This window comes from Cryptomeria japonica, chromosome 1 (assembly GCF_030272615.1).
Source record: "Cryptomeria japonica chromosome 1, Sugi_1.0, whole genome shotgun sequence".
Lineage (NCBI taxonomy): Eukaryota > Viridiplantae > Streptophyta > Pinopsida > Cupressales > Cupressaceae > Cryptomeria > Cryptomeria japonica.
Window position 1 is genome coordinate 67618647 of NC_081405.1, and position 288358 is coordinate 67907004.

At 36.0% G+C, this 288358-nt stretch overlaps 1 protein-coding gene across 1 annotated transcript; it reads left to right on the forward strand.

Moving 5' to 3' along the window:
• The first annotated feature begins 226322 nt into the window (after window positions 1-226322).
• Window positions 226323-229158, forward strand: LOC131040345 (putative receptor protein kinase ZmPK1). Its single transcript, XM_057973244.2, has one exon. It carries the CDS (start codon window positions 226347-226349, stop codon window positions 228834-228836), a length of 2490 nt encoding a protein of 829 aa, XP_057829227.2. The 5' UTR covers window positions 226323-226346; the 3' UTR covers window positions 228837-229158.
• Window positions 229159-288358: the final 59200 nt, after the last annotated feature.

Genomic DNA, 288358 nt, shown 5'->3' on the forward strand with positions numbered 1-288358 from the left:
TCTGATAACTTCATCTTTGAATTTCGGTATGTACGGAATATCGGTTAACCCTATATCCTCAATTGCTTTGTATTCTGGTTTGATGGTTCTGGAGTCTCCTAGTATCACAGATTGATACATGCTTTTGATATCTTCTATGAGCAAATCCTCAAGGGTGTAGTGAATGTATGCCCTCACATCTTCAACATACATTATGCCATCAGGAACCCTAGAAAATTCTCCCGTCGAGTCTTCCTTTTTAGAAATTTTGGTAACCTCCTTAAATACTAGCCTTAACCTATCCTTGAATTCGACAATGGTGGGATTTGCAATGAAAGTAGGAGCTGAAGATCCAAATGCCATTTCAAAAAATACCTAAAAGTAAATACCGATGAAAGATTGAGTGCTTCCGATAGTTGCTCGAAATCCTTTCACAATGCTTTTTCTCGCTCTTAACTCGCCTTTACTTCACTCTGAATACTTGAGTTCTCGGTGAGTGAAAATGAATTCACTTACCCCTTTTTATCAGCGAATAAAACCCTGATTTTTTGTAATAAATGCTTCACCAACAACCCTACGGATGTCGGTTTCATAGTCATGTGCCGGGTGAACCTTCATCGATGATGAATACAACTTTCCAGATCTCTTTCAAATCTTCTTATGTCTCTTTCGAGGTAATATGCAAAATTTAGCAATGACTTTGCCAACCCCTAAGGCTTATGCCTTAGTTACCAATGGAATTTCCTGCCGGTGGAGGAATACTCTGTTCTACCAGTTGATTTTCCAGTGTAGATCCATCTCCACTTGGTTCTTCTTATTTTCTAACCCATCTCTTGGTGTGATCTTGTTGTATTTCATATAAATTTTTCTTTCCTTTCTCATTATCTTTATCATTATTAACCAGTTGAGTCTTGCTTCTACAATACTTAGCAATATAAACTATTTTGTCGCATGCATAACATGTAACATTGTTCTTCTGAATTTATTTGACATATCCGGTATCATTTCTTGACCTACAATGATTAGTAAAATGTCCAAACTTTCCACATGCATGACATTTAACATTCATTCTACAATCTTATGATCTATGACCATATTTCTTGCAATTTATGCATTGATCGAGAACAAAATTGTAGTTTTGGTTTGCTTTATTTCTACATTGTTTAGCCATATGCCCAAACTTATTGCAAACAAAATATCTACCATTTAATTTATAAGCATTAGATTGCCTTACTGGTTTCCTCTCTTTTGATGAGTTCTGCATACCGGTTGTCTGTTCTTCATTTGCAATACCAGAGCTTTCACCTTGTACAAATCCAAGTCCTCTAGAATCATCAATATGTCTTTGTCTTTTCAATAAGTCATCCAATTGTGCAGCACTGATCCTAACTTTTCTTTATACTCACTTGCAGTAGTCAGATCATCTCTCAGAGTAGTTACTTGTCTTTCAAGTTCTTGTTCATTGTTCCGAGAGTGTGCCAAATCAGTTCTCAACAAATTATTCTCATGAGTCAATCTGTCACATTCATCAAATTTATTCTTCAGAGATATCACAAGATTATCTTCTTTCTTCTTTCTATCCTCAATATCTTTAGATAACCTCATAGTCATATCTTGCATTTCATTCTTCATGAGCATGTTTTCTTGACTTAGTTTCCAACATTGTTCCTTAAGAGCATTCTTCTCCTCATCATCTAGTTTCTGCAAAAGTTATTTTCTCTTAGCTTGAGCAGATGATAACCTTTCTTGTAGGATAAGAATGAATTCATTTGCAGAATTCAATTCTTCTTGCAATTTCAAGTTCTTAATCCTTTCAACATCATAATCCTCAAGAGCCATCTCAAGTTGCTTCTCCATAGGCATGTTCAAAGATTCTGGTTTCAGGATCTTCCTCAAGATGTTAAACTTCTTCCAAGGTACCAAGATCTGATACCAATTGTTGGGATCCAAGAACATAGAGAGGGGGGGATGAATCAGTGTTCTGTCAGAATGAATAGCTTTTATCCTTTTATACCATGCATATATAAACCGATAACAAGGAGCAAATAAACCATCCACATAAATGAGCACCATAACACATAATATTTATACATGAAAAACCTCAATCAGGAAAAACCATGGTGGGATTTGTGACCCACAATATCAGTTCACTAGCCATATGAAAATATATTACATGTAATAGGGGCCTGCACTTGCAGCAAGGCACACTACCTAGAGCATACTACTCATCACTAAAGAGCCTCACTGATTACAAGCTTTCTGCTAAAGTAAGTTACTAAAAATGAACTCAAGAATGCATCTGCTATGCCAAATAGAGTTTCGGTTCTATCTTTGCTTTGTATCAGTTCATAAACTCTGAACTACTACCAATATCTCTTCTCCTCCAAGAATGATTTCCAAGCTATCTACAGATCATTGCATGATATAACATTCGCATACAAAATGATCTTCATACATATATTTTGCATTATACAGTTTTTCTATATTCTCCTATATCCACACATATCATGTATCATATCACTTCTTTAAACTAGCAGACTGACCTATATACCCATTACAAATGATATTCCTTATGTCGACTTACAATACATTTACAAAAGATATTCAATGTCGGCCATGAAAATATTTACAAAATGAAAGTAAGTCCTCCTTGATGTCAGCTTCCAAAGAAGTGTTGATGTCGGTGCCAGTGCCGGTGTATCCTTGAATGCTCCAAAGCCGGTATCTGTCGATATATGCTTCCTAGTGTTGGTTTAAGACTTCCATCAGATCTTGTTGCCATCAATGACAACAAAATGAATCCAATGAGTGTCAATTGCCAACAAATTGAACAATTATGCAACCCACAAGCCAAGTTTAGAAGAATAAATTAGGGATTTTATGAAATTAACTTCTAGATTTATGCAATTTAATTGCAAATATGATCTATGAGTGGAAATTTGAATGTTAAAGTGCATACAAATCAGATTTGAGACAATAAATTAGAAATAAACAAGAAAGAAGTCAAATTCTCCAAAATATAATAGTGTAATTTGGAATGAGGGTTTCAACAATTAAGATAATAAACCCACTAACTAACCAAATTAACCATACATTGAAAGAAGGGGGTAAATCCAATAGATCTAGCCATAATCTGATTGGAAAAGGGCCTAAGATATTGATCAAATTTACCAATTTGTGGCTCTCCTTTTCTCTAGTTGAAATTGGATGGTAATTATGAAATTAGGGCAAAACAAGGGATAATTAAAGAGTGACAGTGATATCAGATTGCTAGAGATGTCCCATAAAGCCACAAATTGAGATTTGGGTAAAATAAGAGATTTTGAACTTGTTCCCAGAAGTTTGGCTTGAATTTTTTGGACCAGGTTGTAGAGATTCACCCTGGTCCTTTGAATTTCGCTTTGTTGAAAGCTAAACCTATTCATCCTTGTCAACCTTGTTGGAATTCCTGAGTACAACTCTTGAACCTATTCCCTACACACAATAATAAAGGAAAACGGGTTGTGGATAGGGGTTAGCCTTAGGTCAAACCCTAGTTTATGAATTAACCTTAAATTGAATAATGTAAATGTTGAATTAAATGCTAGGAGAAATTTCTCATATCTACAATTGTTGATGGAAGTATTAATGATTTGCAATGCTCTTTGAATGTAATCACAAATGTTGAATGTAATGGAATAACAAACACATGAATATGAAAACCCTAACCAAATACACATGCTTGCATGAAGATTGATGTAACTTTTCTCCATAATGCTTGAAGGATAAAATATTGTCTTGAATGTTTGAAAATGCTTGATGATGAATGCTTCACAAATGTACCAATATTATGGATAGATAGTGGATATCAAAATGAATTGAAGGATATCTTTATATAGGGTTCTCTATGTAAATTACCGATTAGGCTAACCCTCAACGTTCAAGTGTAGCCACTGCTACCAAAATCCATTGGAGGGGGGGAGTGTCTACCCCATTTGAATTTGGGTCCTGTTTAAGGTGTGTTAGGGCATATTGGGATGCCCTCATCCAGGACCAAGGTCCTCCATGCCTTGGTCCTCCAAAAACATGATTACATATCAAAAAATAGGAGAGGACAACCTCTAGGATGTGGCCCACCTAGTGGTGTCAATAGGTGACATCAAGGGTTGGAGTAAAATGGGGCCAAAATGGGCCTAGGGGAATGAATAATGGGACACGCTAAAGTACGAGCACAAAGCATGAGGTGTTAATTGTATCAATTATAATTTAAGACACTATAGGCCCATAGAGGCTACAATTAGGATATTCTTACATCGCATCCCAAGATAACAAAACTATATTGGTGTTTCTTGATGGCACATTGGTTGTTGGAATTTATAATGTGGACATCAATTCCTATTTTCTAGCTATATTATATTCTTGTACGCCGAAACCCAAGACAGTGGTATGGATGGGAAATGGAGATCAACTTGTCAATGAACGACACTCCTCTATCTCATTTGTGAAAGATGGTGACCTCCTTCTAGTGGATGTAGGTGGACTAACATAGACACTTGTTTGTTATGCACTCTATTGCAGACAAGATTGGGACCCTCATCTCTTTCTGCACTCTCATGCTAACTCAATACATAACAGGGTCTACTTTCTATATGGATCTAGAATATCGATGGGCCAAGGGCATGTGACATCATTTTGCACCTTGACAAACCTAGCAAATTCAAGCATTGTACTTGTGTGCTATTGTGCCACAAATTTGTATTCATAAAATACCAAGATGAATATTATAATTGTACTCCTATGAAATATAATGTCAAGATATTTTTTTGACATTTATTAAATAAATTAAAAATCAAAACATATAATGTTGTGATTTTTAATCTATTTAATAAATGTCTTGTCATGACTTTTTAGTCTTGTCATGACTTTTTAGTTTGCTACATAAACATTGCCACTTGAAAATTGTTGACTTGGGCTACAGAGATAACTAGATAAATGGCATGTTCGTGTGCCATCATAGTATTGACAATGTTTAGACATCTGAGAAATGCACTCTTGCACTAGACCACCACATGGACAAGTGGGATTGGTACCTGAGACCGAAGACTAAAAAAGCATCGAGACCCGCCACTAACATATGACACATGGCACCACATTGCACAATCAGCTCTGATAAGGCGAAGAGTGGCAGTATGCACTCACAAGAAATTATAACACACAAAACAAGGGTGCGGCAATACAACATGAAGGTAGGCCAACAATATCTGGCCTGCACTCACACGAAGCACATGAGGAAATGATAGGTAGAACTGAATTGGATGATAGCGGGGATGACATTTTCACAATTAAATTTAAAATTTGCTGAAGCCTTTTCTTAGATAAGAACGACTTGGTCGTAAGTAAACTGCGTTAGAACTCCGTCTTAATTCCGCTTTAACGATGACATTGGTTGGGAATTTTGGTTTCAATAAAATGTGCAGTTAGAATACAAAGCACATTTGTAGAATATAAAGATAAAACAACAATTGTATTAAAATATGTATATGTTTCAAAGTCTTAACCTCTATCTGGAGGTCTCAAGTCTGTGGTCAAGGATGTCCTATTCAAGTCGCGTGGATATTTATCTGATTCACACAAATCTTCAAGAAATTTCAGGTTCAAGTCCCGTGGGTGTCTGGTCAAGGATGTCTTATTCAAGTTGCGTGGATATGTCTGGTGCACAAAACTGTTCAAGTCCCGTGGGTGTCTGGTCAAGGATATCTTATTCAAGTTGCGTGGATATGTCTGGTGCACAAAACTGTTCAAGATCTTGTTTCCCACTGGCTAGTCCTGGTCAGGTTCAAGTCCCGTGGAAGTCTTGTTGATGTTCATGAGCAATTTGTGAGACATTTAGAAATTGTGACATGAGCGTGACATTTGCATTGAAGACTTAATTTTAAGAGTCTTTCGTATATTTTTCTTGTCATTGGTTTTTTTTTTATATGTTTGTTTATATGAATGTGATTTGTGGTTTAGATGTCTAATTGTTCAAATTTTTGTGATGCATTTGATTCTCTTGTACCTGATTTTTTAGTCGAAGGTGATTTATGGTTTAGATGTATACTTACTCAAATTACTGTGATGGATTGGATCCCCTTGCACATGGCTTCTTAGATGAAGGTGACTTGTGATTTAGATGTATGCTTGTTTCAAATTGTTGTAATCTGCTATCCAAAGATAGATATGTAGATATCTATGTACTGTGATTAGTTTCCATCAAAAAACTAAAAAATAAAAGTTACTAATAGATAATTAGATGAGATTTAAAATACAAAGTCTTGTTAATTGTTTTAATTTTCATTTATTTATTTTCCTTTTTATCATGATTAACAAGCCTTTCTTTTTATAATAAATAATTTTAATGTATGTTATTATTATTAAAAGATTTTGGCTTTAAAGTTTATAATAGACTATTCTGGTTTGTAAATATTATCTAGTTTATAATAAATTATTTCACTAAATGGACATTATGGTGGTGTTAGTCTTTATCTTCTTCATTTTTTCTTTTTATCATCAAGTAAATTTTGTTTTTACAAATTTATAATAAATGATTTCAATAAATCAACACTATGACAGTGTTAGTCTTTTTCTACTTTATTTTCAATTTTCATAATAAAAAATTAATTTTTAAAGTTTATTATAAAATATTTTAGTACATATACACCATGTTAGTGCTAGTCTTTTCTTCTTACCTTTTTATGCATAAATATTGCACTTCAAAATGATTGGATAACTCGGGGAATGAACAAAGGCATTCCTTGGTGTTTATTTTCCAACCTTAATGTGTTGGTGTAATAAGTTTTTCTCCATAACATAGGAAATTAAAAAAATTCTTCTTCTCATATTTTCTCTAGTCTCTACTAATAATTTTGCAAGAATGTATTCATTATTAGCATGATCAAATGACATTGAGTAAATCAAAATTGAGGGAGTTCAATTTTGAGGGATTTCATATTCACTTGTAGGTCCAAACAAAACATCTCTAGGAGTCACAAGCTTTGAGAACTACTCAATCATACTTTGATATATTTTTTTCTTTTAAGTCTCTTAAGATATTATGTCTAAATAATGCACTCTAGAATGACCAAGTGACTTGAGGAAGGAACAAAGCCCTTCCTTATTGTTTACCTACCCAACTTGGCATGTCGGTGTAGTTGATTTTGTTCCAAAACACATGAAACCAAAAATATATTTCTTGCCATATTTGTACCACTCTCCAGGATCCATGAAACAAAAAAATTGACATACTTTAATTAATAAGAACTATTCCACCACCCCAACACTTTTGATACTCGAATATATTGCCATAAATAAAGGCATTAAAATGACAAAGGATTTTGGAGACATTGGCTTGCTCTCTTTAAAAAAATCCTTCTTCATTAGGTTAAATATCGCTACATTTATACTCTAAAGAGAAAAGGATTGGAGTATATATAAATTATCCCATACAAGAATCCCAATTCCTTAAAGGGTATTTGTTTCTTTTTTACAAAGTTGGGTTTGAATACTAATTACAAAAATAAATTAAGATATTCAAGGGAAGTTTTTTGCAATAATAATCCATTTTTAAGTATTGTCTACGAAGGATCCCATGAAGAAAATATAAAGCAGAATTGATCTAGTGGGTGTCCATGTTATAGTAATTGTGATAGCATTTCTTAATTTAGTGCCTAACATTTTTAATGATATAATACTTATAACACTAAAAATTGTGAGCCAAGGGGAGACACTAAATACTCTGATATGGTAGTTCATTGGGGATGGGACTAAAATAGGTAAATAGGCTGCATATAAATCAATTGGTTAAGAGATTGGATCTAGACTTGGATCTTCAATGGGTGAAAGGAATGCAACTGAAGGGTTATGGTTATCCAATGAATACCCGAAATGAATTAATAGCCTCCCAATTCACTGAAACTGGTATTGGATCTGATTCTTCCATCTATTCTTTGAATTGTTCAGGCAGGAGAAGGGAGAAACTTGATCCTCCCACTTCTTTCTTTTTATAATAAATAGTTTCAATGTATTTTATTATTATTAGAAAAAATTTCTTTTTAGTTTATAATAAGTTATTTGAGTGTATGGATTTTCTAGTGGTGTTAGTCTTTATCTTCTTCATTTCTTCTTTTCATCATCAACTAATTTTTTTTCCTAAATTATAATAAATGATTTCAATACATCAATACTATGGTAGTGTTAGTCTTTTTCTTCTATATTTTCATTTGTTATAATAATTTTTTTTTAATTTTTCAAAATTACGATAAAATATTTTAGTACATAGACACCATGTTACTATTAGTCTTTTGTTCGTTCCTTTATTTGTCAACATTAAAAATATCATAAATTTTCAAGTTTACAATAACTAATTTTTGTGCATGGACATAAGAGTAGTGATGGTTTTTTTCTTCATTTTATTTTGTTATGGTCAAGAAGACTTTAGTTTTTCAAATTTATAATAAATGATTATAATACCTAGACACCATAATAGAGTTGGCCTCCTTCTTGTTTATTTTTCTCTAGCCATAATCAAGAAGACATTAATTTTTGATGTTTTTAATAAATGATTTTAGTAAATAAATTCAATCTTTTCAAGATAGAAACTAATATCTAACATACAACAAAAAATGAAGATTGTTTATGTTTGATCAATGATGTTTTTGAATTAGAATATGTCAAGAGAGTATGCCAAAATAGTACACTTCAAAATTATTGGGTAGCTCGAGGAATGAAAAAAGAGATTCCTTAATGTTTACTAGTCCACCTTAACATGTTGGTGTATTCACTTTTTCTCCATAACTTAAGAAATTAAAAAAGTCTTTTCATATTTGCACTACTCTCGACTAATATTTTTGCAAGGATACATTCAATATTAGCATGGTCAATTGACATTCAGTTGATCAAAATTGAGAGAGGTTAATGTGGAGGGATTCCATATTCACTTGTAGGTTCAAACAAAATATCCCTAGGTGCTAGAAACTTTGAGAACTACTCAATCATAGTTTAATAGGTTTTTTTTTTCTTTTTTCTATTAGGGCTCTTAAGAGATTATGTCGAAATAATGGACTCTACAAAGATCAAGTGACTTGAGGAAGGAACAAGCCCTTCCCTATCATTCACTTTCCCATCTCGACATGTTGGCATAGTTGATTTTGTTCCAAAAAGTATGAAACCAAGAATACGTTTCTTGTCATGTTTGCTCTATTCTCCAAGATGCATGAAACAAAAAATTTGGCATACTTTAATGAATAATAACTATTCCTCCACCCCTATAGTTTTGATACTCAATTATATTGCCATAAATAAGGGCATTACAATAACGTAGGATTTTGGAGACACTAACTTACTATACTACATAAATTTCTTCTTCACTATGTCAAATAATGATACATGTAATAAAAAAAGAGAGAGAAGGATTGGTGTACATTTAAATTATCCCACATAGCCACTTAACTTCTTTAAAGTTGTTTTCTTTCTTTGTTAATAGGGTAGATTGGATAACTAATTAGAAAAATAAATTTAGATATTCAAAGGAAAATCTATACAAATATAAAGTGAAGAGGATCCAATAGTTGTACATTTTCTAGTAGTTGTGATAGCATTTCTTAATTTAATACCTAATATTTTTAATCATATTGTATGCGGGGAAAGTGGGTTGATGAAACTCAATATATGAAAATATTCCAAAAGACTTGTCCACACACACACATGGGACTTCTTGGTGCAAGTTATGGAGCTATGAAGGATAGCTCAACTTCCCAAGGTTGGTTCCATGGTTCTATAGCTCACAAGGTCCCTCAAGCCAATGTCTTTGCTCTTAGATCACTGAGCAAAGTGACATAGTGATGACTAATGCAAGAATGAGGGATGCTTTAGATTAATTCTAACATGAATGCATCCTATTTATGCATGTTTCTACAAAATGGATTAAAATAAATTATAAGATGACAAGGTTAGTAGAAATACTATCCTAACATGATATACTAGTTAATGATTTAAGCTAATGATAATAGAAATACTCTAAAATTCATATTAGATTATTTCCTATTACAAAGAGAGGCTAGATGCAAGCTAAAATTGAGCATAAATGAGATACTAAAAGCTTGGATGATGTTTGAAATGGAGGAAGGAGACCTCTATTTATAGTGAAAATAGGGCAATGGAGGGTCAAGATTGGAGGAGTTATCAAGGGTCAGGATTGAAAGTTATCAATCCATGTTTACAATTTTCACCAATGAAATGGTGACAATTGTCAACATAAGACTGCTTGAGAGGAGAGGTAGGAAGTATTAAATGCTTGAGGGGACATGATGGTTACCCTAGGGGGTTGGTTTAGGGCTAGGTTAATGGATATTCCTTTTATCCAAGAGATAAATGAATGTGCAAGGGTTAAAGGTATGACCATGGTCAAAGCAATGAATGCTTGATGAGACTCTCGGGTTAGATGAGGGTTAAGTTAATCAAAAAGTCTCTAACCATGCAAGAGGGTTGAGTTAGCCATTAATGGTTTGGAAGAATTTCAAGGTTAAGTTGCTGAAGACCTAAAGCCTTTAATGGTTTTCAAAGACTTTCAAGGTTTGAGAAGTGACTTCCCTTTTCTTAGGGATGTGACAATGATTAGGATAGGATTAGGCTAATTAGAAGGAGTTAGAAGAATCTAGAAGGGATTTAGGCATGCAAGTGGATTTTGTAGGAGAATGCAAGTGGGAGGAATTTTGGGATTTTCAATTAAAATAAAATCATTTATTTCAATTAAATGGTGTAATTTGCATTTAGATAAATATTTAAATAAATATTAATTTATTTACATGAGAAAAAGGAAGATAAAGCATTAAATGCTTGAAGACTTTGAGGGAAACCATTAAAGGCTTAAGAAGACTCTAGAAAGAAGCCATTAAGTTTAAAGACTTTAAATTTGAAGACTTTAAGTTTGAAGACTTTAAGGGAAACCATTAAAGGCTTAAGAAGACTCTAGAGGGAAGCCATTAAGTTTGAAGACTTTAATGAAAACCATTAAAAGTTTCAAGTGGGTGAGGATAAATAGGATTTTAAATAAATTATTTATTTATTTAAAATAGTTTTGTGCAACTTGCATTTGTAGGAAAATACAAGTGGGTGGAGGAATTTTGGGGTTAATTAAAATAAATTGCTTTATTTCAATTTGGTTGCAAGTTGGAGATTTAAATAAATTAGATTTATTTAATTGGGGTAAACTATTTAATTAAATGTAAATTTAATTAAAAGTAGAGAGAAGGGGTTTAACTAAATAAAATGATTTATTCAATTAAATGATATAAAGGGCTTAAGTGAATTTAAATAAATAAATTGAATAATTTATTTAATTAAATAGAAGAATGTGGTGATTTAATTAAATTATTTTTAACTAAAATAGAGGAATGAGAATAAAATGAACATTAAATATTCATTTAGGAATATGGTCATTTTTATACATCTACATTTTGCCCCTCTTTGAAGTGACTTGTGTGCACATGTTGATTCAAAGAAAATGATGTAACATCATGATTTGGTTGTGATCAGTGTGATGTCTTGTCGAGATTTTCATGTCGTGCCCCAGATTTGATAAACGATGTTGATAATGCCCCCTTGGGAGATGAATCAAAATTTTGAAAATTTGATGTGTTTTGATTGCATTGTAAATTTTTGTCTATTTTGAATGCGAGAAGTTGATTCATCTTCCGATAATGATGTTTGCGAGGGTTTGATATGAGACCATGAGCAATTTACGTGTTCGTCCATGTAACCCTAATTTTCATTTACCTTATAAAAGGGAAAAAGTGAGTTATTTTGTCTCATTTGTGCTTGCTGACTTTGGAGAAAGTGACACTTGGAGAAAAGACAAAATGTCGATTCCATTTTCTTCTCATCGATTCAAGCGCGTTCAGAGGTATCAGAGGCCCGCAACATATGGACCACCAGTAAGTCATCATTTTTGACCCCTTTTCGATTTTTGTTTTGTCATTTTTGATCATGTTTTGGAATTTTTCCACGCAAATTTAATGGTTTAGCGTGTCTGGGTTAAATTGTAGCACATACGATAGGTTGCATAGCGCGTAGAGTTTAACGAAGTATGGTAGCATTCGGGTAGATTAGGATAGCACAGTGGTGGGTTAGGGTAGCACATCGGGGATACATGGCAGCGCATAGGAGAAAATGGGTAACATGTAGGAGAGACCTAGCGCATAGGGTTAGCCGGCGTTCACAGGGGTAGTGTAGGATAGCGCGTAGGTATATGTTTTAGTGCATGAGTGAAAAATGTTGGGTAAAGTGGGATTTGGATTAAGAAAAATAGGTAGGTTTTTGCCAGTTTTCCAGGGATAAGTGCGAAATGTCAGTTTGCGTGTCTGCTGTCATTGTTTTTGATAAGTTATCCAATATGAGTTCTGATATGGTTTTTGGATAGATAACTTGATTTGATTTGCAATGTTTCAAGTTGATATATATGTGGAACTGGAGTTGTTTTATAACTTGATATGGTTGTGGAACTTGAGTTATTTTACAAGTTTATATGGTTGTGGAACTTGAGTTGTTTTACAAGCCGATATGAATGTGAAAATTGAGTTGTTTTACAAGCTGATATGGTTGTGGAACTTGAGTTGTTTTACAAGTTGATATGAATGTGAAACTTGAGTTGTTTTACAAGCTGATATGAATGTGAAACTTGAGTTGTGTTACAAGTTGATATGATGTGATATGGAAATGGATTGGATATGATGTGGAACTTGATTATATTTTCAATGTTTCAAGTTGATATGAATCTGATTTGTGATATGAATTGATTGGATGAAGAAACTTATATTGGACTTGTTTTATTTTTGACAGGAGCGACTTGGAGTTGTTCAGTCATGAGTGCGATTTCTGAGACCATGGTCATTGATACCATGATTGATGCACATTGAGAGGGATATCATTGAGAGGTGTGGCTTGAGCAGAGACTTTGGAGAGAGCGGTGATGGGTGGCTCGATGAGAGACACCCTGAGGGAGTTGGCTTTGAGAGCCAAGGAGGTAGAGTACTATTAGAGGCATTATGAGGATGTGGTTCCCAGGGAGCACCAAGTTCTGAGTTTCACAACTTCAAGATCCAGTCGATCTAGTGAGACTGGGTCGAGGACAGAGAGTAGAGGCATCATAGGGCCTGTTCGTCAGGATCCACCTGGGGATCCTGGTGCTGGTACATCTGTGGCGAGACCATCACCCTCGGGAGATAGTCGTACTTGAGAGACGTTGTCTCTATTGTATTTGATCATTTTGTTGTATTTGGCACAGACATGACATATTTGGTATATTGATCATTTTTGAGATATATATGACACCATTTTCTTTGATCCTCATGTGATGTGTTATGGATGATACTTTCTATATGATTTTGTTGCTTCTATGATGATGATGCAATGCTTAGATAGATGCATGTGATTTGATATGTGATGAATATGATGTGATAATGCATGATGTATGTGATGTATCTTGTATAATATGATTTGATGCGAGATGTATCTTGAAAATAAGATGTATGATAATAATATGTTGTGAGATGTATCATGAAAATGAGATGTATGATAATGATATGTTGTGAGATGTATCTTGAAGATGAGATGTATGATAATGATATGGTGTGCGCAACTAATTGTAAAATGATATGAAACTAATTGTAAAATGATATGCAGCTAATTGTAAAATGATATGCAACTAATTTGAGCATCCTCATTCTGCATTTGTCATCCCTGTATAGTCACATGTTTTTGCCTTCTTTGTAGGTACCATCATTGAGCATTGATTTGTTTGGGATATGTTGAAACTTTGTATGAGCATAATGGTATAATTGAACCATAATGACCTGAGAAAAATTTACATGATTTTTTATTTTGTAAGATGGCACAAGCGTCAAGGTATAATTGAACCAAGACGTCCTGAGTGCGGATTGCGTATAAACAAACAAGATTAAACCATTTGTATGCGCAATGTGGATTCATGTCTTCAGTGATACGCTTTGGATCATGTCTTGAGACAAGTATTTGCATAGTACAAATGATTGCCTCACAGACACAAAACTAAAAAGATATTGGAGGCTCCATGACTTTCTCTAGCTCAATGCATCGTTGAGAAAATGTAGAGGATCCAATAGTTCAAAAAGAGTTCAAGTGCCAAAATAGTAAGAACTTCATGCAAGATGCAAACATTTGATACTTTAGAAAATCATCCATCATGTGTTATGAATCTGTTAAGTGTATCTGTGTTTGGTTCTCTTCGTGTTTTGTTGAATGTTTGTCTTAACATGATTCTCTTGGTTCGCTGCAAGTTCTTGATTTTTGATAGGATAGGATGTAGATCAGTGTTGCCCTTGGCTAGATTTACCACCTAACGTGGATATGTACAGTGATTACCAAGCCATGGCAGGATATGATGAAATGATTTGTGGATAGGCCAGGATAGTGACTACGCTAAGTATGTCCTGGATAATGCTTATTTTGATAAAGGTGTTGGGCAATGGCCATTAGTACTTGGATTTATGGATATATAATAGGCTCGAGAATAAAGATAGATAGAGTTGTCCTATCACAATAGCGCCTATTTGCCATGTTTTCACCAGATATTTTTATTGTATCTTTTTTTTATTTGCTTTTTCTGATTTTTAAATTTTTTTTTTTGTATTTTTCACTTTTTCCGTGCATTAGACTGCTCAAGTGTAGTATTTCTTCAAATGGATGTTGTTGGTTGGTTCATCGAGTACATCACCTTCTGAGGTAGTTAGTTGATAGGCACCTGATCCATAGGCCGATATGATGACATAGGGACCCAACTAGTTAGGTTCAAACTTCCCTTTCTTCTCCCGATCCTGTTGATTCTTAGGATTTTCTTTGAGTACTAGATCACCTATTTTGGAGATTCTAGGTATGACCTTGTGGTTGTAGCTTCTGCACATGTGTTGCTGGTATGCTTTAAGGTGAGTATAGGCATGTTGTCATTTTTCATCCAGAAGTTCTAATTCTTGCAATCTGTTGACTCGATACTCTTCATCTAGAATGAGACCTTTCAAAGATACTCTGAGAGATGGGATTTCTACCTCTAGGGGTAAAATTTCTTTGGATCCATACACCATTGAATATGGTGTGGCTCCTGTCAGTGTGCGGATGCTAGTTTTGTATGCCCAAAGTGCTGGATTGAGTTGCATGTGCCAATATTTTCCCGCATCATTTATTGTCTTCTTGAGGAGTTTCAATATATTTTTATTGGATTCCTTTTCTTGACCATTCCCCTGTGGGTAGTAAGGTGTAGAGAAACAATGTTGGATTTTGAATTTTTCACATAGTTCTCTCACATCTTGATTTTTAAAAGGACGTCCATTACCTGTGATGATGGAACTTGGAATGCCATATCTGCAGATTAGATAATTAAGAATGAAAGAAGCAATCTGTTTTCCAGTAACAATGGTCATGGGAACTGCTTCAATCCATTTGGTAAAGTACTCCGTTGCCGTGATAATGAACTTGTGTCCATTTGAAGATGAAGGATGAATTTTTCCTACTAAGTCTAGACCCCACTGACAAAAGGGCCAAGATGTTGTAAATGGTTGCAATTCCCATGCTGGTGCATGTATAAGATTGCCATGGATTTGGCATTTAGGACATTTCTTTGCAAATTGATATGAGTCTTTTTCCATCGTCGGCCAATAATATCCCATTCTTAGAATTTTTTTAGCAAGAGTAGGAGCACTTGAATGTGTGTCACATATAACTTCATGAAGCTCGTGTAAAGCAGAGTCAAATTCATTATGATCAAGGCAATGAAGAAGAGTACCATCTAGACCTCGACGGTAAAGAGTATCAGTAGTTAGGGTGTAATAGGTAGCTTGTCAGATAAAGTTGCATTTCTAGTTCTGAGATAGGTCAATGGGTAGGGTATTGGTTTTAAGATATTCATATATTGTTCCATTTAAGGGGGAGTCTGAACTAGTTAAGGCATAGATGACTTGGGATGCAAAATTGTCATAGGCTAGGGAAAATAGTTGCTCTACTAGGAATTCATAACGAGCATGTTGCTCTAGAATTTGTAGCTGCGAAGCGATAGTATCCATTGCATCAGATGCTCTATTGTCCAACCTTGGTATTTGTTCAAAGGTGATGCATACAAAATACTGTTTGAAGTCATCCACCATTCTTTTGTAGGGTAGCAGCTTGTCATCTTTTGTTTGATATTCATCATTGATTTGGTTTATAACTAGTTATGAATCTCCATAGACTTTGAGTTTTTTGATTCCCCATTCTACAACCATTTTGATTCCTATGACCAATGCTTCATACTCAGCGATGTTATTTGTGCATGGAAACATGAGTATGTATGATCTTGGTATGGTGTGTCCTTCCGGAGTGACGAACAAGATGCCAACACCAGAGCCGTGTTGAGTGTAAGAACCATCAAAGTATAGGGTCCATTGCTTGGGGGAAATAGTAAGGACATCTCTATCTGGAAACTTGATCTCCATTGGTTGTTTACTAGGAAGTGGTGCTTCAGCTAGTTGATTGGCAATTACCCGTCCCTTGATAGCTCTTCGCTCCGTGTAGTGAATATCAAACTCACTAAGAATCATGACCCATTTAACCTATCTACTTGTAAAAGCTGCTTTGCTAAGCAAATATTTGAGAGGATCAATAATTTCTACTAGCTTGATTGTGTGAGCTAGCATGTAATGTCAGAACTTTTGAGAGGCAAAGACCACAGCTAAGCAAACATTCTCAATAAATGTGTAATTTAGCTCATAGCCATTTAATGTCCTACTGATGTAATATATAGCTTGTTCCTTGCCTTGTTGATCTTCTTATGCTAATAATTCCCTTAGTGATATATATGTTGTTGAAATGTAGAGAATGAGTGGCTTCCTTGCTATCGGTGGTACTAGAACCGGTGGGTTCATCAAGTATTGCTTGATTTGATAAAATTATTCTACACATTTGGCTTCCCATTTGAATGGTACATTCTTATGCAGTAGATGATTGAATGGTATACTTTTATTTGCTAGTTGGGCGATGAACCGCCTGATTGACTGGAGTCATCCTTGTAGAGATCTGAGTTGGCTGATATTCTTAGGTGGTGGCATTTCCATGATGGCCTGTACCTTCACTAGATCTACTTCAATGCCCTTTTCTAAGACTATGTAGCCTAGTAATTTGCCTGATGTTACCCCGAAGACATGCTTCTTAGGGTTGAGCCTGACTTGGAATTTCTCCAATCTTTCAAATATTTTCTCTAGTATGTCCAGATGTTCTGCCCGGGTGAATGATTTTGCCAGTAAATCATCCACATAGTCTTCCATGAAGGTATGCATCATATCAAGAAATATTATTGTCATTGCACGTTGATAAGTTGCCCCAACATTCTTCAAGCCAAAAGGCATGACATTCCAACAGTACGTTCCCCAAGGATAGATGAATGTTGTTCTATCTTGATCCGCTGGAGCGATCTTGATTTGGTTATAGCCTAAAAAACCATCCATTAGTGATAACATCAAATGGCCTGTTGTGAGGTCTACAATTATGTCGATACTTGGTAAAGGAAAGTCATCCTTCGGACAAGCATTGTTGACATCTCTAAAATCTGTGCATATCCTGATAATGCCATTTGGTTTTAAAACTGGCACAATGTTTGAAATCCACTCTACATAGTCCATAGGTCAAATAAATCTGACGTCTAATAGTTTCTTTAGCTCAACTTTAACCATGAGTGCCACATGTGGATTCATCTTTCTCAATTTTTGCTTAACTGGCTTAGCTCCTAGAGCAATAGATAAGTGATGTATAATTAATTGTGGATCAATCCCAAGCATATCTGCATAGGACCAAGCAAAATTGACTTGTTTTTCTTTGAAGAATTTGATAAATTTTTGTTTTTCTTCCTCTATCAGAGATTCAGCTAGGTGTATGTTTTAGATTGCCTCTGTTGTACCAATATTGATTGATTGAGTGGGCTCAATCAATATGGGTGAGCGATCATGACAATGCTCAAGAAGAGTGTCAAGTCTCCCATCATTGGGCACCTTAAAAAGGTTTTCACCCTTAGATGTGTCCTTTATTTTTACTTTTTTGTGATCTAGTGCTGCCATTGACTAGTTTTCAGCAATAGATCCTTTATTGCTTTTATTTTTGCGACTGAGAGACTTGGCACCCTCTTGATTGCAAACATTGTTACTTTGTTCACTGGTAGAGTTTGTTTCCGGGTTGACAGTACACAAGTAATGGATAATGGACTCATCATCTTGAAAAATAGGTATGTCATGTTGTTCAGGTTCATCCCCGTCTATGAGGTCAGGGAAGACAAGTGGTAAAGTGTCATTGGGTGGGTCAATTTCAGCTGCTGTAAGTGTCATGATGGAGATATCATCAAGGTTGGCTGAAATATTGAAGAAGTTAATGATTTTGTTGAGGTCTTCGATGGTATCATCTTCCATGTAGACTTGTTCGTAGTGTTGCTACTCGTTTTCCTTAGCTTCATAGATATTTTGTGGACCAAATTCAAGTAGTCTAGGCTCTGTGCCTTGTTCTTCTTGAGAAAGGGGTATATGACTAGTATTTTCAGTAGCATCTTTAGTAGCATTTGAACAACTGCCCCATTCATACTCATTTGAATTAGTCTCAGAGGTATTATCCCATATTCTTTCAGTGCTGCGAACAGGAATATTGTATGGTGAAAAGAGGTCTTTGATAATTGATACTAGTATGATGGTTTTCTCTGATTCTGTGTCAGATCCTGCTTCTATTCTTTGCATCTGTTCATATACTGTCTCTTCTCGGGGAGGAATAATGTCGTCAAGAGGTGATTCCTCTTTGTCGAAAATAGGTTCTTGAATATGATGTACCTCTACACACAGTGCTTTTGCTATTTGAAGGACTGATTTCTCTTGATGTTTCCTTTTTTCTTGGTATTCACGTTCTTTACGTATTATTTTTGCTGACTCAAATAGCGCTTCCTACCATGAGTCCTCCTTGTATTTCTTCTTTGCTTTCCACTGTGGTTTCTGATATTTGTTTGGTGTCTTCCTTGGCGGTAGGGTGTGTTCATAGCCTAATCCCTTTTTGTCTTTACAAAATTGTGAAGGAGGATCTAAGGGTTCTGTGATGCCTTCCTTACTCTTGCCAATAGGGCCTTTGCCATTGTATCCCATGTGTTGCATAATTAGATAGCCCTTACCATACAGTTGTGTTGGTATAGCAACTTCTATAGTAGCTGCTCTGACTTCTTCCTCATCCTTGTATAGCGAACTGAGGATGTCATTTTCTTCTGATTCATGTGCTAGAGTGCCAAGTTGGATAAATTTGCCATCAAACTTGGTGATGGGTTGTGTTGCTTGATGTGTTGATTCTGAAGGTAACCCATGAGATTTAGTTGATGCTGGTAAGTTTGTTAAACACAAGGGTTCCAAAGAGTACTCTCCCATACCTTGCTCTTTGATTTTCATCTTTTGTTTGAAATCTATGGATAGAGATTTAGTTTTTTCTTGTTGAAGATCTAGTGTCAAGGAAGCTTGTTTTTCTTTGTTATGTGGAACCAAATTGTCCTGGGCTGCCCCCATAGCATTGTAATGTCGAAAAGGGTTATGATCTGCTGATATAGAAACTTCTTGTCTATTGTAGGGAAACTTAACACACTGATGGTAAGTTGAGGGTACTGCTTGCATTTGATGTATCCAAGGTCGACCCAGTAAAATATTATATGTGAGGTCTATGTCTAAGACCTGGCACATAGTGTCCCTTTGTATTGTTCCCACTTGAATTGGCAACACCACTGTTCCTTAGGATGACCTTTCCTCATCATCATATGCTTTGATAGTGATCTTTTTGCAGGGATCAATAGACTGCTCAGAGAAGCCTAATGCACGGATAATTTTTAAGGTACAAATATTAAGTACAACTCCTCCATCTATTAATACTCTTTTAACACGATGTTTGTAGACCAAGACTTCTATGTGAAGTGAAGTATTGTGTGGATGGCTTAATGAAATATTATCTTGCTCAGAAAAGGTGAGATTATGAGGCCCTATCATATGAGCCACCATGGCTTGGAATTTGTCTGTATCCAGTTCTTGGGGTACATTTGTTTCCAATAGCGCTTGTTCCAAGATGTCTTTGTGTTTAGGTGAAAGTTTCAACAACTCAAGTATAGATATTTGAGCAGGAATTTTACGCAGTTGACTCACCCGATCATATTATATTTTAGGGATGATGTTTGTTCCTGATGTATGCCCTTTCAAGACATATTTTTGAGCTCTGGTGGTTACATTGATTGACTCATCTTCTTGTTTGTCGTTGATTTCGATGACGTTTATTTGATTGTCTTCCACTAAGATATGATTGATGGTGTTATTGTATATGTGATTGATACGAGCTCCACATGTATCGTTTGAGGTTGAAGCTCCATCCTTGTTGTAGTTTGGAATAGGATTTTTAAAGGTCCCATGGTCACCATTTATTTTGAGACCATCGACTGTTAAATCTCCTCTGTCAATCATGTCTTGGAAAATTTTCTTCAGTCTCATGCAATCATTTGTTTTATGACCTTTGTTTCGATGAAAATCACAAAAGTGCGAGTCATTCCACCAAGGTGGTTTGACTTGTGGTTCAAAGTTGTTGATTACTGGTAATGAACTAATTTTATTTGCCAAAAGCTATCGGAAGGCTGACTCCAATGATTGTCCTAATGGTGTGTAGATGTGTTTTTGAAAGTTGTTGGTGTTACCTCGTGAATTGTTATTAGGCCCTCAATTTGTGTTATTGTTTTGAGAATTGTTGGTGTTGTTTGTGTTGAGAGGATCTTGATTAGTATTTGGTGCATAAGTGTTAGTGCCTTGGTTAGCACCCTTTGGATTCTTTGTAGCTTGGGGATTTCTTGATAAAGCCACTACTGGTTGTTTGGATTTAGCCTCATTAGCTTTAGTGCCTCCCTCATTACCAGTGTTCTTGTTTCTGGTCTAGAATCTAGATTTTTCTATTGTTGTTGTTTTGGTTATTGTAATGAGATTTGGATGAATTTGTTCCTTCTTTGAAAAATTTCAATGTCCCTTTCTTAATACATGCTTCTTCTACTTGGATGCCATTTTCAATCAATTTGGCAAAAGATGGTATGCATTGGAGTTTGAGTAGGTAACTCATCTCACTATTCAAGTTGTTGATGAAAATTTCCATCTTTTCTTTTTTGGGTACATCTCAAGGATACCTCAAAACCATCCATTGCCAACGTTGAAGGAATACGATGAATGTTTCATTGCTTTTCTGCTTGGTATTGCAAACATCTAGCATAGTAATAGCATGTTGAATGTTGTAGGAATATTGAGTTATGAATTTGTTGACCAATTCATCAAATGATCTGACAAGAGGTGTGATTTTGGATAACCATTCCATTGTTTGCCCTCCCAAGCTTCTTGGGAACAACCTAATAAAATAGGTGTCATCATGAGTGAATTCAAGACTCATGGTATAGAATTCTGGGACATGATGATGTAGATCACTTTTCCCATCATATTTGTCAAATTTTGGAATGTCTGAGTTTGGGGGAAAAGGCACCATGTTCATCCGTCTGTCAAAAGGATAAGGACAAATTTCATTTAAGGAATATCGTACTTTTGGTCCTTGTTGCATGTCTTGCATTTGTTGTGTAAGAGAAACCAAGGGTGCATTTGTTTTCTGAGGGAAGAGTTCTTCCCTTGCATTAGTTCTTAGCTGAAATGGTGTGTGAAATGGTATGTTTTGCTCTGGGATGTTTCACTCGGGTAAATTCTATTCTAGCAGATTTTTCTCTGGTGTGTTTTGTTCTGCGTCACGTGCTTCCTCCTCTCTTTGTCATTGTTGATAGTCATAATGTTGGGACATTGTTCTAAAAATGTCAGTGTTAAAGTCTTCAGGAAGTTTATCTCCTTTGCTTGTGAGCATGAGCAGATATTTTTCTTTGTCGTTTTCTATGAGTCTTTCCACAAGTTTTGAAATGAAGCACTTTCTTGACACTCTTGAAGGAGTTCTTCAGAAATTTCGGTGTCTTCTATATTTGGACCCTCAAAAGGATTTGACAATATTCAATTCATACTGGATTCTGGTTGCATATCACTTTGTTTGTTTTGTTGAGAGTGAGTGACAGTGGGCATTTAGAAATATTCGAGGGTTGGTGGTGGCAACCTTGGTATGTTATGAGTGATGCACTCTTTAGGAAAGAAGGCTGGATTGATCTTTCCTCCATGATTTATTTGTTGGCTAAATGTTGACTTTTGACTGAATGCTAAACTCTTTAATGGTTCCTTGTCAAATTCGTTGGTTTTATTTTGAAGATACAAATAGATATGACAAAGGAATGTTCGATGAGATTTAAAGAGTTGGCGATTGATGTATAAAAATTTATTCCTTTTGGCAAGTTTCAAAGAACTGGGTTGTTGTTCACTCAACTTAGTGTTATGATAAATACTCTTTCTTCTCAGAATATGAGGATTAGTCATGCACAAGTGATCAATGGTTTCCTTTATTTTGTTTTGGTTTTAGTTTAGCTTGTTTTTGGAAACTCAAGTTTTACTTTATCAAATGAAGGTTTAGATGCCCCCTCACGACAAATTGTGTCAAACGATATGAAATACGAGCTTTTCTGATATGGAAACTCAATTTGACAACCTGGAGTTTTTAAAACAAGTGTGTTATGGGATAGAAATTTGTATGATTGAAGGACTTGTTTGATACCTGTGATGAGGTTTCCTGATTTTGATAGGAGAGATGTGTTTATCTTGCGACTAGTTTTCAGATTTTGGACAACTTTGTTTGATGAAAAACTTGCTTTGAGAATAGTTTTGGATAATCTATTTTAGCTTTCTATTTGATGAGGTTTAGGTTGAGGAAGGAAAACTCCCTAAATTGTTCTCAGATTTCTCAAAAATAGCCTCTGTTTTGCCCCCTATTTTCCTAGTTTTGTCTACGCGCTAAGACAGAGATAGAATGTGCTATAGAAAGTCCTCAACGCGCTAGAGAAAAAACTCCACACGCTAAGCTACCCCATATGACATGCTAACTGGTTTGTTTTGATTTTGCCTTGGTTTAATAGGTTATGTGCTAATATGGGCCCATGATGCGCTAATTGTTCAACTCTGCGTGCTAAGGTTTAGTCTCCACGCGCTAAGTTGTTGCTTCAACATGCCAAACTGTTTTCAAAATGCGTTACTTAAAACTGCTAGTTTTGGATTTCTTCAAAGCACTAATGTTAATACTTAAGGCACTAATGTGAAGGTTGAATGCGCTAAAAGATGGTTTCTACATGCTAAGAAGTTGTTCTTACGCGCTAAACTGCCCTGATATTTTGACTTGGCTGCTTTCTACAAATTTTGGAACTTTGTTTTGAGTTTTCAGTGATGATAGATGATTTTCTAAAGTAACAAATGAAGACACAACACCAAAGAAGTAACCATTTTTGCTTTAATCTAAAAAATGAGTGTATGTTCTGCGAGGATGTGTTCAAAACCCTAATGTTTCAACAGGTTTAGATACAAAGAATACACTTCAAAAAGACTCTTTATTCAAAGGTCATAAGTAATACCATAGCCCACTAGTCTCGATATTCCGTCAGCTCAAACAGTCGTGTCACCCCCTAATGGGCCTCCATTTTTTTGCCTTTTGCCAAAAATTAACCCAAAGTGAATTGCTTCACAATTGAGTAGTTATCTTGGGAGATATATGGTGAGTGATCTTGGGGGTGAATTCTTCCCCACCCTTGCACTATGATATTACAAATGTCTGGTTACTGACTCGGCTCAAAGTTTTTATTTGTAAGGTTCATAATCAAGCTTCTTGTTCGGTCTTTAGTGATAAACTCCCTCGGGAGGATTCCCAACCTTTAGAACAAAGGCTTTACGTATCTCAAGGATACTCGGGGAAGGCTAATCGCTAAGCAAAACCATTGAAGAGACTTTCATCAACCTCCACTTTTGATTATAGTGGGTTGGAACTCTTGGTGATAAAGTCATTCCCTTAACATCGGCCAAAGAATGGCTTTAAGAGTTTTTCAACCCCTCGCGAAGGAAGGCCTGCTAAAGGATTTAATGCAATAAACACTGAAAGCATAAGAGTGGTCTGGATTTTTGATCACCGAGTTAAGGGGAGAGCATATTCCTTCCACTTTCGTAGCAAAGAAAACAAGTGTTCTTTTTAACTCTTTATTGCAATGATTTGTTAAAATCTATATGGAGATGTTGCTCCACAAAAACATGGTGTTTATTTTATCCCTTCAAAGCAATGATTTTCTAATCTTGGAAAATAACCTGGTCAACAAAGCAAAACTTTGATGCTTGGTCAACAAAAGAAATTGATCAAAAGGGGAAGATCTTCCCTCTTTAATTGTGAAAAAAAATTAAAGCGTGGGTTTTTTTCCTTGCAAAAATTTAAAATTGATCCTTTTATGCACCAAAGGATGGTGAAGTTATTTTTAAACACCTTTGCTTTGCAAAATGGAAAAATTATTTTGTTCTTTTTAGAGCCCAATTGAAAATTTCTCTTCTAGAAAAGTAAAAAAAGATTGTTTTTGTGGTTCTTTTTATAGCCCAAATAAGGTGAGTTCAATTTTATTTAACAAGAATTAAAAAGACTTTAAATTCTAACTAACTTGAACAAGTTAGTAAGAATTTAAACTATTTATAGTTCTAGAAATAACACTAAACTCCTCCCTACAATAAGATGTCAGAAAATCCTATAAAAATACCCACCACAGTAATTAGAAAAATACAGGTTTTTGTGGACTTCAACAAGTCTAACTTTAAACTCGGTTACAATTTTAATTTTTGCCTTCTGTCTGTGATGCGCTATAGAAAGGATTGTACGCACTACAAAACAACCAGGATGGGCTATCAGACAGACCCGATGCGCTGAACTATTTTTTTGAATGTGTTGCTCTGTTGTTTTCCTGCAACGAGACCTACAGGAAAATGTTACTAAAGTTAATGCGCTAAGTGATAGTCTATATATGCTAAGGAATGAGTCCCACATGCTGAATAGTGACCTGGATGTGCTATAATGTTGACCAAATGCGCTAAGGGATGTTCCCCATGTGCATATTCTTGTTTCCTGCGTACCTACAAAAGTGGTTAGATTTAAAAACTGATTTGATTAGTGGGGTAGGGCCCCATGGTGGGCACCAAAAATGTATGCGGGGAAAGCGAGTTGATGAAACTCAATATATGAAAATATTCCAAAAGACTTGTCCACACACACACATGGGACTTCTTGGTGCAATTTATGGAGCTATGAAGGATAGCTCAACTTCCCAAGTTTGGTTCCATGATTCTCTATCTCACAAGGTCCCTCAAGCCAATGTCTTTGCTCTCAAATCACTGAGCAAAGTGACTTAGGGATGACAAATGCAAGAATGAGGGATGTTTTAGATTAATTCTAACATAAATGCATCCTATTTATGCATGTTTCTACAAAATGGATTAAACTAGATTATAAGATGACAAGGTTAGTAGCAATACTATCCTAACATGATATACTAGTTAATGATTTAACCTAATGATAATAGAAATACTCTAAAATTCATATTAGATTATTTCCTATTACAAAGAGAGGCTAGATGCAAGCTAAAATTGAGCATAAATGAGATACTAAAAGCTTGGATGATCTTTGAAATGGGGGAAGGAGAGCTCTATTTATAGTGAAAATAGGGCAATGGAGGGTCAAGATTGGAACAGTTATCAAGGGTCAGGATTGAAAGTTATCAATCCATGTTTATAATTTTCACAAATAAAATGGTGACAATTGTCAGCATAAGACTACATGAGAGGAGAGGTAGGAAGCATTAAATGCTTGAGGGGACATGATGGTTACCCTAGGGGGTTGGGTTAGGGTTAGGTTAATGGATATTCCTTTTATCCAAGGGATAAGTGAATGTGCAAGGGTTAAAGGGATAACCATGGTCAAAGCAATGAATGCTTGATGAGTGGTGCAGGTGCACCCAAGAAAGATATCAAGACCATGAAGAGTTATGAATCAAACCAAGGGAATTGGAGTGTTTTGAAGCCAATAATGGCAATTTGTAATGATCAATATGATTTTAAAGTTAAATGTCTTGAAGGTCTTAATAAGGGCTTTAGGACCAAAATTATGTAAGGGAGGCCAATAGTGCCTAAATAGTATTTGGATGGTTAGATAAGTTTGTTTGGATCCTAGGAGTAATAAAACATTAAGTTTGATAGGTTAGACTTTAAATTATTCAATAAATTATAAGTTAGAAATTCAAATTTTTGAATTCTAACGGTTAGTTGTTTTTAGGTGGGAAAATGGGTTTTAGAGTCTAAACAAGTCTATAATGACAAATAACTGATTGATTTTGGTTTGGGAAGTTGGGGGAAGGTCTTATAAAACCTTGGAACTCCATTTTGGTGGGGTTGAAGGCTACAGTATGGATGTTGTACGGATTTAACAAAAAAAGTGAATAAAACCTTCATTTTCTTGCAATTTCTTGTGTTTTGTTGTTTGAAAGTGATTGATCTTTCATGGTAGAAGACTTGGGCAGTCATTAAACATTGTAACAAGTGATTTGGAATGATTTTGTAGCAGGTTTTGCTCAGATTTTTTCATTTGTGCTGGCTGTCCTAAAATTTTCTGAGTTGTATCATTCGCATTGAAGGCCCAAAATGCAATTTGGAGCCCTTCTATGGATGTAAGGTCCTGTTTCTCATAGAGGAGGCTCTATCTAACATGTATAATATGATTCTAACCAAATAACTTATAGGAAGTGTGGTTTGATAGGTGATCACCATGAGTTTGATGAAGGAGGATTGAGTAGGAAGCATAGCAAGCGTATAGTAGTAGAAGATCTACCTTAATAAGGGGGTAGTTTAAGGATTGGAGGAGTCTTATTTGATCATTTTTAAGGTGTAGGAACCTTGAATGAGTATCAGAAGTGTTGGGAAGGTCATGAATCAAGAAACCCTTGGTTTTGGAGGCTATTGGTAAGGGTTTTGGGGTTTGCACATCAAATAAGATCATAGAACCTAAACAATTGGATTTTCCTTGGTTTGGAGTCATCCAAAAAATACTGTTGAGAGTTATAGGGTTTAAGGATAAGTACTTCATATACTTGCTTTGTAAAAGTGGGGTTCTAGCATAGGAAAAAATAGTTTCAGTCTTAGGACAACAAAGGCATGGTCCAAAACAACACTATCTGATTTTGATATATGTTGTAGTACTCCGGAATGGGTGTTTGAAAATATAATTTGTTTGGTGAGCTCTTTGGGAAAATATAGAGAAAACTAATTTTTTCAGTCTCAGGTGGCCTAGTAAGGGCTAGTAGCCTAATTGAGGATTAGAGGTGTTTGAGTGTTTATTGGTGGGCTGGAACTTTGTAACCTATGTATTATTGTTGAAATAGGTGTGAATAGGTGTTTGGAATCATTTGGAACCATTGTAGGGTGTTGGAGTGAGAAAAACCTTTTTTTTCCATTAAGAAGCCTTTGAAATACTATGTGAACTCAAGAAGTTGGAAGCATTGAAACAAACACATTGGCTTAGATTAACTTGACCCCCAAACTCTATGCATCAAATTGGTATCAGAGTAGTGAAAGGTCTGGGTAAAGGATTGGAAGGGTAGTTATGGCACCTAAGAGTCAATTGGCTAGGGAACTTGAGGAGTTGAAGGAGATTTTGGAAAGAGAAAGAAGGGAAAGAAGAGAAAAGGATGTAGCAAGAGAGCAGGCTGAAGCAAGGAGGGATAGAAAATGGAGAAGAGAGAAAGAGGCCATGCAAGCTAGGTTAGAAGGCTATGAGAAAGAAAGAATGGACCATAGGAGGGAAGAAGTTAATGAAGAACATTATGAAGATGAAGGAGAGGAACACCATGAAAGACAAGAACATAGGGAAGTAGAATATGAGATGGACCCTGAGGAGAGGAAGCTTGTTAGGATTTTGAAGGCAATACAAAAAAATGGAGGGAAAGGACATGTGGAGGTACCTATCTATCAAGGGAAGATGGATAGTGAAGAAGTGTTGGGTTGGCTGGATGCCTTAGAGAACTACTTTGAGTATGAGGAGATGGAGGATGAGAAGAGAGTGAAGTTTGCAAAAAACAAAGCTTAGAGGAACTGCTTTAACTTGGTGGACAAGTTTACAAAATGATAGAATGTCTAGGGGGTTGACAAGAATCACAAATTGGGCAAGGATGAAGAGCCTCATCAAGGAGCAATTCTTGCCTTCAGATTATAGCATACATGTGAAGAGGATGAGACAAAATTTGAAACAGAAAGACATGGATGTAATGGCATATACTGAACAATTTCATAAATTGAGTATTAGGGGAGGATATGAGGAAGAAGATGAGAAGGTAGCCAGGTATATCAATGGCTTTAAGTATCATTTGCAGGATGAGAGTGGTCTACAAATACCAAGGATCATTGGTGAATGTTATCAGTTGGCTATTAGAGAAGAAGAAAAGGTGAGGAGAAGACAAGAAAGGTCAGGAAGAGGAGGTAATACAAATAGAGGAAGAGGTGGTAGAGGTCAAGGACCAAACAATGATGACAAGGGCAAGGAATTATTTTCAGAATCAAGGGGTGGATACAATCAGAGAGGAGGAAGAGGATTTGGTCAAGGAAGGGGCACATTTAGATGTTACAATTGCAATGAACCAAGACACCCATCATTCAAGTGTCCCAAGTGGAGTGAGGATAAGAAGGATAGGAGAGTACACTTGACACAAGAAGACACAAAAGGAGAAGAAGAAGAACCTATCCTAGCGTTACTAGAGGTAGGAGAATTGTTACTCATGGGGAAAGCACAACCATCACAGCAAGCAAAGATATTTAGGACAAATTGTAAAATCCATGGGAAGGTATGTAAATTGATTGTTGATTTAGGGGCTTGTCACAATTTGGTTGCTTATGAAGTAGTCAAAAAGTTAAATTTACAAACCCTTGCACATCCTAATCCATATTGTGCTACATGGGTCAGTGAAGGTCATAATATGTTGGTAAAGGATCAGGTGGTCATTAATTTCTCCATTGGTCAATATGCTGATAGTATTTTGTGTGATGTAATGGATATGAGTTGTGGTCATTTGATTTTGGGTAGACATTGGCAATACTCTAGAAGGATTATACATGATGGGTATCAAAACACGTATGTGGTTCATAAGGGTGGAAGGAAGTACAAATTGAGCCCATTGATGGGGAAGGCAAGAGACACCATTGTAATGTGTTTTGGCAATGAGTTTTCAGTCAAAGAACAGGGTAAGAAAAGTGCAGATTTGGAGCAGTATGACAGTCCGGTTCATGAAGGACTTTGGGAACTTGATCATGTACTAGTTGGTGTAGTAAAATGTCCTCTCATTGGACAAGTAAAGGACAGAAAGTTGGGAAGGTTGCAGATACCTCAAGATAGAGGAAAAGGGGCAGCCACGAAGCAAATATCTGCCATGAGTACCATTGGTTTGGGACAGCCAAATCATAAAATTTTTGTTTCTAATGATTGGTGTATGGATGCAGGTGTTCATAGGAGGAAACAAGTCACATTTGAGGACTATCTAGTTCCTAAGAATCAGATGCAAGCAAGCAATCATGAAGGCAAGGCATGGATGACTTCTTGGGAAAAGAAGACTTTCATTCATGGGGAGTATGGTATAGGTGCACCCAAGCAAGCTATCAAGACCATGAAGAGTTATGAATCAAAACAAGTGTATTGGAGTGTTTTGAAGCCAATAATGGCAATTTGTAATGATCAATATGATTTTAAAGTTAAATGTCTTGAAGGTCTTAATAAGGGCTTTAGGACCAAAATTATGTAAGGGAGGACAATAGTGCCTAAATAGGATTTGGATGGTTAGATAATTTTGTTTGGATCCTAGGAGTAATAAAACATTAAGTTTGATAGGTTAGACTTTAAATTATTCAATAAATTGTAAGTTAGAAATTCAAATTTTTGAATTCTAATGGTTAGTTGTTTTTAGGTGGGAAAATGGATTTTAGAGTCTAAACAAGTCTATAATGACAAATAACTGATTGATTTCGGTTTGGGAAGTTGGGGGAAGGTCTTATAAAACCTTGGAACTCCATTTTGGTGGGGTTGAAGGCTACAGTATGGATGTTGTACGGATTTAACAAAAAAAGTGAATAAAACCTTCATTTTCTTGCAATTTCTTGTGTTTTGTTGTTTGAAAGTGATTGATCCTTCATGGTAGAAGACTTGGGTAGTCATTAAACATTGTAACAAGTGATTTGGAATGATTTTGTAGCAGGTTTTGCTCAGATTTTTTCATTTGTGCTGGCTGTCCTAAAATTTTCTGAGTTGTATCATTCGCATTGAAGGCCCAAAATGCAATTTGGAGCCCTTCTATGGATGTGAGGTCCTGTTTCTCATAGAGGAGGCTCTATCTAACATGTATAATATGATCCTAACCAAATAACTTGTAGGAAGTGTGGTTTGATAGGTGATCACCATGAGTTTGATGAAGGAGGATTGAGTAGGAAGCATAGCAAGCCTATAGCAGCAGAAGATCTACCCTAATAAGGGGGTAGTTTAAGGATTGGAGGAGTCTTATTTGATCATTTTTAAGGTGTAGGAACATTGAATGAGTATCAGAAGTGTTGGGAAGGTCGTGAATCAAGAAACCCTTGGTTTTGGAGCCTATTGGTAAGGGTTTTGGGGTTTGCACATCAAATAAGATCATAGAACCTAAGAAATTGGATTTTCCTTGGTTTGGAGTCATCAAAAAAATACTGTTGAGAGTTATAGGGTTTAAGGATAAGTACTTCATATACTTGTTTTGTAAAAGTGGGGTTCGTGCATAGGAAAAAATAGTCTCAGTCTTAGGACAACAAAGGCATGGTCCAAAACAACACTATCTGATTTTGATATATGTTGTAGTACTCTGGAATGGGTGTTTGAAAATATAATTTGTTTGGTGAGTTCTTTTTGAAAATCTAGAGAAAACTAATTTTTTCAGTCTCAGGTGGCCTAGTAAGGGCTAGTAGCCTAATTGAGGCTTAGAAGGGTTTGAGTGTTTATTGGTGGGCTGGAACTTTGTAACCTATGTATTATTGTTGAAATAGGTGTGAATAGGTGTTTGGAATCATTTGGAACCATTGTAGGGTGTTGGAGTGAGAAAAGCCTTTTTTTTCCATTAAGAAGCTTTTGAAATACTATGTGAACTCAAGAAGTTGGAAGCATTGAAACAAACACATTGGCTTAGATTAACTTGACCCCCGAACCCAATGCATCAAATTGGTATCAGAGTAGTGAAAGGTCTGGGTAAAGGATTGGAAGGGTAGTTATGGCACCTAAGAGTCAATTGGCTAGGGAACTTGAGGAGTTGAAGGAGATTTTGGAAAGAGAAAGAAGGGAAAGAAGAGAAAAGGATGTAGCAAGAGAGCAGGCTGAAGCAAGGAGGGATAGACAATGCAGAAGAGAGAAAGAGGCCATGCAAGCTAGGTTAGAAGGCTATGAGAAAGAAAGAATGGACCATAGGAGGGAAGAAGTTAATGAAGAACATTATGAAGATGAAGGAGAGGAACACCATGAAAGACAAGAACATAGGGAAGTAGAATATGAGATGGACCTTGAGCAGAGGAAGCTTGTTCGGATTTTGAAGGTAATACAAAAAAATGGAGGGAAAGGACATGTGGAGGTACCTATCTATCAAGGGAAGATGGATAGTGAAGAAGTGTTGGGTTGGCTGGATGCCTTAGAGAACTACTTTGAGTATGAGGAGATGGAGGATGAGAAGAGAGTGAAGTTTGCAAAAAACAAAGCTTAGAGGAACTGCTTTAACTTGGTGGACAAGTTTACAAAATGATAGAATGTCTAGGGGGTTGACAAGAATCACAAATTAGGCAAGGATGAAGAGCCTCATCAAGGAGCAATTCTTGCCTTCAGATTATAGCATAGATGTGAAGAGGATGAGACAAAATTTGAAACAGAAAGACATGGATGTAATGGCATATACTGAACAATTTCATAAATTGAGTATTAGGGGAGGATATGAGGAAGAAGATAAGAAGTTAGCCAGGTATATCAATGGCTTTAAGTATCATTTGCAGGATGAGATTGGTCTACAAATACCAAGGATCATTGGTGAATGTTATCAGTTGGCTATTAGAGCAGAAGAAAAGGTGAGGAGAAGACAAGAAAGGTCAGGAAGAGGAGGTAATAAAAATAGAGGAAGAGCTGGTAGAGGTCAAGGATGAAACAATGATGACAAGAGCAAGGAATTATTTTCAGAATCAAGGGGTGGATACAATCAGAGAGGAGGAAGAGGATTTGGTCAAGGAAGGGGCACATTTAGATGTTACAATTGCAATGAACCAAGACACCCAGCATTCAAGTGTCCCAAGTGGAGTGAGGATAAGAAGGATAGGAGAGTACACTTGACACAAGAAGACACAAAAGGAGAAGAAGAAGAACCTATCCTAGCATTAGCAGAGGTAGGAGAATTGTTACTCATGGGGAAAGCACAACCATCACAGCAAGCAAGGATATTTAGGACAAATTGTAAAATCCATGGGAAGGTATGTAAATTGATTGTTGATTCAGGGGCTTGTCACAATTTGGTTGCTTATGAAGTAGTCAAAAATTTAAATTTACAAACCCTTGCACATCCTAATCCATATTTTGCTACATGGGTCAGTGAAGGTCATAATATGTTGGTAAAGGATCAGGTGGTCATTAATTTCTCCATTGGTCAATATGCTGATAGTATTTTGTGTGATGTAATGGATATGAGTTGTGGTCATTTGATTATGGGCAGCCCTTGGCAATACTCTAGAAGGATTATACATGATGGGTATCGAAACATGTATGTGGTTCATAAGGGTGGAAGGAAGTACAAATTGAGCCCATTGATGGGGAAGGCAAGAGACACCATTGTAATGTGTTTTGGCAATGAGTTTTCAGTCAAAGAACAGGGTAAGAAAAGTGCAGATTTGGAGCAGTATGACAGTCCGGTTCATGAAGGACTTTGGGAACTCAATCATGTACTAGTTGGTGTAGTAAAATGTCCTCTCATTGGACAAGTAAAGGACAGAAAGTTGGGAAGGTTGCAGATACCTCAAGATAGAGGAAAAGGGGCAGCCACGAAGCAAATATCTGCCATGAGTACCATTGGTTTGGGATAGCCAAATCATAAAATTTTTGTTTCTAATGATTGGTGTATGGATGCAGGTGTTCATAGGAGGAAACAAGTCACATTTGGGGACTATCTAGTTCCTAAGAATCAGATGCAAGCAAGCAATCATGAAGGCAAGGCATGGATGACTTCTTGGGAAAAGAAGACTTTCATTCATGGGGAGTATGGTATAGGTGCACCCAAGCAAGCTATCAAGACCATGAAGAGTTATGAATCAAAACAAGTGTATTGGAGTGTTTTGAAGCCAATAATGGCAATTTGTAATGATCAATATGATTTTAAAGTTAAATGTCTTGAAGGTCTTAATAAGGGCTTTAGGACCAAAATTATGTAAGGGAGGCCAATAGTGCCTAAATAGGATTTGGATGGTTAGATAAGTTTGTTTGGATCCTAGGAGTAATAAAACATTAAGTTTGATAGGTTAGACTTTAAATTATTCAATAAATTGTAAGTTAGAAATTCAAATTTTTGAATTTTAACGGTTAGTTGTTTTTAGGTGGGAAAATGGATTTTAGAGTCTAAACAAGTCTATAATGACAAATAACTGATTGATTTTGGTTTGGGAAGTTGGGGGAAGGTCTTATAAAATCTTGGAACTCCATTTTGGTGGGGTTGAAGGCTACAGTATGGATGTTGTACGGATTTAACAAAAAAAGTGAATAAAACCTTCATTTTCTTGCAATTTCTTGTGTTTTGTTGTTTGAAAGTGATTGATCTTTCATGGTAGAAGACTTGGGCAGTCATTAAACATTGTAAAAAGTGATTTGGAATGATTTTGTAGCAGGTTTTGCTCAGATTTTTTCATTTGTGTTGGCTGTCCTAAAATTTTCTGAGTTGTATGATTCGCATTGAAGGCCCAAAATGCAATTTGGAGCCCTTCTATGGATGTAAGGTCCTATTTCTCATAGAGGAGGATCTATCTAACATGTATAATATGATCCTAACCAAATAACTTGTAGGAAGTGTGGTTTGATAGGTGATCACCATGAGTTTGATGAAGGAGGATTGAGTAGGAAGCATAGCAAGCCTATAGCAGCAGAAGATCTACCTTAATAAGGGGATAGTTTAAGGATTCGAGGAGTCTTATTTGATCATTTTTAAGGTGTAGGAACCTTGAATGAGTCTCAGAAGTGTTGGGAAGGTCATGAATCAAGAAACTCTTGGTTTTGGAGCCTATTGGTAAGGGTTTTGGGGTTTGCACATCAAATAAGATCATAGAACCTAAACAATTGGATTTTCCTTGGTTTGGGTCATCAAAAAAATACTGTTGAGAGTTATAGGGTTTGAGGATAAGTACTTAATATACTTGCTTTGTAAAAGTGGGGTTCTTGCATAAGAAAAAATAGTCTCAGTCTTAGGACAGTAAAGGCATGGTCCAAAACAACCCTATCTGATTTTGATATATGTTGTAGTACTCCGAAATGGGTGTTTGAAAATTTAATTTGTTTGGTGAGTTCTTTGGGAAAATCTAGAGAAAACTAATTTTTTTAGTCTCAGGTGGCCTAGTAAGGGCTAGTAGCCTAATTGAGGCTTAGAAGGGTTTGAGTGTTTATTGGTGGGTTGGAACTTTGCAACCTATTGATTATTTTTGAAATAGGTGTGAATAGGTGTCTGGAACCATTTGGAACCATTGTACGGTGTTGGAGTGAGAAAAGCCTTTTTTTTCCATTAAGAAGCCTTTGAAATACTAGGTGAACTCAAGAAGTTGGAAGCATTGAAACAAACACATTGGCTTAGATTAACTTGACCCCCAAACCCTCTGCATCAATGAGACCCTTGGGTTAGATGAGGGTTAAGTTAGTCAAAAGTCTCCAACCATACAAGAGGGTTGAGTTAACCATTAATGGTTTGGAAGACTTTGAAGGTTAAGTTGTTGAAGACCTAAATCCTTTAATGGTTTTCAAAGACTTTGAAGGTTTGAGAAGTGACTTACCTTTGCTTAGGGATGTGACAATGATTAGGATAGGATTAGGATAATTAGAAGGAGTTAGAAGAATCTAGAAGGGATTTAGGCATGCAAGTGGATTTTGTAGGAGAATGTAAGTGGGAAAATTTTTGGGATTTTCAATTAAAATAAAATCATTTATTTGAATTAAATGGTGTAATTTGCATTGGGATAAATATTTAAATAAATATTAATTTATTTAAATGTGAATGTGAATTTTGGATTTAAATAAATATTAATTTATTTACATGAGAAAAAGGAAGATAAAGCATTAAATGCTTGAAGACTTTGAGGGAAACCATTAAAGGCTTAAGAAGACTCTAGAAAGAAGCCATTAAGTTTGAAGACTTTAAGGGAAACCATTAAAGGCTTAAGAAGACTCTAGAAGGAAGCCATTAAGTTTGAAGACTTTAAGGGAAACCATTAAAGGTTTCAAGTGGTTGAGGATAAATAGGATTTTAAATAAATAACTTATTTATTTAAAATAGTTTCTGCAACTTGCATTTGTAGGAAAATACAAGTGGGTGGAGGAATTTTGGGATTAATTAAAATAAATTGCTTTATTTCAATTTGGTTGCAAGTTGGAGATTTAAATAAATTAGATTTATTTAATTGGGGTAAACTATTTAATTAAATGTAAATTTAATTAAAAGTATAGAGAAGGGGTTTAATTAAATAAAATGATTTATTCAATTAAATGATATAAAGGGCTTAAGTGAATTTAAATAAATAAATTGAATAATTTTTTTAATTAAATAGAAGAATGTGGTGATTGAATTAAATTAGATTTAACTAAATTAGAGGAATGAGAATAAAATGAATATTAAATATTCATTTAGGAATATGGGCATTTTTATACGTCTACACATATAATACTAAAAAATTTGACTTTAAAATTATTATTTTTTATTAGGATAAAACGGGTTTTGAATGGGCCTCGAAACCCATACAACCAGAGAAGTGCCATCAATTAATGGAAAAGACTACCCGATAGTGAACAATAGGTTTTAGAAAGGACTTGAAACCTTTTGGACTTACGGACATCCAAAGCCCAAAACCCAAAGACTGCACAAAACTTAAATAAAAATTTAGGGTAGCCACAACCAACCCAACACTAGCCAAACATCAAGTGTAAAACATTACAAAACAGACTGGCCCAAGCAGAGGTTTTAAGCAACAAATAATATACCTAAAAAAAACAAAGAATGAGTTTTTTTTTCAAGAACCCTTAGCCAAAATGGAGGGTTTTCCCATGCTCCCATAGCCTGTAATAGAATCTCCAGGTCACGAAAAACCACAAAGCATAAACCTAAGCAAAAATAAACACTGGCCAAACTGGGCCCTTGAAAACTGCTAGCATCCAGCCTGTCCCTGAGAGAAACAAAAAACATAGGGTTATTCCGGGCTCCCTCAACCTTGAGAGTGGGTTTTACAAGGCTCCAACAACCTATTTTGCAGCACTAAGAAGAACTTTCTTGACCAGATCTCCACCTCTATAAGAGAAAAATGAAAGTCAACAAGAAGGCTAGCATCAACAACCTTACAACCAAGAGCTAGGGCACCATTAGCCCCCCAGTAGCACTTCCAAGAACCACCAATAGCATCAAACTCCACCTCAATAGGAGAAAGGTCAATTCCAGCCACATCTATTTGCCCCTGAATAAAAGATGGGACCACCTCTATAGGAAAAACTAGAGTAACCCAAAGATGCAAAAAGTGTAGCACAAAGGCCAAGGCCTAGAAAACAATGAGGAGGAAAAGAAAAGAAAACCCCCATCAAATAGAAATCCAGGAGTTACAAGAGATAATAAGAGAAATATAGACCCTGCCATATTAGAGAATGCTAACTGAAGAGGTTCTGAAGGAACCCAAAACATAAAAGCCTCTCCCAAAAAATCAAGATAAATTGAGGAGCATAAGGAGAGAAGAGAGACAGAGAAACCACCATAGTTCCAGAGAAAAGGTAGAGAGGAAGCTGAGATCATGAAATAAACCCTCAAATATACAACCATGAAGATCTCCTAGTTAGGGCAGAAATAACTTCTTTGCGACCCCACGGAACAAGGAAGGAACCTCTCACAAAAAAACCAGCAGGCCCAAAATATTCGCTGCTTTAGACCAGTCTATCTCGAAAAACAAAAAGTTTGACTAAGAAAAACTTCCATGTGCCACAAGGGTGACACACAGAGGGAAAATCTTGAGACCCACGAGGAGGAGAAACACCACCCCGATCACAACCAAACCCATCTGGTAAAACAAGTCCCACGTAGAGAACAGGCCTAGAGGAACAAAGAAAGTCCTCCAAACAGAGGCATGAGTCAAGCCAAATAGAAGCCGTAAATTCATCACCACAAGCCACCAAACAACCCCCAGAACATCAACCTCAACATCCCTGAGCCCATTTCCAAACTCCTCAACATCCTCTGCCAAAACTCAAGATCCAAACTGCCCCCCGCACCAACGCTCACTGCATTCAACAAGAACAAAGCCAAGGAAGTGAAGGAAGTAGACCAACAAGGGAATAAAGGAGCCCACACAATCCTCCTCCCCATCTGAGTCATCATCTTCCTCATCTCCTGCAGAATCTTCCAAAACCCTAATCACTCCCTGCCCATGCGCGCGCTCACCCATTTCAATTTTTTTTTACTTTAAAATTATTGTTGTTGACCATAAGAACTCATAATTGAAAGAAACATATTCTTTAGATCTAAAAGACAACAAATTATGAGATGCTACATCAACATGCCATAAAAATACAACTTAATACATAACTATTACAATTTAATACAAAATTATCAATATATAAATATAAAAATAAATTAAATAATATAAACTTTAAATCCTACTTATTTGAAAAAATTGCCAAATAAACTACTCTAAAATTAGGGTGCTCTCCCCTAATTAACTTTGAATGTAATTCCATTTACCAATAATTCTCATTGCTTGCATGACGACTACATCAGCAATGAGCTTCCGACTTGGAGGTCGTCAAAATCCGAAAAGCAAATATGAAAAGTTCAACCAAAATTTGAGCTACCAAATGTTCAACGCAGATTTCTTTATGGTTTTGCACACAATTACGGAAGTTTAATTTAATTTTTCTGAAACCTTTTCTCACAAAACTATTCAAAATCCCCTTTCCCACAAACATGTTGTTTGGCTTGTCCAAGTCAAGAAATGTCAGGTTCAAGAGTGGAAATTTTCCACTTTCAGTTAGAATTTGAGGAGAGCAATTAGAGTTTAACGAGAGCAATCAATAATCTTTATCTTCTCCATTTTTGACAATGAGTAAGAATTTCTGATGGCTCGTTAGACGTAAGATTGAGAATTTAATTGTAGCGTAGAAATTAGGAATCATCACAAGATAAGTAGATCAATCAAAACGCAAGACATGATAGCTCAATCAAAAGAACACTCATTGAAATGAACCTAATTCCAAAGCACATTCAATAGAGGCACAAAAACAAAGCATTTAAAAGAAAATGTCATGCAAACCATATAACAATTCGAATGCTTCTTCCATGCGGCTCCATTGTTGTTCTTTCCTCTTCAATGGGTTTGTGGATCTCACCTACAAGTGCTCACACAATTGAAAGCAAAAAGCTCAAGAGTACTAGAAGCGAAAGTTCGGTAGTTTGATAGAAATTCGGGATTCATGAAGGGTTCGATTGAAGAAAATTATCCAATTTATAGAAGAATTGGATAAATGACAAGATTAGCATGATGCAATTCAAATGGAAATTGCAAATCAATATGACAAATTATGACAAATTATGCACTTTCCATGCACAATTTTTGATTGATTGATAATTGATGACAAATTATGACACATTCTATGTCAAAATTGATTGATTGTCAATTATGACAAATTATGACAAATTGAAATGCCATTCCCATGGAATTAGGAGATGAAATAGGAGGGAAAAGAATTTAGAAATTTAGAAAATTAGAAAATTGAAATTGATGAAAATTTGGAATTTAGAAATTGATGGAAATTAGAATTTAGTGAATTAGAAGAAATTAGGTAAATTAATTAACAATTTGTCATTTATGAATTAATTTACAAGAGGAAGAATAATTAGCCAACTAAATAAAGATTTAATTGTAACTTAGGATTAATAAATAATTTAGTAATCCTAGAGGAAGAAATGGCAAATTAGGTTAAATGACTAAATCATAAAACCCTAGAAGACGAATTAGAAATGCGAAAATGACAATTAGGTCTTGATTGAAGATAATTAATGTCATGATTTTGAATTGATAAATGACCAATGCGACAAAATGATTTGATTGGTAAATGCGCCAATTGCCGAGGAACAATGACAAATTGATCCAAATTGACATAATTGAGACAGACAACGATTGATAGCGAAATGATCGCAAAATGACAAGATCGACAAGAGGACAAGAATTGATGACAAATAGATTGCAAAACGACAAGATTGAAAATGACCACGATCGATGACAAATCGATCGTTAAATGACAAAATTGAACATGACAACGATTGATGACAAATCGATCGCGTGATGACAAGACTGAAAAGAGGACAAAACCCTAATTAGGATTGACGATGTCCAAAATGATGACATTGATGATACGATTGATAAGATTAACAGGATTGATGATAAGATTGATAAGATTGATAGGATTGACAGGAGGACAAAACCCTAATTAGGATTAACGATGTCCAAAATGATAAGATTGAATACGCACATTGATGCGACAGGGTAAAATTTATCAAAATCATGATTGGATAATGTTATCAACAAGACCAAATTCGAAGACGAGATGATTGAAGAATGTAGAAGAATGACTCGATGTTCGCAAATGATAAAGACCAAGTGCGTGACATAGGAGAAATGTTAATGCGATGCAAAAACCTAAAATGAGGCAATGCGCAAATGTTAAAGTATGACCTCGCAAGCGTTGACCATTTTTGGGTGTCTACATTTTGCCCCTCTTTGAGACAATGCGATTTTAAGCGTTGTTTCAAAGAACAATAATGAAAATGCCCTAGACAATAATAATGACATATGCATGCCCCATCGAGGAATTGGCCGGAAACATGCAGAAAAGAGGCCAATTGATCGATAAAAAATGATAGAAAATGATAGGAGCAAACAGACTGCCAAGACTGACGGAAGAAATGTTAGTAAGAAGAAAATGAGATAGAAGACAGTTAAAGATGAAGAAAACTTGCTTTCAGTAATGCACTTTGTAGGTGAGAACCTTTATTTTTATGTAGCAAAATGGATGCGTAGCATCATGGCATTGAAGGCCAGAGCTGAAATGCAACCCTTTTTGCGAAAGACAGACACATCACAGACAAACAACAATCACAATCAAAAAAAAAGAAAAGGGATCATGAACCATCCCGGTCACTCTAAATCACTCAGTGACATCATCGAGCAACATAGGAACATGATCAAAGCCAAAGATAAATCAATAAAAAGATAAGACTCACAAATTCAAGCAAATCAGATAAACATCTTGATCTTCGTTGTCAAAAGTTGAACGTGCTGATAGGACGATCATGCTGTCTGGTTTCAGGAAATGCGGTACCCCGTCTAAGACAGGACACAGTCTGGTTTCGAGTATACCACACCCTGTATAAGACCCATGATAATGTGCCAAGGATGAATGATTTTGAGGTTGATTGATATGACAACTCGGATCAGTTTGAATGTCTGGTTTGAGTGAAAAAGGTTCATCTGGTTAAAGCATGATTTCAGTAAAGCACAATGTTTGATTGCGAGTCGTTGGAGGAATGCTCAGTGATCTGTCTATGCATAAAGGGAATACTTTATTGCAAAATGCATGTTTTTTTGTTTTTTTGTGTTTGTTTTACAATTTTTTTTGTGTTCATTTTTTTCAGGACTTTATATGATTTTTATGGATTTTTTCAAGACATTTTTGAAATTTTTAGGATTTTTTCATGACATTTTTCAATTTTTAAGACTTTTTTCAGGACATTATTTGTTTTTTATGAATTTTTTCAGGACATTTTTAAGACTTTTTGCAGGACATTTTTTTATTTTTATGAATTTTTTCAGGACATTTTTCAATTTTTAAGACTTTTTTCAGGACATTTTAAAAATTTTTATGATTTTTTTAAGGACATTATTTGATTTTTATGAGATTTTGCCCCCAGTGTCTAGCAAGGCAAGGAATATGACAGGTGAATAAATAGGCTTGCTGAAATGATGGTGGATAGAGGGAAGACAAAGGCCTTTTATCGTGGAGACAATACGGATGCAATTTCCAAGGGCTATGGCGTGATGGGACAAGAGACTGGATATGACAATGTAAAGCAGGAACATGGCATGAGGGACATGTCAAGAGGTGTTTGAAACCATGTTTAAATTTTGTGTCCTTATGTCAGATCAAGATCAAGGAATGAAAAAGAGTGTATGGATAGTGATAAGATATGGATAGGATAAGCAAGACCAAGAATGGATAAGGGACATGGATTGAAGGTCGGGATTGGCTAAGGGACAGTGGCAGAAAGTTGCAATAAGCCAGGGAATATGGATGAAAGGTTATAATAAGCAAATGGATACATGACCAAAATCTATGATGGACTAAAAGCTGCAAACAAGATGTGTGATGCTCATGATGATCATCAGCCTTGTCAAGATCAAAGGTGGAAAGGGAAATTGGACATGAGGGACAATAGGATAATGGAAGGGTATGACATGATATGATAGGATAATGAAGGGCAATAGGATATGAAGGAGGAAACCTGCCCCCAAGTGTGGTGTGCAAGAAGTTCATAAATTACGCATGATGCCTGTTTGCCAAGTTTTCATCATGGTACTTGCCCAAAGCGCCCGTTTGCCAGGTTTTCACCAATGGACGAATTATTTTTTCTTGACTTTTTTCTTCTTTTTTCTTTGTCTTTTTTTTTTTTTTTTTTTTTTTTTTTTTGACTTTTTCAATAGACGATAGACACATGATAGGGGATGGAAGAAGGACTCAAGCGTCTTTTTATTTGGATAGTAGCCTTGAAAAAAAAATGGACCATGACCGTTAAAAGTATGCTCAAAGATGTTGGTAGGATAAGGACATGGAAAATGACATGACACTAAGGCAAGGATTTATGCAAAGGATTGGATGGAAGGATGGAAAATATGCATTGGTTAATGGATAGGGTATTGGAAGAATTGGGCTTGAGTGGATGGAAATGAAGGCAAGATCGACATTGGCACACACCTTGAGGGGTGATGGACTGATGGAGGAAAGATGTATTTTGGATATTGAGATTTTGATGGAGGAATAGCGTGGGATTTTGGGACATAAGGGCCCAAAATTGATGAAGGAGGTGATGGAGAAATAGACTTGGAATGTTTGGATGGAGGAATAGCAACTTTGGATGCCAAGTTGGATATTTCTTTAGGCTTTTGTGCTTCAAGGAGCTTCTTAGGGATCCACATGGTTTTTGATTTTTCATGCTTTTGTGGTTCCTTGGAGTGCATTGCTTGCACAAGGGATTTAGGAACCCATATATATTTTGACCTTGCTTTATTTTTCTCAGTGGGCCTTTGTGGCCTTTTTGATTTTTCTTTTTCTTTATAGATCAATTTGTTCTTTGTTTTGACATGTCGATTATATTGGACATGTTGATCCTTGAATACATGTGGATTTCTAGACTTACGACTTTTATGCTTGGCATCCAAATTGCTTGGAGGAGGGAATGAATATTGGTGTGGACGGGAATGATATGGAGGCATGTGGGATGGATGGAAGGTTCTCCAAGATGTGTGCCTTTGTTGATGTTGCATAGGAGATGGAGGGATATAGGGACCTAGAATGGATGGAAGCGATGATGGGGAAGGTGGACATTTGGATTTTGACTTTGAAGGGATACCAACGCCTTGAGTGTGAGCTTTGTAGCCATGACCATTAGTATGTTCTTTGATATGGAGGGATTCTTTCTCATGAAGGTCTACTCCTTTGCCTTTATGAATATCTTGACTTGTAGGAGACTCTTTTCTTTGGGAAGAAGACGCGAGTCCATTATGAGGTGGATATGATATGAGAGAAATAAGGAGATCTTGAAGTGGATCGGATTTCACCAAAGTGGAAGAACCCATTATGCATGTCGAGGATTCATGAACATCTTGCACTGACACGTTAGAATCATGAGGGGTATCAAGATCATGAGGGGGACTAGGAGTGTGTAGTGGACATGGCTCAATGACAGGCTCTTCAAGAGATAGAATGGGGGGAATAACGGGATCATCAAAAGAACTGAGACCTTGGAGTGGATATGCGGGATTAGGACGTGGAGATGGAGGGGCAAGTGGATCTTGTGGAGGATCTGAAGGAATGATTTGATCTTGACAAGGAGGAAGATCATTGGAATCTTCTTTAAAGGTGCTTTGCTCTTGACTTTCAATGGGACCATCGGAAAGAATGGAAGGGATATCTTGATCTTTCTGAGGAAGTGGAATATCAATGGGATTTGAAAGGACATTGTGTTCATGAAATGGAAGGGGATCATTTGGGATTGGATGAACTGGGATATCTTGATCTTGCTCGAGGAATGGAGTGTCAATAGGACTTTGGATATGATGGACAAGAATAGGAGAATCATCATGAGTTTCTGGGAAGATGGGGTCCTGGTCCACAATTGGATGGGATGATAAGTTTTCAGGATCTTGATCTTGATTTGCTTTAGGACTCATTTCTTCGTGCTCTAAATTATCCTCTTGACATGGGGTTGGACTTTGGATATGCCTGGGGGATTCTGACAAGGAATCAATGCTTTGGCATGAAGGAAATGCACTTTGAACATTTGTGATGGGTTCTGGCAAGGAATCAATGCTTGAACATGAGGAAGAGGGACTTTGAATGGGGTCCTCTAAAATAGGTAATGGCAATAAAGTGTATGGTGGCATTGGGTCTTGTATCTCTAAAACATGGCAAGGATGTGCATCATGAATTGGATTATCTTGGCAATCAATTATGGATAGCTCTTGGGTAATTGCATCCTTGGGTGTATTGTTTGATGAAGACAATATGGAAGGTCCTTGCGGAACTTCTGGAGGTGTAGGGATAGATGCCACTGGAGAGTCAATTTGTTTATGGGGGGATGAGGCATTGCTAGACATAAGTGTATTATCTTTATCTTCCTCAAAAGACTCACTTAGTCATTTCCTTAAGAGCATTGCAATAAGGCCACCTTTCTTTCGAGGTTTTGACATAGTTGGACTTGGAATTTGAACTTGTTTTTGATTTGATGTCATGTTTTGATTTCGAACTAAATGTTGATCAAATTGGTTTGACATGTTTGAAACTTGGCTTGGTGTGTGTTGCAACCTTTGTTTTTGAATGTTTGGTCATGGTTGTTGACATTGATATGTTGATTGAACTTGAACTTGTTGATATTCCACCATCGGTTGAACTATTTGTTGACATTGTATAGTTGGTTGGACATATTGTTGAAATTGGACCATTGGTTGTGTTGGTTGCATATGTTGGACCATTGGTTGTGATGGTTGACAATCTGATTGATAGTAAACACCTTGTTCTTGTTGTGGAGGCACATAATGTTGAAATTGATGTTGTCTCCTTTTTTGTAATTGTTTCATCATCTCTATTTGGGAGAGGAGAGCTGGTATGTCTGATCGTTCAAGAAGAGATCTTACATCAATTGGCTCAATATTTGGATTTTGACCTGGAAATTTTCGAAACACTTTGGACATTTGTGATCTAATCTTCTCACTGTTTTTCACTCTTTGTTCGAAAATCTCTTGTTCTTGAGCTAGTTTCTCCTCTAGTTTTTGTATTTGGAGACTTGTTTCATCATGATAAGTTTGATTGATATTGCCTTGTTGTTGGGTTGGATAGAAGTGTGATTGCCTTGGATTAAAATCTGATTGCATTGTCGGTTGATATGTCAAACTTTGTTGCATCATTGGAACTTGGAACCTTGTTTCAATAGACATGTCACTTATGCAAATGCAATATTTTTGGAATTTTTCAAGGATAATATATGATATGCAACTAAATGCAAACTAAATAGATGAAAATGCAATCTATGTTTTTGGTTGTTTTTGAAGATTTTGACAAACTTTTGAAATGCAAATCTAAGAGAGACCCTTAGGAAATTGAAATGATGTCTAGACCTCAAAGGACAAAAGGACCAAGTGACAAAGGACAAGATGACAATGTCTCCCCTATATGCTTGGATACTAAGCTAGGTTTGACGAAATGATATTGATGACAAAAGGACAAAGGACTTTGATAAGGTCTAGACCTCTTAACAATGACTTAGGGTTTATCAAAGATTTGGATTGCTCAAGTATGACAAGACCTAGGTTTGATACTATATGCAAAAGGACAATTTAGTATGCAAATGATCTTAATATGATATGACAATGTCAACCTAAGATGAAATCTAAGGTTTAATTATGAAATGATATTACTCTTATGCAAGAGGACATATGCTAATGGATGACTTTTATTGATATGCAAAAGAAGTATGACTTAGGTGAAACCTAACTTTGATACTTGATAATGACTTTGAAAGATGCAACCTAGGATGAACCTAAATGTAAGTGACATAAGAGTTGAGACAAGTTTTTGAGCAATGTTGGATAACCATGCTTGAAGGTGTGTTTCGAACCTTGTTGAATGTTTGTTGGATGAATGTCTCTTGTGTTTGATCTTGTTTTGATCAATGTGTTTTGCTTTTGAAATGGGATAACATTCAACTTTTGACAATCAAAGAATACAAGATGTTACAACTTAGACTCAAGACAATCATGCTCATTTCCACATTCCTTATGGTAGGCAAAGACATTAGGTACTTGAGAGGTAGACTCATTATGAGATTCAAGGAGAATACATAGATGCTTGACCCCACGGGCTCCCCTCCACGGCACTCACTTCTCAGGGTAGCCAAGCATCAGTCCCCATGAAATCTCCCCATGGCGAACTTAGTATCTCTTCCAAGTATCCGAATTTGTCCTTCTCAAGCAACTAGAAGGGGTTTTGGCCTCTAAAAACAAGGTATTTAGTAAGGATTTCTGTTAAGCATTACTCCTTGATGTCATGCAGGCATGATTGAGACATTAAGCCCATCAAAATACCAAACAAATGTAGTCGCGCAAGCGCGATTTAGACCAAGAGGCCCTACTTAGATGTTGATATGTGAAAGAGTTCAAGGGTCATCACTTCCCAAGTAACTGCAATTCCCACGTAACACTTCCTTCAAAGCTTTCGCTCATCGGGTATTTTTTTATAGTGAGTTAGAATGCCAAGGAATTCTAGCCGTACTCACTTTGGGTCGTCCCCTTCTCACGATTATCACTTGCTTGCTAAAGCAAAGTGGTCGGGAAGGCAGGCCCTCTAATGGAGACACTCAATCAACAACACAAGCATGGTATCAAAGATCTGGATTTCTGATCACCCTTTGAAGGATGAGAGCATACTCTCCTACTCCAATGTCATACTTAACAAACAAAGCAAACAAAGGTTCATTTCCACCTATTTATAAATCACTAAGTGCCTAATAAAAAAAACTCAAACACACAATTTGGTTGTTTCTCCAAGGCAACCTACAAAAACACATGTCAGAAGTTTGATTTGTTGTCTTTGACCATCGAATCTGCATAACACATGTTAGTAATTTGATTTTTAGTCTTTTTCATGCGTATGCCAAGATCCTGCACACATAATTAGTACCAAAATCCAAAGCATAGAAAACAGAATGCAAAAACACCAAAGATTTCAAGTAAAAACTGCATTTTTCACCTCTGATCTGGACTTGACACAGGCGCAGAAGTCAGGACACAAGCGCAGAATGTTTCAACATAGGTGCAAGATGTCTCAACACAGGCGCAGAATGCTTCACACAAGCGCAGAAGTCTCCAGAATACCCTACAAGGCTCTGTTTTTGAGTTTTTGACCTGCAAATCAACTTAGAAGCACTCCAAAACACAGTAAGATGGTTAGAAGGTTAGTATTCACGTCGGGTTCACCAATTAATGTAGCGTAGAAATTAGGAATCATCACAAGATAAGTAGATCAATCAAAATGCAAGACATGATAGCTCAATCAAAAGAACACTCATTGAAATGAACATAATTCCAAAGCACATTCAATAGAGGCACAAAAACAAAGCATTTAAAAGAAAATGTCATGCAAACCATATAACAATTCGGATGCTTCTTCCATGCAGCTCCATTGTTGTTCTTTCCTCTTCAATGGGTTTGTGGATCTCACCTACAAGTGCTCACACAATTGAAAGCAAAAAGCTCAAGAGTACTAGAAGCGAAAGTTTGGTAGTTTGATAGAAATTCGGGATTCATGAAGGGTTCGATTGAAGAAAATTATCCAATTTATAGAAGAATTGGATAAATGACAAGATTAGCATGATGCAATTCAAATGGAAATTGCAAATCAATATGACAAATTATGACAAATTATGCACTTTCCATGCACAATTTTTGATTGATTGATAATTGATGACAAATTATGACACATTCTATGTCAAAATTGATTGATTGTCAATTATGACAAATTATGACAAATTGAAATGCCATTCCCATGGAATTAGGAGATGAAATAGGAGGGAAAAGAATTTAGAAATTTAGAAAATTAAAAAATTGAAACTGATGAAAATTTGGAATTTAGAAATTGATGGAAATTAGAATTTAGTGAATTAGAAGAAATTAGGTAAATTAATTAACAATTTGTCATTTATGAATTAATTTACAAGAGGAAGAATAATTAGCCAACTAAATAAAGATTTAATTGTAACTTAGGATTAATAAATAATTTAGTAATCCTAGAGGAAGAAATGGCAAATTAGGTTAAATGACTAAATCATAAAACCCTAGAAGACGAATTAGAAATGCGAAAATGACAATTAGGTCTTGATTGAAGATAATTAATGTCATGATTTTGAATTGATAAATGACCAATGCGACAAAATGATTTGATTGGTAAATGCGCCAATTGCCGAGGAACAATGACAAATTGATCCAAATTGACATAATTGAGACAGACAACGATTGATAGCGAAATGATCGCAAAATGACAAGATCGACAAGAGGACAAGAATCGATGACAAATAGATTGCAAAATGACAAGATTGAAAATGACCACGATCAATGACAAATCGATCGTTAAATGAAAAAATTGAACATGACAACGATTGATGACAAATCGATCGCGTGATGACAAGACTGAAAAGAGGACAAAACCCTAATTAGGATTGACGATGTCCAAAATGATGACATTGATGATACGATTGATAAGATTAACAAGATTGATGATAAGATTGATAAGATTGATAGGATTGATAGGAGGAAAAAACCCTAATTAGGATTGACGATGTCCAAAATGATAAGATTGAATACGCACATTGATGCGACAGGGTAAAATTTATCAAAATCATGATTGGATAATGTTATCAACAAGACCAAATTCGAAGATGAGATGATTGAAGAATGTAGAAGAATGACTCGATGTTCGCAAATGATAAAGACCAAGTGCGTGACATAGGAGAAATGTTAATGCGATGCAAAAACCTAAAATGAGGCAATGCGCAAATGTTAAAGTATGACCTCGCAAGCGTTGACCATTTTTGGGTGTCTACATTAATATTATTAAACTTTTAAAAAATATTATAGACTTGAATCAATTGATATTCATGGGCAAGTTGTGAGACATTCAGAAATTGTGACATGAGACCAAGACTTACTTTTAAGAGAGTTTTCTTTTCTCTTCGTGTCATTGTAATTGGGGAGAGATTAAGTTAAAAGTTAATTTTCTTTTACATGGTTGTTTAGTTGAATGTGACTAGATTCTTTTGCATATGGTTTCTTAGTCGAAGATGACATGTAGGTCATTTATCACTTACAAATATGCATATTGAATTCATAGGAAATCTCTTTCATCTCTTGTTGGAGCTTAGTGAACAAGATGCATTGCATTTGGGTAGGTTTAAAAATGGGCACTTCCTTCAGCCCCATAGCACCCGCTTTGAGATGAGAAAGATGAGAGGGTCGTTAGGGAGCATTATAGTCAAGATTAATAGAGTGCAAAGTTGAGTTAGTCTCATAGCTTGAAGAGTTAGCATTATATTTAGTGTCTAGCACAAAGAAATTTTTAGAGGTTCAAAGAAAAACCTAGGGTGTCTAGAGAACCACATTGGAATGTGTTGGGTGAATATTTTTTCACCAATGTACCAATGACAAAATATATGATTCACACACAGCTATGTTGATAAATTAATCTCTCCTCTCATCAAAGGGAGGTTCCCTTTGAAATTTCTTCTCTAATTAACAAGAAATTAAAATATGTGAGTAAGTGTCGGGCATATAACTCTCTATTTTTGGAGTTTGTGTATTCTCCCTTCACTTTGTTACAATTTCTCTATCACTTTTGATACTTAAAGGTTTGAACAAATGAATCCAACAAACTATACCAAAACTTACAATCAAGAAGCACAAAGTCTCCCTTGAATTTAACACTAACTTAAACTAATTATTACAAATGATAAGAAATTTAACTTGCAGTCCAATGTCTTCAAGTATAAATTCCCAGTTCTGTAAACTACAAGTAACATCAACAATACAAAGCCTACCACTAATCACTTAACATCAGAAAATTTCCCAAATATGCAAGGGGCACAAAGTCTATTTGAACAATTAGAAAGCTCTTTCATAAACTTTAACAATTTCACCAAAAGATTCAAGATCACAAAGAATGATTATGAGAACTAAACATAAGAATGATTCCAATCACAATCACAAACTTGAGTCCAATGCAAAGTTTGGAAACTAGCGAGTTGCTATCTTTATTTCCTTGAATCCACTTTTTTACATCAAAAGCACAAAGTCTTAATTGAGATAAAAATTTGGCAAAGTTTTGCTAAGCATAAAAAGATAAATATATACAAATCAGGGTCCTCCTTATATAGGAAAAGAATGGAGAAAAATGTGGATATAGATGACTAATTCAACTACATAGTCCTTCTTGACTTCAACTATAACATAAAGAAAATATGCAGCTACGAGAAAACTTGTAGCATCTAACTTTGCAACTACATGAAAAGAATAATAGGAAAGGAAATCATCTCTGCTTTTAATAGGAACTCAGTTTTGCTTGAGCATATTAAGGACAATTTTTTTTGGGTGTTATCTAATGTCTACGCTCCTAATACCAAATCCGGGAGAGCTAAATACTGGAAAAGCCTTGCCGCTGACAGACTCCAGTTTGCTGATCAAAGTTGGATTATTATGGGAGACTTCAATACCCTGCTCAAAGATGAAGAAAAGATGGGAGGTATCCCTTTACATCTTGATGGAAAACAAGACCTTATGGATTTCATTAATGACCAAGCTCTCATTGATGTTGATCTCCAGAGCATCAATTACACCTGGACCAATAGAAGAACCAGAGCTGATTTGATTCAAGTTAGGCTTGATAGATCTTTAATTTCTCCTGACTGGCTTTCTAAGTATAGCTGCTCCCTTGGTTCTATTATCAAAATCGGTTCAGACCATTTCCCCATCTCCTTTTCTGCCAACTCTTTTTCGGCAAAGAGAAACTTCTCTTTCAGATTTGAAAAAGCTTGGCTCTCCCATCCTTCTCTGGAAGCCTGCATTGCTGAATGGTGGAACTCTGAAGTGGAGGGTAAGGCTCTTTTTAGAATTGCTAAAAAGCTCAACATCATAAAAGCCAAAATTAAAACCTGGATCAAAGAGATTTTGGGGGACATATTCAAGAACAAAACTCAAGTCAAAGCTGAATTAAAGTATGTTTAGGATAGAATCCAAGAGGTGGGGTTGACCGAAGATCTTAGGATGGCTGAAAATGATTTTTTATCTAAATACCACTCCATCATTTCTAATGAAGAGACTTTCTGAAGACAAAGATCCAAAGCCTTGTTCCTGAAGGAAGGAGATAAAAACACCCGCTTCTTTCACTTAACCGCTCTTAAGCACAGGGTAGCCAACGGAATATCCATACTAACCTGCAATAACAGCGTCCTAACAGAGGATTGCGACATCAAGAAGGAAGCTCTTGAGTATTACAGTACCTTGTTGGGTGAAGTGGATAACTTGGATTATAGTAAGCAAAATACCCTTTTACAAGCTATCTCTTCTATCCTGTCGGAAGCTGACAATCGCCTCTTATCCCATATTCCTTCTAATCCTGAAATCAGAAAGGTGGTGTTCTCCTTTCAGGGTGATAAATCCCCTGGCCCAGATGACTTTCCCATGTTTTTTTTCCAAAAATTCTGGCACATTGTGGAGGCTGACATATGCAATGGTGTTAAGGAATTCTTTGGCTCCAGAAGACTTCTTAAGGAATTCTTTGGCTCCAGAAGACTTCTTAAGGAATTGAATGCCACTTTCATTGTCCTTATCCCAAAGAACCCCAGAGCTGATTCTCTTAACAAGTTTAGACCCATCAGCTTGTGTAACTCTGTCTACAAGATCCTTTCCAAGGTTTTGACTTCCAGGTTGTTGGATGTTCTCCAAAAGATTATCTCTATCCAACAGAATGGCTTTGTCCCCAGAAGATAGATTTTGGACTCTATTATCTCTGTTCATGAAAATATCCACTCCCTAAAAGTGGTGAATAAACAGGGATTCTTCCTTAAGTTAGACATGGCTAAAGCTTTTGATAGAGTGAACTGGCAGTTTCTCCTTAGGATCATGAAATCGTTTGGTTTTGGTGACAAAGTTATCTAGCTCTGTTCTCAACTCATGGAAACTTCCTCCTCTACTATTATTGTTAATGGCTCCCCGTCTAATATCTTCAAAAGTTCTAGAGGTCTCAGACAGGGAGACCCCATCTCCCCTATCCTGTTCACCATTCTTGCTGAATTCCTGGGTAGATTCATCCTTAAAAATGTGGAAGAAGGCAATCTTAAGGGTCTGAAACCTTCTTCATCCAATGTTGTCTGCTCCCATGAATAATTCGTCGATGACTCTATCACCATGGGGGAAGCCACCATCTTGGAAGCCAAAAACATGAATATCATTCTGAATACCTATGAATCTGCCTCTGGTCAAAAAATCAACTAGGATAAAAGCTCTTTGTTTTTCATCAACACCCTAGCCCAAAGGCAAATTAGGATTGGTAGGATTCTTGGTTGCAACATATCTGAGTTTCCTTCTACCTATTTGGGGATTCCTCTTTATCTCAAGCCTGAGGATTCCTTCTGGAATAAGTTAATAGATAGACTCAACCTGAAACTCGCTGGCTGGAAAGGGGTTGTCCTTAGTCAAGCTAGTAAAGTCACTCTGCTCAAAGCCACTCTCCAAAATCTTCCTGTGTATGCTCTTAGCTTGTTCAAAATCCCCTCAAAGTTTGCAGAAGCTATTGAAAGAATCCAAAAAAGTTCCTTTGGTCGGGTGTGGAAGTTAAAAAGAGAATCCCCCTTATTGCCTAGAATAACATTTGTTCCCTTAAGGCCTCAGGTGGGCTGGGCTTAAGGAACATTAGTTCCATGAATAAAGCTTTATTAGCCAAGCAAATTTGGAGATTCAAAGGGGAGGAAAGAGAATGGAACTCTATTTGGAAAAACAAATATCTCTATATGCAACCTTCTAAGGAAGAATTCTTTGACAATCTTTCTCTGTTGATGGATCTACCATTTGGAATGCCGTGCAATCTGCTAAAGGCTAGGCTACTGCTGGCAGAACCTAGAACCTTGGGGATGGGAGGAAAATAAGATTTTGGGAAGATAGATGGATCCTGGATAAACCTTTGGAGGAAATCCCTGTCCTCAAAGATTGGAAAGACAGTTTCAAATGTAGGTATGGTGAAATGGTAAGAGATTACTGGAGAAATGGGGACTGGATTGACTTTAGCTAGCAGTGTCCGGATCTCAAGTTCCTTCAGGTTGCTCTTTCTGCTAAAATCCCTAGAGACAACAAAGATGACATTCTGATATGGGGGAAAATTCTGGATGGGAAATACTCTGTTTCTTCTACTGTGGCTATTCACAATGTCCCGGTGGAAGCTATTCCCATCTGGGCTAAAGTCTGGAATAAGAACTTAGTTCCCAAAGTCAACATCTTCTTTTGGATTTTCATCCAAAATAAGATATTAACCCTAGATAATCTTCGTAAAAGAGGCATTATTTTTTGTAATAGGTGTTCTCTTTGTTGCAGGGAAGAAGAGATAGCTTGCCATATTCATAATCAATGCTCTTTTAGCCAAGATATCTGGAAAATCATCCTTTCCAGGTGGAACCTGAGCTGGGTCTTCCCGAACTCTCTTGGTGACACTTGGCTTCAATGGCATTGTCCTAACTCTAATCCTAAAATTGTGGAGACCTGGAGACTTACTCTACCGATTATTATTTGGAATATATGGAAAGAGTCCAACAACAGGATTTTCAGAGATAAAAGGGCTATTCCTGAAGTGGTTGCAGATAAAATCTTAAGGAGTATTTTTGAATGCCTCTATTCTACTGATCAGGGACTTGCTGCTAAAGATGATTTCAAAGACAGGTGGAATCTTTCTACTACTACTACTAGCAAGGAGAAAGCTAGAGAAGGTCTTGTCTGGTGTCTTCCCCCGTAGGGATGGATTAAGGCTAACTTCAATGGGGCTTCTAAAGGGAATCCGGGTAAAGCTGGATATGGGGGCATCATCAGGAATTTTGCTAGAGGTTGTCTTAAGGCGGTGGCGGGTCCTCTGGGAAATCAAACTAGCCATTTTGTTGAAGCCTTTGCTGCCTTGAATACGTTAATTATAGCCAAAAATCTTAATTATGATAAAATATGGCTTGAGGGGGATTCACTTAATATTATTAAGTGCTTAAAGGGGGAATCAAAGCCTTCTTGGTCTATTGATAATATCATCATGAAAGCTAGAGAGATCATCACCAGTTTCAAAGAAACTATTATACAACATGCCTTCAGAGAGAAAAATAGTGTTGTTGACTGTTTAGCGAATACTGGAGTTAACTCTGATGCTCAAATGATTTGGCATGAGGATGATCTCAATTTAAATATTAAAGAGATCCTCAAAAAGGACTGTTATACAGGGAGAGAAGGACAATTAAATCATGACAAGTAAAAAACATCATTTACGCCTTGCTGGAAAGGCCATCATTACCTAGCATTGTGGTAGATCTCCTACTATCTCCAATAAATCGCCACACGCTTTGTGGGTTATTCAGTGCAAAAATTTGAGCAGCATCGGGAAAGAAGGTCTCAATTTGCAGAGAAACAGAGCAGATAGCCTGCATCCAAAAATGGGAGGAGACCTAAGACATGAAGAACCTGACAGCACATCAACCTGGAAAGCAATACCTTAAGTCTAGGCAAAGCTGGAGAAGGGCTTTCTTACTAGCTTCATGGAAAAGCTTGAGGACTATGACAAAGGTAGGGTTAACTTAGTCGTTTCCAAGATTTCTGAAAACTGGTCTAGTGGCTCTTTTAAACTTTACGAAGTTAAATTTAAGTTGGACGCTGGGCTTATTTCAACTGTGACTAGAATGCCCCACACCGGGCTTAACTTCTTTCCAGACCTCAAGGTCTCCAACAATGTGGTTAACCTATTCCCGTGGAAAGAGAAAGAGCGGGCCAAAATAGGCAAGGCTACCGGGGGCTACTACGAAGCTGCAAACATCAAAAAGTTGTGGGGCTGGGTCTTGAATGCAATCATGGAGTATATTACAGTTGAAGGCCATTTCTCTAGGGCCCACACCTACCACTTCGTGCTCTTAAACCATTTCAGACATGACAATAAAGTGTCTCTACCCTACTACCTTTTTTGGTCCCTTTCCAGGTCCCTGAACAAACACAGGACTAACCCTTCTAGCCCAATTCTCCATAGCAAGCTCCTGCTGCTCATCTATGAGCATTGAAAAACCCTCGCTCTGTAGGAAAATAAGTGGATTTCTGCTTCCCTGAGTAAAAGAAAGATGGAAGAGGGAGAAACTAGCAAGGAGAAGGCGTCATCTAGCAAGAAAAGGAAAAGTGCCACCAGGTTGGAAACAGAGGACATTGTCAAGGAAAGCTATGGTATGGAGACAAATGAATCTAATGATGAAGACAACTGGAAAGAAGAGGAGCTGGGAAACGAGGAAGAAAGTGGAGATTTTGAGCCTGGTCAAGATAGCCCTATTCTAAGCGATCACCCTAGTAAGGACAATAGCCATCTGATGGAAGAAATGGCTCCCAAGGATAATGAGGAAACTGAAGTTAATTCTAAGAAGGAAATAAACAAAGACTTGACTGGGGAAAGGGATAGCAAGGACAAGGAACGTGTTGTTGAGGGGCTTATCCTAGATAATCTCAAGAGGCTCTCGGAGGCCAAAATGGATTTCAATAGACAGACCTATGAAATCCTAAAAAACCTGGAAAAGAAGGATAAATTCGGATAAAAAGAGGGAGGATGAAAACAAAGAGCATATTAATTGGAAGCAAGAAATGGAGAACAAGGTAAAATTGATGGAAGAGGGAAAAGAAGCGATGAAAAATCTGATGGGAGTTATCCCAAGTATCCTCTCTGCTGTCACCAAAAACCTGGAGGACATCACCAGGGTCTTTGATCATACTCCTAAATCGGTTGTGGATCTTGACCTGGAGGAGGAGACCATCCAGACTGGAAGTGGTGATGCTACCCCGGCGGGTGGGACTGCGAAGAGAACTAGGGCTAGTATCAAGAAAGTTGTGGTTGCTGCTGCTAAGGACCCTCCCAACTTCAAAGACAACATCAAAGAGCTACAAGAAATTAGCAGCACCTTGGCTAAAGCCCTAGAAAAAATCTGATTGCTAGATGGCTTGCTGGCTTTTCGGGGCTTTTGTGGGTTTTCTTCGGTTTTTCGCTGGTTTTTTTCTTTTTGGTTTTGATCCTCTTTGTTTCTCATGGCTTTTCTATTTAAGTCTTGCTTGTAAAGGGTTTTGGGGCCCCTTCAAAACTTTCTTTTTCATTAATCAAAAACTACATGAAAAGAAAATGTCAAAAGGAGACACTTTATTCATCTTTCTCCTCCTCATTAGATTTGTGAAATTCTTCGAACTTGGTCAAGATGGCCTCCATCTCATCTTTGTCCAGAATTGGGGTAGAATCAGTGATAATATGAACATGAGAAATTACATCCTCAACCTTCACATATTTCTTTTTTCGATCTTTCAACATGGATGCAAGGACCTCAAAACTGACTTGAATCTCTAGTAACTTATCAAATGCACTTAGAGAGAAATCCTATTCTGTGCAGTGATCCATTAAGGAAAGAAATTCCTGTGTGATAGCATCACTAGTAACAAGATTTTGATTGTCATCATATAGATAACAAGGAATGTTAGCAATTCTGGTCGAAATGAGATCAATCTCATCATCACCTTCCTTCCTTTCTTGATCGAGCTCTGCAATCATCAACCTTATTGTCTCTTTCTTGTGAGACAACAATGACAAGATTTGGATATATTTTTCTCTTGTTGGAACTACTTTATTCTTCACGAGGACATCTATTTTGATGTCCTCCATTTTGTTCCAAAGAGTTGCACTTTTCTCAATATCTTCAATTTCTTGAGATAAGGAAGTTTTAATACTTTGTATTTGACTTTGAATTACTTCAAAATCAGCCAACAACTTAATTGTTGAACTTAGAAGATGAAACCCTTCTGATTTCAACTGTGCAATCCACTCATCTACTACTCGGCCCTTGACTCCTACCTATTCAACCTTCTTGAGAGCCTCAGTATCTATTGAGGAACCTATAGGCTCGATTTCTTGGGAGGATTGTGTAACCTTGAGAATAACACTAGTTAATTGCTCATACTTTTGTTTTAACTCATTCTTCTCATCTCTTTCCTGATCAAATCTCTGCAACAAAGAGTTGAAAGCAGTTTGAGAATCCAACTTAACACTCTCATGCGTTTCCACACCAAGCTCTACAATTTGCATGGTGTAGTCATTAGGATGTATATTACCTTTATTATTGTCTGATGATGGTACCATGACCTCAGCATATTTCCTCTTAGTAGCTGGATCTACTAATACCCGATAAATAGTCTTCGACTTTTTTGTACCTTTGGGCTTTGGGGGAACCAACTACTCAAAATCAAACTCATCCGATGAAATTACTTGTTTCTTTCTCTTGGGTGCTACTACCTCCATCCAAGGTGGTAATTTTGGGTTGACGGGTGGAGTGATAGCCTCTTGCTGAGTATCAATTGGTATTTTAGAAGCAAACTGACTTGAAGTCATAGTGGTTGTGGATGTTGTTATTAGTATCAAGGCTGAAGTATCTAATGACATACCAGTTGGCGTAGTAATAGTAACTGATACTGACAGACCTTCAGTTACAGCCACATATGGGAGAGTGGAAGGTGCAGTGGAAATAATCTCAGTACTTACCAGAGGTGGAACTTCTGTTATGATCATGGCAAAAGGAAAATTCACCATCTATTATTCTTCAAATGCCTACTCTATAGCTTTAGTAAAATCCAACATCCAGGATTCAATAGTGGATGAAGGAATATCATCCAAACTGGAAAAATTGGATAATGTGAAAAACTGTTGAGAAGTCTCTGATTGTGTCATTTCCATATCTAACTCCTCATCATCCAATTCCTCATCTTCTTGATCTGATTCAAATTCGACAGAATGGATAACCATCCCTGAATGGGTTGACACCTGTGAGGTAGCGAGGATATTACTCTTGCAATGATGTGTTGGTTCTTCAACCTATGCTTCCTCTTGATGAGGAATTTCACCTTCTTTCGGTTTCTTTTCTTTCTCAGTCTCCTTAGTAGACTGCTACTCTGGCTCTTTTGTGGTTGTCTCCTACATTGCTAAAGATGACTCACCTTTTTTAGACCCTTTAATTGTGAGTTTGATTTTGGGTCCTTTTCCCTTAGATTGTGTTGCAGGGGCTGAGGATGGTGCTTGTTGATCTGCTTTTCTTTTGGTCCGCGTTTGAGCCATAGTTGTTTTACCAACAAGGCCATCACTATTGTCATCATCTCCAGAACTAGCAGGAAGTTGTTTCATTCTAACCTTTTTCTTCAACAACAATGCATTAGTATTTGCCAAAATAGGGGAAATTCTTTGAGTAATAGACTTACTCTCCTTCTTCGACCATTCTACCGGTGGGAGTGGAGAATCGAAAATCTTCTTTTCATAATAGACTGGGTCTACTATGTCATCAGTATCCTCCATGGTCATTGGGATTTTCACCAAATCCATATTTTCAATCTGCTCTAAGGTAAGATGACTGAAATCCATTCTCCTTATGTCTTCCTCATCTTGACAATCTTCCCATACATCCTCAAACCTAAAAAACATGGGTGTAGTTCCTTCTGAGCTTATTCTTCATGCCACAAAAATCAAAATTATTTCATGCTTTGAGCCTCCTCATAGTACTCCATTGCATTTCCTCTTCCATATTCTTGGCCTTGGGATTAGTCAAAATTGAATACTGGCCAATAGATTCTGAGAACTTCAATCCAGTCTTATGGGCTTGTGATTTCTTTTCATGCACATAAATCAGTTGCCAACACAACTCCATGAGTATAATTTGGTCAAATGGATACCTTGGCAAAATGAAAGGTTCTCCTGAGAAACATCCTATCCGGATGTAAGTGAATGTTGGGAACTAAAGAAAAACACACCCAAAATGAGAAACCCTGTTATACACCGCCTTTGACAACCTTTATCAAACATACACTTACATACATCAAAGAAAGCGTCATTGACTCTTCTGAAATGACTCCCTTGATTTTTGATTGTGAGTTGATCATAATATTCCCAAACAGGTACTAACCTCTTGTCACCTTTTGTAGATAAACCTGGGTATTTCTTCATAGAAGCAGTTGCATATACTAGGTATAAGGTCATATAGAATTTCAATGTTATCTTAACCTCCTTCAATTGTTCACAGAGTACATCACTGATCTTCTCGTCCCAATCAATCTTAGCAGCTCCTTTTCTGATTATATTCATATAATAACACATCCAGTTTTTAAAATATTCAAACCTTTCACCCGTGCCAACATGGTGACCATATCATTGTATTCCTTGTTGAAGTCACTTGTATGGAAATATTTAGGCCATATTGAAGTGGTATAATTTCTAGTAGAAGAGAGGTAAATTGTATTAATGACTTTCTTTCATTTTACCTCATTTTTCTCATAATATTCCTAAGCACTTTCTTGAGAAATGTCAACCACTTTCTCGACTGGAGAACCCTTGAATACACTGTTAAAGAAAACACTGTCCAATGTCATAACCATATTTTGATCAACATCCTTAACCTATCTTGTATTTGGATCGAAATGATCTGCCACTGCAAGTACAAATTCTACATCATGAGCTACGATGGGGAAGGAAGCATATTTGTGCAACTCTGATCTAATCAAGTTTTTCAAGTACAAAGGATCTTTCTCAATTCGATCAATAAAATCCTGCATATTGACATGACCAATTTTTGTATCATTGATCTCCTTTATATTGGAATCTATTGAGCTTTATGGGTACATATTCAAGTATTTATCATACTTGTACTTCATCATCTTCACTGAAGACTTGCCTAGTCAGGATTCCAATTGACTTGAAGAAGGCTCTGATTTGTCATGAGGGGGTCTTGACATTTATAAACTACTACATTCAACACCGAGGATTAGCTTCTTCGTCAATCATCATCATCAGAAAACCAAATTTTATCAACTAGATCAAAAAATTCAGAGTCAGGATGGGCTTGGGGACAAAATTGGTGAAAACTGGTAGGTTGGGGAAAAAAGTCCGACCTGCACTTTAGTAGTCAAAATTTGCACATCGGACTTTAAAGTCCTATGTGCAGGGGTAAAACATCTTCCTTGCATATCAGACTTTAAAGTTCGATGTGCAAGGGAAGGACCATTCAAAGGATAAGCGCAATGGACTTTAAAGTCCGATGTGCCTGGGGAAGAACAACGATTGGTATGTCGGGTTTTAAAACCTGACAAGTCAATCAGACAAACCCACCTTAGATATCTGACTTTAAAGTCTGATATTTAGGGTTTAACCCTCCTGCTAACTCGTTGGGTTTGTCAAACCTGACTTGTTAGCAAGAGGGTACCTCCCACATATCGGACTTTAAAGTCCAATATGTGGGAGACATCTCAGTCTGTTAGCTTGCATGTCGAAATTTCAAACCCAACATGCATGTGAGGGATAAGATGGAAAGAGATCAAAGGGAAACTGGACTTTAAAGTCCGATGTGCCCTCGACCTCAAAGGAAAGATTGGGAGCAATCGGATTTCAAAATATGATGTGCTCCAAAAACTGAAAAACCCAAATGAATGATGAAGAAGAAAAGAAGAAACAAAGGAAAAGGAAAAACCCGAAAAGAAGAAAAACCTACCTCAATCCAAGCGACCGATGAAAAAATGATGAATTCGCGAGATGATCGGGAGAGAAAATGGAGGAGAGGAGTAGGAGGGCATGCGAGAAGGAGAGATTGCAAACCAAAATGAGGAACTAAACCCTAAGTTTTAAAAAATAACCCCCAAATTAATAATTAATGCCACTATTAATTGTTAAGCACACCATGCATGTTAGACTTTAAAGTCTGACATGCAAGATTAATCCTCTTGCAAGTCAGACTTTAAAGTCTGACATGCATGTTGTTATAAACTTATAACTCAATGGTGAACCACTAGTACCAAACCGGTACTGAGAGGGGAGGGGTGAATCAATACAAACACAAATACAGTCCAAAACCGGTTTGACAGCAAATACTCCAGATGACTGACAAACAGGGATACCAATAAAACAGAGTGCAACCAGTAACATCCAGTATAGCTCAATCAGTCATGAACTAGTCACTCAATAAGCTTTCCTCTTAGCTCAATACTATAGTATCATTATATTCTCATGCATAAATAAGTAAACTTAACCATTAGATCTTCACAACAGTGAGTTCAATATGTTTTATAGACAAGCATAAAACATAGAACCTTCATGTGCTTAACAGGTAAAACAAAGCATCACAAGACAAAAGCATTTCACATGACACACATTATTTTTCACGTGGAAACCCAACTGGGAAAAACCACAGTGGGGATGAATACCCACAAGCTGCTTTTTGAACTCTTTAGAAGTCCACTTTGTTAAGAGCCTTGTCCGGTTAAGGACATTACAATAGGTTCTGGTAGGAACCGATCCTGTTAAGGATCACTTGGTTAAGGGTTAAACCCGGTAGGGTCACCTTGTTAGAGGATTTCAAGAACTCAATAGTTGAAAGGATCTCCTAAGCTTCTCTAGCTTCTCAGAACTCATTAGCCTCGAGTTACCTGGTTAAGGGATTTGAATCAAGCTGGTTAAGACCACTTGATTTAAGGGATTTTGAATCAAGAAAGTTAAGGCTACCTTGTTAGGGGATTTTACAACTATTGAAGTGGTTAGAGATCAATAGGTATTACAAAGATTTGTTGATAGCACTCAATGCTAATGCAGATCCGTTTAGGCTCCTCTTTTCCTTCTGCACATTCACTTTGTAGGTATCTCTTCTCTACTTTGGTCTGGCAAGAATTACGTATCACTTCCTTTGGATACACACTCACAACTTTTGCCAGCAACCTCAGAAAGAAACCCAACATCGACCTTATAGGAAACATACAGGTCGGTGGCAAAAACCCTAAACCCTAAACTTGTTAGGTTTAAGCAATTCAAATGGTTCGATCTTGACCATTGAATCATATTGCATTAAATGCAACAATCTTGAATCAATCTCAAGACATTCTCCATCGTCCATTATCCACCGTTTTCATGGCAGCTAATAACCCATCATGCGTTATCACCATTTGACAGACTTTGCACATTCCCGAGGTAGATAGGAATAGTCATCTTCATGCAAAATCCTTCACGCACATAGAGCTTACGTGGCAACATGATCTGTCCTCCATCATACTGCTAACTCATCACATAAAGATCACCAATTGAGTCACACAGAGTTGAGGTATTCCAACCGCAAACCCCAAAATGGAAGCTACCTACCAACCGGTAGTCATACAATGCTTCCATGTGCTAGTTCCCATAACTACATGCCAGTTCACCTTGAACAAATATGCCGCTTCACTTTGGCATATAAGCCGGTTCATACATATGTCAGTTCCTCTCTCTCTTCACCTATCACATGTGCCGATTCACACCATGTCTCATATTGACATCAATGACAACATATAGTATCATTATGTCTTCATGCCGATTCACATAGTGCCATGCCGGTTCACATAATGCCAACAATCTCCCCCTTTGGCATTGATGGAAATATACAAAAGATATCTTCTTTGCTTCACATCTTCTCCCCATTTGCTACAGATATCTTTTTGCTTCACTCCTTCTCCCCCTTTGACAACAATGCCGAAGTGGAGGTACAATCATCACTGTTTCATCATGCTGCTCCCCCTGAGGAGTAGCATCCTTCAACACACAAATCAACCAAAACTTTGTCTTTCCAGTTCCTGATTGATGTGCAACAATCACTTTTAGTTCACCTCCTGAAGGGGAAATACCCCTAATTCACCTCTCAAATGCACAAATGTTGTCTTTGGGAGAGGCTTGGTGAATATGTCTGCTAACTGCTCCTTCCTGGACACATGCTCCAGTGCAATCTCTTTATTCTAAACCTTTTCCCTCAAGAAATGATACTTAAGCTCAAAATGCTTGGTTCTAGAATGTAAAACTAGATTCTTTGATATATTGATAGCACTTGTGTTATCACTGAATATACTTACCGGTTCAGATATAGGGATCTTGAAGCCTTCCAGTACATGCTTCATCCAGATTATCTGAGTTTAGTTCATGAAAGCTGCAACATACTTCGCTTCCGTTGTAGACTAAGAGATACAACTTTTCTTTTTACTCATCCATGAGACCAGTCTACCACCGAGAAAGAATGCACCACTGGTTGTGCTCTTCTGGTCATCCACATTAAAGGCCCAATCAGCATCTGTGAATACTTTCAGATTGAAATTATTGTTGTATGGGTACCACAATCCATAGTCAATTGTTCCCTTCAGATACCTAAGAATCCGCTTGATTGCACTCAAGTGAGATTCTCTTGGACTCTTCTAGAACCTTGTAGTGATGCCAACTGCATGTGCAATATCCGGTCTGCTATGCACTACATAATGCAACTTACCAATCATTGATCGGTATTCCTTCTCATAGACCAGTGCAGAATCATCCTCCTTTGTCAATTTGCAACCGGTCACCATCGGTGTACCAACCGGTTTGCTATCTTCCATGCCAAAAGTCTTCAACACTTCTTTGACATATTTGGACTGAGTGATGAAGATTCCATCTTCCATCTATTGGATCTGCAGTCCAATGAAGAACTTAATCTCCCCTATGAGTGACATCTCAAACTCTTTCTTCATCTCATCAGCAAACTCATGACTCATCTTGTCATCTCCACCAAAGATGATGTCATCAATAAAAACTTCACAGATCAGGATCTGGTCTCCTTCAGACTTCAAGTCGATATTGCTATCTTCACTTGATCTCTCAAATCCAATCTTCACAAGATGGGAATGTAGGTGCTCATACCATGCCCTAGGTGCTTTCTTTAGACCATATAATGCTTTATGTAGCCTACATACCATGTCACTATCTTCAGATAGGGCAAACCCATCTAGTTGCTCAATATACACCTCCTCTTCAAGTACACCATTTAGGAATGCAGATTTTACATCCATTTGATATACCTTGAACCTCTTAAAAGCTGCATATGAAAGAAGCATACGAACTCCTTCCAATCTGGCTACTAGAGCAAAGGTTTCCCCATAGTCTTCACCTTCTTCTTGAGCATATCCTTTGCATACCAATCTGGCTTTATTCCTAATCACTGTGCCATCCTCATTCAACTTATTTTTGAACACCCATTTGGTGCCAATGACACTTTTATGCTCTAGTCTGGGTACTAAGGACCATGTACCATTTTTCTGTATCTGGTCAAGTTCTTCTTCCATTGCCTTGATCCAGTCTTCATCTTTATGAGCCTCTTTGAATGATTTAGGCTCAAATTTAGAGATCATACATGAGTTTTCTCTGATCTTTCTTCTGGTAAGGATTCTTGCATCCTTATCACCTATGATCTTCTTGGGATCATGATTAAACTTGACATACCGAGGAATGGTCTTAACTGGTTCTTCTTGCTTTTCTTCTTCATCCTCATCTTCATCAGTATCAGCATTCACCTATTCAGGAACACTGTTACTGGTACTCGGTTGACTGACAACCGGTTCATTTGCAACTTGCTCACTGTCAGTTTCCTCAGTCTTCTCAAAGGATTCATCAACTCTTACATTGATGCTTTCCATAATTCTCTGAGTCCTATTGTTGTAGCACTTGAAAGCTTTACTCTTGGTGGAATATCCTAGAAATATTCCCTCATCACATTTAGCTTCAAATTTGCCCTGATGTTCACCCCTCTTGATGTAACATTTGCTACCAAATACCTTAAATTAGTTAACCATAGGTGTCTTACCAGTCCAATACTCATAAGGAGTTTTGTCCTTACCCTTTTTGATGAGTACCTAGTTCATAGTGTAGACTGCAGTGCTCACCGCTTCTCTCCAAAAGGTGTGAGCAACCTTTCCTCTGATCAACATAGTTCTAGCTGCTTCAACCACAATCCAGTTATTCCTCTCTGCTAGGCCATTTTGTTGTGAGTCTGGGGGGTAGACAACTGTCTCTTGATGCCAAATTCTTCACAATACTTGTTGAATTAACTAGAAGTGAATTCCCCTCCTTGATCAGTTATGAGACATTTGATCCTTTTACCGCTTTCCTTCTCCACTAATGCTCTAAAAGCTTTGAATTTCACAAAGGCTTCAGACTTGTCTTTCAAGAATGTGACCCACATCATTCTTGAGCAGTCATCGGTGAGAATCATGAAGTACCTATCACCCTGCACACTTCTAGTTTTCATAGGACCACATAAATCAATATGCACAAGATCAAGCAAGTTGTCAGCAATGAAAGATTTACCTTTAAAGGTTGAGGAAAATATTTTCCCCAATTGACACTCTCTGCATAAGGTATTGTCTGGTTTGCTCAACACCGGCAACCCTCTAACTACCTTGATCTTACTAGCCTTTACAATGTTATCAAAGTTTACATGGCAGAGTCTCCTATGCCATATCTAGCTATCATCAAGCTTAGCCATAAGACATGTGCTTATATTTGCATTCAGATGAAATAAGTTACCTTTAGTCTGGATGTCGGTGGCCACCAATTTACCATATTTTCCCTTGATTACGCAAGCTCCATTCTTGAATTTTAGAGTGAGGCCACTGTCATTAAGCTGGGCAACACTTAGAAGGTTGTGTCTGAGACCATCAACCCAGTACACATTATTAGCACTACTCTTTCCATTCAAAGAGATGGACCCTTTGCCTTTGACCATGCATGGTGCATCATTGCCAAAGCGAACCACACCACCATCATACTCCTCTCAGGATAGAAACTTGCTCCGGTCACCAGTCATATGGTGAGAACAACCACTATCAATGAGCCACTCATTGGAATTATCAAACCGAGAGACAAGAGCCTTCTTGTCTGCCACATCTTCCTTTACAGCAACAAACACAATGTATTCATTCTCTTCATCTTCTGATTCCTCATCTGTGACACCTTCATCAACTACCACAAAACAATTTATCTAGTTTCCTCCTTTGAATTTCTTGAACCTTTTCGGTTTATCCTTGTTGTCACTATTAGGACAGTTCATAGCAATATGTCCTATCCGGGTATAGGAGAAACATTTCAAAGGGAGCTTACCTTTGTATTTACAAGTCCCTTTTGGAAATCTCCTCGCTAGAAGAGCTTCAAATTCCATCAAAAACTCTTCATCCTTCATTTCTCTATTCTGATTAGGTTCCCCACTAGTGCTAGCCTCTTTTCCTTTTCTAGATGGTATAGCAGAGGCTCTAAAAGCTGATTTTGACTTTTGAACACTACCATCAAAACTATTCAGCTCATAGGCTATCAACTTGGCTATGATGGAGTCCAAGGACACCTTAGACTTGTGTATTGATCTTAGCTTCTGAATAGTAGCAACCCTTATTGCATAGACCGGCAACAGGGATCTTAGGACTTTGCTTACCATAGTGGAATCTTCTATTTTGCCACCTGCACTCTTTATTTCTCCAACAACTGTTTTGATTCTTATTCCATACTGTTGAATGGTCTCTCCTTCAACCATCTACATGTCTTCAAACTTTCCTCTCAGGCTTTCTTCCTTAGCCTGTTTTACATGCTCATCACCACCGTGGATATTTTCAAGAGCATCCCATACCTCCTTGGGATTTGCATTGTCCTGAACATCAATAAACTCAATGTTAGATAGGCTACTGATGAGGGCTTCCATGACTTGCCCATTTTCTTGTATCTCTCTCTTTTGGTCATCGGTGAGAGTACCGGTAGGAACAACATATACATTTTCAACATAACTCCAGTGTTGAATACCCATGCTTTTGATGAATATCTTCATCTTGTCTTTCCATATACCAAAATTTTCCCTGTTAAACTTTGGACCTTCCCTCTTCATCATTTGACTAGGATCTTTTCCTCAAGTGGTTAGGCTTACAACACAGAGGACTTGGAGGTGCTCTAATACCAATTGATAACTCAATGATGAACCACTAGTACAAAACCGGTACTGAGAGGGGGGGGTGAATCAGTACAAACACAAATACAGTCCAAAACCAGTTTGACAACAAATACTCCAAATGACTGACAAACAAGGATACCGGTAAAACAGAGTGCAGCCAGTAACATCCAATATAGCTCAATCAGTCATGAACTGGTCACTCAATAAGCTTTCCTCTTAGCTCAATACTATAGTATCATTATATTCTCATGCATAAACAAGTAAACTTAACCATCAGATCTTCGCAACAATGATTTCAATATGTTTTATAGACAGGCATAAAACATAGAACCTTCATGTGCTTAACAGGTAAAACAAAGCATCATAAGACAAAAGCATTTCACATGACACACATAATTTTTCATGTGGAAACCCAACAGGGAAAAACCATGGTGGGGATGAATACCCACAAGCTGCTTTTTGAACTCTTTAGAAGTCCACTCTATTAGGAGCCTTGTCCGATTAAGGACATTATAACAGGTTCTGGTAGGAACCGATCCTGTTAAGGATCACCCGGTTAAGGGATACCCGGTTAATGGTTAAACCCGATAGGTTCACCTTGTTAGAGGATTTCAAGAACTCAATAGCTGAAAGGATCTCCTAAGCTTCTCTAGCTTCTTAGAACTCATTAGCCTCGAGTTACTTGGTTAAGGGATTTGAATCAAGCTAGTTAAGACCACCTAATTTAAGGGATTTTGAATCAAGCCAGTTAAGGCTACCCTGTTAGGGGATTTTACAACTATTGAAGTGGTTAGAGATCAACAGGTATTACAATGATCTGTTGATAGCACTCAATGCTAATGCAGATCCGTTTAGGCTCCTCTTTTCCTTCTGCACATTCATTTTGCAGGTATCTCTTCTCTCCTTTGGTCTGACAAGAATTACGTATCACTTCCCTTGGATACACACTCACAACTTTTGCCAGCAACCTCAGAAAGAAACCCAACATCGACCTTATAGGAAACATACAGGTTGGTGGCAAAAACCCTAAACCCTAAACTTGTTAGGTTTAAGCAATTCAAACGGTTCGATCCTGATCGTTGAATCATACTACATTAAATGCAACAATCTTGAATCAATCTCAAGACATTCTCCATCATCCATTATCCACCATTTTCATGGCAGCTGATAACCCATCATGGATTATCACCGTTTGACAGACTTCACACATTCCCGAGGTAGATAGGAATAGTCATCTTCATGCAAGATCCTTCACGCACACAGAGCTTACATGGCAACATGATCTGTCCTCCATCATACTGCTAACTCATCACACAAAGATCACTGATTAAGTCACACAGACTTGAGGTATTCCAACCACAAACCCCAAAATGGAAGCTACCTACCAACCGGTAGTCATACAATGCTTCCATGTGCTGGTTCCCATAACTACATGCCGGGTCACCTTGAACAAATTTGTCACTTCACTTTGGCATATAAGTCAATTCATACATATGTTGGTTCCTCTCTCTCTTCACCTATCACATGTGCTGGTTCACACCATGTCTCATATTGACATCAATGACAACATACAATATCATTATGTCTTCATGCTGGTTCACATAGTGCCATGTCGGTTCACATAATGCCAACATAAATAACCTGGACATCGGACTTTAAAGTCCGATGTGTAGAAGCAAAGACCCTGCAGGTCGGATTTTAAAGTCCGATCTATAGGGGCAAAACCAAAACATCGCACATCAGACTTTAAAGTCCGATGTGCAATGTATTCAAAAGGGAAAACCCTGCAAAGTCTGACCTGCAGGCAAAACTGCAAAACTAAAAGAACTTAAAAAATAATAAAAACAAAAAGTGAAAAGCCAAAGGAGTTGACCGATGGAGTCGGTCAAGCTCTCCCAGAGGATGTGAGGTATGAAACATACCAGTTTCATAGGGTTGCCTCATGATTTTAGCCATGCTGAAATTGAGGACAACATAATGATCAACAAGAATTATTGAGGAGGAGTTAAAAGCTTGAAGGGATGGGTTCAAATTAGACTCACAAGTTAACGTATCCAATGAAGAAGTAGTATGAGGGGACAGAAATTTAGTTCTAGTATGTTGCACAAGAATGGAAGGGTTGGCAGTCACGGGTTTGGCATTAAACACAAGAGTAAGAGCCAAATTATACTAAAACAAACAAAGGATTAACCCCTAGTGGAGAGGGGGTTTCCAGATCCAACAATCTTTAGCATAGATTCTTCCAAGGAGGTAAGCATAGGGAATAAAAATGGAGAAACTTCTTATGCCAACCCTCCATAGTAAATACCTCTTTAAAACTTTTGTAACCTTCAACCAAACACTAAGAAGGTCTTCATAGTTGTAACTATTTTGGAGCTATTTCATTTTTTCCCCTTCTTTCAAGAATGTTTGCATTACCTCCATATAATCCTATTTAGTTTTCTTCAAAATTTGCACATTATCATTAGGAATACTAGTCACCAAAGCAATGATATTTTTTGAGACTTGGAAAGAGATGTCACAAACCAAAATGATGTCACTCTTTCACAAGTTATCAAATGCAATGTCCTCTTCTCAGACCATGATTTGTCTTCTTCACAAAATGAGGGCTTCACATTTTTTTAGGTGGTTTTGAAATTGGCATGTTCTTCCAAATATTCTCTATGATTCAAAAAATTTTCTTATTAACCATGAAGGTTATACAAAAAATACTCTAATTCCTCTTTCTAGACTGTGGATATCATTGACTTTCATCTCCTCCTATGGAAATTGGCTTCACCTTAGCTGGATGTGGCTTACAACTTTACTACCCTGATTGATTTTCTCAACATCAATGTAATCTTCTCTTACCTTGGCAATCTATTCTCTTTGGTTTGTTTCTTTGTTTCAACCAATAATTGAATGCGTTCATGGTGGTATCTTCTAAACAAAATTTATTTGGCTTAGATCATTCCCACTTTCCTTTATCTTCTATTAACACCTCAAAAAAATTCTACAATTGTTGAACACATCGTAGGACTGTGAGGGGGGGTGAATTGGTCTAGATCAATTCTTTTCAGATCTATAGAACTATTTATCTTGTACTATGATTTCAAAGAATGATTTAGCACAAAGCACATTCAAAACATGAACACTAAATTTATGTGGAAAACCCTATAAGGGAAAAATTGAGGTGAGACTCACACTCACAATATAATAAAAAATTTTAGGCTTATTGCCAAGGAGAAATATGCACCTAATGGACTTTCAATTCTAAGGCACACAACCTTAAGGAAAGATACAAAATGACTTGGAAAATTGAGATGCACTATCTCAAAGCAAGATGCAGAAGTCTACCAACAAACTCACTATCCACAGCCAACAAACTCACTATCCACAAGTAAACAAGAGAGCTAGTTGAAAGTGAAATGAGTAAGATCTCTTGACCATGCAATGGACCTTGAACTTTAGATTGAAGAGGATAATATCATGGCAAGCACATCTGATCACAAATATCATCTGTGATCACTATCACTGTGAACATATTACTATCAAAGAACTTCTCAACTAATTTTGACACATCACCATGAAAAAATCTACTTGAATATTGTTCTCCTTTATTTCACAGCGATTCATACTCATTCCATACCTCAATGGATACAACTATACTTTCTTATATACAAATTTGTTCATCAAATCCCTCAATTAGGTCGAACAAGAAAGAATATGAAATATTACAAAATTTAGATCATTTCGGCCTAAAATAATTACATAGATCCTGACTAGGAGATAAAGGGGACCCAAACACATCATAATATATTCATTAAAGTAGATTTTATTGAACAACGCATTCTACTACAATCTCCAAGATCACTACCAAGTTCATCGCCAAATGAAACATGTAGAAAGATAGTGAAACACATCTATTGGTCTGCCTAAAAACATCTTCCAATGCAAATTACTAAGTGTAGGTCACCACACACTATGGTTTGATCCATATCAACAATATGACTCATCCTCTAAAGTATATCTAGTCCACAAGAGTGTAATCTGAACAAGTAGATAGAACAAAATAACTAAGACACACCACAATAGAGCATATCGAGCACATACCAAAATAACTAACTTGTAGATCAAAACCAATACTTGAAAGTTGAACAAGAATATGACATAAACAAAATGAACATGTCCTCCAAACCACAACTGTTGGATTGACATATCTAAAAGCCACTAGGTAATTTCTAAACTAGTCTGAAAGATGACCTTAGTGTCAGTTAGTATTAACAACTAACTTCAATATCTGAGCAATCAAAGGACCTGCACACCTAATAGTACATCTTTTACAAGAACATAAACATTATATCTAAGCCCACACATCATGATATTTATAATTTGAAAGGATGCAAAACATTCTTCCACTAGAAAATTAAATAATATTTTCTAAATATTGAGACTTCTTCTAGTATAACCTTCTAAAATCAACTTATGTATGCAAGACATTAGTACTAGGCAGCATGATAACATTTATTCTTCTAGTCCTGGATCATATACATTACTGAACACTTGCAATCAGAGAGAAACAACAACCAAGAATAACATATAAGACTAATATCCATGACAACACAATGCATTAACAATCATCATCTCTAAGTTTCCTTACATCCCTAACAAAAAGTAAATATTCACTACATACTTACACAAACTAATTATGACAAACCATGCAAGGTACCATTTTATGTATAGAGGACATAATTACTCTTTCTTGCATATTAAAGCTTACACAACATAGCTATCAAAAAATATACCAGTATACTAAAACATCGAAAACACCACAGACATAAACATAAAAAGAAACACCACCACTAGAAAAAGCATCAGCATTTGAACACACAATTAGCAACATTTGCACTAATTAATTTGAACCATGTAGTCTGCATGACTGATCATCAATTGAGAACCAAAAAAATGACCAATAGCTAAATTATTTAATCATCAACTGAAGCACATTAATTAATCATCAGATAAATCATCTAATCATTAACTGGAACATATCAACTAATCATTCGATAAATTATCAATTGAGACACATCATCAGACCATTAACTAAATCACATGATCAAACCATTAACTGAACATCATTAAGCCATCAACTGAGCATCATTAGACCATCAACTAAAACACATCAACTAAGCATCATCAGACCAATCATCAACTGGATCTAAATTTGGATAAACACTAGACAAGTTTGACATCAATGACAACACAATAGAGAATTATTTAGGTTTCCAACAATCTACCACTTTGTAATTGATGAAAACACTTGTACCATCAAGATTTAATGAAATATCTCACCCTTTGACATTAAGGACAAAGTACACAACTACAAACAACTACTTTCCCATCTTATTTCCTAAAAAAGTTATAAATATAGACCTTCCAACACAAGGATGTTAGAATCCAAGAACATTGATTGGGGGGGGGGGGGTGGTTTGAATAAGTGTTTTGCTGGATATAATATTTTTAACCTTATTAACAAATCCAATTAATAAATGGTATGCATAAAAGAAAGTAACAACAAGTAATATCAATACAAACACATGAATCATCACCATAACACAAAGATTTATACGTGGAAAATCTCAAAGAGGATAAATCACGGTGAGATTGGAGACCCACAATATCTATCCACTGGCCAAATGAATAAATATTACAAGAGGGGCATGCACATGCAAGAAGGCACATTGCCTAGAGCACACTGCTCATCCAAAAAGGAGCCTCACTGACTACAGATCCAAAGTACTGGATTACAAACAAAAACTAAACTTAGAATGAGCATCTGCTATTCTAGATGAGTTCCAGTTAAAGGACTATCTGTAATGGTTATACTGTAACCTCCCTTACCGATAGCTTAGATTGCTTCCCAAACCTCTAGACAAATAATCAAGACTGATTGCAGATCATTCCATTTGCATTCGATCGATCAAGATCTCACTCATATATCATCAAATAACCTATCACATCTCTTATCTGTCATAGCCTCAAAATGACCTAACCCAGACTGACTTATATACCCAATTACATGAATAAACATGAATGCCTTATGTCATCTTACAACTACATTAAAAATGATAAGACACATGTTCGCCCAAACAAAATATAAACATGAAACAATATGATGGTTCCCGCATCCACACTTGTCGAATCAATCTCCTATGTCGGCCTTAGAATACCAGTTCCAAGTTTGCCAATTACATGCCTGTTGGTTCTCTGAATGTCGGTGAAGTGAATGTCGGTTACCTTGATTGTCGGATCTCCCATGAAGTGTGTTACCAACAATGACAACAACTATAACCCAGGTGAGTGTTAATTGCCAACAATCTCCCCCTTTGGCATTGATGACAACATTCATGTGAAAAATGGACCATTGAAGTGTTGTACCGGTTCTTGTCCAAAAAATGATCTCCCAAAACTGATCTCAGAAGGCTGCTCCCACTGAGCTATACATAACTTCTTATGTCCCTTGACATTTTTCACATCCACCTTTCCCCCTTTGACATAAATGCCAAAGATCGGGGCAAAACAATAAGAAATGAAATTCTGTACAAAGCAAAATTATGAATACCGAATCTAAATGTACTTGAAAATATCTAAATAAGCACCCTTCAAAAATGCCAAGTAAGTATCCCAATCGGATTTTAGAGTTCCCAAAATTTATACAAACTTGTTCAGAATGTAAGTGTGCAATTATTGTTCTGTTAGGGTTGCCAGTGTGGGCATATTCATATGGTCCATATATTCTCACTTATGAAGTAACAAAGTATTAAGTCGGGGACTTACCAAACCTCTCAATTCTCTGGCCCGTTGGATTAATTTGTCCCATTCCTTTTCTAGGGCTGAAATTTCTAACTTTAAAAGAAAAATTTGACCATCAATAGAGCTAGTCAAAGATTCAGTACCATTAGAAGTGACTACAAGTTATTCCAACTTGTCCTTATCCATCTTAACTTTATTATCTAGGTCTGCTTTAAGTTTTGTTGTGTTAGTGCAAGACCGATATATGTGACTACATTGATGAAGAGCTTCATCAATCATTGTTATCTCTTCTGTCAGCTTAGCTTCGTCGGATATGATCATATTATCACATGTGACATTTCTAGTTGTATTATACCTTTCCACCAACTGTCGGTTTGACACTTGTTGAAGAGTTTTATACCCTTTTGCAATATGCTTAGTCAAACCTTTCAACTTACTAGATGGACTAGCTACCTTATCAATCTTGCATGTTGGGGCAAGCTATTGCAAAATTGGAATAGCTTGCTCAATAACCTATTTATCCTTTGATCCTTCCTCAATTTCTGAGCCGCAACAAACATCAATTCAAAACTACTCAGTTTATTCCCAAAATGACCAAAATTTTCTTGTCTAGATGATTCAAGAACCAGCAATGAGGGACCAACATCCAGTGAAGGTGCCAGTACCCTGACTTTAGTCTATTCATCCTGACTTTTATCCTCTGCCTTCTACTCAACTACATCCTTTATCTTCTCCTCGACACTGGTGGCTTCACCACTTGGTGTAGTTATTTTTGCAGCCTCTACCTCATGAATTTCAATTGTATCAACATCAATTACCAGAGGAGGATTGTCTTCTACCGGTATGTTGATCTCTACATCATGTACATGTGTTACTACTAGAGGAATGTCCTCAATTAGTTTCTGTTCCAAAACCGGTGGATCTCCACCTAGTATACCTTTACCCTTAGCATCAACCGGGATGTCTCAAATGCCAAACTTAGGTAGTGTATCCAGTGATGTAAAGAAACCTAGTTTATCCACAAAGAATTTAACCCAAGCCTCATGAGTTTCCTTGACAATCTCATTTACTCTGCCCACCATAAGACTTATATGTCGGTGTCTACTATGGAAAATTGTTTTGTTAGCAAAATCTAGACACTACCACATCTCTTCCTCAGTTATAGCACCACAAACAGATAATGATTCCTGAACCTTAATATGCTTATCCTCCTCAATAGCCGATAACCTCCTAGCATCTAAGTTGTTATACAAATATATCGGTATTTGCTTCTCAATCTCAAGTAAGGCTTTCTTATATATGTCTAAGTATAACAAAATTGATTCTTCAATCTCCTTTTGTTCCTTATCATCCATATCACTATAATATTGTTGTATGTTATTCAAAATACCATATTTTGTGATTTTATCAATTAGTTCAGCAATATAAAGAGAACCAATAACCTTAACACTTTTACCAGAATCAAGAGTTTTATCTAGGTCTGATTTCTTCTTCTTACTGAGGGTGGGAGCCACATTCCTTGGCCGGTTTCCTTTTCTCAATAGGTTTCCTCTCCTTCAAAAAAATAATTTGTGCTGCCAGATGATTGGCTTTGGTTTTTTGCAGCTTCCCTTCCCTGGGCTTCTTCCTTTGAATCCTCATGTAGATCTTAGGAATCTTTGAGGTTTCTTCCTCAGTCTCAGAACTAGATTCAATAGGAGCAATAAATGTCTTTGATTTCTTCCTCTTTGATATACACTTGCCGGTTCCTACTTCCGAAGAATATTGTAAAGTTGTCAAAGGAGATATCTCTGCCAAACCAATGATTTGTTTGATCTCAGAAAACATCTTCTGGATAACTTGTCCAACCTTCTTTATTCGTCCTTCCCTTTTCTTCGTACTAAAATATATTTTCACTTCAGATTCTTTCTGCTTTTGTAGTATCAAAATTTTTCTCCTTCTCATCAACTGAGGCATCTATAAGCATCTTAGCATAGAGATCCAAGATTTGTACATCAATCTCATAGCCCATTTCAGTAACCCAGATAGTTCTAGGTTGCACTACCTCCATTAAGGTTTCATCATTTTTTACCATGAAGCATATGTTGGTAGAGTATTTGTCAACTATATGCTTAGGTATCCTTTCACTCTTCTTCATTGCTTTCTGAAATGCTTTGAAATAACCCCACATAATGGAGTCTCTATCCTATCCCAAATTCTTTAAGACATCCTTAATTTTTTTCCTACCGCTATATAAAAGGCCCATTTCCTCTTACCAAATCCCAATATCTCATTAAAAAAGAAAAGCATTAAATAGACAATGAGATTCCCATACTGGAATGTACCTTTCACTTTTCCCTTAATCTTTCCCAAATTTGAAATCAATTCATCACAAATCCACTGACATGGATCATATTTTAGATTTTCCTTTACCATATTATATGCATAGTAGATATAGGAACTAGAAGTAGAGTTCAATCAGTTTGATTGAGTTAACTTGTATCCAATTACCATGCTTGCAAATTGAACATCTTTATCCTTGGTGGTGCTAATCTGCATCAACCAGTTGTCAAAGGTGGCACCAGTTAGCTTGTTCACCTCATTGTTCGAAATCTTCCTCTTGCCTGGTGTCTGTTTGACCTAGGGTAAATCAGTGATAGTATGAATCACCCCCTTGGTTATTTTGTCAGGTCGGTCAAGCCATATGAACTCACCATGGACTCAGCTCAACACGTACCGAATCATCTCATCCTCAAACTTGGGCATCTCCACAATATCGATGAAACCCTGATCTTTCAGAATTTGAAATTTTGGTTTGATCAATCCATCCTTCTTCAGCAAAGTGGACAAGTACATTCATTTAATCTCCGATGATCCCAAATCCTTCAGAGTGTAGTGAATATATACTCTAACATCTTCCACATTATGAACTCCGTCAGGAACTGTAGAAAATGTGTCGATGGAGTCATCGACCTTTCTAATTTGAGCCCATTGCTTAAATTATGGACGTGGATGATCCTTAATATTTACAACAATAGGGGTAGCCACATCTGCCAGAGCGAGAGCAGATCTAGAAGCCATCACAATTCAAAAAAGTAGTGTGAGAACCAGAGAAAATACCTCTCAACCTAAGATGGTGAAAACCTTTGAAAATTCGCTCAGAAAATACTAGAAATCACTGGAAAATGCTCTTAATCGCCTTGGTTGCCTTAAACTCGCTCTGCTTTGCTCTGAGTGTTGTGTGATCAGAAATGAAGCAACTTATCCCTTTGAAACCCTAATTTCTTATTGACATTAATGCATACCTACATATCATATTGGATTCAAAATCCATTATCCAAGCATCGGTTGTCCTCCAAACTCACTTCACCAGGATCTGAAACAAGCTTTTAGACCACTATCGGGGGTAATGCAAAATTTTTCATTCATTTTCTTCCCCCTAAGGCTAATGCTTAATACTGGATGTGTTTCCTATCGGTGCAGGAAAATTATGCTCTGTCGATTGAGTAACTGGTGAATTTGCCTCTGTCAGTTGATCATCAGATTTCCTAACCAACTGTTTAGCATGAGCTTGCTAGATTCCATCAACCTTTTGCTTTCCCTTCTCATTAGATATGTCATTCCCTTCCGGTGTATTCTTGATTTTGTAATATTTTTCAATGTGTCCTATTTTGTTGCATGCATAGAAAGTAACATTGTTCTTCTAAATTTCCTTGTTGATTCCTCGACTGTTCTTTGACCTACATTGATTAGCCATGTCCAAAATTTCCACATGCATGACATCTCACATTCATTCTAGAATATTTTGTCCTATGACCAAACTTCTTACAATTAGAACAGTGATTGGGAACTGCATTATGATTCTGATTTTCTCTATTCCTACATTGACTTTCTCTATGACCAACCTTATTACAAACAAGGAATCTACCTTTAAATTTGTGTGCATTGGGTTGCCTTACTAGTGATTTTAGATTCTGGTTGTCTACTAGATTCCCCTGATTTGCTATACCAAATCTTTCTCCATTCTCAAATCCAAGACCTCTAGTGTCTCCAGTGTCTCTTTGATCCTTTAGTAATTCATCAAGCCTTACAGAACTAACCCTGAACTTTTCTTTGCATTCATTTGCAGCATCCAGATCACATCTGAGGAATGCCACCATTCTTTCTAACTCTTTCTCATTGTTCTGTGATTGCACCAACTCAGTTCTCACCACATCATTCCCATGCGCCAGCCTAATGCATTTCTCAATTTCCTTGGACATCCTCATGGTCATGGCTTGCATCTCATTCTTCATGACATTATTCTCCTGCCTCAACTTCTGGCATAATTCCTTAAGGACATACTTCTCTTCATCATCCGGATTTTGTAAAAGTTCCTTCCTTTCAGCTTGAGCAGATGGTAACCTCTCCCACAAGGTAAGGATGAATTCCTTTGCAGAGTTCAACTCATCTTCCAACTTTAAGTTCTTCAACCTTTCAGTATCATAGTCTTCAAGTGCTACTTCAATTTCCTTCTGTAGACTCATCTCCATGGATTCTGGATACAGGATCTTCCTCAAGCTATTAGACTTATTTCTTGAGGCACCAAGCTCTGATACCAATTGTTGGAATCCAATAATATTGAGAGGGGGGGCGTGAATCAGTGTTCTACTAGTTATAATATTTTTAACCTTATTAACAAATCCACTTAATAAACAACATAAATAAAAGAAAGTAACAACAAGTAAGATCAATGCAACCACATGAATCAACACCATAACGTAGAGATTTATACATGGAAAACCTCAAAGAGGAAAAACCACAGTGGGGTTGCAAACCCACGATATCTATCCACTGGCCAACTGAATAAATATTACAAGAGGGGCCTGCACATGAAGGAAGACACACTGCATAGAGCACATTGCTCATCACAAAAGGAGCCTCACTGACTATAGATCCAAAGTACTGGATTACAAACAAAAATTGAACTCAGAATGAGCATCTGCTATGTTGGATGAGTTCTAGATAAAGCATTGTCTATACCGGTTATACTGTAACCTCCCTTACCGGTAGCTTAGATCTCTTCACAAACCTCTAGACAAATAATCAAGACCGATTGTAGATCATTACATTCACATTCTATTGATCAATATCTCACTCATATATCATCACATAACCTATCGCATCTCTAATCTATCATATCCTCAAAATGACCTAGCCCAAATTGACTTATGCCCAATTACATGAATAAACACGAATGCCTTATGGAAGCTTACAACCATATTACAAATGATAAGACACATGTCGGCCCAAACAAAATATAAACATGAAACAATATGACTGTTTCCGCTTCCACGCTTGTTGGATCAATCTCCTATGTCGGCCTTAGAATACCATTTCCAATTTTGTCATTTACATCTCTGCTAGTTCCCTAAATGTCGATGAAGTGAATGTTGGTTACCTTGATTTCCAGATCTCCCATGAAGCGTGTTGTATCTGGTAGAACACTGATTCTTTGATCCAAGATTGTTTTTTATCTAATCTCTATATTTGGTAGTGTTATGTCCAAATTTATTACAATCATAACACTATCCATTAAACAAATTTTTATCAAATTTTAGTTCTACATTTACTAGCTCTGTGTCCTAACTTACTGTAAGAAAAATAGTTCCCATTGAAATTTGAATACCTGATTTGTGCAGTGGGAGAACTTTTGACATTGTTCTTGTTACAGACTAGACTAAAGACTTGTTGATCTTTATTCAACCTTCACCATTTTCTTCTCTTCATTCAACCGGATTTCATCATGGTAGACATTAGTTTCATTATCCTACTTTTTTCTACCTGATTCAACTCTTCTTCCATTATGATTATCTAGATTTTACCTTTTTGAGTGACCTTTTGTTTAATTTCAGGTTTGCATATATTTTTGGTCTGATATTGTTATTCGCGTACTTGTGCCAGCAGGCAATTGCCATCACTGTTATCCTTCACAAAATAGACATTTCCCTCAACTCTTATTCCTTCTGCAATAAGTTTGCCAGACCTTCCTTTTTTTATTTCATATCTAGTCTCTTTAAATTTAACCTCATACCCTTTGTTTCACATCTAACTAACACTCAGTAAGTTATGTCTCATATTTGTAATATAATAGATATGATTTGTCGTATGGTTAGCATTGATTGTAATACTTTTTTTTCTAAAATACGAATCGCCATTTATCCTACAAATTTTACTGATCCACCATCATACTTATCAAGATTAATGAACTTTCCTCTATCACCTATCATATGGTTAGAGAATTTTGAGTTAATAATCCAAGCCTTTGGCTCAACTTTAGCATGCAAAACAATTCTTTCTTTTACTAGGTTTCCACCATCTCATATTCCTTTACCCTTCTTCTTTATATCAAAAAACAAAAACTCTTGTCTTCCATAATCACCATCTTCATCCTTAGATGATTAATGCCTCAATTAAGAAAAATCTCATTTTTCCTTTATCCCCCTAAGGCTAATGCCTTAGTTACCAAATGTGTTTCCTATCGGTGTAGGAACATTTTGCTCTGCTGGTTGAGTAACCGGTGAATTTGCCTCCATCAGTTGATCATTTGATTTCCTAATTGACTATTTAGCATGAGCTTGTTGGATTTCATCAACCTTTTTCTTTCCCTTCTGATTAGATATGTCATTCCCTTCCGGTGTATTCTTGATTCTGTAATATTTAGCAATGTGTCCTATTTTGTTGCATGCATAGCAAGCAACATTATTCTTTTGAATTTCCTTGTTGAGTGATCAACCGTTCTTTGACCTACATTGATTAGCCATATGCCCAAACTTTCCACGTACATGACATCTCACATTCATTCTAGAATCTTTTGTCCTATGACCATACTTCTTACAATTATAACACTGACCGGGAACTGCATTATGATAATAATTTTCTTTATTCCTACATTGACTTGCTCTATGACCAAAATTATTACAAATAAAGAATCTACCATTAAATTTGTATGCATTAGGTTGCCTTACCAATGATTTCAGATTCCGGCTGTCTACTAGATTCCCCTGATTTTTTGTACCAAATCTTTTTCCATGCTCAAATCCAAGACCTCTAGTGTCTCCAGTGTCTCTTTGATCCTTTAGTAATTCATCAAGCCTTGCAGAACTAACCCTAAAGTTTTCTTTGTATTCATTTGCAGCAACCAGATCAATTCTTAGGACTATCACCATTCTTTCCAACTCTTTCTCATTGTTTTGTGATTGCACAAACTTGGTTTTCAGCACATCATTCTCATGCGCTACCCTAATGCATTCCTCATTTTCCTTAGACATCTTCATGGTCATGGCTTGCATCTCATTCTTCATGACATTATTCTCCTGACTTAGCTTCTGACATAATTCCTTTAGGACATTCTTCTCTTCATCATCCGGATTTTGTAAAAGTTCCTTCCTTTCAGCTTGAGCAGATGATAACCTCTCTTGGAGGGTAAGGATGAATTCCTTTGCAAAATTTAACTCATCTTGCAGCTTCAAGTTCTTCAACCTTTCAGTATCATAGTCTTCAATTGCTACTTCAAGTTCCTTTTGTAGACTTATCTCCATGGTTTTTGGATACAAGATCTTCCTCAAGCTATTAGACTTATTCTGAGGCACCAAGCTCTGATACCAATTGTTGGAATGCAAGAATACTGAGAGGGGGGGGGGAATCAGTGTTCTACCAGATATAATATTTTTAACCTTATTAACAAATCTACTTAATAAATGGTATGAATAAAAGAAAGTAACACGTAAGATCAATGCAACCACTTGAATCAACACCATAACATAGAGATTTATACGTGGAAAACCTCAAAGAGGAAAAACTACGGTGGGATTGGAGACCCACAATATCTATCCACTGGCCAACTGAATAAATATTACAAGAGGGGCCTGCACATGCAAGAAGGCATAGTGCCTAGAGCACACTGCTCATCACAAAAGGAGCCTCACTGACTATAGATCCAAATTACTAGAATACAAATAAAAATTGAACTCAGAATGAGGATCTACTATGTTGGATGAGTTCTGGTTAAAGCATTGTCTGTACCTGTTATATTGTAACCTCCCTTACCGATAGCTTAGATCGCTTCTGAAACCTCTAGACAAATAATCAAAACTGATTGCAGATCATTATATTTGCATTCTATCGATCAATATGGCACTCATATACCATCACATAACCTATTAAATCTCTTATCTATCATATCCTCAAGATGACCTAACCCAGATTGACTTATGCCCAATTACATGAATAAACACAAATGTCTTATGGCAGCTTACAACCATATTACAAATGATAAGACACATGCCGGCCCAAACAAAATATAAACATGAAACAATATGACTGTTGTCGCTTCCATGCTTGCCAGATCAATCTCCTATGTTGGCTTTAGAATACCAGTTCCAAGTTGTCTGTTTACATTCCTATCAGTTCCTTGAATGTCGGTGAAGTGAATGTCGGTTACCTTGATTTCTGGATCTCCCATGAAGTGTGTTGTATCTAGTAGAACACCGATTCACTGATCCAAGATTGTTTTTTATCTAATATCTACATTTGGTAGCCTTATGTTCAAATTTATTACAATCATAACACTATGTATTTAACAATCTTGGAATAGTGAATGTCAGTTACCTTGATTTCCGGATCTCCCATGAATACTGAGAGGGGGGTGAATCAATGTTCTACAAAATATTAAATAGAAATCTCCCCTGGATAGATGCACATCAATTAAAAACTATTTTGTGAACCTCCACAAATATCAGGAAATCTCCACAAAAGATCTTCCCACACTTTTCCATGTTGAGGACATCTTAGCATCCAAAACATGAAGGGGGTGGGGGGGGGGCACATGATATGCATTTAGCTCTCCCCCTTAGACAATACATGCCTAATTAGTTTCTGGAAGAAGAATTAGCACCAACAAAGGGTGCAGATCCAACTTCAACATTTCCTTCAACACCCTCATCTTCTTTCTTCACTTCAATTATGTCCATCTTCTATCTTTCTTTATTCAATGCAATCTTCTTAACTAAACTAATCTTCTCATTCTTTCCTTTGTGAAATCTGGCAATATGTCCTGATTTATTTTAATTATAGCATGTTGGACCTTGCTAAAGTCCATTTACATTCATTTTTCTACAATTAGTTCTGTTGAAACTTCCATTAGACGTGCACTCAACAACTTTATGCCTAAAATTGTTGTAAGCATAACAATATCCATTGGACCATTGAAAATATTTACCATGATTTGTACTTCCATATCCATTCTATATTATACTAATTTTTCATTTAGTAGCTCTATGTCTAAATTGGTTGCATGTATAACATCTTCCACTAAAAGATTGTTTTTTGATATAATATCTACATTTGGTAGCCTTATGTCCAAATTTATTACAATCATAACACTATCCATTAAACAATTTTTTATCAAATTTTAGTTCTACATTTACTAGCTCTACGTCCTAACTTATTGTAAGAAAAACATTTCCCATTGAAATTTAAATACCTGATTTGTGTAGTGGAAGAAATTTTGACATTGTTCTTGTTCTAGACTAGAATAAAGACTCGTTGATCTTTATTGGAGTTGGTCAATTCAACCTTCACCATTTTCTTCTCTTCAAATTTCAGTTCAAAATTTACTAGCTTTGTGTCCTAACTTACTATAAGAAAAACAATTCCCATTGAAATTTGAATACCCGATTTGTGTAGTGGGAGAACTTTTCACATTGTTCTTGTTCCAGACTAGACTAAAGACTCATTGATCTTTATTGGAGTCACTCAATTCAAACTTCACCATTTTCTTCTCTTCATTCAACTGGATTTCGTCAAGGTGGACATTAGCTTCATTGTCCTACTTTTTTCTACTTGATTCAGCTCTTCTTCCATTATGTTTATCTAGATTTTACCTTTTTGAGTGACCTTTTGTTCAATTTCAAGTTTGCATATATTTTTGGTCTGATATTGTTCTTCACATACTTGTGCCAGTAGGGAATTGTCATCACTATTATCCTTCACAAAATAGACATTTCCCTCAACTCTTATTCCTTCTACAATAATTTTTCCAGAACTTCCTTTTTCTTATTTCATATATGGTCTCTTTAAATTTAACCTCATACCCTTTGTTTCACATCTAACTAATACTCAATAAGTTATGTTTCAAATTTTTAATATAATAGACATGATTTTTCTTATGCTTAGTATTGATTGTAATGTTTCTTTTTCCAAAATACGAATCGCCTATTCTCCTACAAATTTCACTGATCCACCATCATACTTCTCAAGGTTAAAGAAATCTCCTCTATCACTTGTCATATGGTTTGAGCATTTAGAGTTAATAATCCAAGCGTTTGGCTCAACTTTAGCATGCAAAACAATTCTTTCTTTTACTAGGTTTCCACCATCTCATATTCCTTTATCCTTCTTCTTTATATCTGTTAGGTCCTGGAGACAACTGAGGAGGACGTGAATCAGTTGTCTAATAAATTCAAACCAAAATCTTATTTAACCAACTTAATGTTTAATACCGGTAAACCAGTTAAGTATGTTGGTAGATAGTGTTAATAGTAAATTGCTATACCGGTAAGGATTAATGCATAAAACATAAACACAAAGTCATCCACAAGACATGACACAAATATTTGTACGTGGAAACCCTGTAAGGGGAAAAACCATGGTGGGAAACCTTACCCACAATTAGATGATACTACTGCAGATAGTAAGTGTACAAAAAGGGGTCTGCACATGCAAAAAGGCCAATAGCCTAGAGGTCACTGTTCAATCACAAATGGGAGTCACACTGACTACAACTGGATGGTTAAATCCAATAAGAATGTACTGCACAAAATAACATCTTCATATGCTGGATTTAGTACTAGTGTAATGCTAATATGCTTCTACAAAAACCTAACTTCACCTTCAAATGATGTCTTTGTGTATACCTCTGCTTGATCTCGCATATACCTTCACACAATTCTTTTTCACATTCCACACATGATCTTACAAATAAGATCTTACATTTATACTATACCCTAAGACCAATTTTAGTAGATCGGCTCTACAAGATATTACAATAAAAACATTTTACAAATTGTAGCTTAGGAAATAGGAAATCATCACAAACAAGATAAACATACTAATCAATAGCTCAATCACAAATGCATTCATTGCAATGATCTATCCTAAACAACACTCAATAGAGACATGAAATAAAAACATTCAAAAGAAAAGAAATTATGCAAACCATAGACACGATTTGAATGCTCCTTCATGCGGCTCCATTGTTCTTCTTTCCTCTACAAATAGTTGTGGATCTCACCTACAAGTGCACACACAATTGAAAGCAAGATTGACATTGATTATTGATCAAGAGTACTAGAAGCATAAATTCGATAGTCTGATTAAGGATTATTAATTAAGAATCAAGGGATTTGAGTGAAGAAATTCATCCAATTTATAGACAAATTGGAGAGATGAACAAATTAGCATGAAAGAGATTCGAATGGAAATTCAAATCAAGAATAGCAAAATTATGACATGTGTATGACAAATTGCTATGCAAGGATTTATGACAAGATTTATGACAATTTATGACAAATTGCTATGCAAGGATTTATGACAAGATTTTGGAATAGAAATAGACATTTAGGAATTTAGGAGAAATTAGAAAATTAAGCTGGAAATGATGACTTGGAAATTAGAAAATTGATGCAAATTAATAATTTTTCATTAATTTACAAAAATAGGAGGAATTAATTAGCCAATTAAATAAAGATTTAATTGTAATGAGAAGACCTAGGATTAATAAATAATTTAGTAATCCTAGAGGAAGAAATGACAAATTAGGTTAAATGAATAAATCATAAAACCCTAGAAGACGAATTAGGTCTTGAAAGATAATTGACTCGATTTGATTTGATTTTGGATTGATAAATGACCGATGCGATAAATGATTTGATTGAGATTGGTTGACAAAAATCAATGACAAATTGACCAAATTGACATGATTGGAAAGGACAAGGATCGATGACGAATTGATCGCAATATGACAAGATTGACAAGGACAAAGATCAACCAAAATCATGACTGAAGGTTGTTGTCGACAAGACCAAATTCGAAGGCGAGATGATAGAAGAATGACTTGATACTTGCAAATGATAAAAACCAAGTGCGTGACATAGGAGAAATGTTAATGCGACACAAAAACCTAAAATGAGGCAATGCGCAAATGTTAAAGTATGAACCTGCAAGCATTGACCATTTTTTGGTGTCTACATTTTGCCCCTCTTTGAGACAATGCGATTTTAAGCATTGTTTCAAAGAACAATAATGAAAATGCCCCGGACGCTGACAATGACATATGCATGCCCCCTCGAGGAATTGGTTGGCAACATGCAGAAAAGAGGCCAATTGATCGATAAGAATGGTAGGATCGAACGTACTGACAATCGGAGATCGGATGTATGAAGGACAAGCCATTTAAGGTGCACAAGACCGCGATCAAAATAAGATGGAGAGGACACACGTCCATCTATGCACTGACAAAGATCTATAAATGGGACCAAGAGAGTGAAAATTGTTCATTTGCGCTAGCCCAAGAAGAGGGTTTGTTACTCTGGAAAAGGACACTTGCAGAGAGATGGAGAACATTCAAATGGTAGATCACCTTGAAGAATGTGTACGCACGTACAAATGATCGGACGATGTGGGAGCAGCGATATGTATCTCAAAAACCCATGTTTTCAATTTCATGAATTTGACTTGCTTGCAGGACATTGCGGGGCCCACAGGGGATACAGAAACTGACTTCTGCGCTTGTGTAGGGTCTTTTGCGCTTGTGTAAGGGTACACAAGCGCAGGTTACATGACACAAGTGCAGGTTCCTTGACACAAGCGCAGTTGTGCATTGGGAACTCAATTTTGGTCCAAAACAACATGCGAATGATCCGAAAAGGGGGGATAAGGGTAGGATAGGTCATAATAGATGAAAAAAACCCTAATGTGGACATGAAAATGAGGAAATGCAACCCATAGGAGCAAACCCTAAAACTGACAAAATGTGCCCCAATTGTGATGCAGAGTCGATAATGTCCATTAATCACACGAGAGAACCGACCTGACTGCTTCATGTTACGAAATAGACTCAGAAGCACAGACAGAGATATATTAGCAGGACTTGAGACATGGTAGGGATGAGGAGGATAGAGGGAGAACCCAGTGATAGAGGCACGTGCTCCTTATGACAGACAGTGGACATTATGTAGTTTGACATTATATAGTCAGCCTGCGGGCCATACTTAGGACAGACAGTCCGATTTTGTACTCCGATATTATTGTGGCAGATGATATGATATGCATCGATATGATGGGATGCAATGTGTTATGACATATGTTATTTTGCATGTATGGATGACTTATGCACTGTTGATGTACCATTGTGGAACATGTATGAATGTATAGTTGTTTATGCGCTTTTGATGCATTGATAGTATGAAATGGATAAAATGCTTGATATGATGCTGGATGTAATGCAAATGTACTAACCAAATGGATGCAGGATGCAGTATGTATGGTTGGAAATCGGAGCACTAGACCGAACTAACCAGCCGACCGGACGGAAGAAATGTTAGTAAGAAGAAAATGAAATAGAGAATAGTTAGAGATGAAGAAAAACTTGCTTTCAGTAATGCACTTTGTAGGTGAGAACCTTTATTTTTATGTAGCAAAATGGATGCGTAGCATCATGGCATGGAAGGCCAGAGCTAAAATGCAACCCTTTTTGCAAAAGACAGACACATCACAGACAAACAACAATCACAATCAAGAAAAGGACCATGATCCATCCCGGTCACTCTAAATCACTCAGTGACATCATCGAGCAACATAGGAACATGACCGAAGCCAAAGATAAATCAGTAAAAAGATAAGATGCACAAATTCCAACAAATCAAACAAACATCTAGATCTTCATTGTCAAAAGTTGAAAGTGTTGATAGGACGATCATGCTGTCTAGTTTCAGGACATGCGGTACCTCATCTAAGACATGACACAGTCTGGTTTCGAGTATACCACACCCTGTATAAGACCCATGATAATGTGCCAAGGATGAATGATTTTGAGGTTGATTGATATGACAACTCGGATCAGTTTGAATGTCTGGTTTGAGTGAAAAAGTTCATCTGTTTAAGCGCGATTTCATTAAAGCACAACATTGAATTGCGAGTTGTTGGATGGATGCTCAGGAATCTGTCTTATTCACAAAAAGAGATCCTTGATTGACAAAATGCGTGTTTTTTTTTGGATTTTAATGTTTTGAAATGTTTTTGTGTTCATTTTTTCAGGAATTTTTATGACTTTTAGGGATTTTCATTTTTTTAATTTTTAGATATTTTTTTAGGACATTATTCGATTTTTTTGATATTTTTTCAGGACATTTTTAAATGTTTTTGAGATTTTTTCAGGACATTTTTCAATTTTTTTATGAAATTTTTTTCAGGACATTTTAAATTTTTTTTGTTTTTTAGTTTTATTTCAGGACATTTTTCAATTTTTTTGGATTATTTCAGGACATTTTCCAATTTTTTTGATTTTGCCCCCAGTGTCTAGCAAGGCAAGGAATATGACAGGTGAATAAATAGGCTTGCTAAAATGTTGGTGGATAGAGGGAAGACAAAAGCCTTTTATCATGGAGACAACGCAGATGCAATTTTCAAGGGCTATTGCGTGATGGGACAAGAGACTGGATATGACAATGTAAAGCAGTGACATGGCATGAGGGACATGTTAAGAGGCTTTTGAAACCATGTTTAAATTTTGTGTCCTTATGTCAGATCAAGATCAAGGAATGAAAAAGAGTATATGGATAGTGATAAGATATGGATAGGATAAGTAAGACCAAGAATGGATAAGGGACATGGACTGAAGGTCGGGATAGGATACGGGATAGTGGCAGAAAGTTGCAATAAGATAGGGAATATGGATGAAAAATTATAATAAGCAAATGGATAAATGACCAAAAGCTATGATGGACTAAAAGCTGCAAACAAGATGCGCGATGCTCATGAAGATCCTCAGCCTTGTCAAGATCAAAGGTGGAAAGGGAAACTGGACATGAGGGACAATAAGATAATGGAGGAGTAATGACATGGTATGATAGGATAATGGAAGGGCAATAGGATATGAAGGAGGAAACCTGCCCCCAAGTGTGGTGTGCAAGAAGTTCATAAATTACGCATGACGCCTGTTTGCTAGGTTTTCATCATGGTACTTTCCCAAGGCGCCTGTATACCAGGTTTTCACCAGTGGACGAATTATTTTTGCTTTACTTTTTTTTTTCTTTTGTCTTTTTTTTTTTATTTTTTTATTTTTTTTTTTGAGCTTTTTCAATAGAAGATGGACACATGATAGGGGATGGAAGAAGGACTCAAGCATCTATTTGTTTGGATAGTAGCCTTGAAAAAAATAAAATGGACCATGACGTTTAAAAGCATGCTCAAAGACGTTGGTAAGATGAGGACATGGAAAATGAGATGAAACTAAGGCAAGGATTTATGCAAAGGATTGAATCAAAGGGATGGAAGGATGGAAAATATGCATTGGATAATAGGTAGGGTATTGGAAGAATTGGGCTTCAGTGGATGGAAATGAAGGCAAGATCAACATTGGCACACACCTTGAGAGGTGATGGACTGATGGAGGAAAAATGGATTTCAGATTGTGAGATTTGGATGGAGGAATAGCTTGGGATTTTGGGACATAAGGACCCAAAATGGAAGAAGGAAGTGATAGAGGAACAAATTTGAGAGGTTTGGATGGAGGAATAGCAACTTTGGATGCCAAGTTGGATGTTTCTTTAGGCTTTTGTGCTTCAAAGAGCCGCTTAGGGATCCACATGGTTTTTGATTTTTCATGCTTTTGTGGTTCCTTGGAGTGCATTGCTTGCACAAGGGATTTAGGAACCCATATATATTTTGGCTTTTCTTTATTTTGCTCAGTGGGCCTTTGTGGCCTTTTGGATATTTCTTTTTCTTTATAGATCATATTGTTCTTTGTTTTGACATGTCGATTATATTGGACATGTTGATCCTTGAATACATGTGGATTACTAGACTTATGACTTTTATACTTGGCATCCAAATTGCTTGGAGGGAAAAAGGAATGCATGGATGGATATGAATGAAATGGAGTTCTTTTGGATGGATGAAATTTACTCAAGGATGTGTGCCTTTTTTGACCTTGCATAGAGGACGAAGGGATATAAGGACCTAAGATGGATGGAAGGTATGATGGGGAAGATGTATGCTTGGATTTTGAAGGACGGATACCAACGTCTTGAGAGTGAGTTGTGAAGACATGACCCTTAATATCTTCTTTGATATGGAGAGATTCTTGCTTATGGAGATCTACTCCTTTGCCTTTATGAATATCTTGACTTGTAGGATACTCTTTTCTTTGGGAAGAAGACGCAAGTCCATCATGAGGTGGATATGATATGAGAGAAATAATGAGATCTTGAAGTGGATCGGATTTCACCAAAGTGGAAGAACCCATTGTACATGTCGAGGGTTCATGAACATCTTGCACTGACACATTAGAATCATGAGAGGGATTAGGATCATGAGGGGGATTAGGATCATGAGAGGGACTAGGATTGTGTAGTGGACATGGTTCAATGGCAAGCTCTTCAAGAGATGGAATGGGAGAAATAATGGGATCATCAAAAGAAATGCGATCTTGGGGTGTATATGGAGCATTAGGACAAGGAAATGGAGGAACAAGTGGATCTTGTGGAGGATCTGAAGGAATAATTTGATCTTGACAAGGAGGAAGATCATTGGAATCCTCTTTAAAGGTGCTTTTCTCTTGACTTTCAATGGGATCATCGGAAAGTATGGAAGGGATATCTTTATCTTTCTTAGGAAGTGGAATGTCAATGGGATTTGAAAGGATATTGTGTTCTTAGATAGAATGGACAGGAATAATGGAATCATTGTGAGTGTCTAGGAACATGGGGTCCTGGTCAACAATTGGATGGGATGATAAGGTTTTAGGATCTTGATCTTGATTTGTTTCAAGACACGTTTCTTCATGCTCTAAACTATCCTCTTGACATGAGGTTGGACTTTGGATATGCATGGGGGATTCTGACAAGGGATCAATGTTTTGGGATGAAGGGGATGCACTTTGATCATTTGTGATGAATTCTGGCAAGGAATCAATGCTTGAACATGAGGAAGAGGGACTTTGAATGGGGTCCTCTAAAATAGGTAATGGCAATAAAGTGCATGGTGGCATTGGGTCTTGTATTTTTGAAACATGACAAGGATGTGCATCATGAATTGGATTATCTTGGCAATCAATTATGGATAGCTCTTGGATAATTGCATCCTTGGGTGTATTGTTTGATGAGGATAATATGGAAGGTTCTTGTGAAACTTCTAAAGGTGTAGGGATAGATGCCACTAGAGAGTCAATTTGTTTGCAGGGGGATGAGGCATTGCTAGACATAGTTGTATTATCTTGATCTTCCTCAAAGAACTCACTTGGTCATTTCCTTAAGATCATTGCAATAAAGCCACCTTTCTTTCGAGGTTTTGACATGATTGGACCTGGAATTTGAACTTGTTTGGAAAGAATTTGGTTTTGATCTAATGTCATGTTTTGATATTGGACTTGGTTCAATTGTTCTGACATGTTTGAAACTTGGGTTGGTGTGTGTTGCAACCTTTGTTTTTGAATGTTTGGTTGTTGTTGTTGACGTTGATATTCCACCATTGGTTGAGCCATTTGTTGACATTGTATAGTTGGTTGGACATATTGTTGAAATTGGACCATTGGTTGTGTTGGTTGTATATGTTGAACAATTGGTTGAACCATTGGTTGTATTGGTTGAAAATCTGATTGATAGTAAACACCTTCTTGTTCTTGTTGTGGAGGCACATAATGTTGAAATTGATGTTGTCTCTTTTCTTGAAATTGTTTCATCATCTCTATTTGGGAGAGGAGAGTTGGTATGTCTGATCGTTCAAGAAGAGATTTGACATCAATTGGCTCAATATTTGGATTTCGACCTGGAAGTTTTCGAAACATTTTGGACATTTGTGATCTATTCTTTTGAATGTTTTTTAATCTTTGTTCCAATATCTCATTTTCTTGAGCTAGTTTCTCCTCTAGTTTTTGTATTTGGACATTTAAATCATCATGATAAGTTTGACCAATGTTGCTTTGTTGTTGGGTTGGATGTAATTGCGATTGCATTGTCGGTTGATATGTCAAACTTTGTTGCATCATTGGTGCTTGGAACCTTGTTTCAATAGACATGTCACTATGCAAATGCAATATTTTTGGAATTTTTCAAGGATAATGTATGATATGTAACTAAATGGGAACTAAATAAGTGAAAATGCAATCTATGGAAAGAATGCAACCTATGTTTTTGGTTGTTTTGAAGATTTTGACAAACTTTTAGAATGCAAATATAAAAAGAGACCCTTAGGAAATTGGAATGATGTCTAGACCTCAAATGACAAAAGGACTTAAGTGCCAAAAGGACAAATGACAAAGTCTCCCCTATATGCTTGGATACTAAGCTAGGTTTGACCAAATGACAATAATGACATAAAGAGAAAAGGCTTGACAAGGTCTAGACTTCTTAACAATGACTTAGGGTTGCATCAAAGATTTGGATTACCCAAGTATGACAAGACCTAGTTTTATATGCAAAGGGACAATTGCTATGATATGATAATGACTTAAGCTTAATGAAGAGACTTAGGGTATGCAAATATGAATGTATGACAATGGTATGACTTTAATGAAAGAGGACACATGCAAATGGATGACTCTTATTGATATGCAAAGGAGTATGACTTAGGTGAAACTTAACCTTGGTACTTGACAATGAACTTTGCAAAATGCAACTTAGGATGAACTTAAATGTAAGTGACATGCATGTTGAGACAAAATTTTGAACAATGTTTGACAACCATATTTGAAGGTGTTTTGAAATTTGTTGGATGAAATGCTCTTATGTTTAACCTTGTTTTGAATCAATTTGTCTTGTTTTTGGAATGATACACAATTCAACTTTTGACAAACAAACAATATAAGATATGTTAACTTAGACTCAAGACAATCATGCTCATTCACACATTTCTTATGGTAGGCAAGGACATTAGGTACTTGAGAGGTAGACTCATTATGGGATTCAAGGAGAATACATAGATGCTTGACCCCACGGGCTCCCCTCCATGGCACTCACTTCTCAAGGCAGCCAAGCATCAGTCCCCATGGAAATCTCCCCATGGCAAACTTAGTATCTCTTCCAAGTATCCGAACTTGTCCTTCTCAAGCAACTAGAAGGGTTTTTGGCCTCTAAATACAAGGTGTTTAGTAAGGATTTCTGTTAAGCATTACTCCTTGATGTCACGCAAGCGTGATTGAGACATTAAGCCCATCAAGATACCAAAAAAATGTAGTCGCGCAAGCACGATTTAGACCAAGAGGCCCTACTTAGATGTTGATATGAGAAAGAGTCCAAGGGTCATCACTTCCCAAGTAACTGCAATTCCCACGTAACACTTCCTTCAAAGCTTTTGCTCATCGGGTATTTTTTTATAGTGAGTTAGAATGCCAAGGAACTCTAGCTGTACTCACTTTGGGTCGTTCCCTTCTCACGATTATCACTTGCTTGCAAAAGCAAAGTGGTCGGGAAGGCAGGCCCTCTAAATGTGACACATAATCAACAACACAAGCATGGTATCGAAGATCTGGATTTCTGATCACCCTAAGAAGGATGAGAGCATACTCTCCTACTCCAATGTCATACTTAACAATCAAAGCAAACAAATGTTCATTCCAACCTATTTATAAATCACTAAGTGCCTAATTAAAAATCATAAACACAAAAGTTTGGTTGTTTCTCCAAGGCAACCTGCAAAACCCAAGTTAGAGGTTTGATTTGTTGTCTTTGACCATCGATTCTGCATAACACATGTTAGTAGTTTGATTTGTAGTCTTTTCCATGCGTATGCCAAGATTCTGCACAGATAATTAGTACCAAAATCCAAAGCACAGAAAACAAAATGCAAAAACACAACAAATTTCAAGTAAACACTGCATTTTTTTACCTCTGTTCTGGACTTTACACAGGCGCATAAGTCATGACACAAGCGTAGAATGTCTGACACAAGTGCAGAATGTCCCCTACACAAGCATAGAATGTCTAACATAGGCGCAAGTTGTCTTACACAGGCACAGAAGTCTCCAGAATACCCTACACGACCCTGTTTTTGGGTTTTTGGCCTGCAAAATCAACTTGAAAGCACTCCAAAACATAGTTAGAGGGTTAGATGGTTAGTGTTCACGTTGGGTTCACCAATTAATGTAGCTTAGGAAATAGGAAATCATCACAAACAAGATAAACATACTAATCAATAGCTCAATCACAAATGCATTCATTGCAATGATCTATCCTAAACAACACTCAATAGAGACATGAAATAAAAACATTCAAAAGAAAAGAAATTATGCAAACCATAGACACGATTTGAATGCTCCTTCATGCGGCTCCATTGTTCTTCTTTCCTCTACAAATAGTTGTGGATCTCACCTACAAGTGCACACACAATTGAAAGCAAGATTGACATTGATTATTGATCAAGAGTACTAGAAGCATAAATTCGATAGTCTGATTAAGGATTATTAATTAAGAATCAAGGGATTTGAGCGAAGAAATTCATCCAATTTATAGACAAATTGGAGAGATGAACAAATTAGCATGAAAGAGATTTGAATAGAAATTCAAATCAAGAATAGAAAAATTATGACATGTGTATGACAAATTGCTATGCAAGGATTTATGACAAGATTTATGACAATTTATGACAAATTGCTATGCAAGGATTTATGACAAGATTTTGGAATAGAAATAGACATTTAGGAATTTAGGAGAAATTAGAAAATTAAGTTGGAAATGATGACTTGGAAATTAGAAAATTGATGCAAATTAATAATTTCTCATTAATTTACAAAAATAGGAGGAATTAATTAGCCAATTAAATAAAGATTTAATTGTAATGAGAAGACCTAGGATTAATAAATAATTTAGTAATCCTAGAGGAAGAAATGACAAATTAGGTTAAATGAATAAATCATAAAACCCTAGAAGACGAATTAGGTCTTGAAAGATAATTGACTCGATTTGATTTGATTTTGGATTGATAAATGACCGATGCGATAAATGATTTGATTGAGATTGGTTGACAAAAATCAATGACAAATTGACCAAATTGACATGATTGGAAAGGACAAGGATCGACGACGAATCGATCGCAATATGACAAGATTGACAAGGACAAAGATCGACCAAAATCATGACTGAAGGTTGTTGTCGACAAGACCAAATTCGAAGGCGAGATGATAGAAGAATGACTCGATACTTGCAAATGATAAAAAACAAGTGCATGACATAGGAGAAATGTTAATGCGATGCAAAAACCTAAAATGAGGCAATGCGCAAATGTTAAAGTATGACCCTGCAAGCGTTGACCATTTTTAGGTGTCTACACAAATAATATAATATCCGATGTAATAACCAATTAATCACATCGGCTTAATGTATTTACAACAATAATAAATCATCTCCATAGCGTGCCATGCTGATCTAGAAAAGATAAACCTGTCGGTGTAACCCTAGATAACTTGGACCTATTTGTTGGTAAAAGCAAATATGCAAATATGAATATACCAATGATTATTTCTTCAAAATAAAGTGTCCACATGATGTCTTCGACATTACCAAGTGTCTTTCATATCATTCCAGGTACCGGTGAACAATATATCCTGCCAGTGAATCATATACCAGTAATTGTTGCAAAGTTAACTACTTGCCAGTGAATGTTGTTGGATCTCCAAAGTAGGTGTATTCAGTAGGTGTTGACATCAATGACAAAACCATACAAAAATACCAAAAATCTCCCCCTTTGGCATTGATGGCAACACAAGATGGAAAAACCATCAAAGTGCCAAAACAGAAATGCCAAATACAAAACCAACAATCTCCATTTCTCCCCCTGGGAGTAACAATACCATTTTCTCCTTAAATGTAATTTCCAAAATTTCTCCCCTGAAATATTTCACCGAAAAGATAATGTGTTTTTCCATAGATATCTCTCCCCCTTTGACATCAAATGCCAAAGTCACAAAAGTCAAGCTCATACAAAATACCAACCAATTCAATATACCAACTACTCCCCCTGAGAACTAGCTTCCTCATCAAATACTGGAATAAAGATTTGTCCATTTAATTCTGCCAGTTGATGACAATCATCAACTATCTAAGTCTCTACTGGTGGTGGTATGATTCCAAGCTAATCTTTGAGATACTCAAAAGTCTCCTTAGGCAAAAGGTTTTGTGAAAATATCTGCAAGTTGTTCTTTAGTATTCACATAAACTAGTTTTATCTCTTTTTCTTCAACTTTTTCCCTTAGAAAATTCAGTTTGATAGAAACATGTTTTGTTTTAAAATGTAATACTGGATTTTTAGATATATCAATTGCTGCAGTGTTATCACAGTATATAGTAATAGGTTCCTTGTATTTTACCTTTATGTCTTTCAACATTTTCTTAAGCCAAAGTACCTGTGTACAGTTTGTTGTTGCTGCAACATATTCTGATTCTGCTATTGATAAAGATGTACAACTTTGTTTCTTACTCAGCCAAGAAACTAATCTCTTTCCAAGAAAAAATGCTCCTCCAGTGGTGCTTTTTCTATCATCCACATCTCCTACCCAATTTGCATCTGTGTATGCACATAGATCAAAATTTTCATCTTTAGGATACCATAATCCAAGATTTGTTCTGCCTTGTAAGTACCGGAAAATCCTTTTCACTGGTGATTCATGTTTTTCCCTAGGCTTACTCTGAAATCTAGAAACAATACATACTGCATTCATAATATTAGGCTTGGTTTGTGTCAAATACAGTAAACCTCCTATCATAGATTTGTATCTAGTTGGATTAATAGGTGTAGATTCATCCCTTTGAGATAATTTGTCATTTGTAGTCATAGGTGTGCTTACCAGTTTAGAGTTCTCCATCCCAAATTTCTTTAGTAGTTCTTTTAAGTACTTGGATTGACTCAAAAATATACCTTTATCAGTCTATAAAATCTGCAATCCTAAAAAGAATTTTATTTCTCCAATCATAGATATTTCAAAGTCTTGTTGCATTTCAAGAGAAAATTCTTTACATAATCCATCTTCTCCTCCAAAGATTATATCATCAACAAATACTTCAATAATCAAGATGTCATCATTAGTTACTTTGTAATATAAATTGCTATCTACATTTCCTTTAGTAAAACCAATCTTTAAAAGATACTTATCCAATATTGCATACCAAGCTCTTGGGGCTTGCTTCAATCCATACAGAGCTTTTCTTAACCTGCAAACCATATCATTGTCATCTGTCAAAGAAAATCCATCAGGTTGTTCAATATAAACTTCCTCTTCAAGATCTCCATTCAAAAATGCACATTTAATATCCATTTGATAAACATTGTAATCCTTGTGAGCTGCAAAAGCCAAGAATAATCTAACTGCCTCAGTTTTGGCTACCGGTGCAAAGGTTTCATTGTAATCAACTCCTTCTTTCTGAGAATATCCCTTACACACTAGTCTTGCTTTATTTCTGACAACCTTTCCATCTTCATTAAGTTTGTTTCTAAATACCTATTTGGTTCCAATTACATTTTTATCTTTAGGCTGGGGAACTAATGTCCAAGTATTATTCTTCTCAATTTGTCCTAATTCTTCTTCCATAGCTTTAATCCAAAATTTATCTTCACATGCCTCATTGAAAGATGATGGTTCAATTTGAGAAATAAGACATGCCTCTTCATTTGCCAATCTTCCTCTTGTCATAACTCCTTTAAATTTGTTTCCAATTATCTGATCTTCAGAATGATTCAGTCTTACATACCGTGGTGTCTTAGTTTACTATTGTTCTTCAACTACTGTGGAATCCTTTGATGATACCGAGGTAACTAGATCTTCATTCTGCACCGGTGGATTCAGTGTAGGTTCATTTGTCACAATTTTTGTTGTCGGTTCAGAGTCTATATACCTTGAAGTTCCTCTGAATTGTTCATCAATCTTTACATTTGTACTCTCAACAATTTTCTGCTATCTTTTATTAAAACATCTATATGCCTTGCTCTTAGATGAATAACCAAGAAATATTCCTTCATCACTTCTAGGATCAAATTTGCCAATATTCTCATCTCTTCTAATATAACATTTACTTCCAAAAATTCTAAAATACTTAAGAGTAGGAATATTACCAAACCATAGTTTATGAGGGGTCTTACCAGTTTCACCTTTGATGTGAACTCTGTTGAATGTATAGACAACAGTGCTTACTGCCTCTCTCCAGTACACATGTGGTATATTTGCTTCTGAAAACATACTTCTTGCTGCATCCAAGATAGTTTTGTTTTTCCTTTCAACAACTCCATTTTGCTGTGGTGTCCGAGGTGCTGATAACTGTCTTTTGATTCCATTCACTTCACAGAATGTATTAAAGTCCTTAGATGTGAATTCTCCTTGATCTGATCTTAAACATTTGATTTTCTTACCGGTTTCATTTTCAACCATTGCTTTGAATAGTTTGAACTTCCCAATTGCTTCTGATTTTTCTCTGAGAAAAGTGACCCAACACATTCTACAATAATCATCAATAATTAGCATGAAATATCTATCACCTTGTAAGCTTTTAGTTCTAGTTGGACCACATAAATCAGTGTGAATTAAATCAAGAGCATTATTGGATTTTTCTAGAATACTTTTGAAACTAGCTCTAACTTGTTTTCCAAATTGACATTCCTTACAAATTGTATTCTGAGGTTTCACAATTTTAGGTAGATCTCTATCTGCCTTAGAAGTACTGATTTTTACCATGCAATCAAAATTTACATGACATAGTCTCTTGTGCCATAACCAACTTTCATCTATATGTGCAATTAAGCATGCCTTTTCACTGTTATTCAAATGAAAGATATTACCTCTAGTCTGATTACCGGTTGCAATTTCCAAACCAGTTCTATTCATGATTTTGCATTTTCCATTTTAAAATTGTAACTGAAAACCTTTCTCAACTAATTGACCAACACTTATAAGATTATGCTTTAATCCTTCAACATAGTAGACATTGTCAGTGTTATGTTTACCATCAAGAGATATTGAACCCTTACCTTTGATTGAATAGGCTTTGTCATCTCCAAATATTACTAAACCTCCATTGTATTCTTGAAAGTTCAAGAATTTACCTTTGTCTCCAGTCATATGATGTGAGCATCCCAAGTCAATAATCCATTCATCCTTTGATTCAACTTTAGCTGCTAGGTCTTGTTCTACCGGTTGATCTTCTATTATAGCAACAAAAACCCATCCATTGTCTACTGGATCCTCATCAGAATCATCAGTCACACCTTCATCAGCAATGTAACAAGATTTATCTTTGTTCTTCTTAAATCTATATCTCTGATATTCAGGATTAGGCTTGTATGTTCTTCTAGCTTCTTCTCTTAGTCTAGCATGTCTATTAGGGCATCTTGAAGCCATATGACCAATCTTATTGCAGTTAAAACATTTAAAGGGTGCTTTACCTTCATACTTACTTCCAATTGGACCTTTTGGCATTTTCCTTGCAAATAGTGCTTCAAGTTCTTCAAGCTCTTCATTCTCCTTTCTGGTTTCTTCAAGTTCTCTTGCATAAAAGGCTCTCCAATCTGATTTGTCAAATGATGGAGCAGATGATGTTGATGCTTTAAAGGCCAAATCAATTTTTATAGTAGCAATAGGACCAAATTCCTCAATTTCAAAAGTTGAAAGTTTTTCAATCAATGTATCCCTAATTACTGATGTATTAGGCATAGTTCTCAACTCATTTATAGTAGTAACTTTCATTTTATATGCCGGTGGAAAACCTCTTAATATTTTTGAAATAATTTCATCCTCACTCAAGGTTCCTCCACAACATTTGATACCTAAAACAATTTCATTTACTCTTTCCATAAAAGCAGAAATCCTTTCATCTTCTTCCATTTTCAGATGTTCATACCTAACTCGGAAGCTTTCAAGTTTTGCAATTTTGATTGTGGAATCTCCTTCATTTAGTGTTTCCAAATGATCCCAAATAGCTTTAGCAATAGACCTATCTGATAATCCCATGATTTGTTGATCTAATAATGCACTCAAAAGTGCTTCTCTTGCTTTGCAATCATTCTCTTCATCTTTGGCTAAGGTAGTTGGAGCAGTCTGACTAGCTATAGCAGCAGTATAACCATTCTCAGTAACTTCCCAGATGTCTTTACCAATGCAATTCAGATGTGTCTCCATTCTGATCTTCCATATCCCATAGTTGGTTCCATCAAGTTTAGGACTGTCATTCCTGAAATAATTAGTAGGCATTGGATCTCCTCAAGTTGTTAAACTTTTGCAAAAGAGGACTAAGCTCTGATACCAATTGTTAGGTCTGGGAGACAATTGAGAGGGGGGGGGGTGAATTAGTTGTCTAATAAATTCAAACCAAAATCTTATTTAACCAACTTAATGTTTAGTACTGGTAAACCAGTTAAGTATGTTGGTAGACAGTGTTAACAGTAAATTTTTATACTGGTAAGGATTAATGCATGAAACATAAACACAAAGTCATCCACAACACATGACACAAATATTTGTATGTGGAAACCCTGTAAGGGGAAAAACCACGGTGGCAAACCTTACCCACAATCAGATGATACTACTGCAAATAGTAAGTGTACAAAAAGGGGTCTGCACATGCAGAAAGGCCAATAGCCTAGAGCTCACTGCTCAATCACAAATGGGAGTCACACTGACTACAGTTGGATGGTTAAATCCAATAAGAATGTACTGCACAAAATAGCATCTTCATAAGCTGGATTCAGTACCAGTGTAATGCTGATATGCTTCTACAAAAACCTAACTTCACCTTCAAATGATGTCTTCATGTATACCTCTACTTGATCTCGCATATACCTTCACACAATTCTTTTTCGCATTCCACACATGATCTTACAAATAAGATCTTACATTTATACCATACCCTAAGACCAATTTTAGTAGGTTGGCTCTACAAGATATTACAATAAAAACATTTTACAAATAATATAATATCCAATGCAATAACTGATTAATCATGTCGGCTTAATTCATTTACAACAACAATAAATCATCTCCATGGCATGCCATGCTGATCTGGAAAAGATAAACCTGCCGATGTAACCCTAGATAATCTGGACCTATTTGTCGGTAAAAGCAAATATGCAAATATGAATATACCAATGATTATTTCTTCAAAATAAAGTGTCCACATGATGTCTTCGACATTACCAAGTGTCTTTCATATCATTCTAGGTACCGGTGAACAATATATCCTACCAGTGAATCATATACCAGTAACTGTTGCAAAGTTAACTGCTTGCCGTTGAATGTTGCTGGATCTCCAAAGTAGCTGTATTCAGTAGGTGTTGACATCAATGACAAAACCATACCAAAATACCAACAATATCAAAAAACAAAAACTCTTCTCTTCCATAATCACCATCTTCATCCTTAGATGAGTAATGCCTCAATTGAGAAAAATCTCAGTTTTTCTTTATCTTTGTCATCTGGCTTATTGTCTATGTCATTTCTTTTGTATCTATCCTTCCTCTCACCATCACTTGATCTCTTGTAGTCTTCATTATACATACATATAGAAGAACAATGACCAATTATTCCATAATTAAAGAATTTCAAGGGTAACATACCTTTGTACCTTCTAGTTCCTCTCTTAAATATCCTCATGCAAAGTTTTCTTCAATCTCATCTATGTCTTCACTTATTTTGGTTCAACTTCAAGCTTTCTTGACACATTAAATGCAGTCTCTTTCCTTTCCCTTTTGATATAATCCATTTCGGCAATCTCATAGGAAGATAGTGAACCAAGGAGCTGGTCTATTGTGTACTTTTCCAAATCATGACTTTCTTCAATAGCATATTTCTTGGGTTTGTAGAGCTTTGGTAGAGTTGGCAATACGTTTCTCACAAAATCACTTTCTTCCATTTTTTTTATTGGTACCCTTAATAAGATTTACTAAGTTTCATTCACTATGTGTATATATTATTCAATATTCTCATCATCAACCATTCTTAAGCTCTAAAACATGTGCTTCAAATTTATTAGCTTGGTTTGCTTTCTCTTTGGATCTCCTTCATATGCATAGCTTAGTTTCTCCCAAACATCTTTGGCAATTTTCAATCTTGTAACCTTAGCATATACTGTATAAGAATAATTGCAGCTCTAACCTTCACATTGTTCTCATGATTCTTAACCTCATCTAGATTTTGAGGACCATTCTCTGGAATAATATAGCCAATATTGAGGATTTCCCATATTTTATTTGGTATAGTTTTCAAATAACATTCCATCCTCTCTTTCCAATAAGAGCAGTTTGTGCCATCAAACTTTGGTGCTTTGTAGATGGACTCCTGCACCATTCCACATCTACCTCAAGTGGTTAATCCTTTCTATGAGGAACTTCACTCTAATACCTATTGTTGAACACATCACAAGATTGAGAGGGGGGTGAATTAGTCCAAATCAATTCTTTTCATATCTATTGAACTATAAATTTTCTATTGTAATTGCAAATAAGAAAAGCGCAAAGCACATTCAACACATGAGCACCAAATTTATGTGGAAACCCCTATAAAGGAAAAACCATAGTAAGAGTCACACTCATAATATAATATAATTGATTACAAGATTTTAGACTCACTACTAAGGAGAAATATGTACCTGATGGACTTGCAATGCTAAGGCGCACAACCTTAGGGTAAGATACAAACAAACTTGCAAAACTAAGATGCACTATCTTAGTGCAAGATACAAAAGTGTACTAAAAAATTTACTATCCACCAAAAGACAAGAGAGAGATGAAACTAAAATTATTAAGATCTCCTAATCATGAAATTGACTATGAACCTTGAAGTCAAGTGAACAATATCATGGCAATCACATCTTATCACAAGTACTATCTCTAATCATTGTTGCTCTAAAGAAATTACTATCAAGGCACTTCTCAACTCAAATTCGTACATTACCAGCACAAAAACTGAATATTATTCTCATACACTTCATAATGATTCCCACTCATTCCATACCTCAACACATACAAACATACATTCTTATATACAAAGTTGTTCATCAAAACCCTCAATTAGGTCGGCAAAGACAAGATAAGCAATATTACAAAATTTAGATCATCTAGACCTAAAATAATTACACCAGTCATCTCCAAATTTTAAAGGGGACCCAAACACATCACAATAAATTCATTCAAGTATATTCGATTAAACCACACATGCTACCAAAATCTCCAAGATCGGTGCCAAATAAAATGTGTATAAATACAACGAAACACTTCAATCGGTCCTTAAAAAAATAGCTTCTAATATAAATTACTAATTGCAGATCACCACACACCATGTTGAGATCCAAATGAATAATCTAACTTCATCCTCCAAAGTATATCCAGAATAAAAGGGCATAATCCAAGCAAGATGGCTCAACTGGATCAACTAAGACTCACCACAACAGTGTTGGCATTGCATGAACATTGCATTGATGAAGTATAGTATTGTCATTGATGTCAATAGTAACAGGTAATGAAGTTGTATTGCAACTAGTAATGATGCAGTAAAGCAACTGGTAGTAAAGCAGTATAGGCAATAAGTATTATTATTGAAGTAGAGAGATCAACCAGTAACCTTAACCAGTTGATAAGAAAAACCCTAATTGATGAGCTTGGAGAATTGGTTGTGATGATCTATGACCGATTGATGACCATAGATGAAGATGCCATGTAAGCATGATGCACATGATGGGTTTTGAAGTGGATTTGGCATGTGAATATAACTGTTTATCTTGGGAATGATCAAACGCATAACATGAAGTGAAAAATGTGTGATGAGCTACTGGATCCAATGTGCGGTGATCCAGGAGTAGTTGATGTTGTCTAGAACAATGTGTAGTTGATTGCTATGTAATCCAATGGTTATGATTGAACTGATATGTTTGTAATATCTATGAGATTTGTAGGATTTGTGTTGTGTTATCGACCTATTGTATTTGATTTTAAGGTCGATGAGTTGTTTGTAATTGCTTTGGCAAATTTGGTTAAGTGTGATTGTTGCCAGACCAAAAGGTGTGTCTGCAGAATGTTGTGAAGGCAGATATGAGAAATAAAGGATTTGATTAAGAAAGGAAGTGCTATTTCCATATCAGCAAAGAACCTGTTGTTCTCTAACCATTACAATAGTTAAATCCCTTAATCGAGTAAGATTTAACAAGATTCATGTTGAAATCCTCTAACAAGGTGATCCATTAGCTTTGATTTGAAATCCTCCATCGAGGTTACCTCTAACAGGGTATTGCCTTTAACATGGTATTGTAGTCAATCTCTTAACCGGGTGGTCCTTAACCGGATCTGTCCTTAACAGGACATTATTGTATAAGCTTCTAACAAGGCTTGACTCCTAACAGGGAGAACTTCAGAAGAGTTCAAAATACTTGTGGGTACTCATCCCCACCGTAGTTTTTCCCATTTGGTTTTCCACATGAAAAATCATTATGTCAAGTGGTGAATGATTTTGTGGATGTGTTTTGATATGGTTGATATGTTTAGATGACTGGAAATGATTTGAAATGAGCTATTACTAATATTAGTGAAGTGATTTAATGTTTTGGTTAAATGGTATTTGAGCTTCAGATCTGTTGCATTGTATCATTGATGTTTTGGTCAATCGGTTAAGTTTGACAGTGCAGTTGCAGTTTTAATATAGTGACTAAATCGGTTAGTTTAGAAAGTTGTTTCTTAGTTGAAAGTTTGTTTGGTGAAAGTTTAGTTTATTTTCTATCTACTGATTAACCCCCCTTCTCATTTGTTGACTGGATCCTTATAGTTTCATCATATTATCAATTGGTATCAAAGCATTTCAGGTCCTCTTGAGTTTAAGCCTAATAGCTTGAGGAAACAATCTAGGAGAACATGATGAAGAAAGAAGGTCCAAAGTTCAATAGGGAAAACTACAGAATCTAGAGTGATAGGATGAAGTTCTATATCAAGAGCTTAGGAAGTCAATATTGGGAAAAAGTTGTTACTATATATATCTTGCATAGTGGGATTTTGACATATGATCAAAAGAAGGAGCAACAGGAGAACAATCAAGCATTGGAGGCCATCATCAGTTCCTTGTCTGATTCGGAATATGTTGATGTTCATGGATTGGAGACTGCATATGAAGTATGGAATAAACTAGAAGATATCTATGGCAGTGATGAGCACGTTAAGATTGTCAAAGAAGATAGTTTGAGAGGAAAATTTGATGATATGCAGATGGATGAAGGAGAAAACATTCAACAGTATTGTCAGAGGATCAAGGAGATAGTTAGAGAGATCAAAAGTGATTGAGTTACAATGGAGGATGCCATTGTGGTTAGAAAGGTGTGGAGAACCCCTTCTACCGGTCTACGCTATCCGAGTTTCAGTCATTCAGAAAATCAATTCTATTGATAAAACAATGACAACTCTTGACTCTATCATTGGCAAATTAAATGCATTTGAATTACATGGTTTTGATGGAAGTGTTCAGAGATCAAAATCTGCATTTAGAGCCTCACTTTCAACCCCACCAATAAGGAAAAGAAGAGAAGTGAGCTACAGTCATGAGTCTAGATCCAGCAGAGAGGTAGATGATGAAGATAGTCTAATTGAGCTTGAAGCATTGTTGGCCAAGCACTTACCCAGAGGTATCGGTAAGTACAAAGGTAAATTACCATTGAAGTGTTTTGCATGTAACTGGATTGGACATATTGTTGCTAAATATCCAAATGGAGATAGTGAGCAAAAACGTGAGAAGTATAGGAAGTATAAAGGCAAAGGTAAAAGAGATTGTCTCATTGCAGTGGATGGAGGAATTACAGATGAAGAATCTAAGGAAGATGCAAATGAGGACATTATCTTTGTTTCTATTAAAGAAGAGATATTAGATCATAAGGCATTGGTCTCCCACATGGATAGATCAGATGATTGGATTATAGACAGTGGTTGTTCACACCACATGACCGGTGACGAGAATAAGTTTCCTACTTTGAAAGAATTTGATGGAGGTGTTGTGAGATTTGGGAATGACTCACCCTGCATGGTGAAAGGAAAGGGATCCATCTCTCTGATTGGTAAAATAATTGTAGATGATGTCTACTAGGTTGAAGGTTTGAAACACAATCTTCTGAGTGTTTCTCAACTCAATGACAAAGGTTACCCTCTTCAATCCAAGAATGGAGTCTACAAAAATTATGGATGCAAAGGTGAACTGATTGCAACTGGCAATCAGACCAGAGGTAACTTGTTTCATTTAAACTCTAAAGTCAACAATTATTTAATTGTGAAAGTAGAAGATAGTTGGCTCTGGCATTGAAGGTTTTTTCATGTAAATTTTGATAACATTGTAAGAGTCAGTAAGTCCAAATCAGTAAGAGGTTTGCTACAGTTGGACAAACTGGTGAATGCTTTGTGCAAGGAATGTCAGTTAGGGAAAATGTCATTGTTAACCTTCAAGAGCAAATATTTCTCAGCTGAACATTTGCTAGATTTGGTTCATACCAAGATTTGTGGACCAATGAGGACTAGGAGTATTCCAGGTGATTGGTACTTCATGATATTTATCAATGATTGCTCAAGGATGATGTGGGTCATATTCTTGAAAGACAAGACATAAGAATTTAACAAGTTTAAGGCATTCAAAGCCTTAGTTGAAAATGCAAGTGGAAGAAAGTTTAAGTGCTTAAGAACTAATCAAGGTGGTGAATTTACTTCAGAGGAATTCACTAGATACTATGAAAACAATGGAATAAAGAGGCAACTTTCTACATCTAGGACACCGCAGCAGAACGGTATTGTAGAAAGGAACAATCATTCAGTAGTTGAAGCTGCTAGGACTATGCTAATTCAAGGAGGTGTTGCTAAGACATTATGGAGAGAAGCTGTTACCACAACTATTTACACAATGAATCAGATACTGGTTAAAAGAGGTAAGGACAAAACTCCCTATGAGTACTAGTATGGTAGATCACCTAATGTTAGTTACTTCAAAAATTTTGGTAGCAAATGTTTTATCAAGAGAGGTGATTATATTGGTAGGTTTGATGAAAAGAGCGATGAAGGCATATTTCTTGGTTACTCCACCAAGAGAAAAGCTTACAAGTGTTATAACATTCAGACTAAGAAGATCATTGAAAGTATCAATGTCCAAGTTGATGAATTTCTTGAGAAATCATAAGAAACCAGCAAGGAAAAGGAAGAAGAAGAACCTTACACGTTGTTTTGGAACCAGAACCAGTAAAGCCAAAAGTTGGTGAATGGAACGGAGAAGCCCCAATTCAATCGGAACATGAAGGTCTAATAGAAGATGAAGAAAGTGAAGAAGAAGAGGAACCTAAAAATCAAGATCATGTTATTCCAAGGTATGTTAGACTCAATCATAGCCCTACTCAGATTATTGGACACAAGAATGCAGGTGTGATAACTCAAACAAGGCTTAGGGAGAACTCTTGTATGATCTCCACCATTGAACCTAGAAAAACAGAAGAAGCCTTTGGAGATGAAAATTAGATCAAGGCAATGGAAGAAGAACTTGACCAGATAGAGAAGAACAATACATGGTCATTGGTACCCAAACCAGAGAACAAGATTGTAATAGTTACAAAAAGGGTATTCAGAAATAAATTGAATGAAGATGGAGTAGTGGTCAGAAATAAATCCAGACTAGTATGCAAAGGATATGCACAAGAAGAAGGTGAAGGCTATGGTGAGACATTTGTACCAGTTGCAAGATTGGAAGGAGTAAGGACTCTACTTGCATTTGTAGCATACAGAGGATTCAAAGTATATCAGATGGATGTGAAATCAACATTCCTAAATGGAATATTGGAAGAGGAAGTATACATTGAACATCCAGATGGTTATGCTTTAACTGTAGAAAAGGATATGGCGTGCAAATTATATAAGGCATTATATGGATTAAAGCAAGCACCAAGAGCATGGTATGAAATATTTCACTCTCACTTAGTGAAGATAGGTTTTCAAAGAACGAGTGAAGATAGTAATATATATCTCAAGATAGAAGGAGATAAGATACTGGTAAGTGAGGTATTTGTGGATGATATCATTTTTGGAGAAAATGATGATATATGTCTTGATTTTGCTAATGAAATGAAGGATGAGTTTGAGATGTCACTAGTTTTACCATAAGTCTGCAAATCCAATAGATGAAGGAAGGTATTTTCATCACACAGTCCAAATATGTGAAAGAAGTGTTGAAGACTTTTCGAATGGGAGACTGTAAACCAATTGGAACATGAATGGTTATAGGCTGTAAATTGTCTAAGAAAGATGATTCTGCATCAGTTGATAAAAAGGAGTATAGGTCCATGATAGGTAAACTAAATTATGTTGTCCACAATAGATCGGGCATTGCTCATGCAGTAGGATTGGTTGCCAGATTTTAAAAAATCCCGAAGGAGACACACATGGTTGCAACCAAAAGAATTTTCAGATACCTGAAAGGCACAATTGATTATGAATTATGGTATCCATATGTAGGAGAATTTGATTTAAAAGACTATACAGATGCAGACTGGGAAGGCAATGTTGATGACAGGAAGAGTACAACCGGAGGAGCATTTTTTCTTGGAGATAGACTAGTGTCTTGGAGCAGGAAGAAATAGAGTTGTATCTCTCAATCAACAACAAAAGCTGAATATGTTGTGCAGCATATGTGAATTGTACCCAAGAAATTTGGATGAAACACATTTTGGAAGGTTTTAAGTTGAAGATATTAGAACCGGTAAGAATTTTTTGTGATAACACAAGTGCTATAAGCATTTCGAAGAACCCGATGTTGCATGCTAGGAAAAAGCATATTGAGCTAAAGTATCATTTCCTGAGAGAGAAGTGCAAAGTAAAGATGTATCATTGGAGCATGTATCTACTAAATAACAACTAGAAGATATCTTTTTTAAGCCTCTACCTAAGGCTACATTTGAGTATCTTAGAACTAAGTTAGGGGTCATACCCCTACATGAAGTCAATTAAGAAGATGTAGAAGACATCAATCCTGAAGCCTATTGAAAATCTTGAAGTAGGATTGGTGAAGAGTGGAGCTACTCCATAGGGGGAGCAGCTAGTTGCAGATCGATGAAGCATGAAACTATATGGTTAACCTTCACTTTGGCATTGTTGTCAAAGGGGGAGAAGAGTTGTATATGATTGATAGCCAGTTACCAGCTGAAGACATAAAGATACATTTGAAGGAGAGTATATGGGAAAAATGTAAACCAGGATTCCTATACCTATGTATATGTTTTACTCTCAATCATCACAATCAACGGGTATTGATATTTGTATTGCCATCAATGCCAAAGGGGGAGATTGTTGGCATTGCATGAAGATTGCATTGATGAAGTATAGTGTTGTCATTGATGTCAAGAGTAATTGGTAATGAAGTTGTATTGCAACCGGTAATGATGCAGTAAAGAAACTGGTATTAAAGTAGTGTAGGCAACCGATATTATTATTGAAGCATAGAGATCAACCAGTAACCCTAACCAGTTGATAAGTAGAACCCTAACCGATGGAGCTTGGAGAATCGGTTGTGATGATCTATGACCGAATGATGATCGGAGATGAAGATGCCATGTAAGCATGATGCATGTGATGATTTTTGAAGTGGATTTGGCATGTGAAGATAACCATTTATTTTGGGAATGATCAAACGCATAGCATGATGTGAAAAATGTGTAATGAGCTACAAGATCCAATGTGCGGTGATCTAGGACCGGTTGATCTATTGTCTAGAACAATGTGTAGTTGATTGCTATGTAATCCATTGGTTATGATTGAATCAATATGTTTGTAATCTCTATGAGATTTGTAGGGTTTGTGTTGTGTTACCGACCTATTGTATTTGTTTTTAAGGTAGACGAGTTATTTGTAATTGTGTTGGATGTTGCTATTTTGGTATTGTTTTCTCATTGATGTCAACACCTACTATCACTTATCAACTCTGGCACTTTGAAGAATCAGAAATGTTCATCGACAAGTAAGTGACTTACGCACAGTCACCGGTATATGGTACACCAGCAGGATATGATGTTCACCGACACTTGGAACTACATGGAGAATACTTGGTTATGTCAAAGACATCATTTGGACACTTTATCTTGGAGATTTGTTCATTGGTATATTCGTAATTGCATATTTGTTGTTACTAGCAAATAGGTCCAAGATAAGCACCGGAATGCTTATCTATTCCAAATCAGCATGACACATCATGGAGATGATTTATTATTGTTGTAAATGCATTCAACCGACATGGTGTATTGGTTATTGCATCTATCATTAATTTATTTGTAAGTTGATTTTATTGTAATATCCTCTAGAGCCGACCTACTAAAATTGGTCTTAGGTTATGATATAAATGTAAGATCTTATTTGTAAGATCAAGTGTGGAATGAGAAGGAAGAAATAATTTGGTATATGCAAGAATAAGCAGAGCTTTACACGCAGATATTATTTGAAGGTGAATCAAGGTTTTTTTGAAGACAATCAGAACTACACTGGTACTAAATCCAGCATATGAAGATGTTATTTTGAGCAGTACATCCTTATTGGATTTAACCATCCAATTGTACAGTGTGACTCCTGTTTGTGATTGAGCAGTGAGCTCTAGGCTCTTGGCCTTTCTGCATGTGCAGACCCCATTTGTATACACATACTATCTATAGTAGTATCATCTGATTGTGGGTAAGGTTTCCCACCGTGGTTTTTCCCCTTACAAGGTTTCCACGTACAAATATTGGTGTTATGTGTTGTGGATGTTATTCTCTTTCTACTTCATGCATTAATCTTTACCGGTACTGTAATTAACTGATAAAACTGTTTATCGACATAAAAGTTTGGTTTACCGGTATTAAGCTTTAAAGTTGGTTAAGTTATTTGGGTTTGAATTTATTTGACAACTAATTCACCCCCGCTCTCAGTTGTCTCTGGGACCTAACAATTGGTATCAGAGCCTAGTCCTCTTTTGCAGAAGTTTAATAGCTTGACGAGATCCAATGTCTACTAACTATTTTAGGAAGGACAGTCCTAAACTTAATGGAACCAACTATGGTATATGGAAGATCAGAATGGAGACACATTTGAATTGCATTGGAAAGGATATCTGGGAAGTTACAAAGAATGGCTATACTGCTCCTACTCTCAGTCAGCCTAATCCACCAAATCTGACTAAAGATGAGGAAAATGATTGCAAAGCAAGAGAAGCACTTTTGAGCGCATTATCAGATCAGCAAATCATGGGATTATCACATAGATCAATTGCTAAAGCTATTTGGGACCATTTGGAAACATTGAATGAAGGAGATTCCACAGTCAAAATTGCAAAACTTGAAAGCTTCCAGGTCTGGTATGAAAATCTGAAAATGGAAGAAGATGAAAGAATTTATGCTTTTATGGAAAGAGTAAATGAAATTGTTTTGGGTGTTAAATGTTGTGAAGGAACCTTAAGTGAAGATGAAATTATTTCAAAAGTTTTAAGAGGATTGCCACTAGCATACAAAATGAAAGTTATTGCTATAAATAAACTGAGAACAATGCCTAATACATCAATAACTAGGGATACATTAATTGGAAAACTTTCAACCTTTGAAATTGAGTAATTTGGTCTTGTTGCTACTATAAAGACAGTTTTAGCTTTTAAGGCATCAACATCATCTGCACCATCATTTGAAAAATCTGATTGGAAAGCCTTTTATGCAAGAGAACCTGAGGAAAGCAGGAGAGAAAATGAAGAACGCGAAGCACTATTTGCAAAGAAAATGCCTAAAGGTCCAGTTGGAAGTAAGTATGAAGGTAAAGCACCCTTTACATGTTTTAACTATAATAAGATTGGTCATATGGATTCTATATGCCCTGATAGACATGCTAGACTAAGAGAAGCATCTAGGAGAACATACAAGCCTAACCCTGGATATCAGAGATACAGATTGAAGAAGAATAAAGATAAATCTTGTTATCTTGCTAATGAAGGAGTCACTAATGATTCTGATGAAGATCTAGTAGACAATGGATGGGTTTTTATTTCTATAACAGAAGATCTATCGGCAACTACTGTTCAATCGGTAGAATAGGCCTTGGCAGCTAAAATTGAAGTTAAGGATGAATGGATCATTGATTTTGGATGCTCACATCACATGACTGATGATAAAGGTAAATTTTTGAACTGTCAGGAATATAATGGAGGTCTGGTAAGATTTGGAGATGATAAAGCTTGTTTGATCAAAGGTAAAGGTACAATATCTCTTGATGGTAAGCATAATACTGACAATGTTTACTATGTAGAAGGTTTAAATCATAATCTTTTGAGTGTTGGTCAATTAGTTGAGAAAGGATTTCAGTTACAATTCAAGAATGGAAAATACAAAATTATGAACAAAACTGGTTTGGAAATTGCAACCGGTAATCAAACTAGAGGTAATATCTTTCATTTGAATATCAATGAAAAGACATGCTTGATTGCACATATTGACAAAAGCTGGCTATGGCATAAGAGACTTTGTCATGTAAATTTTGATTGCATGGTAAAAATCAGTACTACTAAGGCAGTTAGAGATTTACCTAAGATTATCAAACCTCACAATCTGGTATGTAAGGAATGTCAATTTGGAAAATAAGTTAGAGCATCTTTTAAAAGCATTCCATAAAAATCAAATAATGCTCTTGACTTAATTCACATCGATTTATGTGGTCCAACTAGAACTAAAAGCTTACAAGGTGATAGATATTTCATGCTAATCATTGATGAATACTCCAAAATGTGTTGGGTTACTTTTCTCAGAGAAAAATAAGAAGCACTTGGAAAGTTCAAACTATTCAAAGCAATGGTAGAGAATGAAACCGGTAAGAAAATCAAATGTTTGAGATCAGATCAAGGAGGTGAATTTACATCTAAGGAATTTAATGCATTTTGTGAAGTGAATGGAATCAGAAGACAATTATCAGCACCCCAGACACCACAACAGAATGGAGTTGTTTAAAGGAAAAACATAACTATCTTGGATGTAGCAAGGAGTATGTTATCTAAATCAAATCTACCACATGTATATTGGAGAGAGGCAATAAGAACAATAGTCTATACATTCAACAAAGTTCACATCAAAGGAGAAACCAGTAAGACCCCTCATGAACTATGGTTTGGCATTACTCCTACTCTTAAATATTTCAGAATATTTGGAAGTAAATGCTATATTAGAAGAGATGAGTATATTGGCAAATTTAATCCTAGAAGTGATGAAGGAATATTTCTTGGTTTATACATCTAAGAGAAAGGCATATAGATGTTTTAACAAGAGATTGTAGAAAATTGTTTAGAGTACAAATGTGAAGATTGATGAACAATTCAGAGGAACTTCAAGGTATATAGAGTCTGAACCAGCAACAGATATTCTGAAAAATGAATCTACATTGAACCCATTGGTACAGAATGAAGATGCAATTACACCGGTATCATCTAAAAATTCCATTGTAACTAAGGAACAACAGCAAACAAAGACACCTCGGTATGTAAGACTGAATCACTTTGAAGATCAGATAATTGGAAACAAGTATAAAGGAGTTATGACAAGAGGAAGACTGGAAAATGAAGAGGTATATCTTATTTTTCAAATTGAACCATCATCTATTAATGAGGCATGTGAAGATAAACACTGGATGAAATCTATGGAAGAGGAACTAGAACAAATTGAGAAAAATAACACATGGACATTAGTTCCCTGGCCTAAAGACAAAAATGTAATTGGAACAAAATGGGTACTCAGAAATAACTAAATGAAGATGGTAAGGTAATCCGAAATAAAGCAAGACTAGTGTGTAAGGGATATTCTCAGAAAGAAGGAATTTATTATAATGAAACCTTTGCACCGGTAGCTAGAATTGAGGCAGTTAGATTATTCTTCGCTTTTGCAGCACATAATAACTACAAAGTATATCAAATGGATATTAAATGTGCATTTTTTAATGGAGATCTTGAAGAAGAAGTTTACATTGAGCAGCCTGATGGATTTTCTTTGACAGATAACAAAGATATGGTTTGCAGGTTAAGGAAAGCTTTGTATGGGTTGAAGCAAGCTCCAAGAGCTTGGTATGCAAGATTGGATAAGTATCTTTTGAGGATTGTTTTTTTCTAAAGGTAATGTTGATAGCAACTTATACTACAAAGTGACTAATGATGACATCTTGGTTATAGAAGTTTTTGTTGATGATATAATCTTTGAAGGAGAAGATGGATTATGTATAGACTTTTCTATTGAAATGCAACAAGAATTTGAAATGTCTATGATTGGAGAAATAAAATTCTTTTTAGGATTGTAGATTTCACAGACTGATAAAGGTATATTCTTGAGTCAATCCAAGTATTTGAAATTTGGGATGGAGAACTCTAAACTGGTAAGCACACCTATGACTATAAATGGCAAATTATCACTAAGGGATGAATCAACACCTGCTAATCCAACTAGGTATAAATCTATGATAGGAGGTCTACTGTATTTGACACAAACAAGACCTAATATTATGAATGCAATATGTATTGTTTCAATATTTCAGAGTAATCTTAAAGAAAATCATGAATCATTAGTAAAAAGGATTTTCTGGTACTTACAAGGAACTACAAATCTTGGTTTATGGTATCCTAGAGATGAAAAGTTTGAATTATGTGCATACACAGATGCAAATTGGGCAGGAGATGTGGATGATAGAAAAATCACCACCGGCGGAGCATTTTTTCTTGGTAGCAGATTAATTTCTTGGTTGAGTAAGAAACAAAGTTGTACATCTTTATCAACAGCAGAACCAGAATATGTTGCAGCAGCAACTAACTATACACAGGTATTATGGCTTAAACAAATGTTGAAGGACATAAAGGTAAAATGCAAGGAACCCATAACTATCTATTGTGACAACACTACATCAATTGATATATCAAATAATCCGATATTACATTCTAAAACCCAACATGTTTCTATCAAACTAAATTTTCTGAAAGAGAATGTTGGAGCAAAAGAAGTAAAACTGGTTTATGTGAATACTAAAGAGCAGATTGCAGATATTTTCACTAAATCTCTACCTGAGGAGACCTTTGAATATCTCAGAGACCAGGTTGGGGTCATACCCCCACTGGTAGAGACTTAGACAGTTGATGTTTTTCATCAACCGACATAATTAACAGAGAAATATTTTACTCCGGCTTTGATGAGGAAGCTACTTCTTAGGGGGAGTAGTTGGTATACTGAATTGGTTGGTATTTTGTATTTGAATCTGGTTTTGTATTGGCTTTGGCATATGATGTCAAATGGGGAGAGAGTGATATGGAAAAACACATTATCTCTTGGGGAGAGTTTATTCATTTGGGGAGAGATTGTTATTTTGAGAGAAACTGATTACTCTCTATATCTAAATTTTGATTTCTGGTTATGATCTCTTTTTGGGAGATTGTTGGTTTTTGGTATTTGGTATTTCTGTTTTGGCACTTTGATGGTTTTTCCATCTTGTGTTGCCATCAATGCCAAAGGGGGACATTGTTGGTATTTTACTATGGTTTTGTCATTGATATCAACACCTACTATCACTTATCAACTCTGGCACTTTAAAGAATCGGAAATGTTCACTAGCAAGCAAGTGACTTATGCATAGCCACTGATATCTGGTACACCGACAGGATATGATGTTCACCGGCACTTGGAACTATAGGATTTGAGAAATACAAATCCACAGAACCCAAAAGCAAACCTGCATGCAAGAAACTTGTCACAGAGAAAGAGAGAGAACGAATACAAGGGTTTTGGCTCTAACAAAGAGAAAAGATGTATTATCAGAGAAAAATGAATCAAGAATATGAATAATACAAGAGATCAATCCTTATAAAGGAGATCAACACCATAAGGAAAACCTAACCCTAAAGTGTGTGCATTTAATAATTAAATATTAATTATTAAATGACTAATATGTGCATAAAGGGAAATCTTAAGAGGAGAGCAAAGTTAATTAATTACTTTACTCTAACACCCCCCCTTAAGATGAGCCACAATCCAGCTACAAACAATGCTGAAGAAAGCAAAGGAACTACAATGCAATAAAGGGTCCCGGCAACAAGGCCTGATCAGGTACCATAATACAAGAGAATCTCTATAAAGCGGAGTAAAGGAGAAAACCCAGTGGGAAAAAACTCCTCTCCAAAAAGAGATACAGAAACATGCTGAAAAGAAAACATGAAGGAAGGAAGGCCTCACTGAGACCCCCCAAGGACAACTCCCCTTCACCCCAAGCATGGAGCGCAACTGAAGATAGCGCGGAGATGCCAAAGGTTTAGTGAAGATGTCTGCAGCCTGCTCCTCTGTAGGAATATACTCCAAGATGAGAGAACCATCCTGAATCAACTGTCTGATGAAGTGCATGTGGATTTCAATGTGCTTTGTCTGCTGATGCTCCACTGGGTTGCGAGAAATATGAATGGCACTCTGATTATCACACCAAAGAGTAGTGGGACAATCTGGAGGAAACCCAAACTCTGTCATCGACTGCCGAAGCCATAAAACCTCCTGACTGGCTAACACTGCTGCATGGTACTTGGCCTCTGTAGATGATAATGCAATAGCAGACTGCTTCTTGCAAGACCATGTAATAGGACCAGAACCAAGGCAAAAAACGAAGCCAGAAGTAGACTTCCGATCATTGACATCACCAACCTAATCGGAGTCAGTGAAGCCAATGATGTGAGGGGATCCTGAAGTGTAGTGAATGCCATAATGTGTGGTGCCCCGAATGTACCTCAAAATACGTTTGGCTGCTTGCCAATGGCTCTCATGAGGATCATGGGAGAACCGAGAGACAAGACCCACCGCAAAGGAAAGATCTGGACGAGAATGTGTCAGGTACAACAAACTACCAACCAACTGCCTATATAAAGTGGGGTCTACTGAAGGAGTAGTGCAAGTAGAAGACAAAAGAACACCTGACTGAAATGGAGTGGGGGCAGACTTGCAATCAAGCATGCCAAATCGCTGAAGCATATCAAGAGCATACTTCTCCTGAAATATGGAAATCCCATCCGAAGACTGAATAACCTGTAGACCCAGAAAGAAGTACAAGAGACCAAGATCTGTCATCTCAAACTGCTCCATCAAAGCTCTCTGAACACTCTGAATCATGGAAGATGAGCTACCTGTAATGATGAGATCATCAACATATAGCACAAGAATCAAAAGATCACCCTCCTGACGCTGAAGATACACTGTGTGATCGGAATGACAACGGGTGAAGTGAGAGGAAAGCAAAAAAGAGTCCATCTTCTCATAGCAAGCCCTGGGGGCTTATTTGAGACCATACAATGAACGACGAAGTCTGCAAACCAAAGAAGTGTCCTACACAAATCCTTGAGGCTGCTCCATATAGATCTCCTCATGAAGGTCTCCATGCAAGAAGGCACTCTTCACATCCATTTGAAACACTATCCATCCCTATGAAGCTGCAAGTGAAAGTACCAGGCGGATAGAATTCATCTTGGCGACAAGAGCAAAGGTCTCAGAGTAGTCAATACCCTCTACCTGAGAAAACCCCTTCGCAACAAGATGGGCCTTATACTTATCAATAGAACCATCTACAACATATTTGGTACGATACACCCACTTGCACTGAACCAACTTTCTTCCCTTAGGAAGAGGACAAAGATCCCAAGTATGATTCTTCATCAAAGAAGAATACTCCTCATCCATGGCCCTATCCCACTCAAGGTGTCCTGTTGCCTCTAAAAACTTTTGAGGATCATCGGAAAGGGCATGACTCAAAAGACTAGAACCAGATGTCTGAGCATGAGTGCGACGAGTATCTGAAGGATCACTTGCCAAAGAACCAATTGCATCAACAGTATCATGGGCCCACTTAGGCAAAGACGGAACAACTGGTGGTGGTGGAGATGGTGGATCATCATCTACATCATCCTCAAGAGATAAGTAATCCTCAAGAGATGAAGAGGAAGGAGTAGGCAATGAGGGAGAAGCTAGTGATGGAGAATCCATCTGAGGATAGCACTCATCAAACTGGACATCCTGCTGAAACAGGACCTCTCTGGAATCAGGATCAAACAACTTGTATGCCTTAACATCCTCACAGTAGCCAACAAATATGAGTGGTCGGCTCTTCCTCTCCATGGCATTCCGCTGAGCATCAGGAATAAATGCCCAAGCCTCACTACCAAAAACTCAGAATGTAGAAACATCAGGCTTGACATGGGTCCAAGCCTCCTCAGGAGTCATATGTCACAATGCCTTATGAGGCATCCGATTCTGAATATAATTGGCACAATTGACTGCCTCAGCCCAAAATGAAGAACTCATAGCTCGAGACTGTATCATACAATTTGCCATCTCCCGTAAGGTTCTATTCTTTCTCTCAGCAACACCATTATGCTGAGGGGTGTAAGGAACTGTAAACTGATGCTGTAAACCATGCTCAATGCAAAAATCTCTGAAAGCCTGATTTACATACTCCCCCCCATTATCTGTGCGTATCCGCCTGATAGAAAGTCCAGATTGCTTCTCCACAAATGTCGTAAAAATCTTGAAGGAGTCAAAGACATCAGACTTGTACTTAAGAAAGTACACCTATGTACGTCTGGAGAAGTCATCAATAAAAGTGAGCACATAACGGCCCCCTGAAAAAGGAGTCGGAAAGGACATAAGATCACTGTGTACCAACTCTAGGGCTGCCCTAGCACGAGAAGCTCGACCCTTAGGAAAAGGATCTCGATGATGTTTGCCAAGAACACAACCACGACATACACCATCCGTACAAGAAATCTGTGGAAGCCCAATCACAAGTGCCTGTGTACTCATCTGCTGTAGATATCTGTAATTGACATGGCCAAAACGCTCATGCCAAAGCCTGCTCACTGAATCTGCATGTGCTATAAGAGAGGAATCAACAGTGTCTGAACTCTCAAAGCCATCAAAACTATATATGTGAGATGCAGAATCCACACTCCTAGTAGCCACAACCAAGTCAGGATCATGAAGATCTCGAATAACCACATCATGAGGTGAGAACTCAACTGTCTTATCAGAGCCAGAGTGGCAAATCTAATAAATGGATAGAAGGTTTGTCGAAATGTCAGGAACCAAAAGCACATCCTGAAGACAACCACCATCTAATGAAACAGTACCAGAACCCTGAATGGAAATTTGTGCTGAGTCACCAACTGCAATATGTCTAGTGCCGGTAGGGGCAAGAGCGGTGACCAAATCCTCTGTGTGTTTCATATGGTGAGAGGCACCAGAATCCAGAATCCAAGTGGATGCGGAGGACATTGCTCGTGCAGAAAGAGCATGACCTTTCCCTGTGGGCTGTGAAGGACGCTGAGGTGCACTAATATTATGCTGTTGCATGGCTTCCTCCAAAGCCTCTAAATGTTTCCAACACCTGGAAACAGGATGTCCTTCCTTGCCACAAAAACTGCAAGGATCACCAGATTTCTTCTTAGTCTTGGAGGAAGACTCACCAGACTTTGAAGATTTTCCCTATTTAGAATTTGACTGTGGTTTTGAATCAAACTTAGGTGGTGGCTTGGAGGGATTCTCACTAGCCTCTGAATCTTTCTTAGGCTTTGGTTTCTGCTTCTGTTTTCCTTTGGAGGACTGGGCTACCAATGCTTGGTTCTGTGAACCTGAAAGTGAATCCAACTACTTAAGCTTAGCTTGCTCACGAGTCAGACGATCACAAAAAACCTCAAAAGAAGGCATCCATGGTGGAATAGAAGGTCGAAGAGAAGATCTGAAATGGACCTTGAAGCTTGGAGAGGATCAAGAAAATGCACTCTGTATTAGTCTTAGTCTTACCACAACCTTGCAAGATAGATCTTTGCTGTTTGAACTTCATCAGAAAGTCCTCAATAGAGGGAAACGAATCAGGTACCAAGGAAGTTAACTCTGCCTCAAGCTGCAAAGCTCTGAACTCGTTGACAGTACCAAAAATTCCTTCAAACTTGGTCCAAATGGCTCGAGGAGTGAGACAACCCTCAAGATGAAACTGGAGACTGTCGGAAATGTGTAAAGCCATCAATCCCATAGCCTGATCCATATTGTTCCTGTGCTGCATAACCTCAAAGGGATGTGTCAACTGAGGTTGAATCTCATCCAAACAGGACCATAACCCTCTAGACTGGAGAAGAGTCATCATGCGACCCTTCCAAGTGTGGTAATTGTCCGGTGTGAGAGAGTCAATAGGCTTGTCGGCCATCCTGTGAACTGTGCCTTAACTGCTCTGTATTTTTTTTAATTTTATTAAGTGGTCTTTCAGAACTAGACAGAAGATGAAGAAGAGGTTTGATTGTTTTGTATTGGTGTTTGTATATTCTATTTTTCTGATGTAAATAACAGAAAGCAAGAGAAAAACACCCCCCACAATGCAAAAAACTAATCCCTAGTTCAAACAGAAAGCCAGAAAATGATAGAAAGCAGTAACGGGTTGAGACAAAATTTGGGTTTCCACGTGAAAAATCATTGTGTCAAGTGGTGAATGATTTTGTGGATGTGTTTTGATATGGTTGATATGTTTAGATGACCGAAAATGATATGAAATGAGATATTACTAATATTAGTGAAGTGGTTTAAGGTTTTTGTTAAATGGTATTTGAGTTTTAGATCTGTTGCATTGTATCATTGATGTTTTGGTCAACTAGTTAAGTTTGATAGTGCAGTTACAGTTTTTAATACAGTGACTAAACCGGTTAGTTTAGCAAGCTGTTTCTGAGTTGAAAGTTTGTTTGGTGAAATTTTAGTTTATTTTCTATCTATTGATTAACCCCCCCCCCCCCCCCCCCTCACAGTTGTTGACCAGATCCTTATAGTTTCATCATATTATCAAATAGAGCATGTCGAGCACATACCAACATAAATAACTTGCGAATCAAGACCAAAACTTGAAAGTTGAACTCGGATACTACACAAATCACATGAGCATGTCTTCCAAACTACAACCCTTTGATCTACATATTTGAAATACCAAGTAATTTTTAGGCCAATCTAATAGATAGCCTTACCTGCCAAAAAATAGTAAAAACTAACTTCATCATTTGAGCAATCAGAAGACCTGCACACCTGATAGTGCATCATTCACAAAACATAAACATTATATCAAAATCTGCACATCATGATCTTCATAATGTAGAAGGATGCAAAAAAAAATTCTACTAGAACATTAAATATTGTTTCTTCCATATTTAGACTTCTTCTATTGTAACCTTCTAAAACTAGCTTATGTATGCAAAACATTAGTACTGGGCAACATGATAAAATCTAAACTTCTAGTCTTGGATCATATACAGTACTAAACACTTGCAGTTAGAAACAATCAAGAACAAGGGATGACATATAAGACTGATATTTGTGACAACACAATACATTAGTAACCATCATCTCCAATTTTCCATGCATCCTTATCATTCCTGAATATCTACTACATACTTACAAAACTCATTATGAAAAACCATACAAGGTACCATTTTCTCGACATAGGACATTAATATTCTTTCTTGCATATTAAATCTTACTTAGCATAACTATTGAACAACATACCAATATAATGAAACATCCAATTGTATATTTCGAGAAAGACATAGACACTACCATGAGATAGAGAACCAACATCTAAACCCATAATTAGCAACATTTGCACTAATATTTTTAAACCATGTAGTATGCATGATTGATCAACAACTGAGCACTAGACAAATGATCAATAGCTATATCATCAAATCATCACTGAAACACATCAACTACTCATTGGATAAATTACCGAATTATCAACTAAAACATATCAATTGACCATCAGATAAATTATCAAATCATCAACTAAGAGATTATCAACTAGAACACATCAACTAAGCATCATTAAACCAATCATCAACTGGATCTAAATCTGGACAAACACCAGACAAGTTTGGCATCAATTACAACACAATAGAGCATTATCTAGGTTTCCAACAACAAAGATTTACTTCTTCTTGGCAATGGCTATGATGGTTTGGCAACCTACTTCTAATTGAGGCACTAAGATATTTTATTTGATCTTTGACATTCCTGCAATGGCTTTGACTACAACATTTATTTACTACAATGATTGACATGAAAATAAATTAAGCCATAAATCTTTCAAAAAATAACTATCACTCAATCTTAGGAACTGACTTATTTTTAGTGGTGCTCTTTTCTTTTGCAACATCTTTCATAGATTGCTTTTTGAATTCTAAAATTGTTGTCTTCTTTTGCAAACTAACATCCTTCCACAATTGGTGCTTCTTCAAACATGTAGCAAACATTCACCCTTTGAGCAATGTGGACAATCCCTATTTTACCTGTAAAAATAGTGATCTGCCTTCATGATCTTATTTTTAGCAATTAAACCAAGCAATCTACACAACTTTGATACCAATTGAAGAATGTAAAAATACATAAAAAATGCTCAATAACAAATAAATCTCTCTATTCACTCAATGAATTACATAAACCTTCTTGATCACATGATCAAAGATCAACTGATCAAAATGACGATAGATAATAAACTCATTACAAAATACTTCAACAATAGAGGTCATTGACACATTGAAGGATAGATAAAATTAGCAAAATCTCATGCATATTCATGCACAACTCTAGCTCTTTTCTTCATGAAAATTATATTTTTAGAAAAACATATCTTCAACTGCAATTCTTCTTATGTGATGTGTTTGAAATTACAATTCCAACATGGTATTCTTGTAGGCCCAAATCCAAGACTCTAATTTGGATGGGCAATAGAGCTCAACCCATCAATGGGTGAGATTATTCGCTTCATTTTCTAAAAGGTGGTGACCTCCTTCTAATGGATGCAAGTGATTCAGTTAAGCACTCTATTCTAAACAAGATTTGGACTCTCATTTGTCTTCCTACACTCCCATGCTCACTCAACACATAGCATGTTCTACTCATTATATGAATATAAGAATCACAGTGGGCCAAGGGCATGTGGTATCATTTTACACCTTTGCAAACCTAGCCAATTCAAGTACTTGTACTTGTGTACTATTGTGCAACTAATTAGAAATGTTAAAGTAATGAGATTAATATTTTGATTGTAAACTTACAAGGACTTGGGCCACACTGATATGTACATAGATGACATGTTCATGTGGCCTCATAATATTGACAATGTTCTGATATCTAAAGAATACACTCGTGCACTATGCCACCACATGGACAAGTGGGATTGCTACCTTAAGCCAAAGACTAGAAAAAGCATCAAGATCTAGAATTAATATATGACACATGGCACCACTATGCATAGTCTATTAGTGCACATAGCCTATTTTATTTTGCCATGCTATACGAAATTGTTTTATCCATGCTTTATGAACAATTGTTACTGCTTCTTGTTTTATTACAATGACTTGGAAAAACTGTTGTGTTATTTTTTAAGCTAACCAAAAAATATCTCTGATTTTTCTAATTTCATATCTATTTTTCTCGCTTGAATGAAAATTTAATACATTGTAATTTCCCTCTTTTGTTATTAGTGAAACAATTTATATTTTTTCTTCTTGTTACCTGAAGTTGTGTTATTATTTTCTAGCAACATTCTTACTCTATAGGTTTAGCTAAAAATTTAGACAGTCACATCTCTAATAAGGATAAGAGTGGTAGCATACACTCACATGAAATTTTGACACGCGAACAAGGGTGCAACAATGAAACATGAAGGTGGGCCAACAATATCTGGCCTACACTCACGAGAAGCAAATGAGGACATGACATGTTGAACTGAATTGGATGATAGCATGGATGACAATTTCATAATTAAATTTAAACCATTCTGAAGCCTTTTCTTATATAAGAACGGATTGGTCGTAACTAGACTGCTAGAAATCCGTCGTTATTCCGCTTTAACGATGACATTGGTTCAGAATTGGTTTCACTATAATGTGCAGTTAGAATATAAAGTACATTTGTTGAATATAAAGATCAAACAACAATTGTGTTAAACTATGTATATGTTTCAAAGTCTTAACCTCTATCTGGAGGTCTCGAGTTCAAATCACGTTGGTTATCTGGTCAAGGATGTCCTGTTCGAGTCGCTTGGATATATATCTGATTCACACAAATCTTCAAGAAAGGTCGGGTTCAAGTGCCGTGGGTTTCTGGTCAAGGATGTCTTATTCAAGTTGCGTGGATATGTCTGGTGCACAAAACTGTTCAAAATCCCCTTTCCCACAGGTGTGATGTTTGGCTTGTCCCGGTCAAGAAATGTCAGTTTCAAGTCCCATGAAATTTATAGATGATATTCATGGGCAATCTGGGAGACATTTAGAAATCGTGACATGAGGCTGACATTTGCATTAAAGACTTAATTTTAAGAGTCTTGTATGTGGTTTTTTTTTTGTTTTTTTGTTTTGATATTATTGATTCTCTTTCATATGATTATTTAGTCTATTGTGATTTGTAGTTTAGATGTATGATTGTTCAGATCATTGTGATGTATTGGATCTCTTTGTATATGATTGTTTAGTCAAAGGTAATTTGTGGTTTAGATGTATGCTTAAATTATTGTGATGGATTGGATTTTCTTACACACAACTTCTTAGATGAAAGCGACTTGTGGTTAGATGTATGCTTACTCATATTGTTATAATCCATTATATAGAGATAGATATGTAGACATCTATGAAATTTGACTTGATTCCATAGAAATAAAAATAAAAATAAAAAAAAGATTAGTTTTTTCAATTGAACAAAATAAATTTACAAAGAATAAAAGTTACTAATAGATAATTAGATGAGATTTAAAATAGAAAGTCTTATTAATTATTTATTTTTATTTTTTCTTGATCAATAAGGCTTTGTTTTTATAATAAATAGTTTCAATACATAAATACTATGGTAGTGTTAGTCTTTTTCTTCTTTCTTTTCATTTGTCATAATAAAAAAAAAAAATCAAAACTGTGATAAAATATTTTAGTACATAGGCACCATCTTAGTGCTAGTCTTTTCTTCTTCCCTTTTCTTGTCACCATTAAAAGAATTATAACTTTTCAATTTCACAATAACTAATTTTGGTACATGGACATAACGGTAGTGATTGTGTCTTTCTTCATTTTCTTTTATTATGACCAAGAGGACTTTAGTTTTTCAAATTTATAATAAATGATTACAATACCTAGACACCGTAATAGAAATAGTCTACTTCTTTCTTTTTCTCTAGTCATAGTCAAGAATACATTAATTTTTCATATTTATAATAAATGATTTCAGTAAATGAACTCACTCTTTTCAAGACAGAAACTCAAATCTAATATGTAATAGAAAATGATAATTGATTTTGTTTGATCATTTATGTTTCAGAAATTAGACTATGTAAAGAGAGTATGCCAAAATACTGCACTTTGAAATGATTGGTGACTTGGGAACAAACAAAGACCTTCCCTATGTTTATTTTCCCACCTTAACATGTTGATGTAGTGATTTTTTCTCCATGGAATAAAAAAATCTTGTCATATTTACTTTACTCTCTACTAATAGTTTTGCAAGAATGCATTCATTATTAACATGATCAAATGACATTGATTTGACCAAAATTGAGAGACTTCAATTTCAAGGGATTCCATATTCACTTGTAGGTCCAAACAAAACATCCCTAGGTGCCCCAAGCTCTAAGTGTTACTCATTAATAGTTTAATAGGTTTTTTTCTTTTAGGGCTCTTAAGAGATTATGTCAAAATAATGCACTCTAGAATTATCAAGTGGCTTGAGGAAGGAAGGAAACCCTTCCCTATCATTTACCTACCCACCATTACATCTTGGTGTAGCTGATTTTGTTCCAATATGCATGAAATGAAAAATATGTTTCTTGCCATATTTCCACTACTCTCGAGGATGCATGAAACAGAAAAGTTCACATACATGAATGAATAATAACTATTCCACCACCCCTACAATTTTGATACTCTATTATATTTCCATAAACAAAGGCATTGAAATAACATATCATTTTGGAGACACTAACTTGCTCTCCTTGACAAATTTTTTCTTCACCAGGTCAAATATTGCCGCATGTAATACTCTAAAGAGAGAATGTTTGGAGTACATGTAAATTATCCCATAAAACGACCCCAATTCCTCAAAGTTGTTTTGGTTCTTTGATAAAAAGCTAGACTAGATAACTAATTAGAAAAATAAATTAAGACATTCAAAAGAAAATTTCTACAATAATAATGCATGTTTAAATATTCTCTATGAAGGATCCCATAAAGAAAATATAAAGTAGAAATGATCTAGCAATTGTCCATGTTCTAGTAGTTGTGATAGCATTTATTAATTCAATACCTAATATTTTTAATAATATAACACTAAAAAGTGTGACTTTCTTTTTATAATAAATAGTTTTGATGTATTTTATTATTATTAGAAGATTTTGGTTTTAAAGTTTATAATAAATTATTTGTTTATGGACATTATGGTGGTGTTTGTCTTTATCTTTTTCATTTCTTCTTTTCATCATCAAGTAATTTTTTATTTTTTTCAAATTACAATAAATGATTTTGATACATCAATACTATGGCAGTGTTAGTCTTTTTCTTCTATATTTCCATTTGTGATAATTAAAAAAATTTAATTTTTCAAATTTATGATAAAATATTTTAGTACATAGACACCATGTTAGTATTAGTCTTTTGTTCTTTTCTTCTTTTTTCATCACCATTACAAATGTCATAACGTTTCTAGTTTACAATAACTAACTTGACACATGGACATAAGAATAGTGATGCTATTTTACTTCATTTTCTTTTGTTATGGTCAATAAGACTTTAGTTTTTCAAATTAATAATAAATTATTATAGTACCTTGACACCATAATAGAGATGGTTTTCTTCTTCTATACTTTTCTAGTCATAATCAAGAAGACATTAATTTTCCATGTTTATAATAAATGATATTAGTAAGAAAATTTTGTCTTTTCAAGATAGAAACTAAAGTCTAACATGCAATACAAAATGATGATTGATTATGTTTGATCATTGATTTTTTTGAATTAGACTATGTAAAGAGAGTGCCAAAATAGTGCACTTAAAATTTTTTGGGTGACTTGGGGAACGAACAAAGAGCTTCCATAGTGTTTACTTGTCCATCTTAACTTGGTGTAGTTAGTTTTGCTCCACAACTTAGGAAATTAAAAAAAATCTTCTTCTCATATTTGTACTACTCTCTACTAACAATTTTTCAAGAATGCATTCAATATTGGCATGATCAAATGACATTGAGTTGATCAAAATTGATAGAAGTTAATGTGGAGGGATTCCATATTCACTCATAGGTCCAAACAAACATTCATAGATGCCACAAGTTTTGAGAGCCACTCCATCATAGTTTAATAGGTCTTTTTATTTTAGGGCTCTTAAGAGATTATGTAAGAATATTGCATTCTAGAATGACGAAGTGACTTGAGGAAGGAACAAAACCTTCCCTATCATTCACCTGCCCTTGATTTTGTTCCAAAACACATGAAACCAAAATATGTTTCTTGTCATGTTTGCACTACTTTCTAGGATGCATGGAATGAAAAAATTGACATACTTTAATGAATAATAACTTTTCCTCCACCCCTACAATTTTGATACTCAATTTTGCTGCCATAAAAAATGGCATTATAATGACATAGGATTTTCGAGACATTAACTTGCTCTCCTTCACAATTTCCTTCTTCACTAGGTCAAATATCACTACATGTAATACTCTAAAGAGAGAAGGTTTGGGGTACATGTAAATCATCCCACACAACCACACCAATTCCTTAAAGGTGTTTTATTTCTTTGTTAAAAATGTAGTTTGGATAACTAATTAGAATAATAAATGAAGATATTCAAAGGAAAATTGCTACAATAGTAATGCATGTTTGAATATTCTCTATGAAAGATTCCATAAAGCAAATGTAAAGCGAAAAGGATCTAGTAGTTGTGCATGTTCTAATAGTTGTGATAGCATTTGTTAATTTAATACCTAATATTTTAAATAATATAACATTAAAATTTGTGCCTTTAAAGTTGTTAATATTGATCATAAATACTCATAATTAAATTAAATATATTATTTAGATCTAAAATACAACAAATTATAAGATACTACATTAACATACCATAGAAACATAACTTAATACATAACTATTACAATTTAATACACAATTACAAATATACCTATTATTTATTTTTTATTTTTTTTAAACATCTAGAAACATATATTATTATAACAATAAATTCAATAACATAAACTTGAAATCCTAAAATTAGGGTGCTCTCCCCTGATTAACTTTGAATGTGATCCCGTTTACCAAGTATTTCTCATTGCCTGTATCACGACGACGTCAGGAATGAGCTTCCGACTTGGGGGTCTTGAAAAGGAAATATGAAAAGTTCAACCAAAACCCTAAAGCAGCTACCAAATGTTCGACGCAGATTTCTTCATGGTCTGCGCACAATCTGAAGTCTTCTCTTAGATAACAACCTGAACGACTTTATCATAAATATACTGTCGGTAATCCACTTTAAAGATGACATTCGTCCGGAATTGTTGACACTACAACATATAATTACAATAGAAAAAATACATTTGTAGCCGTCCTGAAAACTCTACCAAAAGAAAAAACAACAATTGTATTAAACTATAAATATGTTTTAAAGTCTTTAACCTCTATTTAGAGGTCTTTAAGTCCATGTTTCAAATCGCGTGGGTGTCTGGTCAAGGATGTCTTGTTCAAGTTGCGTGTATATCTCTGGTCCATAAACCTGTTCAAGACTCTTTTTGCCACTGGCTTGTTCTCGTCAAGAAATATGAGGTTCAAGTCCCGTGGGTGTCTGGTCAAGCATGTCTTATTCTGGTTGCGTGCATATGTCTGGTCCACAAAACTGTTCAAGTCTCTCTTTCCCATCGTCATGATATTGGCTTGTCCTGGTCAAGAAATGTCAGGTTCAAGTGTGGAAGATTTCCACTTTTAATTAGATAGCAATTAGGATTTAAGGAGAGCAATCAATAATCTTTATCTTCTTGATTTTTGGCAATGCTAGAAGTAAGATTGAAAATTGAATACTATTAAACTCGAGAATTTTTTTTAATGACATGAGCATGAAATTTGCATTTATGATTGTTTTTCTTATAATTGTAATGGAGGAAAGCTTTAGCTAAAAGTTGATTCTCTTTTATGTAGTTGTTTAGTCGAATGCCGACTTGTGGTTTAAATGCATGTTAGTTTAAATTGTTGTGATGCATTGAAACCCCTTGCTTATGGTTGTTGAATCAAAGATGACTTGTGGTTTAGATATATGCTTACTCAAATTATTGTAATGGAGTGAATCCCCTCCACATGGTTTCTTAGGTGTAGACAACTTGTGGTTACATATATGCATATTCAAATTTGTTGTAATCTGCTATAAAAAAATGTAGACATCTATATATTCACTTGTTCTCATAAAAAAAAAATATGATTAATATTTTTTTTCAATTTAACAAATTAAACTTACAAAAAATAAAAGTTATTAATGAATAATTAGATGAGATTTAATATACAAAGTCTTGTTAATTATTTTTATTTTTTATTTTTATTTTCTATTTATCATGATTAACAAGACTTTCTTTTTATAATAAACAAAACTAATGTATATGTTATTATTTATAATTAAAAAAAACTCTAGTGTTTATAATATTATCATCAATTTTATAATAATGTTTTGTTTTTTACTATATGGACATTATGGTGATGTTAGTCTTTTATCTTTTTCATTATTTTCTATTTATCATCAAGTAAATTTTGGTTTTTCAAACTTATAATAAATTATCTCAATACATCATTATTAAGGCAGTGTTAAGGCAGTGTTAGTCTTTTTCTTCTTTATTTTCATTTGTTATGATTAAAAAAATTCATTTTTTTCAAATTTATAATAAAATATTTTAGTACATAGACAACATGGTAGAACTAGTCTTTTTTCCTTCCTTTTTTTCTTGGTTACCATTCAAAATATTATATTTTTTTTAATTTTACAATAAATAATTTTAATACATGGACATCAAGGTAGTGCTAGTCTTTTTCTTTTCCATTTTCTTAAGTCATGATGAGATTTTTTTTATTATTATTTATAATAAATGATTTCAATAAATGGATTCTATGGTAGTGATATCTTTTGTCATGATCAAGAAAACTTATTCTTTTCACATAATTTCTCTCCCCCTTAAAAATGAGTAAAGATTTAAATAAAATATATTAGTCATCTTTTAATCATGAATAGAAGACTTTGCTTTTTATGATCTAAATTATTTTTGTGTATGCTATTATTGTCGAGAAGATTTTGATTTTTAATTTATAATAAATAATTTAAATATATAGATACTACCATGAAGTGAATTTTATTTATTCAAATTTACATAGATATCATTGCAGCGTTAGTCTCATTCTTCATTTCCTTTTGTCATGATTAAGAGGAATTTGTTTTTACAATGAATACTTTTAGTCCATGTATACTAGCATACTTATATTTGAAAAATTTATGTACAGTACATAGAGAGATATCTTTAGAAAAGCTTAAATAATTAAATTTGAAAATATTTAACATTCAAAATTAGGAGCAAATGAAGAGATTTATTATTAGAATTAATTAATAAAAGTTTGAATCAAGAGAATATGGAAAATTGTGTTAAATGTAATTTGAAAGTAAGTGAAGTATATTGTTAGACATATAATTTAGTTTATTGGAAGAGGGGTGGAATAATAAAATGGTATTGCTATTATCATTGAAAATATGAGAACTCTTTCTTTAATATATATTTTGTTACAATTTTTTTTAACACACAAATAAAATTATTACTTAAAGAGTAACAAGAAAAATAATATTAGAATAATTTATATAAGTAAAATATTTTTGGAATCAATTTAAAGATAATGCCTGAGAATTTAACAAAAGAGAATCAATAAAGAGTGTATTGAGAATTTGAGATACTATTAATATTTTGTGAGTTGATAGTTTGTTAGTTCTATTTTCAAAGTAGTGGGAAAATGATTATTTTTTTAGCATACAAAAGTAATGTACAATAAAACTTGTAGTTGAGAAATGAAAATAATCTAATAGATGAAATGATTATAAGATATTATCCTTGTAGCTACCTTTAATTAAGGAATTCTTATAACAAAATTCAAAATATATTTTTCTCCTACACATTAGCAGTATGTATATATTGATCAAATTGTACCACAATGGAGAGGGCCTAAAGAAGAGAATGACACAAAACAACACAACCAATACAAAGAGAAGGTAGAGTGTTTAGCTTTACGCATAATTATTTGTGCACTCAACCACAAGATTGTGACCATACAAATACATATGTAATATAATTGCCAAAGATGAATGTGGATATGGGTGGTGTCTATCTCAATAAAAGAGAATCTCCTATGCATATCTAATAGATTTATTTTCTAAGTGAGATTGGTTATATGTATAAATTTGACCTGCTAAATATACCTAGAGTCCTTTGTTATAAAAATATGGATTGGCTACATTGATTAGGCACTACAAAGGACTTAGCCCATAAGCCAGATCCTAGTATATTAAGTGAAATGCAAGCAAACCCTAGAAATCAATGCCACTTTGATGAAGACCAAATAGAGAAAATCTTATCAAATTGTATCAGAATGCATCTATGAGAAAGATATCAGACAAAAATATCTATACTAATGCAGGAGAATCCCCTGTTCACAACAATCTTGCATCAACCAAAAACATTTGCCTTTCTTGTTTGTTTCTTGTTTGCAGTTTCAGTTTTCCTTTCTGTCTGTCCTAGTTTTGACTCACCAGATCCTATGGAGTTGGATTCTACTTGAAGACTTGATCATCATTCTTTCTTTCTAACTCCACCTCATTTGGATCACTTTCCGACAAGATATCACTATCAATTTCCATGACGGTTTCTGCTTACTGGTTGTTCCTTTGTTACCGGTTGCCTGAGACCTATTCTGGTGATATATCGAAACCCATTCTTAAGCTTGTGGAGCCTTGAGCATTGATTTTAATGTTCCTTGGTTTGTGGTCAACCTTCTACATTTATCCTTTAGATTTTTGATGGAATTTGGTAGAGGTCCACCTTGTTTATTTTGCACATTAGGTCTTGTTCTTCAGGTTTTGATCCCTTTTGGGCTGACGAGATCCTTTGGATCGATATACATATTTATGATCATTCTTTAGAATGCAATCAACTAGAATCAATCAGAGTATCAGATAGATCTTTTGTTTCAAGGTCCCGGTTGTGACCTATTCTACTAGGCATGTGTGCTGGTATGTTGTAACCTGATTGTTACCGGTTGAATGTAATCAAAAGTCATGCAATAAAACTATTTGTTCTACATTTCCTCCATCATATATGTGTGTTTCCATTATGTTTACTCTTGTTGACTGGTTTAGACTTATCTCCTTGAGGTCCCTCCTCACCGGTGACTGCTTCATATACCAAACTTATTTCAGTTTACAATACTTGAATTTATTCACACTTGTCTATTGAGTTTTCAAATAAAATTCTCTAGTCACACAACAATCAACATTATGTGAATAAATTGCCTGATGCTTTGTGTTTTTTCTTCTCAAGTGGGCTTCTATTGTTCCTAGCTAGGTTCTTCCCCATGAGGCTACTATGGATATGAAGTTTTCTCTTGAGGCCATGGTGTGGGTTTGTGTCATTTTTCTTCCTTTTTTCTCTCACTGTTCCTATTAAGGTGGAGTTATTTCCTATAGAGGTGGTGAATTTACTTGATGGGAGAAGTTGGTTGTTTCTCTATGTGGTCGACTTATGTCTCTGGCTACATGGTTTTGGGATTGAATTAAGTTTGGCCCTTCCAATTGTTGGTACATTTCTCTTTTGTTCCTATAGAGGTGGGTTCCTTTTCTATTGAGTTGGACAAGAATTTCCCTAGAGGGGAGATGACTTTCTATTGGAGACTCTTTGTATATTTCAACATGATGGTTTTGGGAGCCATGTACAAACCCAATTTAAAGGTTTCAAGAGATTTTCAAAACCATCTGATCCTTGTCTTGCATTTGATTGCTTGGGAGGCCTAGTTATTTTCATATTATTCCTTAAGGTTTTTCTTCTAGACTCTCGTTGTTATTTATTTAGGACCTTTGTTAAAACTAGACTAAGGGTGTCTAGGAAAAGCCTTGGATCTTGATGCAAATTAAGGGTGCCTTGGTTAAACCCTTGTATCTTGGATTTAGCTAGTTATGTAATGAGTTATGCACTTTGGAGGGTTTCATTTCTTGGTGCGGGTTATTTTAGGGTTTCATGTAGTGTCCACCCTTGACTTGACTTGTTTGACTAGAGTTGACCTTTAATTCATGTGTGATAGACACTATTGGGCATAGGCTATTTCAGATGATTTATAGGATGTTGATACTATCATTAATGATCGTGTGATTTATTAGACACTATATGCTTATTATGTGATTGACTATCGAAATATTATATTGATCATGTGATTTGATGAGCACAATGGTTGATGGATTTTACATGCCTTACTATAATTGTGAATTATACTAATCATGCACTTGATGATGTTTTTATGTACTAATCATATTTAATGATTATCTATGATGAGTTGATCTTATGGTGTGTTTGATTGTTGTATGACTGTCTTTGGGATAGAGACAATTTCACATCACTCATTGCGAGTGGGATGTGTCGTTGTGATTCTCTAACCCTTGCCTGTTATAATATATATATGCATATGTCGTATCATTGCTTTGTGGATGCAAGATTTGCATGTACCCGACATCAACTCCACCTGGCTCCACAGGTCTAAGTGTGTCTTTAAATCCCAGCATGTGGTTCAGAGTTGGCACAAGTTCCCCTCTCGTACTCTAGGTCTAAGATGTTCACCTCGTCAGGTTATCTTGATGTAAGTTGATTTGTTGATATCTTATGTTATTTTTATTTTCCTTTTTGTTGGTCAAGTAAGTATTATGGTGTATTGGTTAAGTCTCTTCATCATGAGTTGGAGGTTTGGAGATCAAATCCCTCTAGCTTCTTTTGTGTGAGTTTTGAGGTATGGATTTCTCATTGTGTATTTGGATTTCCCCTTATAAGGAATTTATTTAAGTGAATAATGTATTTAATCTAATTGGCTTGATCTTTTATTTATTTATTTAATAAAGATTTATTTATTATTTGATTTATTTAATTTAATGTTGAGTATTTGATATTTAATTTATTAGCTTTTATTTATTGGGTTCAATTGAGTTATTATTTATTGGAGTTTTATTTATTTAATTTTATTTATTGATTTCCTATTATTATTAATATTTATATATAAATGTCTATGGTGGGAAATTATTTATTTAATGTTGAAGTGAATTTTATTTATTGAGTAATATTATTTTACCCATTAAGTAATTAAAAGGGGGGTAATTTGTATTCTTTTATTTAAAAGTCATTTTCACCCCAGGTCAATGGTTTAATTTATTTTACCTACCCTTGGATTTGATTGGCTGGAAGTTTATGGTAGGTAGAAAATATATTTTATTTTCTTGAACTTTGGGAAGGTAGGTATGAAATATATTATAGATTGGAATATTTTGATTGGCTGAGATTGAGGCTAGGGTTTTTGGTTAATGTTATTTTTTTATTTTCTTTCCCGTGAAGTTTTCGGGGGTTGATTCTTCTTGGAAAATTTTCTCCAGCAAGTTTTCTTCCTAGTTTTGGTTTTCTTCTCTCTTGGATTTTGGCTGGAGCTTGGATTTGATTTGGTTTGGCTTGTGAGATCTCTTCTTCGACTTCTTCCATAACACAAGTTGCAGGTTGGAGATGTATTCTACCCTTTTATATTTCATTTTACAGTTTTCTTGTATGCTCCGTGTCTGCGATTTAATGTATGAGCTTTGGAAAATAAATTTATAGTTGTATCAATTGGAAGGAAATATTTAGTTTGATTATAAGGCTTTATTTTAGAGCTTGTGGGAAATATTTATATTTCTGGGTGTGCTCAGAGTCTTATGTTCCTTTCTAAGTTAGTGTCATGAATGGAGTTTTGATGTTATGTTGGCATATTTGGTGAATGAATTTCTGAGATTAATTTGGAGATTTCTGGTGGTTGGATTTAAATTGGTTTAAAGGCTTGGACTGGTGTTTTTTTGGATTCTTCCATTTCCCAGATGGTGGTTTTACCGGCACTTCACATTGTTTTTTAAAAAGATTGTCTGAAAGATTGTTTAGGGATTTAGAAAAGAATTTTAAATTGATTCTTATTTTCAGAAATCAGATTTGGAAGGGATTATTTTATTCTTCTTGTTTTTGAGAAATCAAGTTAGAATGTGAGAAATGGTTTCCTGTAGTCTTTCCTGTAGTTTTTCTTGTAGGTCAATTTGCTACTTGCTTGCTTGTGTGGTAATTTCCAGATTAATTTTTGTACCAGAGGCTTTATTTGAGGGCTGTTATATTTTTCAGATTTGGCTTCTATTAGTTTCGATGTATTTGGATGGTCTTATGTATATTTTCTCCTCTGCACCATTGTGGACATTATAGACTCTCTTCCATGTGAATAGGCCATGGATGATTGAGGTGAATATATATGTTATTTTGAACTAGCAAGTGAGTAGGCCTTGTTGTGATGTTATCTTCTATTTGATGGCAGCATTTAATGGCTTGATATGCCTTTGTTTATTGCTAGCCAAGAGGCTTATTTTGTTATATTGATGTTGTTGTATCCTTGCATATGTTGTGAGAGTATGTGTGAAAGTTATTGGCTACATTGAGTATTATTTTAATGTATTTATGTTGGTAGAGCCTCTTGTGATGTGTTGTTGGGCCATGTTAGGAGGAGTGGGCTTCCTTGTGACAATTGGGTCACGAGAGATAGGTTGGCATGAGGTTCCTTGTAAGGATGCATGAAGTCTAGACCACCAAGGCACATTGGAGTTTTCCATGATTTGTAAACAAGTGATAACATTGATAATGAATTAATTGGGATGGGAAAATTATAACTCACTTAAACAAGATAATGAATAGTTTTGAGCCTCATGACTTATGTCCTAGGGAGGATGTTTTAGGATAATCATGAGAAGGCCGTGAAGATGGTAAGCTAATCTCCCTTGGTCTCTCATAGGTTGAGATGGCTCCACATGTCCATCAAGCTAGTGCCTTGTGTTATTATGTTATTTTGTTATGAGGATGGCATGTGATGACACTCCACTCCTACATGTGTTCCCCCTTTATGATTTATGATTATGCTTATTGGATGCATTTATGTCCTGATGAGTTTTACGCCTCTGGGAGTTTATTCTTGTGGCTTTGTGTGAGTTCTTGCTTGAGAGTCCTTGTTAGTTAGTGTCTTTGGTTTTGAGTGTTAGCCTAGATGTAGAGTGTGTGTTGGGACCTTGTGTCATCTCCTAGCACAGGGGGTGGTTCCTTTGGTTCCACATGGTCGGGTGGTTGGTGCTTTTAAACCATTGGGATGTTCTTGTCTTTGGATTCTTCTTGCGTGGATGAGGATGCTTCTTTAGATTATTCATGGATAATAATTACAACAAGAATGTAAATGATGATGTGACTTATGTAATGAAATTTTTATGTAATGGTTGTAGAAGAGATCATGTTTATGAGAAATGATTATGTTGTTCTAGTTATAGCGATATCTTTTGATTATGGTAGATGATTGTAATGATGAACCTTGAGTGGTATTGTAACACATTTATATTAAATGAAATGGATGCATGAGATGTGGATAAGTATTGTTGTTTAAAATGAAATGATGTATTTTGTATTCTTGATGAGCAATGTTAAAAGTAAATTGGGTAAATGTTATGATAATGGTATTAGATTTGAAATGATGTCTTTAACTAATGTTTAAGTAGAAGAAATGTTATGTCTTGATAGGATGTATGAGTTTGAGTAATTTTGGAAGATATATTAGGACATGTTTATGAGTTGTGATTAAATAATTTGAAATTATATCATCATACTTCATAGTTAGTGATCTAATGGTAGGATTGGAAATCTTATTGGGATGTAGTTGAATGTTCCTTATGAAAATATTGTATGGATGTTCTTAATGAATGAATTACTAATCTTATTAATAGAAATTACTAGTAAGTGTATGGAAGATGATTAAATGAGTTCTTGTCTTTTAAGAAAGGATTAGAATGTATCATGTGTTATAGTTTAAGAATTATATCTCCATTTGGTGGATGCTATTAGTGGTTATGGAATTAGGATATTGTATCATAGTTTGTGTTGAGATGAATTCATGTAGTTACCTGATTTGTAATGAGATGATTGTTGGTTAATTGATATAGTGTAAGAGATTTTATGTGTATTAAACGAGCTATGGGCTAAATGTTTAAGGAGACTTTGTGAGTATTGCATTATGTGCTTCTGGAATCATGATGAAGTAATAAGTATGGTAGGAGCATAGGATTATAAGTGACTATGTAGGAGTTAATTGTAAATTGAAATTATGTTAATGCAATGTAAGGGATTAATCTTGGTATGTGTATGGTGATGTTTATAGTCAAAGGTTAGTTAATGGTAATAGGAACATTTGGACATGGTGTATAAAATGAACCTAAGAGAAAAAGGGAAATAGTTATGCATTAAAAGATAGAAACTCATATTAAATGAAAGATTAGGTAGGCTTCATATCATGGGTGTTAGGTATTTCTATGTTGCACCTATGTGTGTATAATGATTAAGATTATGAGGTATTGATCTGGAAGAAAGTAAATGCTTATTGCTTATGTAGGTAGATTAAGTTATGGCATTGAGATACCCTAGGGAGTTAGTAGTATTGATTTATTGTATTCCGCTTGCATAATTGTTTGAATAGCTTGAGTGAATTATTCTATGTTCATAACACTTAATTTTTGTTGTGTGCTCACTACATTGCTTAAGTGATGTTATGTGATGTATTGTTTTAAAAAAAAAAAAATTAGTGTGTTTTTAGCTATATTTCTCTGGGGTATTTTTGGCAGGCATTACATTTCATGGGTAAACCCTTTTTTAAAAGGTTATGGGATCCTTGCTAAAACCCATGTTTTGGGTTAAGGGAGCCTTGAAAAACCCTTATCTCTTGTGGTTCTAACATCTCTTATCTGATGACTTAGGCTAGGTGGGTGGCTTTGCTTGTCTTTTGCTACCTTGCTGAGTTTTGGTTGATGGTTGGTTGATGTTAGTCTTTGTTTGTATCTTCTTGCATAATTTTGCTTATGGGTTCTGGATTCCCATTAATTTGAAAGGGTTTCAGATCCCTTCAAAACCTCTTGTAAGGGGTTTTGTGTCCCCTCAAAACCTATTTCATCCTTAATCAAAAATATTAAGGGAGGAAAACTTAGATTTTAAAGATGCACACAACATGAACTACCAAAACCATTTTTGCTTATTTCTTTGTACTTTGTAAACATACACTAACAATTAGTCTCTCCTTCTTACATGGCTAACATTCCCTCTTTAACTTTCATAGATAGTTTCTCCTCTTCACATTCCAATTTTCACGCTATGAAATTTCTAGTCCCTTCTCATTGGTGCACTAAAACATTACTTTTTGTGGGCATTAAGTTATGCATAACAAATGCTTCACTCTTATTTCTACTTTCCAATGCTCTTTTTTCTCTAACCTTCCTTTTTCCACATCATAGTTCTCATTATCCATACTATTTCTCTATTCTATTTAGCTGTGCTTCCTCACTTATTCTTTACACCATCCACTAAATGTGCAAAATTCCACTCTTTGTTTCATTTTTTTCATCTATCACAAACTCAATTTGGTACCCCTGCTTAGGCTCCCTTCTTACTTGTTGCATGACTTCTACTTTCCTTCAATCGCACTACCTTCCAAGAGGTGTTGGACTATCTCTCTCTCTCTCCAATGATATCGCTTTTTTTGAATTATTAGAAATCCATTTGATGCAGTGGTTCATCTTCCTAAGCTTGGAATTCTATCTATTTTTGTTAGGCCCAATATGGAAAACTAATGTACTGAGAGGGGAGGGGTGAATCAGTACTTGAAAACTTTTCTCTGATAATAACCTTACTATTATGCATAAACAGAATAGTGCAATAACATAAAATAAAGCTAAAATAAACAGATAACAATCATACATGATTCACTCCATAACACATATATTTTGGTCACGTAGAAACTCTTGGTCAGAGAGAAAAACTGCGGTGGGGATGGCACCCACAACTTCACTACTGCAATAATAAAGAATGCTCGGTTAGAGCTACATTTAGCTATTTCTAATAGCTTACCCTGTTAGGAGTATCAAGATCAGTTAGATCTACCTTACTAAAGGATTTTACAACACTATATAAATGTTGCACCTGGTTTAAAGGATTTACAATTTATAGACTTGGTTAGAGTCTTTTACCCTATTAAAGGTTTCTCTTACAACTTCAAATATTACAATAGAATCATTACAAATATCTGCAACTTTACATATGAAATGTTATAGCAGATTCAATGTGCTCAGAATAAGATTACCTAGCTTGTAGCATACCTCGGTAACCCATAATGAAACTCGGTAAACCCTTCTGTTTACTCTATTCTTCAACTATTCACTGATAACCTTCTCAGTGACCTCTTTGTGTCTCTGTAACAATCTTCCTTCATGCATACACACACATATCTCACATCTCTTATTTTTATATCTTTTTCTAACCCTAAAATCATGTTGTATAAATAGATCTCTTACAGCGGTGATCTAATTCATTGCTTCGATCTTACAAAAGATTCTTCAAATGAATAACTAAACAAAATATCTCATTGGTTAGATTGACCTTGTAATCATACACAATCTCCTAGTGCAATTTCCAATGCAAAAATGATTAGATGTGCCTCGATGTTGTAACACGTTTTCATGTGCATGTCCAGGTTCAATGTATCTGGTAAAATGTTTCACTCGGTGAATATCAACTCGGTGAGTTAACTTTACTGCTCGGTAGCCATGAAACATTACTTGGTAAACAGCTCGGTGAATACTGCGTTTTGTGACTACTTTCTTCTGTAACTGACTAGACTGTTCATACTGACTTCTCTGTGTGTACCGACTGCATGATTTGGTAATACTAACTGACTAGAATATATAGTATGACTCTAGATATGAAACTAATGGCAATTTGATAAGTAGTAACAATCTCCCCTTTTGACATTAGTTGAGATGTTTGACAAAAACTACTTTCAAAGTCATAACTCAAAAACTATATACTTGCAAAATGACTATACTTGACAATATATACAATAGTCAATAAAATAGTATATGCAGATATACTCTCCTTATCATTATTCTATACATAACTCTGAATTTTGCATGTTTGGTTCTGTTATGTACTTGTGTGCTTTGAATGCTCTGTATATTCTGCTCGGTATACTCCCCTTGTATACAATACTCAAAATTGTGTTATCAAAACTATATTACTCTCCAAATGTAGAATTACTCCCCCTTTGTTGGGTATTACTTTCCTCTATGTGGTATCATAATATTACTCCCGCTTTTTGACAAACATTAAAAACTTAATTTCCATCTGGAGGTAGTAACTGATCAAAAATAGTCTTATACTTGGTCCGGGCGTCGGTGAGGGTGACTGAGAGTGAGTCCTTGACACTTTCCATTAATGAATTTTGTGATTGAATATCAGATAAGAGTGATATTAAGCCATCAAGAGTGCTTCCCTCTTATGTAGTTGATAAGCATGTAGCTCGGTTGATCTGTTCATGTATTGATGAGAGATGAGGAAGGAATAATGTTTGAAGGGTCATTATATCCATCCTGATTTTATGCTCTTCATTCCTCAGTTCTAACTATTGAGCCATGAGCTGTTGTAGCTTTGTATAAAAGTTACGAACTAAATTTGGCTCGGTGGTCATCTTAGATGAGAGATCGGTGATCTCTTTCTCAATTGCATCAGTTTTATTTTTGAACATCTTTAATAAATAAGGAAAATGTACATAGTTTTTGGAATAAATAAAGAATATGCTTGAGTTGAGGGGACAATTTAGCAATGAATTTGACAAGTTTTACCTTGCCAATAGCAATTGATTTTTGTACTTCCTCTTTCATTTTTGTTGTAAGCTCTTTATCCTTGAGCTTGCTTAAGTACTCAGATGCATCAACTCCAAATGTTTCAATCCGATTGAGGAGTTCATCCAATTGAATATGGATGGCAGCATCGGTTGACACTGTTGCTAATGGTAGCATTTTTGTTAGTAGTGTCCTAACCTTCTGAAGTACTTTATTCTTTTTCTATATGGCCAGTTGCTTCTCCTGTTCAGCCTTTGCTTTGCATAGTTCACCGAATTCAGTGAGTGCTTGCCCTTTCAATTTGGAAATGTCTACATTGGGCAACATGATCGGTTTAGATAAGTCAAATTTGAAACCATGCTTTCTCACCTTCTTCTCTTTCCCTTTGGTCGATGGCACTAAGACAAGTGCTTGTGAGGCTTGCTGACCCTCGGTAGGTTGCTCGGTAGATGCAACACTTTGGTTGGTTCCTGTAGTCGTTGCAGTGTCTTTGGGTGGCTCAGTGCTAGGGGTCTCAGTTGTAACATTTGCAGTGCTTGTCTGTGCTTGAGACGTCTAATCTTTGGTTGTATCTCCTACAGATTCATATTTGTTACCTTCAGTGCCTTGCTCGGTGTCCTTGGGAGCTTCAGTTGAGACTGGTGGCTTCACTGGCAAATAAGGCTGAACTTGTTCTAAGACAGATTCAGTACAGACAAGTTTTGCATAGGTAGTGCCTTCAATCATTTCCTGCTCCAGTGCTGCTTCATTCATTACATCTTCATCAATTCGTATAGTGTCAACCGGGTCTGGACCTTGCTCGGTGACATCAACAATTTCAATTTGAAATTGTTCACCGACATCCTTTTGTTTGAAGATCTCCTGCCACTTGGCTTTTGTCTCATTCTCCACATCAATGTATAGCCCATTCATCAATTTTAAGGCTCTTTGTTTCACAAGAAATTTAGAATTGTATGTGGTCAAATGCTCCTTGATCTCTGCGATGGACATGTCAGGAAATAGATGGACTAGAGTTCTTTATCTTATTTGTCTCTCTGAGTCCATTGCATATTTCCATCTGTTATCAATGTGTAAGTAGAGTACACTCGAAAGTGACTTTGCTAGTTCTAATGGTGCTAGCCGAAACTTCAGAAGTGTATAGATGACAGCTTCTTCAATCTTTCGCTTCTCATCATTATTCCTAGTCTCATACTTAACATATCTGAATCCTGCAAATCCACCGTATTCTTTAAGATTAGCACAAAAAATTTCAACACTGTGAATGTTTACCTTTTTGCTTTTCACAATCTAGAATTTGTTTGCATCATCAGACTCTGTATCACTTGACTCTTTTGCCAAAATGAGTCTCCAAGTAGATTTCTTGTAAGTCTTAGTTACCGTTGGTGCAATAACACTCTTTTGCTTATTACTCGATGATGTAGCTGATGCTCTGGTGTTGGGTCTCTTTGTTGGTGGAGTCGGTAGGGCCTTTGTGATGTCCTGTTTCTTTCTTTTCAGAACTTTACCCTTTGGCAACTCTATGCTCAATGTTATTGCAGCCTCTTGAGCTTCTGATTCCTCTTCGGTAATGGTAAGATTGCCTTTGACAGGTGTAGAGGAGGATTCTTCTCCGAATTTCTTAGATAAAACCTTTATCATCTTTGTATCTTTTCTTGTAGCCTTAGGTACTACAATGCTCATTTTTACTTTCTCCTTCACCTCTTCATAAGTTCCATACCTTACTTCGGTTGCATGCCTTGGCAGTGATAAATAGGCATCAATTTGTTGTTGTGTAATATCATAATCAATCTCATAACCCATTGGTTGTAATGATTGAGTCCTCGGTTCAATAGCATTTACATAGCAATAATCAGTGTCGACTTCAAAACATATATTGTCCTTGTATTTTTTGACCAGTAGTGGTGGAATCCTGTACCTGTTGTGCATTTTCTCTTGGAATTTGCTGAAGTAATCATCCATGATATCATTAAAGTTATCTCCAAACTTCTTGATGTAGTCATTGATCTGATGGGTGATAGGTCGGTGTAGCTCCCATACTACTTTACCGACTAAGGGAGAGAACTTCTCAAAATAGAAAAACATACATACAAGTAGTGAACCGAACTTTAGTGTATTTGCCAAGTTTTTCTTCTTCGGCTTCCTTATTGTGTTCAGGTTCTCAAGCAAGTTCTTTAGTAGCACTTCACATAAGTCTACTTTCATTTCCTTCTTTACTATTTTGTAGGCTAGGTCCACTACAGCACATGGTACACTGTTTTCCCTTGTAGATTGAAAGAACCAATAACCAATAACTCTGATTGCAAATTTTAGTTTTGCATCAGTGACATTATTCAGTTTCAGTCCTCGGTAATCAGATTCTACTCCGGTTAGACTGATTAGCTCCTTTTGTGATATCATTTTCTGTGCACGAGCATGATCGTAGATGGGATACCTGGTGATCAGGTGAATGACTTCCTTCATGATCTTGAACGGTTGCTCTTGTAGCCACATGAAATCATCATGTACTCTGCTCAATACAAACTTAACCCACTGGGGTTTGAACACATGGGGATAGACTAGGGCTTCAGTTAATCCCTTGATTTTGATATGCTCAAATTTGCTATCTAGTTTGCCATCAGTGCAAAGTTCATCATATGTGTCACTAATCTCTACATGACTGAGTTCCTCAACACTGCATTTGGTAAAGAATCTGACATCTTCCACTAACAAGACTCGATCCAGGATGAGTGAAAATGCAGTTTTATCGTCTGGTTCTGAGGCAACTTTGGGAGTTAGAGAATATTTCAGCGAGGGATTCTCCACATTTTGGACAACTACATGGTCTTGGATCTTGGGCGCCATGGTAGGTTTCGGGTAAGATTCGACAAGTTATCCTTAGGGTTTACAAGTGACTAATGCTTCACACTCAATAGACAATAGCAATTTGACTAGATCGGAAACCAGCTAAACAGTGAATAGATTGATGTAAATACCTTGAAATTCACTCTGAATGAAGTTTTATTGCTTTGATTCACTCTACTCTACTTCTCAAAAACTTGGGTGAATGAAAATGACTGTGAAAACACTTTTAAGTACTCAAAAATACCTCATCGGGCTCCGTGCAAGTTAGGTCAAGACATTAAATGCACTTCGTTCACCTTTTAATCCTATTTACTCCTTTTTTTGTTTTAACCGAGTACCCAACTTTGCTTTATTAACCGACTTGATAGGTTTCCTATATAGTATATAAACTAACTAATTGCATCTTAACTATGCAGATTTTGAATTTTGTACAAAATAGAATAGGAACTGTTATGATTTAACTTTTAGAGAATGCAGTCCCTTCATACCTTTTCTTGACTAATTTGAAATAGGTGCACCTAACTCGGTAGGTAAGGTGCTTTCTTCATCATACATAATTTCTTTCTTTTTCCATATCATCTTGAATTTTTCTTTTATCTCTTCAGTGTCTCTTCTCGGTTGATCTTTGCAATCTCCATCTAAATTACCAGCTTTGTGAAAATGAAAACATGCCATACCAGGATTTCTCCATGATCTCCGGTTGTTCATTCCAAATCTTATAAAATAGTTGGCACTTATATGTCCATATCTTCCACAAAATTCACACCATATCCTTGTATTTTAATCCCATGGTACCGCTGCATATTATCGATAAGGATCTGTGTGAGTTCGGTAACCTCTAGTGTTTGCTTGGTGCGGATACTTCATGTAGTTCTTTTTCTTAAACCAGCACTTCTCAGTACTATGTCCATATCTATTGCAGTTTTTACAAAACCCTTTGAATTTTGCCTTCTGACAGTTGTTAACAGACTTTGTCCTACATTGATTAGGTGTGTGACCATATTTATTGCAATTGTAACAATATCCATTGGACTTAGAGATATTTGATTGCTTACCTTTTCTGATCTGGCATATATTGTTAGTGTAGTCACATAAATCTGTCCACTTAATTAAATGAATACTTAGTATTTATTTGATTATTTAACCATCAATTAATAATTAATTAAATTAATATTTAATTAATTCATCTTAACCCTATTCTCCTATTAATTAAATAAATTATTCAATTTATTTGATTTAATTCACTTAACCAAATTCAGACCATTAATTAAATAAATAAATCATATTTATTTAATTAAATCTTCTCTCACATTTAAATAAATTAATATTTATTTAAATCCCCCAAAATCCCGCCTCTCACATTTAAATAAATAAATCATTTATTTAAATCACCTTTATCCTCCACCCACTTGTATTTTCCTACAAAAGCAAGTTGCACAATTATTTTAAATAAATAATTTATTTAAATCACCTTTACCCTCCACCCACTTGTATTTTCCTACAAAAGCAAGTTGCACAACTATTTTAAATAAATTATTTATTTAAAATCCTATTTATCCTCACCCACTTGAAACCTTTAATGGTTTCCCTTAAAGTAGTCAAACTTGATGGCTTTAAAGTCTTCAAACTTGATGGCTTCCTTCTATAGTCTTCTTAAAGACTTTAATGGTTTTCCTTAAAGTCTTCAAGCCTTTAATGGTTTCCCTCAAAGTCTTCAAGCATTTTAATGTTTTATCTTCATTTTCTCATTTAAATAAATTAATATTTATTTAAATATTTATCCAAATTCAACTTACACCATTTAATTGAAATAAATGATTTTATTTTAATTGAAAATACCAAAATTTCTCCCACTTGCATTTTCCTACAAAATCCACTTGTATGCCTAAACCCCTTCTAGATTCTTCTAAACCCTTCCTAATTAGCCTAATCCATCCCCTAAATATTGTCACATTCCTAAGCAAATTGGAGTCACTTCTCAAAGACTCCAAAGTCTTTGAAAAGCAATTAATGCTTTGTGTGTTCAACAAATTAACCCTCAAAGTCTTGGATAACCTTTGAAAGCTTCCAACCTTCAACCACTTAATCCCCAAAGTCTCCAATAACCATTAATGGTTAATTCAACCCTCCCACATGGTTAAAACATTTGTTTTGACTCAACCTCTACCCAACCCAAAGGTCTCATCAAGGCTTTAATGCTTTGACCATGATTATCTCTTAAACATTTGCACAAAGGTTTATCCTTGGATTAACTCTTAATCCAGTGGGTAATCTTAATTTAGACTTGACCCTTACCTTCTAGATAACCATGAGGTCTTCTCAGGCCTTTAATGCCTCCAACCTCTTCTCTCAACCCAATCCTATGTTGACACTTGTCACCATTTTATTGGTGCCAATTGTGCACATGGATCCCCAACTTTCAATCCTAACCCTTGTTAAGATTGCTCAATCTTAACCCTTCATTTCCCTATTTCTTCTATAAATAGAACCCTTCTCCTCAAGCAAAAAAAGAGAAGCATTTGAGAGTATTGTTGTTATACTGGCATTAGCATAGAGCTTTTTCATAGCATCACTATCTACTCTAGCATAGTATTTAGCTTTTCATTTCATATTTGAAGCTTAGTATTAAATCTCAATCCTCCATAAGCATCCATAGTGCAAAAAGCTGCTGAGAGCTACACTCATTTGGGACTTGGAGAGGAGAGGAACAAGGGAGGAGCAACTATGAGCATCTTGATTAGCTATTTCATTTTATGTTTATATGCTTTCTATTTCATGCTTAATATCTCTCTTGATATGCCTGTTTAGGATAATCTTTTGTTGCTAACACTAACGTTTGTTTCTTGTGCTCTTGTGTGTGTTGCCATCAAACAGATTTTCTAATCCTTTTTGCAGAGCATCATTTGGTGAACCCGACGTGAATCCAAACACCAAAAAGATCAATTTTTTTTTTAACCAATAACATGTTTGAATGTTGAAAATGTCACACAGGTTGCGATTTTGACACTGTTTTGGAGCGTTTGGCATTATTTTGGCGCTATTCCCCCTGTTTCAGTGTTTTTCCCTTCTCTGTCTTTCCCTTTCTTTTAATACGTTTGTGTTAAATAGTGCCTCTGTTCAAACGCAGACTAGCGCTATTGTAACAAAACGTTGTACAAATCACTTTGTAACCAAAAAAAATAAAAAACCAAAAAAAATAAAAAACCAAAAAAAATAAAAAATTTAGGCTTGTAGAAGCCCACCAAATAGGCGGATTTTACTAACTATTTTTCTCTTTTGTGCAGATTTAAATTAGATTAAAGAGTAGATTTATATTTTTTACTAACTTGTTTTTGAAGTTGGTTTTAAAAATGAATTCACTTTTTATTTTGGTTTAAAATTAACTTCACATTTCAAATTTGGGCTTTTGAAAAAGAATCACACATTTGTTTGGGGCTATTAAAAAGAATTTCATTGTTCAAAGGTAAAAAGAACCACAAACTTATACAAAAACAACTTTATTTTTTTTGCAAGTTAGAAAACAAACTTCATTTTGGTGCTTAAAATCAACAAGGCAAATTTTATTTCTTGCATCAAGATAAAACTCACAATCCACACTTCCATTTTTGGTGCAAATAAAATTCACAATCAACTTGTCTCATTTTCAAAGCAATTTTACTTCATGCAAACGTGTTTTTCATTAAGTTGACCAGGATTTTCAAATTCTAGTTTACTCAAACAATTGCCTTTGAAAATTAAAAAGAACACCATGATTGTTGGAGCAACATCTCCAAATAGTTAGATCACATTGCAATGATAGATTAAAAAGAACAAGTGTTTTTTGTGCTTGGCACACTTGTGCAAAGAGTTGGTCGAGTGGTCCTACTTCTAACACACACTATCCTCTCCCTTGGCTTTCGTGGTCCTAGGTGCAAGAGAAAAGTGTTAGTAACACTCAAAATTTTATCTTTTTAAGAGAGGCCTGCCAAGAGACACATCACTCTTGGGAACGACCTTGAGCGGTAAATCCTTCGAGCCGCTATAGAAATCAGGTGTGAGCGAAAGCTGTAGCCTTGGGTATAGCTGTTCCTACAGTGTAACTGGCCGAAAGGACAAATGGGCCCCACCACCAGTTACAAGGCTCTTAAGTGAGTCACTGCAGAATGAACTTATGTCCAAAAACATCGAACATGACTAAACACCTTTAAGTAGTAGCCCACCCGTTCTATTGATTGAGGATATTTGAGGTATAATTTAGTGCAAGAGCATAGATGGTTTTGCTCCCAAGATACTCACCATACATATTTCCTTGAGTAGAAACATAGCTTTTTGAAAGGTCACTTGTGGCTTGATAAAAGTGGTGACTCCCCCATCATAGGGATCATCTATTTGTTATGCTCGTGCAAGACTTAGTATATCACATCCTTACCTGCCACGGCGGGATTGATAAGGTATGTAGTACCAAAGTCGAAGAAATATCAAGATGTGGGCTAAATTTATCACAACTGGCCATTTGACCTTAGGGATAAAAAGTGTTTGAAGTGTGTTCGTTTTACAGACCTAGTGCAAATTGAGCCGACTTCAGGCTTTGGAAATACACCTTAAAATAAATCTAAAGGAAGGGTCAAAAACAAGTCCAAGGATTGGGTTGATCTAGACCCATACTCATTTGTGCCTTTGAGGCTACAATCTTGTGTTTGTGTGCTTGCTTTGTTTTCTTGTCAAAGAAAAATCAGAAAATCAATCCCAAAAACAAAGTATTCATCCAACATCTGTCAACACAACCAAAAATACCAAAAACAAAGTGCAAACAAACAAAGAGTCAAAAATTTATGACCATTCTTCACATCTTGCGAAAGAAGAAGTGTCATCAGAATATTACCTTGAAAAGAAGACCATTAAGCTCAAAGGCTTTGATCAAAAGGAGGAAATTCTTCTATCTCAATAGACAAATCTTTGTCTCACATAGAGTCTTTCTACATCGCATGCGTCTCTATCTTCAAGGTAAAACAAACGAGTTTGATTCCGAATCATTGAACCGCAGAGCTTTTATGCAATATAGAGCTCTGAGTTATCACAAAAATCAAGGAGGAAAGATTAATCCCAACTTCTTCCCAAACATCTGTATCACCTACAACACAGCTCGAGAAATGCCACCAACGCCTGAAAGGGAAGAAGTAGAGTTTGTTCCATTTGTAACACAAAGTTTTTATTAAAGTTGAAAACAAAACATCCATCATCTCATTCATACATCATTTTTCCATCATCAATTCATCCCAAAACTCTCAAAACATTAAGAGGTTCTTGTCCCAAGATTCCTTTTTTAGATATTGCTTGAAATCAAACACATCACATCACTTTTAGATTGTTTCTACATCTAGGATAAGCTCATCCTAAGAGACACATCTACGCAGGTTAAAACTAGTTCGTGAGTGAATCCTCTCATTGCTAGGTAGTCAAAATCTGTAACACATCTCAGATTTCTCTACACCTTATCACATCCAAACTCATCAAAACAAACAAGCAATTCAAAGAAAGAAATCTGGTTACATTTACCTTTAGAGTGCTAGAGATCTACAATCCACTAATCATCCATCTTTCATCGAACAACTCATCATCATCTTCAATCAACTTCAACACAAACTTGCAAACAAAATGGCTCAAACCCGATCGCGATCAAGGCAACGAGAAATAGAAATTGAGGAAGAAGAGGACAACCTCAATGAATTTCAAGAAGCACTTGGAGGAAATGTAAATGATGAAAACCCAAGTAGTCCCACTCCTTCAACAATCAAAAGGGTTCAGCATAACCCTCACTTTAACAGATTATTTGATGAAATTCTCAGGAGCAATGCGGATGCTCACTTCTTAAGACTTGCTCAAGAAGGAGCCAAACTCCCCTCAGACTTTGATCTTGCCCAATTAAGACAAGCATCAGAAAGACAAAGTCGCCATGAGGAGGAAAGACGTAGAGATCCCATCAGATATAACATCCCTCGAGGTAACCCACCACCTCCTCCTCCAAATGAAATGGAGATGTTGCGGCAACAAGTCGCGAATCTCGCCCAACAACTTCATAGTGGTGTTAGGACCAATCAATTCTCACTTAACGACATCTGTCCCTATCCGTTTGATAGGAATCTTTATATGCCACCCTTTCCACGCGGGTTCGAAACACCAAAATTCGAAAAATATAGAGGAAAGGGAGATCCCCGTGATCATGTCCGAGAATTTCATTCCGCTTGTCTCGAAGTCGCTTATGAGGACACATACCTAATGCGCCTTTTTCCCCAAAGCTTGGGAGGAACAACCACATCATGGTTTTCCCGACTACCAGGTGGCATAAGAACATTTGAGGAACTCATCCAGAAGTTCCTATCTCATTACTCTTATAACATTGAACGCGACATCACCATGGCTGATCTGTGCAATACCAAACAAAAACCAGGTGAACTATTCTCAGTATTCCTGCAACGATGGCGCCAAATGTCTAGCAGACGTTCTCTTCAGTTACCTGAACGAGAACTAGTGGAAATTTTCATTTCCAACTTAAACGAAGAAATGGAATTTCACCTGGATGTCAAAGACACCGATTCTTTTAACGATATGATCACCAAAGGTATAAAATGTGAAAGGGCACTCATCAAAAAAGGACTCATCAAAATCTTTAATGAACCAAAAGATGGTCCTCGCCCGCGCTTCAATAGCGATAAACCGAACTTCTGGAACAAGAATAAGAATATCGTCAATGATGGGGTTGTGGATGCTCGAACTATCCAAAATGCACAACCTGTGGTTCGATTTGCAGGACAAAATCCTCCACCTCAAAATAACACAAATGTTCTTCCTAATCAAGGTCGCATCACATCTCATGATGAACCAAGACCCCGTCCACAAAAACAAAAACGCACATACACTCCCTTAGGGGAACCCATTGAAACAGTGATGCGACAACTCATTTCTCAGAATTTGATCACTCTACCTAAGTCATCAAATTATGAGCCTCAGGTCAAACCAGCATGGTGGAGAGATACTGAACATTGTGAATTCCATCAAGGAAGAGGACACAAAACAAGTAATTGTCACCGATTGAAAGATCTCATTCAGGATCTTATTGACCGAGGAGAAATTGAAATTGAAGGGCATGACCCAAAAACTACCAATAATGATCATCAGATGTTCAAGAATCCACTTCCATCACAAGATCAAAGGGGTCCTTCCACTTCCAGACGAGGTCCTGATACCACTGATTATACGCAGGCTGCGTATAATTACACTGTCAATCACCTGTATGATGCCAGTGAACAAATTGCAACTATCACCTTCAAAAATCCCACCTCAAATTGCAATGTTGTTACGCGTCGCGGCAAAGTTACCATCAAGGCAGCTCCACAAGGCACCACCTCCATCCCAAAGCAGTACAATCTTGTGGAACAATTAGACAAAACCCCTGCACTTATATCCATTTTGGAGCTTTTGCGTCTGTCACCCTCTCATAAAACAATCTTGGATCACGCACTCCAAGAGGCGTCAGTCCCTGCAAACCTAAACACGGACCAATTTCAAGCCATGGTTGGAACTCTAAAGTCATCACCTTGTCTCACTTTTTCCGAAAGTGACAACTCTTCGTTCCAACAACCTCATAACGCCTCACTCCACATTGAAGGCTTTGTCAACCAACACAGGATCAAGCGAGTCTTGATAGATAATGGAGCAGGCCTAAACATCTATACACTACAGTTGGTCACAGCATTGGGATATGCAATAGAATCAGTGGATCCTCGCAAGAAGATCACCATCAAGGCCTATGATGATGCAGAGCGTTCATCCAAAGGAGCTGTGGTACTACCAATCCGAGTGAGCCCTATGGTAAAGCATATCATTTGTCAGGTTCTGGACCTTCCTCTGCCATATAATCTATTATTAGGGAGACCTTGGATACATGCCATGCAAGTCGTTCCATCTACCTACCATCAATGTATCAAGTTCCCATATAATGGTGCAGAGATCACAATCCTGGGCGATGCAAATCCCTTTGCATTTTGCCATAATATCAGCCATCAACCAGAAATTACTGTTCCTAATAATAGGGAAGCCATTTCCTCCACATCATATGTAAATCCCGCCTCTCTTGCCAGTTCAAACACCCCTATGCCCAAGCAAGAAAAGCTAAAGATGAAAGTAGCAGAGGAAGGTCCTGGAGAATATAACTTGAGTCAGCTCTTTTGTGTGGGACAAATGCCCACTTCTCCTAGAACACATGGTAAACCACAGCAGTTGCTCCAGCAACCACTAATCACGCCAGCATGTGCCTTAACGCCTTTCATCCTTGGAAAGAGTCAAGAGGAAGAAACACAAGATGAGGACCTAGCGGACTGGATCTATAAAGATCCCATCACCACTGACAAACCGCAAGTTACACTTCCTACGGAACAATATGGCAAAGGCCTCCTCATTATGCAAAGAATGGGATATGATGGTCAGAGTGCTTTGGGATACTGCAAACAAGGACGACACGAACCTCTACTACCAGAATTCAAGCCCAAAGGTAATACAGGCCTTGGCTTTGAAAAAGAGATCCTTCCTAAACTCAGATTCAAAGGAAAACCCAGCAAACCATTTTGTCCACCTACTGCAAAGAGGATACCTTTCATAATCAAAGCACCATCAAGCACTATCCCCACTGCCCCCTCAAGGCTCACAACTCCACCATCACCAATGTCACTCATCCCATCAAACGAACCAGTAATCCTATCAGCAACACCATTTGTAGCAGCAACTATATTGGAACCCGCAGCAACATCTATGGCACCAGTAATTCCAGCAGAAGCCACTGAGTCACCATTACCGATACTTCCAGTGACAAATCCATTAAACCCCATCACAATTCCTGCAACACCGATCACTACAAGGATACATAAACCAATCACACCTGCCGTGTTTAACTCCAAAGACATCCCAGTATGGTATAGCAATCGGATGCTGGAGAGTGATTCAGAGACCGACTCACATGAGTGGGAATTCGATTCAGTGCAACTTAACACTTCAGATGAGGAAGACACATCACCACCTCCACCCCGCAAAGACATCCCTGTTTACGGAGAAGCACAGATAAAGACCACTTGGGTACCTGAGCTGGAAACATCTTCCACAGACCCTACGTCTCATCCTACGCCTGATTCTGACAGGGAGAGTACCATCAACGACCTTCACCACACTGTCTTAACCCTCACTGATACATCTCCCGCACTTAACCTAATCGATGATGTAATGCCCATTGTCCACCCTGAACTCATCGAATGGAACCAACCAAATCCCCCATGTCTTGACCTCTTCCAAAACGATGAGGCTATCATTGACTTTTTGGAATTAAGGGATAATCTACCAAGCGGGGATCACAAAGCTGGATTCGCCATTGAACTTAATAGCGCAGCATACTTCGGGGCGGATGCCAAACCCTTCAGCTGCAAAAATATAACAATAAAACATGGATCTTCCAGTGAAAACCACACTGTGGCACTATTTGATCTGACAAAAGTAAAAAGAAAGAGCGTATCCAATGGTGAAAACCTCTCTGAGGCGCCTAAGGATGAAGGGTTTGACATTCTCCCTGCTAGTACACAACAGGAACGATCAACAATTCTTATCGAGGAAACCAAAGAATACAATGTGGGGACTCCTGAAAATCCTCATATCATACATCTGGCATCCCTTCTCACTCCAGAGGAACAGCCTCAATTTATAGAGTTCTTCCAACAACGTCAGATCAACTTTGCATGGTCATATGCAGACATGCCTGGGCTTGATCCTGATTTAGTCATGCATCACCTCACCGTAGCAGAAGGAGCCAAACCTGTCAAGCAGAAGCTTCGTAAGATGCATCCTCAAATTGCAGTGCTAGTCAAAACAGAACTCAAGAAACTCCTGGATGTTGGTTTCATTAGACCAATTGATTATGCAGAATGGATCTCCAACATTGTGCCAGTCGGCAAACCAAAAGGGGGCATCCGCATTTGTACAGACTTCAGAGATCTAAATAAGGCTTGTCCTAAGGATGACTTCCCTCTACCAAATATCGACATCATAGTGGATTTGACAGCAGGACATGCCATGCTTTCACTCATGGATGGATTTTCAGGATACAATCAAATAAAGATCGCACCAGAGGACCAACATAAGACAGCCTTCACATGTCCATGGGGCACATATTGCTGGAATGTAATGCCTTTTGGTCTAAAGAATGCAGGAGCGACCTATCAAAGAGCAATGACCACCATCTTCCATGACATGATGCATACTATGATGGAAGATTATGTGGATGATTTACTAGCAAAATCACTTACTAGAGAAGGACATCTTCACATCTTAGATAAAATCTTTGATAGACTGGAACAATACCATGTTCGACTCAACCCAAAGAAATGTGTCTTCGGAGTGACCTCCGGGAAGCTTCTAGGATACATTGTCTCAAGCAAAGGCATTGAGGTCGATCCAGCAAAGGTTAAAGCAATCATGGACATGCCACCTCCAAAGAATATCAGTCAGCTAAGAACACTACAAGGACGGCTTCAATCTATCCGCAGATTCATTGCACAATTGGCTGATAAGTGTCACCCATTCACACACCTGCTACACAAGAACATCCGCTTTCAGTGGGATGACAGATGCCAACAAGCATTTCAGGAACTTAAAGACTATCTCATAAATCCACCATTGCTGATGCCACCAAATCCAAGTAGACCGTTGTTACTTTATATCTCAGCGACAAGTACAGCATTAGGTGTATTACTGGCACAACATAATGCAGAAGGAAAAGAGTGTGCTATTTACTACATCTCTCGCACACTGGTGGGCTATGAACTCAATTACACACCTATTGAGCGAGCTTGCCTAGCAGTAATCTTGGCAGCCACTAAACTGAGGCACTATCTGTTAACACACAAGGTGCAACTCATTGCAAAGATTGATCCACTCAAGTATGTACTTAGCAAAGCAGCATTGACAGGTCGCTTAGCCAAATGGGTGATGATTCTAAGTGAATTTGATATTGAGTATGTGGACCGTAAAGCTATCAAAGGTCAGGTTATTGCAGATCAGTTGGCCGATGCACCTCTCATAGGTGATCATCCTCTCATTTCCAATTTTCCAGATGAAGAGATATTCATGATTACAGAAGCACAGTCATGGAAATTATACTTTGATGGTTCATACACTAGGCACGGCTCGGGGGCAGGCATTCTGTTTATCACACCTCAAGGTGATAGCATCCCGAAGTCTTATAGGCTCACATTTCCATGCACAAACAACATAGCAGAGTATGAGGCCTTGATCACAGGACTCAGGTTAGCCGTACAATGGAAATTACAAGAACTACAAGTATATGGCGATTCCCAACTAGTCATTCGACAAGCAACAGATGAATATCAGACCAAAGATGATAAACTCATGCCATACAAGCAAATGGTGGACAATCTAAAGACATCATTTACTACTATCACTTTTGAGCAGATACCAAGAGATCAGAATCGAGCTGCTGACGCTATGGCTACCATCGCATCTCTACTAGATCTTCCACAGAATTCAACACGCTACGAGTTCTTGGTAGAACAGCTTTGGATCCCCGCTTATGATATCCCTGAATCCGAAATAATATGTCGCCTTGTCGGTTCCGAATCCCCATGGTACGGTGAGTTCTACACCTATCTCCGCGATCACACCCTTCCTCCTAACCAATCAAATAACCAACGTAAAACCTTCATTCGCCAAACTGCTCGATATACCATTATTGCCGAAACCCTATACCGACGTAGTCTTGATGGTACTCTCCTTCGATGTCTGGAACAAGATGAGATAACAAAGGCTTTGGAAGAGGTACATGAAGGAATTTGCGGGACTCACTCAAGTGGTCCATCACTAGCCAAGAAGATCATGCGAGCTGGATACTATTGGCCATCTATGGAAAAGGATTCCTACTACTTTGTTAGGAAGTGCAAAAAATGTCAAGTTCATGGCGACCTAATAAATGCACCAGCTCAAGAACTGCAACCAATCACAACACCATGGCCTTTTTGTCAATGGGGTCTTGATCTTGTGGGTAAAATCCATCCATCTTCATCCAATGGCCATAAATTCATTATTACCGCCACCGAATATTTCACCAAGTGGATCGAAGCTGTTCCACTTACCCAAGTCACCGGCAAGCAGATCGCCTCATTCATCCTCAACTACATCATCTGTCGGTATGGTGTACCCATGTCCATCGTCACAGATAACGGTCTTCCTTTCAAAAATCAGGATGTCCGTGAGCTTTGTGAGAAATTTCATATCCAACACCGCTTTTCCACTCCCTATTACCCACAAGGCAATGGTCAGGCCGAAGCATCCAATAAAAACATATTGAGGATCCTAAAGAAGACAGTCAATGATGCCGGTCGTGATTGGCATGTTCAATTGAATCCAGCGCTATGGGCATATCGAACTAGCATTCGAACCCCTACAGGTGCAACTCCTTATTCATTGGTCTATGGTGCAGAAGCTATCTTACCTATTGAGGTTGAGATACCATCATTACGAGTTTCCTTGCATAATCTCATCGATGATGAAGCATACTGAGTATCCCGTCTTCAGGACTTAGAGTTACTTGATGAGAAACGACAAGCTGCATACAATCACCTCAAAGCCTATCAGCAGCGCATGAGTAGAAGCTACAATCACCGAGTTAGATCTCGTACATTTGAGGTAGGTGATCTTGTTCTTCGAGAAAATCCTCGCAACCAACCAAACAGAGAACATCAAGGCAAGTTTGAATCAAACTGGTTGGGCCCATATGTTGTCACTGCTGTATTCGGGTCCGGGGCATATCAGTTGGCTACATCAGAAGGAGAACCGCTCGCAGATCCAATCAACAGCATGCACCTCAAACGGTTTTACACATAAGCTGTACAGAGCATCAGGCTCCCCTGCCTATCAGAAAATACCAAAAAACATTCAGAAAAATGTCCTGAAGAAAATATAAAAACATTCAAAAAAGTAAAGAAAAATCATGCATCCAAATGGTGAACAACCACTCCGGTGGCACCTTGGGTAAGAACGATGGTGAAAACCTGGCAAACAGGCGCCACTCGTAAAGGCAATGGCTCCAGTATCTTTCAGGCTCATTGCGATCACATTCATGCACACATACATCCATCCATCCAAACCATGGCTTGTTATTTGATCTGCAATTAAGAAAATACTCCATGCGTCTAGCATCCCACCTTTTCATAGTCAGGTCTACAAACTGGGGGCAATACCCTTACCCTCGTGAAGGAAGTGGATTCTACATTGTCTCATATGATTCATTACGCTCTTCATTCAGGCAATCATCAGAAAATATCAAAAACATTCAAAAATGACTCTCAAAATACCAAAAACATTCAAAATTGTTTCACAAAATCCAAAAAACATCGGAAAACCCATCAAAAATCACACAAAAACATGGCAACACCTTGTACATATTTATCCGATCAGATACAAAATAAACATTGACAAAATACTCACACAATGACCATTTACCAATCAAACCACACAATCGACATTAACAAATCCAAACCTGTCTTTAAAACAAGGATGCATCCTTCCTTACCAAAACAAAGACAAGATGATGTTTTCTTTGACAAGAAAATTCTGTTAGGCTGTCAAATACTTGGTTGATTTGTGAGTAATTCATTTGTTTATCTGTATCGGGATCTTTCAGCATTGTTTTGTATCGTTTGCGCATTATTTCCGATGAAGTTCTGGGGCATGTACTAATGGTGTCTACGTGGGAAGTTCACCAAGCTACGTGATCTTATGCAAAATGCAGTCATAGATCACTATGGCTTGCTGACTACAGCGTATACCTCGACCATATGGGCATGAACCATTACCAAGGATCCTTATTCTTTATTCTTTATGTATATACTGTTTGTTTGTAGGTACAATGCTTTTTCTTTGGTTCCTCCTACCTCATCCAAACTGGATAAAGGTTTTATCTCTTATTACGGTATGCACTTGTCTCAGGATCTGATCAACCTAAGATCAAGGAGGATGATCCAAGTCATGCATGAACGGTGATAATCCTTGTCTGTTCCGCAAGCAATACTCAGGTCAACTTGATCCATTATATCAAGTTGCTTGTATTAACTTGCTATATAAAAATCCATGTAAGAAATACTCTGGTCATCTTGAATCTTTATGTCAAGTTGCTTGAATTTTCTTACAACATTTTAAAGCTCAATGATGAAAAATAAAGCACCATGGATCGTCATTCCATCCAATTTGTATATATTGCATTTCGTTGCATTCCACCCATCCATACGTTCATAATAGCTGCATATCATGCATACGTAGTCATAATAATGCATACTCTATTTTACTCATCTTCTTCCATAGGACTCGATCCTAGTCCTCCATATCTTCTATCTAACATCAAATCCCCCCTCACCCTCCCTATCTTGATCATCAGCATCACATATCCTTCATCGTTTCCCATCAACCCAATCAAGCCACGTTCATCACCATCCATCTCTAAATAGGAGAGATTGTGTTTCCTATCCTAAGTCATCCAATAAGTCAAGAAAGTTACTCTATTTGCACAGATACATCGGCTCCCACACACCTAGACTATCAACAGATACTCTGATCAAGTATCTTCGGGTCTCAACAGGTAATCGATCATGGTAATCCTAGACTACATCAGGCATTTATCATAATGACCTAGTCTCAACGGGGCTGCCATGATTCCCCACAACCATCCATCACATGCACACACTATCAATTGATCAACCAATCAAACACAATCCAACAGACAATTACATCAATTGTCTACGTCTCAACGAGTATTTTGCTTCATATACCTTGACTTCATCGGGCAATTACATCAATTGTCTAAGTCACCATCAAGTCACTTTGATTCACTTACTCAGACTTTATCATGTCCAAGTGACCAACTGACATCAACTGTCATGCTTTGACTTGACCGGGGCAATTAAACCGATTGCACCAGATTGTCCAAACAATTTTGATCAATTGTATAGCATCAATCCAAACCCCACACTACATCTGCTATGTATCTCTTGCATGACCTCAGGGTACTCGTTGGCTTGTTGTTTCTTCATATTCACTCCATTTTCTCCCATTCTTTCATCATTAGTTCTAATTTCTTCTATTCTACCTCCCCTCCGCTTTTCATTCTTTTTCGAGAGATCGCCCGATTTAAAAAAAAAAAAAAAAAAAAAAACATTCGGCCCATCTCTCGAGGGGGCATACCACCCATTAAATTTACATTTTATGGGGCATTTCTTCACACCTATTTTTCTTTCTTTGAAACGACGCGATAAACCGCACCGTCTCAAAGAGGGGCAAATGTAGTCACATAAATCTGTCCACTTAATTAAATGAATACTTAGTATTTATTTGATTATTTAACCATCAATTAATAATTAATTAAATTAATATTTAATTAATTCATCTTAACCCTATTCTCCTATTAATTAAATAAATTATTCAATTTATTTGATTTAATTCACTTAACCAAATTCAGACCATTAATTAAATAAATAAATCATATTTATTTAATTAAATCTTCTCTCACATTTAAATAAATTAATATTTATTTAAATCCCCCAAAATCCCACCTCTCACATTTAAATAAATAAATCATTTATTTAAATCACCTTTATCCTCCACCCACTTGTATTTTCCTACAAAAGCAAGTTGCACAATTATTTTAAATAAATAATTTATTTAAATCACCTTTACCCTCCACCCACTTGTATTTTCCTACAAAAGCAAGTTGCACAACTATTTTAAATAAATTATTTATTTAAAATCCTATTTATCCTCACCCACTTGAAACCTTTAATGGTTTCCCTTAAAGTAGTCAAACTTGATGGCTTTAAAGTCTTCAAACTTGATGGCTTCCTTCTATAGTCTTCTTAAAGACTTTAATGGTTTTCCTTAAAGTCTTCAAGCCTTTAATGGTTTCCCTCAAAGTCTTCAAGCATTTTAATGCTTTATCTTCATTTTCTCATTTAAATAAATTAATATTTATTTAAATATTTATCCAAATTCAACTTACACCATTTAATTGAAATAAATGATTTTATTTTAATTGAAAATACCAAAATTTCTCCCACTTGCATTTTCCTACAAAATCCACTTGTATGCCTAAACCCCTTCTAGATTCTTCTAAACCCTTCCTAATTAGCCTAATCCATCCCCTAAATATTGTCACATTCCTAAGCAAATTGGAGTCACTTCTCAAAGACTCCAAAGTCTTTGAAAAGCAATTAATGCTTTGTGTGTTCAACAAATTAACCCTCAAAGTCTTGGATAACCTTTGAAAGCTTCCAACCTTCAACCACTTAATCCCCAAAGTCTCCAATAACCATTAATGGTTAATTCAACCCTCCCACATGGTTAAAACATTTGTTTTGACTCAACCTCTACCCGACCCAAAGGTCTCATCAAGGCTTTAATGCTTTGACCATGATTATCTCTTAAACATTTGCACAAAGGTTTATCCTTGGATTAACTCTTAATCCAGTGGGTAATCTTAATTTAGACTTGACCCTTACCTTCTAGATAACCATGAGGTCTTCTCAGGCCTTTAATGCCTCCAACCTCTTCTCTCAACCCAATCCTATGTTGACACTTGTCACCATTTTATTGGTGCCAATTGTGCACATGGATCCCCAACTTTCAATCCTAACCCTTGTTAAGATTGCTCAATCTTAACCCTTCATTTCCCTATTTCTTCTATAAATAGAACCCTTCTCCTCAAGCAAAAAAAGAGAAGCATTTGAGAGTATTGTTGTTATACTGGCATTAGCATAGAGCTTTTTCATAGCATCACTATCTACTCTAGCATAGTATTTAGCTTTTCATTTCATATTTGAAGCTTAGTATTAAATCTCAATCCTCCATAAGCATCCATAGTGCAAAAAGCTGCTGAGAGCTACACTCATTTGGGACTTGGAGAGGAGAGGAACAAGGGAGGAGCAACTATGAGCATCTTGATTAGCTATTTCATTTTATGTTTATATGCTTTCTATTTCATGCTTAATATCTCTCTTGATATGCCTGTTTAGGATAATCTTTTGTTGCTAACACTAACGTTTGTTTCTTGTGCTCTTGTGTGTGTTGCCATCAAACAGATTTTCTAATCCTTTTTGCAGAGCATCAGTTAGTATGACCGTGATTTCCATAGTAGTAGCAAATAGGCTTCTTCCTTTTGATGTTATTCCTGTTTCTAGCTTGCTTTGATGATTCTCCTCTCTCGGTAGTATGAATTCCTTTCTCGGTTGATTCTTTTCCTTTGTAACCAAGTCCTCCATCTTTGTAGAGTCTTCTTGTATTTAGTTGCTCATCCAACATCTTTGATTCTTCATAACTTTTCTCCAATGATTCTTTGGATTTATTCCATGTTTCAAGTTCACCAGTCAACCTTGATACTTCAAGTTTCAATGATTGATTTTCATCATTCTTTAGAATTGCTTCATGATGTGCATAACCTAGTTGATCTGTCATATTTTGTTGAATACCAATTAACCTTATGATTTCATCATCCTTATCAGATACTAGAGCTTCAAGTTGTTGTTTCTCTCTTTCTAGATCTCTTGCTTTATCCTCATATATCCTTAATGCATCTAGATTTTCAGTCATCTGTGTACTGAAATGTTCATGTTCTCTTTTCATTGCTTTTAGTTGATCAGCTAACACTTTGTTCTTTTCTTTCAACATTCCAATCATTTCTTCAGTCTCTTCAGATATACTATTCTCAGATGATGTCTCGATTTGTTCCACTAGCTCTTGAGAATCCTGCAAGTCATCAGATAATCTTCTCCTTACTTTCAGAGATTTTTGCATTTGCCTTTGCATGTCTACAATCACTTGATTTGCATTATCCAACTCTTCTTGAAGATACACAATCCTCTGAGATTGTTTGTAGCCTTCCATTGCTAAAATCTTTCTCTTTAGGTAGTTAAACCCTTTTCCAAGATTCAAGCTCTAATACCAATTGTTAGGCCCAATATGGAAAACTAATGTACTGAGAGCGGAGGGGTGAATCAGTACTCCAAAACTTTTCTCTGATAATAACCTTGTTGTTATGCATAAACAGAATAGTGCAGTAACATAAAATAAAGCTAAAATAAATAGATAATAATCATACATGATTCACTCCATAACACATATATTTTGGTCACGTAGAAACTCTTGGTTAGAGAGAAAAACTACAGTGGTGATGGCACCCACAACTTCACTACTGTAATAATAAAGAATGCTCGGTTAGAGCTACATTTAGCTATTTCTGATAGCTTATCCTATTAGGAGTATCAAGATTAGTTAGATCTACCTTACTAAAGGATTTTACAACACTATATAAATGTTGCACCTAGTTTAAAGGATTTACAATTTATAGACTTGGTTAGAGTCTTTTACCCTATTAAAGGTTTCTCTTACAGCTTCAAATATTACAATAGAATTATTACAAATATCTGCAACTTTACATCTGAAATGTTATAGCAGATTCAATGTGCTCAGAATAAGATTACCTAACTTGTAGCATACCTTGGTAACCCATAATGAAACTCGGTAAACCCTTCTATTTACTCTGTTCTTCGAATGTTCACTGATAACCTTCTTAGTGACCTCTCTATGTCTCTGTAATAGTCTTCCTTCATGCATACACACACATATCTCGCATCTCTTATTTTTATATCTTTTTCTAACCCTAAAATCATGCTGTATAAATAGATCTCTTACAGCGGTGATCTAATTCATTTCTTCGATCTTACAAAAGATTCTTCGAATGAATAACTAAACAAAATATCTCATTGGCTAGATTGACCTTGTAATCATACACAATCTCCTAGTGCAATTTCCAATGCAAAACTGGTTAGATGTGCCTGGACCTTGTAACATGTTTTCATGTGCATGTCCAGGTTCAATGTATCTAGTAAAATGTTTCACTCGGTGAATATCAACTTGGTGAGTTAACTTTACTACTCGGTAGCCATGAAACATTACTCAGTAAACAGCTTGGTGAATACTACGTTCTATGACTGCTTTCTTTTGGAACCGACTGCATGATTCGGTAATACTAACCGACTAGAATATATAGTATGACTTTGGATATGAAACTAATGGTAATTTGATAAGTAGTAACAATTTTAGCACCCTTTCAATTCAATTTCCTACACACCTTTACTACTCTCTTTTTTCCCTACATATTATACTTTTTGCTCTTCAATTTTTTATTATTTTACCATGATTTCTTGTAGTCTTCTTTATTTTCACTTCTTGCAATTTTTTTTTTTTTCAATTTTCTTTTCATTACACATTCCCTTCTCACACATGGCATTTTTAAATAATTTGTTTGTTGCTAGAGAATGATATTTTCTTTGTATGTCAGATGCTCCTACATCAGGCCCACTCGGTAAGAATTTTGTGAGCATTGCTCACAAAAGTGGAGTTGAGTGATCGAACCACTCCTTCAAATTGAATTCAATTTATAGAAAACTCCATTTCTAGGAAAACAACTACAAACTCAATTTTCTTTCCCTCTTCTGCCAACACTTAGCTATAACAATCTTCTCTCGTCTCCAACAACTATTCTCTTCACTCTTATCTCTCAATACGATATTAGTTCCACCACATACCAATTTCCTCTTTTAAATAATTCTTCCTCTCCTCTCCTCATTCATGGGATACAACCAACCATTATTAGGCCTCCTCCACCAAACAATCTTTGTTGCAAGGTGTGTGTCATTCATCTCCTTATGTTGTGTAGAGCAACGCTCAAGTTTGTGACATGGTTTAACCACCACTTATGGATTCTATAAGTCTATTGGTTGTATTAGGCATTAAAAGGTCGATCTTTTGGTGCAATGACAACCACACTTGTAACAAGTGGTATCAAAGCTTGGTCATAGGTTCAAACCCATCGCTTGCATTGGGGGGATTGTTGCAAGGTGTGCACCCTTAGTCTCCTTGTGTTGTGCAGTGCAGTCCTTGAGTTTGTGACATGTCTTAACCGCCTCTTGTGGATTCTATAAGTCTAGTGGTTGTATTGAGCATTAATAGGTCAATATTTTGGTGTAACGAGAACCACAATTATAACAATATTTCCACTCTTCTCTTCTTTCATGGGTTTTGGCCCACCAAAACCCAATGACCTCCACCAAGTCTACCCTATACTAACTTCTATAACTTCTACATACAAATTCCTTGCATGCCAATTTGTAACTACAAAACCCATTCATCTTGTCACTAGATTCACTTGTATATATTCCTCCTTATTCATCTTATGCATATCAATCAATATTAATTTTTTCATCATAGAATTAAGAAAAGTCCAAATTTACCTCTACTATTGTAATATCTTCTTGATCACCACTCATTACAATTTGCAACTTATTCAAGTAGCTCTTCTTCAGCTTCTTTCTCATTTTCTTCACTCAAAATGAACAACTTTTCTTTTTGACAATCTCTTTTGCAAGCAATAAGTTATCTTTCTTACTCTTGTCTATCATACCTTTCTCATGGCATGTCATTACAATCATGCTCTTTTCTTCTTTTATGCCACATGGATGATACTCTCTTGTAACTTTTTTGTATTTATGAACCACGACTACCATAATTTTTTGGTCTTCCAAAGGACTCAAAAATATTGAAACATTATCCTTTACAATGGATACAATAATGTTTTTCCTCAATCAATACTACGTTCTCACAATTTCCTTCTACAACTCCACCGTCTTCCTTTTCATCCTTAGCAACCTCTACCCATATTTTCTTTACTTTCTTCTTTATCTTTAGCCACTATTGCACTTTCCTCTTCTTTATCACCTTATTTCTCAATGCCTTTATTAGAGCACATTGTTGCAACTCCATTTGCCAATTCCTCTCACTTATCCTTATTGTCATTTTTTTATTATGTTATATGTATTTTCTCTACAATTATGTATAAATTTTCTATCATACAACCATGGTTGACCCAATAAAACATGACATATATTCATAAGTACTATATCACGTACAATTTCATCATTATATATACAAATATAGAAATCAATAACACATTTTTCACTTACCCAAATCCAACAATGTTCATGCAACCAAGAAATGCAGTATGGTTTAGAATGCTTCCTTGTCTTCAATTTCAAATTTAACCATTTCCAATGACAACTTATTTTTTGTATTGGCAGTCCACAATAACTCTACAATACTTTCCACCCAACATGCAAATACTTTGAAACACATTGCTCCTCTAAATTGCTTTTTTTCCCTCTTTATATGGCTTCAAAAACACTTTCTTCATCATTAAACATTCTCCTTGCCTCCAATATAATTTGTCAAATACTTGTTGCATACTCTAATCCCCCTTGTCTGACTTTCTACATAGTTCCTTGAACACAATATACACTCTCATAATCTTACGTGTTCTGATATGAATTGGTGTAGACCGAATAGAGAAAGTCTTTTCAAACAGTCTTTGACTGTAGTCACAAAAAAATATCTCCTCACACAATAGTTAACTAACTAACTAATTAATTAATTAGCTAATTGTTTAATTAATTAGGTCATTTAATTACTTTATTCACTTAAGCTAAATTTAGGTGTCTTTTTTCCTTTTATTTAATAATGTTGGTAATAGCTTAAGTTGTGTAATTAATTATGATTGTGACACTTGGCACTAGCTAATGTAATCTAGCATTAGGGTATTGCATCTAGGATTTCATTCATCATTTTAGAAGGATTCATTTATTTTAATCATATTATTTTGTGCAATAAATATAAAATTATCAAGTTGTTGAACATATTGTTCTCTCTTGATGTCTCTTGTGTGACAAATATTTCCTTGCAAATGATCCTTGGATCCTATGGTCATATCATCACCTTCTACATCGTATTAGAGCTCAACCTTTGCAGTTACAAGGCATTAGAGCTAAAAATATATTAATTTACTCTCTATATTCTTGAGGGGTCTAAGCTTGGGTAGTAAAAAAATATTTATTTTCCTTCTTGAATTTAAATTAAATAAAAATATCCCACCATGTGTAGTAAAAAAATATTTATTTTCCTTCTTGAATTTAAATTTTAAAAAAATATCATTAAATTTTTTATTGCCTTCAAACTTTATTAAAGTGTAATTTGTTTTTGGCATTTATTGCACTTGCAAGTGCAAGTATGTAGGTCCTATCATAGGTACAAAATCAAGGAAGATTACAAGGGATATTTGCCACTTAAGCAACTCCATTTTTTAGAATAACTATTGTTTATGGTGAAAATGGAAACAACAATATTGAAAGACTAAATAGATTCAACCACAAAACCCTAGCCTAACAACAACAAAGATCTACCATAACATATGAAGATTACCTAAGACAATGTAAATCAAAAAAATCACAAAGATCATACCATAGCATGTCCAATAGGGTTTGGATCTCCATTATTCCTATCTCCATTGATCTTTCTTGATATATTTTCTCTCAAATTTTATGTGTGCACAAGAGCTCAACAAAGAATGGAAAGGTGGTTGTAAGTAGGCTTGATCGCATATAAAAGTTTGAAAGCATAGTCGGGGGTTGATAATGAAGGAAGCATCTCTTTATATAGAAGACACTATAAGAAATGGAGGGATAAGATTGCAAGGTGTAAAAGATAAATGGTCAACTAGGATTAGAGGGTAGGTAGAGAAAATAAGAAATAAGAGGGTAGGTAGTGCAGGAATTAAGAGATGAATGACATGTGTCATGGGTAGAAAAGGCTAATGAATTAATTAAATAAATAAAGATTTATTTAATTAATAGAGGGAGTGGGATCAATTAAATAAAGAAGAGTATTTATTTAATTTAGCAAAGGACAATTTAAATAAATAAATTTATTTATTTAAATGAGGAAAAAGGCTAGAAAAGGATAAATGAATTAATGAAATAAATAAAGATTTATTTAATTAATAGAAGAATTAGGAATAAATAAGTAAATAAATTAAAAAAATTATTTAATTAGACATGACAATTTTAGGTGTCTACATTTTGTCCCTCTTTGAGACAATGCAGTTTGTCGTGTTGTTTCAAAGAAGATAAGATGAACTGATACAAAGTTGCCCCAAGACAGGAATGATATGCCCCCTCGAGAGATTGGATGAAAATGTTTGAAAATATTGCAGACAATCTCTCGATAAGAAAGAAAGGCTAGAATGGACTGACTAGATAGGATAGAGTGACAAAGTCAAGGGAAAAAGAAGACTGACATGGGAGACTAGGGCTAGGGTAGTCTATAAGATAGACTACGAGGGAAAACATCCTCATTATCATCCACACATCTAAGAGATCAGAGTGCAGAGAAAGCAGAGAGTAGTCAGCAGTCAGCAGTGATGGCATTGGTGCACAGATTCGATCATGTTCACCAATATCAGAGGCCAGCAGATGCAGGAGAGCCGGTGAGTCCCACAAAACCTCCTTGTAATTTGTTGCATTAATTGTTGTCATAAATGCATGTTAGGTAGGGTAATAAATGCACTTTAGGTGCATTGAAAAAAATGTCAAGCAAGGGGGAAAATGCCAAGGTGTGTCTGTGTTGGTGCCAAGTGCGTCTAGGTATGATAGGCACGTCTATGTTTGTGTCAGGTGCATCTATGATTTCAGTAGCATATGTGTCATATGTGAGCGCATCTATGAAGTGTAGGCATGTTTGTGCAAGACAGGCACATCTATGCAGAGCAGAGGCACGTCTGTGTGTTTCAGGTGCATCTATGAAATGCAAAAATGTCTGTGAAGTATGTAAGCGCATTTATGTCATGAATGTGTGTTTATGTCTTTCAGGTCGATTCAGCAGTTTTGTGATAAACCTACGCTATCGATTAGATAAGCTGTTGAGAGGATACACTCATACTGGTCCTCTAGAAAAGACTAGGATAGCATATAAGAATAGGATTGACAATTTTGTGATCAAACATACATTACCAATCATGAAACTACTTAAGAGGATACACTTACATAGAGACCCTAGGATAGGATAGATCAAGGCACTTTGTGATGAATAGGGAGTACCATAGAAATTGACAATTTTATGATAGAACATACGCTGTCAATTGGATTAGGCTGAAATTGACAATTCTGTGATAGAACATGTGTTTTCAATCGGATAAGCTACTCAAGAGAATACACTCAAGTAGGTTCCCTAAAAGATAGGATCAAAGTAGCACTTTGTGATGAATAGGGAGTACCATAGAAATTGACAGTTTTGTGATAGAACATACGTTGTCAATTGGATTAGGCTGAAATTGATAATTTTGTGATAGAACATACGTTGTCAATTGGATAAGCTACTCAAGAGGATGCACTCAAGTAGGTGCCCTAAAAGATAGGATCAAAGAAGAACTTTGTGATGAACAGGGAGTACCACTAGGATAAAAAGCAGCACTTTGTGATGAACATGGAGTACCACTAGGATAGAGTGTCATATGATGGATATAAGCACTAAAAAAGAAGCACTTTGTGATGAACAGGGAATGCCACTAGGATTGACATAGTTGATTTGCTTGACTGCAGGAGGACCTACCGATGCTGGAGTCATGGGAAATATTCCCTTCAACTCAAAGTTTATGACCAAAGATGACATTCGAGGATAGAACAGTAGTTGAGGTCATGGGATTGTGATACATTATGTATGTACCTCAGTTTCGAGTGAACATGGGTTTGCTGACTTCTTTAGCTAAGAGATGGCACTTAGAGACATGCACTTTTCATTTGTCAATAGGTGAGATGATAGTCAACTTAGAGGATGTATACAGGATACTGCATATACCGATCGATGGGGAGTTGGTTCCTTATGATCAAGAGGGAGACAGGGATGCACTAAGATGAGTGTTTCGGGATCCAGGACTAGAGATGAGGGTAGCTCATGTGGCTTGGGATACCATGACAGTGACATGATTGGCACTACCAGCGGTGCTGGCGATAGTTATCAGTGGGTTCCTCTATCTGGACAAGGTGACAAGAGGATTGGCAGTGGGATGGGGGAGGACACTTGAGACAGTGGTGACTAAGCACACCACATTAGCATGGGGGTCATGTCTGCTGACACACTTTTATTATGAGCCACAACAGTTTGTATATCACGGATCAACAGGATTGGGATGCGGAGTGACACTGTTGCAAGTATGGGCATATGAGCATCTGTTGGTTGCCCATCTGATACACTTTAGAAGTAGGGGACATGGGTGCAGTTATGTACATCTATATGATATGATTACATCATAGTCATGGATTGGGAGGCTGGAGTATTAGCGTCGAGTTATTAACGATATAGACATTATGGTATGGAGGCCTTACTTAGACTATGAGGAGTGGGAGGATGATGTAGTGGATCTGCCATATGTGTTCAGGAGCAAGTATCTGATAGGGAGGACACCATATGTTATTGAGAGGAAGTTGATAGATAGGGTATGCAGACAGTTTGACAGGATATAGCAGATGCCATCGGGGTCAAGGATGTATGCACTGACTGTGAGGGATCAGATGCATTTAGGGCCATTATTGTCATATGATCAGGTTGTGACACAACTTCTAGAGATGGTTCCCATGCCTTGGTACATATGGACAGATGTGGAGGAAGCAGGGATGGATGCAAAGTATAGTGCATATTGAGCAAAGCATCCATTTCCATGGCTGACGGATCCATAGGAGCCGATAGAGGGTGATGGTGGGGATGGTGGAGATGATAGTGGGGATGGCAGAGGTAGAGGGTGATGGTGGAGGCAGGATGCAGTGGCAGAGAGGAGGGTAGCTTAGAGGAGGGATGGAGGAGATGAGAGACATGTGCATGTAGTGAGGGGTAGAGGTGGATTGTCATTACAGGTGTCAACAACACAGGTTCACAGACAGGTATAGGGATAGGGACATGGACAGGAGTAGCCACAGGAGAAGCCACAAGGATAGGCTGAGGAGATAGAGGAGAAGGATGAGATACTATCCTGGAGGGAGATTTTCTAGGGACAGGAAGATGAGATCCAGGATCTGGAGAGGGATGCGACTATGCTTAGGAGATAGCTAAGGGACAGTGAGCGGGAGATGGATCGGGCTATTTAGCGCTATACAGAGGCTAAGACAACATTGAGGGAAGGGAGGCAGGCAACAAAGGACAGAAGGGCTGAATATGCCTATGTTTTGTGGGCATGGGAGGAGATAGCCTACTGGCAAGACTTGTACTATGGAGTGGTGCCACCAGATCAGTAGGCTAGGAGCTTCCGGAGACCATCGCAGATGACAATGACCTCTGGAGGGAGAGACAGGAGACAAGCGTCTAGCAGTGGGGTCATGGGTCCTCCACCACCACTAGATAGAGGGTTCAGGAGAGATGATCCTGGGATAGGTCCTTCCAGGGCTCAGACTGTGTCGAGGCTAGCTGGCTCTGAGGGAGGGAGTTCATCATAGCCTTAGAGAGCTCCCTATGTATAAGTTATTCTACCATTTTTGTATGATGATGTAGACACCTTCGGGTGATTTTGTAGCCATATGTATTTTGACATCATTGTATCATGACACTTATGATTTTAATATATATATGAGATGATTCATCCTTGCAGAAGCTATATGCATGTATACCTATGTGATGTTGCTTCTATGTGATGCATGTTTCTATGTGATGCTTATTATATGGATACAAATATGTACATGATGAAATGCAATATATTTTGTTCTTTTATGTTTTTAATATGTTATGCATATGAATATGTGAATGTATGAAATGCTAATGAATATGATAATGCAAATAATTATTTACATGATGAGAATGTAAAATGTGCTAGCATGTGTTGTGTGTAGGATATGGTGCAATTGTGATATCTATATGTATGTATGAAATGCTAATATGTGGTAATGCAGGTGTAGGCTACATGAAATGCAAATATTTTTGGGCGTGTCACTATACTCAGTCATGTGATAGCGGGCTACGTGGACTCAAGAAAGATGATGGAGGTAAATCAAGAAAGGGGGATGGAAGATAGAAGATATGGATGTGAAAGAGCTTCTTGTGCTTTATCATCATTGAGATTTATTATGGCAAATAGGTTATGACAATCGAGGTATATGTTCAACCTGGAAAGTCATTGTCCCTGTTTGCATAGAGATTAGACAGTCGCAAATAAGAAATGCCCCAGTTCACACTAGACTCATATTGTCCTCATATCCTTGGACAAGTCATAGCATTACTAAGAGACAATCCATAGACAACAAAGAAAAATAGGTGGTGATACCCCATCCTCACCTTTCTAGTCAAAGACATCTTGGAGATAAAATCTTTAGTCAGAGACATCCCGAAAAAGCTAAAAGACATGTCACCAAAAGATAAAATCAAAAGAATTTCAAGACTCGACACCAACATTCACTGTAGTCCTCAAGTTTAGTGTCTCTTGTCACTTGTACAAGTCTATTTGATTGTGGTCACAATATTTTTATTCACAAAAGGATAGATAGCACTAAACCATAATGTTGTCTGAGTTTGTTGAAAGAGTTGATTTGCTAAAGTCCATTGCTACTGTGTCTCATTTGAAACTGATTGAATCCATGAAACTGATACTTTATTGCAGAGAAGATGAAACTTTGTGATGCAAGTGTTGCTTTATTATGGATTGTATGCGGATAGGCGGAAGAAAACTAGAAGTTGTACTCCTCGAAATGTGTGATGCTCTCAGTTCCACGCCCATCACAAGACGTAGGATTTTCCTTAGCAATAGGTAGGAGCTGATTTATTATGAATTGAAAGGGGTGAAAAGGAAGGGATTATTATGAATGGCTAACCAATCTAAGGTAGATCAATAACAAACCATGATGGGAATGGGTAAGTTTATTATGTATGGATAGGTTGTGAGTGTGTGCAAAGTGAAAGGATGAAATGGAATCTTGAAGGAGGGAGGAGCAATGTCTCTACACATGGTGTCAGTGACCCGGTTTTCACCATGATACTTGTCTAGGGTGCCACCAAAGTGGTTTTCACTGTTGGACGAATTTATTTCTCTTTACTTTTTTTCGATTTTTCAAAAAAAATAAAATTGTGTCACAAGGCACCTGTTTGCCAGGTTTTCACCAAGTAACAATTTTTTATTTTTATTTTTTTGTATTTTTGATTTTTTTTTAATTTTTATTTTTATTTTTATTTTTAATTTTTATTTTTATTTTATTTTTTATTTTTATTTTTTTTGTATTTTTGAATTTATTTATTTTTTTAATATTTTTTTGTATTTTTGAATTAGGATATTCTGAAGAGCTATGTGTAAGACCTGCGAAGGTGCATGTTCTTGATAGGATCCTCCAAAGGTTCACCATCTGGAGTTGAGAGCTGATATGCACCAAATCCATAGGTTGTTGTAATGATGTAAGGACCAAGCCAATTTGGTTTGAACTTGCCCTTCTTCTCTTTGTCTTGCTGATTTTTAGGATTTTCTTTGAGAGCTAATTCACCCACCTCGAATGTGTGAGGCTTTACCTTATTATTGTAACTACATTGTTCCTTCATTGAATGATATGTAGCTTGATTGATTGTCTTCCTTGATGAAAGGAACTAAGGTAGAATTAATAGTGTGTGGACTAAACAGGCCCATATGTGTGTCACCTAAAGAAGTTTGGGCATCCCTGACAACAAAGTTCCTTGAGGAAGCTCCATTAAAGTTCCATGATGTATCGCCAAAAGGGAATGGATGTGTGGAACAAGTGGATGAGTGATGAAGACTTATAATTGTGAAAAGAAGTGAAAGTAGGATAGCATGATGGAGACTTAGGATCAACAAATATTCTTTTTTACTTAAAATTTTAGAACTTTTGCCCCTAGTTATTTTGATATTAGGGGAGATAAACTCTTTCTCTTGTTTCTTCATAGGATTTTTATCCTTGACTTTGATTTTTGTAGAGTCCAATAACTTTTGATTTTGATTTGGACTAAAGGACTTCTCTTTATTTTTGAATTTTAGATTTTTCTTTTCAAAGCTTGATTTTTGATCCCCAATGAGTAAGGGTTTTTGTGATTCTTGTTGATCCAAGTCTAGGAGAGGAGTGGAAATAGAATGAGTGGATGAAATGGTAAAGCTATGTGAGTTATCAAGAGGGCTGGCGATACACTCAATAGATTCTTTGTTGGAATGACTCTTAGGACTGTTGATATCAAGAGATGCTTGCACCAGTAGAGGATATTTGCATTCAGACTTATTAGGCACAACACTAGGTGGTTCATACCCAATTCCTTGGCATTGCAAATTGTTTGTAGGTTGTTCTTGTCGACTAAATACCCTAGGAGATAGTGGTTCTTGTCGACTAAATACCCTAGGAGATAGTGGGAGTTTCTCAACACGAAATATATACTCACCACATCCCATGTCTTTAATCTTGAATTTTTCTTTTTGCTCTGCTTGCTTTGATGTAGAAACTTTCAAGGATTCTAGATCCACATATGTTGATGAAGGAATAGCCTCTCGATTGACTGGGATTATTATTTCTTATCTATGTTGCAGATTGTTGCAATATATGAATGGTTTTGGGTTAGATTTGATGGTCACTTCAACTCGATTGTGTGGGAACTTGATACATCGATGATATGTAGATGGGACCGCTCTCATCTCATGAATCCATGGACTTCCTAGCAATATGTTGTATGTGAGATACAGGTATAGGACTTGACAAACCACATCCTTTGTAACTAGCCCAACTCTGAGAGGCAAGGTGATTGTGCCTTTGGATGAATGCTCTTCATCATCATATGCCTTGATGGTAATTTTGTTTGTAGCATTCACAACTTTATCTAAATATCCCAATTGTATTATTGTTTTCAAAGTACATATATTGAGACCAACGCCTCCATCTATTAGGACTCATTTTATTCAATGTTTGTGTAGGAAGGCTTCAATGTGTAAAGGTGCATTATGTGGTTGGCTCACAGAGGCATCGTCAGCTTCTGTAAATGTAAGAGAATATGAAATGGAAAGGTCCCACCATGGCTTGAAACTGGTCCACATTCAGATCAGTGGGGACAGAGGTTTCTCCCAAAGTTTTATCAAGGATGGCTTTATGTGCAGGGGATATGCGTAAAAGCTCAAGGATGGAGACAAGGATGGGCATCCTCCCTAACTATTCTACTAGATCATACTCAGGTTTGTTTGATGAGGAAGTGGTGGTTTTAGCTATAGCACCTTGCAAAGTGACCTTACCTCGAAGAGTTGTGACATTACATTCAGAGGTAGATTCAAAAGAAGATCCAATGCCTTTTAGGACAACTTTGGGTCTTTGGGTAGAATTTCCAGGCGTTTTTTCCTTTATGATAATGGTAGAGACATAATTGTCCATTGAAATGTGATTAACACTTGAATCATAGTTATAAGATGCTCTGGTATATTTTGTCTTCTCATCTATGGCTTTGGATTTTCCCTTGTCATGTTTAAGGAATGGTTCTTTAAACATCTCATGTTCTTGATTGAATGAATGTCCTTCGATCTCAATGTCACCTCTATCAATAAGATCTTGTATAATGTTTTTCAGTCGATGATAATTTCATGTTTTATGTCCCTTGTTCTTGTGATTTTCACAATACTCATCATCATTCCACCAATTTGGTTTGACCTTTGGTTCATATGGAGGATTGTCAGGAATTGTTATGATCTTGTTTTCCACTAGTTTCTTGAAAGTTGATTCCAGTGGTTCTCCCAATGGGGTGTATTTCCTTCATGGTTTGGAAGTTGTTTGAGTATTCACTTGGTTGTTTGTAGAACTTGATCTAGAAAAAATGATTTTGGGTCTTACTGTGTTAGCATCAACAACTCCATCATTGACTATATTCTTGTTTTTGTTCCAAAATCTTGGCTTGTCTTTTCCTTTAAAGTCCTCTTTGTTTTCTTTGAATATATTAATTACTCCTTGTTCGATTAAGACCTTCTCTATTGCCAAGCCTTTTTCAATGATGTCCTTGAAAGTGGACAAGCAAGATTTCCTTAGATCATAACCAATTTCTCCGTGGACATTCTATGTAAACATCTCTACCATTTTCTTTTGTGGAATTTCACAAGGGCATCTGCTGGCTAAATTCCTCCATCTTTGTAGGAATGATGAAAATGACTCCCCATCCTTTTGCTTGGTGTTGCACAAAGTGGTGACTGGTATGTATGTCTCTATGTTGTATGAGAAATGTTGTATGAAAGCTTTTTCTAGATCACTCCATGATTTGATTCGAGGCAAAATTTGAGAGAACCATTCCATAGCTAGATTACCTAAGCTTTGTTGGAATAATCTCATCAAGTATGTTTCTTTTGTTGCTACCTCAATGCAAGCTGTGAAAAAATGTCTTATATGTGCCTTAGGGTCTCCTTTGCCTCTGTACTTATCAAAATTTTGTGTCATGAAATGTACATAGGAAAAGGAGGCATTGGAATGCTTTTGTCAAATGGATAGGGACATATGTCTCTCATTGTGTAAGTTGGCTTTGGTGTATTTATATCCTCCATTTTCTTTTGTAAGTCCTTAATTTGTTATTCCAAATTGTTCTTAGGTGGAGACTGACTTCTTGGACCATATCCCATGCCGGACCCACCGGGTGGAGGAGGAGCATGTTGCATATATGGATGGTATTGATCAGAAACATGTTCATATGGAGGAGGTCTATAATGATGTTGTGTATATGGACCACTTGGTATAGATTCATGATGAGGAATGGAATATTTGTTTTATCCATGTATACCATACTCTACAAGCATGTCATGAGTTTGTTCTAGTGTTTTGCCCCCAAATTTGACACGGGGTTTCCTTGTGTCCAAATTTTGAGCATGCCTTTGGATATCCAACTGCCTTGATGGTTGGTCCTTTGAATTGGTATGTGATTGATTATATTTTTCTACATAAGACTTCCATAATGGTCTGTGAAGGTGAGTATCATATGCTTGACCATGTGTATGTGGGACCTCAGGTTTTTCAAACAAAGATGATGGCAATTTAGGCATAAGATGTGGTCCTCTATTACCTCCACTATTAGGCCTCCTTTGATCCATGTTGAGTTGAGGTTCTTGCAAAGTTCTATTTACCATTATTTAAGACATGTCAAAATCATGAGGGATCTTAGCTCCACTTTGTGCCATCACCTGTAGAAAATATTGTCTATCTCTGCTCATGATTTCCTCAACCAATCTATTTAAATGGGGATCCATAATAGAGTCTTCCACTTTTGTTGAATGTACTAAAATGTTGTCCACATTGTCATTGTTTGTATCATTATTACTTGTAGTGTCCATGTTCTCAACATTTAGAATATTTCTATAGGAATCCATGTCAGGTAATGTGGTATGATCCGAATTGAAAAAGACATCATTGTCATACTCATATGCACTCATTTTTGCGGACTCTTGAGCCTCTTTAGATTCTCTCTGAGATTTTTGGAAACTGGTTTCAACCATGAACTAGGTATTGACCAAGATGTGTGAAACTAGATGAAAATGGAAAGAGTATGGAAGACCAAGAGTTGGATGGAATGTGAATGAATTTGAGATGTACTTGCAATGTCCAAAGTGTAGGACCAAGTATGTATGTAGTAGAGTAGGTGTGGCTTCCAAAGAGATTATAGTTTCTCTTGATGAGGTAATTTGACCTTGACTCTAAGTAAGACCAAATGAGACCCAAAGGTGATAGACCTTGATGAGGTACCACTTAGAAAAATGTTGTTGTATGTAGTGTGTTGACAAAGTATGATGGGGAAAAGCAAGTGACCTTTTGACTCAAGTTTAGACAAATGTGAATGTAATGTAAGGTGTAAAGCAATGATGAACTTTGTGAGACCCAAAGATAGGTTGAATGCTAGATGAAAATCTAGAGAAGTAACTTAGGAAACTCAATGAGTTTGAAACTGATTGTTCTTGTTTGCTGAACTGTAAATTTTTCCAATTTGTGAAGTTGTTTGTTGTGACCAAATATAAATTTTTGACTATTTTTTCATGACAAGAGGACACAATGTTGATGAGGACTCAATGTTTGCAAGTGTTTAGACTCAAAATGACTCAAAAGAAAGTGTGTTGTTCGATGTAAAAATATTTTGCATACACTTAAAGACACAAAAGACATAATGTTTTGATGTTTGATCTTGAATATTTGAATGTTCAAAAGAAGACACACACAATTCTTATGGTTGGCTAGGACAATAGTTGTTGATCCCACATGGGGTTTCCCCCGACACTATGTTTTTCAGAGCGGATACTTAGATGTTTGACCCCACTGGCTCCACCCTCGGTATGCACTTCTCTGAGGCAAACAAGCATCAATCTGCATGAAAAATCCCCATGATGAACTTTGTATCTCTACTAAGAACCGTATGTGTGTGGGCTGCTCCAGAGGTCTGACCTCCTGCCCCAACAACTAGAAGGATTTTGGCTTTCTAAAAAAAAAAGGTGCTAGTAAGGGCATCTGCTCGAGTGGCCATACATGTGACACTTTTAGCTCTGTAAATACAGAAGGCTCCCAGACGGTAGGGGTTACGCCCTACTACTGATCAAATAAATTTGATCAAATGGGTTTATGGGGAGACATAGTGTCGGTATGAACTAATCAGCACACGTTACCCATGGCTTTCACCATGGATACAATTATTTATAGTGGTTCGGAAGAGGTGGGTTGTCCTCGCTACCACTTGGGTTGTTCTCTCCTCACTAGTAGTCCTAATGACCACACAGGGAGATAGGCCCTCTAGAGATTAAACAAAAAGAGCTTATTGCCCAAGACTAGTGCACCAATTGAAGTGTTTGGTAATCTATGAAAACAAGGTACACAATAAAGATCAAAAACCCTTGCCAGAATTATACAATAAATATTTGTTAGTAGTTTTGCAATAATACCCTTCCTGCAAGCACACAAGCTAGGTAAATTTTAGATCCAAAAGACTTTGTGAAATAGGGGCCTTCAAGAAGACTTTTTTTGATAGATTCAAAGATCTGATTTTACATGAGTTATTTTTCATCATAAAAAACATACCACCTGTAAAATTTCAAGACATTTCTATAATTGTAAGAAAATCTAAAAAAATTTCTAATTTACTCCAAAAATTAATTTTTTATGAAAAATCATTAAAAAAATCATAGAAACCCTGCAAAAATTCTAAGTAGTTTGTGTGATATGATCAAAATAATACAAAACCCTAACTTTTAAAGATCTGATTTTTTAGGAATTATTTTGCCTCAAAACTAAAATCACAAAGAACAAATCCTATGTATAATTCTGAGAGATTTCCAAAAATGTAAGAAAATCCGAAAAATTCGATCATTTTCTCTCAAAATTATTTTTTATGAAAATGCATAAAAAATTCATAGAAAATTCAAATATGCTCCAAAAAACTTGATTTTTTTACGGAGAACCTCTGATAATATTATTGACCTTCAAAACAATTTGATGCCAAAATAAAAAATGTTTTGTGAGATCTGAGCAAAATAATGAAAAACCCTAATTTATAAAGATCCGATTTTTGAGAAAAAAATTTGCATGAAAATTAAAATCACAAAGAAAAGAACCTGTGTATAAATCAGATAAATTTCCAAACATATAAGAAAATCTGAAACATTCACTCATTTTCTCTCAAAATTATTTTTTTATGAAAAATCATAAAAAATTCATAGAAAATTCAAATATGCTCCAAAAAATATGAATTTTGGATTGCGAGCTCTTGATGCTATTTAAAACCTGCAAACAAAATTTGATGCAAAGATTCCAAGAATTTTGTGAAACCGGATCAGATCTCTCCAAGATCTTAATCTTGTGTCCAAAACCCTATCTGCACAAGGTTATTCTCCAAATTGTTTTACAAAATAGCAATATAGGGTTAGAAAAAACTTTAAAAAATATAGATCTAACAAAAATCTATGTCCCACGGGGTGTGCAAAAATTTTTATGGTAAAAATGGAAACAACAATATTGAAAGACTAAATAGATTCCACCACAAAACCCTAGCCTAACAACAACAAAGATCCACCATAACATATGAAGATTACCTAAGACAATGTAAATCAACAAAATCACAAAGATTATACCATCAAATTTCCAATAGGGTTTGGATCTCCATTCTTCCTATCTCCATTGATCTTGCTTAATATATTTGCTCTCAGATTTTATGTGTGCACAAAAACTCAACAAAGAACAGAAATGTGGTTGTAAGTAGGCTTGATCGCATATGAAAGTTCGAAAGCATGGTCGGGGGTTGATAATGAAGGAAGCATATCCTTATATAGAAGACACTATAAGAAATGGAAGGATATGATTGAGAGGTGTAAAAGATAAATGGTCAGTTAGGATTAGAGGGTAGGTAGAGAAAATAAGAAAATAATAAGAAGGTAGGTAGTGTAGGAATTAAGAGATGAATAACATGTGTCATGGGTAGAAAAGGCTAATGAATTAATTAAATAAATAAAAATTTATTTAATTAATAGAGGGAGTGGGATCAATTAAATAAATAAAAGTATTTATTTAATTTAGGAAAGGACAATTTAAATAAATAAATGTATTTATTTAAATGAGAAAAAAGGCTAGAAAAGGATAAATGAATTAATGAAATAAATAGATTTATTTAATTAATAGAAGAATTGGGCATAAATAATTAAATAAACAAAAATATTTACTTAATTAGACAGGACAATTTTAGGTGTCTACAACTACTATATTTTGACACTGCTTTGCTAAATTTACCATTAGAATCTAGGTATCTTTTCTAGAATATTTTGATCAGAAAGGTGAATCTAATATTTAATAGCAAGGGGAATTTTATTTGAATATTTTATAGTTGACGGGTAAGTGCACCAAGATGGTGAATAGAAAAGTGGCCACATGCAAAAAAAAAAAAGAAATTTCTCATAACCTATGCATGTTCTATGAAATTCAAAAACATGCTAGGCTTGGTAACACCAAGCCTAGCCAAAAATAATAATAAAAAAAAAAAGTTCTTCAAAACCCATACGGGTTTTGAGCAACATTATATTTAATAATAAAAAAACAAGATTTTGAGGACAAATTTCTCATAACCCGTACTGGTTATGCAAAACTAGAAGTTTTGGGCTTAGTTCTACATAACCCATATAGGTTAGGTAGAACTAGGAACCAAAGAAGAAGTGGGGAGAGAGAGAGAGAGAGAGAGAGAAAGAGAGAGAGGGGGGGGGAGAGATAGGGAAAGAAAGAGAAGGGAGAGAGGGTGAGAGAGAGAGAGTACGATAAGGGGAGGGGGAAGGAGTTAGAGAGAGAGAGGGGGGGATAGGAAGAGAGGGATAGAAAAGGATAAGGAGAGGGGGAGGGAGAGAGAGTTAGAGATAGAGAGAGAAGGGGATAGAAAGAGGGGGAGAGATAGGGAAAGAAAGAGAAGGGAGAGAGAGAGAGAGAGAGAGAGAGAGAGAGAGAGAGAGAGAGTTAGAAACAAAGAGAGAATAGGATAGGAAGAGAGGAATAGAGATAGGGAGAGAGGGTGAGAATAGGAGAGAGAGAGAGAGAGAGAGAGAGAGAGAGAGAGAGAGAGTGGGGGGAATAGGATAAGGAGAGAGGGAGGGAGAGAGAGTTAGAGACAGAGAGAGAAGGGGATAGGAAGAGAGGGAGAGAGAAAGGGAAAGAAAGAGAAGGGAGAGAGGGTGAGAATAGGATTGAGAGAGAGAGAGAGAGAGAATGGGATAGGAAGAGAGGGAGAGAATATGGTAGGGAGAGAGGGAAGGAGAGAGAGTTAGAGAGAGAGAGTAAGGGGTAGGAAGAGAGGGATATAATAGGATAAGGAGAGGGGGAGGGAGAGAGAGATAGAGACAAAGAGATAAGGGGATAGGAAGAGAGGGGGAGAGATAGGGAAATCAAGAGAAGGGAGAGAGGGTGAGAATAGGATTAAAAGAGAGAGAGAGAGAGGGGGGGGGGGTTAGGAAGAGAGAAATAGAATAGGATAAGGAGAGGAGGATGGAGTTAGAGAGAGAGAAGGGGATAGGAAGAGAGAGAGAGGGGGGAGGGAGAGAGAATTAGAGAAAGAGAGAGAATGGGATAGGAAGAGAGTGAGAGAGATAGGGAAAGAAAGAGAAGGGAGAGAGGGTGAGAATAGGGTTAAGAGAGCGAGAGAGAGAGAGAGAGAGGGAGTAGGGGGTAGGAAGAGGGATATAATAGTATGAGAGGGGTGGGGAGAGAGTTAGAGATAGAGAGAAAAGGGGATAGGAAGAGAGGGAGAGAAGATGATAGGGATAGGGGGAGGGAGAGAGTTAGAGAGAGAGTAGGGGGTAGGAATATAGGGATAGAATAGGATAAGAAGAGGGGGATGGAGAGAGAGTTAGAGAAAAATAGAGAAAGGGATAGGAAGAGAGGGAGAGAGAGAGAGAGAGAGTAGGGGATAGGAAGAGAGGGATAGAATAGGATAAGGAGAGGGGGAGGGAGAGAGAGTTAGGGACAAGGAGAGAAGGGGATAGCAAGAGAGAGAGAGAGATAAGGAAAGAAAGAGAAGGGAGAGAGGGTGAGAATAGAATTAAGAGAGAGAGAGAGAGAGTAGGGGTTAGGAAGAGAGGTATAGAATAGGATAAGGAGAGGGGGAGGGAGAGAGTGATAGAGATAGAGAGAGAAGGGGATAGGAAGAGAGTGAGAGAGATAGGGAAAGAAAGATAAGGGAGAGAGGGTGAGAATGGGATTAAGAGAGAGAGAGAAGGGGATAGGAAGAGAGGGAGAATAGGATAAGAAGATGGGGTGAGAAAGGAAGTTAGAGAGAGAGTAGGGGGAGAGGGCATAAGATAGATAATAGGGAATAAGAAGAGAGGGAGAGAGTATGATAATGAGAGGGGGAGGGAGAGAGAGGAGATTGGGAGAGAGCTAGAGGGAGAGGGAGAGGAAGAGAGAGAGAGATAGAGATAGAGGGTGGAGATGGGGAGAGAGAGAGAGAGAGAGAGAGAGAAGGGGCGGGAGGAGGAGAGATAATAGGATAAGATAACGAGAGGGGGATGGATATGGGGAGAGGGAGAGGTAGGGGAGAGAAAGGGAGAGAAGGGGGCAAGGGTGATAATAGGATACGATAAAGAGAGAGAGAGGGAGGGAGACAAAGAGAGAGAGTACAGGAGAAGGAGCAGAGGGTGAGAGACATGAGGTAGAGAGAGAACAAGAAGGAGAAGAGGGTGAGAGACTCAACAAAGAGATGATGGTATGTGCAAGATCAAGGGGGGCCAAAAAGTGGCAATGGAGAAAAAAATGTGTTTTCAACCTTTCCAAATACACCAAAATCTGCGTTGACTTTTTGTTTGGGTCGGGAAAAATTTGAATTGGTTTGGTAATACCAAACCAAATCGGATATCCAATTCGTGATGTCACTATTGTGATGTCGCCATTGTAATGTCGCCATAACTTTTGCGTTTCTTATCAAAATTTTGATTTTTTACAGGCATTGGAAAGGTAATTCATAGACCTATAAAATGAATGAGTCATTTTGATTATATTATGGACCAAAAATTAATTCTAATAATTTTAAGTTAGTCCTTCAATTTTAAAACTTTAAATACTCACAAATTTTGCATACAAAGTCTCATTTTTATTTCCTATCACCTCCTTTATCTATCACTTGTCTATCTATACTTATATAATATATTTTATATATCCCTTTCTTCTCTAATTATGTCACTTATTTTCTCATTCCATGTAGATAAATAAATTCCCAAGTTACACGCATCTTTGCATATATCTCCATCTTTCTATTCATATCTCTCCCTCTCCCACTCCATCATTGTCACTCCTTATTTCTATATTTCTCTTTAATAATCTCTCTTCTCTCTATTTATCTCCCTCCTTTACCTTATCCTACCTATACTTATATATTACTTATCTCTATCACCTCCTTTCTCTCCCTATCTTTTCCCCTCTCTCTCTATATCCCTATAGATCTATCTTCATGTATATTTATATCTCATTATCTCTAAATCTCACTTATTCACTCCATCTCTCCCTCCATTTGTCTTAATCTCTCTATCACATTCTATCCATATCTATCTTTATCTCCATCTTCACATCTCCATCTCTTTCCCTATCAATCTCTCTTTTTATATGTTCCTCTATCTTTATATATATTCCTCTATACATGATTAATCTAGTTATCTGTCTCTTCCTCTATCGCCATCTTGAAGTATCTTTCCGTTTCTCTACTTTTATCTCTTTATTTACTCCATCTTTATATATCTTTTGCTCTCTCCCCACATCCTTCTCTATAGTGCCTTTATATATCTCTATATCTTCCTCTTTTTCTCTCTCCCTCTCTATCTATCCCTATCTATAATCTCTATCTCTCTTTCTCACTCTCTTGCACTATCTATATATCTCTATCTATCAATATTTCTCTTCCTTTATAGCTCTCTATCTATTCCTTTTTTTATCTCTCTCTTTACCCCTTTCTATCCATTTTTCTCCATCTCTTCATATATTTATCTTTGTCTTTACCTCTCTCTTTCTCTATATCTACTCACCTCCCTCTCCCTTTATCTTCATTTTTTTATCTCTATCTTCCTCTCTCCTTTTCAATATCTAGATATGTCTACCTCTTTCTATCCATCCTTGTCCTTTAGGTTTTCTCCCTCTCACTTCATACTCCTTAATATCTATATCTCTATTTATGTCCTTGTCCTTTAGTTCTTTTCCCTCTCTTTAGTTCTTCATCTCTCTTCACCTTTGTATCTCTCTTTATTTGAAAATTAGTATATATGGTCTCCTAAGGGGTTATATCCTGTCCTAAGGGGTCATAAAACATCATATGACCCCTTAGGACACAATATGACCTGTAACGACACCATATGGTCTCCTAAGGGGTCATATGATGTCATAAGGGGTCATAAAACAGCATATGACCCCTTAAACATAGTAAGACCCCTAATGACCCCATATGGAGTCCTAAGGGGTCATAAGACAACAAATGATCCCTTAGGACACCATACAAACCCTAATGACACAATGTGGCATCCTAAAGGGTCATATTGTGTCCTAAGGGGTCATAGGACACCATATGACCCCTTAGGACACCATACGACCCATAGCACCATATAGTGTCCCAAGGGGTCAAATGGTGTTTTAAGGGGTCAAAGAATGTCATATGACCAATTAGGACACAATACGACCCATGATGACACCTAAGGGGTCATATCGTGTCATAAGGGGTCATAGAACACCATATGACCCCTTATAACACCATACACTCCCTTATGACACCATATGGTGTCCTAAGGGGTCATATAACACCATATGACCCCTTATAACACAAGAAGACCCATAACAACACGATATGGTGTCCTTAGGGGTCATATGGTGTCAAGAGACACCATATGACCCCTTAGGACACAATATGACCCCTAACAATACCTAAGGGGTCATATGGTGTTCTAAGGGGTTATATGATGTCCTAGGAACCTTTAGGACATAATATGACCCATAGCACACCATACAACCCCTAATGACACCATATGGTGTCCTAAGGGGTCGTAGGACACCATATGACCTGTTAGGACACAATATGACCCCTAACAACACCTAAGGGGTCATAGGACACCATATTACCCCTAACGACACTATATGGTGTCTTAAGGGGTCATATTGTGTCCTAAGGGTTCATAGGAGACCATATGACCTGTAACGACACAAAATGACACCTAACGATACCTAAGGGGTCATATGGTGTTCTAAGGGGTCATAGGACACCATATGACCTCTTAGCACACCATACAACCCCTAATGACACTGTATGATGTCCTAAGGGATCATAGAACACCATATGACCCCTTAGGACACCATACGATGCATATTTATACTATATGGTGTCCTAAGGGGTCATAGGACACTGTATGACCCCTTAGGAGACCATATGACCCATAACAACATAATATGGTGTCCTAGAGCACCATAGAGCACCATATGACCCCTTAGAACACCATACAACCCATAACGATGCCATCTAGTGTCTTAAGGGGTCATAAGACATAATATTACCCCTTAAGACATAATATGACCCCTAACGACATCATATAGTGTCCCAATGGGTCATATGACACCATATGACCCCTTAGCATACCATACGACATCATACCACCCTTTGCAACACCATATGGTTTCTTAAGGGGTCATATGGTATCCTAAGGGGTCATATAACACCATATGACCCCTTAGAACACAAGAAGACCCATAACGACACGATATGGTGTCCTAAGGGGTCATATGGTGTCATGAGACACCATATGACCCCTTAGGAAACAATATGACCCCTAGCGATACCTAAGGGGTCATATGGTGTCCTAAGGGTTTATATGATGTCCTAGGAATCTTTAGGACACAATATGGCCCCTTAGCATACCATGCAACCCCTAATGACACCATATGGTGTCTTAAGGGGTTATCGAGCACCATATAACCCGTTAGGACACAATATGACCCCTAACTACACCTAAGGGGTCATATCGTATCCTTAGGGGTCATATAACACCATATGACCCCTTATAACACAAGAATACCCATAACAACATGATATGGTGTCCTAAGGGCTCATATGGTGTCATGAGACACCATATGACCCCTTAGGATACAATATGACCCCTAACAATACCGAAGGGGTCATATGGTGTCCTAAGGGGTTATATGATGTCCTAGGAACCTTTAGAACACAATACCCCTAACGACATCATATGGTGTCCTAAGGAGTCATAAGACACCATATGACCCATTAGGACACAATATGACCCCTAACAACACCTAAGGGGTCATATTGTGTCGTAAGGGGTCATAGGACACCATATGACCCTTAACGACACTATATGGTGTCTTAAGGGGTCATATTGTGTCCTAAGGGGTCATAGGACACCATATGACCCCTAACGACACAAAATGACACCTAACGATACCTAAGGGGTGATATGGTGTTCTAAGGGGTAATAGGACACCATTTGACCCCTTAGCACACCATATGACCCCTAATGACACCATATGGTGTCCTAAGGAGTCATATGGTGTCCTAAGGAGTCATATGGTTTCCTAATGGGTCATAGAACACCATATGACCCCTTAGGACACCATGCGATGCATAATGACACTATATGGTGTCCTAAGGGGTCAAAGGACACCATATGACCCCTTAGAGGACCATACAACCCATAACAACATAATATGGTGTCTTAGAGGGTCATAGAACACCATATGACCCCTTAGAACACCATACGACCCATAACAACACCATGTGGTGTCTTAAGGGGTCATAGGACACCATTTGACCTCTTAGCACACCATATGACCCCTAATGACACTATATGGTGTCCTAAGGAGACATATGATGTCCTAAGGGGTCATAGAACACCATATGACCCCTTAGGACTCCAAACGATGCATAATAACACTATATGGTGTCCTAAGGGGTCATAGGACACCATGTGACCTCTTAGAGGACTATACAACCCATAACAACATAATATGGTGTCTAAGAGGGTAATAGAACACCATATGACCCCTTAGAACACCATACAACCCATAACAACACCATATGGTGTATTAAGGGGTCATAAGACACAATATTACCCCTTAGGACATATATGACCCCTAACAACATCATATGGTGTCCTAAGGGGTCATAGGACACCATTGGACCCCTTAGGACACCATACGACCCCTTGCGACACCATACCACCCTTTACAACACCATATGGTTTCCTAAGGGGTCATATGGTATCCTAATGGGTCATATAACACCATATGACCCCTTAGAACACAAGAAGACCCATAACCACATGTATGGTGTTCTAAGGGGTCATATGGTGTCATGAGACACCACATGACTCCTTAGGACACAATATGACCCCTAATGATACCTAAGCATTCATATGGTGTCCTAAGGGGTTATATGATGTCCTAGGAACCTTTAGAATAGAATATGACCCCTTAGCACACCATACAACACCATATGGTGTCCTAAGGGGTTGTAGGACACCATATAACCTGTTATGATATAATATGACCCCTAACAACACCATATGGTGTCCTAAGGGGTTGTAGGACACCATATAACCTATTACGATATAATATGACCCCTAACAACAACTAAGGGGTCATATAACACCATATGACCCCTAAGGACACTGTATGGTGTACTAAGGGGTTAAATTGTGTGCTAAGGGGTCATAGGACACCATATGACCCCTTAGCACTCTATACGACCCCTAACACAACCATATGGTGTCCTAAGGGATCATATGGTGTCCTAAGGGTTCATATAACACCATATGACCCCTTAGGACACCATATGATGCATAATGACAGCATATGGTGTCCTAAGGGGTCATAGGACACTATATGACTCCTTTGGAGACCATACGACCCATAACAACATAATATGATGTCCTAGAGGGTCATAGAGCACCATATGATCCCTTAGAACACCATAGGACCCATAACAACACCATGTGGTGTCCTAAGGGGTCATAAGACACAATATGACCCCTTAGGACATAATATGACCCTTAACGACGTTATATAGTGTCATAAGGGGTCATACCAAACCATATGACCTCATAGAACACCATATGACCCCTTAGAACACCATACGACCCTTTACGACATCATATGGTGTCCTAAAGCATCATATGGTATCCTAAGGGGTCATATAAAACCATATGACCCCTTAGAACACCATATGACCCCTTAGAACACAAGAAGACCCATAACAACGTGATATGGTGTCCTAAGGGGTCATATGGTGTCATGAGAGACCATATGACCCCTTAGGACACAATATGACCCCTAACAATATCTAAGGGGTCATATGGTGTCCTAAGAGGTTATATTATGTCCTAGGAATCTTTAGGACACAATATGACCCCTTAGCACACTATACAATCCCAAACGACACCATATGGTGTCCTAAGGGGTCCTAGGACACTATATGACCCGTTAGGACACAATATGACCCCTAACAACACCTAAGGGGTCATAGGACATCATATGACCCCTAACGACAAAATGATGCCTACGGATACCTAAGGGGTCATATGGCGTTATTGTTAGGCCCAATATGGAAAGCTAATGTACTGAGAGGGGAGGGGTGAATCATACTTCAAATCCTTTCTTCAACAATATCTTTACTATTATGCATAAACGAAAAACTTATGTAACATAACATAAAGCCAAAACAAATAAATAACAATCATACATGATTCACTCCATAACACATATATTTTGGTTACGCAGAAACTCTTGGTTAGAGAGAAAAACTGCGGTGGGGATGGCACCCACAACTTCACTACTGCAATAATAAAGAGTTCTCGGTTAGAGCTACATGTTCAGCTATTTCTGATAGCTTACCCTGTTAGGAGTATTGAGATCATTAGATCTACCTTGCTAAAGGATTTTACAACACTTAAACTAAATGCTGCACCTGGTTAAAGGCTTTACAATTTATAGACTTTGTTAGAGTCTTTTTACCCTGTTAAAGGTTTCTCTTACAACTTCAAAATATTACATTAAAATCATTACAAACATCTGCAACTTCACATCTGAAATGTTATAGCAGATTCTATGTGCTCAAAATGAGATTACCTTGCTTATAGCATACCTCGGTAACCCATAGAGTAACTCGGTAAATCCTTTTGTTTACTCTGTTCCTTGACTGTTCTCTGAAATCCTTCTTAGTGACCTCTGTGTCTCTGACAGTTGCAATACTCAGTGCTTCCTTATCTATTACACATGTCTTGCTTCATACACCTATATTTCCATATTTTTATCCTTAATACATGTTGTATATATAGATCTCTTATGTCGATGATCTATTCATTGCTTCAATCTTACAAACATGATTTATCAAATGAATAACCATGTAAAATATTTCATTGGATAGATAACCTCAAAATCATACAAAATATTTAAGTGCAATTTCCAATGTGATAACGGTTCTTTGTTCCTCGATCTTTAACACATTTTCCCATGTGTGTCTAGGTTCAATGAATCCGGTAACACGTTTCACTTGGTGTATATCAACTCGGTGTATCATTATTGCTGCTCGGTAGACATGGAATGTTACTCGGTAGATAGCTCGGTGTATACTAGGCTCTGTGACTACTTCCTTCTATAATCGACTGCTCTGTGCTTACCGACTGAATACTTCGGTAGTAGTAACCGCCTGGAGTATATAGAATGACTTTGGATATAAAACTAATGGAAACTGAATAAATAGTAACAATCTCCCCTTTTGACATTAGTTGAGATGTTTGACAAAACTACTTTCAAAGTCATAACTCAAAAAATCTATATACTTACAAAATTTTGACAAAACTGATAGTATATATATTAGTCAATAAAATGGTATATTTAGATATACTCCTCTTATCAATATACTATACAAAACTTTGATTTTGCATGCTCAGTGATCAATGTTCTGTATTAACTGCTTGGTTTACTGCTCGGTGATCACTGGTTGGTGTTGTCAAAATTAACTGTGCATTTGATACACTGTTCTGCTCAGTATACTCCCCTTGTATACTTCACTCCCCCTTTGGTACTTTGAGATTATACTCCCCCTTTTTGACAAACATCAAAATTTAGTTACCATTCAGTGGTGGCAACTAGTCAAAAATAGATTTATACTTTGTCTTTGTGTTGGTGAGAGCAGCAGAGAGGGCATCGTTGACACTGTCCATGAGTAAATTCTGAGTTGTAATGTCAGCTAACAGTGAAATGAGTCCATCTAAGGTGCTTCCCTCTTGCTGAGTGGATAGGGAGGTAGCTTTGGTTAGCTATTCTTGGACGGATGAAATATGCAGAATGAATAACGTCTGAAGAGTCATTATGTCCATCCTTATCTTGTGCTCTTCATTCCTAAGTTCCAATTGTTGAGCCATGAGCTTTTGTAACTTTGTATAGAATTGCTAAATAGAATTGGGCTCAGTGGTCAACTTATTTGAGAGATCGATGATCTCTTTCTCAATCACTTCTGTTTTATTTTTAATATCTTTAATGAATAAAGAGAATGTACAGAGCTTTTGAAATAAATAAAGAATGTGCTTGAGTTGAGGGGTCAACTCAACAATACATTTGACAAGTTTTACTTTGCCAATAGCAATAGCTTTCTATACCTGTTCAATCATTTTAGCAGTGAGCTCTTTGTCCTTCAATTTTCTCAAATATTCAGATGCATCTACTCTAGATGTCTCTATCTTGGTTAGGAGTTCATCAATTGAATATGGATGGCAACATCTTTTGTCACGGTTGCTTCAGGTAGCATATCGGTTAAGAGTGCTTTCACTTTCTGAAGTACTTTGTTTTTCTTTTGAATAGCCATTTGCTTCTCCTATTCGGCTTTGGCTTTGCATAGTTCACCGAATTCAATTTGTGCTTGCCCTTTTAATTTGGATATATCAACATTTGGCAACACTATTGGTTTTGACAAATCTAATTTGAAACTATGCTTCTTTATTTTCTTATCTCTAGAAGATGAGGCTTTCATCTGTTGAACTAAGACAATGGCTTGGGAGGCTTGTTGACCCTCGGTAGGTTGCTCGATAGGGGCAACACTTTGGTTGATTTCTTTAGCCTCTGTAGTGTCCTTTGGTGCCTCGGTGCTTGGTGTCTCGATTGTAACATTTTCAGTGCTCGATGGAGCTTGAGAGGTTTGTTCCCCAGTGGCTTGAGAAGTAGCTTCTCCTTCTATAGATTTGTGACCCTTTGTTCCTTGTTCAGTACCCTGAGGGGCTTCGGTTGAAACAGGCTAATTGACCAGAGGATAGGGCTGAACTTGTTCCAAAACGGACTCACTGGATACAAGTTGGGCATAAGCATTCCCTTCTATCATTTCCTGTTCTGGTGCCTTGGTGTCCGTGATATCCTCATCAATTTGTATAGTGTCAGCAGGGTCTTGCTCGATGATATCAGGATCTTGCTTGGTGACATCAACTACTTCAACTTCAACTTGTTCACCAGCAATCTTGATTTGAAATATTTCTTGCCATTTTTCTTTGGTTTCATTCTCTACATCCAAGTAAAGTCCATTCATCAATTTTAAGGCTCTTTGCTTGACTAGGAAGTTTTTGTGGTAGTTTTTCAGATGTTCTTTGATCTCATCTACCGACATGTTTGGAAAGAGATGTACCAGACTTCTTTCTCTCATCTGCTTTTCCAAGTCCATGGCATATGTGCACCTGTTATCAATATGTGAATACAATTCTTTTGGAAGAGAGTTAGTTACTTCCAATGGGACCAATCAGAATTTCAAAAGAGTGCAGATTACAGCTTCTTCAATTTGTCTCTTTTCTGCATCATTTCTAGATTCGTATTTTACATATCTTAATGATCTAAATCCACCATATTGCTTCAGATTAGCACAAAAAATTTCAACACTATGTACATTTTCCTTTTACTCTTGACACTCTAAAATTTACTTTTGTCTTTAGATTCAGTGTTACTAGACTCTCTAGCCAAAATGAGTCTCCAAGTAGATTTCTTGTAAGTTTTTGTTACCTTGGATGTTGCAACATTCTTTGGTTTCTTACTTGGTGATGCTGCAGATTCTCTTGTGTTAGGTCACTTTGCTAGAGGAGTCCGTGATACCTTTGATGTATCATGTTTCTTCCTTTTCAAAACTTTCCCTTTAGGCAATTTGGTGCTCAATGTAATAGCTACCTCCTGGGCTTCAGATTCCTCCTCGGTGATGGCTAGAGTTCCCTTGATAGGTGTGGAGGAAGAACCTTCTCTAAATTTCTCCGTTAATACCTTGATCATTTTTGTTGCCTTCCTTGTAGCCTTGGGCACTACAATGCTCATCTTAACTTTTTCTTTCACTTCTTCATATGTACCATATCTTAGCTCGGTAGCATGCCTTGGTAAAGTGAGAAAAGCATCTATCTGCTATTGTGTGATGTCAAAATCAATCTCATAACCCATAGGTGGCAAAGATTGAGTTCTTGGTTCCACAGCATTAACATAGCAGTAGTCGGTGTCTACTTCAAAACATATGTCATCTTTGTATTTCTCCACCAACTTGGGTGGAATTCTATACCTGTTATGCATCTTCTCTTGAAACTTGCTAGAGTAATCATCCATAGTATCATTAAAGTTATCACCTAGCTTCTTAATGAAGTCATTGATTTGATGGGTGATTGGTTGGTGTAGCTCCCAAACTACATTACCGACTGATGGAAAGAATTTCTCAAAATAGAAAAACATGCATACCAAAAAGTGTATTAGCCAAGTTGTTCTTCTTTGGCTTGCTTATGGTATTTAGATTCTCAAATAGGTTTTTCAACAATACCTCGCATAAATCAATTTTCATGCCTTTCTTCACAATTTTATATGCTAGATCGACTGCTACACAAGGTACATTATTTTCCCTTGCCGATTGGAAGAAACAATAACCTATTACTCTAATTGCAAACTTCAGCTATGCATCTGTCACATTGTTTAGTTTTAGTCCTCTGCAATCAGATTCTACTCTAGTTAAGTTGATCAATTCCTTCTGTGATATCATTTTCTAAGCTCGGGCATGATCATAAATAGGGTAACCGATGATCAAATGAATGATTTCCTTGGTGATTTTAAATGGTTGCTCTGCTAACCACATGAAATCATCATGAACTCTGCTCAGAACAAACTTAACCCACTGGGGTTTGAATACATGGGGATAGGTTAGGGCTTCGATCAATCCCTTGATTTTAATGTGTTCATACTTGCTATCCAATTTCCCATTGGTACACAATTCATCATATGTGTCTTTGATTTCAACATGACCTAGTTCCTCAACATGAAACTTAGTGAAGAATCTTACATCCTCAACTAATAAAACTCTATCCGGAATGAGTGAAAATGCAGTTTTATCATCCAGTTCAGATGTAACTTTGGGAGTTAAAGAGTATTTCAGTGAGGGATTTTCAATGTTCTCAACAACAACGGGCTTCTAAATCTAAGGTACCATTGCAGATTTTGGATAATCTCTTAACAAAAGATTCTTAGGGTTTGAAGACTTTCAAATGTCAAATAGATATAAAGTAGATAATCACAACTAATATTTCTCGGTAGCTAGCTCTAAGAAATGCTTGAGATCGATGTGTAAATACCTTGAAATTCACTCGGGAGGTGCTTTGATTTCCTCTGAATCACTTTGCTCTGCTTTCTTGAAAACTTGGTAAGTGTAAAATGACTGCGCAAAGTGCTTTAAGTACACAATATGCCTTATCGGGCTACATGCAATTAGGTCAAAAAACATTAAGTGCACTCAGTGCCACTTCCTTTTTATGCTTTTATCGAGTAGCCAGACTTCTTGCATTTATCGACTTGACAGGCTTCCAAAAGACTTGATAAAATTTCAAATTTCCTAATGCATCTTTAGTTATGCAGATTTTGAGTTAAGTACATGATAAAATAGGAACAGTTAAGATTTAACCTTTGAGAGAATGCAGTCCCTTCATACCTTTACTAATTAATTTGGAATAGGTGGACCTAACTCAGTAGGTAAGGTGCTTTCTTCATTTGACACAATTTCCTTCTTTTTCCAAATCATTTGTAATTTGCCTTTTATTTCCTCAGTGTCTCCTCTAGGTTTATCTCTACAATCTCTAGCCAAGTGTCCAACTTTGTGACAATGAAAACATGCCATACCAGGATTTCTCCATGATCTTCGGTTGTTCATTCCAAACCTTATAAAGCAGTTGGCACTTATATGTCCATATCTTCCACAACATTCACATCATATCCTTGTATTGTAATCCCATGGTACTGTTGAATACTGTCGGTTAGGATCTGTGTGAGTTTGGTAGCCTCTAGTATTTTCTCGGTGTGCAAACCATGTATAGTTATTTTGCTTAAAACAACACTTCTCAGTACTATGTCCATATCTATTGCAGTTTTTACAAAACCCTTTGAATTTTGCCTTTTGATAATTGCTAGCAGACTTTGTCCTACATTGGTTAGATGTGTGACCATACTTATTGCAATTGTTACAATAACCATTAGATCTAGTGATATTCGATTGCTTACCTTTTCTGATTTGGCACATATTAGCAGTATGCCCTTGTTTTCTACAATAGTTGTAAGTAGGCTTCTTTCCTTTTATGTTCTTCTTGTTTCCAGCTTTCTTTGATGATTCTCCTCTCTCGTTAGTATGGATTCCCTTCTTGGTTGAGTCTTTTCCTTTGTAACCGAGTCCTGCAACTTTGTTGGGTCTCTTTGTATTAAGTTCCTCATCCAACATCTTTGATGCTTCATAACTCTTTTTCAGTGTTTCTTTGGATTTCTTCTCTGTTTCAAGTTCATCAGTCAACCTTGATACTTCAAGTTTCAATGCTTGATTCTCATCATCTTTCAAATTTTCTTCATGATGTGCATAACCTAATTGATCTGACAAATTTTGTTGAATCCCAGTAAACCTTTCGATTTCATCATTCTTTTCAGATAATAATGCTTTAAGCTGTTGATTTTTTCTTTCTAGATCTCTTACTTTATCCTCAGCTATCCTTAATGCATCAAGATTTTCAGTCATCTTTGTGCTGAAATGTTCATGTCCTCTTTTCATTGCTTTTAGCTGATTAGTTAGTGCTTTGTTCTTCTCCTTCAGTTCTTCAATCATTTCTTCAGTCTCTTTAGATATACTATTCTCAGATGATGTCTCAATTTGTTCCACTAACTCTTGAGAGTCCTGCAAATCATTAGATAATCTTCTTCTAACTTTCAATGATTTTTGCATTTGTCTTCGCATGTCTGCAATCACTTGATTAGCATGATCCAACTCTTCTTGCAGATACACAATTCTCTGAGATTGTTTATAGCTTTCCATTGATAATATCTTTCTCTTTAGGATGTTAAACCCTTTTCCAAGATTGAAGCTCTGATACCAATTGTTAGGCCCAATATGGAAAGCTAATGTACTGAGAGGGGAGGGGTGAATCAGTACTTCAAATCCTTTCTTCAACAATATCTTTACAGTTATGCATAAACCAAAAACTGTTGTAACATAACATAAAGCTAAAACAAATAAATAACAATCATGCACGATTCACTCCATAACACATATATTTTGGTTATGCAGAAACTCTTGGTTAGAGAGAAAAACTATGGTGGGGATGGCACCCACAACTTCACTACTGCAATAATAAAGAGTGCTCAGTTAGAGCTACATGTTCAGCTATTTTTGATAGCTTACCATGTTAGTAGTATTGAGATCATTAGATCTACCTTGCTAAAGGATTTTACAACACTTAAACTAAATGTTGCACCTGGTTAAAGGCTTTACAATTTATAGACTTTGTTAGAGTCTTTTTACCCTGCTAAAGGTTTCTCTTACAACTTCAAAATATTGCAATAAAATCATTACAAATATCTGCAACTTCACATCTGAAATGTTATAGCAGATTCTATGTGCTCAAAATGAGATTACCTTGCTTAGAGCATACCTCGATAACCCATAGAGTAACTCGATAAATCCTTCTGTTTACTCTGTTCCTTGATTGTTCTCTGAAATCCTTCTCGGTGACCTCTATGTCTCTAACAGTCACAATACTTAGTGCTTCCTTATCTATTACACATGTCTTGCTTCATACACCTCTATATTTCCATATTTTTATCCTTAATCCATGGTGTATATATAGATCTCTTATGTTGATGATATGTTCATTGCTTCGATCTTACAAACATGATTTATCGAATGAATAACCATGTAAAATATTTCATTGGATAGATGACCTCAAAATAATACAAAATATTTAAGTGCAATTTCCAATGTGATAACGGTTCTTTGTTCCTCGATATTGTAACACATTTTCCCATATGTGTCTAGGTTCAATGAATCTGGTAACACATTTCACTCAGTGTATCATTATTGTTGCTCGGTAGACATGGAATTCTACTCGGTAGACAACTCGGTGTATACTAGGCTCTGTGACTACTTCCTTCTATAACTAACTGCTCTGTGCTTACCGACTGAATATTTCAGTAGTAGTAACCGACTGGAGTATATAGAATGACTTTGGATATAAAACTAATGGCAACTTAATAAGTAGTAATAGTTATAAAGGGTCATAGGACACCATATGACCCATTAGCACACCATACAACCCTTAATGACACCATATGGTGTCCTAAGGGGTCATAGAACACCATATGACCCTTAGGAAACCATACAATGCATAATGAAACAATATGGTGTCCTAAGGGGTCATAGGACACCATATGACCCCTTAGGAGACCATACGACCCATAACTACATAAAAATAGTGTCCTAAGGGGTCATAGAATACCATATGACCCCTTAGAACACCATACGACCCATAACAACACCATGTGGTGTCCTGAGGGGTCATAAGACACAATATGACCCCTTAGAACATAATATGACCCCTAACAATGTCATATAGTGTCCTAAGGGGTCATAGGACACCGTATGATCCCTTAGGACATAATACAACCCATTAGGACATAAAATAAACCCTAATGACACCTAAGGGGTCATAGGACACTATACAACACATAACAACACCAAATGGTATCCTAAGGGGTCATATGTTGTCCTAAGGTGTCATAAGACACCATATGACCCATAACACCATATAGTCTCCAAGTATATGGTGTCCTAAGGGGTCATACGACACCATATGACCCATTAGGACACAATAAGACCCCTGATGACACCTAATGGGTCATATAAAGTCCTAAGGGTTCATAGGACACCATATGACCCCTTAGGACACCATACGACTCTTTGCAACACCATATGGTGTCCCAAGGTATCGTATGGTATCCTAAGGGGTCATATAATGTCCTAACGGTTCATATCGTGTCCTAAGAGGTTATAGAACACCATATGACCCCTTAAGACACCATAAGACCCATAACGACACCATATGATGTCCTAAGGGGTCATATGGTGTCCTAAAGGGTCATGGGACACCATATGACCTCTTAGGACATAGTATGAGCCCTAACAAAACCTAATGGATTATATGGTGTCTAAGGGGTCATACAATGTCTTGTGACCCCTTAGGACACAATATGACCCCTTAGCACACCATACAACCCCCAACAACACCATATGACCTGTTCGGACACAATATGACCCCTAACAATACCTAAGGGGTCATATGGTGTCCTAAGGGTTCATAGGATACCATATGACCCCTTAACACACCATACGACCCGTAGTGACACTATATGGTGTCCTAAAGGCTCATAGAATACCATATGACCCCTTAGGTCACCATAAGACTTGCAACAAAATCATATGGTGTCCTAAGGTGTCATATAATGTCCTAAAGGTTCATGAAACACCATATGACCCTTTAGGACACCATATTCTCTCTCACATTATTTCTTTTCCTCAATTACCCTTGATCACCTCTCTTCTCCTATGGGTTTATAGATACTTCCCTCTCCCTATATACCCACCCCCTAATTACTCTCTATGTCTCTCTTCACCTCTGTCCCCATCTCTCTTCTCTCTTTGTTGATACTTTCCCCTCCTCCTCTCCTCCTACCCCCTAATAATCTCAAACTCTCCCTCTCATTCTCTCTTCACCCCAATCACCCCCTCCCTCTCTCTCTTTGCCTCCCACCTAATTACCTATAGCTCTCTCTCTCTCTCTCACTCTCTTCTCCCTAATTAATCTCTCTTTCTCACCTCTCTCCCCCTCTTCTTTTTTTGATACTTCCCTACGCCCCTCCTTTTCCACTCTAAATTTTGTTGCTAGATATGAGAAAGAAATACAGAGAGACTATTCTAGATCTTAGGGAAGAGAGAATGACATAGAGGAGGAAATTATGAAGAGGTAGAAATATAAGCACCTTGTAGAGCTTGAGATATTTAATGAGGTATTCATTGATAGTTAGAGATATAGGTCTAGAGAGAGATGTATAAATATGGACAAAAGAGAGGGAGGAAGAAACAAATAGGTGGAGTGATAGGTTTAGGAGAGAGAGAGGTGGAGAAAGGAAAAAACATAGATAACATGGTTTATCAAAATTTATCAAACTCAATAAAATTCATAAATTTTCTATAATTAAGTAATTACTTCTTTAGTTTATTTTAAGATGATTGTTACAAAAATTCATGCAATAGAGAAATCATATGAAAAAGTCATGAGTTTTTTATGTTTTAAAAATGAAGGATGAATTTAAATGAATTATAATTATTTTTTTTTTAAAAATAATTGAAAATATACTTATTCCATATCTTAGAGCTCTTAATTACCTTTCCAACGCCTGTAAAAAATCAAAATTTCGATATAAAATGCAAAAGTTATGCCCAATTTACTAAAATATATATATTTTTTTTTTTCAAAAATCGGATATCTAATTAAATTGGATATCCAATTTTAAAACATAAATTTTTCCCTCCATATTTTGGTTTGGGTTTGCTTCGGGATTTGGCTTGGAAGTAACAAGCCTGGAAAGTCAACTGAAAAAACGTGTTTTTCAGTATTCGTTGATTTTCCAAACTTTACACTAGTGGCTGGTGACTTTTTTAATAGCCAAAATTGATAAAACGAAAAGGGTTTTTTAAGGAAGTTCTCAGATTTCCAACAATATAAGGATTGTCTTATTTCAACTTTAATAAATAATTATTATTTATTTTCTAATTGAGTTCTGACAAAAGTCGTGATTGATAGATTGATTGAAAAATACTCATAACTTTCAAACTGCATAACATTTTTTGAATCTAAAACATATGTCACATCCTATGCTTCATCTACTATAGGGAAAAATTTAAAAAAAATGAATTTCATAAGGTTTTGACCAAGTTAAGGTGGTCAGACATAGGAGTTTATGAATTTTTGAAAATCTGTAGTAAAAAATTCATAAATAATCATTTACTTTATAAAAAATTATAAAAAAATATGTGTCACATCCGAACATGAGTCTAATACTTATATTATAAATATTATAAAAAAATATTATGATTTGATTGTGATTAGGGTGGTCAGACATACACCTACTTCTTATCTTTTTCCTGAAATTTTTGTACCACTGCATTGAAATTTGAAATTTTCATCAAATAGGATTTTTTTTTCAAAAAACAACTAGTAGTTTAGAAACTACATTCAATTTTCTATAGATTCTCTTCTTACATATTTTAAAAATAATGTTCATAACTTACTCAATTTTTCATGTCAAGTTGCATAACTCTGATTTTTTGAAATTTCATTGCCACTTAAGGGTCTGTTTTGGCACGCCATGATCCTGCACATACCCAGAAGTGTGAGGGTGAGAGATGAGATATAACTCAAGAAGGATAATTATGTTGGCTTGATGATGATTGTAATGTAATCATCACTTTTTGTCATTGATGAAATACTCTCACACACAAATTTGATAACATTGACTACCGGTATAACTTCAATTGGTTTACACTATTAACGGGTATGTTTAAGATCTATCTTTAACCAGTATCTTGTGACAACCAGTATGTGCCTTTGAGATTACCTGAGTTAACACTTAGTCAGCATGAGAATCAGAATGAAGATAGAGAAGAATATCAAGTGGAAGATCTCATAACAATGGTTCACTAGTTTTATTTCAACCGGCATTAAACTGCTCTAACCAGTATCTAATTCTGTGATGGGTTACCACCACCGTTTGTTTGGTGGTCATCTTTTGTGATGAGTTATGATTATATGTCTAGATTCACTGCACCTAGGAAATTGTGTTCCTATGGCCGACATAAGGTATGTCTATTTAAAGACATCGTAGAGAGTCATTTTGACGATGATGATAACAGATAGAGAGTTGTTGTGTAAAAAGAGTGAAAAAGATTTTTTTTGAGAAGTGATAAAGCTAGGATGTAGAGAAGTATTAATTGTACTTAGAAGGATCTGATCAAGCAAGTCTTGTGCTACTCAGAACAAATCAAGATACTCTTGTTATTTTCTAATAATTACAATGGGTGCAAATCCCTTAACCAAGTAAGCTCTAACAAGCTTAATTTTAAAAATCCTCTAACAAGGTGATTCATTAGTTTGGATTCTCAAATCCTCCAGTGAGGTTACTCTTAATAGGGTATAAGCTTCTAATCAAGCTTGGAGTCTCTAACAAGATCCGCTCCTAGCAAATCTCTTTGTAAGGCCTTAACCGGTTAGTTTTCTATTACTACAGATAGTGAACTTGTGAGTTCCATCTCACCGTGGTTTTTACCTATTTGGGTTTTCCACATATAAACACTTGTGTTATGGTGGATGTTCTACTTTATGTGGATGTTGCTATTTCATTTTGGATAGAATGTATTTTGTTTAACTACTTGGTTAAATTTATCTATCGGTCGGTGTTTAAAGTAGTGTTAGTTTTGGAGTCACTAATTCGCCCTCCCCCCTCTTAGTGCTTTTCAAGTGCATCAATTGGTATCAGATCCCAACTTCTTTGAAGCCTAACCACTTAGAAGGGAATATTGAAACCACCATGGGGGATAGAAGCTACTTTAAGATGGTTAGAGAACTAGAAGCTAGTAGAAATAAAGTTGAAACTCTTAGGGGCAAACTGAAAGCTTCTCAAGTCAAGAGGAGAGAGCTATCTGAAAAACTATTAGAAATATTTGACAATAGTTCTTTGGATGAAGCTAATATTGATGCCTTATCAGAAGAAGTTCAAAAGCAATAGGGTGAGCAACTGAATCTAAGAAGAGAACTAGAAGGTCTTGCTATTCGCATGAGTCAAGAGTTGGAATTTAGAAGAGCTGCTGAAGATCTTATCAAAGAAAAAGATCAAGAGATCCTAAAAATAAAATGGGAAAGAGACACCATGCATGAGGATTTAATAGTTGAAATAGAAGAAAAGGAGAATTTAAAGTTAGACCTCAAGTTGGTATCATCTCTGAAAGAGAATCTGTCTAAGCATGATGAAGATCTTGTCACTAAGCTTGCTGAAGCCAATGAGAAACTGGAAAACTTTGTCAAAAGTTATACCATCCTAGAAGTGTTAGGATTTCAAGCAGATTCGAAGCAAATATTAACTAACAATTATATGAATATTTAAATACAAAAGATAAAGGAAAAAACAGGACACAAATAACACAAAAATTTAACGTGGTTCACCCAAAATGGGTTACGTCCACCATACATAGTCATCCAATCTTTCTTATTATCCAGCAAAAATAGTACATCAACCTTACAATGCCTTGAGCATCTCAACCCCTTATAACATGCATTTTTAGGGCAACAAACAAACTCGACTTTTTTAGGCTTTTATTACAATGTCGGTTTTCATCAACAAAAAACGGCAAATTTTTTTTTCTAGGATTTCAAGCAGATCCGAAGCAAATATGAACCAACAATTATATGCAGATTTAAATACAAAAGATAAAGGAATAAAACATGACACAGATAACACAAAGATTTAACGTGGTTCACCCAAAATGGGTTACGTCCACCATACACAGTCGTCCAATCTTTCTTATTATCCAGCAAAAACAATACATCAACCTTACAATGCCTTAAGCATCCCAGCCGCTTATAACATGCATTTTTAGGGCAACAAACAAAGTCGGCAATTTTAGGGTTTTATTACAATGTCGGTTTTCATCAACAAAAATAGCAAAATTTTTTTTCTAGGATTTCAAGCAAATCCGAAGCAAATATGAACTAACAATTATATGCATATTTAAATACAAAAGATAAAAGAATAAAATAGGACACAGATAACACAGAGATTTAACATGGTTCACCTAAAATGGGTTACGTTCACCATACACAGCCATCCAATCTTTCTTATTATCCAACAAAAATAGTACATCAACCTTACAATGCCTTAAGCATCCCAGCCGCTTATAACATGCGTTTTTAGGGCAACAAACAAAGTCAACATTTTTAGGGTTTTATTACAACGTCGGTTTTCATCAACAAAAATGGCAAAAATATTTTTCTAGGATTTCAAGCAAATCCGAAGAAAATATGGACTAACAATTATATGCAAATTTAAATACAAAAGATAAAGGAATAAAACAGGACACAGATAACACAGAGATTTAACATGGTTCACCCAAAATGGGTTACATCCACCATACACAATCGTCCAATGTTTCTTATTATCCAGCAAAAATAGTACATCAACCTTACAATGCCTTAAGCATCTCAGCCACTTATAACATGCGTTTTTAGGGAAACAAACAAAGTCGGCATTTTTAGGGTTGTATTAAGATGTCGGTTTTCATCAACAAAAATGGCAAATTTTTTTTTTTAGGATTTCAAGCAAATCCGAAGCAAATATGAACTAACAATTATATGCAGATTTAAATACAAAAGATAAAAGAATAAAATAGGACACAGATAACACAGAGATTTAACATGGTTCACCCAAAATGGGTTACGTCCACCATACACAACTGTCCAATTTTTCTTATTATCTAGCAAAAATAGTACATCAACCTTACAATGCCTTAAGCATCCCAACCGCTTATAACATGCATTTTTAGGGCAACAAACAAAGTCTGCATTTTTAGGGTTTTATTACAATGTCGGTTTTCATCATCAAAAAATGGCCAAATTTTTTTTCTAGGATTTCAAGCAGATCCGAAGCAAATATGAACTAACAATTATATGCAGATTTAAATACAAAAGATAAAGGAATAAAACAGGACACAGATAATACGGAGATTTAACGTGGTTCACCCAAAATGGGTTATGTCAACCATACACAAAAGGAGTTTGTGGGACAATCTGTTGTTGCTGAGCATGAGGTACCTATGGCATTTCATTTTTAGGAATCTCATCCAACACCACATATTCTTGTTTGTCATGTTCATGCTTCTTTTCCTGCATCTGTTTTTTATACATAACCTTCTCATTGAATATAACATCTCTACTTCTAATTATTTTCTTATTTTCAAAATCCCATAACCAATAGCCATATTCATTTATCCCATATCCAATGAAGGTACATTTCTCAGATTTAGCATCAAGCTTGGTTTTGTTTTCTTTATCAGCATGGACAAAAGCTTCACAACCAAAAGTTTTCAGAAAAGACTAATTTACCTTTTTACCAGGCCATGCCTCCTCTGGAATACCACCATCCAAAGGGGTTGAAAGTCTTCTATTTATCAAATAGATAGCAGTATGTACATCATCTGCCCAAAAATGTAAGGGCAATCCAGCATGCAATCTCATGCTCCTCACGCGTTCCATGATAGTCCTATTCATTCTCTCTGACACACCATTTTCCTGTGGAGTTCCTGGAACTGTCTTTTTCTTTCGAATCCCATTTAAGGAGAAGTAATCTTCAAATGATTTGCTGCAATACTCACCTCCATTATCCAATCAGAGACACTTCAACTTTTTTCCTATCTCATTCTCAACCAAAGGTTTCCATTTCTTAAAAGTTTCAAAAACATCTGATTTTTGTTTTAGGAAATATATCCATGTTTTTTCTGGTTGAGTCATCAATAAAAATAACATAATAACAAGAGCCACCAAGAGATGATACTTGAGTTGGTCCCCATACATCTGAATGTACAAGCTCTAACTTCTCACTCTTCTTCTCTTTCCCAACCTTGAGAAATCTGACTCTTTTTTGTTTCTTATAAACACAGTTTTCACAGTAAATCAATCTTCTTTAGTCCTGGCAATAGATTTTTGGAGTGAAGAGTTTTCATCCCTTTCTCACTCATGTGCCCAAGCCTATGGTGCCACATTATTGAATCTGTTCTTGCAACATCTATTGTTGTTGTCCCTATAGTAACTTTATCTGTAGCAGCTAGGGTAGACTAAGTGTTACCAGTACACAGATATAATGTGCCTACCTTCGCACCTTTAGCTACTACTAATGATCCTTTAGTGACCTTCCAGATACTGTCTGAAAAGGTAACTATGCAACCTTCACTACCTAGTTGCCCTGCAGAAATTAAATTTCTTCTTAAATTAGGAACATGTCTTACCTCTTACAGAAACTAGTCATTTTTCATTCTGCAACTTGATCTTTATCTTTCCCTTTCCAACAATTTGACAGGGCTCATCATCATCCAAATATACCTGTCTAAAATCACCTTGAACATAATCTAGAAAATATTTTCTATGGGGTGTAGCATGAAATGAAGCCCCATAATCTATTACCCAGGAATCATTAACATTATCCAAACATAAGATTAAAGCATCTTGTAAAGTATTACTTGCAATATTAGCTTCCTTACTGTCATTTTCATTTTTGTCTCTTTCTTTGTTTTTTCAAGAACAACAGTTTTTCTTTAGATGACCAAGCTTTCTGCAGTACCAGCAATCTTTCTTTCCTCTAGATTGAGAGCATCCTTTCTTTGACTTCCCTCGTGACTTCTCATTCCCAGGGCCTTTTCCTCTTTCCTTTGATCTTCCTCTGTTCTCCACATTCAAAACACTACTTGATGATGTTGGAGTCTCACCTGTGCTTTTCCTTCGCATTTCCTTGCTTAGGATAACACCAACAATATCATCAAATACCAAAGTATTTTTACCAGAGACAAAGTTACTTACATCCATAACCAAGCTATTCCAGCTTTCTGGCAAAGAGCATAAAATCAAGAGAGCCCTAACCCCTTCTTCAAAAGTAATTTTTACCGAAGACAATTGACTGGTAATTGTATTAAATTCATTTAAGTGCTCCTCTACAGATCCTCCACTCATTTTCAAATTAAACAAACGCTTCATAAGAAATACCTTATTTGAAGCCGAGGGTTTCTCATACAACTTAACCATTGTCGCCATCAATTCTACAGTCATTTTTGCTTCTGTTATATTGAATTCTATAGACGGTGCAAGGCATAAGTGAATGGATCCCAGTGCCTTTCTATCTAAAATGTCCCACTCTTCATCTGACATTGTGGTCGCCTTCTTTGCCTTTCCTTCCAATGACCGCCACAAATCCTTTTGATACAGGTAATCCTCCATTTGCATTTTCCATAACTGATAGTTTTGACCGTTAAAATTTTCGACCTTGAATTTGGAATCCTCCATTGCTCCCACTCAAATCTGAGGGTCCTGCCAATTTATAGAAAAACCTCGCTCTGATACCAATTGTTAGGATTTCAAGCAGATCCGAAACAAATATGAACTAACAATTATATGTGGATTTAAATGCCAAAGATAAAGGAATAAAACAAGACATAGATAACACATAGATTTAACGTGGTTCACCCAAAATGGGTTACGTCCACCATACACGGTCGTCCAATCTTTCTTATTATCCAGCAAAAATAGTACATCAACCTTACAATGCCTTAAGCATCCCAACCGCTTATAACATGCGTTTTTAGGGCAACAAACAAAGTCGGCATTTTTAGGGTTTTATTACAATGTCACTTTTCATCAACAAAAATGGCAAAAAAAAATTTCTCGAGGGCTGCCGCCCCCGAACCTCCGCAATGGGCTTCACCAACTTTCCTGGGGCCTAGCCTAGCCTCGGACCCTGATGAGAATATGTGCTAAGTGTACAGTACTTTGTTGATCAGTCGCCACATATCAACAGGAAGAACAAATTCAATCACAGAGAATGAAGGGTGATATCTCTGGACTTGGCTTTCATACAACTGAAAAAGGTGAATCCTCTAGTACCAAGAGCAACTATCCAAAGAACAAAAATGCATCTAAAGTCAATAAGACTATCGACAAAAAAGATTTAAAATGTGTCTGTTTTGTTTGTCATAAGCCTGGTCATACTACAAATGTTTGTAGGAACAAACCTATCAGAAATGCAAGTTATAATACCAATGCTAGGTATGTATCTAGAAATTTTGAAGGACATTGCTACACTTGTGGAATGTATGGGCATAAACATATTGAGTGTAGATATGGTGCAAACAATCATGTACCACACATGCATCCTAGACCATATGGTGACTGAATGAGGAATTTTGATAACTGGATGAACAGGAACTGGCAAAGATCCTATGTCAATTGATTTAGTCTGGAAAAGGAAACAAATGTTTTGTGTACCTTTTGTAATAAAAGTGGTCATGTGGCTATGAACTGTAGAAAAAGAAGAGGAAATGTAGGACCCTGGAGATCATCTGGTATGGTCTACTATCAGTGCAACAAACCAGGACACCTAAAAAAGTTTTTCAGAACCAAAAATAATAAACCGGTCAACTCTACTAAGGATCAGAAAGGCAAGCAAAAACTTGATGTTGAGGAAACAAGAGAAGACATGAATCGGACATGGAAAAAGAAGAGTGAAGAAGTGCTTGTAGAAGAAATCACTCCTTCACCTAGTGAAGAGATTCCAACACCAGTGACTTAAGAATGTTTAAAACGGCTAAGGGGAGCGTAACGGTAAAACATATTTTGGACCCCTTTGTAGAATAAGCGAGAAAGAATCTTTTTCAATTTTGAATTTTGGTGACTTTTTTTTGTGCTGACGTGTCAATCAACTAGTATGTAATTTAAGCGGTGAAATTAGGGTTTTTAACCTAAAAGTATGAGCATTTATTACGGTTGATAAAAAGGATAAAAACAAGTTTTACCTTCTCATTTTTACCTAATCCTTTAAAAAAGAATTGAAGCGATTGTAGAGAAGAGTGAGGTAGTTTTGGTACAAATTAGAAAATTCCTTTGTGATTAAGAGAAATCAAGCTGAATTGGTAACTATAGAGAAGCGAACGAGAGCGCATTTGAACAATCCAACTGGGAATCAAAGCGACATGCTAAATTCTAGATATTTCCTTGCTTACTGCCTTGAAACTTGTTTGTCTAGAATGGCATCTACTTCTAAATCTTTAGGGAGGTTGATGATCACTGCTGAGCCTGAGGAAGCTGTAAAGGCAGAGAAAATTATGTCTTACAATGCATTATCGCAAGTCCCAATTGGAGTCATTATCCAAGGTGATTTGTCCAGCTATATAGACTACAAAATTTAAGATATGGGAACTCTTCACATCTATACTCATCTGAAATCACTCTGTGATGAGGAAGGAAAGATTGAAGCTAAATATTCTAGGGTTTTTGAGAAAGGATTTCATAATGTCACCTACCCTCTTGAAATTTTTGAAAAACACATAATCTTCATGGTTACTACTGATTTTTTCTTAATGCAAGCAAGAGAACCTAGAGAGGAAGAGATGGAAGAAATGAGCTACGAATTCAATGATGACTTACTGGTTGGCTATGCTAATACTTCGTTAGCATCGCCTGTAGACAAAAATAAGGCGAAATTGGATATTCTTGCAATCCAAGCTGCACCTGCTGAAACCAGTACTAAATCTGTAGCTAAAGCTAAAGGAAAGCAAAAGAAAAATGAAGAAAAACCTCTTGAGAAGAAGACTGCAAGGGTGTCTCGAAGTGTCCTAAGCAAGAGGAAACAAGCACCTAAAATAATTGAGAAAAAGGAGAGTGTACCAAAGAAGAGAAGGAACAAGAAATTAATTTTGCTACCAGAGTCTAAGGGAACAAAGTCTGATGAAGAACCTAAGAAGGAGAAGGAAACCAACAGAATGTCTAAGAAGGAAAAGGTAGTGCTAAAGGCAACTACACCACTAGATATTGCCTCCTACAAACCTGCAACAACATTTGAAAGAACAATGAAGTCATTGGAAAGAAACATGTTTGAAAATGTTAAAGAACATTATGATTCTTTTACTATAGATGAGTAGATGTAAATACACCAATAGGTAATAACCTTGTTGAGTCATTACTGTAGATATCCACATGAATTAGAGAAAGATATTTCAGTATCCTTGTATAATACTTTTCTAGAAAAATGAGAAGAAGCAACTCAGTTAGATAAGGAAATTATTGATGAAATATTTGTGCAGTATTTTCCCACATTATCATCAAAAGGAATTAGTGCTTTGACTAAGGAATACAAAGTATATTTTGATTTTAAAATAAGGAGATTGAAGATTCTTAATGGAAAAAGGGCAGTTATTGAGGCAGAAACTCACAAACTATCTTGTCAAATCAAACAAAGGATAGATGGCATCCAATCTATCGATAAGGATGAAACCTCAGATGATGTTTCTCTACCAGAAATGGACATAGAGGAAATTGTCCTAGCTGATATAGTCTTCTCAACAGAGAAGAAGGATGACTCAGTTATTCATATTGATGAGGACATTGAGGATTTAGTAGACCTATCTGAAGAAATTATTGCACCTGATATGGATCTTCCTTCAATCATAGAAGTACAGAATACAACAGGTGATCAACCGACTACTCAACCAAAGGAAGTCAGTATACCGGCAACTAAACAACTAGAGAAACCCCAATCTCCACTGGTTATTGAGATCACTCAAAAATAAACCACCGAGGAAGTTGTTACTCAGAAAGCAGAAGATAAAACGGAAGAAAATACATAAAGAGCCATCATTAAGTGTATATCCTCTAAAAAGGGAAAACAAAAACTGCTTGATGATGATGACTCTTTAAGTATTTCAGGACCTATTGATATGAATACCCTAAGTGCTTCTAAAATGATGAAGTTTGTGCATATGATGGAAACTCGTGCACATAAGAAAAGGATGAAAGAACAAAGAATTGAGGCAAAGAAAATTTAGAATGTTGTAGACATCTTGTCTGGATTACTACCGGAAACCTCTGTCGCACATCTTCCTACTCGTATCAACAAATTTGGTCAGTTAGTTGTAGAGGCATCTGATCAAATCAAAACACTTGAAGATGCTGCTCAAATATCTGTTGAGAAGAGCCATAAAAAGGCATATGGAGATAAGCTCACAAAGCACATTGAGAATAGAAAAATGGCTTTATCTCATAATGGCAGTTTGTTGAAGAAAGCTATTGAATCTAGAGGAAAGTATCTTGCCTCTACCTCCAATTTTACTTTCTTTTTTTTGATATTTCTAAAAATCAAGTTGAAACTGAGCAGGAAATAGAAAGTTTATGTAAGGCATATGTCCCACTCTAGGACTCTATTCATGTCTTTAACCAGTCTATAGATAAACTGCATGAAAGACTGACCAGGAATGATAATGAGAGAGCTAAGAGATTCCAATCTCTTAGAGAGCTTAAGAGTCAGCTCACATTCTTCAGAGAGCCTACTCTCGTGTAGAAGCTATTCATGCTACTCCGGAAATGTGCTCACTTGATTTCATTGAAGAATTCTATTCTCAGTTGCTGTCTACATCGGAGTATATGAATTACATACTGGAATCATGGTAGAATGCTCTATCTCAGATGAAACAAAACTTCAACAATATTTTCAAGAGAATTCCTAATGCATGACTTTGTTTACAAAAGTCATATATACTGAACTTTTTGATACAGATTTTTTATGTACATATATTTTGCTTTATCATTTTGGCATTGTTGTCAAAGGGGGAGTAATAATATGTATGTATGTGTGTTTGTTTTTTGAAAATTTTATATTAATGCATGCATTAAGGGGGAGTATTACAGTGTTACATTCTAAGGGAGCTTGAGAATATATATGTAGATATGTTGTGTATGCACAATTAGTTGTATTATAAATTTTCTAAGTGTTGCCATCAATGCCAAAGGGGAAGATTGTTGGCTTGATGATGATTATAATGTATACATCACTTCTTGTCATTGATGAAACACTCTCACACACATTTTTGATAACATTGACTACCGGTGTAATTTCAATTGGTTTACACTATCAATCGGTATGTTTAAGATCTATATTTAAATGGTATCTTGTGACAACCGGTATGTGCCATTGAGATTACCTGAGTTAACACTTAGTCGGCATCAGAATCAGAATAAAGATAGAGAATAAGATCAAGTGGAAGATCTCATAACAATGGTTCACTAGTTTTATTTCAACCGATATTAAACTGCTCTAACTGGTATCTAATTTTGTGATGAGTTACCAGCACCATTTGTTTGGCAATCATCTTTTGTGATGAGTTATGATTATATGTCTAGATTCACTGCCCCTAGGAAATTGTGTTGCTATGGCCGACATAAGGTATGTCTATTTAAAGACATCGTAGAGATTCATTTTGACGATGATGATAATAGATAGAGAGTTGTTATATAAAAAGAGTGAAAAAGATTTTTTTTGAGAAATGATAAAGCTAAGATGCAAAGCAATATTAATTATACTTAGAAGGATCTGATCAAGCAAGTCTTGTGCTACTCAGAACAGATCAAGCTACTCTTGATGTTTTCTAATCATTACAATGGGTGCAAATACCTTAACCGGGTAAGCTCTAACAAGCTTCATTGTACAAATCCTCTAACAAGGTGATCCATTAGTTTGGATTCTCAAATCCTCCAGCGAGGTTACTCTTAACAAGGTAGTACTCTTAACAGGATATAAGCTTCTAATCAAGCTTGGAATCTCTAAAAAGATTCGCTCCTAGCAGAGCTCTTTGTAAGGCCTTAACCGGTCAGTTTTCTATTACTATGGATAGTTAACTTGTGAGTTCCATCTCACCATGGTTTTTACCTATTTGTGTTTTCCATGTATAAACATGTGTTATGGTGGATGTTCTACTTTATGTGGATGTTGTTATTTCATTTTAGATAGCATGTATTTTGTTTTACTACTTGGTTAAATTTATCTATCGGTCAGTGTTTAAAGTAGTGTTAGTTTGAAGTCACTGATTGACACCCCCTCTCAGTGCTTTTCAAGTCCATCAAATTAGGGCTCAGAATAGACAGAGATGGTGATGGGGGAAGGAAAATGAGAGAGAGGAAAAGAAGAGAGACGTGCATTTATACAAACATATATACATATATCTATATAAATATATGTATATATAACTATAGATATGCATATATACATACATAAACACATATTATATATGTATGTCTATACATATGTGTAGTATATGCTAAGTTTACAAGCATACTTTTTGATGTCTTCATAACTCGTACAGGTTTTATGAAACTCAAAGTGATATTTTTCATAACCTGTACTAGTTTTGTGAAAATCAAAATAATGATTTTTCATAACCCATAAGGGTTTTGTGAAACTCAAAATGATATTTTTCATAAATCGTATGGGTTTTGTGAAATTGAAAATGATGGTTTTAGTTCTATATAACCCTTACTGGTTATGTAGAACTATGAATGGTACTTTTAAAAAAAAAAACCCGAGCGGTTTATCTTGCACATCATAACCCGTGCAGTTTTTGGCCTAGTAAAAGGGTTGGAAAACTACCCTAAGGTTTGCAAGCCCATTTTCCCTCCATTTTTGTCTCTTTACATGTTTTTCATCTTCCAACATGATTTCTCGACTTCATCATCATGAGGTTTACAAATGATCAAGTAGGTATCTCTAAAATTACCACCATAATCTCACACGTCTTCTCATCTTTCTGACCATATAAAGTTTTCTATTTTTTGACAACATTAGCATAGTAAACTTTAATTTTCTTTACCAGTGCCTTGACAGTCCTCACAGGCATACGTCTACCATTTTTTTAATAACTTTTGATCTACTTGACCAAATTCAAAATAGGGTATGTGTAGGATCATGGTGTGCCAAAACAGGCCCTTAAGTGGCAATGAAATTTCAAAAAAATAGAGTTATGCAACTTGATATGAAAAATTAAGTTATGAACATTAATTTTAAAATATGTAAGAAGAGAATCTATAGAAAAGTGAATGTAGTTTCTAAGCTACTAGTTTTTTTTTGAAAAAAAAAAATCCTATTTGATGAAAATTTCAAATTTCAATGTAGTGGTACAAAAATTTTAAGAAAAAGATAAGAAGTAGGTGTATGTCTGACCACCCTAATCATAATCAAATCATAATATTTTTTATAAGATTTATAATATAAGTATTAGACTCATGTCTGGATGTGACACATATTTTTTTATAAAGTAAATAATTATTTATGAATTTTTTACTACAGCTTTTCAGAAATTCAGAAACTCCTACCTCTAAACACCTTAACTTGATCAAAACCTTATGAAATTCATTTTTTAAATTTTTTTTCCTATATTAGAAGAAGCATATGATGTGACACATTTTTCAGATTCAAAAAATGTTATGCGGTTTGAAAGTTAGGAGTATTTTTCAATCAGTCTATCAATCAGGACTTTTGTCAGAATTCAATTAGAAAATAAATAATAATTATTTATTAAAGTCAAAATAAGACAAGCCTTATATTGTTGGAAATCTGAGAACGTCCTTAAAAAACCCTTTTCGTTTTATCAATTTTGGCTATAAAAAAAGTCGTCAGCCACCAGTGTAAAGTCTGGAAAATCAAGGAATACTGAAAAACTCATTTTTTCAGTTGACTTTCCAGGCTTGTCACTTCCAAGCCAAATCCCGATGCAAACCCGAACCAAAATATGGAGGGAAAAAATTATGTTTTAAATCGGATATCCGATTTTTGAAAAAAAAAAAAAAAAAAATTTAGTAAATTGGGCATAACTTTTGCGTTTTATATCAAAATTTTGATTTTTTACAGGCGTTGGAAAGGTAATTAAGAGCTCTATGATATGGAATAGGTATATTTTCAATTTTGTGTTTTAAAAAATAATTATAATTCATTTAAATTCATCCTTCATTTTTAAAACATAAAAAACTCATGACTTTTTCATATGATTTCCCTATTGCATGAATTTTTGTAACAATCATCTCAAAATAAACTAAATAAGTAAATTAATTAATAATAGAAAATTTATGAATTTTATCGAGTTCAATAAATTTTGATAAACCATGCTATCTATGTTTGTTCCTTTCTCCACCTCTTTCTCCTAAACCTATCACTCCACCTATTTGTTTCTTCCTCCCTCTCTTTTGTCCATATTTATACATCTCTCTCTAGACCTATATCTCTAACTCTCAATGAATACCTCATTAAATCTCTCAATCTCTACAAGGTGCTTATATTTCTACCTCTTCATAATTTCCTCCTCTATGTCACTCTCTCTTCCCTAAGATCTAGACTAGTCTCTTTGTATTTCTTTCTCATCTCTAGCAACAAAATTCAGAGTAGAAATGGAGGGGCATAGGGAAGTATCAAAAAAAGGAGAGGGGGAGAGAGGTGAGAAGGAAAGATTAATTGGGGAGAAGAGAGAGTGTGTGAGAGAGAGAGAGAGCTATAGGTAATTAGGTGGGAGGAAAAGAGAGAGAGGGAGGGGGTGATTGGGGTGAAGAGAGAATGAGAGGGAGAGTTTGAGATTACTACGGGGTAGGAGGAGAGGAGGAGGGGAAAGTATCAACAAAGATAGAAGAGAAATGGGGACAGAGGTGAAGAGAGACATAGATAGTAATTAGGGGGTGGGTAGAGGGGGAGAGGGAAGTATCTATAAACCCATAGGAGGAGAGAGGTGATCAAGGGTAATTGAGGAAAAGAAATAATGTGAGAGAGAATATGGTGTCCTAAAGGGTCATATGGTGTCTCATGAACCTTTAGGACATCATATGACACCTTAGGACACCATATGATGTTGTTATAAGTCTTATGGTGTCCTAAAGGGTCATATGGTGTTCTATGAGCCTTTAGGACACCATATGGTGTCATTAGGGGTCGTATGGCATGTTAAGGGGTCATATGGTATCCTATGACCCCTTAGGACACCATATGACCCCTTAGGTATTGTTAGGGGTCATATTGTGTCCGAACGGGTCATCTGGTGTCATTGGGGGTTGTATGGTGTGCTAAGGGGTCATATTGTGTCCTAAGGGGTCATAAGACATCGTATGACCCCTTAGACACCGTATAATCCATTAGGTTTTGTTAGGGCTCATACTATGTACTAAGAGGTCATATGGTGTCTCATGACCCTTTAGGACACCATATGACCCCTTAGGACATCATATGGTGTCGTTATGGTTCTTATGGTGTCCTAAGGGGTCATATGGTGTTCTATAACCCCTTAGGACACGATATGACCCCTTGGAACATTATATGACCCCTTAGGATACCATACGATACCTTGGGACACCATATGGTGTCACAAGGAGTCGTATGGTGTCCTATGAACCCTTAGGACACTATATGACCCATTAGGTGTCATCAGGGGTCTTATTGTGTCCTAATGGGTCATATGGTGTCGTATGACCCCTTAGGACACCATATGCTTGGAGACTATATGGTTTTATGGGTCGTATGGTGTCTTATGACACCTTAGGACACCATATGACCCCTTAGGATACCATTTGGTGTTGTTATGTGTTGTATAGTGTCCTATGACCCCTTAGGTGCCATTAGGGTTTGTTTAATGTCCTAAGGGGTTGTATTGTGTCCTAAGGGGTCATATGGTGTCCTATGACCCCTTAGGACACTATATGATGTTGTTAGGGGTCATATTATGTCCTAAGGGGTCATATTGTGTCTTATGACCCCTTAGGACACCACATGGTGTTGTTATGGGTCGTATGGTATTCTAAGGGGTCATATGGTATTCTATGACCCCTTAGGACACCATTTTTATGTAGTTATGGGTTGTATGGTCTTCGAAGGGGTCATATGGTGTCCTATGACCCCTTAGGACACCATATGGTTTCATTATGCATCGTATGGTTTCCTAAGGGGTCATATGGTGTTTTATGATCCCTTAGGACACCATATGGTGTCATTAAGGGTTTTATGGTGTGTTAAGGAGTCATATGGTGTCCTATGACCCTTTATAACAGCATATGACCCCTTAGGTATCGTTAGGCGTCATTTTGTGTCGTTAGGGGTCATATGATGTCCTATGACCCCTTAAGACACAATATGACCCCTTAGGTGTTGTCAAGGCTCATATTGTGTCCTAACATGTCATATAGTGTCCTACAACCCATTAGGACACCATATGGTGTCCTTTGGGATTGTATGGTGTGCTAAGGGGTCATATTGTGTCCTAAAGATTCCTAGGACATAATATAACCTCTCAGGACACCATATGACCCCTTAGATATCGTTAGGGGTCATATTGGGTCCTAAGGGGTCATATGGTGTCTCATGACACCATATGACCCCTTAGGACACCATATCGCGTTGTTATGGGTCTTCTTGTGTTCTAAGGGGTCATATGGTTTTATATGACCCCTTAGGATACCATATGACGCTTAAGGACACCATATGGTGTCGTAAAGGGTCGTATGGTGTTCTAAGGGGTCATATGGTGTTCTATGAGGTCATATGGTTTTGTATGACCCCTTAGGACACTATATAACATCGTTATGGGTCATATTATGTCCTAAGGGGTCATATTGTGTCTTATGACCCCTTAGGACACCCCATGGTGTTGTTATGGGTCCTATGGTGTTCTAAGGGGTCATATGGTGCTCTATGACCCTCTAAGACATCATATTATGTTGTTATGGGTCGTATGGTCTCCAAAGGAGTCATATAGTGTCCTATGACCCCTTAGGACACCATATGGTGTCATTATGTGTTGTATGGTGTCCTAAGGGGTCATATGGTGTTATATGACCCCTTAGGACACTATATGATACCTTAGGACACCATATGGTGTCGTTAGGGGTCGTATAGAGTGCTAAGGGGTCATATGGTGTCCTATGACCCCTTAGTACACCATACAGTGTCCTTAAGGGTCATATGGTGTCCTATGACCCCTTAGGTGTTGTTAGGGGTCATATTATGTCCTAACAGGTTATATGGTGTCCTACAACCCCTTAGGAGAACATATGGTGTCGTTAGGGGCTGTATGGTGTGCTAAGAGGTCATATTTTGTTCTAAAGGTTTCGAGGACATCATATAACCACTTAGGACACCATATGAACCCTCAGGTATCGTTAGGGGTCATATTGTGTCATAAGGAGTCATGTGGTGTCTCATGACACCATATGATCCCTTAGAACACCATATCATATGGTTATGGGTCTTCTTATGTTCTAAGGGGTCATAAGGTGTTATATGACCCATTAGGATACCATATGACCCCTTAGGAAACCATATGGTGTCGTAAAGAGTGGTATGGTGTCGTAAGGGGTCGTATGGTGTCCTAAGGGGTCATATGGTGTCCTATGACCCCTTAGGACACTATATGATGTTGTTAGGGGTCATAAATGTCCAAAGGGGTAATATTGTGTCTTATGACCCCTTAATACACCATATGGTGTCTTTACGGGTCGTATGGTGTTATAAGGGGTCATATGGTGTTCTATTACCCTCTAAGACACGATATTTTGTTGTTATGGGTTGTATAGTCCTCTAAGAGGTCATATGGTGTCCTATGACCCCTTAGGACACCATATATTGTTATTATGCATCGTATGGAGTGCTAAGGGGTCATATGGTGTTCTATGACCCCTTAGGATAGCATATGACTCCTTAGCACACTATATGGTTTCACTAGGGGTCAATTGGTGTTCTATGACCCTCTAAGACACCATATTATGTTGTTATGGGTTGTATGGTCCTCTAAGGGGTCATATGGTGTCCTATGACCGCTTAGGACACCATACAGTGTCATTATGCATTGTATGGTGTCCTAAGGGGTCATATGGTGTTATATGACCCCTTAGGACACCATATGGTGTCATTAGGGGTCATATGGTGTGCTAAGGGGTCAAATGGTATCCTATAACCCCTTAGAACACCATATGACCCCTTAGGCATCGTTAGGTGTCATTTTGTGTCGTTAGGGGTCATATGGTGTCCTATGACCCCTTAGGACACAATATGACCCCTTAAGACACCATATAGTGTTTCTAGGGGTCATATGGTGTCCTATGACCCCTTACAACATAATATGACCCCTTAGATGTTGTTAGGGGTCATATTGTATCCTAACGGGTCATATGGTGTCCTACAACCCCTTAGGACACCATATGGTGTCGTTACGGGTTGTATGGTGTGCTAAGGGGTCATATTGTGTTCTAAAGGTTCCTAGGATATTATATAACCCCTTAGGACACCATATGACCCCTTCGGTATTGTTAGGGGTCATATTGTGTCCTAAGGGGTCATATGGTGTCTCCTGACACCATATGAGCCCTTAGGACACCATATCATGTTGTTATGGGTATTCTTGTGTTATAAGGGGTCATATGGTGTTATATAACCCCTTAGGATATGATATGACCCCTTAGGTGTTGTTAGGCATCGTATTGTGTCCTAATGGGTTATATGGTGCTCGTTGACCCCTTAAGACACCATATGGTGTCATTAGGGGTTGTATGGTGTGCTAAGGGGTCATATTGTGTCCTAAAGGTTCCTAGGACATCATATAACCCCTTAGGACACCATATGACCCCTTAGGTATCGTTAAGGGTCATATTGTTTCCTAAGGGGTCATATGGTGTCTCATGACACCATATGACCCCTTAGGACACCATATCGTGTCGTTATGGGTCTTCTTGCGTTCTAAGGGGTCATATGGTGTTATATGACCCCTTAGGATACCATATGACCCCTTAGGACACCATATGGTGTCGTAAAGGGTGGTATGATATCTTATGGTGTCCTAAGGGGTCATATGGTGTCATATGACCCATTGGGACACTATATGATGTCGTTAGGGGTCATATTATGTCTTAAGGGGTAATATTGTGTCTTATGACCCCTTAAGACACTAGATGGCATCGTTATGGGTTGTATGGTGTTCTAAGGGGTCATATGGTGTTCTATGACCCTCTAGGACACCATAATATGTTGTTATGGGTCATATGGTCTCCTAAGGGGTCATATGGTGTCCTATGACCCCTTAGGACACCATATAGTATTAGTATGCACCGTATAGTGCCCTAAGGGGTCATATGGTGTCATTAGGGGTTGTATAGTGTGATAAGGGGTCATATGGTGTCCTATGACCCCTTAGAACACCATATGACCCCTTAGGTATCATTAGGTGTCATTTTGTGTTGTTACAGGTCATATGGTCTCCTATGAACCCTTAGGACACAATATGAGCCCTTGAGACACCATATAGTGTCGTTAGGAGTAATATGGTATCCTATGACCCCTTAGGTGTTGTTAGGGGTCATATTGTGTCCTAATGGGTCATATGGTGTCCTACGACCCCTTAGGACACCATATGGTGTCATTAGGGGTTGTATGGTGTGCTAAGGGGTCATATTATGTCCTAAAGGTTCCTAGGACATCATATAACCCCTTAGGATACCATATGACCCCTTAGGTATCATTAGGGGTCATATTGTGTCCTAAGGGGTCATATGGTGTCTCCTGACACCATATGACCCCTAAGGACACCATATCATGTCGTTATGGGTCTTCTTGTGTTATAAGGGGTCATATGGTATTATATGACCCCTTAGGACACCATATGGTGTCATAAGGGATTGTATGGTGTTATAAGGGGTCATATGGTGTCCTATGACCCCTTATGACACTATATGACCCCTTAGGTGTTGTCATGGGTTGTATTGTGTCCTAATTGGTCATATGACATTCTTTTACCCCTTAAGACACCATATGACCCCTTGGGACACTATATGGTGCTATAGGTCGTATGGTGTTCTAAGGGGTCATATGGTGTCCTATGACCCCTTAGGACACAATATGACCCTTTAAGATGCCACATTGTGTCATTAGGGGTTGTATTGTGTCATTAGGGGTTGTATAGTGTCCTAAGGGGTCATTTGGTGTCTTATGAACCCTTAGGACTCCATATGGTGTCATTAGGGGTCTTATTGTGTCTTAAGGGGTCATATGGTGTTTTATGACCCCTTATGACACCATATGTCCCCTTAGGAGACCATATATTGTTGTTAGGGGTCATATTGTGTCCTAAGGGGTCATATGATGTTCTATGACCCCTTAGGAGATGATATAACCCCTTAGGAGACCATATATGCTAATTTTCAAATAAGGAGAGATATAAAGGTGAAGAGAGATGAAGAACTAAAGAGAGGGAAAAGAACTAAAGGATAAGGACATAAATAGAGATATAGCTATTAAGGAGTATGAAGTGAGAGGGAGAAAAACTAAAGGATAAGGATGGATAGAAAGAGGTAGATATATCTAGATATTGAAAAGGAGAGAGGAAGATAGAGATAAAAAATGAAGATAAAGGGAGAGGGAGGTGAGTAGATATAGAGAAAGAGAGAGGTAAAGACAAAGATAAATATATGAAGAGATGGAGAAAAATGGATAGAGAGGGGTAAAGAGAGATAAAAAAGGAGGAGATAGAGAGATATAAAGGAAGAGAAATATCGATAGATAGAGATATATAGATAGTGCAAGAGAGTGAGAAAGAGAGATAGAGATTATAGATAGGGATATATAGAGAGGGAGAGAGAAAAAGAGGAAGATATAGAGATATATAAAGATGGAGTAAATAAAGAGATAAAAGTAGAGAAAGGGAAAGATACTTCAAGAGGGCGATAGAGTAAGAGACAAAGAAGTAGATTAATCATGTATAGAGGAATATATATAAAGACAGAGGAACATATAAAAAGAGAGATTGATAGGGAAAGAGATGGAGATGTGAAGATGGAGATAAAGATAGATATGGATTGAACGTGATAGAGAGAGTAAGACAAATGGAGGGAGAGATGGAGTGAATAAGTGAGATTTAGAGATAATGAGATATAAATATACATGTAGATAGATCTATAGGGATATAGAGAGAGAGGGGAAAAGATAGGGAGAGAAAGGAGGTGATAGAGATAAGTAATATATAAGTATAGGTAGGATAAGGTAAATGAGGGAGATAAATAGAGAGAAGAGAGATTATTAAAGAGAAATATAGAAATAAGGAGTGACAATGATGGAGTGGGAGAGGGAGAGATATGAATAGAAAGATGGAGATATATGCAGAGATGCATGTAACTTGGGAATTTATTTATCTACATGGAATGAGAAAATAAGTGACATAAGTAGAGAAGAAAGAGATATATAAAATATATTATATAAGTATAGATAGACAAGTGATAGATAAAGGAGGTGATAGGAAAAAAAATGAGACTTTGTATGCAAAATTTGTCAGTATTTGAAGTTTTAAAATTGAAGGACTAAATTCAAATGATTATAAATAATTGTTGGTTATAATATCATCAAACTACCTCATCCATTTGATAGGTCTATGAATTACCTTTTCAACGCCTATAAAAAATCAAAATTTCGATAAGAAACACAAAAGTTATGGCTATTTTACTAAACTATATTTTTTATGTTGATAAAATCGGATATCTGATTTGAAAAGTATGATATCACAATAGTGACATCACAATGGTGACATCACAAATCGGATATCCGATTTGATTTGGTATTACCAAACCAATTAAAATTTTGCCCGACCCAAACAAAAAGTCAAAGCGGATTTTGGTGTGTTTGGAAAGGTTGAAAATGCATTTTTTTCTCCATTGCCACTTTTTGGCCCCCCTTGATCTTGCACATACCCAATAAATTATTTTGATGCAAGTTATGTCCAGCGCACGAACAGGTACCAAATTTTTAGAATGCGGTCACTTCAAAAAGTCATAAAAAAAAATACTAAACGAAAAAATTACAAAAAATACACAACTTCTAGATCTCAATCTTACCTATTATCCTACCAAATGGTTTTGCAAAATACTAAATATATTTATACATTTTGTGTAGCATACAAAAATAGCTATGTTATGTTTTTCAAAAAAAATGAGGAACAATTTTTCGTGCGATAGAGGTTTGACCCTCTTAATATTATCCAATTTTTAAAAACTTTAGTAGTTTAGAAACTAGATTCAGAGTACTACAATTCTTATTCTTCTCTCAACTCCTAGTTTTAAGCGCATGACCTTCGAATATTTCTTTGAAGTTTAGGTTTACCTGTTTTCAGAAGAAAAAAAGTGGCCACTTATACCCCCCTTTTTGTTAACCATCTTGGTGCATTTACCCTAACATCAATGTTAACCCATCTTTTCCCTAATTGACAAAGGTGTGATGTTTTGGCCATAACTTGGTTATATGGGCTCGAAATTGTGCAAATGAGATATCATTAGAAAAATGGTTCTCCTAACAATTAAGTGGTGTTGGTCTTTTTTCTAGATTTTAGTCCATTTTTTGTACCAATCCTTCTTTGCAATTTTCAACATGTTTCATTAAGACAGATATAAGATGATGTCTTATCCCCTCATTTGAAATATCTCTCATCAAGGAATATCACTCCACAAATGAAATTCAAGTGAGAAAGCAACCGAGAATCATTAGAGTAGTGCAGGAGAGGACAAGTATTCACATTTCAAGCATTCAAGATGGCATCCATGTTCAAGTTATTATGAAGACATCCATGAGTTCCTACATGACAATATCAACTTTTTTTATGAAGACTTCAAGGAATAGGAGATTCATAAATAATAAATAATATTTCAATTTAGCATTTATTTATAGATCTAACCTCTGCCCTACAAGGGTAACCTCTCTTTTCTATTCTATTCACTATAGAATTAATTTGAAATCTATGGTTTGACTTAGGAACCCAACAACATTATATGTTGAGAATGGGTTTGATTTGTAATTTGCATGCTTAGGCTAGTGAACCCCATCCATTTTCACTTAATAAAGAGTTTCATTGTCTGTTTATGGGTAATGTATGAAATAATTTACTTTATCATGATCATTTTAGAAAGCATTAATGATGTAGACAGGGTGCAATTAGGATATTCTTCTATCTCACTATAAGAAAGAAAAACTATCCTACTGTCTCCTGATGGAACATTATCTACTGGATTTTATAATATGGGAGTCAACAACTATTGTCTGGATATATGATATTCTTGTATGCCCAAATTGAAGATGAAGGAGTGGATGGCCAATAGAGATCAACTTGTCAATGGGTGAGATTCTCTCATTTTCTAAAAGAAGGTGACCTACTGGTGGATGTAGGTGGAATTCCCATTTGGAGAACTAACGCCAAATACTTCATTGTGTGTGAATTATATTAATTTTATATTATGATGGACCTTACAAGGCTTTAAATCAATATCATATTAAAATAAACCATATGATCAATTCCATGAAACTCTATCATCTCCATCCTATAAATGCCTACTATACCCCAAAAACAAGATCAACTACAAGAATTCCACTCAAGAAAGGACTAATAATCATTCAAATTCCTTCACAATAGATTCCCTCAAGATTTATAGGATAACAAATATTAACAAAATAAATACTGAGAACCTTAAACAACATGAAACCTTAACATGCAATATGTGAAAGCAAAAAGGAAAGCACTTACAAACCATTGAACTAGAGCTCTAATACCAATTGAAAGGATAACAAGCATCCTAGAATGACGTCTAAGAATCAATATGATCCTTTAGAATCCTTTGTTTATTTTAATTAAATATTGAATATCGTGATACATGGACATACTACTACACCTTTAAAACTAAAACAAACACAGTAAATTTCTCATTGCATTAATGCTTTGAGGAAATATAATTCACCTCATCGATCTATGCAAATTTAAGTAGAATAATGACATGTAAATTAATACTTTGAAACATGAGAGAAAGAATAATTAGACAAAAAATAAGAAACACCAATATACAAGGGAAAACATTTCTAGGTAAAAGAACCTAACACTTTGAAGCATAAAACCAATTTATTAATCTACATCAATACGTACAATACAATTGCAAGCTCATAGACTTAACATGGCAAGTAACATATTGCTCTTCTATGAAGAAACATAGATAGCATATTAGTAGCTCATAGTTCTTCAAATTATCATCAAATAATGAAATTAAACTCAAGAATATAATGCTTTGTAGGTTAGGTGCCAATGAAAGTAACTCCATCTTCAATAAAGAAAAAAAGTTGAATAAAGAACATCATCAATGGCTCTAACTTCATCTTGCATATCCAAACAAAGATAACCTCTTCCTTGGGTGTAAAACTTCAAATAAATCACTTCAATCGTTAACTCAACCTTCAAGAAAGATAAAAGAAAAAAACTACTTTCTTTTCTTTTCCTATTCAAGAATAAATCTACACAATAAATTTATCTTCTAAACATATGAGATTGTCAAATTTATTTTTAACTAACATGAAATATTTTGTCTTCAATCTCATAAATCATAGAACTTCTAAAATGGGTATCCATTTCCTCAAAGATAGCAATTTCATAGTAAGAAACATTCCATTGACTTCACTTCCCATGTAGGATGCTACTTTTCCAAGAGGAATCACAAAATGAATAGAAAACATAGGGAATAATCAACTAAAGATAAATAAATAGACACCACAATAATTAATTAAATTAATTACCAATGTTAGGAATCAAAGGTTGAGATACATTAATGCCAACAATAATTTATTTTATAAAACTTTATAAACTCCCAAACCTTAAAAGGATTCGGTTATGGGACCTAAAAAAGTCTCCTTTGATGATTTATTCTAAAATTTTTCTAAAAATAGGGGAGTTTCTATTTTAATTTACTTGCCCTTTTTAATTTCTATTCAAAAGAATACTCTTGAAAACCTAGATTTCGTCATATGAGGGATTTGTACCTCTTAAATTTAGAGGAATATTGCTAATCTAAAAGTGATCTCTCCAACTGTCTAATTATTACTACTCATAGGGATATTTAGGGTCACTTATCAATGAAAAATTATAGTGATATATTTGCTAACCAACAACATTATGGTCTTTCAAATAAAGAGAAACAAGGCTGCTCGAAATAGTAAACTTCAGAAAACTAGCAGGCCCACCAAAACCAGGAATGAAAAGATCAGCCCCAAGAAAGAGCACAAGGGTACAACAAAGGCGCCCTTAGCCTATATCTGCAACCATGGGTGAATCTGGGCACCCATAATCCCAAACATACATACCTAATCTGGAAGCTAAGGGTTTTGACAGGTTCCCCAAACCTAGAATTTGGGTTTTGAATTGGCTCCCAAAACCAACAAAGGGTTTTCCAAGATCCTCAAACCTTTAGCAAATAACTGGGTTACCAGCAGCATAACCTTCCCTTAACCAAAAACAAGAACAAAATCTAGTAGGACTGGGCCCTTGAAAACTATTAGCAACTAGCCTGTCACTAGGTTTTGCATGGCTCCCAAAACCAAAAGAAAGGGTACCCAAGGTACCAAAAGCCAAGAACAAAAAAGCCTTCCGAAGAGACAACAATAAGAGAACAAGCCACAAAAATAGATGGGGATGTGGGAAGAGCAAGACCCAGACACTTTCAAGAAGACAACTTTGAGAGAGAGAATCACAAACCTCAACCAACAGAATGAATAACTTCAGAAGTCAAAAATCCTAAACACACCATCTCTCCACCTCAATAGGAAAGATGTCCACCTCAATAGGATGATGAGATAGGCAAATAAACGTCCCAAAAAGCACCATAACAACAAGCTAAAGAGAGTCTTTACCCCTCCACCACATCTCCACCTCCATAGGAAACTGGATCACCTCTAATAGACAAGGAAGGGTGAAAACCAGACGCCTAGTAAACCCTCTCAAAAGGCTCCTCAAAAGTAGGTCCTCCACCTCAATAGGAGGAAATACCAATAGTGAAAGAACAAAAAGAGACGCACCTTCCAAACATCTAAAAAAGAATTTTGAGAGCTTTGAAGGAGCCATAGAAACAACATCATCTCTGGAAACCAAAGCTCCAGGAGAAAACAAACCAGAGGTCACAAAGACTAAACCCAAAACCTTGCACAACCCATGTTGTCCAAAGAGAAGAACAAACAAGGAGCCCCAAAGGACAAAGTAAAACCGAGGGGTTCAAAGCCCGCACTCCAAAGCCAAAGAAGAGGATCCATCTCTCCCTGCACAAAACCATCTTTTCCACCAATGCCCTCCACAACCATTGTAGGATGGAACAGAGAGAAAGGGATGGAACCCATCTCGTAATGGTGCAACAACGACAAAACCAGCCAAGCACAACAGTGAAATGCTACCAAAGAATGGTCACCAGCATCATCCTCATCGTCTAAATCGACTTCCTCATCACACGAGGAAACTCCAACCCTTGCGTTCCCGCCTCTCTCGCTCAAACTCATATTTTTCTTTAGTTGGATGTTGTTTGGCTGTGGCTTTCTTTGTTATTATCTTTGAGCAACCTTCTCTGTTGGGTTCTAGATCCCGATAAAATCTATTGGGTTTTAGGTCCCTTCAAAACCTGTTGTATGGGGCTTCAGGTCCCCTCAAAATCTATTTTCCCTTAATCAAAAACAACATTATAGTCTTTCAATGACCCATTTTTTTATATGATCACTTTTGTAATGGAATACAATTATTGTGATACTAATAATTCACACATCATTTTTTGCACTTCCAAAGGTAGTTGCATTGTGTAACAAACTAATTCATAATAACTTCATAATTCTTGAGTAGGTGATTATTTTTACTTGAAAGTTGTGACAAACTGTAATAAATGAACTACACCATTCATGAATCATTATTCTACTGATCTATTTAGTTAAATATTATGTGAAGTATTAAATCTTAGACATATATTTTGATCAAGAACCATGAGCAAAAGGAGCTTTGTTGTTTATGTAATAAAAGGCCATTGTAAGACCATTTTGGAAATTATCAATGCATTCACAAACACATTTTTAGAGAATGAGCAAGTGAAGAACAATGCATGTGTCCTAACATTAAGAAGATTTCCAATGATGGGGGCATCTTCTTTAGTTGTATCTTTGAAAGAAAGAGTAAGAGATAATTTTCCAATTCAATATTAGAAGAGAAATAATGAACAAACTACTAAAGGATGGTTGAATCATCAAAAGATAAAACTCATGCTCATTCAAAGCTTTGTTGCCATATGAATTAACCTCCTATACCATTGCTTGCATTTGTAAATGTGTTAAAGATTCCACCCCTAGAATAACAGAGCTTGTCCTTAGGCTCTCTATTGTAATCAAAACCAACAATGGATGAAGAAAAAAGTAGAAAAAATTATAATTTAGTGTTTCCCTATTTAAAAAATGCATAATGAAATTAATAGTTTTGCATGAAGGCCCAATGATTCTATAAGCTCCTTGCTCACTATTCATGCCCCCACTTAGTGTTCATGCCTAAAACATAGAAGAACATTAAAAAAAATATTGATTATGATTGAGGAAAGCATGGCCTTCTTGAAGTATGCAAAGAGGTAGTTTCCACCAGCATAAAAGTCCCTATTGTGCAAGAGCAAGAGTAGGGCATTCTAAGTGAGGTGCTTCCAATACATTCCACACATGCTTAATTTTCTCATGAACCTTCTTCATTGATGCTCCAACCCACTAATAGAATATCATTCCTAATTAGTTGGCTCATTATTATTGTGATCTTGCACTCTTATGGAAGCTCAATTGCCTTACCATGCATTACCATTTGTTATAGCCAAGAAGAAATTGCCACCTACACGCCAATTTCAACCACGCATAGTTTTTATGTATATACGTTGTTGTTGTCATTGTAGTTGCCTCTCAACATAATTATTTGAGTGTATGGATATTATGGTGCTATTATTCTCTATTTTCTTCGTTTTTCCATCAAAATGTTTAAATTTTGATTTTTGAAATTTATAATTAATGATTTTAAAACATGAATAACATGATATAACTTTATGAAAATTGATTTTAGTAAATAGACATTAGAATGGTGCTAGTCTTTTTCTTCTTCATTTTATTTTGTCATGATAAAAAGGGTTCAATTTTTTCATATTCTAATAAATAGCTTCAATACACGGACACCATGGTAATGGTCTTTCTTCTTTGTTTTTTTTAATCATGACCTAAAAAAACACTTTTCCACATACTTGAAAACTAATTAAATTTTATTTAAAAATATTATTTTTTTAATTTTACGATCTGATGACTATAATCGATTCTATAGATTTCAAAGTCTCAATCACGTGGTCATGGTCAAGACTCAAATCGCGTGGTCGGAAGCAAAATAGAAACTATAGCCTTATATGTCAGGTCAAAGTCATAAAAAGCTTTTGAAAACCATACGGTCATGTTACCTAGCATATTCACCTTCATATAAAAGTTTGGATGCTCCAACGTTCAATGCTATTTACTTTGAGCCACTCAACTCTCACATTGAACAATGGATTGTGCAGGATGGGAAAATTCTGCTCGTTTCATTCTCCGTCTATGGCTGATGTCTGCGCTAATTTACTCTTCCATGATCTCTGTGCAAAGCTTTAATGGCCTGGAGAGACTGCAATTAGGATATTCTTCTCCCTCACCGCAAGAAAGCGAAACTATCCTGGTGTCTCCTGATGGCACATTTTCTGCTGGATTTTATAATGTGGGCATCAACGCCTATGGCCTGGCTGTATGGTATTCTCTTACACCCAAGACGGTGGTGTGGATGGCCAACAGAGATCGACCCGTCAATGGACGGGATTCCTCTCTCCGTTTTCTAAAAGACGGGGACCTCCTCCTGGTGGATGCAGGCGGAATACCCATTTGGAGAACTAACACCAAAGCCCTGTCTGTTTCGGAAGCTCTGCTTCTCAACACAGGAAATCTGGTGTTGCGCAGCGATTCTAAACAGATCCTTTGGCAAAGCTTTGATTCTCCCACTGATACGCTCCTTCCCGAACAGCCATTCACAAAGGATACTAAGCTTATCTCAAGAATGGAGCTGGGTAATTATAAATCTGGCTACTACCGCTTCTACTTCAACGATGAAAACTATCTGGGAATGATTTATGAAGGTCTGAATCTGTCCAGCAAGTATTGGCCGCCTCAAGGGAACACCCCATGTGATGTATTTGGCCTCGGCAGAACTACTTATAACATTACACGCCTGGCTTCTCTTGATCGATTAGGTGGCTTCAAATCAAGTGATAAGTTCAACTTTAAAGCCTCTGATTATGGAGAAGGCCCTCTCAGAAGGTTGACAATGGATATCGATGGAAACCTTAGATTATACAGTCTGGACTTAAAAAATCTCAGCTGGGAGATTACTTGGATTGCTCTTACAAAACAATGCGACGTCCACGGTCTCTGTGGATTCAACGGTTTGTGCAAATATACACCAGAGCCCAAGTGCGTGTGCCCGCCTGGTTTTGAAATGGAAGATTCATCAGACTGGTTCAGAGGTTGCCGGCTCATTCATAACCTCTCCTGCACCCCAGATAGTGCTCAGTTTCTTCGGCTTCCTTACACAGATTTTTATGGCTATGATTGGTCTGGGCATGGATATGGGTTGTCGTTCCAAGAGTGCAGAAAGATCTGCATGGATGATTGCTATTGTTTAGGGTTTTCTTACACAACTAGCGGCACAGGAGAATGTTCTCCAAAGCATCTTCTTATCAGTGGATTGCAATCTCCAGGGGTAACCAGTGACATGTACATTAAAGTATCTGTCACCCATTCTTCAGAGAAGAACATCTCATCTAAGTTGGTGTTGATGCCATCGGGCTCATCACAGTGTTCGCATGAACCCCAACTGCAACAACAAAACATTTCGTCTGGTGTTTCAAAGAAAGGAAGAAGTCAATTAATTACTGTAGCGGCATCTATTGTTTCGGCTATTGGGGTTGCAGAGATTATTTGCATGGTACTCGCATGTGGGTTTCTCTTCCGGATATTTCGCAGTCCTAGTGTCCATAACTACCAAGGTTACTCTGCCGTTCCTGGAGGACTTAGAAGATTCAAGTTTTCGGAGCTTAGACGAGCGACTAAAAATTTCAAGGACAGTGTGGGAAAGGGAGGATTTGGGACCGTGTACAAAGGCCTTCTTCGCCCCGAAAACAGAGTGGTGGCGGTGAAGCGATTGGAAGGAGTGTCTCAGGGAGAAGATGAATTTCGGGCAGAGTTGAAGATGATTGAGCGAGTAAATCACATGAATTTGGTTCAAATGATTGGGTATTGCGCCGAGGGCAAGCAGAGGCTGCTGGTCTATGAGTATGTTGAGAATGGTTCTCTGGATAATTACTTGTTTACCCAAGACAGCTCAAAAGTTCTAGACTGGAGTAAACGATTTCAAATTGCAGTGGACACGGCAAAAGGGCTGGCTTATCTGCACGAGGAATGCCTGGAATGGATTCTCCACTGCGACATCAAGCCAGAGAACATTCTTCTAGACAAGCACTTTCACGCCAAAGTTTCGGATTTTGGATTGTCGAAGCTGGTAGACAAGGGGAATGAAAATGAGAGGAAAATCAGTGCCCTCGCCTTCTCCAAAATACGAGGGACGCGAGGGTATCTGGCACCCGAGTGGACAATGAACCTTCCAATCACAGCCAAGGCAGACGTCTATAGTTTCGGCATTCTTCTCTTGGAATTAGTTAGCGGGCGGAAGGGTGCGGAATTTAATGTGGCTGGGACTAATTTTGTGCAATGGGCTTTCGACAATGTTAGAGAAAACAGATGGAGGGAGAATTTGGTGGACCCCAAATTAGGAGAGACTGGTATGGTGTGGAAATCAAAGGTGGAAATGGAAAGGGTATTGAAAACAGCAATAACCTGCATTAAGCAGGACAAGAATAAGAGACCTTCCATGAGTCGGGTCGTCGAAATATTGATGCTCCCCATAAACACAAACAACAGCGCTGTACAAGTGGAAATGGATACAGCGATATAGATAAGCTTAGGATAAGTTCGACCTCTCCTCGGAGTGCGGTATTTTCCCTTCTGCCTTGTTAAATAAAACTGTAGATTTAGTAATTCCTATGTTGCAAAACATCTGTATAAGTTTGTTTCTGCACAATTCAGTAGTGGAAGACATAAGAGCTGAGCGGTAAGCTACGTAGGTCTCTTCTCGAAAGTCGTGATTTGAAAGCATCGATTTAGTAGACGATGCAATTTTCTGACTCTATATCCAAGTATGGATGTACCCTGTTTGTACCCTGTTTGTTCGGTTGGTTAGGGAAGAAATAGTTTCTTAATATTTATATATAAAGTTAGATCCAAAATTGTCTTTCAATGATTCTATTGTTTATGATTCACCTAGTTTGGCTTTAACCTGTATTTTCTTTGCAACATAAAGATTTTCAGTTTTCTTGATAATCTAAAAACCAATTTATGCAAGTCACCTAAATATTGTATTTTAACAGGCAGCAAATTTATTTTTACATGCAATCTACTTGATGGTAAAGTACAGCTTAGGCTGCTTCTTGTTATAGATTGCCAGAATATGATGGAATCACAACATATTGGCTGTCGGCAAATCAAATTGTATTCTGGGCCAAATTCTTAATTTGGCTTACGTATAGCTCTGAGTTATTTAGGTCAGTTAAAGTATTCTTCTGGTGATGTGCCTTGAAGAAGGTTGAAGAAGGCTAAGCGTTTGGGATAGATTGTCAAACATAACATTGTCTCATCTTATACATAGCTACTCATATTTTTGAACAATGGCTTAACGATTGATGATACTCTTTTATTATATGGTATTGTAAAAAGGTAGATGGAAGCACCCGCAATATTGTTGTGTATGAATACCACGCTGCGATGTTAGATTAGCACATATTCTCTTATGCTCTTCAGGGCTTATATTTTTCTTTCCTTTTTCAAGTGGTAATGAAAACTTGTGGTTACTTCGTCTTACATCTGAAATAAATTGGAGTGGACATTTCTCTTTCTTTGGTTTTTCTATTTCTTTGTTATGCACACATTTCATGCTGAGACATGACGAGAAAACAAGTTCAACAGTCAATATGCAAAGATTATTGATTCCTACGGTATCTGATTTTCATTATTGGCTGGAGTACAAAGGACTGGTGGAGAGACGGAAGAGTAGTCAAGCAAGAGGTCATAGCTTATTAAAATAATCTCATCGATGGTGTAGTTTTGAGAATAATGTTTTCGCTTTTTATTTTATTTTTTAATCTGGCTTTTACAGAGTGCATAAATGTACATTTGGACTTAGTATTTTATTGCAGTCATAGAGCCTTTTGTGACAATATATTGCTCGGAGTTGCCAGCAGCTCTTGAAGATCAGTATGGAGGATTTTTGCGTCAAATATGGGTAATACACATTCATAATTTCTTCTCCTTTTCTGTGAGCGTGCAATTTCATGTTTTTAAGATTGAAGTAAAACAAATATTTTAACAGAGATCTCAATGTTGGAGTCTCTATCATATAAAGAACCTGAATTCATGGGGTAAAATTTGAAACTAAATAAGATAGGGGAAGAGCACCAGTAGTTGAGCATGTATCAATTGTTGTGAGGGTTGTTGATACCTTTTGTTCTAAAAATTGAACAACTAAAACCTATTGTTTGAAACATAAAATGTCAATTTTTGTTAGGAAATGTACCAATAGTTGTTAGGAAATGTACTAATATTGTAAAAAGTAACCAATCAGGTGATGCCATATCAGCTACGCAACTATTGGGGCCTCTTTTGCATGCCTATTGGTCTCACTTTTTTGGGGGGCTGTTTTGGACACCTTGGCAAAAAAGCATGCTGATGTGGCACCATACTTGATGATGTGGTGCTGAAAGCTTAGTTATAAGCAGGGGACTTGCCAAGTAAGCTACTGTAAAAAATTGGGAGTGATTTGAAATTTTCACGTAGGATTTTGAGAAGCACGAAGTTAGGGTGCTCAACTACTGGTGCTCTTCCCCTAGTTGGGTACTTGTTATTAAAATGATACTCCTCAACTGCCCACCAATTCCCAAGATTTTAAGAGGACATCACTCTCTAGAAGTCTTTACTATAGGTGCTTAAACTAACAACGTACACATTTAGCAAATGAGAATTCCATTGGAAATCCAAAGCTAGGAAGGATAAGTTCATATTTTTGTTGTTTTGATCAATATACAAATATTCTTAGTTACTTATGAGACATTAAATTTTTTGTTTAAAATTCCTTTGTTATACAAAACAAGAGCTTCAATGTAACTAGAGTCCTTGCCTTTTGTCAGAAGAGAGATTTTTTCTTTGGCTTATCTATTTAAAGTTATAAAAAATTGGCAAATCAAATTATGTGTAAATAAAAAATGCAAGAAACATTGATGTTCACTTGACATCCAAATTCAAGAAAAGGGCATTAGCCATACTTTAGTACATATCAAACCAAGAAACATTTCAAATTGAAATAAAACCACATTTTTATTGGCAAAGTGGATGAAATCATAATAGATTAAAAGTGTTCAATTGGTAACTGCTATGTTCCCTATTGTATTCAAATTGCAATGAATTTGTAAGCAGAAAAATATGCTTACATGACCATAGCAATAGCTAATTGTCTATAATTCACATGCTACTCACTATAGTGGCATATCCTTAGGATCATACTCTATCCTACATGAATACTTCTCTCCTAGATGCCTTAAATTAAAAATAGTGGGTCACTTGCACAATGAGTATTGATTCTCCTTAGGTCAATAACCAATCTACAACATAAGTGTGGTCTCTTACATTATTTTCTTGCAACCATACTGACTTCAATATCTATGCATCCCTTAGTAGTGAATATCATTTACTTTTCACAAAAAGCACCTTTCCCATTGCTTCCTTTGTCATTCAATCCAAGGTGGTTGTCAATCTTCCTTATTCTCTCCACAAACTACCTTCCATTCAAAGTGCCTAAGCATATTATCATCTCTTTTATACAATACGAAGCAAAGAAATAGTGAATGTTCAATGTAAATTATTTGTATTTAAAGGAAACAAGGTGGAGGTAGTTTCTAACTACAATAACTACATCTTAATTGGCAGGTAGTTAATGATCAAACAATGTAATATAGAATTTACACTAACATGTATGCCTAATTATATGTGTAAATGTGTCTGATTTTGAGATTGATTTGGCAAACTACATTATTTTTCCTATTATTAGGTCTTTTGTTAGCATATTTTGCTATTAATAGTATGCCTGGTTCATATCTTCCAGCAAAATGGGGTCAATTTTCAGGACATGGAAGTTATGCTTGTAATTTGTATAAACCCAACCTTTGTTTGTTAGCTCACCCTAAAAAAGTAGTTATGAAAAACTATAAGTTTCATATAAATACAACCCCCTTTCCTATTTTTATGGTCTAGCGAGATAGAGAGAAACAAATCTAATAATTTCAAAGGAGTGAGTTGATGATTCAAGAATCTCGAGAATTTGAGCAATTCAATTGAGCATTCAAATCTATATAGCAAGGTTGTAATCAAGTATGTTATGATGTTTCATGTTATGAGTTTTTACTAACATCTTGTGGGACTTCAAGAGCATTTATGATTTTTTCTAGCTAAGATAACTTTGTCATTTTTAGCATTTTTCATTTTTTTTGCTGCTTTCCTTGTAAGGGCCTGCACTCTATTTCATAATTTCTATTATGAAAGAGAGAACATTGGCATGAGGCTTTACTTAGGAAACCCCCCTTACAAAACAACTATTATTTACTAGTTTCTATATGTGTAGGTCTAAATTCTATAGTGATAAGTTCTACACAAGTAGAGTAGATAGTGACAAATAATCTGACTTTGAATAAACAAAATCATCGAGACATACGAACCCAACATCTTTATCCTACAGGTTTCATGATGACTGATTTTTAGGATACATATGTGCAAAGCCTCCTAATCCCTTTCTTGACCATCTCCTAAGTATCATCTTTAGACATGGGTGTCCAGTACTTTTGTCTGACTAGTCAACTATAGGTTTTTGTTCTAGGTTCTCCTCTATGCCTACCTTCTAGATTTACGTTACCTTTTTTGTATTTTATGTTTAATATGCTGCATTCTATGAAATTAGTCAATCCAGCCATCATTAACAAAACTTCATTGCATACATTGAAAAACCTCAATCTTTACCAAGAAAGGAATAGAATCCTAATGTATTGTTTTTCTTTGAGTATAGTAGCTATATCTATTCATGTTATAATGTTATGAGGGATTGAGCTCTTTTCATTTTGATTGGTTTGTCTAGGGATCTCCTATTCTAGAAATGAAAGCATCTAGAAATTGGGATAAATATCATATGTTGCAATATTATGGGCGCTAGAATGTTCTACATGAAACGTAAGGATAGAAATAATTAAATAAATAATATTACGAAACTTCCATTGTATTTAAATGTAGGACACTTATAACATTTATTATGTCACTTTAGTGTATATGTGTGTTATTTAAATGTAACATCTCAAAGTTTGACAATTTTATTTACAGATAATGCTTTGATCAATATGCTAAAAATTTGTCTTTTGTTAAAAAATTATTTCATTTTCACTGCTTTCTCTTCAATTGAGTAGTAAAAGAAGGGGTGATTTACTTCAACATGTTTAGATCTAACATGATATATAGGAATCTGATGGTTTTTAATCTGGATGTATAATGGGTTGGTGTCTTTCACCACTTAATCTAATTAAAGAAATGATATATAAGATTTTTTACAACTTTGTAGTATTTTGATTGCTGCAAAATATAGTCTTTAGGTAATCTTGTGGTTAATTTAGTTCTTTAAATATTCTTCTAACCCACAATGTTTCATGATATTTCTATAGAGGGATAATGTAGTTTGTTTGTATAAACTATAAATATCTTAGCTCTTTCTTGTTACTACAACACAAAATTTTTATTCATCCAAGGTGAAAGATAAATAATGAAGGCTTTTTAATCATTAAAATCATCTACATAACTACATTTCTCTCAACCTAATAGAATAAGTTTCCCTTCATGTTTGTATTCATCAAAAAATGGTATGCATCTCAAATATACTTAAGTATTATTATAGTTAATTTCTTATAGTTGATATATGCATTGGCCATTTCTCTAAAAATAATGTCAATTTCATATATAATATTTATTCTATTTATAATGAGATGCAAGATACTTTCAACAAGTTGTCATCACAATTTAACATCCACATTTTTCAAGGTGGAGTTAGCACTCAATTTAGTTTAATAAGACCATATTTGGTTTGAGAAATAAAGATCCTACCTTCTTTTTTCCATACTTACATACCCCAAAAAATATGAACAAATCTATTTTAGTTATTTTAGAAGCTTGTTTGAGTTATTTCTAATGTAGTGTTCTCAATGTACTACACATGATTTTTTATTATTATTAAGTCATCTACACTAGTATAATAATAAGTTAACCATTATTATAATTAAAAAATAAAAAATTCATTACTTTTGGTATGCCATTCTCGTAAAAACTTCTTTAAGACTATATTGGCTATTTTCTTAACTACACACTAGTTGTTCTTCATGAAGTTTAACAAATCCTAGTTGTTTTTATGTGTAAATTTATTATTTTAAATCACCATGTAAAAATGCACTTTTCACATCTCTTTGATGAACATTTCATTCAACACCTTTGTTTGTGACAAACATCTAGTAACTAGACTTATTATGTGCTTCTAGATCCGTCTAATCTAAATTTTATTTGTAGATCTATTTGTAAATCGACCTTTTACCTTTTGGAAGAGTTTTATATTTTCCTTTCAATTTATCAAAATGGTGCCTAGGGTCTTATTGAAAATTTTCTTGAATTCTTGTTCTCATTCTTACATTTTCTTCATTATTTTGACTTGATGCGTCAAATTAAGATCCTTCTTCTCCTACAAAGAATGTGAAAGCTTCATTTTAAGTACTAGTATGAGTCAGATCATTTCTTGGAGTAAATAGTTAAGAGGTGATTGCAAATGTACAAGTTGTCTTGCTTAAATATGCAAGAGCAAGGTGGAAGAGTGGACAAGGTATAGACCTATGTCTCAACCTGGAGAAGATAGAGTCCTAATATGACTCTACAATTATCCATCCACCTAATAAATGTTGTCACCTAAGTTAAACTTAAGTAAAACTATAAATAATAAAAACTATTTACTCCAACAATCCCCCTTAAGGGCCACTTCGAGAGTAAAGCATGCAATATTAGATGCCTTATGGGTCCTACCAACAAAGCCATATCAGGTACCCATGTACAAATACAATGCAAATCTCTCACAAATAGAGAAAAGGAGAAAAACCCTATGGGAGAAAACTCCTCTCCGAAAAAGAGAATATGAAGGACTAAGAAGCCTCCAAACAGATGATGTCCCAACACAAAAACATGAACAACATCACTAAAGCACAAACAAGATACAAACAACTGTCAAAGATTGATATGGTCTTGTAACTAAAGATCCTCCTCTGAAAAAGGATGATTATGATCGTGAAGACAATAATCTGCATGAATGCCTTGAATGACGCTACTTGAACAATGATTAGATGACAATAATAGCATAACATTTGTCAATTGAAAATACAAACGACACATGAATCTACACAAGTGACATTAACATCACTACACAATCGATGAAATTGTCTGATCATCACTCCCTCAACCAATGAAGTGGAAAACACATGTGCAATAGTCTGGAGAACTATGATCAACGAGGTTGCCTCCACAAAATAGGAATGAAAGACTTTGTCAACTCAGTTCAAGCGAAACAAAGGAATCATTAGCACGAATAGCATGATACCCCCCCATAATGGTGACTAGGGAGAAGCATGACAGTTCACTAAAATCATGTGCTACCAAGCCATGCATCACAGAGGTGATCCAATGTCTAAAATGACCAAGATAGTACCAACAATTGAACAAAGGGTGTACACCAAATTGCACACATGCATGAGGCATGAATTTTCAGAGATTCATCTGTTGTCATGGAGGTACACTCACTTTGACAAAGGTGTGATTGACAAACAACAAAGGTTCTACACAACCCCCATGACACTTTATAATACAATGTGAGTACAAGAATATGGCATAATTTATACAAAATCCCCTAAAATACATGATGTGACAAAGGTGTGATTGACAAACAACAAAGGTGAAAATGTGTGACCAACCTAGGTGGTGGAGAAAGGCAAGAGGAAAATGTCTATAGATTAAATATATGAATAAATATGTGAATAAGAAAAAAATCAAAGAAATTTTTAACCAAAATCCTTCCTCCTAAGACACCTCAAGTGTGGAAGACCAAGTGTGTGAAAAAATATAGAAAGTAATATGGACATTAAAGCGCAATAAACTTGTGGTAAGTAAAATAAAATCCAAAATGAAAAAAGTAAATAGGAAAAATAAAAAAGATAGAAAGATGAAAAGGAAATGTAAGTGATAGATATATATGGATATATACTTTATTGATGCTCATAATGCTCATAATTCATTAAAAAAAATAAAAATTGGGTGCCCCCTTCAACACAATAAATGTTGTCTCATCTTATAGGTCATCTTCATATGGCCAGCAAATTCATCCATTTTGTCAATTCATGTTCCTAATATTGTTCTTTTTTTTTTGTTTCCTTATAATCCATTCATACTTTTTAACTTGTGGTTGTGGTGAAATGTTAAACATTTGATGCTCCATAACTTTCTTTTCTTTCAACGTATTCTTTTGTACACAAAACTTGAGTATTTCTCTTATTGAATCTTCCTTTTTTAATTTTGGTATATGATGTACAATTTTAGGCTCTTATTATTTTGTTTGTTGTTTCATCATTTCTTTCCTTTGTAAGACTTGAAACATAGCATATGTCAAAATGGGAGCTTTGGAACAAGGTATGGACATCCATCAAAATTAAAGGGTGTTATTTTTAGTTTACTAGTAAAGGAAACACTATTTTGATAAATAAGATTGTCCTTATGCAAGGATTCAATAATCTTATATAATATCCTTATTAAACAATCTATTACTTTCCAAAGAAGAAATCATAATTTAATTCCTACAAAACATTTCCTATTTTTTAAAACTTATTTTGAGTTTTTTTCTTCAAATATCTCACACTACTTTAACAATCTCAAACAAAACACCTCCTAGTTGGACAAGGTGTTCTAGTGATAAATTATGTCAATTTGTACCATTTATTGGATTTTCTATGCAAGCTTATGATAGATAATGGCACATATTATTCTTGTTAATGTGAAGGGGCTTATGGATTTATAGTTGTCACACTTTTAATCTACTATATTGGCTTAAATAAAATGAATTGTTTATGATCATTTTCTCTTTAGCGATTTTACTAAATTTTTTTCATCATATAGTCCTAGTAACACAAAATCATTATAAAGATGGAGAATTGTAAGATTTGATCTCGTGGAAGAGGCTTAAGGTACTTTTTTTATTTATAAACAAACTCATTGTATTGAAATGATGCAACTAGTTAAATTTTTAGGTATATGTGATACCTTACATGACATTTACTAAAAAATCAAATTCTATATAAGAATATGCCTACACTCAAATTTTTGAAGTCAATTTAATTCACATATCTTGTAGAATGGGCTACCTTAAAAAGGGATCTTAATTTTTCTTTTCAAAACAAACACACAAAACTTGAATTGTTTACCTTTCTCCATCATACTATAGCCTGAAAGATATAAATTATGATGTTTAAGACTTTTATGTATTAAAAAAATTCTTTTTAATTTAAAAAAAATATTTCACAAATAATTTTTTTTTAGTTAAAGTCTTATAATAAAATCCAATATAATTTTTTATTTAATTTTTAACTATATTATTAAAAATTAAACTATTAAACTAATGATTTCATAATTACTTTCATTTATTTATTTTAAATAAATAAATATATAATATACAACTACGTAACAAATTTAATTATTAAAATTAAATGACTACTTAAATTCAACATCTACTTTCCAACGTAAATTTAAAATTTAATATTCCAACATTAAAACAAAACCAAGGTTATCCTTCTTTCTGCTAACATCAATTCAGGTGCATCAAGAACTTGGGGCAAACACGGTACATACACTGAAACAAACCTTAAAATTAAATTAGTCTTTAAATGTCTAAAACATATGAATCTGCTTATAAATATCTAAGGACATCCACACTGATTTTAGCACCTTCCATAACAGCATTAAATCGAAAGAAATACAAGAGTGAGTTTCATGGGCACTTAAAAGTGATCCTACAATTATTTTTGTCTCTGCAAAATAGGCATTCACTCTTATTACCATAATACGTGGTCGGAGCACAGTTACACACCTTACAACAATAAGCACTGTTTTAGCCAAGTTTTCTCTACCTCACTGCACATTCATCACCACATGCTATAAACACCAACAATGTTAAACATCAAGTTTTCATACTACATAAAATATGTTTCTGAAAATGTGGGAAATCTCTCTCAGCCTTGCGAATCAAAGTCTCTATTCTTAGTGCGTTCTCTAGATGGGGAAAATATCTTTTACATTGTTGCAAGAAATATTATGTATTGGCTGGTTTGACCAAAAAAAGAGAGACATACCAGAAAAACTTACATTTTTCAGTTAGATCAAACAGTTCACGCCCCTTGTCTATGCTTCCACATTTTGAATACATGTCAACTTTGTTAGTTATAAACAAGGAGAGAAACCATAATGAATGAAAATGAAGCAAAAATAAACACATAACAATGCATAACACGAGTTTAACATGGTTCACCAATTAATGGCTACATCCACTAAAAGCAGAGAAATGTTATATATTAACCGTTATCAATACATGGCCTATGCCCAACTATTTATATAGGCATTCAACTATCAACCAAGAGTCAAGTGAATGTGAATGGTCATGTAATCGTTGATCTTCACATTCCCAACAATCTCCCCCATGAAGGCCAACTGACACAGCCATGCACAACGACATCCTTGCTTCCATTTCAATTCTCATATCGCAACCAGGCCTTGAGAATATTTTAATTTAACACCACTCTGTTCGAGAACACATTGAATGAGCCTTCTCCAAAATAAATTAGTATCAAATATATCACCTCATATTACTTTACCAAGCACAAATTCATCGAGAAATTCACAATCAAAAACACCACTTCCAGGAGGTTCAAAAAATACCCCCCCTTGATCCACATAAGGAACCTCGAACATAAAATTTGCAGAGTAGCATGGATCACTGTTGACTTTTCCATCAAGAAGAATTTGTTGGCAATTTGGAGGAATTGATTATGTGTTGCATTGATGTTTTGTCATTGATTTCAACACTTGTTGCTTTAGTTGTTTACCGATATCCTTTTGGTCATGGTAGGATGTTTGGTTTCTAGTTGGTTAGATCATGTTGATTTGGTATACTCCAGTATACTTTGGATTATGGAATTGGCTTAGATCCGCTATTCATGCTACTCAGATAAATGTTCAGTTAGTTGGTATTGATTTGGTGATTGGATGCTATCTTGTATGCTGGTAAGCTTGGTTTGTTGATCCGGTGAGGGTTTCACTGGCAGAGCTTTGTTGAAGATCTTTTGATATTATGCATAAGTGGTGTTGGTGCAGCTTCTAGTAGAGATTCGGGATGCTACCGGTGATCATGTTTGTGACTTGGCTAATTGGGATTATTGCTTTAGCATGTGTGGACCTAAATTGGGTCTGGTTCTATCTAGGTTATGGATCGGCTTAATGTAACGTGTTGTTTGGTCTTCTCAATGTGTTTTTGGGATGTCTTATGGGTTGGATGATATTTGTTTGGTCTCAGGCCGACATCTTTTATAATTATGTAATTGGTTTATTGTCCGGTGGCCGACCTTATTATTTATGGTTGAGGGTTTGTATATATATATATGTGTATGATCTCATTGTAAATCATGATGGATATTGAGGATATTGTATGCAAGCGAATAATGTAATAATCATTCATGTAGAGGATTTGGTCGATCATTGGTGATCAAGTTGGGTCTATGTAAAAGGATTAAGTCTTCCGGTATTAAGCTTAACCAGAACTGTACTTAGGCATTGGAGATGCTATCATTGTAGTTCATTCTTCCTTCCGGATTGTAGTCTCGCTTCTTATGTAGTTAGTAAGACTCCTTTTGTAATGAGAAGTGTGCTCTAGATTGTTGGCCTTCCTACAAGTGCAGGCCCCTCAATTTGTAATCACATACTTACTGCAGAAGTATTATTCTTTCTGTGGGTAGGCTTCCCACCATGGTTTTTCCCTTTTCCGATTTTTCCACATACAAATTTTGGTGTCATGTGGTTGGTATCTATTCTCTAATTGTTGCTTGTGCTTAATTGGTATATCTTCTATTCTGGTATTGATCTTATGTGTTCTGATATTAATATTTTAATTGCTTAAGGTTTTGGTAATCTGGTGACAACTGATTCACCCCCCCCCTCTCAGTTGTATTCCGGTTATTTGAACTATCTAACAATTGCTATCAGAGCTATTATTCATTTTGGATTGATGTGGTGATGCTAGTACTCAGGGGGATTAGTTAGTCTTGTGATTCAGTGGTTTATGATTTTGCTTTGATATTTATGTTAGATCTCTGGCATTGATGTGAAAGAGGAAGAGATATGCATGTGAAAAACTTAAGGAGATATATACATTAGGGGGAGAAATTTATAGAACTTAACTGAGATATCATCTACAAGGAGAATATGGATTAGAACTTCATTGCTATATTCTTGTGTGGGAGAGATTTGTTTTGCATTTCTTGGCACTTGGATGTTTTTCACATCTAGTGTTGCCATCAATGCCAAAGGGGGAGATTGTTGGCAATTTGGAGGAATTGATTATGTGTTGCATTGATGCTTTTGTCATTGATGTCAACACTTGTTGCTTTGGTTGTTTACCAGTATTCTTTTGGTCCCAGTAGGATGTTTGGTTTCTAGTTGTTTAGATCATGTTGATCTGGTATACTCCGATATACTTTGGCTTATGGAATTGGCTTAGATCTGCTATTCATGCTACTCAGGTACATGTTCATTTAGTTGGTATTGATGTGGTGATCGGATGCTATCTTGTATATTGGTAAGCCTAGTTTGTTGATCCGGTGAGGGTTTCATCGATAGAGCTTTGTTGAAGATCTTTTGACATTATGCATAAGTAGTGTTGGTGCGGCTTCTAGTAGAGATTCAGGATACTGATGGTGATCATGTTTGAGACCTGGTTGATTGGGATCATTACTTTAGCATGTGTGGACCTAAATTGGCTCCGATTCTATCTAGGTTATGGACCGACTTAATGTAACATGTTGTTTGGTCTTCTCGATGTGTTTCTGGGATGTCTTATGGGTTGGATGATATTTGTTTGGTCGTAGGCCGACATGTTTTATAATTATGTAATTTGTTTATTGTCTGGTGGCCGACCTTATTGTTTATGGTTGAGGGTTTGTATATATATGTGTATGATATCATTGTAAATCATGATGGATAATGAGGATATTGTATGCAAGTGAATAATGTAATAATCATTCATGCAGAGGATTTGGTTGATCATTGGTGATCGAGTTGGGTTTATGTAAGAGGATTAAGTCCTCCGGTATTGAGCTTATCTTGAACTATACTCAGGCATTGGAGATGCTATCATTGCAGTTCATTCTTCCTTCCGGATTGTAGTATGGATTCTTATGTAGTTAGTAGGACTCCTTTTGTAATGAGCAATGTGCTCTAGGTTGTTGGCCTACCTGCAAGTGTGGGCCCCTCAATTTGTAATCACATACTTACTGCAAAAGTATTATCTGACTGTGGGTAGGCTTCCCACTATGGTTTTTCCCTTTACCGGGTTTTCCACGTACAAATTTTGGTGTCATGTGGTTGGTATCTATTCTCAAATTGTTGCTTGTGCTTAATTGGTATATCTTCTATTCTGATATTGATCTTATGTGTTCGGGTAATCTGGTGACAACAACTAATTCACCCCCCCTCTCAATTGTCTTCCGATTATTTGAACTATCTAACATAATTATTTTAGAATATTTGCAGGTTGAATCCTGATTTATCTAGGAGTTTAAACTGTTTAGTCCTTCCAACTTCTGCCCAACTCGTTCCTCTACCACATCCACTAGAGTAAGAACATGGATACCTTCCATAAGGGCTTGTAGAGAACAATTTGAGTCAATCTTTGTGACAATGACTCTAGCTCCGACAACCTTCATGTCTGCAACACAACACTTGCCAATATTTCCATATCCAAATATGGGTGACATGCCACCCATGCCCGGGCTTGGCCGTTCATCCTTTGGAAGCTCAGCAACCACTATTTCTGCTATCTTCTACTAAAGACCTATAACGATGCATACACAAAACATGCTTTGAAATCCTGCGATCAATATCAGGATCAATTTGATCTATCACCATAAAGAGTAGATCAAAACAAGAGAGTAAAGAATACAGAAGACCAATATTCTTGGTTTGAGTAAGTAAGTGAGTGATCACAATTTCCATAAATAGGATTTGCAGCAACAACCACACTACAACATGCATTGAGAGATGCATGAATTCTTTCTTTAGCAATTGCTAATGTTTCTTACTCCATAACCTGATGTATAAATACACGATCTTGATCACTCATCTTGTCAAATTAATCAATGCAAACAACACCACGGTCTACTAAAACCATTACTCTAGCTTCCAACCTTCGTTCACCTGTCTCTTGGTCAGAAGTGACAGTAGTTGTCAAACCAACATGATCAAAATATTCACAGAGACTCCACGTGTCACTCAACCTTTCCATATCTTATTCATTTTTCACAGCACTATCATATAGTAACGCCTTACACCTACCCACATAAATCATAATGGGTGTTTCGGTGTTCAAACTTGGTTGTCCACACACGAGCCCTGCAATGATGACTGTGATAATTGGCAGCTTAACTTCGGCCAGAGGGATTTCTATCTTTAGTACAGGCCTTACTTCATTGCCTGTCTCAAACACTAGCTTTACTTCTTCCTTGTTTAGCCATGCAAAGCAAAATGTAAAAACCTGTGATCTTGCTCGTTCGTCTTCTCCGTTTTAGCAGGATCCCAATCCAAATATTTTGCCACAATTCTTGGCAACGTCATTGGAGCCACAATCTCCCGTTCGGACAACATAGCCCATGGGGAAGAAGATGACAACGAAGACGACAAAGAAGAAGAAAAAGGCTTGCTAACTTTATTGTGATTATTCTTGGGCAAATGCCCATTCTTCGACATGCGCCGAAGTCTACTCAACGTTTCTTGCAGAAACCAAATCGGAACATAGCTACCCTTCATTACTTTTTTTACCACTTTTTTCCCATTCTTTGTCTCTCCATCAATACTCCCATTCCCATCAGAACTAAAAGAATTCGAATTGACATCACCATCCAAATCTTCGACCTTCACTCGTTTCATAAGCTTCTCTAAATCCACAGAATATCGACCAGGACTGATCAAATCAGCGACTTTGATATCATTGTCTCTAAAACTCCGTCTTGGTAAATTCAACAACGAGGATCGACCCACGCTCTTCAATCTAGTCACAAAGTCCATGCTCTTATTTAGAGGCGGCCTAGACTTTGTGGAGGAAAGAAACCTATTTTGGATGTTCTCCTTCCATGGCTCATGTTTCACAGTGACCTCATCCTTTAGCTGGGAGTCGAGCAATGCTTCCACGATCTAATGTTCCTTCACAATGTCCGTGTTTTTCATAGTGACAGCCATGACCACCTTTAGCTCTTTAGTTTCTACGGCTTCCATAGGCACTTCGAGAGAAAGGGGAATCTCCATCTCGACATTACTCTCAACTGTTGATTCAAGTTTCTCCTTCACGCAACTCTTCTCAACTTTAGGCTGCTCATCATCCATGTTGACACTATCATCCACATCCATCCAATCAATATGGTGAACCATATCTCCCTTCTCTCCCTGTGATGCCTTAAAACGCTTGGAGTAATGCCCATTGTCCTTGGCTCCCGTTAATGGACGCTTCTGTTTCAAACCAAAAAATCGTCTTTTATCTTGCACTTCTTCATCCAAGTCCATAGGCTCATAGGCTTCTATGGAATTATCTGTGCAAAGGTTGTCATCATCATGGGAGTGCCTCTTTATTTTTGTCAAGGCCATGCCATCTACAGAGCTCTCCGAAGCTACAATTTCTCCCAAGCTTCCCTGCCATGCTACCTCACTCCAATTTGCACCCTCCTCATCCAGGGAGTCAACAATAGATTCAACTTGGGTCTTCGATGGCATACACTCTTTTTCTCACACTCCAACCGAGGCATCACGACGTTCAACCTTCACCACACGATTGCCAACAACTTCCTGACCATTAACAATTTGGCCAATAAGTGCCAAAGCTGGCTCAAGAGGGTAGCAAATAAGAATCCCAACATCCTTCTCTTTCGTTGGATTCTTCTCTTCAACTAAGTTCCTCTCCTTCTTCCAACCATCCCACTAATGTACACGACATTTGAAGCACAATTTTACATGGAATGTAAAACTACCATAGAAGTTATTAATTTTACCTTCTCCTTCCTCTTGCATCTTTGCTCAAGCCAACCTAGGCTCTGATATCAATTGTTAGTTATAAACAAGCAGAGAAAACGTAATGAATAAAACTAAAGCAGATATAAACACATAACAATGCATAACATGAGTTTAACGTGGCTCACCAATTAATGACTACATCCACTAAAAGCAGAGAAATGTTATATATTAACCGTTATCAATACATGATCTATGCCCAGCTATTTATATAGGCATTCAGCTATCAACCAAGAGTCAGGTGAATGTGAATGGTCATGTGACAGTTGATCTTCACATTCCCAACAAACTTGAGCAGTTGCAACTACACAGCTGACAGATTCCATAACCTATTACAAAACTCCCATTTTGGCACAAGGTGGCTGCAGGCCAAGGTTGCAAAGTCTGGTTTTACACCTGCCCGTTGCATTTGGTTGAAAGTTCAAAAGCCTTTTCAACAAAATTCACTTTGCATACATCCTGTAATCATGTCATTCCATGAGACCACATTTCTTTGAGGCATCTGTCAAACAGTTAACGTGCCTAGTCTATGCTTCCACATTTTGCATATCAGATTTTCCCTTCTGTAACAATATCCTAAACATATCTCATGCGAAGCTACCTCTTTTTTTCAGTCTAATCAAACTTCTGTAGCTCGACAACCCTGATTTGAATTTAATTTGGAGTTTAAGTGGGAATTGAGTGACTGACTGTTGACTCTCACGGTTTATGGGACAACTTGTTACGGTTTATGGAATTGCTTGCTTAACAGAAACCATAGTTGACAAAAGCAACAGAATGAATGGGTTTCACACCAACCACATAAGCTGCGGTCAGCGCTTAGTGTGTGCTGGTTAAGCCCAGTCGGCTGCAAGAGAGCACATAGTGCCATGGCCATGGAGTAAACCACACAATGAGGTGTAAATAGTGTGGTCAGGTCGATTTGCAACGTAGGCTTTCCAACAAAATGTGAGTCTAAAAATTCTAGATTGACCTTCAATCATACACCACCTTAGCTGACTGAAACCGCCAATTTTGACAATAGAAGAACAAGCCAGCAAAACAAAGGTATCGATCAAGAGACATCTCTAACTCTTCCCTTATGCCCTTGCCTATTTAAGCAAGGCTCTTGTACATCATTTCTCACCTCTTAACTCAATACAACTCTTTGTATTGAATCTCTCTTAGCTGTGGGGGATGTACTGCAGATTGATTGCAGATGTTGTAATATCTTATCAATCTCATCAATGTTGAGATATCAAAATGGATCATAGGCTTCATTATATTGCTTGGCCATGATTGGTCCAACCCATCCTCCTTGTTTCTTTCACTGTGAGCGCAGAGGAAGATCTCATTGTCATCGGCCCATATTTTTTATGGTACTATCTGCTAGGCGCTTGCACTATTTGAGGTGTGATCGAGTGCTGTTGAAGTCATTAGCTGCGATTGGAGATCTTTGTTTGACCTGCCATTTACTCCCTTCGCTGGTAAAATCTTTTCAAAGCAGATTGGTGTCCTATGCGCATTAATACCCATTGCTTTTTCGTTTTGGTTTTAACCAAAGCGGTAGCCTTGTTTAATGGTCGGCTAGTTGTTCGTCTCCATTATTTGTTGGCAGCGCCGTCCAAGTTTGGCGAAGCAATTATTGCCTTGACTCTACCGTGTGTGTTAATTTTGTGTGGCTTGTTTTTGAGTAGTGTGGTATGAACACCCAACATAATTTGATGATACAGGGCGTGACTTTGGCTATGGATCTCGGTTATTCATGGGAACGTGGCACTCTAGGTATGGATTGTGGTTATGCATGGGAACGTGGCACTCAAAGCCATCACCACTATCCGCCACCTGATCAACTCTTTTGGTGCTCCTTGTATTTATGAGTGCTATTATTTTTTAATATGCTGAGCTAATGGTCACATGGTGACCACACCCTTGCCCCTAGGCACTAAGAGGGGTGGGTCATTTTTATCACCATTAGGTCCTACTCGGCGTTTTTTTTTTTCAAATTGCCATAATTTGGGCATTTGTTGTCCGTTTTTCAGCAAATGGAGTATATTTAGAAAGGTCTTTCCATGCACTATTCATTAGTGTAGATATTTTGTCCTTATAGAGCATTTGAGCATCCTTTATAAGCACTTTTCTTTGTAGAATCATTGCATCAAAGTATTACATCATGTATTTTGAGGGATTTTGCACAAATTGTGCCATATTCTTATACTCACACTATATTATAAAGTGCCATGGGGGGTTTTGTAGAGCCTTCGTTGTTTGCTAATCACAACTTTGTCAAAGTGAGTGTACCTCTATGACAACCGATGAATCTATAGAATTCATGCCTCATGCGTGTGTGTAGTTTGGTGCACACCTTTTGTTTAATTGTAGGTACTATCTTGGTCAATTTAGACCTTAGATCACCTTCATCATGCATTGCTTTGTGACACACAATTTCAGTGAACTGTCATGCTTCCCCCTAGTCAACATTATTGATGAATACTAAGGGGGGGGGGGGGGGGTGAATTAGTATGCCAAAAACTACAACACTAAAACACTTACACAGTCTAAAGATAAACCGGTAAAGTAGTCTGACAGTCAAACCGATTACCACACATGCAAACCAAAATGCGAATAAAACATTCACCCACAAAAGCAATACAACCATAACACAGGATATTTGACATGGAAACCCAACTGGGAAAAACCACGGTGAGATGGAACTCACAAGTCACTATCTACAGAATAGAAGCCAGACCGGTTAAGGTCAGACTAGTTAAGGTCTTACAATGTTCTTCACCAGAACAGATCTTGTTAGGAATCTCAATCTCTGTTAGGAGATAAGTCCAATTATAGACTACCTTGTTAGAGGATTTTAGATTCACATGTGTGAACCACCTTGTTAGAGGATTTTACAAAGGCTTTGAGGCCTACCCAGTTAAGGGGTACAGACTTGTCAAAAATGTGAGTAATCAACACGTGTTTGATCTATCTAATAGCACAAACTGCTTGGTTAGATCCAATATTGCTCACAGCTAATGCATTCCAGCATTACTTCAGTCTTCTCTCTCTCTCTCTCTCTCACAGTTACAACTTGATCTTCTCCGATAAGATCGTTCTTAACTTCTACCTCAAACCCTAGCTCAACATTAACCCTTTTTAGCAACAACTTAAAAACCCTAGACATGATGTCCTTTTAAAGGAATTTGATTTCATGTCGGTCCAATAGGATTATATTACAATTTCCTAAGTTCAATGAATCTAGACATACTCAGTAACACGACACAAGAATCACCGTCAATGTGTTGGCACCGTCAAACAATCAGTGGATTGGTAACTCATCACAAAATGCCGGTTGGTAACTCATCATAGAGTATTACCAGTTCATACAAAATATCGGTTGCCGGTTTGTCACAAATAAAGACTGGTAAGAATGTGTTGTGCTGCTTTGCTCCCTTGTACCGCTTGTGATATGCGAACCGCTTGGGGTCGACATGTCGCTTCAGACCAGGAAACACATTCTGCAAAATCACTAGTCTAGAGACTAGTATGCAATATACTGGTTGCAACAAATACCGATTGAGCATGAGCTCATACATATAAAGGGGATCTCAATACAAGTGTGTGTCCATCAATGACAATCACAACATAAACATAAAAAATGTCAACAATCTCCCCCTTTGGCATTGATGGCAACACTTAGGAAAATAAAATTTTGACATCTAAGTGTTTTACAACAAAAAACTTGCCATTAACAAAATTGCTCCCCCTGAGCATATACACTATCCCTTAATCAACAGAGTGTATAGCAATTTTGTATTCAGAGCATAATCATCAAAGCATATAACATATATAATAGCATATATCAAAATTTCAAAACAGATACTTCTCCGCCTGATATACTTCTCCCCTGATATATCAAAATTTCAAAATTGTAAAAACAAAAACCAGATATACTTCTCCCCCTTTGCCAACAATGACAAAGTACTGCTGAAAAACTTGTTTCCATATATAAAAGAGTTTATGACAATAATGAATAATACTTGTTAAAAACCGCTTTATAGTCCTGCAAAAATTGTTTCATGGAGAGGGACCAGGACTCAAGTAAGGAGGTTGCCACTTCCTTCTCTGTCTGCATCTGTGATACCTGTTCCTCCATGGCATCTATTGTGCTCAGTTCCTGTGTGACTATCAGGGCCTCTAGGTTTAGATAACACTTCTGAAGAATTTGCAGTCGTGGGAGTAATACCAGTTGAAGCTCCTACAAATCCCTAGACCGTGTGCTGATCTCTTGCTCCATCTTGGCTGACTGGATTTGGAACCGGTGAACGGTTTGCCCATATGCTGCAAAGAAGTCATAAGGAGTCTTGAATGTGCCCAAGTAGGACTGTAAGTCCGTTTGAAGCTGTTGCTTCTTGGCTAGCACATCATCACAGAACAAATGAGGTTGACAGATTTTGCTGAGTAGCAAGTTTCCCTCATCCAAGGCATTCCTTATGTCCTTTTGATCTTTTAGCAGTTCAGTCCTAAGCTCATTCAACTTCTTCACTAGAGCAACATTAAGAGCCTTTTGGTGCTCTTTCTTTACATTGGCCTCTGCTGCTTCTTCTAGACTCTGCACCTGATCATCCACTACAGTACACATAAGTTTGTGTTGTGCTAGTGATGAATCAGTATTAGGAAGATTAGTACCGGGGATTAAACCGGTAACTGTGTCTACAACCGCCTAAATAATATCTTGTTCTCTTTTCCTTCGAATGCCTTCAAGGTGCTCTTGGGCAACCTTGATGCTCTGCATAAGCTCAGACTCACTTGCAGATTGGAGATCAATGGGGCTCGAGATACCAGCTGGTTTGGCTTGGCTACCGGTTACCTTAGGACTTTCCATCTGTGTGGTCTTCATTGCTTCAATGGTCTTGTCTGCTTCTTCCTTCTTTTTCTTCTCCTTCTCTTCCTTTTCTTTCTCTCTCTTTTTCTTCTCTTCCTCTTCCATCTTCTTCTTGTCTTCTTCTTCTTTCTGCTTTTGCTCTGCTTCTACTTTCTTCTTTGCTTCTTCTTCCTTCTTCTTCTATTCTTCCTCTTCCTTCTTCTTCTTCTCCTCCGCTTCCTTCTTCTTCTTCTCTTCCTCTTCCTTCTTTTTCTTCTCCTCTTCTTCCTTCTTTCTCTTTTCTTCTTTATCCTCTTCTTCTTTCTTTTTCCTTTCATCCTCTTGCTTCTTCTTTTCTTCATCTTTCCGTTTCTCCTCTTCCTCTTTTCTCTTCTCTTCCTCTTTCTTCTGTTTCTCATCTTCATCCTTCTTCTTTTTCTCTTCTTGGTCTTTTGCCACTTGCTATGTGTCCACATCTTGTTCACCACCCTGATCGCCCTGTTGCCCCTATTCAGTACCCTCATAAGGTATGTCTGGAGTGACATCATCTACATCCAGGGCATCAACATCGATGGTGTCGATTGGTTCTTCCACCAGGTTTCCTTCCTCATCAAAGACCTCATCCGGTTTGGAAGTAACCGGTTCCTTTTCCGCTTGGAGGTTGCCCATTCGTGCTTTGTGAGAGCTGATAGCATGGGCCATGTGCTGATGTGTATCTTTTTCTACATCATCAACTCTCCCCTCCAACAACCAGAGTCTTCTTCTCCTTGTGAAGAAGAGACCTTTATTTTGATCCAGGGCATCAAACAATTCTGAATTTGAGAGTTTGGGGAAGTACTATACAAAAACTTTCTCCCTAATCTCCTATTCCTTTTCAATGGCAAATGCGCCATTTGTTATCCAATGCCTTAAATAATGAATCTGGTGTCTGAGATTTAATCTCTGATGGTGACCAGTCATTTTTACATAAATAAAGAATGATTTCCTGTAGTACTTCATCTTTTTCCTCACTATTGAATTCATCATAATAATCTATTAAATCATGAAGTCACTTTCTCCTAATATTCTTTACTGTTCTTTGACAATGTGTCAAAGGTTTGTAAGAGGAGATATCTATATTTACCGGTGCGGATGCTGCCGGTTCATTCTTCTTCATCTTCTTGGTTTGTCTAGCCTTCTCTGGCTGTTCATCAGACGCGGTTTCTTTGGAGTCCGGTTCATTTGCCTTAGTCTTCCTCTTTCTTTCGAAGACTTTTGTCGGTGTTACCTCCAGTTTCTTCTTTGCCAGTGACCACTTGGTCACTCTTGGAGTCGCAGTGATAGCCGGTGCCGATGCTACAAGCACTGCCTTAGCTTTCTTAGCTGCTGGTTCTTTTCCCTTCTTCACCGATGGTTCTTCAACCGGTGCAATCCTCTCCAAGTAGGTTCCAGTTCTCTTAGCCATTGGATCAAGAGGCGAGGCAATAAGGGTTGAAGCATACCCTTCCAGCATGTCAAACATGACCTCATAGCCCATAGGCTCCACTTCCTCCATTCTAGGCTCAACAGCCTCCATTAGACATTTGTCCACCTGAATAGTGAAATAGATGTCATCTTCGTATTTCTTCACTATGTCACTTGAAATTCTTACCCTCTGACTCATCTTTCTTCTGAAATCATCAAAGTATTTGTTCAGTACCTCAGAGTATCCGGTTCCAATGGCTTGCACACTTTCCTTTATCTGCTTGGTTACCGGTTGGTCAGGTGACCACTAGAGATCTCCTACACTCGGAAAGTAGCCTTGGAAATAAAAGAACAACCCTACCAGTAGTTGTCCAAACTTAAACCTCAGTGAGTTGTCCTGCTTGATTGCCTTAAGATTTAGCAGGAGTTGCCTCTGCATGCCGGTGCAAATCAAAAGATGCATCCTCTTTTATCATTTGGTAAGCGACATTTACCGCTACAGTAGATACATAACTAATCCTGCTAGCTGAGAATGTTCTGTATCCAATCACCATGCATGCGTATTTCACCAGATCATCCTTGATAGGATTGATTGTCATGCCCCGTTAATCACTTGTTGAACCGGTGAGCTTGGTCATTTCCGTTTTGCTCACTTTTCTCAGGGCTGGCACTTCCCCTGTGTTGCAGAAACTGGTGACTGCATGAATTGCCTGAGGCGTGATATCATACATCCTCTCTAGGTACATCTTGTCACCATGGACTCTGCTCAAGATGATCCTAATGTGATCCTCTGTGAAGTCTTCCAGGAAATATACTGCATTGTGGAATTTCTTCTTCTCTATGACTCTAAATTCCGGTTTGATCCTTTTGTCCTTTCCACAAAATAGACCTAACTGAGTATGAATGGCTAAAGACCCCAGGTCTTCTATTTTGCAATCAATATAATCGAAAATTCCTTCTTTGACTATGACTCCAGCTGGAACTTGTGACAAAGCATTATACTTGGACTTCCTCTGAATGAAACTTTCTGACTCAATGGATGTACTTGAATTGGTATGAGATGTGGAAGCCATTGAAGAGTATTTCAAGAACATGAAAAATACCTTTCAAACGCGAATTTAGGGCTTCTTGATTCTGCTTCACTTCACTCTCCGTCAAATGCCAAATCACCGCTTTGTGTTCTCCACTACCGCTTGCAAACTAGATTTGAATCTCTTTCAAGGTTATCCAATTTCTTGAAATCTAAGCTCAAATCGCCTTTTCTTCGCTCTGCACTTGAAAACTTTTCTTTGCTCGAAAACCGATAGTGAGAAATGATTTGAAAAATGCATTTATACATGTCTCTCACCTACCGTCATTAATGCTCCTCTATTAGGGCGTAAACCCTAATTTGCCTTTTTACCATTTCTGGTCTTTTGCCAAGTGATAGGTATAACATACCGGTTAAGGTCTTTTACCGGTGTCAACCGGGGGTTCGAAAGCATTTCGTCGTTTGCTCCCCCTAAGCCTTTGAGGCTTAGTTTGCCGGTTCCGATATTTCCACACTAGGTGTAGAAACCAGTTCCTCTTCTGACAATATTGGTTTCTTCTTCCATGTTTTCTTCATGTCTCCTTGAACTTTTTCAACATCTATTACTCCTTCCTGAGTGACCAGTATATCATCAGATATACTTTTTCTGCTTTTGCAGAATCTTGCAATGTGACCCGGTTTGTTGCAGTGATAGCAAACAAGTCCAGGTGCTCTCCAAGGTCCATTGTACATGTTTCCATTCTTCCTTCTGCATGTTGCAGCAGTGTGACCATGACCATGATAGATCATACAACTTTCTCTCCATCTGGTTGCCGCTTCATGACCACCACTTCTTGACTAATGATTGAAGATATTAAACCGGTTGTGGTTCCGGTTTATAAAAGGTTTAGGACCAGTTCCTTGGGTCCTCTGAGGATATCTTCTAGTGTTATCCATTACAGACCTGCATTCAAATGCTCTATGCCCAAACTTGTTGCATGCATAACAATGACCATTGAATTTATTGGATCTAGGTACGTTGTTGATAAAATAAGGAAAATTATTGTAGTCTTTGCTCCTACATACATTGGCAGTGTGTCCTTCTTTAAGACAGTTAAAGAAAACAGGTTTGAATTTTTGCTTACCATTTCCTTTGAGTGTCGGTTGCTTCTTTGATGCTTCAGCATTTGTTCTTGAGGATTCTCCTTCCTCATGTTTAGAAAAACCAAGACCATTGGTATTCTTTGCTGGTCTAGATGACTCAAGCTTTTGCTCTAGTTTGATTGTACTTTTGCCAAACTAAGCAAGTATTTCCTTTGACTCAAAGAGTTCTTTGGAAATAGCAGTGTTTGTCTCCATAAGACTTGCATTTTCAGAGATGGCAATGTTCAGTTCTCCTTGCATGTCTTCTTTTTGCATTCTGCTCTCATGAAGGCGAGCAGTCAGTGCACTAATCTCATGTTTCAACTTGGAGATCTCATGATCTCTGTCCTTTACCAGATCTTCCGCTTTTCTCTGGTTCCCAAGCTCTTGAATAAACCGAATAGTCAATCCTTCCATCTCCTTTCTCAAATTGGAGTTTGAATCATTCAGCTTACTCACTTCAGCAATCATGGTTTCCATGTTAGCTTCATCTTCAGAACTACTTTCAGATAGTTCCATCAGCCTCTCTGCATGTTCTCTTCTTTTTGCTTGAGATGCCTTGTATTTGACCATAAAATCATCATAGGCTTGCTCAGACTTAGTGAGCCGTTGAGTAAGTTCCCTCAAGGTGTATTCCCCCATATCTTTTTCCAAGTGGTTAAACTTATAGAAAGGTAGGCTCTGATACCAATTAATGAATACTAAGAGGGGGGGGTGAATTAGTATGCCAAAAACTACTGCACTAAAACACTTACATAGTCTAAAGATAAACTGGTAAAGCAGTCTGACAGTCAAACCGGTTACCACACATGCAAACCAAAATGCGAATAAAACATTCACCCACAAAAGCAACACAACCATAACATGGGATATTTGACGTGGAAACCCAACTGGGAAAAACCACGGTGAGATGGAACTCACAAGTCACTATCTGCATAATAGAAACCAAACCGGTTAAGGTCTTACAATGTTCTTCACCGGAACAGATCCTGTTAGGAATCTCAATCTCTGTTAGGAGATAAGTTCGATTAAAGACTACCTTGTTAGAGAATTTTAGATTTACATGTGTGAACCACCTTGTTAGAAGATTTTACAAAGGCTTTGAGGCTGACCCAGTTAAGGGCTACAGACTTGTCAAAGATGTGAGTAATCAACAAGTGTTTGATCTATCTAATAGCACAAACTGCTTGGTTAGATCCAGTATTGCTCACAGCTAATGCATTCCAGCATTGCTTCAGTCTTCTCTCTCTCTCTCTCTCTCACAGTTACAACTTGATCTTCTCCGATAAGATCATTCTTAACTTCTACCTCAAACCCTAGCTCAACATTAACCCTTTTTAGCAACAACTTAAAAACCCTAGACATGATGTCCTTTTAAAGGAATCTGATTTCATGTCGGTCCAATAGGATTACATTACAATCTCCTAGGTTCAATGAATCTAGACATACTCAGTAACACGACACAAGAATCATCGTCAATGTGTCGGCACTGTCAAACAATCGGTGGATTGGTAACTCATCACAAAATGCCGGTTGGTAATTCATTACAGAGTATTACCGGTACAAAATACCAGTTGCCGGTTTGTCACAAATAAAGACTAGTAAGAATGTGTTGTGCTGATTTGCTCCCTCGTACTGCTTGTGATCTGCGAACCGCTTGGGGTCGACATGCCGCTTCAGACCAAGAAACACATTCTGCAAAATCACTAGTCTAGAGACTAGTATGCAATATACCGATTGCAACAAATCCCTGTTGAGCATGAGCTAATACATATAAAGGGGATCTCAATACAAGTGTGTGTCCATCAATGACAATCACAACATAAACATAAAAAATGCCAACAATTATGTGGTGTATCATACTATTCATTCTAATGCTTCCATGGTTTCGCTTGAAGTGAGTCGACACACTCTTGCATTCCTATTTTGTGGAGGCAACCTTCTTGATCATAGTTCTTCAGAATATTGCACCCGTGTTTTGAACTTCACTAGCTGAGTAGTGATGATGGTATCACTCAAACAACTTCATCAGTTGTGTACTGATGCTAAGGCCACTCATGCAGATTTATATTTCGTTTGTTTTTTTAATCGACAAATGTTATTGTAGACACCTAAAAGTTGCACAATGAATAGAGTGAATTTTATTCATTTAATTATTCTTAATTTTTCCAATTAATTAAATTAAGATTTAATTAATATACCTTTCTTCTATCTAAGACATTTAATTAAATTCACATTTAATTAAATACCCCCCCTCTAGCCATTTTAATTAAATTCACATTTAAATAAAACTATCAATTTATCCTCTTTCCCATTTTAATTAAATCTACATTTAATTAAAATCTCATTTGCATTTAAATAAATCTAAATTTATTTAAAAATCCCCCCACTTGCAAAATCTTACAAATGCAAGTTGCAACCACAATTGAAATAAATTAATTTTATTTTAATTCTATTTTCTCCACCCACTTGCAAAATCCTACATCTCCCACTTGCCTTCCTAAACCCCTTCTAGATTCTTCTAATCAATTCTAATTTAGCCTAATCCATCTCCTAAATATTGTCACATCCCTAAGCAAAGGGAAGTCACTTCTCAAACCTCCAAAGTCTTTGAAAACCATTAAAGGCTTTATGTCTTCAACAAGTTAACCTTGAAAGTCTTCCAAACTATTAATGGTTAACTCAACCCTCTTGCATGATTAGAGACTTTCTCTCTAAACTCAACCCACATCTAAACTAGGGGTCTCATCAAGCATTCACTGCTTTGACCATGGTTATTCCTTTAACCCTTGCACAAGAGTTTATCCTTTGGGTAAAAGCTTTATCCAATGGGTAATCTTAACTTAACCTTAACCTTACCTCCTAAGGTAACCATGAGGTTTTCTCAAGCATTTAATGTTTCTTGCATCTCCTCTGAAGCAGTCTCTTGTTGACAATTGTCACCATTTCATTGGTGAGAATTGTGAACATGGATTGATTAACTTTCAATCCTGGCTCTTGATAAGATTATCCAATCTTGACCATCCATTGCTTTATTTTTCCTATAAATAGAGCCCATTCCTTCTTCAAAACAATCAAGTCTTTGTGCATCAAACTTATAGTCTCATAACATTAAGAATATTATCTCTCTTTGATAGAATAGCATGTTAGATCATTTTGATAGCATTCTAATCTTAGATATATCATGTTAGCTTCATCTTAGTATCATTTTCATACTAGTTTAATCTTCATATCAATATCTCGCATCCTATCATCATCTAGTTTCATATCTAAATCATCTACTAGGATCTTGGTTGCATTCCATTTAGATCTTAGAATCATAAATCTCATTCTTTAGGTTGTCATCTTAAAGAATCAAGTGCTCTTCCAAGCTAAGAGCCACTTTGAATCTTGAAGATCCTTGGAGATAGAGGAACATAGAACAATTTTAAGAGATTAGATTCATTTTAACTTGTTTTGATTGATTTCTAACCTCTAATGCAATGTTTCATGTGTGTGTTTGAATTGTTTCCTCCTCCTACAAGTTGACACGACATTTTTGACATACATTTCTGGCACCCACCGTGGGGCATGTCCCAAAAAATAACATCATTTTTCATGCAGGTAGAAGACAATAAGCATGCCAAAATACCAGAATAGTGCATCCGAAAGTATAAGTGACATTTCCTCTTCTCTTTTCTCTTTCTTATACTTTAAGTTATATTCCATATATATTGTCAGGATGTTTGAGAGGGGTTTCAGACCTCTAGGAGTTGTAATGCAAAATCTAGTTTTTGGAAGATCCTACAAAATTCAGACTTAGTCAAATTTCAAGGCATTTCAAGATTAGGATTGTAAAATTTGTAACCAAGATTAGAATTTAGGCTTGTGTAAGCCCACACTAACATTTGATCATTGACTATGTGCAGGTTCTAATCTTTTTTGTGCAGGGGAAGGAGTTAGTTTAGAGGCTTTAAGTTTCTTTTTTACTTTCTTTCAACAAAAGTTGGTTAAAAAGAACTCACTCTCCTTTTTGCAAAAGTTAAAATAAATCTCATCATTTCATTTGGATGCATAAATGAACTTCATGCCTTCCTTTTTGGTGTTTTAAAATAAAACTTCATCTTTTCCTTATTACATGGTAAAAAGAACAACAAAGAAAACCTTTCATTCCTGCAAGTTAGGAAAAACACTTCATTTTGGAAGCTCTAAAAAGAACAAGCAAATTTACTTTTAGCAAGGTTAAAACAAACTTCACCTTCCTTTGGTGCCTAAAAGGATCAATCTCAATTCATTGCAAAAGGAAAAAGAACCTCATCTTCATTTTATGCAAAGCAAAGAGGGAAAACTTTCCCCTATTGACTTTAATTTTGTTGACCAACATCACGATTTACTTTGTTGACCAGGCTTATTTTTCAAAGGTTTTCGGAAATACACACTTTTCTATGAAGGGTTAAAAGGAACACCATGCTTTTTGGAGCAACACCTCGAAGTAGAAGTTAGTAAATCATTGTCTTGAATGCTAAAAAGAACCTTGGTTGCTTTGTCTCGAAAGTGGAAGGTATATGCTCTCCCCTTAACTGGGTGATCAAAAAGCCAAACCACTCTTAAGATTTCTGTACTTCAAGCATTTACATCCTTTAGCAGGCCTGCCTTCCCAAGGGGTTGAAAAACTCTTAAAGCCATTCTTTGGCCGGTGTGAAGGGAATGACCTAAGTGGGAAACGACTTTGATGCCAAGTGTTCCAACCCACTATAATCAAATGTTGAAAAGCGACGAAAGTCCTTTTCAACGGTTGCGCGCAGTGATTAGCCTTCCCCCAGTATCCTTGAGATACGTAAAGCCTTTGTTCTAAAGGTTGGGAAGCCTCCTGTGGGAGTTTATCACTGACGACCGAACATGAAGCTTGATTACAAACCTTATGATAGAAACTTTGAGCCGAGTCAGTAACCAGACATTTACAATATCATAGTGCAAGGGTGGTGAAGAATCCGCCCCCAAGATCGCTCACCATATATCTCCCAAGATAACTATTCAATTGTGAAGCAATTCACTTTGAGTTAATTTCTAGCAAAAAGCAAAAAAACGGGCACCCTCTAGGGGGTGACACGACTGTTTGAGCTGATGGAGTATCAAGACTAGTGGGCTATGATATTGCTTATGACCTTTGAATAAAGAGTCTATCTGATGTGTCTTTTGTTGTAAATCAAACCAGTGATAACATCAGGGATTTGAACACATCCTCAAAAGAACATACACACAATGTTTAGCATTAGGATGATCATTGTCTTCATGTGTGCTATGTATTCTTATCACAAATGTTAAAATATCTTGTAAAGTATCCAACAATCAAACTCAAAAGTCAGTTCAAACAAGGAAGAATCATAAAGTGGAGAAGATTTCCAAATCCAACAAAACATCTTTTGAGATGGTTATCAACATTTCAACTATCTTTAGGAAAGACTTTCATCCAACAATATTAGGGAAATATCAAACCAAGTAATCAAGATTTTATCTATTCGATTTAGTAAGCTTGAGTATCCAAAAAACAAAATCATCCATCAAAATCATAAGTGTTAAAAAATTCCAAAAATCACAGAAAAATAACCAAGTCAAAATATATCAAGGCAGTTTAGCGCATGAGAGCAACTTGTTAGCGTGTGGGGACCATCTTTTAGCATATTAGACCTTCACCTTAGCGCATTAAGTCTTAACATTAGCACTTCATAGAAATCCAATTCTAGTAGTTTCGAGTAGCGCGTTTTGAAAATAGTTTAGCGCGTTGAAGCATCATCTTAGTGCATGGAAGCCAAACTTTAGCATGTAGGGTTTAACAGTTAGTGCATTGGTGGCCCATATTGGTGCATGACCTTTTTGAACCAAGGCAAAAGCAAAATAAACCAGTTAGCATGTATTAGGGGGCAGCATAGCGCGTGGAGTCTTTTCTCTAACGCGTTGAGAATTTTTTTTAGTGCATCTAGTCTCTGGCTTAGCGCATGGTCAAAACTCAGAAAACTAGACAAAACAAACCTTTCTGGAAAATTTTATCAAACTTCTCAAGAATCCTTTCAGGTCCAATATCGAATGTGGTCACAAGAAATCAAATAAGAAACACCAGAGAAATCATTTCCAAATCAAACAAATTAGTCTTAGAACAAAAGTTGTCAAATCCAAAACTAGCTCGGGATAAGACTTTATCCTATCAAAATCAGGTATTATCATCACCTTGATCAAAAGGTCCATCATCTAACGGATTTTATCAAGCAATCATACCTAGTTTAGACTTAAGTCGTCAAATCAAGTTTCTATATCGGGAGACTTTATCCATATCATTTGACACACTTTGTCGTGAGCGGGCATCTAAACCTTCATTTGATAAAGTAGACTTAAGTTTTCAAACGAAGTATCTCAATCTAAACATCGAAGGAAACCATTGATCATTTGTGTATGACCACTCCTCATATTTTGAGAAGAACAAGTCTTCATCATAAAACTAAGTTAAAGAAGAGACAACCTAGTCCTAGGGCCCTTATCAAAAGAAGTAAATTTCTCTACATCAACCTATCAAAAACATAAACTTTGATCATTTGTATGACCATTCATCATCAAACCGAGAAAAAGGAAACTCAGTCAAAGGAAATGAGTCCTATCATAAATCAAGATCATGATATCATGGCTCTCCAATCTAATCCCATTTTTTATCAAGATCCCACCTATCAAGAATCTTATGATGATCCCCTAATATTTTGGTATTCCATCCATGATGATCCCATTTCATCTCAAGAGCAGAGTCCCATTCAACATCCACCTCCTAAGCAAGAGCATGATATCCCTTTCATCTCCTCCACTAGTCTAATTCCAAATCAAGAGGAAAGCACAAAGTCAAATGTTCCTACTCCAAGTCAAGATCAAGATCAAGGAATCTCTTCATCCTCCAAATCTATCTTAGGTCCTTTCATTCCAAAGTCAATCTCTTCATCTTCCAAATCTATCTTAGGTCCTTTCATTCTAAAGTCAATCTCTTCACCCTCCAAATCTATCTTAGGTCCTTTCATTCCACAATCAAACTCTTCATCCCTTCCATCCATCTTGGGTCCTTACCTCCCTCCATCACTAATCCATCACCTCAAATGATCCATAAGCAAGATCACCAAAGGAACACATCTTTGAACTTCTTTCAACCCTCTATCTAAACATCTTTCCAAACTATTCTTCCATCATTTCCTCTATCTATTTTGGGTCCTTATGTCCCAAAATTCAATTTTCCTCTATCTCTTCATCACTTCTCGAATTGTGTCCCAACACTCATCCTAAATACATTTCCATCTATCCTCACACAAATCTTCAAACATTCTATCTATTATCCAACACCTCTTTTCTATCCTTCAATCCCTATCATTCAATCCTTTGCATAAATCTTTCATCTGTGAAATAGGCATTTATGTCATTTTGTCACATACTTGTCCATGCTTGAATCTCATGTTCAGTCCTTTTCCTAGATATCTATTCATGAAATGCTTCAGAATCCAAGGTTGTTCCTCTTTAACATTTTCTTTGGTTGGTATAGGCACTCAATCCAGAAAAAGAACCACTTATCGTATCTTGGTACTGACATCTTTTGATTACTATATCTCATACACTTAATCGAATGCTCTAAATCATTGTGATCTCTTAAATTGAAGACATGGCTAGTGAAAAATCTAAAATCTTGCTTCAGCACCACTATAATTATCAGACCCATGAAAGTTTCATCACTTACAAGCCAATGCAACAAAAATAAAGAGCAAAAATAAATATCAAAAGCATGAGCAAGAAAAGAAATATCAAGAAAATCAAAACGCAATGAAATGCAATATCAAAATGCTTGGCTATGGGAACATGCAAGTAACTCCATCAGGGCTATGGACGCTTGCTGGCAGCGAGGCTCTATCCAGGATGCTTTTGAAGTCAAGGTAACTCATGTAGCTAGCCATACTGGATTCTGAAGATTACAATGATCATATGAGCCAAAATGAACCCACTTTCACACACATGGGTAATCAAAGACTAAGTACCTCGATCTAGTTTGGGATTCTTCTTCCCTTTTGAGTCTACTTCCCAATTGCTAGAAATGTTCAGTTGAATTTTCTAGAGGTTCTAAATGTGGGTTGGGTCTCTATCTTTGAAAAGTTTAGGAACACTTATTCAGATGGTGCTAAATGTTGTGATAATCTTACATATCACCTTTTTGCAAATGGAAACCTCTATGCTAGGGGGCAAATTTCATCCACTGTATTCTTCCTACCATATCTCTCATTATCCTTCCTCCAATATCCCTTATCCTATGTATTCATTTCTTCTATCATCGAATGCTATCTATGATCTTTCTTCACCTCATCCATATCCTCTAATCCATATCCCTTATCCTATCTATTCATATCTTCTATCATCCAATTCTTTCTACAATCTTGTTTCGCTATCCTATCTATTCATATCTTCATATCTTCTATCATCCAATTCTTTCTACAATCTTGCTTCACTATCCTCTCTATTCATATCTTCTATCATCCAGTTCTTTCTACAATCTTTCTTCACTTTATCCATACCATCTATCCTATCTAGTCATTGCTTCCATCATCTAATGCTATCTACTATCTTGTTTCACCTTATCCATATCCTCTAATCCATATCTATCTATCCTATCTAGTCATTGCTTCCATCATCTAGTGCTATCTATAACCTTGTTTCTCCTATCCATATCCTAACTCTATCCATATCCCCTTTTCCATCCTTGATCTTGATCAAAACTATGGACAACAAATCTATTTCCACCTTAATGGTTCAGTCATCCATTCATAATATTAGTTCGCTCTCTATACATTGGGGCAACCAAATACATCTTTCTTCTAATCCAAAAACTCAGAAAAATTGAAATATCTAAAAACTCAAAAAAATCAAAATATCCAGAAACTAAAAAAAATTAAAATATCCAAAAACTAAAAAAAAAATAAAAAAATCGAAATATCCAAAAACTAAAAAAAATCAAAATATCCAAAAACTAAAAAAAAATAAAAAATTGAAATATCCAAAAGCTCAAAAAAATCAAAATATCCAAAAAACTCAAAAAAAAAACAAAATATCCAAAAACTAAAAATAAAAAATCGACAAAATCAAATAAAAATTGAAAATTAAGCCATGAACGCATGGACCATCCGTCAAATCAATTCAACAACAGGAAAAATCTCAAATTCTGCAATCAAACTGATCACATGTCTTGTTAATCAATTCATGACTTGAAATCAACATCAACATCAAACATGTCTTATACAGGGATAGGTACACTCGAAACTAGACAGATCGGTCTTATACGGGGTACTCACTCTTTGAAACCAGACATTCCTATCAATCATCGAGTCTCGAAAATCAATCCATCTATCAGCATCAACATCAACATCAACATCAAACATGTCTTATACAAGGATAGGTACACTCGAAACCAGACAGATCGATCTTATACGGGGTACTCACTCTTTGAAACTAGACATTCTTATCAATCATCGAACAAATCAAAACAATGACCTAGATTAGTATGACTGCTGTATTTTATTCTAGTTAGCCTTATCTTTATCAAATGATGGTAGTACATGTTTCACAAATCATATTATACATATCATATCCACCCATCTCAGGCATCACCATCAATTCACAAATGCTTATCAATCCTGGACATACTTAGCATAGTCACTGTCCTTGGTTTATCTAAATCAGTTATCCAAATCATATCCCACCTGGCTTGGTGATCAGTGTACATATCCATATCGAATTAGTATCAACAACAAGGGGCCAAATCCTGACCTCGCTGGGGGCATTTCGTCTTCAAGGTTTTCAACATCAGACCAAAAACGTAGCAAGACAACAAGGATCAAAACAACCAACAAATGAGAAACGACAATGCAAGAAGGCTAGACATCATAGACTTGAACTGATTTCAATTAAACAAAGATCTATTTGCAAGATGCTTTATTTGACAAGAATACATTCCAAATAGCATGCATGCTTACTTATGGTTGTTAGTTTTTGCTTATCATATCTCCTGAGCACCTCCAGGATGTCTTACGACTAGAGAAGCAAGGAAGGAATGTGATGTTTTATTTGTCTTCTATCTGTGAGTGAAGTCTTTTACCATGCAAATTTGTCTTACGACGTGATCAACTAACATATCACTAAAGACATTTTGGGTTTGTATGGGACAAAGGTTAACTCTTGTTTGTTTACACAAGCAACACTCAGGTCGTCTTGGTTCAATTATACCTCAATGCTTGTGTCATCTTGCAATATCAAAATCCATGTAAGTTATACTCAGGTTATTATGGTTCAATTATACCATGAGGCTTGTATCAGCTTTCAATAAATCAAGTCTCAATGATGAAAACAAGGGAAGCACTGGCACTTTGATCACAATAGATGGCAACATTGAGAACAAGAATGCATATTAAGCTTTGCATTAGCTGCACATCGTTATCACCTTAACCTTGCATTAGGTTGCACATCATTTTTCTTGCATTTAGTTGCACATCATTATCATTATCATACATCTCATTTTCAAGATCTATCTCATAATCATCATCCAGTCACATTCATCATTGCATCCCTCGCATGCATATCTATCATATCATCAGGGAATCTTTCTTCACTTTCATATCTTCATCATTCTTCCAAAGTATCTTCATCATTCTTCCAAACTATCTTCTATCATGTCTTATTCAGGATATATCTTTCCTAAAACCAGATGTTTTGATCAGTTCTTAATACAGGATATATCATTCCTGAAACTAGATGTTTTGATCAGCTCTTATATAGGATATATCATTCTTGAAACCAGGCATTTTGATCGGTCTTATACAGGATATATCGTTCCTGAAACCAGATGCTCGATCATCCATGTCTAATATAGGCGGTATCATTCCTGAAACTAGACGCTCGATCATCCATATCTTATACAGGTGGTATCATTCCTTAAACTAGATGCTCAATCATCCATATCTTATACAGGAGGTGTCATACCTGAAACCAGACTTGATCTCAATCCAATCAATCTAATCAATCTTATCAAACCCATGCATGTCATCACTAACCACTCTTCTATCTTTCAAATAGCATTCTTCTTCTTTCAAGAGATCATTCATGCATTTTGTGTATGAACGATCTCCCGAGGGGGCATTATCATATCAAATCTCGACATCAATTTCATATCAGTTTCATATCAAATTTTCATATCAAATCAATTCTTCATATCTGGGGTATCATCAATATCCTTCATCAAATCTAGGGCATCATATCGACTTTTCAGATCAAATTAATATTTACATATCCACAGCATCATATCAATCAAATTTTGACAGCATATCTGACAAATTTTCTTTGAATCAACATGTGATCACACGTTAACTCAAAGAGGGGCAAAATGTAGACACCTAAAAGTTGCACAATGAATTAAGTCAATTTTATTCATTTAATTATTCTTAATTCTTCCAATTAATTAAATTAAGATTTAATTAATATACCCTTCTTCTATCTAGGCCATTTAATTAAATTCATATTTAATTAAATACCCCCCCTCTAGCCATTTTAATTAAATTCACATTTAATTAAAAATATCAATTTATCCTCTTTCCCATTTTAATTAAATCTACATTTAATTAAAATCTCATTTGCATTTAAATAAATCTAAATTTATTTAAAAATCCCCAAACTTGCAAAATCCTACAAATGCAAGTTGCAACCACAGTTGAAATAAATTAATTTTATTTTAATTCTATTTTCCCCACCCACTTGCAAAATCCTACATCTCCCACTTGCCTTCCTAAGCCCCTTCTAGATTCTTCTAATCAATTCTAATTTAGCCTAATCCATCTCCTAAATATTGTCACATCCCTAAGCAAAGGGAAGTCACTTCTCAAACCTCCAAAGTCTTTGAAAACCATTAAAGGCTTTATGTCTTCAACAAGTTAACCTTAAAATTCTTCCAAACCATTAATGGTTAACTCAACCCTCTTGCATCATTAGAGACTTTCTCTCTAAACTAAATTCACATCTAACCTAGGGGTCTCATCAAGGATTCATTGCTTTGACCATGGTTATTCTTTTGACCCTTGCACAAGAGTTTATCCTTTGGGTAAAAGCTTTATCCAATGGGTAATCTTAACCTAACCTTAACCTTACCTCCTAAGGTAACCATGAGGTCTTCTCAAGCATTTAATGCTTCTTGCATCTCCTCTCAAGCAGTCTCTTGTTGACAATTGTCACCATTTCATTGGTGAGAATTGTGAACATTGGTTGATTAACTTTCAATCCTGGCCCTTGATAAGATTATGCAATCTTGACCATCCATTGCCTTATTTTTCCTATAAATAGAGCCCATTCCTTCTTCAAAACAATCAAGTCTTTGTGCATCAAACTTATAGTCTCATAGCATTAAGCATATTATCTCTCTTTGATAGAATAGCATGTTAGACCATTTTGATAGCATTCTAATCTTAGATATATCATGTTAGCTTCATCTTAGTATCATTTTCATACTAGTTTAAGCTTCATATCAATATCTTGCATCCTATCATCATCTAGTTTCATATCTAAATCATCTACTAGGATCTTAGTTGCATTCCATTTAGATCTTAGAATCATAAATCTCATTCTTTAGGTTGTCATCTTAAAGAATCAAGTGCTCTTCCAAGCTGAGAGCCATCTTGAATCTTGAAGATCCTTGGAGATAGAGAAACATGGAATGATTTAAAGAGATTAGATTCTTTTTAACTTGTTTTGATTGATTCCTAACGTGTAATGTAATGTTTCGTGTGTGTGTTTGAATTGTTTCCTCCTCCTACAAGTTGACACCACATTTTTGACATACATTTCTGGTGCCCACCGCATGTAAGTTTCATCACTTACAAGCCAATGCAACAAAAATAAAGAGCAAAAATAAATATCAAAAGCATGAGCAAGAAAAGAAATATCAAGAAAATCAAAACGCAATGAAATGCAATATCAAAATGCTTGGCTATGGGAACATGCAAGTAACTCCATTGAGGCTATGGATGTCTGGCTGGCAATGGAGCAATATTTGTGAGATTACATCGATAACCTTGTCAGGGCTATGGACGCTCGCTGGCAGCGAGGCTCTATCCAAGATGCTTTTGAAGTCAAGGTAACTCATGTAGCTAGCCATGCTGGATTTCGAAGATTACAATGATCATATGAGCCAGAATGAACCCACTTTAAAACACATGGGTAATCAAAGACTAAGTACCTTGATTCAGTTTCGGATTCTTCTTTCCTTTTGAGTCTACTTCCCAATTGCTAGAAATGTTCAGTTGAATTTTCCAGAGGTTCTAAGTGTGGGTTGGGTCTCTATCTTTGAAAAGTTCAGGAACACTTATTCAAATGGTGCTAAATGTTGTGATAATCTTACATATCACCTTTTTGCTAATGGAAACATCTATGCTAGGGGGTAAATTTCATCCACTCTATTCTTCCTACCATATCTCTCATTATCCTTCCTCCAATATCCCTTATCCTATCTATTCATTTCTTCTATCATCCAATGCTATCTAAGATCTTTCTTCACCTCATCCATATCCTCTAATCCATATCCCTTATCCTATCTATTCATATCTTCTATCATCCAATTCTTTCTACAATCTTGCTTCGCTATCCTATCTATTCATATCTTCTATCATCCAGTTCTTTCTACAATCTTTCTTCACTTTATCCATACCATCTATCCTATCTAGTCATTGCTTCCATCATCCAATGCTATCTACTATCTTGTTTCACCTTATCTATATCCTCTAATCCATATCTATCTATCCTATCTAGTCATTGCTTCCATCATCCAATGCTATCTATAACCTTGTTTCTCCTATCCATATCCTATCTCTATCCATATCCCCTTTTCCATCCTTGATCTTGATCAAAACTATGGACAACAAATCTATTTTCACCTCAATGGTTCAGTCATCCATTCATAATATTCCTTCTATCTCTATACATTGGGGCAACCAAATACATCTTTCTTCTAATCTAAAAACTCAAAAAAATCAAAATATCCAAAAACTCAAAAAAATTGAAATATCCAAAAACTAAAAAAAACTAAAAAAATTGAAATATCCAAAAACTCAAAAAAATTGAAATATCCAAAAACTCAAAAAAATCGAAATATCCAAAAACTCAGAAAAATCAAAATATCCAAAAACTCAAAAAAATAAAATAATCGAAATATCCAAAAACTCAAAAAAATCAAAATATCCAAAAAACTCAAAAAAAACAAAATATCCAAAAACTAAAAATAAAAAATCAACAAATCAAATAAAAATTGAAAATCAAATCAATTCAACAACAAGAAAAATCTCAAATTCTGCAATCAAATTGATCACATGTCTTGTTAATCAATTCATTACTTGAAATCAACATCAACATCAAACATGTCTTATACAGGGATAGGTACACTCGAAACCAGACAGATTGGTCTTATATGGGGTACTCACTCTTTGAAACCAGAGATTCCTATCAATCATTGAGTCTTAAAAATCAATCCATCTATCAACATCAACATCAACATCAAACATGTCTTATACAAGGATAGGTACACTCGAAACTAGACATATCGGTCTTATACGGGGTACTCACTCTTTGAAACCAGACATTCTTATCAATCATCAAACAAATCAAAACAATGACATAGATCAGTATGACTGCTGTATTTTATTCTAGTTAGCCTTATCTTTATCAATTGATAGCAGTACATGTTTCACAAATCATATTATACATATCATATCCACCCGTCTCAGGCATCACCATAAATTCACAAATGCTTATCAATCTTGGACATACTTAGCGTAGTCATTGTCCTTGGTTTATCTAAATCAGTTATCCAAATCATATCCCACCTAGCTTGGTGATCAGTGTACAAATCCATATCGAATTAGTATAACCAACAAGGGGCAAAATCCTGACTTCGCTAGGGGCATTTCGTCTTCAGGGTTTTCAACATCAGACCAAAAACGTAGCAAGACAACAAGGATCAAAAAAACCAACAAATGAGAAATGACAATGCAAGAAGGCTAGACATCATAGACTTGAACTGATTTCAATTAAATAAATATCTATTTGCAAGATGCTTTATTTGACAAGAATACATTCCAAATAGCATGCATGCTTACTTATGGTTGTTAATTTTTGCTTATCATATCTTCTGAGCACCTCCAGGATGTCTTACGACTAGAGAAGAAAGGAAGGAATGTGATGTTTTATTTGTCTTCTATCTGTGAGTGAAGTCTTTTACCATGCAAATTTGTCTTACGACGTGATCTGGTAACATATCACTGAAGACATTTCGAGTTTGTATGGGACAAAGGTTAACTCTTGTTTGTTTATGCAAGCAACACTCAGGTCATCTTGGTTCAATTATACCTCGATGCTTGTGTCATCTTGCAATATCAAAATCCATGTAAGTTATACTCAGGTCGTTATGGTTCAATTATACCATGAGGCTTGTATCAACTTTCAATAAATCAAGTCTCAATGATGAAAACAAAGGAAGTACTGGCACTTTGATCACAATAGATGGCAACATTGAGAGCAAGAATGCATATTGAGCTTTGCATTAGCTGCACATCATTATCATCTTAACCTTGCATTAGGTTGCACATCATTTTTCTTGCATTTAGTTGCACATCATTATCACTATCAAACATTTCATTTTCAAGATCTATCTCATAATCATCATCTAGTCACATTCATCATTGCATCCCTTGCATGCATATCTATCATATCATCATGGAATCTTTCTTCACTTTCATATCTTTATCATTCTTCCAAACTATCTTCATCATTCTTCCAAACTATCTTCTATCATGTCTTATTTAGGATGTATCTTTCCTGAAACCAGATGTTTTGATCAGTTCTTAATATAGGATATATCATTCCTGAAACCAGATGTTTTGATCAGCTCTTATATAGGATATATTGTTCCCAAAACCAGGCATTTTCATCAGTCTTATACAGGATATATCATTCCTAAAACAAGACGCTCGATCATCCATGTCTTATACAGGCAGTATCATTCCTGAAACTAGATGCTCGATCATCCATATCTTATACAGGCGGTATCATTCCTGAAACCAGACGCTCAATCATCCATGTCTTATGCAGGAGGTGTCATACTTGAAACAAGACTTGATCTCAATCCAATCAATCTAATCAATATTATCAAACTCATGCATGTCATACTATCCACTCTTCTATCTTTCAAATAGCATTCTTCTTCTTTCGAGAGATCGTTCATGCCTTTTGTGCACGAACGATCTCCTCAGGGGGCATTATCATATCAAATCAATTCTTCATATCTAGAGCATCATCAATATCGTTCATCAAAGCTGGGACATCATATCAACTTTTCATATCAAATCAATTCTTCACATCTGGGACATCATATCGACTTTTCATATAAAATCAATTTTTCATATCCACAACATTATATTGACTTTTCATATCAAATCAATTTTTCATATCTACAACATCATATCAATCAAATTTTGGCATAATATCAGAGAAGATTGTCTTTGAATCAACATGTGATCACACGTTAACTCAAACAGGGGCAAAATGTAGACACCTAAAAGTTGCACAATGAATTGAGTCAATTTTATTCATTTAATTATTCTTAATTCTTCCAATTAATTAAATTAAGATTTAATTAATATACCCTTCTTCTATCTAAGCCATTTAATTAAATTAACATTTACTTAAATACGCCCCCCCCTCTAGCCATTTTAATTCAATTCACATTTAATTAAAAATATCAATTTATCCTCTTTCCCATTTTAATTAAATCTACATTTAATTAAAATCTCATTTGCATTTAAATAAATATAAATTTATTTAAAAATCCCCCCACTTGCAAAATCCTACAAATGCAAGTTGCAACCACAATTGAAATAAATTAATTTTATTTTAATTCTATTTTCCCCACCCACTTGCAAAATCCTACATCTCCCACTTGCCTTCCTAAACCCCTTCTAGATTCTTCTAATCAATTCTAATTTATCCTAATCCATCTCCTAAATATTGTCACATCCCTAAGCAAAGGGAAGTCACTTCTCAAACCTCCAAAGTCTTTGAAAACCATTAAAGGCTTTATGTCTTCAACAAGTTAACCTTGAAAGTCTTCCAAACCATTAATGGTTAACTCAACCCTCGTGCATGATTAGAGACTTTCTCTCTAAACTCAACTCACATCTAACCCAGGGGTCTCATCAAGCATTCATTGCTTTGACCATGGTTATTCCTTTAACCCTTGCACAAGAGTTTATCCTTTGGGTAAAAGCTTTATCCAATGGGTAATCTTAACCTAATCTTTACCTTACCTCCTAAGGTAACCATGAGGTCTTCTCAAGCATTTAATGCTTCTTGCATCTCCTCTCAAACAATCTCTTGTTGACAATTGTCACCATTTCATTGGTGAGAATTGTGAACATGGATTGATTAACTTTCAATCCTGGCCCTTGATAAGATTATCCAATCTTGACCATCTTGCCTTATTTTCCCTATAAATAGAGCCCATTCCTTCTTCAAAACAATCAAGTCTTTGTCATCAAACTTATAGTCTCATAACATTAAGCATATTATCTCTCTTTGATAGAATAGCATGTTAGATCATTTTGATAGCCTTCTAATCTTATATATACCATGTTAGCTTCATCTTAGTATCAGTTTCATACTAGTTTAAGCTTCATATCAATATCTTGCATCCTATCATCATCTAGTTTCATATCTAAATCATCTACTAGGATCTTGGTTGCATTCCATTTAGATCTTAGAATCATAAATCTCATTCTTTAGGTTGTCATCTTAAAGAATCAAGTGCTCTTCCAAGCTGAGAGCCACCTTGAATCTTGAAGATCCCTGGAGATAGAGGAACATTGAACGATTTTAAGAGATTAAATTCTTTTTAACTTGTTTTGATTGATTTCTAACCTCTAATGCAATATTTCATGTGTGTGTTTGAATTGTTTCCTCCTCCTACAGGTTGACACCACATTTTTGACATACAGTTATGCCATTGTTGTCATTTGGTCATTGTTCAAGTAGTATCGTTTGGGGTGCTCATGCAGATTGTTGTCTTCATGATCGTGATCATCATCTTTTTCAAAGGAGGATATTTATTTACAACACCATATCATCATTCGACAGTTGTCTGCAGCTTGTTCATGGTTTAGTGATGCTCTTCATGTTCTTGTTTTGGGACATCACCATCTTGGAGGCTTGTTTGTTCTTCATGTTCTCTCTTTTGGAGATGAGTTTTCTCCCATAAGGTTTTTCTCCTTTTCTCTATTTGTGAGATATTTGCATTGTAGTTGTACATGGTTACCTAATATGGCTTTGTTGCTAGGACCTATAAGGCATCTTATATTGCAAGCTTTACTCTCTAAGTTGAACTTAAGGGGGGGTGTTGGAGTAAATAGTTTTTACTATTTATGGTTTACTTAAGTTTAACTTAGGTGACAACATTTAATAGGGTAAATGGATAATTGTGGAGTTCTAGTAGGACTCTAACTTCTTCGGGTTGAGACACATTGCTAAACCTTGTTCTCTCTTCCCTTATACCCTTGGCTATTTAAGCAAGACTCTTGTACATCATTTCTCACTTCTTAACTCAATACAACTCTTTGTGTTGAATCTCTCTTAGCTTTGGAGGATGTCTTGCAGATTGGCTCCTGGGTTGGGTGGGAACACATACATCATCCTCTTCAATCAAGACTGGAATAGAAAATATTTTAGTGCAGACATAGCTACAAGTTACAACATCATCTTTAAATATGACATTTATTTAAATATAAACTTATTTGGCATTATGGTTATACAACCCATATGCATTTAAGAATTCATCACACCTAATCATTATGTAAGTTTCTCACTTTCCTTTATCTCTTTCCTAATTTCATTAAGAATATGATCATAGCTATTACACCCAAATAGAAAAAATGGACACACAAAAGGCCTTTTTCCATTACATTACTCTTGTATATTTATATCCATAATTACCTTAGTACGAGTCTTATTCATTGTATGAATTTCTTCAACCCAAATTTTGGGTTCCATGCTTCTAAAGTGTAATATTAATCTTGTACTTTTAACTCATTATACCTTATGCTTTCTAATTTATCACTAATAACTAGGCCTCTTATAAAGGGTTGAAAGGACCCTCGATGGCTTACTAAAATTATTTGTACAAAATATCTGTTACTTATATTTTCTTAAATAAAAGCATAATTGTTCTTTTTCCTTTAGTTTTAGTGATGTGAGAGACTACCTCTTGTATTTCTAGTAATTTTATATTGTATAATTCTATAGTAAGAGCTAGAATTTATATGTCATCTACAATTTGTATTCTTTAAAATAGTTCATACTATGACTCACTTTATCTCATTATACACTTCTAGAAGAACATCCTAAGAAATTAAGCTTTATCCATGATTTTGAAATCTTATCTATTTTGCCCCCATTTTATTATGATTTTCTTGGACTTGTTCTTTTTTCCATACTAATGACAAGTTTATAGTAATTCCCAAGTCAAGAAAATTTGTATATAAGAAACCTAATCACACTATTGTTTTTCATTTTATTTTATTTTTAACAAAAAACAAATGCCATTTCATTTTTCTTCCTACAGTAGATTAGCACATAACTCTACATATTTTATTGTTTTTAATTTATCATCAATGTTTAGGTCCTAGAAGACTTTGTAAAACTATTTATAAAGAAACTTTATTATTTATATCATTTACAAGAAAAGCATGCTTTTTTTTTAATTTTCTTTAAAAAAAAAAAAGAGAATAGCTCTTATTTATTGAATATTTTCATTTTGTACAACATTCAAGTAAGGGAATCTATATACTAGCAATTGCACCTTAGTGTGCAATGGGTACGCTAAATAAGTGTGGAAGGTCAATAGGGAGAGATAGGGATAGAAAGGGGGAGAGTTAAAGTAGCGTAGAGCATGAGAGAGGGGGGAGAAGGTAAGGAGATAGAGATAGATAGGATGATAAAGATAGTGATAGAGATGTAGATGGAGGAGATACATATATTAAGAATAACAGAATGTAAGAGGGATATAATATTTTAGATAAAGATAGATATAGGAAGTGATATACAAAGAGCGAGAGGGGGAGAGATATAGGGGTATAGATATAGTGATAGAGATGGAGTTGGATATGGAGAGGATAGAGGGATGGAGATGGAAGAGATAAATATTTTGAGAGGAAGAGAATGTGAGAGGGAGAGAATAATCTAGATAAAGATAGATATAGAAAGTGGTATATAGTAAGGAGATGGAATAGAGGTGAAGATAAAGATATAGATGGAGATGGAATTGGAGAAAGAGAGGAATATGGAAAGGAGAGGGAGATAATGAAAGAGGGAGATATAGAAATATAAAAAATAGATATAGGAGGTGATATATACAGAGAGGTAGAGAGAGGAGAAGATATAGGGGTAGAGAGAGATACATATAGATATAGATGCTAAGATAGAGTGATAGAAACATAGATATATAAGGAGATATGGAAAGAGAGGGAAAGGGAGAGAGTGAAAAACATAAAGAAGTAGAGAGATAAAAAATAGATATGGAGAGAGAGAGAGAGAGTGAGAATAGCTGGGATAAAGAGTGGGAGAGATAGGGATAGAAAGAGGGAGATAGAGAGGGGGTGCAGAGATAAGGATGGAGATAGAGATAAAGATGGAGGAGAGAGATATGGAGAAGTGAGGGAGAGATAAAGAGAGAGGAGATGGATATATAGAGGTGAAAGAGATAAATATACAAAGAGGGATAAAGATAGAAGGGAATAGTTATGTAGTGAATAAGAGAGAGATAGAGGAAATATTATTTCTAATGTGATAATTATTGTATGCTAGAAATGTGGGATCATCCTGCAAATGGAATAAAACACCTCAAACACACACATGAAACATTTCATTAGAGTTAGTAATCACAAAAACATGTTAGTGAATGACACTCTCAAAATCGTTCCATGCTCCTCTATCCCTAAAGATCCTTAAGATTCAAGGTGGCCCTCACTTGGAAGAGCACTTGATCTCTTGGATGTCAACCTAGAGAATGAGATTTAAATGATGATTCTAGGATCAAAATGAATGCAACTAAGATCCCAGTGAATGGTGAGATGATGATATGAATGAAAGCTAAGGATGCAAGATGAGAAGCTAGTTATTATCAAGATGGTGGAGATGATATGAGGGTAAGTTAATTCCAAATTAAAGATTATGATGAGCTAATTAAGATAGATGAAGATGAAAAAGTATGCAATTGATATGCAATTTAGGCTAAATGATCTAAAACCTAATGCAATTAAGATAAATGCTATGATGTTAATGCTAGAAGACTTAGATGTTTGAAGATGGTATATGGGCTCCTTGATAACCTGCAAAATGACCATAATTTGGATACACAAGATTGGGATCCTTGAATTGAAGAAATGAGTTCTATTTATAGGTGAAATAAAGAAATGGATGGTTTAGATTGAGTAATCTCAACAAGGGCTAGGATTGAAAGTTATCAATCCATGGGAGAGATTCAATCCAATCCGAAGTTGACAAATGTCACCTTGAGAGGGCTTGAGAGGATGCTAAAAAAACATTAGATGCTAAGAAAGCAATTAGGGATAACCTCAAGGAGTGACATCATTGGATAATGTCATTAAGTAGGGAGGCATGCTATTACCCAAGAGGTAAACTCTTGTGCAACATGGGAAAATGGTTAAAGGGACAACCATCATGGCTAAGGGGTGTGTGCTTGTAAGAGGCATTAAATGCCTTTTGAAGACTTTGGAGGCTAGCTTGCTCAAAGAGGAAAACCACTAGTGATTTATGTAGGAGGCTTACATGTTTGGAAGACACAACAAGTTAACTTGTTGAAATAGATAAAGTATTAAATGCATTTTGAAGTCTTTCTTCCAAATTTCGAGAAGTGACTCCCCCAAATTTAGTGAAAGGACATGATTAGGAGATTAGACATGATTAGGATGGGTTTAGGAGGTTTCTAGAAGGATGATTAGGGGAATAATGGAAAATGTAGGATTTTGCAAGTGGCTGAGGAAAATAGATATTTTAGCAAATTAAAATGGTTTAATTTAGCCAAAAGGGATGCAACTTGCATTTGTAGGATTTTGCAAGTGGGGGGACTTTACACAAATAAATAATGATTTATTTATTTGCAAAGGGGATTTTCAATTAAATGTGAATTTAATCAAAAGGGGAAAAATGGATTTTAATCAAATAAATAAGATTTATTCAATCAAATGGCTAAGGGTACTTAATCAAACCTTAGTTTAATTAATAGGTTAGGCTAGAAGAAGGAGATTTAATCAAATTTTAATTTGATTAAAAGGTCAATTAGAATAATATGAATATTAATTAAATCTTAATTTAATTAATTGGAAGAATTAGGGATAATTAAATGAATAAAATTCACTTAATTCATTGTTCAACTTTTAGGTGTCTACAATTATAGTAAATTTTTACCACAGCATCCTTATATTGGAATGTATTGCATTCCCTATATGAACTGAATCAACTAACAATGTACATTGATGGTCCAAGTTTGTGGAGATACATGTAAGATGATTACAATGTCTAAAGGTGATGGACTACTATTCATTGGTTTTGTTTCTATTTTAATTTTTGCCTTCTTTTTTTTACCAATTATTTTCTACTCAGCAAGACATTGATATATTTTGTTGATGTTATATCTATACCACTCTTCCTGCAAAAAGTTTAGGTAGTTAATATGAGAATGCGAACAAGTGTATTTGATCAATGTTGAAATAGACTAAGTGCATTGATCTTGATAAGGCCATTTATTAATGAAATCAAATTTTCACAATCCATAGAATTATTGTATCTTCTTTTGGATTCAATTGTGTGTTCACCATTTATGATGCTAAAATTTTGTGAACATGAACGAATCCAAAAGCAACTACAATAAGGTCATTTATTCTAGCGCTCAACATAACATATCTACATGAATTTGAAATCCACTGCTTACCTAGGTGGGACACATTATAGTTAGATCGAGATAGACTTACTTGGGAGAAGAAATTAGGAGTGCCACCCAGATTTATTGTTAATCATGTGGAAAGGTCTCAATTCAATATTAAATATGGTCAAATGAACATCCAAATGATGGATAGATAGTGCGGCGTAAAGTCTATCTGCTTCCAAAGTGAAAGAGAAGAGAAAAAGAAAGAATGCACAAATTATTAAATTTAATTTTAATAACATTTAATTATTATTTGTAATTTAATAAAAAATAACATAAATCATTAAAATAAATTTTAAACTTAAATCTAAATTCATCAATAAAATTCAATGTCAAAATATGTCAAAATCTATATGGTAGCAAAATAGTAATTTATAAAAATAATAATAAATAATCTTTTTATTAAATAATTAATTAATTAAAATAAATTTAAAATCAAAATTAAAATATATCAAAATTAAAATAATAATAAAAAAATTAAGCAATAATTATAAATAATAAATTTATTGAAATAAATTAAAATTAAAATTAATTTTTAGAGTTAATAATTAATTAAAAATAAAATTATATAAAAAATATAATTAGGTGGGAAATTCTAAAGTGAGTGCTAAGAAAGAAATAGAAAACATGGGAATAAGAACAAATAGGATTACTCAATTAAGGGAGATGCTCTATCTTTTTATAAAACCTTGCGAAAATCTCTAGTAAAATAGTATTGTAAAAGCAAAGTAATAAGTTTCATTTGTACTTGTACCCGAAAGATATCGAAAGCAATTCTATTCCTTCCAATTATCGGTTAGCTTCTATTAGTCTATGGACTTGAGCAGTGTACATGTATTTTAAGACTCAATGGCCCACGTCATAGTAGACATGGAGTGCTTTTGGGTGGACTATTTTTTAAAATATTACATTGGATGGTAATTATATTTGTAAGTAGACCACATGGTTAGTGGGCTCTATTAGTCTATTTTAATTAGTGGCATTATAGTAAAGTCTAATTTTTATATAATATTATTATTAACTTCTAAAAATTAATTTCATTTTTTATTTAATTATATAATAATTTATTAAATTTATTATTTATTGTTTTTTATTTCTATAAGTATTAGAATTTTGATATAAATTTAATTTAATTTTTTTAGTATTATCGATTTATATTCTTTTTAATATATATTTTGAATATTAAGAAGTGTCATATTTTAAAATTAGTGTTTTTTAACCAAAAAAAATCATAATAAATAATATTTAATTATTAAAAAAGTAAATTTAATATTTATTATATATTTAATTATGTATATTTATATTACTAGAATTAATGTTTCTATTTTGAAGAGCCAAATAATAATATTTAGTCACTATTAAATTTTAATTGTTATATATTTAATCATTTATACTTCTATTTCTTTTTATTTTAATTTTTATTTTAGAAGATATTCTCTTTAAATGAGAACTTTTCTAAATTATATTATAAGATATTTTAACTTTTTTATATGATATTTTGTCGTCAACCATTTTTTATCATTTTAATTATCAATCTCTTTAGCTCTCCTTTGTATCCCTATCTTTTCATATATCCTTATCACCCTTTCTTTTTATACATCTATATTTCCCTCCCTCCCTTTCCCTCCCACTCCCACTCTATCCATTTATATCTATTTATATATGATTTGATTTATAATATATAATAACATATTAATATTATAAATATATTCGCTATCTATATATTATAAAATTATATTACATAATTAATAGTATATACAAATTAAAAATATATTTTATTAATAATATAATATAAGAAATGTGGATACTATAATCACATTTGTATATAGTATAATATATCTAAAATTAAGAAAAAAATATATCAATGTTAATATTCTTAAATCCCTATAATAATAATATATTACAATTACATTAATAATAAACCTAATAATAATATATAATAATTAATTCACTATATCTCTTCCTCACTATATTAAAGATCATAGTATTAATTATATTATACTATGTATACATATTGCATTATATTAAATTACACCATAATTTATGTAATAAATATATCTTCACATATGAATCACTTCTCTACAGATCACTTCCTATGTCTTTATCTTTTTTCTTTCCATATCATCTCTTTAATTTGTATCATACATTAAGAAATAATAATTATTATTATATGAAACAATTATTATTATTATAATAATAATTTGAAGCAACTACTTTTCCCATTTTTCAAACCGCCTACCATTTTGTAAACCACATTTTTGTATTGCACCTAAAGTGATTGCAAATCCACTTTTTGTTTAAGTACATATTTATTCCAAGTAATGCACTTTGCTTGTATGTTTGAATTTGCTAGCCAATTTTCTTCTTTTATGCATATTTTTAGCAATTTTTTTGTTTTGTTATTTTTTGATGAAATTAAGTAATTACGTCGAAGGCGTTTCCTTATTTGAGATGAAAGAGCTGATTTTACAATCTGATGGGCCATATCATAGGAGAGGCTTGCAAGACCATCACAATATTTTGGATCATTAGATTTTGCACTTTTTTCAACCATCGCTTGCTGCATTAAAAGCTATTTTGAAATGACTTGCAACTTGCTGTGAGTGGACGGTACTACCCTGTCATCATTTCCACCAGCCTATCTTCCTAGGCACGTTTCCCTAAAATACTTCACACGTGTGAATGCTGACTATAATCGTAGGGTCTTTTTTCACTGGTTTCTTTTGGACTTTGTTGTCTACTCACATTTTCCGAGCACAGACAACAAAGCCAAATGCATTTTCAAGAATATCATGAACAATTGGTGGTAGACATGCATCTACACATTTGCAGTTTAATAACATACTAGTGGAAGGTTAATAATATTTTTAGTCTTTACAAAATACTAATATACATATTGAATAGCTTTTAATTATTTTCATTAGAATGTTTAGTTAGGTTTCATTTATGATTTGATTTTTATATAAATTTATTTTTCATTTATTATTAACTTTAATAATTAGTTTTACTTTTTATTTATCAATGTAATTAATTTATTATTTATAATTATTGTTTAGATTTTTTATTTTTTTAATATTTGGATTTTGATATATGTTAATTTTTTAATTTAGATTTAAATTTTAAATTTATTCTAATTAACTATTTATTAATTTTATAAATTAAATCTTTATTATTATAATTTTTATTAATTATTATTTTTTGTTAATATTAGTAAATTTTGAAATATTTTAATTTTGAATTTAGATTTAAGTTTGAAATTTAATTTAATAATTTGTGCTCTTTTTATGCAATTACAAATAATAATTAAATTTTATTAGAATTAATTTAATCATTTTCTTATTCTCTTCTTTTTTCTTTGCCTATTCTACTTTTGAAGCAGATAGACTTTATATCACATTATCTATCCATCGTTTTGGATGTCTATTTGACAACATTTAATATTCAATTAAGACCTTTCCACACAATTACAATGAAATTCTGGTGGAACTTCTAGTTAATTCTTGCAAGTAAGCCAATCTCGATTGAACTATCATGTGTCCCACCTAGATAAGGAGTGGATTTCAAATTTCATTTAGATATTTCATGTCAAGCACTCAAATAAATGGCCTTATCAAGATCAATACACCATATTTTTCAACATTGATCGAATATGCTTACTTGTATTCTCATATTAACTATGATCTATTTGCAAGAAGAGTGGTATAGATACAACATCAACAAAAGATATCAATGTCTTGACAAGTAGAAAACAATTATTGAAATAAAGTAGGTAAAAAATAAAATGGCAAAAAGAACCAAATCAATAATGATCCAACGAATTTAGACATAGTAATCATCTTGCACGTCTTTCCTTAAACATGTACCAATAATCTATGTTAGTTTATTTGATTAGTATAGTGAATGCAATACATTGCAATATAAGGTTGTTGTGGTAAAACATTACCATAATTATTATATTAGAAATAATATTTCCTCTATCTTTGTCTTACTCACTTCATATCTCTTGTTTTCTAACTATACCTCTTTATTTCTCAAGCTCTTTATCTCCCTCTCACTCCTCTATATCTCTTTCTATTTATATGTCTACCTCTAACTCCCTATCTCCATCTCTCTCTCTATCTCTATGACTCTATCTCACTATTTATATCTATCTATATCCTTATTTTCCCTCTCTATATATTTATCTCTTACTATCTATCTCCTTATCTCTATCTACTTTATTTGGCCCTCTATATCTATCTATGTGTTTCCTTCTTCCTCTCTCCTTCTATCATCATCTCTACCTCTATCTTCATTTATCTGCCTATATCTCTAGATGTGTCTCCCTTTCTATTCATCGATTTCTCTCCCTCGCCCTTTTCCTGGACCTCTATATCTATGTCTCTTTGCCTCTCTACCTCTCCCCATATTTCTTCATTCATCTCTCCCATTATCTTTATTTTTTATCTCTGCATATCTCTCTACACCCCTCTCTCTCCATATCTATATCTATCTCCAACTGTATCTCTCTCTTTCTCTATATCCTTATCTCTACATTTTAAAAATTGGCAATGCAAGTGATTTTCTTTATATCTAAGCCAAAAGCATTCCCTTATTTGAAAGGGGCAACCTGATTTTTGACACCAATGGTCTATAATGCTTCTCAAGGCTACAAGATGATCAAAATGATTTGCATCATCCGCTCATTTAATTTTTTGTCATTGTCATTCATTATCGTTGTTTCTGGTTTATTTGTGACTGCCCACAAGTGATCGTGGTGTCACTTACAAAAGGAAATGATGGTTGACAGAGGATTTAACGTTAAAGGACGATGTTGTTAGGTCTCAGAGACAACTGAGAGGGGGAGGGGTGAATTAGTTGTCTAATAATATTAAACCAAAAACAACTTAATCAAATTACTGCTTAATATCGGTGAAACAGTCTGTTATACCGGTGGACATATTTAACATATAAATGCAATACCAGTAAAGATTAATGCATGAAACTAAAAGAAAAAGTCATCCACAACACATAACACCAATATTTGTACGTGGAAACCTTGTAAGGGGAAAAACCACGGTGGGAAACCTTACCCACAATTAGATGATACTACTGCAGATAGTAAGTGTACATAAATGGGGTCTGCACATGCAGAAAGGCCAAGCACCTAGAGCTCACTGCTCAAACACAAATGGGAGTCACATTGACTACAATTGGATGGTTAAATCCAATAAGAATGTACTCCTCAAAATAGCATCTTCATATGCTGGATTCAGTACTAGTGTAGTTCTGATATGCTTTCACAAAAACCTAGATTTACCTTCAAATGATGTCTTCGTTTATAGCTCTGCTTAATCCCACATATACCTTTGCACAAAACCTTTTTTGCACTCCTCCATCGATCTTACAATTAAGACCTTACATTTATACCATAACCTAAGACCAATTTTAGTAGGTCGGCTCTACAAGATATTACAATAAAATCATTATACAAATAATACAAATATTTGATGCAATAACCGATTGAACATGTTGGCTTAATGCATTTACAACAATAATTAATCATCTCCATAGCATGCCATGTTGATCTGGAAAAGATAAACCTGCCGGTGTAACTCTGGACCTATTTGCCGGTAACAACAAATATGCAAATTCAAATATGCCAATAAACAATTCTCCAGGATAAGATGTCTAAACAATGTCTTTGACATTACCAAGTGTTTTCCAAGTCATTCCAAGTGCCGGTGATCATTATTTCCTACTGGTGTACCATATACCGGTGACTGTGCAAAAGTCACTTGCTTGCCGGTGAATGTTGCTGGATCTCCAAAGTGCTAGAGTTTTAGTAGGTGTTGACATCAATGACAAAACCATACCAAAATACCAACAATCTCCCCCTTTGGCATTGATGGCAACACAAGATGGAAAAACCATCAAAGTGCCAAAACAGAAATGCCAAGTATAAAAACCAATAATCTCCCCAAAGTAACAATCTCTCCCCTTGAGAGTAATATGAGTTTCCTTATGTTTTTCTGTACCAATCTCTTCCGAAAAGATAATGTGTTTTTCCAATAGATATCTCTCCCCCTTTGACGTCAAATTTCAAAGTTACAAAAACAAATTAGGACCATATACAAAATACCAACCAATTACAATATACCAACTACTCCCCCTGAGAAGTAGCTTCCTCATCAAAGCCGAAGTAAGAATATATCTCTGTTAATTCTGCCGGTTGATGACAGACATCAATTCTCTAAGTATCTACCAGTGGGGGTATGACTCCAAGCTATTCTCTAAGGTATTCAAAAGTTTCCTTAGGCAAAGGTTTAGTAAAAATATCTGCAAGTTGTTCTTTAGTATTCACATAAACCAATTTTATTTCTTTTGCTTCAACTTTTTCCCTTAGAAAATTTAGTTTGATGGAAACATGTTTTGTTTTAGAATGTAGTACTGGATTCTTAGATATATCAATTGCTGCTGTGTTATCACAATAGATAGTTATAGGTTCCTTACATTTTACCTTTAAATCTTTCAACATTTGTTTAAGCCAAAGTACCTGTGTATAGTTAGTTGCTGCTGCAACATATTCTGACTCTGTTGTTGATAAAGATGTACAACTCTGTTTCTTACTCAACCAAGAAACTAATCCGCTTCCAAGAAAAAATGCTCCATTGGTGGTGCTTTTTCTATCATCCACATCTACCCAATTTGCATCTGTGTATGCACATAGGTCAAAGTTTTCATCTCTAGGATACCATAATCCAAGATTTGTAGTGCCTTGTAAGTACCGAAAAATCCTTTTTACTGTTGATTCATGATTTTCTCTAGGATTACTCTAAAATCTTGAAACAATACATACTGCATTCATAATATCAGGTCTTGTTTGTGTCAAATACTGTAAACCTCCTATCATAGATTTGTACCTTGTTGGATTAACAGGAGTAGATTTTGTAGACACCTAAAAATGGTCAACGCTTGCGGAGTCATACTTTAACATTTGTGCATTGCCTCATTTTAGGTTTTTGCATCGCATTAACATTTATCCTATGTCACGCACTTGGTCTTTATCATTTGCGAGCATCAAGTCATTCTTCTACATTCTTCATTTGTCTCGCTCTCAAATTTGGTCTTGTCAACAACACTATCCAGTCATGATTTTAATCGATTTTATCTTATTGCATCAATGTGCGTGCTCATTTGTCATCATTTTGGACATCGTCAATCCTAATTAGGGTTTTTTCCTCTTATCAATCTTATCATCTGGCGATCGATTTGTCATCAATCCTTATCATTTTCAATCTTGTCGTTTTGTGATCGATTTGTCATCTGTCGTTGTCATTTTGCGATCGATTTGTCATCGATCGTGGTCATTTTCAATCTTGTCATCTTGCAATCTTTTTTGTCATCGATTCTTGTCCTCTTGTCAATTTTGTCATCTTGCGATAAATTTATCATCGATCGTCGTCATTATGTCAATTTGGATCAATTTGTCATTGTTCCTCGTCAATTGGCGCATTTATCAATCAAATATTTTATCACATTGGTCATTTATCAATTCAAAATCATGATCGATATCAATTATCTTCAATCAAGACCTAATTGTCATTTTCGCATTGCTAATCCATCTTCTAGGGTTTCATGATTTAATCATTTAACCTTGTGTGTCATTTCTTCCTCTAGGATTAATAAATTATTTATTTATCCTAAGTCTTCTCATCGCAATTAAATGTTCATTTAATTGGCTAATTATTCCTCTTTGTGAATTAATTAATAAATGAGAAATTATTAATTAATTTACCTAATTTCCTAATTCCTAATTTCTTAATTCCTCTTTTTCTAATTTTCTAATTTTCTAAATTCTTAATTTCAATTCTCTCCTATTTCTCTCCTAAATTCATGGGAATGACATAGCAATTTGTCATAATTTGTCATAATTGACAATCAATCAATCCTTGCATAGAAATTTGTCATAATTTGTCATAAATTATCAATCAACAAATTTTGCATAGAAAGTGCATAATTTGTCATAAATTGTCATAATTGACATAATTGATTTGCAATTTCCATTTGAATTGAATCATGCTAATCTTGTCATCTCTCCAATTTATCTATAAATTAGATGAATTTCTTCAATCAAATCCCCTAATCAGATTATCAAATTTCTAATCAATCACGCTTCGAGTACTTTTGAGCAATTTTCTTACCTACTTTCTTTCAATCATGTATGTGCACTTGTAGGTGAGATCCACAACCAAACTATTTGAAGAGGAAAGAAGAACAATGGAGCCGCATGAAGGAAGCATTCATACCCACATATGGTTTGCATAGTATTTACTTTTGAATGTTTTATCTTTATGTCTTTATTGAGTGTGTCTTAGGATAGATCATTACATTTAGTTTTCGTGATTGGGCTATGATTAGTATTTTGACTTGCTTGTGATGATTTCCTATTTCCTATGCTACAGATTCATCTCTTAAAGATAGTTTGTCATTTTTAGTCATGGGTGTGCTTACCGGTTTAGAGTTCTCCATCCCAAATTTCTTAAGTAACTCTTTTAAGTATTTTGATTAACTCAAGAATATACCTTTGTCAATTTGTGAAATCTGCCATCCTAAAAAGAATCTTATTTCACCAATCATAGACATTTCAAATTCTTGCTGCATTTTAATAGAAAAGTCTTTACACAATCCATCTTCTCCTCCAAAAACTATATCATCAACAAAAACTTCTATAGCCAAGATGTCATCATTAGTCACTTTATAGTATAAGTTACTATCAACATTACCTTTTGAAAAACCAATCTCTAAAAGATACTTATCCAATATGGCATACCAAGCTCTTGGAGCTTGCTTCAATCCATACAAAGCTTTCTTTAACCTGCAAACCATATCTTTGTTATCTGTCAAAGAAAATCCATCAGGTTGTTCAATGTAGACTTCCTCTTCAAGATCTCCATTTAGAAATGCACATTTAATATCCATTTGATATACTTTGTAGTTCTTATGTGCTAAAAAGGCCAAAAACAATCTAACTGCCTCAATTATAGCTACCGGTGTAAAGGTTTCATTATAATCAACTCCTTCTTTTTGAGAATATCCCTTACAAACTAGTCTTACTTTATTTCTGATAACCTTACCATCTTCATTAAGTTTGTTTCTGAATACCCATTTTGTTCCAATTACATTTTTATCTTTATGCCGGGGAACTAATGTCCAAGTGTTATTCTTCTCAATCTGTTCTAATTCTTCTTTCATAGCTTTAATCCAATATTTATCTTCACATGCCTCATTAATTGATGATGGTTCAATTTGAGAAATAAGACATACCTCTTCATTTGCCAATCTTCCTCTTGTCTTAACTCCTTTGTATTTGTTTCCAATTATTTGATCTTCAGAATGATTCAATCTTACATATCGGGGTGTCTTTGTTTGCTATTGTTCCTCGGTTACAGTAGAACTTTAAGATGATACCGGTGTAACTGGATCTTCACTCTGTACTGGTGGATTTGGTGTAGGTTCATTTGTTAGAATTTCTATTGCCGGTTCAGAATCTATATACCTTGAAGTTCCTCTGAATTGTTCATCAACCTTTACATTTGTACTCTCAACAATTTTCTGCAATCTCTTGTTAAAACATCTATATGCTTTACTCTTAGATGAATAACCTAAAATTATTCCTTCATCACTTCTAGGATCAAATTTCCCAATGTACTCATCTCTTCTGATGTAACATTTACTTCCAAATATTCTAAAATATTTAAGAGTAGGAGTAATACCAAACCATATTTCATGAGGGGTCTTACCAGTTTCACCTTTGATGTGAACTTTGTTGAATGCATAGACTGCTGTACTTACTGCCTCTCTCCAATATACATGTGGAAAGTTTTCTTCTGATAACATACTTCTGGCTACATCCAGGATAAAGCTGTTTTTCCTTTCAACAACTCCATTCTGCTGTGGTGTCCGAGGTGCTAATAGCTGTCTTCTAATTCCATTCAGTTCACAGAATGTATTAAATTCCTTAGATGTAAATTCACCTCCTTAATCTGATCTTAAACATTTGATTTTCTTATCAGTTTCATTTTCAACCATTGCTTTGAATAGTTTAAACTTTCCATGTGCTTCTGATTTTTCTCTAAGAAAAGTAACCCAACACATTCTAGAATAGTCATCAATGATTAGCATGAAATATCTATCACCTTGTAATTTTTTAGTTCTAGCTGAACCACATAAATTAGTATGAATTAAATCAAGAGCATTATTTGTTTTTTCTGGAATACTTTTGAAACTAGCTATGAACCTGTTTTCCAAATTGACATTCTTTACATACTGTGTTGTGAGGTTTGACAATTTTAGGTAAATCTCTATCTACCTTAGTAGTACTGATTTTTACCATACAATCAAAATTTACATGACAGAGTCTCTTATACCATAACCAACTTTCATCAATGTGTGCAATCAAGCATGTCTTTTCACTGTTATTCAAATGAAAGATATTACCTCTAGTCTGATTACCGGTTGCAATTTCTAAACCAGTTCTATTCATGATTTTGCATTTTCCATTCTTAAATTGTAACTGAAATCCTTTCTCAACTAATTGACCAACACTCAAGAGATTATGCTTTAAACCTTCAACATAGTAAACATTGTCAGTGTTATGCTTACCATCAAGAGATATTGAACCTTTATCTTTGATCTGACAAGCTTTGTCATCTTCAAATCTTACTAAGCTACCATTATATTCTTGAAAGTTCAAGAATTTACCTTTATCTCCTATCATATGATGTGAGCATCCAAAATCAATGATCCATTCATCCTTTACTTCAATTTTAGCTACCAAGGCCTATTCTACCGGTTGCACTGCAGGTGCCGATTGATCTTCTATTATAGCAACAAAAACCCATCCATTGTCTGCCGGATCTTCATCAGAATCATCAATCACTCCATCAGCTACATAACAAGATTTGTCCTTATTCTTCTTGAATCTGTATCTCTGATATTCAGGATTAGGCTTGTATGTCCTTCTAGCTTCTTCTCTTAGTCTAGCATGTCTATCAGCGCATTTTGAAGCCATATGACCAATCTTGTTGCAGTTAAAACATTTAAAGGGTGCTTTACCTTCATACTTACTTCCAACTAGACCTTTAGACATTTTTCTTCCAAATAGTGCTTCAAGTTCTTCATTTTCTTTCCCGCTTTCTTCAAGTTCTCTTGCATAAAAGGCTTTCCAATCAGATTTGTCAAATGATGATGTTGATGCTTTGAAGGCTAAATCTGTCTTTATAGTAGCAACAGGACCAAATTCCTCAATTTCAAAGGCTGAAAGTTTTCCAATCAATGTATCCCTAGTTACTGATGTATTAGGCATTGTTCTTAACTCATTTATAGTAGTAACCTTCATTTTATATGCTGGTGGAAATCCTCTTAAAACTTTTGAAACAATTTCATCTTCACTTAAGGTTCCTCCACAACATTTTATACCCAAAACAATTTCATTAACCCTTTCCATAAAAGCAAAAATTCTTTCATCTTCTTCCATTTTTCAGATTTTCATACGTGACCTGGAAGCTTTCAAGTTTAGCACTTTTGACTGTGGAATCTCCTTTATTCAGTGTTTCCAAATGATCCCAAATAGCTTTAGCAGTTGATCTATCTGATAATCCCATGATTTGCTGATCAGTTAATGTGCTCAAAAGTGCTTCTCTTGCTTTGCAATCATTTTCCTCATCTTTAGTCAAGTTAGGTGCATTAGGCTGATTGGAAGTGCGAGCAGTATAGCCATTCTTTGTAACATCCCAGATGTCCTTTCCAATGCAATTCAGATGTGTCTCCATTCTAATCTTCCATATGCCATAGTTGGTTCCATCAAGTTTAGGGCTGTCCTTCCTGAAATAGTTAGTAGACATTGGATCTCCTCAAGTTGTTAAACTTCTGCAAAAGAGGACTAGGCTCTGATACCAATTGTTAGGTCTCAGAGACAACTGAGAGGGGGAGGGGGGGGTGAATCGGTTGTCTAAAAATATTAAACCAAAAACAACTTAATCAAATTACTGCTTAATACTGGTGAAACAGTTTGTTATACCGGTGGACAGATTTAACATATAAATGCAATATCGGTAAAGATTAATGCATGAAACTAAAAGACAAAGTCATCCACAACACATAACACCAATATTTGTATGTGGAAACCCTGTAAGGGGAAAAACCACGGTGGGAAACCTTACCCACAATCAGATGATACTACTGCAGATAGTAAGTGTACATAAATGGGGTCTGCACATGCAGAAAGGCCAAGCGCCTAGAGCTCACTACTCAAACACAAATGGGAGTCACACTGACTACAATTGGATGGTTAAATCCAATAAGAATATACTGCTCAAAATAGCATCTTCATGTGCTAGATTCAATACCGATGTAGTTCTGATATGCTTTCACAAAAACCTAGATTTACCTTCAAATGAT

Bases quoted from the DNA above. Each gene is read 5' to 3' on its own strand.
- LOC131040345 (XM_057973244.2), top strand. From the start codon at position 226,347: ATGGATTGTGCAGGATGGGAAAATTCTGCTCGTTTCATTCTCCGTCTA.